The following is a 288,358-nucleotide window of genomic DNA, read 5'->3' as shown; positions in this document are numbered from 1 at the left end:
TTTAACCGAGTAGGAAAAGAGCAAGTGTGATTAATCTCTATGATTAAAAAAATTAGGTTATGCAGAATGAATTATTTTCTAATGACAGTTTTGGAAAAAGTTCGTAAAATTAAGTACTGCAAAATAAGTTTCTCAAGAGTCCAGGAGAGTCCCTGGAACTGGGAAGGAATTCCAGGTTCAGTCACATAACATAGAGCAACAGAAGAGGATGTGTCAGAAACTTTACCTACACTCTTTTCTTCAGAACTGGTTCTCAGAGAAGTTAAACACTTACTTAAGACCCCAACACTAGTAAATAAGTGGCAGAACTAAAATTTGAACCTGATTCTATGCCTCCAGCACATGTCCCCTTTGCAGTCCACCATGATATCAGGAGTGTCTATGTGTTCAAGACTAGGAGCTGTGAGGGATGGAAAGGTGAATGTCCCTACCTTCAAACTGTTAGCTAGGCAGAGCCTTATTTAATGTACTTAGCTTAAAAAAAAAAAAAAAAGGAAAGGAAACTAGCATTTCTCTTCTTGTTAGTAAAAATTAGACCATGAATCTATGATTCAGAAGAAAAATGTCCTTATCCAGGTGCATTTTTATACATTAGCATTTAGGGCAAATTGCCCAGAAATCTAATACTAATTTACCCTTAGGATCTCAGCCCATAGTTACTGTTGGGATTTTTGGCAAGTAGATTTCCTTGAGGGTAATAGTCAAATTAAGAAGTCTTCCTAAAGAAAAGGTGTGAGAGTCTTAGGCAACAGTTCAAAGCTTGGTGTTCAAAGGTGGGGAGGGGTACTTAGCCAGGCAGTGCTCCAGCAGGTAAACGAGGTGAGAAATTGCCTGTTTCCCTACCCTAAGTCCCTGCTTAGCAGATCAGCGGTAGACGTGGTGTGCAGTGGTGACACTCTCTACTTTGCACTCAAAATAAGAGTGGACCATATTTTAAGTTCTAACTCCAAAGTTATTACAGCAGATTTGGGAGGTGAACATTTCCAGGGTCAAACTTGAACTCTTTGCAAGTATGAAATGCCAGTGTGAGTTTAGCAGCCCAGATAAGCACTTCCCACACCCCTACCACTCTCTTACAGCAGAGCCCAAATTGATGAGTTCTGATCCTATTGAACTGAGAGTCCCTTTAGATTAGCCAGGAAAATAATAATAGTAACAACAACAGCTACCTTTTTTGATCACTTACTATGTGAAGTGTGCTCTTCTAAAGGTTTTACCATTCATTTAATCCTCACAACAACTCCATGAGTTTTCATACCTATTTTATGGATGAGAAAACTGAGGTCCAATGAGATTAAGTGATTTGCCAAAGATTATAAAGCTAGTAAGTGGCAGGTCCAAGATCTGCACCCACAAAGACTGGCCCCTGAGCATGCATTACTGACCACTGCCATTCATAAGGTTCCACGCGGTCACATGTGACCTTTAATGAAAATTTTCTTTATTTCTTGGATTAATCTTGCTCAGGCTGAGTGTGAGTTTGGTTGAGGAAATTGACTTGCTTTAGGACTAACTCCTACAAGTTACACAGTATCCTTTGCAGACTCCAAAGTGATCTAGAAGAAGGAATGTCAAGGAAATTTAAGCATCAAGATGGGATGAGGTGAAACTCAGCAGGAGGACAATACTAGGGGGAAGCTACAACTGAATGGGCAGGTCTGTACTCATCCCAAAAAGTCTGTGGCAATAAGATTAAGTCATCCCCCACTACCTCGTAATTCAAAGCTACTAAACCTGCTCACTGCTCTGATCAGAACTGATTTAAGAGTTGGGTATGGCTGGGCCTGCAAATGGAAGGCCTTATGGGCAAGGGGCTGAGAAGGCAGAGACTGGAAACTAGAACAAACATAAAAGGAACAATTTCCAGGCCCACGCCCAATTCCAACCTGGGAAAATATCTACTTATAATTTCCCAACTGGAATTAAATTTCTACTGTCAAGATACCTGACCTACTTTAGTGTCCCCTTCTTTTGCACATGGCATAAAAGAAACGTTCAATACAAGTGTGTTGACTGGTGTCAGGCATAAGATGAAGGAAGGATTGCCCTTCGTCTTGTCCCTGTCTCCCAGTGACCCTCTTGGAGAATCACTCTCTCCGTTTTGCCAGGAAGCACCTCCCCAGGATGCGACACCTACTCTAGAAAGTCTGCAGCTGTGCCAACTAGGAGCTGGCTAGATATGTTCCGGCCGGCCAGACGAGCCTGACCACTGAGATACAGGGTGCGGCAAACCGAGGAATCAACAGTCCTGCATGAGATAGACAATCTGGCTTCTTTTTTAGGCCCACGAACGACTAAAATTCCTCTTCAGCAAAGTGGCACCAACCAGGAACCTAGAGATGAGAACCTCAGGTATGGGCTTTCCTGACTGGCTTTTTAACTTTATATGGCAGTGAAAGACCTGAGTTTTTTAGTTATTTGCATCTTCCCACATTCAAGGCTTTCCATCAAGGATGTCTCTGGCTGTCAGGGAAAATATCGGCAGCAGGAAGGGGAGATTGGCCACCTCTTATCTCCATCCAGTTGGCCACCTCTTATTTCCATCAACTTCAGAGGCTTTGCTTGTTGCCGAACTGTCTACCCTAGTCCCGTGAAGGTATTCTCTTTCTTCTGGTTTTGATGTAGTTATCGCGCAAGACAGATGTGATTTTTCTTAGCACTTCCCTTCCTCCAGCCAAAGCACAGGCTCTTTGGACATGTGGTCTCATTTCTAAAATCCTCTAAGCTACCGGAGACTTATGCACTAGGGTTGATGGTGGGTCTGGTGGGGTTCCATCTGGAATAGCTGAGGAATCAGGGGATCCCTTCCTCATGGGATGCATGTTTAGAAAAAGACATAAGCTCCATGAGATGAGGGTCTTACACAGCCCTGTGTTCCCAGCACTGGTCATAATGCCTGGCTCATAACGGGTGGTCTGAGGGGCTAACACGACTGATTACGTCTTTCCCCAGACTTTTTCATGGGACACTAGACCCAAAAGATGCTCAGCAAAATACTGATTTTGGAATCAAGTTAGCTTGATACATACTGCATACCGGAGCCCCTTTCGAGAGTCCCCATTCAAATTAACCTACTAAAGAGGCTTTTCAGTTTTTCTGTAAAGAAATACAGATTCGCCCTCTACTGCTTCCAATAGTCCTTTGAGTGGATATTCTAGACTTTCCTCTGAAATCATTAATTACATGAGCCTGATGAATTGTACTTTCCAAATCATCCTGAGTGAAAATAGGGATAACAAGCTCCCTTCCGCCTTCCTATGAGGAGAGGTTAGCACTCTCCTCTCTCAGGAGACGAGTTGTCTACGGGCAGCTCTATGTCCTCTCAGCAATCGAAGAGGGCTGCCTGGTGGAAGTAGCAGTTGGACCGCTGTTGGTGAACGCTGGCTCCTTGTGACTGCCTGTGATGTGTCAGCGAGGCTACTATCCCCAGTTCTTAGATTAAATGCTAATCTGGGTGTTGCTGTAAGGGAATTTTGCAGGTGTGGTGAACATCTACAATCGGCTGACTTTAGGAGATTACCCTTGATAATCTAGGGTGGGGGGGGGGTGCTTCCAATAAACTGAAGAAACATAAAAGCAATATTGAGGTTTTTCCTGAGGAAAAAGCAATCCCACCTGTGGGCAGCAGCCTTGCAGGGCCCTGCTGTTTCCGGTTCTCTGACTGGACCCTGACTGGTACACTGCCTGCTCGTTGTAGAGTTCCCTCATCAGCGTCCCCGTCGGGCTGGCCGTGATTTGCACTGACACACTTTTCAAGCAGAGGTGGCCATCACATCCTCCCCTCAGGCTGTGTACAGGGTCTGCCTCAAAGCCGTGGGGAAGTGCGTCAGAGTCTGCAGCGACAAGAAGGCCACAGAGGAGAGACAGGGGGGCCTCTGCCCTCCAGCCCAGGGGAGCGCTGCTCCCTGAGGCACGTTGTGTCTCTTCCGGTGCCGTTGCCCAGTGGTGGGCTGAGGGCAAACTGCTCAGCACTGAGGTATTTCCACGCCTAGGCACAACCAGGTGAATGAATTTCTGAAAAAGAATGATTGCCTTCAATTTAATTAAATCTTCATAGTTTAATAGTATCTCAGGGCATTTACTTTGCACCTAAGATGAAGATCACAGATTTGTATATATTATGGAAATAGACTGTGATTCCCGTTTTGATAAGGATTGTGAAAGCCCAGCCTAGTCACCAGCACTGACATGAGGGACAGATGGAACGTGTTCATGCGCTGACGTGGATGGTCTTTGCCTGAGTATAAGGAGGACTTTACTTTTCATCATATACACTTAAAACCTCAAAACGTACATACTCAGTGATTCCAGGCCCGAGAATTTATCCTGGGGATGTGTGTAAAGTCATAACTTATGAGATTCCATCTCAATTGTGAAAAATCAGAAGCCATTTAGAGGTCCAACAGTAAGAGTTTAGTAAACTATGGTACATGACATACAATGGGATAAAATTAGAAGTTATCACTTATTGAATGGTCTGCCAGGCACTGTTCTATAAGCATTTTATAGGTATTAACTCAATCCTCACGACAAACCTACAAGGCGGATTCTATCTGCCTCCTTTTACAGATGAGCAAACGAAGGCACAGGGCGGTAAAGTACACGAGTTCACACAGAGGGTGGAACAAGGACTCCAGCCTGGGTAGCATGGCTCCAGGGCCCATACTCTATAGCTATACCGGGCCTCACTTTCAAGAAAGATGATGGGGCTCCCCTGGTGGCGCAGTGGTTGAGAGTCCGCCTGCCGATGCGGGGGACGCGGGTTCGTGCCCCGGTCCGGGAGGATCCCACGTGCCGCGGAGCGGCTGGGCCCGTGGGCCATGGCTGCTGGGCCTGCGCGTCCAGAGCCTGTGCTCTGCAACGGGAGAGGCCACAGCGGTGAGAGGCCCGCGTACCGAAAAAAAAAAAAAAAAAAAAAAGAAAGATGATGTTCTTTCAAACATCCATAACTTTATAGACATATATACAAAACACAACAACAAAAAAGGAAAGTGCTACACTTTAAAATCAGTGATCTTCCTTTTTGCTTTATTCTCATACGTATTTACTAAATTTCTACAGTATCTGCTATTTTATAGTTGAAAACTAAAAACAATAAAAATTGATGTCATCATTTTGATTGAGAACCAAACTCCTAACATCCCAGGTCAGAGACTAGAGGCAGCTCAACATACAACGAGGTTCGGGGCAGCCACTCAAGCCAATACATGCCAGAAGAATAGGAAGCAGGCAGCATGGGGAGGGCTCCTCCAGGGCCCAGTGTCCAGGCCTCTAGTGGCACACACCATCAACAATCAGTCAATCAACAAGGTCTCTGCTAGGAACAGAGCTAACCAGAGACCATCTCCTGGACCTTCCTTCAACTAGTTTTCAAACCTCCATTTCTCAACCCAACCAACTTTTATGATTACCAACAGTGACAGTGAGTTTCAAGTTCACAGTCTTTTGAAAAGTCAGGAAATAAAATAAGTTAATAAATGGGATGTAAAACAGAAATATAGATCAATGGAACAGGATAGAAAGCCCAGAGATAAACCCACGCACGCATTATCTTTGATGAAGGAGGCAAGAGTATACAATAGAGAAAAGACAGTCTCTTCAATAAGTGGTGCTGGAAAAACTGGACAGCTACATGTAAAAGAATCAAATTAGAACACTCCCTAACACCATACACAAAAATAAACTCAAAATGGATTAAAGACCTAAATTAAGGCCAGACACTATAAAACTCTTAGAGGAAAACAGAGGCAGAACACTCTATGACATAAATCACAGCAAGATCCTTTCTGACCCACCTCCTAGAGAAATGGAAATAAAAACACAAATAAACAAATAGGACCTAATGAAACTTCAAAGCTTTTGCACAGCAAAGGAAACCATAAACAAGACCAAAAGACAACCCTCAGAATGGGAGAAAATATTTGCAAACAAAGCAACTGACAGAGGATTAATCTCCAAAATTTACAAGCAGCTCATGCAGCTCAATATCAAAAAAACAAAAACCCAATCCCAAAATGGGCAGAAGACATAAGTAGACATTTCTCCAAAGAAGATATACAGATTGCCAACAAACACATGAAAGGGTGCTCAACATCACTAATTATTAGAGAAATGCAAATCAAAACTACAATGAGGTATCACCTCACACTGGTCAGAATGGCCATCATCAAAAAATCTAGAAACAATAAATGCTGGAGAGGGTGTGGAGAAAAGGGAACCCTCTTGCACTGTTGGTGGGCATGTAAATTGATAAAGCTACTATAGAGTATAGTAAGGAGGTTCCTTAAAAAACTAAAAATAGAACTACCATATGACCCAGCAATCCCACTACTGGGCATATACCCTGAGAAAACCATAATTCAAAAAGAGTCATGTACCAAAATGTTCATTGCAGCTCTATTTACAATAGCCAGGAGATGGAAGCAACCTAAGTGTCCATCATCAACAGATGAATGGATACAGAAGATGTGGCACACATATACAATGGAATATTACTCAGCCATAAAAAGAAACAAAATTGAGTTATTTGTAGTGAGGTGGATGGACCCAGAGTCTGTCATACAGAGTGAAGTAAGTCAGAAAGGGAAAAACAAATACTGTATACTAACACATATATATGGAATCTAAAAAAAAAAAAAGGTTCTGTAGAACCTAAGGGCAGGACATAAACACACAGACATAGAGAATGGACTTGAGGACACGGGGAGGGGGAAGAGTAAGCTGGGACAAAGTGAGAGAGTGGCATGGACATATATATACTACCAAATGTAAAATAGATAGCTAGTGGGAAGCAGCCGCATAGCACAGGGAGATCAGCTCGGTGCTTTGTGACCACCTAGAGGGGTGGGATGGGGAGGGTGGGGGGGAGAAGCAAGAGGGAGGGGATATGGGGATATATGTATATGCATAGCTGATTCACTTTGTTATACAGCAGAAACTAACACACCATTGTAAAGCAATTATACTCCAATAAAGATGTTTAAAAAACTAAAATAAATGTGATGTGTTAGAACTTCACAGAAGTCTCTGTGGGAGTGCTCTGGATCTCCTGCAAAGAGTGCACATATTGAATGACATCAGAAATAATCAGAAATGTCAAGGTTAGGACTGTATAGACTCTTGGAGATAAAATCCAAATATCTTCATTTACCAAAGATCCCAAGGTTCAGAGAGGTTAAATACCTTGTACTCGGTTACCGAGACTGCCAGGGGCCAAACCAGAATTAAAAAACAAATTTTTCGTGTCTGGTTCATATTCTCTCCATTTAGCCGTACTACCTCGGGACTTCGGCTCAGCTGAAAGAAGGGGGAAAGGCACTGATACAAAGACAACAGATATTTTATGAAAACCATTTTCTATTTACTCTTACTACACTAGCAGCGTATACAAGAGAGGTATACGGAGTAAACCGTGAAGGTGCCGTCCACACACCACGACTCCCCCCAGCAACAGGTGAGTACCGCAGTCAGTAATTTGGGGCGTAACCCTCCAAACCCCTTTCCATGAATGTCATACATGTACTTAGCAGTGTGCTGGAACCAGCCTGAACTGGTTCTTGAGAGCCAACTTCAATTTGTCAGGGAAGTTGTGAGCTGGATGTTAAACACAGTCATTATTAAAAACTAATTTATATAGACTTACAATTAAATCACATTTTTAAAAAAGATAAGTACTCAAAACCAAAAAAAAAAAACCACTCCCCTTTTTTCTTTCTTTTTTTTTTTTTTACTACGTTTTACAATTACCTATGTTTTGGGGTTTATTTATGTTTATTGTAACGTGTGGTGGAAAAACTAACAGTGTGTTACTGCACATCTCTTTCCAGCTTCGCGTTCTGTGACATCACACTGTAGAAGCCACCAGAGTGGGAGTGTTTACGCCAAAGAAATTGACAAACACTACAAATCAGGGCCTGCCCTCCCCTCCTCCAAACAGCCAGTTTTTAAGCATTTGCTAGCATACCATGATAGACACATTTTTTTCAAGTACTTTTTCTCTTCACAAATAGACTGCTGAAGAAATTTTAAAGTCTGTTAAATGTATTTCTTTTCTCTGTTGGAAATAGAGCAGAAGCGCTCAGTGAAACATGTGAAATATCTTTGCCGTCAACCAGTTTTTTAAACTGTTATTCACCTTCTTTCCCTCAATGAGCTCTCCCTTGATGTTCTAGCCTATTTGAACTAAATACCAGTTCCTTTTAACTTCCCTCTTCAATGTATTCTATCTCCCCTCCTCTGTTCACCCCCAGACCTTTCAAGCCTTGAAGAGAGAAAAAGCATTTTTAAAGGTAAAGGTGAAGTTTTCCTAAGGTAATTACTTAATAGGCAACAAAACAAGAATGGCTGGATTTGCTTTGCCATGGTCAGCACTAGATCCTGCTAGCTGCTACTTTGACACTCCTAGGCTCCTGAGTGGCAGAGGGAAAGCAATACACTTAGCCCCTTTTGTTTACACACCAAAAGATTAGGTTTCCTTAAATTCTTAAGGAATTTCAGAAGATTAACTTTTAGATAGGAAACTTCATAGGCTAAGTAGGCTGAGAAAAGAAAAAAATCATGTCACCCTCAAGCGGTTCCATCAAGGGATGAAATTTTAAATCACATCATGTCTCACACCCATCTCAGTGCAAAATAAATCACTTGAACAGAGTGCAAGCCAATTTTTACTTTAAAAATGTTGTGTCCTAAGGCTGTCTCCTTGAACTTCAAAAGCACACTTTGCAATTACTCTACCTATCAAAGGAAACTCAACACTTCACCTCCAATCTTCTTCAGCTTGTGTTATCACTTTTAATTGTTAATAAACCACATTAATTTTAAACTGATTATTCTGTTTGGGAATTCAGTGTTTTCAGACAGAATACACTGGATTATATATAACTGAACTTATTTATGTACAAGCTAAAGGTAAGTGGGGCTTTTTCTCACTCCCTGTCATTGGTTTTATTTTTAGAAATTTCTGGCATTTTGGAGACTCACAGTAATTCTTGTCCCTCGTTGATTTTGTTTTTGTTTTTTTATTAAGTAATTTATTTTTGGCTGTGTTGGGTCTTCGTCTCTGTGCGCGGGCTTTCTCTAGTTGCGGCGAGCGGGGGCCACTCTTCATCGCAGTGCGCGGGCCTCTCACTGTCGCGGCCTCTCTCGTTGCGGAGCACAGGCTCCAGTCACGCAGGCTCCGTAGTTGTGGCTCACGGGCCCAGTTGCTCCGCGGCATGTGGGATCTTCCGGGACCAGGGCTCGAACCCGTGTCCCCTGCATTGACAGGCAGATTCTCAGCCACTGCGCCACCAGGGAAGCCCCTTGTCCCTCGTTTTTTAAAGGAATAGTTTTCTGGTAATGAGAAGGATTTTAAAATCCCAGGGATTTTATCGGGGTTTGTGCCTGAACAGATATCATTTGGTTGTGGCTTGTGAGTCAGCTTGCGACTTTTTTTCAAGGAAAGTGAAGGGCTAAAAAATAATTCACCCAATTCAGAGCACACTATCAACCTGTATAATTCATTCAGATTTATTTACACCCTTCATTTTCTTAACAAGTTTTTCCCCACCTGGAATTAACAAGGTAAGTGCTTGTTCTTAACCTCCCCGCCACTGTAGGCACTGGGCATGTCTATTTGACAAAATCATTTGTTCACAAACCATATTTTTCCAGTCTGGCCAATTTTCTCCCATGGTTACTAACAAAATGTTCTTGAGATGGAAACAGGCCATGTTTGTTTCCATTCTGGCACCAAGCTCAGAATTCAGGAGTTGAAGGTTGTCCCCTGCCTGACTAAAAAGCTCTCAGACAACCTTCCCTCCGCCCTACCCATGCCCACAGTGCTGAGCCCTCCACCTGAAGGCAGCTCCCTCTCCTTTGCCAAGCGTGACCAATTCTCCAGTGCCCTTCCCAGTCTCCCGGATGAAACTGGCAAGGCTTCCTCTGGTTCCCACACTGGAGCACTGACTATCCCCCCACCCCCAGCAACATCATCATCACCGTCGTCTTTGTCGAGAGCTTTCTGTGGTGCCAGGCGCTATTCTGCATGTTATACGTGTGTTAAGTAATCCTCACCACAACCCTATTAGTAAGTGCCATTCTTATTCCCAGTTTATAGATAAGAGCACTGAGGCTTGAGAGATGGGTGCCCGGGGTCGCCAGGCTGGCAGATGACAGGGCAGGCCAGCTCCAGGGTCTGCACACTCAACACCCTACCATACCTCTCTACTCCATCGAGCAACTGGGTTTCCTACATAGTGGTTTCTCCACTGGCCCATGCACCCTCTGACGGCAGGGTCCACTTCTTATCCATCCCTGAATCACCCAGAGTGCCTGCCACAGTGCCTGGTGAGTGCTAGGGGCTCATTAACTATTTATGGAATGAATGGATTTTTCCTACCATTTCTAGGTATGTGAATTGGGAGATGTCTCCACAAGAAAGCCTGTGGTGGCATCAGGAAAACAGCCCACCAAGCTGGTGGCCCTAGACGGTACCTGATCTGAAGCCCAGATCTGTCCGTTCCTGGGCTACATAAGGGGAGCAACATAACTGACTCTGTCCATCGGGTATCACCTCCCCTAGAAAGCTGCAGAAAGAAAGGGACCCCAGATGGTACCTGACATAAGTCAGTGATTGAGGTTGGAATAAACTAGCAGGGCTGGTCCTGGAAGGTTGGCGTTAGCATATCTTTCTGATTCTTTTATCACTCCACTAGCAAAATCACAATTTAAATTTATTCAGTTACTTATACATGCCCTATCTTGTCCCCAGAATAGTTCTTACATTCAGCAGATTTATAAACGAAATGAAAACAAATAAGAAAACAAAACCAGGGACAATAAGTGGAACTTAGAGTGAGGCTAATACAAAAAAAAAAACAGTACATAACAGAGTCGTTACACATTTGCTATGGCTGCCACAAAAGAATGAAACGTATGTAGTCCTTTATGATGTACATTCACAAAGATGCTCGTGTTGCATCTTCAAAGAGGGCATTCCCTAGAGCCAACGTTATCGTGTGCGGGTTCCAGGTGAGGAACTTGAGGCTCAGAGAGACCAAGGAAGGAACTTAACTGAGTTCACACAGATAGTAAGCGTGAGTGGGACCAAAGCTTAAATGAACCCTTTGAGGTCAGGAACTGACTCCAAAGCCTGCTGCCTGAGAGGCCTCACAAATCAGCCACACCTGAACCACCTTCACCAAATGGGGGAAAATAATCAACCACAGTTCAGGTGAAATATTTATTTGTCCCTTTCACCTACGATTATTACAGCCCAATAAGAATAACTGCAGCTGTGGCAAATCTGAGTTTGATTCTAGAACTAGTGTTTTGTGAGTCTAATGGTACATCTATGCATACACCTGCTGACCTGACTCACACTCTCTCCCTCCTGACAGTTCAGGCCCAGGTTTTCCTGAACCTGCTTTCTGGGTTAAGATCAGAAACTTCACCTCCACCCCTTTACTCTAAGTTCCTTGGGTTAGTGAACTCTCGGGGAGGATTGCTGGGGGAGGGCGGTGGTCCCTGGGCAAAGTGGGTCTTCTCTCTGCACAGGACATGAGGGAACATGCGCACCAGCATCCCAGCATCTTGGCATAATCCTGACACACTCCCCCCACCTCTAATTACATAGGGACCAAAATATGAATCAGAAGGGCTCTGACATAGGTGCCTGAAAAAAAAATGCAAAAAGCAAGCAAAAGAGATTTCTGATAACGGAGAAAAAGAACTACAAGGCAGGTAATTTCTGGGAGAGTTGCTTCCAAAGAGGGACCTGTATCTTACTAGCCTCAGTGGACTCTCCTCCCTCTCTGCCCCTTCAGGCTTGACTCTCCTTCCATCACTCCCGCTCCCTGCCCGCCCCATGCCACCACCTTTCCCAAGACAGTTTTCCACCTGAGCAGCCCTAAAGGAAGGTGCTTCAGACACTGCCTTTCCAAAAGTGTGTTTCTGAGCGTCTCTGCTGTCGCCAGCACCTACAGAAGGTTTCACTGCAGGGTACACCGGTCGACAGGGCGAAGAAACATAATACTACCCACTTAGACGTGGGATTAGTGGCAGCCAGACACACTGAGGAACAAAAATTCCTTGGTCTCCTGCTGACTTACTGAGTGAAGGAGAGGTCCAGCTGATGCGCTAGCAATCTTCCCCAAACAATAAAACAATCTAATGCTTTCTATTCAGAGACAGAATCACCACTAAGAGGACCTAGCCAAAGACACAAACACCCTTGATGTGCTAGCAATCTTCCCCAAACAATAAAACAATCTAATGCTTTCTATTCAGAGACAGAATCACCACTAATGGGATCTAGCCAACCACACAAACACCCTTGCTGTCCCCACTTTTTCTGACTTTCCTTACGTGGCCCCTTTCTGGCTGTGATACTGTACCAGCAGGTACAAATGTAGATACTTCTCTTCAGAAAACTGGGAGGTTGGGGGCAATCCTGACATCATCTTGAGACTCTCTGGAGTCCAGCTATTTTGTCTCTTTATAAAACTATCTATAACCAATAGACCGTGGATTTAAAAAAAGAATACTCATGGGGGAACATGAAATAAAATCCAAAGATACCTCAGAAAAAGAAAAGAGACTTTAGGAAATAGTTTAATCATCTTCCTAGTCAAGTACCCTGACAAGATGACCACAAAATAGCAGACAACTCACTTACTGGAACAAACTTTGGAGATAATGTACTACATCTTCATTTTACAGATGAAGAAACTGAGGCGCAAGTTGAAGTTAAATGACTATCTCAAGGTTGTAGTACAAGTTAGTGTTTGGACAAGAAACTAAATGAGGAAGACGGGTGGCAAGACAAAAGAAGCAGTGAAAGAGAGCAGCTTCAAGAATCCAAGACTGCTGGGATCAGCCCGGCTCCGGCAGAAATTAGAGGCATTTTTGCACCCTGTTGCACCCCGCTGGTCCCATACGTTCCCTCGATCCCACCGACTTTCCTACTGCTTCCACCCCTCCCACCCAGCATGGACCGGGTGCTATTTCATATGTACATCTGGGGATGCTGTCACAGATGATAAGATGCAGATTGGATGACAGAAGTCATTTGAGCCCCGTCCTGCATTCAGTGGGTCCATTTTCCACTCCAGGAATGGGCATAGGAAAGAGTACAGCAAAGGGAGCAGTAGTTGCCTTACTTACCCTTATTTATATATGTCTGCCTGCCTACCGAGAAAAAAAAGCTTGTTGCAAAAAGATATGAAGACAGCTCATATATTTTTAACATCTTTATTGGAGTATAATTGCTTTACAATGTTGTGTTAGTTTCTGCTGTATAACAAAGTGAATCAGCCATACGTATACATATATCCCCATATCTCTTCCCTCTTGCGTCTCCCTCCCTCCCACCCTCCCTATGCCACCTCTCTAGGTAGTCACAAAGCACCGAGCTGATCTCCCTGTGCTATGAGGCTGCTTCCCACTATAAGACAGCTTAATTTTTAAGGCTTAAGCAACAGAAGTATATGAACTTCAGTGTTTTAAAAAAAAAAGTGCCACAGTGAAAAATGAGATCGGGATGTCGTCGTCCTACTGCAAATGGATAGTGACAACACCCTCTTCACCTTGCTTACAAAAACATGTTGCAGAGGAATTGGAAAGAAGACTACAACAAATGTTACTGAGTTTCAGGGTTTTAAAAAATCAATGTTATCACTTAAGAGCCAGCTTCCTTTTTTCTATAGTCTGGCACATAGAGCTTGAAGTAACAGTTAGCTCTTGGTAACAGTACTCTAAGGAAGCCACATCTGCTTCTAAGGATTCTCTTGGAGGCCTTAAGGGATTCCTGAAGACTGGATTCTAATTTTATTCACTATTGACTTACTTACAGACTTTATTTTCTAAATTCCTTTGTGATGTTTAATAATACATAGTTAAGTTTTACCATAGAAATAAAACTGATCACCACTGCCAGATGTATCAAAGGTAACTGTTAAACTTCGAATCTTTGCAAAGAGGAGGAGTGTTCAGAGCCTGGATATGCAAACCAGCATCTAATACTGTATGTTGAGTAATGGAACACATCTGGGAGAAGAAACTCACTGCCGCTTAAAATACCTACTCTCTTTTCCAGCACATCTGTGGAGCAATTAAAGAACCTAGTTCACGGTTAAAATTCAGGTCAGCACACAGTAACAATGGGGCTCTTTGATGTGAGGTCAGCTTTGGTCATTCTCATATACTCATTAAACTGGTTAATCAACTTAGTGCAGGACATAGGACTGGAGTAACCCAAAATTTATTTAATTACCATTACCCTGAAAGCACCTGCAGAAAGGTCTGTTTCATTTGTTGGATGTAGCAACTGCTGTTTCATTGTCAGTGCATTCTGGAGCTAAAGGTGCCATTTCTGGAATTGTGTGCTTTTTTCAAGCTAATGAAATGTAGATATTACACTAATATCTGTTTGCATTTATTATTAATTAATATATTACAAAAATAGGAGGTCTGGTGTGTGCCTTCCTTTTTTACTCCTTACACGTTTCTCTTTCTTGATTAAAGTAACAAAGCACGGGTTGAATTTATGGATATGTGAATATGTATCATGCTTTTTACATTTGTTTGTCTTCCCTTGAGTTAAGAAGGTGTTAATGTGACACATTCAGTTGAGTAAACTTCATTCATTTTCTCCTAATATGTTTTATGAATTACCCACAAGGAAGGACAGTAAATATAAACAACTAGTGTCTACTGTGAATGCTTTAGTAGAAAGACCTGGACTTTAGGTCAAATAGACTTGGATTCAAATGCAGTTCCCTGATCTACAGATGCTTATTTGTGAAATGAAGATAATAAGACCTACTGTGCAGGATTGGTGTGAGGATGTAATAAAATAGAGCATACAAAGTGCATACTGAAGTGTTTGGAAGACAGTAAAACTTAATGGCAACTTTTTTTTTTTTTTTTTTGGCAGTACGCAAGCCTCTCACTGTTGTGGCCTCTCCCGTTGCGGAGCACAGGCTCCGGACGCGCAGGCTCAGCGGCCATGTCTCACCAGCCCAGCCGCTCCACGGCATGTGGGATCTTCCCATACCAGGGCACAAACCCGTGTCCCCTGCATCGGCAGGCGGACTCTCAACCACTGCGCCACCAGGGAAGCCCAATGGCAACTATTTTTATCATTAAGAAAAAGCTTTTATAAGTCACTGAGGAATGTACAACATCACTAATTAGGGTACAATTTTGTTTTCCTCCCTAAAATCTGTATTCAGTGGTTCTCAATACAAAACCACTGCTGTTGTTGTTTTAATGATGAAACTGAAGATACACTATATATTAAATAAATAATGAAAATCCTTCACCAGGCTTCTAAATAATGGGGTCTAAACAACCTCAAGAGGAAGGCATCGTGAGGGGATGTCACAGGCATCCAAACACTTCCTGTGTCATGCCCAGATAAGATACAAGGAGTCCCATCTTTTAGGAGCAAGAGGTGACGTGGGTACACTCGAGGTTAAAAATCACAAGTAGCCCAAATAATCGTCAAATATCCCTTAGGAAAGTACACTTGATTCTTGTTATTTGCGGTAGTTATGTTCTGTAAAATCACTACAAACACTGAATTAACAAATACCGAACCATTGCTACTAAGAGAAATATAGGGTTAGATTATTGTGAGCCTCCGATCGTATTTTTGTCAACCGATCAACACAGAACCTTGTTTTCTGTGTGTTTCTTATTTAATATATATCGTTGAACTGACAGCCCATAGCACTTCAACTCATGCCTGAACAAGGCTTATCTAATGCACATATTTTCTCCATAAGGCACACTATAGCCTTCTTGCACATAATAATACCAGCCAGCACTTCAGCACTGTGCTTGGGGGCCATTTTAAACATCAACATCACCAACACAAAGCACAAAAATGCAAAAAACATGGCACTAACTTGAGCACAAAAAAAGACCCTTGTCCTCAGTATGAGAGCAGAAATAAGAATGCAGAGTGTCAGTTGTTCCATCTCAGCTGGGAAACTCGTGTCCTGGGCAATTCCAAGGTTCACCACTCTGCCCATGTCTGTGAAAGGGTATGGAAGCACCACAAATATTGATTTTTGTGGGTACAAATAAATTGTAACCTATAGGTGAATTCACAGATATAGAATCCATGAATAATGAGGATCAACTATGCCAGCTTGAAAACGGACATACCTTCTCTCAATACGCCCAACATAGCAAGTTGTTGACTTGAATTCAGGAGCCACATTGCATGAAAAGCACTCGAACAAAATTTTAGACACTGGAACAAAAACTCTGGAGAGTGTCAGAGTGAGGAGACTGAAGTGTGGTACTGAAGGAGTGAACAGACCAGTGGAGTGGAACACACAGCCCACAAAAAAAAGTGTGTTTGTACGGATAATCATCTGAAGCAATACTTGAAATTATTCTTCAAAATAGGATACAAAGAGCTAAATATTTTATAAACTAGAAAATACAGATAAAATATAAGTTGATATTTATCAGATCTGTTTAATAAGGGCATTTTAATTTTTCAATAGTGGTAGAAATTACAAAAGAAAATATCTACAATGTAAAACTTTAAATCTTCTGTTTAAGAAAAATGACTAAAAGTTAAAGTTAACAAAAGAAGAAATACATTTTGGCAGACTCTGATGGTTGCCTACCCAATATCCATTCTCTCCTTTTCACTTACTAACAGAACTCCAGTTCTATTGAAGTAGCAACATATGCAACTAAAAATCCTGATTTAGACATCTTTGCAGAGAGGGGTGGCTACGTGACAAGCTTGGACAGGAGGGATGTGTTGCAGATGTGTTGCCAACCAGGGCATCCAGAGAGGATTCACAAGAGAGACAAATTGCAGCTAGCGCTTGGTGCTCTGCCCAGACCCCTCAGAAACCCTTTATCTGCTCCGGGCGCCCTGCGCTCGTCTCTGTGCCGACCCTAACATCTGGCACCTGTTACTTTCTTCAGACAGCTACCTCTGGGCTGCAAGAGCCTCTTCGCCTAGATGTCAGAAGGCCTGGGTGTTCACGTCCCCATCCCTTTCCCATTGACTGGGGCAGGAGTCTGCTACTTTCTTGGAGATGGAGACGACACAAACTTGTATAATTCATGCTGTGCTCCCCTTGAGTTCAGGCTGAAGCCCTCCCTTGCTTGGCTCTATACTCTTCTCTTACTCCATCCATTTACTGATATCTCCTAGAACTACTTCCTTAGTAAATCACTGACACGTGAACAGGCCAGGGTCTGCTTCTGGTGAATCTGGCCTAAGACACATTCCCTTCTAGCTTTTGCTCCTTTGCCCTTCACACTGCCGCCTTTTTCCTTCCTGGAGCATAGAAGAAATGCCTGGAGGTTCAGCAGCCATCTGGCAACCATGAGGCAATAAGTACAGTGTCAAAGGTCCATACACCAAGGATGATATAGCAGGAAGATGGAAAGAGCCTGAATGTCTGATGGTATGACTAGTTGTCCTACCAGTCCTGGACTGATACCCTTAGACTTATTTTTGCAGAAGACAATGAAACACCTCACTTGTTTTTATGCTTGGTGTGGCATGTAACAATGGGCCCCCCAGAGATGTCTACATCCTAATCCTTTGAACCTGTGGTTATGTTACGTTACATGGCAAAGAGGAATTCAGGGTACAGATGGAACTGAGTTTGCTATTCTGCTAACCTTAAAACAGAGGGAGTATTCTGGATTACCCAGGTGGGCCCAATGTCATCACAAGTGTCTTTAAAAGTGGAAGAGGGAAGCAGAAGAGAGATCAGAGACAGAGAAGGCGATGTGATGATGGAAGCGGAGATGGGAGTTATGCTCGTGAGAAGGACTCAATCTGCCATCGCTGGCTTTGAAGACGGAGGAAGGGGTCGTCAGCCAAGGAAAGCAGGCAGGCTCTAGAAACTGGACAAGGCAAGGAGCAAATCCTCTCCCCTAAAGCCTCCAGAAGGGACACAGCCCAGCCAACACCTTGATTTTAGCCCAATGAGGCCCATTTTGGACGTCTGACCTCCAGAACTATAAGAGAACACACCTGTGTTGTTCAAGCCACTAAGTTTGTGGTAATTTAGTATAGCAACAATGGAAAACTAATACACCTATGTATACTTGAAATTTGCTAACAGAGTAGATCCTAAGCAGTCTCATCAAAAAGAAGGTAACTATGTGAGATGATGGATGTGTGAAGTTGATTGCGGTAATGATTTCACAATGTACCGCGTATCAAATCATCATGTCACACACTTTAGATATATACAATTCTATTTGTCAGTTATACCTCAATAAAGCTGGGGAGCAGAAAACAAATACACCTGCTTTTCTGTTACTTGCAGGCTAATTCAGTCTTAAATGTTATTTTTTAACTGAAAATGATTTATATATTTTTTTTTAATTTATTTATTTTTGGCTACATTGGGTCTTCATTGCTGCGCTCGGGCTTTCTCTAGTTGTGGTGAGCGGGGGATGCTCTTCGTTGTGGTTCGCAGGCTTCTCATTGAGATGGCTCGTCTTGTTGCAGAGCACGGGCTCTAGGCGCGCGGGCTTCAGCAGTTGTGGCACGAGGGCTCAGTAGTTGTGGCTCGTGGGCTCTATAGCGCGCAGGCTCAGTAGTTGTGGCGCACGGGCTTAGTTGCTCCGCGGCATGTGGGATCTTCCGGGACCAGGGCTCAAACCTGTGTCCCCTGCATTGGCAGGCGGATTCTTAACCACTGCACCACCAGGGAAGCCCAACGGTTTACATTTTTGATAAAGAAAAATCTTATATAAATCACTGGAAAACACTAAATCGAATAAATTTATGGACGAGAAATACATGTAAGACGAGACTCACAGATGAGGAAGGTAAGGTGCTAAGAAATAACATGGAAATAGGTTTCCATAAAAATACATGAAACATTTTTAAATATCAAGAGAAAGTCACTATGTTATAATATTACATGAAGAAGCAAGACAGAATTTATGTTGTATGTTTCCAGCTATGTTTTTAAAATAAGCCTTGAAAAAAAGATTGAAAGCAAAGAATAAAAGGAAAGATTTTTAAATGGTGAGAGTTGGGGTTTTTTTCCCTTCTTTCTATTACCTTTTTGTATAAGTCATATTCAAATGGCTAGTTCTCTCCCTTTATTTAGGTCTCTTTGCTAGGAAAAGGAAAATAAACTTTGCTTTAAAAATAATTACAAGGCAGTATACTGTTTCTGATAATACATGGAAGGAAGTGTAAAGCCCAAGTGCTGGCACAAAGGAGTGGAGGAGGCTTTGCCTGGAACACTGGGAAAGAGGGGCAGTTAATTGAGTGGAGTCTTACCCAGGATCACAGGGGGAAAGGGGCACTCCAGGTAGAGGAAGGGCCATGCACAAGTACAGGGTGTTATGGAAACTGCAAACAGCTGTGATGGCTGTAATGCTGCATGGGAAGGATAGAGCAGTGCAAGATGAGGTAGAAGTAGCCACACCTGAGTGGGGTTTACATCATAAACAGTGGAGTTTGACCTTTACTTTATGTGGAAGTAATTTTTGGCAGGAAAGAACCACGATCGTATTTGTATTTTATAAAGATTTTTCTGCTACCGTATAAGAATGGACAGGGGACCGGAGGCAGTGGGATAAGTTAGTGCTATTGCAATTGTCCAGGCAAGAGCTCTGCACTGAAGCACAAACAAGGGGGACAGAGTAAGTTCAACAGGTACTGGGAGAGTCACAGAGGAATCAGAGGAAATAGTGAGGTTGACTCTCAGTGTTTACTGAGCATTTTTCTACCAATTATTTCCTAGTCTATAAACTGAGAGCCAGCTCGCATACAGAAAGCCACACCAACAAATGCGCGTCATGTGCAGCCCCGTGAAATATCACCAAGGGAACACACTCATGTGATCGCCACGCCACCACTCACTTCTTGGATTAGTGGGGCCTCAAAGGAAGTGAGAGCCATTGCTCAGGCCCAAAACCTAGAAGTCATCTTTTATTCCTTTCTACCCCTCATATCATACATCTAAGCCATCAGCAAGTCCTGTCAGCTCTCCCTCCAAAATGCATTCAGAACTCAACCTTCCTCGCCGGCTCCACTGGTCCTACACTGTCGTTCCCATAGCCTGTCCTCTCTCACTCCACTCTTGTTCCCCAGGTCTCTTCTCCATGTAGCTACTGGCATAGTCCTTTTAACGTGAGGATTGTATCATGTTACTCTCTACGGTGGATCGATCTCACTGACCCTAGTTCTTTACTCCTCCCTACACTGGGGGGCCTCTGCCATGTAACTTTGCGGTGACCTGCCCCACCCCTTTGATTCTGGGCTTAGCTGTGTGTTTCACATAGTAGATACCATGCAAGCAGAGACTTGAACTGGCTTTCAGCACTTAACCTTTTTTTGTTTTTGCAAAATTGTCCGTGAATGGGGAACAATTCAATTCATGGTATCGCCAAGTCCTCCTGATCTAATCCGCCTTTCCGGATTGCCTTGCTCAGTCTTGCCCTATACATCTGCAATGACCCCAGACTCTCCTAATCTACTCTCTGGCTCTCGGGGTCCTGGCCAGGATCCCACCTTTCCCTACGCACATTGGCCCATGTTGGTCTCTCCCACTCTGCACAGTGCCTTTTAGCAATCACTTCCCAAACTCCACATCTGGCATCAGGTTAAAGGGAATATCTAGTCTCTCTCACCATGCACCTGTCTCCCTTCGCATTTCATTCTAGACTTTATTCAGCTGCTCATTCTTTGCCTTGTCCTGGAAACTGACCACTTAGTATCTTTTTGGCTAACTTTGAATCCCTGAGAGCAGGGTCTCCAACCTCTGGGCCGCAGACCAGTACCGGTCTGAGGCCTGTTAGGAATCGGGATGCACAGCAGGTCTGCCGCTCCCCCCTCCCCGTCTGTGGAAAAACTCTCTTCCACGAAACTGGTCCCTGGTGCCAAAAAGGTTGGGGACAGCTGCAGAGCCATAGTTCAGATCAAAACAATCTTCTGATTTTTTCTATGTCACTTATTTGGAAACAGGACCAACTTACCCATGAGGCACAATGGCACAGTACCTAGAAGCCACAAACATTTACGTTTTAATGTTAATTTCTTTTAAAACAAAAACAAAAAAGAAAATAATAGTAAAGATATAATAATGAATCCAGCCTGGATTATATTCCTCTTTGTACCCTACATTTGTAGAATATATTTTTTAATATTTCTTTAATGGAGGAAGGGGAAAAGTTTATAAGACAAACAAAAGTCTTCTAATATGATCCTGGTTGCTTTTAAGTATATTGTCAAAAGCAATAAGTGCTTTTGACACTTATGCAATGGGTGCATAAGTGTTTCAACTTAACTATAAACTCCTTAAAAATGAGTATGGCCTGGACTTCCCTGATGGTCCAGTGGTTAAGACGGCACGCTTCCACTGCAGGGGGAACGGGTTTGATCCCTGGCTGGGGAAACAAGGTCTTGCATGCCGTGTGGTGTGCCCAAAAAAGAAAAAAAAAAGTTTTAAAAAAATGAGTATGGCCCTTTTTTACCGATTCATTTTCCCTACAGAAACTGTCTTCTTATCAGACACTTGGTTTAATTGCCTGACCACGTGCAACTTGCTGCCCACAACATAGAAAGGTCAATGGCTGCATTTTCCTTTCTCTATTCTAGCGTCAAAGCTGCAGATGGTAGACTGAGTGAGCCCCACACAGTTGCTTAATCTACATAAAGACAGTGAGGATCACCCACTGTCGGTGGGAAGTTGACAATCAGGTAGCACTCTCACACGTTATTAGAGGCAAATGAGCGGAGGCCGTAGGTTCTCCTCATTCGTCCATTCATTCATTCATATAGTGGAATCCTGGCTCCTCTCCTCTCACTAGTTATGTGGCATAGGCAAGTAATTTAAGCTCTTTGCCTAGCTTCCCGAACTAGAAACTGGGGAAGAAATAAGGCACTCGCTTCAGAGGGCCGTGATGAATAATAAACGAGATAATCCACTTCAAGGCCTAGAATAGTGACTGGTGAACAGGCTTGAAATGTTAGCTGTCAATTAATTAGACAAAAAACTGAGTGCCAATATGTTTATTGATTGAATGAACCAACAGTGATCAAACACCCAAAGGCCGTGTCTCTGGGCACTCTTCCTCCCCAGCTCTCCTCAGTTTGTGCACACGGGCTGCTGGAACCCTACATCAATCTGACCCAGCTGCGTAAAACCAAGCACATTCGTATTCCCTGGCCTTCAGTGGAACGCAGGCCCTTTGAAGGTTTCTTACCCTGCCAAGCGTCTGCTGACTGAGGAGAGGACTTGTCGGTATCCCCGAGGGTTGGGAGATTACTGCAGCAGCCATCTAACTGGTCTTCCCTGCCCCAGTTTTGCCCCAATTCAGGACGCTTTCCATAGAGCAGGGGACAGATCTTTCTGAAAGTGTACATCAGATCGCATCACTTCCCCGATTATCCTTTTAAAGGCTTCTCTTTGAGTTTCAGTGACAAATCTTCAGTAACTTATCAAGCTCTCCATCTTCTCCCCCAGCCTGCCTCTCCAGTGTCTCCCTTCCCACCCCAGCCCTCCAATCCACACTCCAGGCTTGACCTTAGTTTGTCAGTTCTTCAAGCAGCACGTTCTGTTTATCCCACAGACCTCCTGCCTGGCTCTACCTTGGAGTTCCCTCTGCCTCGAGCAATTTTCTCTTTTCTCTTCCCTTGACTAGCTCTTACTCCACCTGGGCAATGACTCTGACCCCCCCTAGACCAGATTAGATTCCCCCTGCGTTACTCTCCCACAGCATCCAGTTTTTCCCCAACCATCACTGCAGTCTGCTGTAATTATATGTTTAATGTCTGGCTTTCCCAGCGGGTTGTAAGCTTTTGTGGGGTCACCACCAGGCCCGACTTGGTCTTGGCTGTATCCTCAAAACCTAACACAGTGAGCGCCTGTCTCATAGCACCTCTCAACACACTGACTGAAAGGAAGAATTACTAAATTAAAGAATAAAGTCCCAAGGGGGAAAACCAAAAATGAATCTCCATGCTAAGCCTGAGTCTGCATTCACTAAAACAACACAGGGTTGGGGCCAGAGAATAAGAGAGGTACACTGGTAGCCCCTCTGTGCCTCAGTTTCCTCATCTGTAACCAAGGACACTAAGAAGCCTATTTAGAGGGCTGTTGTGAGGATTAAACGAGTTAATAGAAATAAAGCACTTAGAACAGGCTGGCACACATGCTGGCACCGTATATGATTGTTATTTTTATTGCTCACATGGGGCATTTTTCCTAGGTAGTGTGACTCATTCCACACAGCAAAAGTGGAAGCCGCTTACTGAAGCAAGCACGTGCAGGAAGTGGTGCCTGCAGACTGGAGACGTCCGGCACCCGTCCTAGAGGGGTGCAGAGCAGGGATGGCTGAGGCCGCTCCTCCCTGAAGCACCCCGTTATCTACAACAGGGTGCGGAGGAGAAAGTTACGAGCCTGCTCTGAGGAAACGCACGTTAACTCTTTGCTGCGTTTTCAGCCCATCTGGAGAGCTGGGCCCAATGCGTATTCCATCTTTATCCTTCCCAGGCCCCAAGAATAACACATCAAAGAGCATGTTTGCATCCCTACAACAGATAACAGCACTGCCATAAGCTTCAGGGTCCACACACGCTACAGAGAGAGTGAATTAATAATTTCACATATGTATAAAATATAAATTAACCCAAGAAATATATAAGTCCAAGTGAAATTCCCGCTTTTTAAAACTGAGCAGAGAAAGACACTTTGATAAGTAAAAGGTTAGTAAATTTTCATTACGTGGCATCACCAAATTGGCGTTCATCACATGGAAAAATCACTCCCCTCTGATATATAGATGTTGACACACAGCAGCACCAGGCTATGGGGGTGGGGGTATGGAATCCAGACGATAGATTTTTTAATTACATTTGGTTATTTGGTGCCTTTTTTTAAACAATAAAACAGCAAGTAATATGATCAGTAAGAATTCTAGAGGCTCTGGTGCATTTATATAAGCACAGCAAATTACTCATAAAAACCATGGGGCATTTACCTTCGTCTTTGTGTGTAATATACCATGTCTGTGCGGAACCCAGTTTGCTTTGATGGTAAACAGCTATTCTCTCTGAAAGCTTGCTTTCTCTTGCTCTGCTCTGTGTTGAGAGGTTCCCTTAATAGCCAAACTGGTTCTCCCAGAAAAAGGAAAAAGAAAGCAGTGAGAGAAATGTAGGTATTAGACTTCTTTCTTTTCCATAATGCTGTAATGATAATTTACATTCATATTCAAAGAGGTAAAGATCCATGCACCAGCTTTGTAGAGAAGCAGTCAAAATGTAAAGCAGTATCTTACACTAAATGTACCGCAGCAAAGAAAAATTTGTGAGTCTATTACCCAAAGACATAGCATACTAAAAATTAACCTGTTTCATTCTCAGGTCCCTGACCCCAAAACAGAACAGTATGTGTATGTGCAAGAATGCTGCAGGTATTTATTTACCTGGATTATTTATTACCGGGGTTGGGAATTATTGCGCTGCTAAATAGGCTTGAGGGAGGCTGTGTTTATCTATGAAATATTTCCAAACATATGAAGGACATATTAAGAGCAACTAAGTTATTTAGTTGCTCTTTTAAGAGAAGAGAGCAACTAAATGACTTAAGGTTCTATTTTCCTCCTAAAGAATTTTCCATTGAAAACCTGAAATAATATCAATAATAATAATTCTACATATATATATTTATATCAGGATTTTATAACTACAATAGAAAAAATAAGATTAAAAAAAAGAAGAAGGAACCATTAACATCACCTCCAGGTAAAGAAATATGTGAGCTGAGATGGAAGGCCTTCACGTGTAAAGCCAAGAATACTTCTTTCCATATTGAAAAATATGTCAAGTTTTGCAGAGATAATGGCATTGACTGAAAAATGTTAATTACAATAAATCTCTCAGAAACACCCCGAACTAGAATCTCTCCCTCTAGCTCAGGATGGTCTGTAGAGCAGACCAAGGAGCTTGCCCCTGTTGTCTGGTCCCTTCGGAATGATCCCAGGTGAACCAGAAAATTTCCCTTTGGCAGCAGGGTCTGGAAGTGGCGTCCAGCAGGACCCAAAGTTACCCTTAGCGGAAGCTCTCTAAGGGCCCCCTCAGACATGGAACAGTGAGCCAGAGATTCACCCAGAACTAGGCCTGTGAGCTCTGCCCCAGCTGGGGCCACCCGGCCTCTTGGCAACGCCCACCTGGGCAGACCCTCAAACGCTGCAGCCACACGAGGAGCCCTCTGAGACAAGGGAAGAGATCCTTCCTGCTCCACAGGCCTCCGCCCTCCAGGCGTACCTGAGCCAATTCCATCCTTCCCACTAGCGCACCCAGGAAAACCGAGTTGAGTGCCGAATAAAGTAGCAATGCGTGGAGAGAGGAGAGGCTAGGAGATTGTGTGGTATCTGTACTTGACAGAACCCTTATTACTGAAACTTCTTCCTAGACCTTTTCGTTCACAGCATAAAAATTATGTTGCTAATACCAAGCTGTGGTCTTGAGGGATGTGCTGGATGTAAAGCTTATTTGAGACCAGGGAGAATGGGAGACGGCCAGTGTATACAAACTATCTTTTATTAGAAATTCTATTGTACTACAGGCTAGGCATGTGTTATCTCTGGAAGTTTCTGTGATCATTCCATTCTATAGAATCGAAGCTCAGAGACACTAAGTAAATTGCTCCAGCTCACCCAGCTGCTAAGTATCCGAACTAGGTCTGAACCCAGATTTGTAAGACCCCATGCTTTTAACCACTGGGGGAAAAAAGCCCATCTCTGTAGATTAGGCAAATGTGGACAGTAAGAAAAAGAACCCGTTTACTGATTTAACAAACAGTGGTTTCATCAAAATACGTATGACAACCTTATCAATAGCATTTGAAGGAGACATTCCAAAGGCACAAAGAAATGTTGGTTTGCCTTAATATTAAACACGCGCACATACATACACACACGTTTAGGTTAGGTTAATGGAGCAGTGCAAATAAAGAAAGGCACATGTAGGGCAGAAAGGCTGTATCACGCGATCACGTGATCTGATTCTGCGGTCACAAGGGTTCTCCTCTAGCCATACAAGGAGCCTACATGGTTAGTGGGTTAGCCAAAGAGCAGTACTACCAAGTGCACTGTGGTTTGCTGATTGGATCCTGGAACTGAAAATGACATGAATGGAAAAACTAGTGAGACCCGAGTAAAGCCTAGAGTTTAAAGTAACACCAATGTTACTTTCTATTTTGACAAGTGCTCTATAGTTATTTAAAATATTAACATTAGGGCAAACTGGGTAAAGGGAATACAAGTACATTGTACTAATTCTGAAACTTTCCTGTAAATAAAAAGTTATTCCAAAATATAGGATTTGGTTTAAAAAGTTAAGTAAAAATTAAATACAAAAATAAGAGAAAGAGAGAGAATGTAATGCTGGAGGCCAGAAAATTATCTTGCTGGCCTCTTACTATATCCAAAGGAGAAAACCACACAGGATAATTTTACAAATGTTTTTAATTTTTTTTATGTTACTAATATATTCACACAGATGCAAAATCATCGATTGTGTATATTTAAATAAAGAGTAAGATGATTCTCAAAGATTAGAAATATGCATCAGTTAAGTAAGTCAAAATCTTGCTTTGAGTAACTCTTTGGGGAGCTTATACTCTTGCTAGTATTTCATTAGGAGGAATTCTCTTTACTGGAGTGAGTATTAAATGAATCTGCTACTAGACATAAAAGAAGACTTGGTATTTGTTTTACTCTTTCTGACTTACTTCACTCTGTATGACAGACTCTGTATGCTAACACATATATAGGGAATCTAAAAAAAAAAAAAATGGTCATGAAGAACCTAGGGGCAGGACGGAATAAAGATGCAGTCCTACTAGAGAATGGACTTGAGGACATGGGGAGGGGGAAGGGTAAGCTGGGCCAAAGTGAGAGAGTGGCATGGACATATATACACTACCAAATGTAAAACCGATAGCTAGTGGGAGGTAGCCGCATAGCACAGGGAGATCAGCTTGGTGCTTTGTGACCACCTAGAGGGGTGGGATAGGGAGGGTGGGAGGGAGGGAGGGAGACGCAAGAAGGAGGGGATATGGGGATATATGTGTGTATATATATATATATATATATATATATATATATATATATATATATATAATGTATATATACGTATAGCTGATTCACTTTGTTATAAAGCAGAAAGTAACACACCATTGTAAAGTAATTATACTCCAATAAAGATGTTTAAAAAAAAAGACTTGGAAAAAATAGCAAAAAATACCATGTTCTGAGATAAAGACTTAATACCCTAAAATTCAGTTCTCCCTATGTCAATCTGTAAACTTAACATGTTTCCAACAAAAAGGCTAACTATTTTTGTGGGGGAACTAGACAAGCTGATTTCAACATCCATAAGCAAACAGTAATAGCCATGAAAATTTGGGGAAAAAGTAGTAATAGAAGAGAACCAACTCTACAAGATTTTAAAGTACATAATGAAACTACAGTTTTAAAAGCAAAGTGGTACTGACTGACTAGAAAACGGATCAGTGACATAAAACAGAACGTCCAGAAACAGAACTAAATTGCTGAGGTAATTTAATATATATAATGGTAATTTTTCAAAATATTAAAGAAAACATACATTATTTTAAAAATGGTTTTGAGGCAAGCAGGTGGCAAAATGTAGGATATCAGTAAGGCTGTTTTTATACCTTATGCCTTCCTCCAAAATGAATTCGAGATACATCAAATATGAATTCATTAACAAATAGATATAAACATGGAAGGATTTAAAAAAATAACCTGTTTTGGGAAAAGTCTCTTCAAGTATAATATAGAACCCTTAAGTCATAAAAGATAAAGACCTGGATATCTGACTACATGAAAATAAAAATTTTCTGCATAGTGAGGGGAGGGGGAGAAACAAAATAAAATACAAACAGCAAAATGATAAAAATGTGATTCATATTCCAGAAAAGAAGACTAACATTATTAATATATAAAGAACTATAACAAATCAATAAGAAAAAGAATAACAATCCAATAGAAAAATGGGCAAAAGGATGTGAACGTACAGTTCACAGAATAGGAAATACAAAGAGCTCTTTAAACTTAGGCAAAGATGTTCATCCTCACTTATAAGAGGGGTACACATTAAACTACATTAAGGCACTATTTTCACCTTCCAGATTGGCAAAGATCCAGAAGTTTGATATCACACCGTGTTACGAAGGATGTGAGGAAACAGGCACTCTCTCACATATGACTGGTGGGAGTATAAATGATCTTTATGTAAAGCAAGGCAATACAATTTCAAACAAAACCACCAATGCTCGTTCCTTGTGACTTAGCAATTCCAATTCTAGTTATTTACCCTCCAGGCATACTCTCACGACAACTATAAGAATATTAATTGCCACACGGTTGGTGGTAGCAAAAGATTAGAAACTACCTAAATATCTATCAATAGAGGACAGGTTAAGTAAACTAGGGAACATCCATATAATGGAATGCCATGCTGCAGATAAAAAGAATGAAGCAATTCTACAGGGACTGAGGGTAAAAGACCTCCAGAATATACTTAGTGAAAAAAAGCAAACAATGAAACAATGAATAACATGCTATTATTTGGGGGGCAGGTGTCGTATATTTATAAATGGATATAAAATCTGTGTAGGGGAACAGGTGGCTAGGGGGACATATGTAGAAAAGAGGTTTGGTGACAGAACTTTGAAGGGTTACTCTTTTGGCCTCTCAAATTATTTTATAATGAACATTAATTCCATTTTAAATAAGGAAAATAAACAAAGTTAATTTTATAAGAAACTCCATCAAACGCTCTGTAACTACGCAAACGCATTTCTGAGAAGAAAATGAAAACAAACAAAACCACCTGGTTCTTCAGGCCCCTCTCCATGATCCTCAGCAGTCCTCACCCTCTCCCTAGGAAAACAATGCAGTGTTAAACCCTCAAAGCCTCCCAGCTCAGTTGTTAAGGTAATTGTGTTTACTCTTTTCCAAACAAAGTCATTAGAATCAGAAAAGTAAATGTGCTCAGTCTTCAGGTTCTTTGATGTCATCTTCCTCCTTGCTCCCCAGTGTGGGACACCACCCAGCCACTGTGGCCCAGAGCCTGACACACACATTCTACAAGCATTGCCATAGCTACACCATACTGCTTGTGATCGTGATATAAAACAAACAAAACATAAGGAAAACCAAATTTGAAATAAAACAATAAGCCTCGAAAAACACAAGCTATGGGGATTTATTTTTCTGCCCTTTGAACACTTGTAGAGATTATGAAACATTTGAGTATTTTAAAATTTCCGAACAGTTTTTTGTGTGTGACAAAGTCTCAGAGACAAGACTATTTTCTTTCCGGAAAACAACATCTGATCAAGGAAAATGGTATGTTGAAACATTAAAAGCCAGTGTCTGTACCTTCTGAGCCTATCAGATGCCTTCCCTCTAGATGACCCTTGTTAAACATCACATCAGCTCTAAATATGATTTTAGGATTTCAGGTTCCTAAGACTCTGAAGCTGGTGGCTGTTTAGTCATGCTGACTGGATGAACCGCCTGACTCATCCAAATAAAGCTCTCTGGTCTATGAGATAACTACTGTCTCCTCTGCCCCAAACCTCCCAGGGATAAGTCCGTTCTCCTCACTTTGTGAGGTCCTGAGTCTACTCCTCTGGAGCTCCAGGTGCTTTATATTGTCGCCCCGCCCCGGTCTTTTTTTTTTTTTTTGTCTACGTTGGGTCTTCTTTGTTGCACACGGGTTTTCTCTAGTTGCAGTGTGTGGGCTTCTCATTGTGGTGGCTTCTCTTTGTTGTGGAGCATGGGCTCTAGGCGCACAGGCTTCAGTAGTTGCAGCACGCAGCTCAGTAGTTGTGGCGACTGGGCTTACTTGCTCCGAGGCATGTGGGATCTTCCCGGACCAGGGATCGAACCCGTGTCCCCTGCACTGGCAGGCGGATTCTTAACCACTGCGCCACCAGGGAAGTCTCCCTTGTTTCCCCTTTTTTAACACTCCTTTCCCCCCCTATTCTTTATAACAACAACTTTGAAGTTGGAAGGTATTTAAGAAGGAAAAAAATAGAAGAAGATTCAAAAGAAATCTGCTAGAATATCCTTTGCTCATTTAACACCCTGAGGTTAAGCTTCTCTAATTGCATTTAAATCCTTGGGGTTTTTTTCATTATTTTATGTACTCGCAATAAAAACATTCCTTTAGATGTTAGAAATTCTAAATAAAACAAGAACAAAGAGTGTTCCTTCTTTTCAGCTCTCCACCCAAATGTTACCATTGTAAATCAAGGTAAGAAAGTAAATTAACTACTGGCACTTAGATGTTTGCTGTCCCAAATATTTATTCCTTTTCACTCCCCCAAATTTGTTTCATACGAAACAATGCTCATAAAAACAATAAATATTCATTCTTTATCGACTAAAATTTTAGATCAAAGTACTGTGTGGCCCAAATCCTGAATAGCAAAAAGTAATGTTGTTTGTTCAGCAGGAAGCCTTCAACTTCCCAAAAGCAACCGGACCAAGTTTGGTTTCCACTTATCTTTAAGTGCTAGTGTGCTAGATGTAAACCTAGTAATATGATTAGCACTCCACGTTTGCATAAAACATCGCGAATGTTGATTCACTCACCCTTTGAATGTACCATATGCTAACAGACTGCCAGTGGCACTCACCAGTGTGTGGTTTTTCTGTGTTTGCACGTGTGCCTCCCACTCCTAGAATGTAAACTCCAGGGAGGAACTAGGTCTCCTCTACCTCTGCAGTCGCAGGAGTCACACGCGTTTTTCACACTGACTTGAGTGTACTGATGTTTCTCCTTTGCTCGGGCTCAAAAAACTACTATGTGCCCGACCCGCATCCCCCAGCACGAGGGAGCTAGGGGTTCCATTCTCCCTGCCACAGGCCTGCTCCTCCGCCAGCCGCATTCGGGCTGAACATTTATGGGAAGCTGTGAGAACCTCCGAGAAGAGGCTCCGCCACCCCTCAGCCTGGAGCCAGGCTAGGGGGGCACAAACCATCCCCACCCTTGCCAGCTCTGACTTGCCCAGAGCCTCACTGGCCTCCACAAGTTGTGGTGGCCCTCAAGACCGCCCAGCCACACGCACGCAGGCACACATCTCCCACGCTCGGAGTGCCCGGCAGCCCACTGTTTTCCGTCCAGACCTGCAGAAGGAGTCCCACGGCACTGCCACCTTTCTGCTGGTCCCCTTAAGAGCTCTGTTTCCCCGAGGTGAAGTCCCTACCCTAAGAGCCTTTGTCTGTGCCTTGTTCAGTGACAAAGCTGTTGTCCCTGGGGACATGCTCTTGCATAATGAGCTTGGCAAACAACTTTAAAATGACTACCAACGATCCAGCCAGGGCAGATTACCCAAGGGTGGATACACGCTGCCCACCCCTGCAGACTGCTTTGTGGTCCTTGAAGTGCCCTTGGGCATCTCTTTCAGAGAGTACACAGAGAGAGGATTGAGGTTAAGTCACAGACCTAAAAAGTAAAATTACTTTTTAGTGAGGTGGACTACTATCCCACCAAATTATTCGGAGACACATACTTAGTGATGGACTACTGAGCCGTCATTATGCTATAGCTGCTACCAGTGCGACAACTGTAAGGCTCGGCCCCTGCCTTCAGCGCCCTTCTTTAGAGGCGGCAGAGGGCACAAGTTCCAATTCCCAGCTCTGCCGCAAACCCGTCTGGGCGACGCTTAGCCTAGCTCTGAGCTTCAGTTTTCATTCTGCGAGATGAAGCGACTCTGCTTTGCAGACTATTTTCAGGATTAGAAATGACATATGTGACACACAGCGTATACAGCAGGGAGGGAGAGGTTCAGTAAATGACCGGCCTCGTTATGTTGTTTTTTTAAGGGCTTGCTGAGAGGCACAGTCCATGTTCTCAAGAGGCTTATGGACATAAGAGGAGGGGCAAACGTGTAAATGTCATGTGGGCCCCAGAGTGGATCTTTCCACAGGGTTAAAGCCCCAGGATGGGCCACAAAGGAAGCACGGTCATGCCTTTTGGAGTGGGGAAGTCCTTCTTAGAAGAGGTGACACAACCTGAGCCATGAAGGATGTTTAAATACAGGACAAGCGGCAAAGACTGTAATGGCATTGCAGACGGAGGGAACAGCTTGAGTAAAGCCCTGGAAGTTCAGAATACCTATAGCCTATAGGATAAGCCTGAGACATATGGCGTAAGACTGTAGTGTGGGAAACAGGAAGCCTGAGGGAGAATCAGTGGTAGAGTATAGTGAATTTTCAGCCCCTTGCTTGTAAGTAACCGGGGGTGCTCACTGAATGTGTTTTCCTCTGAAAATCTTTCTCTTTATTCATTTTAATTGGAACAATAAAAAGCTCATTGTTAAAGAAAAATCAAGTCATATAAAAGCAATAAAATAAACGATCCTGGCCCATTTCCTAGAGATAACGGTTTAGTATTTCTCCTGGATTCTTCATTGAAGGGTGTTTTAGGAAAGAAAGTGTCATGATCAGATTTTGTATAAAAAAAAAAATCACTCTTGGTATAAGGTAGTGGGTGGGGTGACTGAGGTCTTTCAGAGACCACAGGGGCCTGCATGGAGGCGGCGCCATGGGGTGGAGAGGAGGGCACTTGGCTCCTCATCAGCTGCAAGGAGTCAAGGATGCCATTCTGATTTCTGCTCAAATTAATGAGACTGGATATACAGAAGAAACACAGGTTTGTGGAGGAGAATTATAACTATCATTTTGAATATGATGAGTTTGATGTGGCCATGGGACATCCGGGAAAGGAGGTCGTAGGTCTGGAGCTGAGGATAGAAATCCGGCTTAAAGAAGTAGATACACATGCAGGAGATTTCATGCGATGGTGAGATCACTCAGGGAGAAGCAGAGGAAGACCCCACGTTTAAGAAATGAGCAGAGATGGGGGCCGGTAGGAGGAGATGGGAAGGAGCAGACCTAGGAGCGGAGAGAGGAGAGCAGTGTCATGGTCAGTGAGGCAGGGGACTTCCAGAAGGATCAGCAGTGTCAAATGCTGTGAGGGAACAAGTAATGTGACTCAAGTGAAAACGAGCTTTACTCATAGTAGTCATAGTAGTCAGGGAGCTTCACTGGAATGGGTTCAGCACATCATTTATTATATATGATATATGATATATATTATATATATGATTAGAAGAGAACAGGAAGGAAATATAACACAATGTCAACGGTAATTGTTTCTGGGCGTTAAGATTATGGGTGATCGCTATTTCCTTCTGTTCCTAGAAAAGAGATGAGGGGTAAGGGAGGAAGAAGAAGGTGCAATATTCCAAAAGGAAACATTTAAAAATTATATCAACAAAGCAAACTTATTCAACATGCCCAAACTTCAGCCATTTAAGTCCATGATTTTTGTCAAATCCCTTTACCACGAACTAGTCTTGTTATTTAATAAACACTGTATTTAAACCAACTCATTTTTTAAACTTAAGTGGATCCAGTTATATCACAATAGTAAATATAAAATAATTATCATAGTACACAGAAGGTAACTGAAAAATAAATATACCGAAAACAAAACAACTGTTAGTAATTCTAGCAAGATGTTCTCGATGACCCAAGATTTCCAGCCTGAGGCCTGAACTAGCTCTCTGGCAATAAGGAAGATCAGCAGCACTAGAAGTAGTTAAAGCCTTACTGGTACTTAGTTTGGATTTCTCCAGAAGCAAACTCTTTGACAAGAATTCAATTGCAAATAGTTTACTTAAAAGGGGAAGGAAACATGGAAACACAAATAAGGGAGTTGGGAAGTGAGGCAGAAAAGGGAAGGAAGCCAATAAATGATGTGTCATCAAGCCAGCGATCACCCTGGGCAACTGGAGCTTAATCCCCCTGGGCAAACTCTGGAAGCCAGTGCAGAACTAGCCCTCACAAAGGGTGAGAGAGCTGGGGTATTTACACACCAACCGCTATTAAAGACTGATCATGGGGACATTAACTCCCCAGCATTCCCGGGCTGTCTTATGGGCAGCAAAGCAGGCCCCAGAGGCAAGAGAAGACCTCAGGCAAAGAATACAAGCGCTGCAGCTGGAAGCCTGGCAGTAGTACACTGACTTGATAAAGGTGGAGATATGGACAGGGCTCCAATAGATGCTGCTAGATACTAAACTGAGGTCAAAAGGGAACAGAAAAGGAAATAGCTTTCTCATTACTTGAGTCAAAGGAATGTATGGTGAGCCTGTTAATCACTCAAAATCATCTCCCATACCACCAAGCTAAGATTCCTCCACCCCTGGAAATCTTCAGATACCTGGTAAGGCCTGAAGCAGTTCAGGAGGTATAGAGCCTAACCCAACAACTGTCCTGAGGGGCCTGGTCAAATCTCATCCATACCAGGTTACTGAAAAAAACAGACTTTTTAAAATATTTTAAAATTTAAATTTATTTTCCTCCCTATCAGTTAGAAATAGCCTCATCGTATCTGCCTGCCCAACACAGTGGTCAAAAAGTTTCTCCTCTATGGAAGCAAGTCATTAGGATGAAAACCTACATTGACAACATAGACAAATGAGAGTATGGTTGGTCATTTTAAAAAGGATTTTTAACCCATAAAAAAGACATCAAATTCCTTCAAGGAGTAGTTTCTCTGATTCATTTAAAATGTGATTTATTTATAACTATCAAGCTCCACCCATCCATAGCTCACAACAGTAACAAGGGATAAAGTATACAGGTTCCAAGTGCTACCAAATGGTACGTACGTATTTTTATAGATATTCTTTCACCAACAAATATTGGTTGGACTCTTTCTGTATATCAGGAACTATTCTAGGTACCTGGAGATAGAGCAATGAAGGAAACACAAAAATCCCTTCCCTCCAGGAAACTACACCCTAGTGGGGAAGATAGTCAATAAATAAATGAATAATATGTACAGGATGTCAGCTGGCAGTAAGTGTTACAAACAAAGCAGGAAAAGAGGATAGGGAGTACCACTGGCTGGGGAGGCATTATAATTTTAAATAGGGTGATCAGAGAAGACCTGACCAACAAGAAACATTCAGAAAGACCCAAAGGAGGTGAGGGAGTAAGCCATGTGAAGATCTGGGAAAGATAACTACGAAGAGAAGAAATAGCCAATGCAGAGATCCTGGAACAAGATCCTGCCTGAGATTGGAGAAACAGCAAGGAAGCTGGTAAGGCGGGTGCAGAGTAAGCAAGGGGAAGAGCAGTAGGAGACGAGACCAGAGAAGTCAGGGGTGAGTGGGGATCACGTAGGGTCTTATAGGACTTGTGAAACTGTAAACTACTGGAGAGTTCTGTGCAAGGGAAGACCTGAACTGACTCAGTTTTAAAAGGATCCCCCTGGCAGCTTTGCAGACAACAGGCAGAGACAGGGAGACCAGTTGGGAGGCTGTTGTCAAAATCCAGATGAAAGATGATGGCAACATGAACCAGGTTGGTGAGAAGTCGTTGGTTCTGGCTATATTTTATAAGTAAAGGCTTTGTAGGTAGATTAGATATGGGAACTTAAGAGAAATATCACGGTGAAGAATGGCTGTAAGACTTTTGGCATGAGCAGCAAAAAAACAGAGCTATCATTTCCTGAGAGAGAGAAGACTAGATTTGGGGAAAGATCAGAAGTTGGATTTTGAACATGTGAAGTTTCAGACACCTATCAGACATCCAAATGGAGAGTCTGCAGGCAGTCGGAGCAAGTCTGTACGTCAGGGGTTAGGTCTAGGCCAGGGATGTGACTCTGGGAGTTGCTGGCATCTACAGTGTATTTAAAGGCCTGAGACTGATGAGGTCAACAAGGGAATAAATTACATAGAAGAGGAGGGGCTGAGAGGCTGAGCCACAGGGGCGCACTCCACCAACTAGAGGTCAGGGAGAATACGGGGGAGCAAGCAGAGGAGACTGAGGGGTGGCCCAGGAGACCAGGAAAGAACCAGAAGCTCATGGCACCCTAGAGGCAAGTGAAGTGTTTGAACACAGAGTAATCAACTGTGTCAAACGCTGATGGTGGATCAAACAAGGAGACTGAGACGCAACCATCAGATTTTGCAGTTTTGGTGGAGAGCTGGGGCCAAAAGCACGTCTGCAGTGTGTTCGAGAGAGAAGACGTGAAGAGGAATGTGCTTACGTTTGCCACCCTCTTTGTGTCGGTGATTTTAGCACTGTTTGGAACCAAAAGAAATGTCTGATTCTTTTCCCCCAACAAAATTAAGTGTAATTGAATATTAGCTCTACTCAATTTAATTTAAACTGACTAGTTCAGGTTAAAAAAACAGCTTTTTCTTCTACAGCAGGGTGTTTTGCCTAAGATATTTAATAATTGGTTTAACTTTCTGCTTTACTTTTTACATGAACAAAATATTGGCTACATACTCTAATATGTGTGGTATATCTGGCAGGTATTCTGCATACGTAGTCTCTGTAGTAAGTGACCTGTTGTACATAATTTACATAAGTCAGTAAATACCTATCTCCTTCTGTTCCCATCTGGTGAGGCACCAATAATCTAGAAGATAGGAAAAAGGAGACAGTAAGAAGAAAAAGGAAAGCAAGCGATACTTCCGAATTATCTCCAACCTGATGATGGAGTTAGTTCCATTTAAATCTAGTATCGACAGAAGGGATGAACACAAAGTCACATTCATCAGTGTTCACAGCATCAGAGGCTGGGAGCACAATTACTGACTCAGGCACAATGTAAATTACCAAAATAAAAGGAGAAATTGCTCTTTCCTTTTAAATTAAATCTGTGACATGTTGATCTGAATACAATCCTGAGTTTTTAACTATATAAATTAGTCATAATGTCTGCAGTATCATTTCTATTTGATTGTAAATTCTCTAGGATGGACCTAGAGATTGTCATACTGAGTGAAGTAAGTCAGACAGACAAAGAGAAATATCGTACGATATCGCTTATGTGCGGAACCTAAAAAGAAATGATACAGAGGAATGTATTTACAAAACAGAAATGGACTCACAGACTTAGAGAATGACCTTATGGTTACCACGGGTGGAAGGGTAAAGGGAAGGGATAGTTAGGAAGTTTGGGATGGACATGCACACACTGCTATAGTTAAAAAGGATAACCAACAAGGACCTACTGTAGAGCACAGGGAACTCTGTTCAGTGTTATGTGGCAGCCTGGATGGGAGGGGAGTCTGGGGGAGAATGGATACACGTATATGTATGGCTGAGTCACTTTGCTGTGCACATGAAACGATCACAACATTAATCGGCTATACTCCATTATAAAATAAAAAGTTAAAAAGAAAAGGAGCAGAAAGAGACAGTATAGCTGAAATGGAGTTACTTCCATAAATTGTTTCTTCCACAGGGCTGGAAACCTTAAGATAACAGTCCTGTATTCAAATGTGAGAGGCAGAAAATGTAATTTACTTCAAGCATTATGTGAAACAGAATAGATTTTTTAAAAAATATACCATAGTAAGTGAAATACTCACAGTAACTAATATACAACGTCCATTTGATTTTCAACCTTTTTACATATTTAGCAATCAAAAAATAGACATAATGATGATTTTCATTTAAAGATCATTTTTGCTGTTGCTATTGTTGGAATAATGAATACAATTCATTATAGGGCATTAACTCTTGCATGGAAAATAAACAAACAAAAAAATACCCACTTTGGTTTACAAATGAAGGGGAGAGACAAAAGAAAGTATTTAGTTATTAAGTAAACTTCCTCTCGCTTATTTTTCTCAGATTATAATTTTTACTGTTTCTCTCTGTCCAACTGGCCTTCTCATAGAAATGAATCTTTTTTATTATCTTAATTTTCAGCTCACTTATAATCTCTTACCTACCTAGTCACTATGCAAAGGTGTTTTCTTACCTAAGTGACTCTTTCTGGTGACCAACTGACCACCTTGGGCACCAAATCACCCATCCTATCAGTTCTTAATTCCCTTCATGTTCAGGGGTCAAACTATGAAATTCTCATAGCTCACCAGTGGAAACAGCTTGTCAAGCGATTTCACACCCCACATGCTGTAGGGCCCATGAAGAAAGGGGGACAGATGAAAGGCACGCACGAGCAAGACAGCAGCTCGGGAATGTCCTGCAGTCCATACCTGGAGCAAGTCCTGAATGTCGTTTTCACATTATTGTTTTTATTTCCTTCACAGCATACTGAGTCTCTTTGGACTACCAGGATAGTAACCCAAGAAGTTCTGACACTTAGCTAGGAAATCGTCTGACCTGAACCCTACCGCAGTTCATTCCACAGCCCTCTTTTAGGACATTTCTGACCTGTTTACTGATTGGATTGTTCCGGCATGGGTGTTTGAACCCATATTTAAGTTGATGGAATTTTCCCCTTCCTGGAAGTCCAGGTTTATCTTCATGTTAGAGAAAGAAAGACAGAGACAGAGAAGACAAGAATGTCAACTCTTTTACAATAAGGGGAAAAAACATCAGTCTACATCCCATCTCTATATTTTAACACTTCCCGTAAGAGAAATCCAGGAAGTGTGCTTTCCCCCCACCCCTCAATGAGTACAATTTTGTGCCACAGCCAACAGACCCTCCCGTTTGCTGTGCTCAACTGCATGTATCCAGTGGACTAGATCAGAGGCCAGAGGAATGCTAAGGTCAGCAGGCATGTGCTGGGGGCACGTTTAATCTGCTGTATTGCTCTGCTGTGTCTCTACACCCACCAAAGGTCCTCACATTCCCAAGTCTCCGGGATGCAGCTGCCTCTGGAAATCACCCCATCACTTCCTTCTCATCTTACCCCCACGGTCTTCTCCCCCAAACATCCGTGTCTAGAGCACCCGAGACTTCTTCTGACTGTTGTGTCTGTTGGGACCACAAACATCATTGCATCCGTGACACTGGAAAACAGTGTAGGTTCCACACATAAGCAATACAAATATTTCAGTGAATTCACTTGGTCAGTGTTTCAATTCGGCATTTCAATAGTCAACCAAATACTATGAGTTCCATTTCTTCCCTTCCTATAAAGTATATTATTAGCACATTTTCTGGAAGGCATATTTATTTATTTAAATATTTATTTATTTAATTTTGGGGGGGCTGCATTTGGGTCTTAGTTGTGGCACACGGGCTTTTTGTTGTGGCGCACGGGCTCCAGAGCACATGGGTTCTGTAGTTGTGGCACGTACCCCGCGGCACATGGGACCTTAGTTCTCCAACCAAGGATCAAACCCGCGTCCGCTGCATTGGAAGGCGGATTCTTAAACACTGGACCACCAGGGAAGTCCTGGAAAGGCATATTTCAACCTGACAAGTTTTTCAAATGGAGGAATTGAATCACAGAGTTTAAGGAAAATGTGCAAGGCAGTAAGAACACACGACATGTCACGAAAAACGTAGCTTAAAAAGTTGCTTCAAAATAAGTTCATCCCATATTTCTGGGGATTTCTGGGATGATTGAAATGTTCTGTATCTTGACTGGAGTGATGATTTCACAAAGTATATATTTATTAAAACTCATTGAATTGTACACTTAAGACCTGTACATTTCACTGTTTAAATTTTATCTCAAAAATTTAAAGGCCCACCCTTTCTGATTGCTATAAACCATCAGAGCCCCTTTGTATTAACTTCCACATACCTACCAGTTGGCCCTGAAACTGCGTCTGCTATGATGCAGTGGCTCCAACGCTACCACTTCTGCCTCATCATCTTCTTTTCCTTGGTGATTTACTTTCTTTTCTTTTTCTTTCTTTTTTGTTATTATTGCCGAATTCCCTGGGATCAGCTCTTTTATTTTTAAAATCTTTGTTCAACATATTACATTTTAACATTTTTCATCTTCCCCTTTTACTAATATTGATTCACTGCATATAAATGTTTTTAAAGGCACGAAGAAGAAGATAAAAATCACCCATGTCTCTGCTATTCAAGGAAAAATACTGTCAGTATTTTATGTCTACGCTTCTGGGTATATTCAATAGATACTGAGTGCCCACTTTGTGGCAGGGCTTGTCCCAGGCACCAGGTATACTGTGGTAAGCAAGACAGTGCCCAGCCCTCACAGAGCTTGCATGCTAATAAATGATACATACAGAGGGATTTTTTTAAATGAGGCACAATTGTACATATTCCTTTATAATCTGCTTTTTCCACTTAGCAATTTATCACTAATATATCTGCAAGTGAATAAAAATTGTTTGACATCATTTTCATAGCTGCATAGTTCTCCCTGGTACAGCTATGTTAGAATTTATTAAATAAATCCCCTAGTTCAAACAACTAAACCTTTCAAAGTTATATAACCTACTTTCCTATAAACTTCTCATTAAGAGTCTTTTGAATATATCTTTCATGATCTTCTTGCTGGCAAAATAATTTTGGGAATCATTGTTAACATAACTGTTTTCCTTTAAACACCCTCCACTTTAGTGGTGGCATAAGCTTGATCCTTAATTCTCTGTACTTTTGATGAAAGACGCTATAGGTCATTTTCAAAGTCACCATAAAGGATGACATCTTCATGTACTTATATCCAAGTAATGCCTTTCTACTATAAAGGTATATCAAGGCCTTGGAGGTAGATAGCTCACCAGAAGCTTCTTTACCCATTTCTTCCAGGAAATTATCCTGCTCTCTTTATTGCATCAGGGCTTAAATGGGCAGAGCGGGCGGAGTGATTTTTGCAACTATAAAGCATTTGCCTAAGCCTAAGGCTAATGCCTTATGAAGATATCTTGGTTGAAAACTCCCGGCACAGGACAGAGGGAGATTTACTATCTGGCCCATGTGTGGCCAAGGAGCAATTGAGGAAGTAAAACTGAAAATGAAGTCTGGGTGGGAGTGGGAGCTCTCCACATTATTTATTTCCTGACGAAACTTTGATCCTAGAGAACATTGAGCTTAGCAGTTTTGCAGGGCAGGAGAAAGTCATTCTTGAAAACATAATACAGGAAATCTTCAACTTACATATTTCCCAAGGTTCAATAGTACATCTATTATTTAGAATGTAGAAAAATACTCAAAGAAACAATCCAGCAACACACTTGAACCACTTTTCATTGAGCCCCTCTTACGTGCAAAGAACTGTTTACAGTACACTTAAGATGCTGACCGCCATCTCAAGCTAGTGCACGCACTTATTTCACCCTGCCATGAAGGTGAAAGCCTATATTTGCCGTGAAAAGAGTATATAACAACATATTATCATAATGTTCTTTGATACATTTTTTTTTTTTTTTTTTTTTTTTTTTTGCGGTACGCGGGCCTCTCACTGCCGTGGCCTCTCCCGTTGCGGAGCACAGGCTCCGGACGCGCAGGCTCAGCGGCCATGGCTCACGGGCCCACCCGCTCCGCGGCATGTGGGATCCTCCCGGACCGGGGCACGAACCCGCGTCCCCTGCATCGGCAGGCGGACTCCCAACCACTGCGCCACCTAGGAAGCCCCTTTGATACATTTTTGATCACCGTTTTCAGGGAACTGTGCAAGGTATGGGGGGTTGGGGGGGATACAAAGACGATCTGGACAAAACGTATCATTGAAGGCTTGATGGACTACAGCTGCCATCGTGTTACTGCAGATGTGCTGCTGAGCCCTCCAGATAGGGCTAGCCTAACCTGAGAGCACTGTCAGTGGACCACACGCCAAATTTGAAAAACTTAATACGAAATAAAGATCTTTCATTAATAAGTTTTGATAATGATTACATGTTGAAATGGTAATACTTTGGATATGTGGGTTAAATAAAATATACTATTAAAATTAATTTTACGTGTTTCTAGCTTCCTAATTTCATTTAAACTTAAGTCGCATTATCCTTGTGTTGGCGGTGCGGATCTACACAATTATACTTACTACCTGCTCAGTGCTTATACTGTATACCAGGTAACTTTATACCAAATATACTTCCCACAAGGGAAGTATTACAGATGAGGAAACTGAGGGTTCAAAGTCTATATTAATTCCCTACTCAACACACACCTAGTATATTTTCTGGGCACCAAGGGCTGTTGTAGACAGCGGGGATACAGCAAAACAAAGTCCCTACTCTCATGGAACTTATGTTCTAGTGGGAGAGAAAGGTAATAAGTATAAAAAATATGTCAGGCAGTGAGAGTGTGGAAAGATGAAGCCTGTAAGAGATGGAGTGCCCAGAACTGGGGTGATGTGGGAGTGGGCTGTTTTTTAGATAACAAGGTCTGAGAAGGAGTTGTCGTCTGAGTAGAAACATGAAGTGAAAAAGTGAGTCCTGCGAATATCGACCTGGCCAGGAGCTTCTGGGCAGAAGCGACAAGTAAATGACCAAGGGGTGTGTGTGTGTGTGCACTCTATACCCTGGAGGAAGAGCAGGAGAGCCAGTGGTGGTAGAGAACAGTGAACGAGGAGTAGAAGAAGTCAAGAGCCAGCTCACGTAGCGACTTGGAAGCCACCACGACTAGGAAATGTTCGAGGATGGCTTTGGCTGGTCTGTGACGCGTGGGCTGCTGTGGGGCATGTGTGGAACCTAGCAAGAGTGGAAGCCAGAGACCAGTCAGGAGGCAGCGCAAGAGAGATCTTACGAGGCCTGTCTGACTCAGCCACTGGAGATTTGCTGTTCCTGCGATACAAAGTAAAATAATCTAAAAATTATCCAGAGAATCTGAACAGCAAATGTCAAATATCTGGATAATTTAAGCCTCAAAATATATTTTGGGTCTGTAGAGTTATCTGAATTGGCGGTCAAAAATCACCGTCAAACTTCATAGGACAGTAACTTATCTCTGTCCTTTGCTTTCTGCCAATTGAACCTAAGGGAAGTGAACTTGAGATCTGTAATTGGCAGAATGGGATGGCAGGACCTTTAAGTAAGATTCAGATCAAGCAAATTAGCTTTGTTTTTGCCAAAGAAAAGTATTTCGTTGAGCCAGATGACAATTTTGTAGCCTAAACTATCTGCGCTGGCTCTGTCTACCTTGTGAGCTACTCTCATAATTGCTAATTCTGAGTTTAATTTAAGCATAGCTGCACACTCAAGAGAGAGTTAAGGAAAGAACTAGAAGCTGTGTCTTGGATAAATGTATAAATTAGTCTGGATAACTCTGCACCATCAGTCTGTTTCTCCAGACAGAAGTACTTCAAATAAAGAAAGCATCCACAAGGTCAAGTGTTATGTAGGTCAAGTCCTTCCTCCTCTGAGAGGTAAATGAAGGTGTAAAGTAGGTACCCAGTTTCAAATGAAAACAAAAATCAATCACAAGGAACCCCAAAAGTCATGTCTTGATAAAAAAAAAGGAGGCTCAATCCTGACCCTCCAGGTTGGTGTATTTACTTTGATGGAACTCACTGGAAAATTGTTCAGCTCCATGCTTCACTGTGCCTGTGTAGATGTGTTTTCTGGGCATTGGATGTAGTTCCTGTCAGTCAGGCACTTTCCTGGAGCACTAAAATGTACAGATTACACATCAAAGGCAGGCTGCAACCACTGTAGCTGAAATTTACACAAATCTATGCTGCCAGTAACTGGATAAACAATGAGACTAATGACCTTGTTCTGCATTAATCTCCATATGGCTCTGTTGGTACAGCTCTTGCCTTCAGGCAAGAAGGCTGTGGCTTTGGCTTCTAGCCTCAAACCAGGGATTAGGTGCTGGCCCAGTGCTGACAAGAGCCTGGAGCCCTGCTCCTACAGCCCAAGGAGCCTGAGAAGACTACACAGGCCATCCATCTTAAGAGGTACATTTACCATGATTCAAGAAACACCCCTATTACCATATTCACTGAGGAAACAAATTTACAAAAGTAAGAAAATCCTTTAGCCACGCACCCCCTTCAGAGAATTTATTTACTTCCAGAGGGCCCCAGGTTTTCCCTGAGTATTTTCAGGGCCTCCCTACTGTCCCCCCAAAATAAGACCGAACCCTTGGCGCCTTGGCCCATGTCCCTCTTTCAGCCAAGAATAATCAAAATGGCTGCGTCTATAAAGAAGAGTGAAAGGAAGGACTGAAGTTGACCAGTGAACTTGTTCAGCATTCACATCTCATCTGGGACTTTGGGGAAAAGCTATGTTAAAACTGGAAGGTTTCCCTCTCCTCAGTGCCCCCCACCCCGCCTCCACATTGCTAGAAAGTCCCTTCAACACTGTTTGCGAAATCTGCTTGTTGCTGCTAGCAGAGACGGTGGAAAGAGCTGGAACATCTCGGGAGGATCCTGTACCTGGGCAGCCTTGGGCCCCAGTAACAGAGGACTGGAACACTGGACACCACCTCTTACTCCTGCTTTCATCACTCTGTACGCAGGTCACAGTGAAAAGTTTATACTGGGAGGTGGAGCCCAGGAAATGACTCCGTCCATGGGGTTACCTTAGGTTAGAAAGGGTCATGCATGAAGCACACTCAGCTAAACGCCCAAAGTGCTACACATATGGCTCTCCTGTCACTTCACAGCCAGCCCGAGCCATAATCTTTATTGCCCTGTAAACTTGAGATGCCTCCATCTAAGATATGTAATCACATTCTGTTCTGAAACGTTAAGTTCTGGTGTCCCAAGGAACACCTCTGATACACCTTTCCAGTCACTCTCCTTGGGTCTGTATTTCTGTTGTTGTTTTTGAGTATTTTCCCCATATACATGTTGCTCCTTTCACAGGCCACCGTGTTACCCCAGGCTATTAGCAGAGTTACCGGGAGCTGTGCCAAATGCCTCACAAAAATATCCCACACACAGTGCCATTTTTCCTCAGCAATTTATCAATGCGTTAAGAGTCCATCGTACACATGAGGAAGAGTTAAGGCACATTCCCTCTCTTCCTGGAATGTTCTTTCTGCCATCACACTCACTCTGGGGATAACAAACGCCAAGGTGATTTTGGTGCCTTTGTAACTCAACAGTGGATGTCTGAGTGTGAAACCATTGCCATTTGCTCCTGTGGTAAAGATTCCTAGTGCTTTAGAAGTTTTTTGTTCAAAACTTACAGGTCTCCTTAAGAATCGTCTTTGCTTCATACCCACATTTGTACATATTTTTACATGCATGATCTCACTGAATTATTACAACAGCCTTGTTAAGTAGGCTCTTAGTACACCTATATTGCAGAAAGGAAACTGAGATCTGGACAAGGTTTAATGGTTTGCCTGAGGTCACCACAGCATGCGAGGAAGTGATGGCGCCCACCTTCAACGCAGGATTTCCGACCCTTTGCATTACGCTATTGTAAAGCTGTCTCTTTATACCGGTTACTTGTGAAACAACAGAACATTGCTGAAAAAGTCTATTCAAGAAGAGGCCTTAGAGGGTGTTTTTTTTGTTTTTGTGTTTTTGCCATAAAGACAGGCCACTTCTGGCTACTCAGCGAGTCAGAAAAGCTTTCCAAAGTCGGTCAATAACAGGATTTCAAATCATAGAGACCAGCCGTGATTAGTGAGTGCTTTGGTAAGGAAAACTACGTGGCACACCGTAGGGTGTGTAGAAAAAGCAGCACTCTGCACAACGACCGTGTGCGCACGTGTGTGTCCACGTTCTCTTCCCAAATGCGGCCGCAGAATAAAGTGTGAAACATACTGAAATAAAACAATATTTATGGCTGAAGAAATTCGGATTCACATAACGGTAATTACGAACAAGATATTTTCCGTAATAAAATTACTGCAAAACAAAATCCGGAGAAACTGTTTCCCTATGTCCTCTTTATTCTACTCCATGTGCTCAAGAATGGTTGCGGGAAAGAAAGAGTACAGGAAGCCGAGGCAGAACGAGAGTCCTAGCGAGACGGCCTCTGTTGAGGGTTGGTTTTGCTTTAGAAACTGGAATGTGTCCAGGCTTGATTTTTATTTTCAATTCACATTTCAGATCCAGCTCCCCAAACTCTTTGATCTTTCTCCCTGTCTCCTTACCCGGAAGAGAACCCTTGGCCTTCTCAGCTGGGAGCTGGGAGCACACGTGGAAAGACTGGCTCGGATCCATATTCTTGCCAAATTTAGTCACACAAAGGGGCCTGCAAGGGAAAAAAGAAAGGATGAAAGCGGCAGCCGCCAAGACTTCAAAGGCTGCGCCGCCGCGCCGGGCCCTGCGCAGGCGCCGCCCTCCGCGGATATAAGGTGCGGCTCGCGCGCGCAATCGGCCTTTTTGCGCGGGCGCTGCGCGCGCGTCCCCGGCCTGAGGGCGGGTGAAGGAGGACCAGCGGCGAAGGAAAAGGGCCGAAGGGCTGGCCGCGGCTTTCGCGCTACCAGCCGGCAGCTGGTCCGCACGCCAAGTTGAGACGCCTGAGGAAAGTTTTCAGAAAGGAGGAAAAAGCATTTCACGTCCAGCCCACTAGGCGAGCCGTCCTGCTGCCCGCAAATGTATTCCAGCTCCCACATCCATTCCATTCCATTCCACTCTGGGGATCCCCAGACGTAACGCCGGCTTCTCTGTGCGGGAGCCCGAGTCCCCGAGGGGGGTTGATGGGGGCTCCCGTCGCGGAGCCGAGCGGTGCGGGCGCATGGCGGGGCTCTCTCTGGCCCGTGCCCCTCCTCTAAGCCCACTCCGCGTCCGCTCGTTCCAGTCCTTGAACACCCCTGCTTGCCTCCTCTCCCTCTGGGCACCCCCGTGACGTGAGCCCTCGCCTCCAGCTTGGCAGAGGGTCGGCCGGCCGAGCCCACAGACTGTAGGGTGGGGTGTGGCCCTCCCTCGTGGGCCGTGGGAGGGCTCCCATACCCACCCCAGCGAGACGCGGACCCTGCGCACGGCCCGCCCGAGCACGGGAGATGCCACCGGAGGGCTCTGTGGGCGGACCCCGCGAGGCTGCGCGGAGCTGCGGGCGCCAAGGGGCGCCGGCCCCACGGAAGCCCGGCGTCCGCAGGCGGCCAGATTTGGGAACGACATTTTCACGGTCCCCCGAGTTCTCGGTTACTCCGGCGGGTGGGGGGTTGAGTTTGTTTGTCTTAGGAGGAAGCAAGAAGAGGCGGAAGAACCCCTGGGACACAAACTGCCGTTTCCCTCGCCATCCCCCCTCCCCTTTCCGAGAAGTCCGTTAAACTGAAGATGCCCACAGCTTTAGTCCCCTGGTGACACTGGGGTGGGAGATCGGGGGTGCCGGAGTTCCATCCCTGGAATCACATTATTCGTTTTTCCAGCCCTTCACGCTTCTCTCTCTTCCAGCATTCTCTTCCGTAGGCCCCCGCCACCTCCTTCCTCTGGGATCCCACCAAAGTTGTAGCTGGGAGAGAGTCCAGGCCACACAAAGGGGGAGACCCGGAGCCCGGGCGGGGGCTTAGGGCTGAGGAGGCGGAGAGGGCTCTGAAGGGCACCGCGCTTTTCTCTCCTCCCTGTAATTAAGGACTCACTTGAGTGTCTGTAGCTGACTCGACTCGACAGCAAAATCCGCCCCCCACCCCCGGCGGGGAGGAGGGGTCTCCGGTATTGGTGTGGGTCAACCTCCTAGTTCCCCAGTCCGCACCCGCGGGGGCTGGACCGCGTTTACTCTGCAGGTTTCGAGAACCGTCTTTGCAGCCCCCCTCTCCTCTGTTCCGGCGCAGAGTGGGCGCCTCGCCCGTCCACGCGCAACGCGGGGGACGACGCCCGGCGCAGAAGGAAGTGTTGATAGAAAACAAGTCACAGTTCGCTCCCAAACTAAACCCCAACCAACCAAAGCCACCAAAAGAGGGAAAACCAACAGCAAGCCAGCCAGCCCCTAGCAATTGTTTCACGGTCGGAATTAAATCACATCAAAACGCCCCCTGAAACCCACATCCTGAAGGAGTGAACCTGCAACAGCTAACCTCCAGTCGTTCGCCCGAGTTCACACGAACAACCTGCCTCTACATCCGAGGGAAGGGGGCGGCGGGCGGCGGTGTCTCTCCCGCTCCGCACCCATCACATCCCGGACCTTGCGCCCGAAGAGGCGGTTGCATATGTTAATAGCAGCCCTCGCGCGATTTAGAAGAGACCTCTCCGTGATAGAAATGCCTTTGCCAGGAACTTCACCGAACCTGTAGGGAGGGAGGAAAATCTTCCCAGGGTTACTTCGCCCCTCCTGCGTCTCACAGCTTCCCCCCCGCCCCGGGAGAGGCAGACTTCACGTGGAAATGTCAATCTCCCTTCCAGACAAAGCTTTAAAAAAAAAAAAAAAAAACTTGAGTGAATGTCTTCTAGTCAAGCTCCTTTTAAGTGCACCTCGTCAGAAGATTTGCAGCAATGCTAAGGACAATCAGCCGACACCCCGCACGCCACGGGGAGGGAAAACAGCACGCACATACAGTAAGGCGCTGGGTGATTTCGTTAGAAACAACGTTTCCAGAAGAGAGGTTTGCCGCAAAATAGAGAACGCAGCCACCTACCCTCGGCCCTTCTAGTAAACAGTTCCCACTAGTTATTGTTCCCAAAATTCCCATCTTCTCGAGCTCCTAATCTCCAGGACACCGGGAGCTGAGTTCCAAATGACTCAGGGAGTCCAGATAATTAACATGAAGGAGTAAATGGGATTCGAATTAGTTGCAACACTTTAACGGAGGGTGGGGGATGTAGGAGTCGTCATTTAATCTCTTTGGCTTCCAGAAAATACCCTCTGGCCATTCTGTGTGCCCCCCGCCCCCCGACAGTTTGATGAAAAGGAACGTCTACTCTGGCTGCTTTGGTGAAACTGCATTTTCCAGTTCTTTTTCTATCGGTCAAATTGGAGCATTTGTGGGAGGGCTTTTTACTTTGTTTTCCCATATTTCTTTTAGAACAGAGGGTATAAATGTCTGACATAGCTACGTGTTCACATCTCTGAGACATTACACTCACACTGGTGCATAACTTCAAGGGAAGCTGCATAATGCTACCGACCCAAAAAATAAAATTGGGTTTTTGCCCATGTTTTTAGTATTGCCTTACACATTGTAGCAGATTATTCTTTTTTTTTGTTGTTGTTGTTTTTCCTCTAAGGCATAGAACTGTCAGCTATTTACAGTGGATTTAATATTTTACTCTTCCTGGCTCCCATCACTAGCCCTTTACTTTTACCCCAACCCCCCAGATAGAATTTATCATGTGACTACTGGCCATGCTGTATGTGACCAACTGAACCCTTTAAATGATAGTTTTAAAAATTGCTTCCTAGTGAATTCCCATCTCTATCAAGTAATTATCAGTAAGTGAAGTTTTGAGTGTTCGTTTAGAGCACTGTTAAGGGCTTACTTATACGATGTCTAGCAGCATGCAAATTCCCCCTTAGGAAAAGAAGAGGGATCTTTGCATGACTATTCCTGTATAGTACGGCTAAAGTCTGATTCTGTAATGTTTTCCCTATTTTCAGTTTGAGGGAGATGAAGACACGTTTCTTCCTGCCTCTTGTTTACTGTTCTGAGGTTTTACAGATGGCTACTGTATTGGGTATAATAATTTTGCCTGGATTTTTAACTGAGGGGGTTTGAGAGCCAAGGAATAAAATGTAATGTGTTTTCAAACTTCAGCATCGTTTATACTGTAACTTTCACAAAGCATCTCCTTAAAAGTCCTGTCCTTGTACAAAATGCATCAAAGAGACGGTGGAGGCTGGGGGAATTTTTGAGGTTGGATTCGGATTTGCATCTTCAAGGGTCTCTTTGAGCCCGCAGTCCGAGGTGCCAGAGACTGCCCCGTCCTCCCTCCTGCTACTGGCTTCACTCTCCTGGGTCCTTTTGCCTTTTCTTCCCCCTACTTGGGTTTTCATTCTTTATGAGGTTCCCACACATCGTGGCATGTATCTTCGAAAATCCACGAGCGACCTGTAGCATAGCTCTCTGTGAGCATCCCATGGTAAGGATGTAATGAAAAAGATCTTGCTTAAAAAACGATAATTAAGATCCAGTCTTCAGTTTTTCCTTCCTCCTCCTATATTTCTCGGTAAGCCTGGAGGTTTTATTTTTGCCAGTATGTGTTCCCTTGTCCTTTTACAATGTATTTAGGAAAGCCACAACTCTTTCTTGTTCTTCTTGCTTCCTTTCTGTCTTATTAGTTGAGCAATGTGTTATGTTTTCCCCTTTTCCTTCTCTGTGTCCCCGATTCCCGCCTCATCCCCTCTGTCAGAGCATCTATCAATGTGGTGTCGATCACAGCTGCGGCGGCTTCTCTTTCATCTTCTTCCCACTGGTAGAGCAAGGGAGGGAGAGAGGGAGGCGGAAAGGAGGTGGGGGAGAGACTGGCAGAGGAAGGAGGGGGGTGGGTGGGAAGGGAACAAGGAAGAGACACTTAGATGATGAAGTTAAACCGTTGGGGCAGAGTTTCTTGTCAATTTCACGCGGGCAAAGCGTCTCTCCCGTGGGTTACAAGAAGCGCCGGGTCCTTCCTGCGCTCGCCAAGTTGCCTGAATCTTTCCTCTAGGCGCGCGCGCGGGCGCGCGCACACACACACACACACACACACACACACAAACACACACCCCAAAACCTAGGACTCGTCCTACAGGCTCTGGGAAAAAAAAAAAAAGTCCTCAATCACCTCCTCCTTCTCGTCGTCCCCCACCTCCCCCCCCCCCGCACCCCCCAGCGGGCAGCCAAGGAGAGCTGGAGGCGGGGGAGGGGAAGGGGAGGAGAAGCGACGCAAGAGGGTAGCTTTTCAGCGCCGCCGAGGCGCGGGAGGAGGAGAAGCGGCGGGGAGGCGCTGCCGCTCACCTGCGGGGCAGGGCGCGGAGGAGGGACCAGGCTGCGCGCTCTCCGGCTGAGGATCTGGGACGCTCCCGCAGCCCCGCACGCGGCCAAGCTCGGGGCGTCCCCCTCCCCCGGGCCTGGCGAACCCGAGGGGTGAAGCTCTTTGCTTTGACAAGCGGTGCGGCGGAGGCGTGGAGAGCGGCGAGCAAAAGAGCGAGCGAGCCAGACTGAGGAAACTCGAGACGGGAACAAAGAGGGATCGGGTTTTGTGTGTGTGTGTGTGTGTGTGTGTGTGTGCGCGTGTGCGTGTGCGTGTGTCGGCTCCAGCTCCCGGCAGAATCTTTTGGGTCCGAGGCCCCTGCTGTGACTCCTCGAGACCCAGCCGTACCCTCCACTGCCGACTCCCTGCACTCGCCGACACAAACTTTATTCTTGGGAAACTTCTTCTCTTTCTCTTTCCCTCCTCCTCCGCCCCCACCTTTTCCTCTGGCAGATTAAATGCTCCTGGAGAAGGAAAACCGAAGCGAAAGGGAAGGAAATAAGAAGCTTTAAAACGGACATCTCCAATCCGGGTGGCTTTTTTTTTTTTTTATCCTCCAGGAAGTGGACATTTCGTTATCTTCTGATTCTCTTTGCACCGCCTCTACTGGGACAAACGGAGCCGTTTTGCCTAGCTCCCTTCTTTTCTTGGAAAACAGACTCCCAGATCGGCATCTGGGAAAGCAAAGGTGGAGAGATTTGCGTAGAGACGCGCCGACGGACTCTCCACTGGCCTTTGGAGAGTCAAAACTCCTCCGGAACTGGCGTCCTCCGCGCGCAGACCCCGGAGACGCTGGGGGCGTGGGGCGGCCGCCCGGGCAGCCTAGCCTAGCGCGCAGCACAGACGCCCCCAGAGGCGCCAGCTGCTGCGGCCCTCGCATCCCTGTGTCTTTCGGCGTCGGGGACGGGCGCGGGCGTAGGTCTTTGCGGAGTGGGAAGGCACGGGCGGCCACCGGGGCGCGGGCGCCGCTGCAGCAGCTCCGGCTGCCGGCCGCCAGCCAGGCGCTCTCCAGCCCGGCTTCCGCCTGCTCTCCTTCCTCACGCATCCTTTCAATTCTCCTTCTCCTCCTCCCCTTTTCGTTGACCCCTTCTCTTTTCTGCTGTCGCCTGGGGTGCTCCCCCAGCGGAGCGGAGATTACAGAGTGGTCGGGATGCCCCAACTCTCCGGGGCAGGCGGCGGCGGTGGGGGGGACCCGGAACTCTGCGCCACGGACGAGATGATCCCCTTCAAAGACGAGGGCGATCCCCAGAAGGAGAAGATTTTCGCCGAGATCAGTCACCCTGAAGAGGAAGGTGACTTAGCCGACATCAAGTCTTCCTTGGTTAACGAATCCGAAATCATCCCGGCGAGCAACGGACACGAGGTGAGCGGGCTGCTGCCCCGAGCTTTGAGAGGCGTGGCGGGTCCCGGGGAAGAGCAGAGAGGGAAGAAGGGAGGGAAGGCGCTGGAGAGCCCTGGCTGAAGGGTCCCGATTAGGTCTGCAGGGTGGGGGGATGGGGGCGGGTGGCTGGGCTCCTGGTTAGTGATCTTTCTTTGTGTGTGTGTGTGTGTGGTGTGCTGGGAAACATTCCAAGTGGATCGGTTTTGGGGTTTGGTGACTTAAACCGTTGGTTTGCGGCCAGGAGAACCTGCCCTTAACGCATCATGTTTGGCCTTCGGACTTTTTAGTGGGGTTTAGGGAGTGCGATTAAAGCGAGTATGTCTGAACAACACTACTGAAGTTCTTCCGTAGGACGGAAGACAGAGTGCACCCGCTATCTTTCTCGGTAGATGTCTCTGCAGAAGTGCGTTAAACCACCAAAGGCTTAGGTAAAGGCGAGCAGAGGCACAGGCCCGAGGAAGGGGAGGCAGGCGTGGGCCGGGGACAGGCGGGGCGGTCCCAACCGCTGCGGAGCCGGCCGGCCGAGGGGGCGCGCGCCCGGGCGGCGGGGGCGGTGCGGGCGCGGGTCCTTTGGGCCGCTGGGGCCGGCTGCCAGCAGCCGTGGGCGAGCCGAGCCACCCCAGGGCGGGGCGGGGGGGGGCTCGCAGTACCGCCCGCAACACTAGCTTGCTCCAATCATCGCCACGTAAAGAAAAAAAGTACGCTTATATTTGGGGTTAGTTTGGGCCCGAATCAGGCCTTTAAATCTTTGCAGAAGAAGGGCGAGTCGGAGAGATGCAGCGGAAACCAGTGCACTCACTCAGGGGAGGGTGGAAAGCGCTTTATCAGATCTCCTGGCCGGCTGCGGGCGATAGCGATGGTAACCCGAGTAGAGTAAATAGAGACACGTGGGTGCTGGCGAGAGAAAGCCAGTGAGCAGGACCTCGCGGAAGGGCTATTTCAGGCCTCGCCGAGAGCTTGAGAAGTGGGGGGAGGGGGGGGCGGATGGACTCTGATACCCGACACGCTACTGGCCACCCTTGTTCAACAACTGGGAAACGCTTTGGAGGAAATCCGGTAGAAAAGTCCTGACACTCAGATGATTTCACCAACGCTTTTTCCCTCCAAAGAAATTTGGAGGGTATATTCTTTTTCCTTAAATGGCATCCTTCTGCCCCCAAAAAGAAAGCGTGTGGTTTTGGGGGCGGGGACATTTTGGGTTTTAAACAGTAAGTTTAAGAACACCTCAGAGTTGCCTTCTTTATCCCAATGGCAGGGGTGAGTACGCATTTTGGAAGCCCGGGGGCCTGGGTTCTAAGGGGAGCATAGGGGTGTTCTCCATACCCTGAGTCTTTCATCCCAATATGCCAATTAGGGGGGAACCTAGGGGTGGCCAGGGCACACCCAGCTCCACTTAAAAGATTTGTGACTATGTGTGTATGGGGGGAAGGAGGCCAGTGGGAGGACAGATGTCCGAGGAACCAAATGACATCCAAAACATTCGAGGCCAAACTCATATTTGTAGAGCAGCCTTTTAAAATTCCTACCCCTTTTCCTCGTCCTTTCTTTTTCTATAAGGAAAGTTGCTACGCACTTCACATTTTCTAAACGTTTCTGCCTTGGGGAGAAGGGTGCTGCATTTGAAGTCCAGAACTCCTATTAGGGCTCTGTTAATCTTTACCAGTGGTAAGTGGGCATGGGGCAGACCCAAGGAAGACAGTGAAGGGGTAATACCGCTGATTTGCAGGTGGTTGAGTCTGGGTGGATGATGGTTACCAAAACTGACATTAGCTGGGCTACCTTTTAGAAGTCTATAGCCCAATTTTCAAGTTTTCCTCCCTTTAACCACAGAACAGTTTACTTTTCTCTTGTAAGCTTGCACTGAGCCAGCCATGGTAGCTTATGAGGAGAAGAGCTCCTGCTGGGATTGGTTTGGGACAGTTGCCTAAGATCTCCATTTGTGAGTGATGGGCTTGTTTTTAGTTAAATGTCATTTAAAGTTGCAAAATATTTCAGCCCGCTGTCAATCAGCTCTGATTGAAGTAAACAGTGGTTGAAGAAGCCATCAAAATGATTAACGCTGCCGTTAACTCAAATTCTTGTCATATTAGGTATCCAAGTAGCCTTGTTGTGTTTTAGTAAACAGTGGTCAGAACAGCATATGGATTGTTTGCAAGTTTGTTTCTGTTGTTATTATCATTTATAGCTGGTAGTCCTGGGTAGATAATTTTCAAAAACACATGTTGAAAAGAGAAAGATTTCCCAGTACTCAGCCTTAGCCTATCCTCTTAGATTAGTAAACAAGTAGATTGAGTTGCACCTGATTCTCCTCTTTTGAGTTACCAGTGGATACACACATATCATCATTGTCACAAACTCTAAAGTGATCTTTCTTTTGGGGGTGGGGATTCGTCTTGTTAGGTGGCCAGACAAGCACAAACCTCTCAGGACTCCTACCACGACAAGGCCAGAGAACACCCTGATGACGGTAAGACGTTAATTCTGTCTCTCCCAACCTTAACATTTAACGTGCAATTTGTGAATGTAGGTATGTTTTGCTGTTTTTGTTTGCATCCAAGAAACTCGAATCATATGTGATAAGACTGTGTCTGTGTTGTAACAAAATGGGAAAGAAAACCCGGGAAACTTCTTATCACTAACGTATAGTTGCATACTTTAAAAACTGTCTGAATGATTTAGGGGCTTTTGAATTTCTGTTGGCTTCCAGATTCTTTGTGGAAGAGAAATGTCTATAATTAGTTTTCTCATTTTACCTAAAGTTCTAATTGTAGATCTTTACTATTTTTTCCTGCATTGTTATAAAGAGTGACAGTCTACACCAGTTTATTTTCCAACAAGAATAGTTTCAAATGGGCTTTCATTTGTGAAATTGCTGTTTCTTGTTATAGTGAGAAGGCAGGTACTGTACGCGCAGACTAAATATGGCTCAGTAAAGAAGAATCTAACTTGTAAAAATATAAAACGTTACTCTTAAAATTAAGAACTATGCATATGGAATGTGATAGACTTTCTCCCCATTTCCGATTCTTGCTCAAAACTGTAAAAATTCTACATATTTTTTAAGATTTAAGGAGAACTCCGTGTGACTTTAAAGGCATCTGTAATCTTTAGGGTTCCCTTGTTGAACAGTCTACATTTCTGTTCTCCTTTAATTACTTACAATTGGCCTGACCAGAATGAGGTGTTCGCATATACAATATGTCAGCTAGGGGAGGAAGAGAAGAGAACTATAATATCAGGCTTCCTTCTGAGCTACAAAGTAGTTACACAGATTAAAGAGAAGAAATGTATACAGTAAACAAACACACATTTCTTTACCAGAGTGATGTCAGTGTAGCACATAAAATTAAGTCTCCTGTAGTTAATCCTTCATAAATTTGGGTAGTTGCCCATATGCTAGATACAACTTGCTCCCTCAGTAAAATCTAGAAATTTTCCAGAAATCTAGAAGCACAGGGAGAATTTTTGAGTTTGCCAATAAGATGGAGCATAACTTCAAGTGTATAAATATATACGTGTGGGTATAGCTGAATGGCCTAGTATATTTATATTACAGCTTTGTGTCTTCTTTCATGTGTCTGTATTTCTTAGTCCAGTTTGTTAGTATTAGAACAAATTAAGTTAGATGGATAACACTTATTTTTGTAAAAACACCAGTAAAAAACCAGTCAGTAGTGGCAATAAATTGAACCACATGTTTTTAAAACATCTGGTTCACTGCTAAGCCATTTAAGGGAATAAATACTGTCAATCTAAAATAGAGCATAATAATCCAGTTACAATACTTCATAAACAAATCTCTTATGTAAGGTGTGATTTGTAGTAGTACTATTAACTTTTCAATGAAAAATACAGTGATATAAGAAGGAAGTCAAAGCACATTTGATTGTTCTTTGCATTCTCTCAGGAAAGCATCCAGATGGAGGACTCTACAACAAGGGACCCTCTTACTCGAGTTATTCCGGGTACATAATGATGCCAAACGTGAATAATGACCCATACATGTCAAACGGATCTCTTTCTCCGCCCATCCCGAGAGCAGTGAGTAACATGCTGATGTTGCAGATTATTTCAGAAGTGTAAATTAATTTGTATTTTGGCAAAATGTTTGTTTTTTTAGACACTGGAAATGCTTTCATTATGACCAGTCGTTGCTAAATAAGACCTGCTATGAGGAATGGCTGCCTTACATACAATATTGCTACTTTTGATGTTTTGCACTTGGAATTTTAGCTTTCGGGGTATTGGTTAAGATAATAAAAAACAGATCACGAGCTATCATGGAATCATTGAATTTAAATCAGCAAATTCATGATTTTATGAGTATTTTGCTTTCTCCTCTGATGAGAGAAATTGATTTAATCTTTCAGTTAACTAAGTGCTGTATGTCTTTCATTGCCCATAAGCTATGTAGAATCAGAACTCCTTTGGCTTATTTGGAGCTGAATATTGGAAATGTTACTTCAGCTTTTAAAACAGTGTCTCATTTTATTGTGTTAGCTAATGTCTCTTTAAAATCAGTTTGGGGGTGGGGAGGAATGAGCTATTTTTTGCGTTATTGTCAATTGTTAAGAAAGTATCACTTGAAGGTAATTCTAATGAAAATTGTTCTTTTTTATCTCGGGGTTCAGTTAACTTTCAAGTTTTAAAAATCCAGTGGCATTATAGCTGCTTTACACATTATGCATAACATGGAGACCTCATTTATATAGTAAGAAAACAGCTAAAGGGTTACCTCTGTAGTACATGAATGTGAAATGTGCTGGTGATGGAGTTCTCCCTGAGATTTGTCTCTTCGTAGGTAGTGATGGGTTTTTATTGCTCTGTCAATATATATACCTTCTTTCTGGCCTCACTCTCCCTCAACCACTCAAACCCCAATGAAAAACATGTATATTTGGGTGTTGAGGATGAGGGTTTCAGTCTAACTGGCCCTCCCGCGAGTCAATCTAGGATTATAAAATGGAACCTGTAGTCTTTGCCTTATTAGCCCAGTGCTTTCACCAAGTGAAAAGAAAAAAAATCAGTCACAGACATCTGGGGGCAAGTACTATCATTGATACCTCAGTGGACAGAATCTGGGAGCCATGAGATACTACAGAGCAGGAGAGAGGAATACCTCCTAATCAGTCATCAACAAACAAGAGTATTTATGGTTATCTTGATTATCTGTGGCCCTCAACTATTGAAGCGATAGATCTATGAAATACAACCACTTTATGCGGGCACTGTGATTTAGAAGTTATAATTTTTTCCCACAAGTTCCAAAAAGATATTTGACCTTTTAAGTAGGGAATGAGATTTTTCTAATTTGCATATAGCAGCTAAAATGGAGATCTTGGAAATCTTGTGATGGTTGTTATAGGAAGGAGCGATTTCACATTTTAAAAGGCTTTTCTAATACTTAATGATAGAAATGTGTGTGTGGTACATATAAATCTCTTATCTAAAAAGTGAATGAACTAATAAAAGCAAATATGGTTTTTAACATTTAGAGACCACCCAAATAAATGCTTCTGAGTCTTAAAATTTGTAGGAGACTTTATATTGTCTAATTAAATATGTGTACATTCAGATATTTTAAAGTTGGGCTGTTTTTCTTTTGTTGGATGTTTTGGAGGGCAGGGGGAGGAGACTATGTTTTAGATAGGGAATAATTGAAGACTTCTGCTGAAGGCTTTTTAGAACAACAAATCAAATTATAGTCTCTGACTTGGTAACAATAGAAAATAGCTACCAAAATAATCTTATACTTCTAGGGTGTGCACACAGTTAATGCTTAATAAGTATTTGTGGAAATTATTCTTTAGCCACTTCTCCTTTCAAAGCAATAATTTTTAAAAAGTCAGTATAATTAAAGTCTATTGATATTTATAAATTATTCCTAAGAATACTGAAAATTAAGCTTCTCTTCCTCTTTAAACCAGTACACTAATCCTTTTAAATTTTAAATTGTTAGAATGGCAAGTATTTATTGTTAGTGTATGTATTAAAATTCTGAGGTCAGTGAATTGAACAGTCATTCATTGTTTGGGAAAGATTTGTGGCCAGAATAAATGTTGGTGGGTGTAGAGTGGAGGAAAGGGGTGTGGTCAGGAAACAGCTACCTTACCCTCCTATCTGCTGCCTTGCTTTATTCTGTTACATTTTAGAACACATTTATTTTAGGCACCTTTCTTGGGATATTCTGCAGTTTGCACAATTTGAGAAGCTTTTCAGGTTTAACCACGAGACAGTGTTCAATTGTTTTCTTTTAGGGTCTGACCGAAGTGAGTTGAAATCTTTGGTTTTTAATAATTAACAGATGTTTTTAGTGTGTCTGAGACCCAAAACACTTTAACCGGAAGGCAGCCCCTCCTCTTTACCCCTAACCACACTTCTGCCTCTTTCTCTTTAACTCTGTCCTTAGCAGGACTGAGTGTTTGTGCAACTGACATCCACAGTGATAGGTTTGCATGTAGGGTGTCAGGAGTCAGGAGCAGGGTGACCATTTGGGTTTGGGCTTTGCCTGGGAGCAGTCCCATGTCAGCCCTGTTACTTGGATTTGCATTACAAACAACTGCTTGTTTACTGTATCTGCTGCCCTCAGGTGTTAGGATTAGAAAAACATCTGGGGGTGAGGGAGGGCCCTGACCAGCCCTTCCCCACACAGAATCTTCTGTTCACATGTAACTGCAGATGATCCAACTGGCACGCACAGAAATGTTTCTGCTGGTGGCTCATTTTAACAATTCTATTATGTGTCTGCTCTTTTTTAGGCAAACACTGACACGTGTGCTCGCACAGCTTTTACCCATGTCCTAAATATAGTAGTACCTACACAGGAGAACCACCTTTGCCAGTCGAGCTTTTTTTCTCTTTTTCCATCTGAAGGGAAACTTTAATTGGCTAATTACATCCTTCTAGAACAGAAATTCTTAGAGGTGTGTCTATACCAGAAATCTTGTGAGGGTGTTTCATAGAATTTTAAATAAGACTTCTTGGTTCAGACAAATTGGGCCTAGCAAGAAAGCACCTGTAATAATGACACTTTTGGTGTCATGAGTTCTTAAAGCACAGTAAAACCTTGGCTTGAGGTGGTCGCCTTCATCGAGTGTGAGAGGATGCAGGAGCCTTTTAAATATTTCAGAGCAAGGGCCCTGGAGAGTTTATTAAAAGCGTACTCTGAAGACTTTCTCTGAGTCTTATTTATGAAAATCCTTGGAGGCCAATGGTAATGTATTAAAAGGAAAAAATAGTTCTTTGCCTCCTGTGCTGGGTCCTGGCACTTGTGTGCTTGAATACTGTGTGACAGTGAGCTCGGCTGTCTTTATACATAGTGAAAGTTCCCATTGGCCTCATGCACTGTGGTTATTCGTCTTAGGTGTCAAACTTCCATTTGTCCCTCATGCAACCCAAATGTTTAGCACCTCTCTCTGCAGAGAAACATCTCATTTCTCTTTAGCTGCTCAAGGGAAAAGCAGCAGACTTAGCTCAGGAAGCGCCAGCCAGCAAACGTTGCAGCTCGGGTCACACCAACCACGGTAACACCTGGTCAGGATCGTACTGCAGACTGCATCGTTTGTTTCTTTGTGATCTGAGGATGGATTTTTAGGTGGGAAAGGAAGATGTTTCTGTTTGAGTTTCATCTTTTTTATTTTGAGTTGACATTGCTATTAAAATGTTTTGGGTTTTTTTTTTGTTGTTGTTGTTATTTTGAGCAACTCAGTTCTATTGTATGGTTTTTACCTGAAGGGAATCAACATTTTGATTTTTGATGAACAGAATTTACCTATTATAACTTTGTCTTAACCTCCCCCGCCCGTGTTTATATTTGCTTACAGTTAAAATTAGATTTTTGCCATTGTTCACATCTGGAATTGAGGAAGTAGGTGGACATGTCTAATCAGTAAGCTTGCACTTATCCAGCTGCCCATCACACTGCTGCTTGGCTGTGAAAATAATCACAGAAACAATAATCAATAGGGAGACTATGGCTTCTTAATTCAAGGGTACAGGGAGACTATAGCTTATGTTTTGAGCAAAAATTTTAAGTGTTTTTTCACTTTACTGCAAGGAGCTACTTCATTTGACTTACTAATAAATTATTTAAAATTTTCTAATCTAAGTTGTGTACTTTTTGAAGCTAAGTATATTAAATTTTCCTTTTACCTCAAGTTCAGGAGAAGTTAAGTTTTAGAAAGTATATTCTATCTCAGATTTGAATGTGATGTCAGGAGAATGTGCGGGAAAGTTCCTCAGGGCCCCAAACTCTTCTGTCTGATTCATCTTTTATTTATTTATTTTTTGCCACACCACATGGCATGTGGAATCTTACTTCCCCAACCAGGGATCGAACCTGCACCCCTTGAATTGGGAGTGCAGAGTGTTGACCACTGGACTGCCGGGGAAATCCTTGTTTGATTCATCTTAATTGTACTGCTACAAAGTTGGGAAAGGACCACAGTCAGAATAACTGGGAATGATTGCCATTTCCCCTTCAGATAATTTAGAAATCTTATGACCGAATGGCATGCTAATTCAAGTGTCCTGGGAGCCCATGCTACTTGTGACCCTTCAGGAGCTAATATTGCCCTTGCATGACTGGTACTGCACAAGTGTGATCCTTAGTCGATAGACTTTTCTGAAATGACCCTAGAAATTTCTTGTTCATTCATAAAGATATGAGAACAACCCAGTTTCACTAAAACAAGACCATTAAGCCAACCTGCAGAAAATCTTGCTCTTTGAAATACCCCCTTCCCCTGCCCCCTTACAGGTCCTGGACTTGGCTCTCATCAACCCAACTATTTTGATCCATTTCTGTCTTGCAGACTGACTCGTGTAATTCCAACAAGACAGAGTAAGGGCCTCATAAATGGGTCTATCTGGACTCGAACTTGTTACCTCACAAGTATTCTTCCACAGTATCAACTGAGAAATTTTTGCAACTTTTTGAGTCTTGTTTTGTTTTTAACTAATCCTGTTCGTTCTTTAGGGAGAACTGTTTGTGGTTTATGGGACTGACATTTTTTGAAGCAATTAGATCATTCCATTCCTCTCTGACTCCCCTCGTTCCTTGTTTACGTATTATAGACAAAATCGGAATTTTATAAAACTGGTTTCCCTGTGATTTCAAGATAAACTTGAAGTTTAAAGAGAAAGTGTGTCAGCACTGTCCATGGGCCGGCAGAAAGGCGCATATGTTTTATTCCCAGGCAAAGGTAGAGCTCAGCATTATATAGGTGCCACTGTCATGGGACTGAAGTTTTTTAAAAAGAGGGTATTCATTTAAACTTTGTATCTTTAAAGTTATTACTTCAGTCATTATGCCAAACTGAGCCAGTCTGTAGAAAGCTAATACTGTAGCAATCAAGGGACTTAGTACTGCTTTGTACTGTCCCAGCAGGTCCTTACTCATTTGGAAAAGGCAGCCATTGGACTTTATTTAAATAATTTTTAAAATATATTTTAGATTGGTGATCACTTTTTAAATATTAATTGTGACCTCGTGAAGTTCCTGTAGGAACTGTAGACTCTGCTGTAAGCTTTGAAGTCACTTTAAGCATACAAATTATCAGTCTATAAGATTTGGAGGCACAAAGCCCGAAAATGCCCTGGAGACCAACAACAAAGATGAGTAAGGGGGGAGATTGAATGCACCGAAAAGGAGAGTCAGGAGTTGAGCAGAGGATGGATAGGGAACAGGGATTGCTAACTCCCAGCTTCTGATAGTCTAGCCAATCTAGCTGGGACTATTTGCAGACTATTATCAGAGGCTGTTCAGAGGACTGTAAAGTCTCTGTAAAGCAGTACATTTATACACAATACCCATTCTAGCCAAATCTCTAAGCCTGCTGAAATTATCCATTTGCTATGTGTAGATCAGTATAAAGCTCACTGAAGAATGTTACTTGCTTGCCTTCAATCCGTACAGGGAAAACTGCAAGGGCATTACAGCGCGAACAAGAGTTTAGGTTACCTGTCCTCTTTCCTGCGTCTGTAGGAGAAATATGACTGGCAGAGATGTTGCATCACAGAGGGTCTAGAAATGTATTGTATTTTTGCAGCTAACCGGAGGCAAGTAGACTCTAAAAAAACCTTTTGATTATTGACCATTGTTTCTAGCTATGCCCACGTATAATACTGTATGGAACTTGGTGACAGTTCTGCAGAATCAAGTTTTGATCTTAGTCATGGTAATTTACTGTTGCTGTTATGTTCGCTTTAAAAAGGAAGCCTGTTACTACTTTACTCAATATAGAGAAAGGTTGAATGAGGGGTGGACAAAGGGAAGGTACGATAACATAAAAAGAGGAATGGCTCTAGTGTAGTTTTAATTTTCTCTTCTTATTGTCAGCTTCTGAATGAAACAGTTACCAAAACTGTTAAAAGCTGACACAGAAAAATATTTTTATAAATCCTTTTTTTTTTTTAAATCCTAAAAACTTTTGCAATAAAGCCTATTAACTGTGAATGATAGTTGATCAGTTGATCGGGGACGACTGATGAATTATGAGATAGTTATATGTCGTGAGTAGCCTAGCACGGGATAGACACTTCAGTAGATTTGCTGAATAAATAATGTTGTAGAAATTTTTCATGTATTTCTGGGGATATTTCCAAAGGATCTGTCTTTATTCAACCAAACGCTATATGAAAAGCAAAATCTGAAAGTGTCTGCTAAATAAATCCTTAGTATTTTATTATTTTACGTTTTCTCTGATCTGTTGCTTCAGTGGGGAAAAAAAAGAGCATTAGACCATTGTCTTTAATGAGGAAGTCAGAGTCCTTCAGAATGTTGTTTCCGAGTAACAGCTGAAAACAGTCAGCTGGAGAGCTCGCTGCTAGAGTGAAAAAGAATGGGATTTGGTCCTCATTTGAGGACTGATCACAAGAAGTACTTATCTCTTACTTATGTCCTAGAAACCTGATTGAAGAAGAAGAGGTGATAGAAACGCTTTTTTCAGAAGGGTGCTTGAGATGGAAATAAAGTAATAAAGAAGAAAACCATCTTCAATTATGTTTCTGTATTGTACGGTTAATGCTTTTCAATTCATTTTTATTCTTTCCCAGATAGAAAGGACATTTCTTTCTTCAGTAACACTTGAGGTATTTTGAGATATTAAAAAATTCTGCATGTTCTTTTTAAATACGTATGGTAGCATCGGCGCTGACTCTTCTAGGCCAGTGTGTGTTGTAAATTGATTATATTCTTCAGCAATGTGGAGAGAAAAACTTTTGAGTCTGTATCAGGCAGAGGTAGGGATCCTCCTGTGAAGGCTGAGCCTGTGGAGGAGGGAAGTCCTAGGCAAGATATCAAAAGGTCTGGGGTCTAGACCCACGTCCACCACTCTCCCCCAAAGCCTTGGGAAGGTATCTGACCTCTATCAGAGTTTGTTTCCTTGTTTATTGTGAGGCATATTAATATCTGGTTGCCTACCTCATATGGTGGATGTACAGTTCAGATGGCACAAAGCCTGTGAAAGTGCTCGGTTTTTTAGCTATGGGAGCAAAGCACAAGTCTCAGATGGTGTAAGCCCTCATGCCCACCTGGTGGGAATTCTGCCACAAGAGTTGTTTGACCGTATCCAAGAAGCTCCTGAGAAAGGGGAGACATTTTTGGTTCTTACCATGGCACCATGCAGGCCTGGAAATTGGACACTGGGTCAAGGCCTTACATTAACTTTTAGAAAATATTAGCATAAAATAAAAGTTTTGGGAATTGTCATTATATTCTTTACAGAGACAGCTTTCTTCTCTTGGGCTCTTTTTTCTCTCGCAGTTGTTAGGAGAGCACCTGATTTTCTTCTACTAAGGGAATGAGATGTGTGAGGGAACGGATTTCTAAATTTAAGATTTGTTTAAAAATCTCATATCCTTCTAACATTTGATATGAAATTGACAGATAACTCCTTGGATGGGGGTAATAATTGATTTTTATTTAGGAAAACTTTTTTTCCTTAATCCTTTAGCAGCTGGGTTTCTTTTCCCCACTGCAAACATTATATAGAGAGGAGATTTAAGAGCCTCGTGAATGTAGAGGACGACAGGAGAGTTATTCTTTTCCCCCTTCAGATTTTCTTCTGACTTAAGTCTTTTGAGCTTTCGTGGCATCTAAAAAAAATCAGGTCCAAGGGGGGATATGTTGGCCAGGCAGCAGAGAGAAATCAGCGTTTTTCTAGTCTCGTTGGAAAATTACAGCTTTCATCCTTTCAAGACTTTTCTTTTCCTTTAAGTAAAACTCAGTGAATGTTAAATATATTTCAGTGTGGCGTTAGCTTTCTTGGTAGACTTCTTCAGTTTTAAACATCATGTATTATACCTTGTAATAATTATGAACACGTATCATCTTGGCACACTAGTTCATATGACTTGGACCAAAGGAAAAAGGTATTGTGGTCTTATCTCAAGTGTGTTAAACATTGTCTCAGACCCCAACACTTAAGATTTTTTTAAAGTCTGAAACAAAACCAGGAGTACCAAAGTAAAAAAATGTTTACCGTTTACTACAAATGGGCTAACCAGTTAAGTATCTGGCGGGGTTAAGAAAAGAATCAAGTCTCCCAGACATTGCTTGAATTGGTGTTTACTCTTTTTTTTTTTTTTTTTTTTTTTTTTTTGGTATATGTTAAAAGTTTAAAATTAAAACTCAAGAAATTCTTTGGAAAGGGAAAACGATTAACTTTTTTTTTTTTTTCTTTTTTAACTACGGTCACGCACCAGGTGCCATGCTAGGTAATTTACGTGAATGGAAACTGTGGTTGGGTGTAGTAATCTCCATGCTGAAAAGAAGGGCCCATCCTCAGGGGCAGCAGGAGCCTGCTTCAATTTAGTGAGTGATAGAGTCACTGCCCTTCCCTTCTTAAGGTCGGAAGACTTGTTTATTTTCATAAAAAAGAACCATATTTGCCTTTCAGAACATAAAACACTTACTAAATGAATCATAATGTTGATGAAATGTAAAGCAAAAAGTTATTATTTTGAAGATTTTGTTGGCAACTTCTTTTCAGTAATGCTTAGCTATTTTTTATGAAAATAAAAAGAAAATACTTTCATTTAAAAAGCAATACACTAGAAAACTCAGATGAGCAAAAGGAATAGCAAATATTAAATTCTTAGGATCCTGCCGTCAGAGACGATCACTCTCAAAACTCACCATGCAGCATTTTAGACCTCTTCCTATGCACATTTAGAAATACACATAAACACACGTAAGTATATGTTATACATTCATGGTAATGGAAACATAATATACCATTTTGTACTTGCTTTTTTCCCACCAGTATACAGTGGATATCTTCTGTAACATCATTTCTAATGCCTAATTTATTGCCTAATTTATTTAATCAGTTTTGTTGGTAAGACATTTAGGTGGTGTCACTTTTTTTTCCTCTATCTTGAACAACATTGTGATGCAATGCATATTTTCTAACTACATCTTTGCACAAATTCTGTTTCTTTGGAATGAATTGCTAGAAGTGGAATTGTAGAGTCAAAGGCAATGAATGCACCTTTTTAATTTGGGGTTAACCCAACGTTGCAATTTAACCTTAAGAAAACATTTGTTTGAAGTCAGGATTTAGAAGTATCACTTGACTACATTCATATTTGGTTATGGTTGGTGTCATGCCTTCTCCTAGTCAAGAGTCAGTCCAGCGATAGACAAGAAGCTGGACAGATGGGGAGCAGAATGTCAACTTCATTATTAATAAGGCTGGATTGGAGAACGTGGCTTGAACCGTGACACGAATTTGGACTTCCTTTGACTTCCCCAGATGGAACACACCACTAAGTCACAGGCCTCCCTAACGGGGGCAGGGAGCTTACCTCCTGTAGAACTGGAGACGAGAACAAACCCACGCTCGGGCAAGCTGGCCCCAAGAGGGAGAACAAAGGGTCAGTCCGTCCTTGCCCAGTTCTTTCTCCAGATCACCAGAGATGAGTCGCTTTCCTTTGTGGAAAGTGAGTGAGGGGGTGGGAGAGACAAAGGCTGCCGCCGCTGCCAAGAGAGCAGAAGTTCCTACTTTATTGGCCAGGCTAGGGAGGAGGGGCGAAGGAGAGTGTGTTTATCTCCTTAGTCATAATCCCTGATCAGACGGTGAGCCGGGACAGTGGTGAGACGCGTGCGTACACGATGGGAGCTACAGCAGAGCACTGCATTTGGGGTCTGAAGATCTAGATGTCGGGGTCTGCTAGTGACCGGCTGCAGCCAGCTACCTCCTCTCTGGACCTTGATTTCTTCACCTGCAACATAGACTGCCACCTCGTCTACTTACGAAAGTACCTGGCACTCTGCATTAGTAGTAGCGTCTGTGGAAGGTGGACCAACTGCATCCGAATTTACTGGTATTCTTATTCAAAAGGCAGATATGTAGGCCCTTCTGCAAATGTCCTGAACCAGAAGTGACAAGCAGGACATAACACGTACCACGTACACTTTTAACCAGGTACTTTAGCGATTCTTACCTACAGTAAGGTTTGAAAAAACACTGATCAAGTAGACATTCAATAATTTAATTCACTTGGGCTTAGATATCCCAAGTGACTCGCACACCTGGAAACCGATCAGGCACTTTGGCCCCAAAGCCTACTTTCTCTCCACTCAGCCCAGTTCAGCGCTATGCCTCATGGAGACCACTGGCACTCTGTTCACTTCTAGTCAGACCTCAGGGGGTTTCCCTCCTCCACTGACTACAGAATGAAACCCACATCCTTTGGCATTATTTTCAAAGCTTTATGCAATCTGGAATCATCCACCTTGCAAGCCTTGCCTCCTTACCACCAGACCCCGCAGCTTACGATTCAGTGACATTTCCAGACCTGCATCCTAAATGCTTTCCCAAATCCCTGTCTTCAGGTTATTACAGCTTGGTCTCCCTGAAATGCCCTGCTCCCTCTTCCCTGCCAGCACAGTCCTGTTCATCCTGAAAGATCCAGGCTAAATGGTACCTCATGAAGTTCTGATTGCACCACCAGTTAAGACTAAGTGCTCTCTCCTGTGGGTTCCCACAGGACCTTCTTCATAACTGTTACCACATCTTATAATCATTGGTTGTCTCCGTGTCTTTCTGTCTCACTGTTAGTTCCTTTAGGATAAGGAGCTTGTCTTACTCATCTCTGTTGCTCACAACCTGTTACACTGCCTGGCATAGAGCAGGTCACTCCACGGATATTTGTGGAATAAATAGAACAGAAAATTTTAAAATTCATTAATATAGGGCAGTAACACCAGATATCGATCTATATTTAAATGGAGACACTCTAATAAAATATAAGCTAATACAGAATCACAGGCCTGAAATTGAGCTTAGAAATTATCTGAGCATTAAGTATAATCCATGGGATAGAATTAGCTATTAGTTTTGAGTATTTAGTAAGTGCCAGGACCTGTTCTGAGCACTTTATGTATGTTAGCTCATTTAATCCTCACAATAACCCAGTGATATCCCCGGTATCCCCATTTTACAGATGAGAAGACTGAGGCATAAGGAGGGTCGAGCAACTGAGGCATAGGGGCCATGGAAGTGGTTAAGGACCACTGTAAGACCAGACCAAGAAATGCTTGGTCAGATAAAGTAGTTAATTTGCCAGGATATACAGCTAGTAAGTAGTGGTACCATGCTTGGACCAGGCCTTGACTCTCACTGCAGGGTGCTTTCTGCAACTTCAGTTTTCATTGCCATCACTGCCACTGGTACTCAGAAGATGCTAGATGATTGTTGAATTTCTTGAATTTCTCATCAGGAAGATGTAAATGATTCTTAATCTATATGGTATTTGCAAGCATAAAATAAAATAGTATATGGAATTATAAATGTCTTTAACATTATGTTTGGCAGTAATAGCTGTGGTGCTAATAGAGAACACAGAGTTCAAAGGCAACAAGTCAGATGCAGCGAAGTGAGGGGGTGTCGGGAGAGATGCAAAAAAGGTGGTGGAAGTACTCGCCTGATGATGAGGGGGCAGTATTAGTGGAAATAATGAATTTAGAAAGAGGAGCAAGTTTTAGGACAGACATATGTGAGTTTGGCTTAAGGACTGTCCTGTGTTTTCTCTTTTATGTTAAGAAAACTAAAAATTAACCAGTATCTGCAACCAAACATTTTACATTATGGACATCATTTTGGTCCATAATTTATCTAATTTCTTTAATTTTTTGTGCCTCACAAAATCACTTACCTCTGGAGCTTCCTGGACCTCGATTAGAAGCCTCTGTGTGGTTATGAAAAACAGAACTGCATATTGCCTATAGGTGAGGAGAGGAATAGTATTAATATACTAGCATGTAACATTTAATGAGTTCACTTTACCTGCATTTTTCTTATTAAATACTCAGTGTAACACTATGAAGTGAACACTACCTAGTCTTCCCGTCTTTCCTTTCAGGAAACTGAGGCCCAGAGGGGTTATATTGATTGCTATAGTTCCAAAGCTTAGTAAGTGGTAGAACTTGGATTCAAAGTCAGATAGCCTTGATTTAGGAACTGGGACCCGCTTTATAAACTAGTTCCCCCCCCTAAAGAATAATCCTTAGTCAATGTCGATAAATCACTTTGAGGATTAAAAGTGTCTGTTATGCTTGTGTTTTATTAAACAATGTAAACGGTTCAGCTTTAGTGGTGGCTTGATTAGCAAGCTCTAAGAATACTTGAAATTTGTCTTCTGGTTCATTCAGAAACACATAACCATGTGATTGCTCAATGTGTTCTTGAAAATTCCCAGGAAATGTTTGTTTCTTAGGTGATAAATGTCTGACTTGTATAGGAATTCCTATTGCTCACTTCTAGGGTCCCAGTGTCCTCGAGTCTTAAGGACTAAATAGCTTAATCAAACAGCTGTGTGGCCGAAGGTTTTGTAAATCTTGGAATCACTTTGGTGAGTGACGTTACCTCCTCCTTCCATGAGAACTGAGTATTTACAGGCAGAAATCTGCTGCCGAAGGGTGTTCTTTGCACAATGAGCAATTAAAATGTGGTTTGTGCTTCGTTTCTAGGAGCTGTTTGTGGTGATTTTTGTGGTATCATGATGTTAGGTTAAGTAAAAGAAATTAGTTTAGGATTAACTGGAATTGTGATCATCCTGAGAAGTTGCAACCGTGGGTTTCCTTAAAAAAAAAAAATGAAGAAACTTTTTTTGTTAAGAAAATAATTATTAGAAACAATCTTCTTTCTCTCAAAAGGAGATTTTTGTTGTTGTTTTAAAGAAATATTGTTTTTAAAAAGTCAGGGGAAAACTCATTAAAGAATAGAAAAAAATAAAGCTGCCTGTATTTCTGTCACTCAGATATAATGGTTTCATTTATATATTTTTTTAAGATGTTCTTTCTCCACTGTACCTATAATACAAGTACTTTTATAAGGTGGTTCATAAGGTTATTATTTTATTATAACTTTTTCATTAAAAAGGTATTGTTGCTCATCTTTCCATGTGAATAAGTAAAGGTCTGTATCATCAGTTGTCACGGCTGGATACCATCCAGTTATAAGAATATTTCAGTTTATTGATTTTATCCTCAATTATGGGTGTTATTTTTTTGTTTTTACTTGTTTGAAACAATGCTAAATGAAACCCTGTTAAAAATACGTATTTATTTATAATCTATTTTTTTAGGTTATGTAGAATTAAACAGTTTATAGAAATAAGTCTATGCAGATTTCAGATTAAATATGTGTTTTTACATGTTTATGTGAATCACTTGATCATACCTTTCTTGATTTATAAGAGGTTTTTATATATAAAGCATATTAACCATTTTGATCCAAGAAAATGCTTTCCAGCATTAGCTTGGCTCATTTTTTATAATTTATTTCAGAAGAGAAGATACTCTTTTGACTCTTGTAGGATGGTACAGTAACCAGGAAAAAACATTTTATTTCATTTCACTATCAGAAGAAGATACCTGTTGTTGTAGCAGTTTCTGAATTAACCCGCAAGTTTAGGGTTAAAACAGGTTTCCTGGTAGAACGAAGGCAAACACCAAAGAATGTTTATTTCAGGTGTGATTTATCATTCATCTCATAAACATTCATTGAAGGTACTTATTTTGAAAGTCATTGTGCTGAGCCCCATTGTTAACATACATGACAGTGAAGACAGGGTCACCATCCTCAAGGAGCTTAAGGTTTAGGAAGGGAGAGACACTTGCGCAGACACCCACGGCTGAACGCAGAGTGAGCAGGACCCAGGGAACAGGAGTGGGCAGGTCTTCCTGCAGTGGTACAGCCTACTGAACAGTTCCTGAGGGTTGTAGTTTTCATATGTGCCAACCTGTCTTTACTGCTTTCAGTTCAGTATGGACCATTTGATGTATGATAGAGAGTATTTGGTTTAGTTATTTTAAAATGCTTGTGTAGCTAGTTCTGTTTGGGTTGGGCCAGGAGAGTTGTTTTAATAAATAAACACTTTTTAAAATTAAAAGTTACGCATAGTAAGTAACCTAAGACTATTTAAGAAAAGAACTCAATAATTTATAGAGCATTTTGTTTTATTTATTTGTTTATTTATTTATTTTGCGGTACGCGGGCCTCTCACTTCCGTGGCCTCTCCTGTTGCGGAGCACAGGCTCCGGACGCATAGGGTCAGCGGCCATGGCATGTGGGATCCTCCCGGACCGGGGCACGAACCTGTGTCCCCTGCATCGGCAGGCGGACTCTCAACCACTGCGCCACCGGGGAAGCCCTGTTTATTTATTTTTAAAGTAAGTTAACACACCCATCATAAAGCATTTTAAAGGGGCGAGTTTATCAACATCGCCGCCAAGTTGATTGATGGTAAGAATGAAGGCTCGGCGTCAGACCCTCCTCTGCTTAGTTGTTGGTACTGTGTCACTTTCATTAGCACCACCACCAGAAACCTTAACTTGTGAGACATTTGCTCTGTGTACTCTTTAACCACATTAAGAGTTATTGTCAGACTTGACCACAATTAGAATTAGGCAAACAGAAGCTCAGGAAGGTAGACAAGTTTCCTTTGGCTTATGTCATGTAGGGCTAAGAACACATGCCCTGGATCTTGAATGGCTAAGCCCAAATGCAGGATCAGCCACTTGGTAGCTGTCCAAGGGGAAAATTACTTTTACCTCTCTGTTTCTGTGTTTCTTTACTCACAGTTTGAAATTTTTCCTGATAGTTGGAAATACAGCAGGAAACGACTGCTTTGAAAACGATGTTACTTAGTTACCGCATATAGGAAATATTTGGTCAAAATCCATGGCAGGGAATGACTACCTGCTTGGAATAGGTATCAAGATAGATCTGTGAATCACAGGCCTGAGGATCTTTGCTTTCATGCCTTCTATACCATTTATTGAAGAATTCTAAGCTAAAGCCAACTTTAAATAATGTAAGATCAAATTAACTAGATTTTTGAGGGGTTCTCATGTATCTAATTGGGGAAATTAGTCAGAGATGAAATTTTTCAAAAGGAAATATTTCCTCCCAAGATGGAAAGAGCAAGAGAAATTTGACATTTAGCCTACAATTGAGAAAACGGTTTGTAATTCAGGGACATCTGAGGTGTTTATGTTTGTTGGTTGTCTAGATGGTTATTCTGAATGAATTCAATGATGTGTATGCAATGTGAAGTTTGAAAATGGTTGGCTACCTGCAAAATATTAATTTTCTTTCCTTAGGATTGGAAAAATAAATTTTAAAAGGCTTTTAATTTTTTTCTTTAAGTTCTGTTGTTGCTAATTTCGTGGTGGGGAAAAAATACTGACAAGAAGTTAGGCAAGTCGTTGACCGGCTGTTTGTCTCTGAAGGGGTTCCTAACCCTCGAGCCTTGGTATTCTTGTCTCACAGTGGGAACAACTGGTTGCGGGGACTGAGAAGCACAGTCACTGGGCTTTTGGGCGCCAGACTGCTGAGCTGCATGAGATGTGCATTTCTGTTGAGCTGTTTTATCGGCACTGAAAGCATCAGAATTGACCTCGGTGCTTTGGTAAAGGAGTGTTTCTGCTCTTAGAGCAGAGCAAGGCCTGATGGTTTGAGAAGCAAAGAAAATGAACCCAGTACTGCTTCTGCCTGGCTCTGGGAGGGCATCTCGTTGCCCATTAGTAACCTCTGGGGGCGCCCCAATTGCAGACTAACCCATGCAAGTGAGATCTGGACATCTAATTTGAATAGTTCCATGCAGTGGGCTTGCTGACCAATGAAGGTCTGCTTCAGGGAACCAACCCATAACTATTTCTGCTTTTCCTCCTTTTCGCACACCCCAGTATGTTCCTAGAATTCCTTGCCCACAGTTGTCATCCAGATGCTGCATTGCCACAAGCAACCGTTTGGTCGTTTTAAAGTCACAGGGTAGCCCTGTGGACAAGGATTAAGTCCCACAGTAGTTTGACTCAGGGAGATCATGTCTGGGAGGGTTTTCTCGAAACTTTGCCTTTTTTTTAAATTGGGGAGCAGGAATTTATTCATTTATTTAGCATTTATTCAGTGATTACTTATTTTTAAATAGCTTTATTGAGATGTAATTCACGTTGCATACGGTTCACTCATTCAAAGGGTATAGTTTAATGGTTTTTAACGTGTTCACAGATGTGAGGAATCATCGCCACAGTCAGTTTTGGAACATTTTCATCCCCTCAGAAAGTAACCCTGTACCCTTCAGCTGTCACCCCGCCATCTCCCTGTTCCCTCACCACACCACCCCAGGTTTAAGCAACCACTAATCTATTTTTTTTTTTTTTTTTTGTCTCAATAGATTTCCCTGTTTGGGACATCTTGTAAGAATGGAATCAGACTAGGTGGTCCTTTGTGACTTGCTTCTTTGACTTAGCATAGTATCTTTGAGGTTCATTCATGTTGTAGCATGTTATCACTACTTCGTTCATTTCTTCCTCTGCCTCTCCATGGCTGAATCTCACCTTCCAGAGGTTGGATACCCTCTCTGATGTAGGTATGGGCATTAGTACAGTGAGAAAATGGGTTGATTTAGTCTTTTTTGGGAGGGAGGAAAGTTAAAGTCAGTTGATATTTCAGATATATAACTCAGCGATGAGAATATTTTTGATTGCAGGTCGCTACCAGTTAAAACATTTGACCACTGTATAATTATTTACGAATTATACAGCTGAATTACACATTTATCTAATAACTCAGATTAGAGTATACACTTAGGGCACTGTTTATGGTCATTGATGGAAGCTGCAAATTCTCATTTCAAATAAAATAAATAATTTCTAATTATTTCAGTTAGCTTCTTGTCAGATCTCATCGTAGATTTTAGCTCTAAGACAGGCTCTTAAAGCGTTGTTATTAGAAGTAGGATAACTGTTAGCTTTGCCATTTTCTTGATTTTACTTGTGTTTTCATTGTTAGCATTGTCTTCAATCCACTTGCCTTCTTGCCCATCTGACATACAGAGTAAATGGGGGCGTTTTCCCAGTGACAATCTGTATATTAAAAATATTTTGCAAAGCTTAAGTGATTTAACATAAAAATATTATGGACATTGTAATGTTTTCTTCCTGCACCCCAACGGACGATGCTATGTACTCTTCCTATGCTACATTATAGCCCACTGCTCTAGATTGATGGAGAAAGTAAAGGGAAGCTGTATTGCTATTTGATCCAATAAGATACTTCTGACAAGCTGGCTGCTATGTGTTTCCTGTGAGGGTTTTTTTATGAGACCAGCAGATTCTGCAAAACTCGTGAAAATACTCCTCTTTTTGTCCGGTTAAGTAGGTTCTTTGCGTGTAGGTTACTTGCAGATGGCTCAGAGTCACCTGGGTTCACTGCACGCTGGGCTGTTGGCTGAGGCCATGTGTGACCCTGCTCTGGCCCAGCTAAGTTACATCATCGGAGGTTGCGCTTCATGCCGACCTTGCGGTATCTCCTGTGTGCCCTTCTTGTGGCCCCTGCCCTCCAGCAGCTGTGTGAGAATTCTGCTGCCTTTTTCCCCCTAGATTAGATGTCTGCGCTGGGGTGTTTGCTATTTTCAACCCAAACTGTACAGTGTGTGTGCAAGTGATGAAACCGCTTGAAAAGAAAGCCCTCTGCTATCTGAGACAGTTCTCAGTCTTTCACGAGCACATTGGAAATTGGACACCATCCAAATCTTGACATATTCTTGTGGCTGTCGATGTCCCCAGAGGGACCTGCCTGATAAGAAGCTGGTCATCTGACTTGGACAAGGCAGAAGAGCAGTTTGAAATCATCCCTAAGTGTAAGACTGTTTCTTCAGAAATGAGTTTGTGACCAGCTTTGTTTTCGCTGAAGGAATATCCAAAGAAAACGGGCTTAAATTGCTGAAAGAATTGAGGTTGGAAGAATTACTTCAGAGGGAGGGATTAATAAACATTAGAATGGTTTACCAAAGGAGAAGCATGGAGTCTGATTCTTTAAAGGTTTTAAGGAGAAACGCTTGTATGAAGTGATGAAAATGCCTCACCTGGAGCGACCCCAGGCGTGGGCTGTGCCTGTTCGTCCTGTGCTTCACCCGCCTTGCCTCGCCCACCCTTCACCTCGGAGGCAGTTGTATTTTCTTTTCAGTCAGCAGCATGCAAGCCCTCCAGGTCCTCCAAGAGATCATAGTCCTTCCGGAAGGGAAAAATAAATAGGCCAGCGTATAGATGATGCTCTATAACGAGTCTCCTGTGTATTATTATCACAGTGTTGTCACCTCAATTCTCAATTGTGGCAATTCTTGCTGAGGGGCCGTCTCAGGAGTTGGTGAGCCCGCGGCACCTGAGATTCCCTGTGCTTTCAGCGTGTCTCTGCTTACCCGCCATGGTGTTGCTCTTAAGGCTGGTGGCTGAGCAAAGGGTGCTGTACCACTTCACATCCTGTCCAGGTGACTAAAATTCTAAATTCAGGTTTCTCTGAAGAGAGCCTTGAAGAGTTATTGGACTCAAGAGAAAGAGTCTAGGAAGAGTGGGACGCTTGGTTGTGAGCGGGGGCCTGGGTTCGGTTAGCCTGTGGTGACTGTCCCTCAGGTGTGAATGAGAAGCAGGGGATGCTCCCAGTGGCCATTTTGCTTGTTACTTGGCTGGAGAGCGCTAATGATAGAATCATAAAGAAATGGGTTTTGCCTGATAATGTGAAATTAGATTGGGGCCTTGGGGTACAGAAAATGTGTTAAGCTTCTTAGGAATGCAACACAGAGAAAATAATGGGAACTTATTTCTGAAAATGGTAAAATTCAGGAAAGACAGCATTTTTCCAGGAGAAGAAGATCTAGACTTTGAAATGTTGTTGTTCATATTTCCTTGCTGAATTTTGTTGTTGCAAGTCTAAATTCACACAGTTTGCACTCCTTTTTCCAAAACAAACCCAAAAAATAAACCCCAAATAAAACAAGCATCAAAACTGTAGCCCAGTAAACTGAGGTAGAACTTTCCAGTTCAGCAGAGTTTCGGACAAATTTTTCAGAGAAAATTTACAGTTGGGGAACCTTACAACCAGGCCTGTTGATTCAAAATCCTGTCAGAAACACAAAGGCAGCTTTTGTTCACCAGTTACTTGGTGTTTCAAAACTAAGATTTTGTGCAGAGGGAAAGGATGCGTTTCTTCGATGTCAGTAAGTTTTAGAACTTCGTAGACTTGAAAAAGTAAAAGACTTATGGTTCATTGATTAATAGCTACATAAACGATATTAACTCTTTTTGAAAAGGGGGCTTTAATAAATGAGATGCATTCAATTCTGTAAGTTCTTAAAAAGTTCTGCTTTTCCACTTTTTCTGCCCTAAAGTCTTGTCCTGTATTACATTTGGAGCTTCTTTATAAAGCTACATATATTAATTGGGGCAGATATTTTCAAAAGCAGAAATTTAAGTATTGGAATTGGAATATGAGTGGGTTTTCCGGTAGCTAGGGAGTGGAGATTACTGGACATAGATAGCACTATACGTAACCCTGGAGATACAGTATAATGATTTATGGTTGACCTGCTTGTTTTCTGTGTTGATTTTAAAGGCAGTAATGGATTATTTACACAGTGTGCTTAATAAAAGTGTCCAAAATGCCTTAATTTTTTTTTTAAAACATCTTTATTGGGGTATAATTGCTTTACAATGGTGTGTTAGTTTCTGCTTTATAACAGTGAATCAGCTATACATATACATATATTCCCATGTGTCTTCCTGCCTTAATTTTTAAAAAGTCAGAAATACCTTCACTGTTATTTGCGATTTTAAGAAAGGGTAGGATACTGATGTTGATATGTTTTGGTTATCGTATCCTTAAGAATTTTTCTGCTGTTTGGTGGCTTCCGGTTTTGATTCAGATGCCAAGGTGTAATCATGGCAGACTGTGTGTCTGTGTATCTGGAGCCAGAACTGAAAAGCTCCTCTGACTTTCCTGTTTTTCTTCTCTTATTAGTAAGGAATTATGCATTTACAATTTCCCGAGTGAACCTGTGATGTATTACAGATGCAAATTTCAGCTCTCCTCTAATAGAAAAAGGAGTGGGGAGGAGGCAGTTCTTGAGCTGCAGGGTTCACCTTGCATCAGGTGTCTTCAGACCCAGTGCGTGTTAAAGTCCCTTTCCCAATTGGAGTCACTTACCCCATCGTTTTCATTTTACCCTTCAAGCTTGAAAAAGCATGTATTTAGCCATCGGTTCATTTTGTGTGGTCTGAGTTATAAAAATGCCCCTGCTGGTTTTTCCATATGAAAAACATGTTTTTCATTTGTGAAAACTCATATAATTTTTTTTCTTTGGCTGGGCTTTCTTTTGTGCTGCTTTAAATTAAAAGCAAATGTACTTCCCTCCCCTTCGTTCTTGATTCCCCACCCCCATCTTTGCATGTTCCAATTACAGAGTTGTGAAAATAAGTCATCTTTCGGCTTTTGTTACTTTAAAGCAGCTATTGGTGATGTCAGAGTCAATACTAAAAGCATTAAGAATGCTGGCAGAATGTAATGCAGCTGCAGTCCAACAAGATGCTGGAAATGGGGTTGAGAGCATAAAGGCTTTCCATATTCCCAGGGCGCACAACTGCTTGCGGCCTTGGCTTTGATCTCTTCAAAGGCTGCTGCCTCCTCCTAGATGGAGAGACTTGGCTGCCACTCGCTTGCATTGAAAAAAGGCAGAGGTCTCTATTCAGGCAGAAATCAATCACTGTGCAGAAACAATTATGTGTAATTCAACCATCATGAAAACAGGACGAGATTACGGGTTTGTTACCTGAGTGACTGTGGTGACAGGGTGCAGAGAACACTGGAGTCCTGCTGACATGCCACATCTCGATGACAATTACAGACATACGAATGACGTGGCGGGCGGGGGAGGCACGATGACAAATGCTGGTCACGCTGTCCAGCAGAGCAGAAAATGAGGTTACAATTGGGCAGTAATGTTTGCATATGTAACCATATTTCATCAAGCTGAACAACTTCAGGGAACAGACCCTTAGATACTCTTGTGGGTATTTATGTGTATGTATACTAGCGTGTGAATGTGAAGTTAGCTTAATTAAGGCAGAAATAATCCTAATAATTTGAGGATTAGACTGGAAGGGAGAAAGAGAGCTTGGGGTTATTACATTTGCTAATTTGGAATTTATACCGCTGACACCGAACTCTGGAAACACAACTGAGTTTCTGACCTAACATAGGTGAGCCTGTCTTTAAACATCTTCCGGTTCAAGAGTAACATTTTTGTTTTGAATTTGCTAATCTACCTCAAAAAAGCCTTACGTTTTTTCATCTTAACTTAAGCCCTTCGGGAAAATGATTTTGTCAGTTGTTCTGTCGTCCCTTGTTTTCACAGGTTATTTTTCTAAAGCAGCCTTCTGAAATGCGTTGAAGTTTCCTTTCATTGTGAATAAAAGCAAGGCCTTTCTTCTAGGTAGGAAATAACTTTTTGCTGTAAGTAGAAGTATATTTAGTCTCAGAGCTCTGGCACGCAAAGATGTCGAGGCATTTATTTTTATTTTAACTTGCTCTTGTCACCTAACAAAGGCGTAGGAGTAACCTCACACTTGGCCAGCTAGCCCAGCTCAAGGGGGTGGGAGGGAAGGCAGAAGAAGATGAAAACCTAGATGGCTGATTATAAAATGGTATTGCTGCTTGCTCAGCTTGCTACCCAGGCCCGGGTTTACCTTTTATGCCGCTCCAGCTTAGACATCAGAGGCGTGAGAGCTGCTTTGAGTTACAGATCTTCAAACAATAAGTCAAAACAAAAAATCAATCCCCTCTGGTCCCTGGGTGCAGTTATCGAAAGATAAAAGAGAAAAATAAAGTTATGCTAAAGCACATAGAGGAAAGGAGCAGATATGCCAAGGAAACTCGGAGGACAAGTGCAGGGTTGAAGTGGGCCTCGTGTGAGCCAACATCAATGAATTTTTATCTTATCAAAAAGTTTTGGGGTTGCCAGTTCTTTTCAAACTGGATCCAGTCTGCTCCAGGGCTGCCTGGAGCATTGGCTTTAATAACGTCGCTTCTCCCCGCCACCACCACCAGCCACCGCCCCCCCCACCCCGCCCCACCGACCCTTTTTAAATATAACCACATAGGAATTAGATTGCATTTCACTCAAGGTATAACACTTGCCACAGACTTTAACAGCAAATTAGGGGTTTCAATAATCCCTTGATATTTTGAATATAAATTGAGGAGAGGTTTTCCTTAATGTTTATTGAAAGCATTGATTTATATGAAAAGTAAGGCAAATCTCTACAGTGTGTATTCTTTCCCCAAGCCAAATTATTAAGGAGAGCTGGAAAGCCCCCATGAATTCTTTTTTGAGGTAAGAAATCTGTGTTTTTCCTCTGTTTCTTGTGGGTAATGGCAGATAGTTTTGGAGATTAACTCTCTATCTGAAGCAGTTTGGCACTCATGTTGATATATGAGCCGGTATGTATTTTTATGAACCCAAGTTAGAGTTTAAAAGGCTTGTATTTTTAGATATCCTTATAGAAAAGTGGACCTGTTTGCTCACTCATTTTACAGCTGTAAACATTTCTGAAATTACCCAAGATACAGTTCCTTCATTAGCTTCCCTAAAGGTCTTTCCTAAAGTAGCAGCACAGTTTACACTTTTACCTTTCCCTTGGTTTCTTTTTACCTTCCTCGCTGATAGAGTAGTGTACCTGAGCTTCTGCCCCGGGAGCCACCCGCATCCACCTTCGCAACCACTGTGGAGCCTGATTTGCCCCCTTGCTGGGTTATAAGTCTCCAGATTTTAAGGGAGAACAAGATAGCTTGGCTTTATAGAACTGAATGCCCTGCTATTTAAAGAAACTTTTCTACGTATAAACTGGAGTTAATCACTTGAGTAAAATCATCATAACTTTCATTTGCATAAGTTCAGGTGACTCACTGTTTTGAAAACTAAATAAACTCAAACGGAAAACAACCACACACTGTGGGTTGCAACTTTTATTTCCTAGTCCAGAGTTAATGAGCAGAAAACTGGTAGAGCCATTTTCCACAAATCTGAAAGACTTGCATTTCTTTGGAACTATTTCATGAATGTACTTTATTAACGTTGAAGCTTGCAAGGGTGAGCTGTAGGCCTTGAGACAAGAAGTGAAGATTCTTTCTAGTTTCTTATAATTAAGCTATGGTCGAGAATTGCAGTCAGTATTTTTAGGCCTTTGTCCTCTGACTCTCCTTCAGGCTGGGTTCGGCTTGCATTTCTACTCCAGTCTCCCTCTTCCATTTCCTATCCCTAATCCCATTTTGTTGTCCTTCCAGGCTACTTAGCAGATGTTGTTGTAAGTGTCTTCACATTTACGTGCAAGGAAGGAAAGAAGACAGAGGAGGAAAATGGGGCAGGGTGTACATGCAGCACGTAGGTACCATGCCCTAAGCAAGCTCTCTCTGGCCCAGGTGGAAGAACCTGTCATCCCAGCCCTAAATTCTGAGCTCAGGGCGTTTACTGTCACACAGGCAGTAGAAGCTCCAAGGGGTTGGGGGGTGGGAGTGTGAGGGTGGGCTAGCCTCCATAATCTCCAGCAATATCCTCATAAACTGCCTCGAGCAACTGCCCCAAATAAACACCTATGCCAAGTAACAGCATTCTTCAAGATGGAACCTCTAATCCCTTCTTCCACCTGGATTGCCGTCCCTAAGCTCCTTTTATGTGGAAATGTACATGCTAGGTAAATTGTCAGGCATATTCCCCTGTGTGTGAGTGTATATATATGGATATACATGTACATATAATGCGGTGTTTAAAGCTGATCAGTTAGATGGCCTGTACTTGAATCCCAGCTCCACCGCTTAATGGCTGTGGGACCTTAAGCGAGCCACTTGAAGTATTTTAATCCTCCATTTCCTTATCTGTATAATGGAAGTAATAGTAGTAACTACTGTGGGGACTCTGTGTAAAGGTAATGCAGATGCAAACATAGATGACGTTTAGGTACTAATGTTAGCTCTTCTTGGGTTCATGTTAGAAAAGAACACATCTGTTCTGCACTCAATTAAAAGATAATTTGCATTTTGCTACTAATTTTTTGAGCTGTATTATCTGTTTATGCATTTTTTGGTATTTGAATTTCTTCATGACCCATTCCCAGAGTAGAGCCCAGGCTCTGGAGGGAAACGTTGAGTCCAGCATGTCTCGTCTAAGCCTGAATGTCTATTGAACATGCAATAATAAGGGGTTTTGTTGTGATGATCCTAAGGGCTGCATAATCATGGGAGAAAATACATGGTCAATAATTTGTTTAACTCTTAGGTTTCGTAATTTGGAATTGAGGAAAACAACCATAATTCACATTTTTTTCTAGCCTTTTTAATATACTAAAGGAAATAGCTTATCTCTTTCAAAGGAAAAAATTTTAATTACATGAGTGTTATATTTTCGCATATTGTATTTGTTAGTTGGATACATTCCATAGGACAGCATTAAGTTCTTTTTACAGAGTCTATCCATGCGTAATTCACTAGCATTTGGAATGGTGAAAAGGAGAGCCATATTCAGATATTTTGAGTTACAAATAAAAAATTGGTTAAGGGTCTAAAATTTATAATATAATAATATAATATCCAGGGTGGATGAGACGAACAAGATTCAGGTTACTGGATTATTGTAAATCCTCCAGGATAAAAGCAGACTCTGGGCAGCACAGTGACTAGTATCTGTCCTTCCTGCGTTCAGACTGCGCCTCTTGCCTACCAGCACTCACGGCCTCTCACCATCGTGCGGACAGTCGTCAGTGCTGCTTTACCTTCCTCTTCTCAGGCCTTTGAGGGCAGTTTTATCACATACGAACTCCAAAATGTAAAATCTAAGTTGCAGTGGGAAGATAACCATGTGGTATTTAAAATAGTACTTGGACCTTCTGTTTTAATAGGAAATCTCCAATTTTGGTGATTTGTGGTGTTTTTGTAAAAACTGCTGAAGATAACTTATTTAACAGTTTTACTCCTCTTAACTTCAAAATTCTGTACTGTTTGAAGAAGAATTATTTAGGAGAGGGGCACCAATGTATATTTTAATTGAGGTTAATTAACATCCATTTACAAATATTTAAAATAAAACCTCTGAATTCTTGACAAGCCAAAAGAAACTTAGTCTGAGTAAATAGCTATATCCTTAGCAGAAAGGACCAGACAATCTCTCAGATTTTTTTCCAACTTTTTTGAGGTGTAATTGACAGATAAAAATTGTACATACTAAAGGTGTACAAAAAATGCTGTTTCGATCAACTTCTCAGAATTTTAAAGGAACACTCTAGAGCTCTTAATTGTAGCTATTTAATTTTCAGTGATTACAGGGCTTCCCTGGTAGCGCAGTGGTTAAGAATCCGCCTGCCAATGCAGGAGACACGGGTTCGGGCCCTGGTCCGGGAAGATCCCACGTGCTGCAGAGCAGCTAAGCCCGTGCGCCACAACTACTGAGCCTGTGCTGTAGAGCCCGCGAGCCACAACTGCTGAGCCTGTATGCCACAGCTACTGAAGCCCATGCGCCTAGAGCCCGTGCTCTGCGGCAAGAGAAGCCACCGCAACGCAGGGTAGCCCCCACTCACCGCAACTAGAGGAGGCCCGTGCACAGCAACGAAGACCCCAATGCGGCCAAAAATAAATAAATATATTTTTTTAAAAAAAATTTCAGTGATTACATAACCTATATAGTAACTTCATAAAAGTTATTGGCCGGTATCTCCCATTTTACTCTTGGCTATTTGGAGTTAGAACATGCTTTCAAAATCTTACAAGCGTAACAGGGTAAACAATCTCAACCATTGACGCTTTTGAAAAAAAATGCAAGTCTTATGGGAGGGCACATGACCCTAAATGATTTTATTTAGCTCTTCAGGCACACTGAGAATTAAACAGCACGCTTTGTAACACATGTAAATGTTGCCTCTAGCTTTGCAGTTGTAAGACTCCTAAAAGGCAAACTTCTGGTATTTGATCCTGTGTGTTGCTTTCCAGATTTGAGTGGGTTTTTTTCCAAACCGGAATGTTTCTATGCAGCATAAGCATCTAAAGTTTTTGTTGTTTTTTTTTTTTAAAAAAAAGGAAATTAAGGAGATGTTTCATTAGAGACATTATTAGAAGTATTTGACCTGGCAGTTTAGCACACACATTTCTATGAAGATTAATGCTTTGATTTTTGGAATATTTGGTTGAATAGCCCGTGCAACTGAAGTATTGAAGGTTTGGGGGAATATATATAGTAGAAGGACAAAGCAGGCATGATAGAAAGATATAAATTGTATAAAATGCTCAACCAACACCACGCGGAAATTTGAAAGGTAAGAGTTCTTCATAGAACTCAAACACACAGTGTTTGCTTGTGCGTCTTAGAAAAAATGAACCATGCCTTATACTTTTAAAGTTTTTAATATAATCTTCTGGAAATCATCTTGCATTTAAGTTCAGAGGTTTTTTGTTCTTGTCTGCCACGTTTTGTTTTGTTTTTCTACCTGAATTTTAACCTTTGAACGATTTGCTTTTCACCCCCCATCATCACCTTCCTATGAGTGGTTACACTGCTTCCAGGTAAAATGAGACCGGTTTTTGTTCAGTTGGCCTGTTTGTCTAATAACTTTGTAACTGATTTTCTTTATGAATGGGTAAGGAATAAGTCAACCTAAGGAATTTTAAAAGGATATACTTAATCACACATACTGTTTGATGTACTTTTGCATGGGGGGGGTGGAGGGGAGTGATGAAGCCAAAAAGAAAAGCTTCCTTGGAGCCAGCGCATGGGGTGAGGGGGAGAAGGGTAGAAGGGATTGCAGGCTCCAAGTGGGGTTAGCCCCTGAAGGATTCAGAGTGGATAATTACCTATACTGTAGGGCTTGAGGAGGCCTACAAGTCTCTGCTTGCCTAAAAATCTCTTCCCTGCTGGCAGTCCATTGAAATGTCACTCAGCTGGCCTACTTGCTCCCAATTCCCACTGTTAGAGGTTCTCTACAGACAAAGCAGGGGCGTTGCTGCCTAAGGCCCCTGTTCAGTGCCTTTAACCCTAATGCTGGCGATGGGGAGTGCCTTAGAGGTGGGCTTGTCTAACATTCTGGCTGGTAGACACAGCATTGCGCCTCTCCCCAGGTGAGGCCAGCCCTCTGCGAGAGTAACTCCCTCATCTCTCACCCTCCCACCATCTCCCACCCCCATGGGGAGAGGTAGCTGCCTTTCAGGGCCATCACTGAAAATAAATGGAATCACTCTTTCATGTGTTTTTGAGACTGCTGTCATTTGCCTTCCTCTCACTCTTTCCCCCTGTTTCAGGCTAAACGTTCTTAGTTCTTCCAAGCCTCTGCTTTCAGAAATTTTGCTGTTCTGGTCGCCCCGCACCCCACCGCCCCCCGCCCCATTACATTTGTTTTGGTTCAGTAAAGGCTTGAGGTTTGAACTCCTCCGTACTTCATATTGGGTCTGTGGGGTCCCTCATTCTAAGCATTAGAGTTCTATTAATGCAACCATAGGTTTTAAAGTCTTCATCACTTCTTGGCATGTGGGCTTAAAGTTAATTTGGGGCAACTAAAATTCCTGTCTTCCTCCAACATGTTGGTGGATGGACGGACCCATCAACTTGTAAAATTTCATACTAAGCCATATTAAAACCGCCCTTCTCAGCGTTACTTTGTCACTTTTAGCCATGTGGGGTCATTTTGGATCCAGTGATAGTGTTTTTTATTCTTGCCATTTTCTTGTCCTATCAGAATTTGGAAGGCAGGCATCTTCATTCCCTTTAAACTCATTGATTAAAATGCGTATAGAGGCAGGACGAAGAACGGACTTACTGAGCCATTCATCAGTACCCTTTGGGTACTTTGGAAGGATCTTGCTTAGACTTTGGAATCAGGTAATAAGAATCCTCGTTTTGCCTTTGGCTTGCAGTATGACCTTGAGCAATTGACTTCTCAAAGTGTTTATTTCCTCATATGTAAAATGACGATACCGCCTACTTCATAGAGCAGTTGTAAGGATTGGAGATCACGTATGTCAGTCATCAAACAGTGCTTGGCACAGAGTAGTTGCCAACAAAGATTAATTCTCTTTTTCTCCTGTGCTTTGGAATCATGGAGATAAAGTTTAATACTTCATCCATATGTCTTGGATTAACTGAATCACTATCTCCTCATCAGCTTCACAAGCCTTCTCTTTTCGAGGATTGAGTGCCACTTTTGACTATTCCTTCTGTGCTCTACATTTCTGCACATTTGAACTTTAAGGAAAGAACTAAGGTTGCCTAGGATGAGTAGTTGACCTTTTACCTAGTCCTCTTTCATTACACTGGATTAATCTATCAGTTGATAATTTGGAAGAATGGTTACATGTAGGAGGAGACACAGTGGATAAGAGGGAGGGGTGTGATAGCAGTCTTCAGATGGTTGAAGGACTGCTAGCTAGGGTGGAAGAGGAAGTAGACTTGCCTCGTGTAATCACAAAGGACAAACTGATACAGGTCCACAGTCCTTTATTTATAAATTTGGAATTGAAAAATACCCGAAAATTGAGTGTTTTGGTAAATTTGGTGGCAAAATCTGACTCTAATCAATGTGAAGTTATTTATAATCTTTATTCCACTAAGTGTGAATATTCAGATGCCTCACTGCAAAAATAAAAACATGTCTGATTATAGAGTACCACCCTGGACTCCACTGAGGACGGTATATGATATGTAGTATGTGTACCATATTACTTTTCTAAAATCTGAAAAAGTAAGTTACGAAACATATGACCCCAAGGGCTTTAGATAAGAGGTTAGATTGTAGGCCTGTACCGGTGGGTAAATAGAAATCTCAGAAAGACAAATACCAGCCTAGTTTAGGGAAGACTTTCTCACATACTTGGCAATAAAGTGGGATTATTTTCCAACGTGATGACGTCTCTGACGCTGAGATCACTCTTCGGGGTAGGGGGAGGTGGAGAGGTGCCATGCAACCACCTCTTGAAGATGTTGTCAAGGAGTTCATTGAGTAGGAAACTGGACCTATGAAGTCTCTTCCAGCCCTACATGCCAGAGTGCAGGCACCTACCGACGGAGAAGCCCGTACTTGCTTTACATTTATTACTTATGTCTCACGATTACACAGAATGCTATAGTCATTGTAAAGTTTAAATTATAAATAAAAGTTGTGTGATAAACTTCCGTTTCATGAGCTTGATCTGACCAGAGGTCAGAGGTTCTCAAAGTGTGGTCCAGGGGTCAGCAGAATCAGCATCACCTGGGAATTTCTTAAAAAAGCATTTCTGTTCCCATCCCAGATCTACGGAGAACTCTGTAAGGCGAGGTCCTGAAACCTGTGTTTGATTAAGTCCTCCAGGTGATTCTGAGGCATGCTAATTCAGTAAGCAGTACTGAGTACTTGCCATGAAGAAAACACCTGGAGAGGCCCATGGTGCCTGCAGTCTAGGCCCAGGTTATTCTGTGCCAATTACTATTTTGAAAGGGCTGCAAATGAAACTCAAAATACAGAAGGAGAGTAGGGGAGGAGTAAAGGAATTCTAACTGGGACAATGAGAAGAGGCTCATTGAGAAGAGGGTGCTTTACGACGGGGTAAGACTTTGGGCTACAGATGGAATAGTATTCCTGGCTCAGGAGGAAGAACAATTCTCTCCCCACTGGGAAATCTGTTGTCTCTAGAATGTCAGTGGGGATACAGCAGTAACAAGGGAGGACTAAAGAAGTATATCAGCCAGACTACTGGGTTACATTTTTCACATGCTTTTGGATGTGAAATCAATTCTCTTTGGACCCAAGTGCCTTACCTTATTTATCCTTGTTAAATTTCATCTTGCTCAAATAGGCACCTCCGTTGAGTCCCATAATGTTTTGGATTCCTGAACCGCATTGCCTAATTAGATCCTCATCCAAGTCATCGATAGACACTTCGAACTTGCGTTTGAAATCTCCCTCCAGGTTGACCTGAATCCTAACATCGTGTCGGTGCACTTGCTGAAGTACAAAGAAATAACCTTGATTTCTTGCGTGGTTTGCAAAACAAACAAAAGTCTCTTTTGTTTTCTCATCATACCCTGTACAGCACACCACTAAATTTTTTACTGGGAACTTTTTACATTTTAAGCTTGCTTTACATTTTAAGATATGCTTTATACTATATGGTAAGCTGCCCAAGGACAGAATTTTGTCTGATTTTTAGCCTGCCAGAAACTTAAAATTTTTATTGTATGTTCCCAAAGAGCCCATGCCTCACGGAAGCCGTACTGGTGACTAGTAGCACGTATTGGCTTGTGCCAGAATACTACCCAAGGCACAGGCTCACGAGTTGGCCTTCTGCAGCCTCCTCTCAGACCACTTAGGCAGTTTGCGGGGACCGACTCGGATGCAGTTGCTCAGGAGTTGACAGTGTTTCCAGATGTCTTTCTTTTGACCAAAATTCTGTCTAATAACACATGGAAGCGTGTTTCTGTGAGGGCCTCTTGCATAGTCGTATGGGCATTGCGGAGGCACTTTCGAGTGGTTTACGTTAGAAGAAACGATTTCTATGTGGCACCCCCGCCGCCATGTGACAGTCAGATGCTGTTTAAGACAAAAAAAAAAAAAAAAAAAATACGTGCGCTTATTCATTTTCTTTCTTTGTTGGTTAAGGACAAGCCTAAGCTCCAGGAAGCAACTTGGGAAGAGAACATGTTATTTTCACTTCACAGCAAATTAACTAGAAAGCCTTTTGAAGAACTGTAAACAGTTAATAATGTAATCATAGGCTGATAACACTGCCTCATAGGACTGTCAACACAAGAGAGCCTTCTTGTGTCTTTAAGGATCCCATCAACATTATTGTCCAGGTGGATAGTTACCTGTCAAGCTCTTAATGGCTTCATTTAAAGAGAATCATATAAGCAGACTTAATAATCGGTTCTGGTCACCTGTGTTACAGGCTGTCATTCCTCTTTTTTCAACCTCAATTCCAGCTGCTGCTCTAAAAGTTCTTGTATGAAGGGAGAGATTTGAAGGACTATTTTAACTCATCCTGAAACTCAAAGGGAAGTGAATCAAATACTTTTTAAAAGTGATCTTGGGACTGATGATGTTATGGAAAAAAGAAATGAAAAACGGGATCACTACCAACTGCCTCAATGACTACTCACTCTGTGAATGGCACTGCTACCCATAACGTGGTTTAAGAGGACAGTGTTTCTCTCCTAAGTTGATACCATGTATTACTGGTACTTCAGACAGGCTAAGAAAATTGTTCAAAGAATAGACAACGTGCTTCCTAGGGTTATACCCTAGTAAGTAAGTACCCAATATTGATATCACGTTTTTGTACCTAGGATTTGTAACTAGCTATAACTAACATAAGATAAACTAAGTATATTTCTAACTTTATTAAATAATTTGAATGCCAAGATATGACCTGAATTAACTGGGAACATTTTGTTGTTGGATAGACTTATGAAGAATGAGGAGAACAACCAAAGATAGTTTTGTTGTTTGTTTTTTAACACCTTTATTGGAGTATAATTGATTTACAGTGTTGTGTTAGTTTCTGCTGTATAGCAGAGTGAATCAGCTATATGCGTACGTATATCCCCATATCCCCTCCCTCTTGCGTCTCCCCCCCCCCACCCTCCCTATCCCACCCCTCTAGGTGGTCACAAAGCACTGAGCTGATCTCCCTGTGCTATGCGGCTGCTTCCCACTAGCTATCTATTTTACGTTTGGTAGTATATATATGTCCATGCTACTCTCTCACTTCATCCCAGCTTACCCTTCCCCCTCCCCTTGTCCTCAAGTCCATTCTCTATGTCTGCGTCTTTATTCCTGTCCTGCCCCTAGGTTCTTCAGAACCTTTTTTTTTTTTTTAAAGATTCCATATATATTTTTAAGTGGAATGCCCAGGGCAGGATTTTTGTTCTGTATCTGGGATTTTCTCAGAATCTGAAAAGTGTTATTTTACTTAGATTGTTCTCTCTCCTTCTGCCTCTCCATTATTCATGAATGACCATGTTTCTGAGAACAAAGCATTCAAAATTCATGCAATCTATATAAATGGTTTGAGCTTCTAACTTACTCCTTACCCAAAAAAAAAAAAAAAATTATGACTTGAAGCTTAGAGAATCTATGATTCAGAGATATTTTTTCCTCCAAAATTATAATTTTCTTTGGAATTCTAGTGCTCTTGTAATGCTAGAGGCAAAGGGAGCATTCTAATTGACCACTGGTTCTTGGGAATGGAAGGGGTTTGTGTTTTTCTGTCTCTCTCTAGTGAGCCGGTTGGAACTGACCAGAGTTCCATATAATCAGAAAGACTGTGAAGTGGCACAAATCCTGCAGGATGTTCAGAGAAACTTGGTTTTCTGAGTTCTTTCTTCTTCCCTTGGGAGCAGCAGGTTTGGTTCTGTCAGGAATCTGAGAAAGAACAAAAACAGAAGAGACGTCCTGATTCAGCATGGGGTGTGGGGCACAGGGAGCGGTGAAGATGGTGCCCAGTGGACGCTCTCTGGGATTTTACCTGGCCTTCTTTTCTGAAGTGAAAATCGTGCCTGTGATTTAATAGTGTGGGAAGTGTTCATTTATTTTATCTGTGATATTTATTTGATTGCTACAAGCATCCATTTATAATAGGCATTTTTAGGAGTTCTTTTCCTCTTAGTGTTAATCTGTCTTAAGGCAACAACAAAGGAAATCAGATGAGCTAATCCATACACAGCCTTACTACCCTAATAAATACCTCTTTTGATTATTCATGATCTTTTCTATTTTCTAGTCCTTTCCCATATACATATGTATTTTGGGCATTTTTGTAATCTTATCTGTTTAGATATTTATATCCTTTCAATAAGAATGGGTGCTGTATCTTAACTATATATTCATTTTCTAGTTAAAATGAATATATTTCACAATTTAGAAAAGAACAGTTTAAAGTCCACTTTAAAATAAGATATATCCTTAGAAAACAAATTTGTGGGATGAATTAGGAATATGGAATTAACAAAGGGGACGAATTAGGAATATGGAATTAACAAATACAAACTAAAGGGGACGAATATGGAATTTACAAAGGGGACGAATTAGGAATATGGAACTAACAAATACAAACTACATAAAATAGATAAGCAATAAGGATTTACTATATAGCACAGAGGATTACACACAATATCTTGTAATAACCCATAATGGAATATAATCTGCAAAAAAACTGATTCTTTATGCTGTACACCTGAAACTAACACAATATTGTAAATCAACTATACTTCAATTTTAAAAAATAAAATAAGTAATGTCTTTCCAAAGGGCAAAAAAAAAGCCCTAACTCCTTACTTTCAGTGATCAGTTTATCCTTAAAGAAAAGTACATCGTCTTTTTTTTTTCTTTTCCTTGAGATTTTAATCCCACTTTGCTTTTCTACCAGTGACTGATTTCTTGTCAAGCTTTTACGGATACAGGTTTTTTTAATGACAGCTAAATAATTTTGCTTATGTTGTAAACATTGACGTTTAGGAGCTCTTGTCGCAGTTTTATTCATCTTTTTTGTTGTTTTTCTTGAATGCCTAACGTGTCTTTGGAGGGCAAGACTGAAGGTCCTTGTGGAGGTCCTGACTGCTGGACTCCCTCCGTTAGTAAGAGGTCCTTTTGTGGGAACTCCACAACAGGTGAATATTGTCACTTTTATACTGGGGTTTGCATGTATATTTCTTTTTGAGAGTACTACTCTCTCTTAAGAACCGTACATAATTCATTTGCTGTTTTTTCCCCAGCAAATCATATATTACGAAAATATACTCTGCATGTGTTGCATTAGCAAACCTCCAACAGCTGGAAAGATAAAGAAATAGGACTTGTGGGATTGAAATGTCCAGCACCAGACCTTATGGAGAAGATTCAGGGCCATGGTCAAAAGCCCCATAAAAGAGGACGCAAGGACAGAGACCCAGCCCTTCATCTTGTTCTCTTTGCTTGGCCCCAAACAATTTGAGACCTTAAATTCCTATTTCCCACAGTTCAGCCTTTACTATCTTGACGTGTTATACTCCCTACATCCATAAGTTCTCTATAACTTCCTTTTTCCCACTATGTATTTACATTCCGAAAATCTCTGATTCCTCACAGTGGCAAGAATGCTACAGTACATTTTCTGCTTAAATAAGTGAGGAGCAGCTACAGTACCTGCTCTGTAAGTGAGATGTACTGTAGACAAGTTCAGGAGACTGCCTGTAGTCCCTGAGGTAGTTTGATGATGGATGGTTTTCAAATGCATGGAGAAAAGAGAGAACATAAAATTGATGACAACACAGTGGTAATCGTAAATAATTATTTACGACAGTGAACCCCTGTGCTTGCTTCTTTCTGCCCCCACTCCCTCCAGCTCTCTTCAGCCTCTCTCTGGAGGGTCACGAGATTCGGCTTCAGCGATTTATATAGCAGTCATCACGTCCTCAGCATTTCCTTAGGTACACAACTTCATAAATGAAATAAGTAACTTTTAGATGTCTTTCATTCCTTTACTAGTCCCCCAAATTTGGAGGGCTCTGAAACAACCTTAGGAGTCCTCCTGAAGAATAATCCAAAGAACTGACTCGTCGGATGGGAAGTCCCAGGTGCCGTCTCGGGCCTCTCCCAGGTTTCAGTGTGCCTGAGTGCTCGCTTCGCAGGGAAAACTCCTCCCGGCTCACATGTCACCTCTCCTCAGAAGCTCTAGTTGAGCCCTAGTTGGCCTTGATCACTCATGCAGAATAGTTTTTTTTATTCATGCCTCACTTACAGCATTTTCCACATTATATTGAAGGTTATTAATTTACATCCCATTCCTCTCACTTAGACTGCACAGATTTTTCAGGACAGGGACCACCTTTTTATGATTAGCCCCTCAAATAGAGCCACATATACACAAATCAACGAATGATGAAGTAAATGAATGGAACTTTCCACTTCGTTTTTTTTTCTAAGGATAAAAAATAAGGAGATGAATATGTTGAGAAACTATTAAATTGCAGTCTTGATTAATTATTCCAATTGTCATTTATCCTGACTGATCTTTTTTTTTTTTTTTTTTTTTTTTTTTTGCGGTACGCGGGCCTCTCACCGCTGTGGCCCCTCCCGTTGCGGAGCACAGGCTCAACGGCCATCGCTCACGGGTCCAGCCGCTCCGCGGCATGTGGGGTCCCCCTGGACCGGGGCACGAACCCGCGTCCCCTGCCTCGGCAGGCGGACTCTCAACCACTGCGCCACCAGGGAAGCCCCTGACTGATTCTTTGACCCATTTTTCTTTTGTCCCTATCACACCTATATCAAAAGGCACAAAAAGGTCGAATTCAAACTAATCAGTTTAAGTCCTGATTAGATGAAAAAATTTGATTGAGAAAGTTGACATAGTTGACTAAAAAAAGTGCTGAACGTTTACTGAAAATATCCATGATATCTGTTTTCATTATTATCAGAAATCTAGAAGTGGCTTTTTTATGCATGTGTATGTGAAAGTTTTTGCAACTTAAGGGACTTATAATCGGAGCTTTAAGTCCTTAGTAGAAAAAGAGCATTTCAGAACATAATTAAGAGCACGGGACTCTGGAATAGGACCATTTCCAGAAACAAACAACAAGAAGCTACCCCACTCCAGTAAAGTTGTCTCATGTCCATCTAAGGACTTAAATATTAAGAACTGGAGATTCTGGGTAGTTTTATGATTAGTAACTTTCTGAACTCAGAGTTCTAAATAATACAACATAATACATTTAGGATTACCTCGTACGAGTATAATAGTGGATTTAATCAGCATTTATGGAGTACATTGAATTGAAGTCTCAGGCAAGCCTTGACCTCTCTTTTCTGGTGGTAAGACTGTACATCCACACTACTGTGAAAACTGAAAAACACGTCCCCTTGGGTTTCACGTAACAACGTACGTTGTAGACCAGAACCTTAGTTATTTCATGTAAACCATCTGTTGAGGGTTGGCTGTTTCCAAAGTCTGATTACTGAAGTCTCTTTCAAACTCACGTGCTTTAAAAATGTATTTAAAAAAAGATTCTAAGGTAGTGTTACGCAGCAAACAAATGGTTTTCCTGGGAGACCTCAAAGTTGCAAAATCCCACTAAGAACATATAAGCTATCAATAATATATACATATCTGCTGGACTCTCACAGATTTTCACTAGTGCATCAAGTAAATTCTAAAACACTAAACATTTTATCTGTAGCAGTGGGAAATTTAAAAACCGATAGTGAGATATATTTAAGAGAGCTGGCATCCTACCACTGTAAGTAATATTGATATAATAATGACTGAATTATATTGAATTAGTAAGTGCAATGAATACTAGTAAGCTCAGTGCATTAGTCCAGAGAGAAATAATTGCTAGTCTCTAAAGGGAAAAGATGTTGGTAAGTTAAAATTCTAAGTTGGAAGGAGATAAATTCTGTATGATTAGCCTTTCAGCAGAGAATTCATTTCAGATTTAATGAGTCAAAAGTAATGTTTCTCCCACAGCTTGGTACCAATCTTGCTACATTAAAATATATGAAACGATTCTGGCGATACCTAGAAGGAAGTGTTAGAAAAGCTAAGCTCTAATCCTAGGTCCAAGATGAACTTTGGACAGATTGCTTGCAGATAAAAGAGTGTGGGAATCCAAAAACACTCTGAGATCTGAAAGTGTTTTCATAAGTTAATTGGTCACCAGAGCTGACCAAAATTGATGTGAGACTTTTTATAGCCTATATCTAACCCACTTAGTGTGACTCTTGTTGAATTTTGCTGAAGGAATGTTCATCTAACTGATTAAGGGGTGCTGCCCCTGACTCTGCTGGGGGTATTACATATACATACAGTCCACATCCTGTAGACATACAGTCTACATCCTGTATTACTTTACATACATATGAAAATTCTGAAAACTGAAAAACACGTCCCCTTGGGTTTCACGTAACAACGTACGTTGTAGACCAGAACCTTAGTTGTTATTTCATGTAAATTAGATTGATGATACCATACCGTTTTGCAAGAGAAAAGTTTTCGATGTCAGACAGATCTGGATTTAAATCTGCCTTTGCCTTTTACTGTGAGACCAGGGACAGGTTGTTTAACCTCTGAAAGAATAATTCTTAGATTATAGGGTTATTTGTTTTGAAAGTTTCTAAAATACCGTGTTTGATAGGTGATAAGTCAAAATACTCCCTAAGTAGTAGCTTTGATTATTAACTTCAGATTTAAAATTGGCAACAGGCATCTTGAAAATTGATGTGGTCTTCTAATTCTGGCATCATGGTAAATGAGATACTCTCACCAACCCTTCTGCTGAAATGAGCCAAAATTATGGAGATCTCTTTTACTTACACACTCATATATGCACATTAATGATGCATACACAAACATGCATACACATACCCAATCTATAAAAAACTTACTGTCAAAATATACATTTTGAATGCATCTGTCAGCTAACTAGAAAGTAAGGGATACTCAGAGGCCAATCAACAAGTAAAAGTAGGAACCCAGTGATGTAAATGGCCCACAGAAGCTGGCTTTTGTTGAATGTAGTGAATCAAGCTTCAGTTTACATCTTGCAGAGTACACAGGAAAAAAAGTAGATAGAGTCTAGTAAAAGAAAAACACCAATCCCAGCAGAAAGCTGGATGCCAAAAGCTGTATGTTCAGTATAAAGGTGAACTAGCAATAAACCCACCTTCCCAGGAAAATGCAAGGAAAATTTCTTGTCTCAAATATTGGCGCTGACTAGAAGGTTGGAAAAATACTCTCATGAGAATTGTAAACACAGCTGGCTTTCACTGAGGTTTGCAACCCAAGTTCATATTACCCAGGTGGACTAAAGACCTCAAACTGAGACTTTTCTTTACAGGAATCCTAGTTTGGTAATGTTTCTCAACACACAGCAGAAGCAGAGACAAGTTCCCTCTGGAAGTCCTACCTTTAAAATAGGTCTCAAAGAATTTCCATAGATAAAGTTACAAGAAATAGGCACTTATAGTAAAGAAAAAAAGAAAGTCACAGCACACAAGAAAACACGGGCCCATACTCAACAGATTCAGTTGCGTCAAACACCAGAGTCTTTAAATCAGTGTTGTCATATGTATTATCCAATATGGTAGTCATAATGTATGTGGCTCTTGAGCACTTAACTAGTACAACTGAGAAACTGAATGTTTAATTTAGGTAGCCATACAGCTTGGGACTACTGTATGGGACAGTACAGCTTTAGAAAGTAGAATTATTAGACACTTAGTTTAATATGCTTAAGAAATAGAAAAGGGAATCGAAAAATATGAGTAAAGATCAAGAGACTATAGAAATATGATGATACAGTTTTAAGAAAGAAACAGAATTTTTAGAAAGGAAAAAATTGAGCATTTAAAGCTAAAAACTAAAATGGATGGGTTTAAGAGCAGATTGGACTTAGCTGAAGGGAGAATTAATGAAATGGAAGAGAGATCTGAAGAAATTTTCCAGAACTCGTATGGAGAGACCAAACAAAAAAAGGAAAATTATGAAAGTTAAGGTAAAAGGTATTACATGCAAAGACCAACCCAGAATAAGCTGATAGAACTATGATACTATCAGACAAAGGAAAATAAAATGCTAAACTGTCATGCTTATAATAATACAACTTCAAAATCTATAAAGGAAAAATTGACAGAAACATAAGGAAATATGGACAAATCTACATTCCAATAAGGGATTTCAGCATATCTCAATAATTGATAAATCACCAGATGTTCCTCCTCCTCCTCAAAATAATTAAGCTATAAAATATTTGAACAACACAGCTTGTTCAAATGGATTATGTGGATTGCTGTATCCAGCTGCTTTGGGATATAAAATATTAGGCCAGGAATCAAGTGTTACCAAACTTCAAAGGATTAGTTATTATACAACTGTATTCTCTTATCATAAAGCTATTAATTTAGAAGGAAACCAGAAAAAACTTTTTTATTAATAAGGATGACTCTTCTAAATGCCACAAAGGTCAAAGAAATTATTTAGGACTGAATGGTAATTAAAAGTTGGCATATCAAACCGGTGGTATTCAGCCAAAGTGATACTTAGAGGGAAATTTATAGCCTTAAATGCTCATGAGAGCAAAACAGGAAAGATTAAAGGTGTGGTGAATATGTGATGAATCAAAAGAGAATGATTGAGCCATGAGGCGTGATTGCAACAGAGTCCAGGCCAGGGACTATCCTCCTTTGCTGCTAGCAGTCACTCATGACTCTGAGAAATCAGTCTTTCAAAGTCTTGGCCAGAAAATGTTGTCCAAGTTATTGGGAACAGCTGGTCCAGAGGGTAAGAAAAGGAAAGTGGTTACGCTGTAGTACTCAAAATACGAGCGCATGCTTGGCTTGTGCTTTGGTATCTCTATTCTTCGCTCAGAGCAAAAATAAAACCAACTTCCTTAGTTGAGTGGATCAGTATCAGCAGGTTTGGTTTAGTTAGATAGGTTCTCAAAGTGTAGTCTCTGAACCCCTGGGTCCCTGAGACACTTTTGAGGGGGTCCATGAGATCAAAACTGTTTTCATGATAACATATAATATTGTCCTTTTTTTTTCTTTCTTTTTTTTCTTTTTGCTGTTTCACTGTGTTAACAACATTTGCACTAGTAGTATGAAAGTAACAATGAGTAAAACTAGTGGCAACAGCACAGATCAAGGCGGTAGCACCAACTCTATTAATAGTGATTATATTCTTTCCTATCATGAATTCAATTAAAAAATGCTGGTGCCCCTTGATAAAACAGTAAAAGTTATTTTATTAAACCTAAACCCTTTGAGTCTTTTTGTTTTTTTAATATATTCTGGTGATGAATGAGAAGTACCCATAAGAAGGTACTTTTCGTGTGTAGTGAAGTGCCACGGCTGTCTCAAGAAAACACCTGTGTGATTGAGTTTTTACTGTACAGAATGATTGAGGATCAAATATGGCTATTTAGACTCGGTAGACCAGTGGTCCGCAACCTTTTTGGCACCAGGGACCAGTTTCGTGGAAAACAGTTTTCCACGGACCGGCGGGGAGGGGGTGGGGGTGGGGGTGGTTCAGGCAGTAATGCGAGCGATGGGGAGTGATGGGGAGCGCCAGATGAAGCTTCGCACGCTTGCCTGCTGCTTCCTCCTGCTGTGCGGCTGGTTCCTAACAGGCCATGGACTGGTACCGGTTCACGGCCCGCAGGTTGGGGACCCTTGTGGTAGACCTTTTATGAGAACTAAGCCTGTCACTTCAAGGAAAACAATATATTTGTTACCAATGATAAAATTCAGACTTTCAAGCAAAAATTAGAATTTTGGAAGTCTTGTATCCCTCTCCATGAGCTTGAAGCCTGAATCCTTAAAGACTCTTCTAATAAGCTCATTGGGGGTATTGACAAATGTGATTTTGATATTGTATAATGAAATGTGTCAATATTTGGAAGATCTGCGATAACTCAGGAAACCAACATATTCAAAATGATCAGTACTTATTACAAAATCATACATGGATGAACGATCCATTCAATGTAGACTAATGGATTTTGATGTGACAGGGTAGGAAAAGTACACTGGTATGGTTTCAAATTTCATTTTGCACCTAACCTTTAAGAAACCATCATTTGTCCGATGTGGTATAATATCTCCATTATACTGCATGTATAAGGAGAATATTCAAAATTATCTAAGAAGGCTATTAGAATAATTCTCTTTTCCAACTACATATCTGTGTGAGGCCAGATTTTCTACATATATTTTAACCAAAACAACATATCACCACAGATTTTGTGCTGAAGCAGATATGAAAAGGCAGCTCTTTTCTATTAAGCCAGATGTTAAAGGGATTTTCAAAAATGTAAAACAGTACCACTTATTTTCCATAAAAATGTCAGTTATAGTTACATGTAATGAATTGATTACTATTGTTTTAAATAAATAAGTAAATACTTTTAAATGTTCTCAGTTTTAATTTCTGTGTGGTAAATATTGGTAGATATAATCCACATAAACAAAAGTTATTTGGGGTCCTCAATAATTTTTACAAGTTAAAGGGCTCCTAAAACCAAAAAGTTTGAGAACTCCTAGTTTAGTGAGTCAAACTTTTAAGCTTTTTCATGGGAAAGATTGTAGGCTGCCAAATGCACAGATACATACAAGGGTTTTTTTTTTGGTTTTTTTGTAATAAAGTCTGTTGGTGATGAACCACACCATTCAAAATAATCCCAAATAGGCCGTATTGGCAAGACCTAAGACATTTTATTGAGTGTTTTGAGCTTTTTTTTTTTTGTGCATTTTTTAAGTGTGGGTAATTCTCACTGTCATTTTGTACATGACTGTAATAGTATTAAATGACATTTTGAACCCCATGAATCTGAAGCCTATTATGTATTTAAAGTGGGCTCAGAAATTTCTTGAGTGAAAATTTATGAGAATCTACCATGTTCTTTCTTACTTAAAATAAAATTTCAGTGTGTTCACTCAAAGATCAAGAATAGCAATGATCTTTTCTAAATGAAAGTCAAAAAGATTTCCTCATTTAACAGAAAACAAAAACAAATGATTCAGAACGCAAAGACTTGCTTTTTTCCTCAGCACGTGGTTTTCAGTAACCTGGTGTTTGAGCTTTCATCCTGAATGTGGGAGTTGGCCTTCACCTCTACAGACAGGGCTGTGATCACAACCTTTCCTCTTGGCCTTTAGACCTCAGAATTCCACAAGCACAGTTAAGAGAGATGAGAGTGAGAAAGAACAATCATCTTCCCATGTGTCCATATGATATTCTAGAAAATGAGAAAAATATCAAGACTGAGAAGCCCACCTTCCTGCAGAATTTGCATCTGTAGTCTACATAGCTGATCTAATGAGAAGGCAAAGAAATGGAATAAAATCCTCCTTTTTAAATTTTATTTTTATGTTTCTTTGGTGTAAGTTATTTGAATCTATGATCACAGACCACGTGCGGTGAAGTCCAGCTCCCTCACAAGGGAGCATAGCTGTCATATACGCACACCAAAAATATGTGTTTGGAAAAAAAAATAGTTGTAAACTTTTTGCTTCAACCAACAAGAAGCTCAAGAACAGATTTGACCGTAACAACAAATGTATGTAAAACAAAATCCAGAAAACAGGTTGGGTGGATGTTGTGTTATACTGTCTCATTAAGGAAAATGATCAAATTAACGCACACAGATTCAGCACATTTACCCACCAAACCAGGTGGCAGTGGCTGTCCATCTCCTGCCACAGCTGTTTGTTTTAAATTGCTCACGTGAAGAGACTCTGCCTTTAAAAAACTAAGTAAACAAACTATTTGAAATCTTTGTCTTCTACCTGATAATCATCTAAGAGAAGCATGGTAATTATGTACTTGGGACAGTCCCTGGCCTGAGGCCTTTCCAAACCTGAAGTGGCCTAGGAGAAATTTAGAAGAAATGTCTTTGTATTTGTCATTCATTGGAGACAAAGTGTTTTATCAAGTCTGTCACCTTCTTTGCTAGTTCAGCTGTATCATTGCAGCTGGTAGTTCACATTTAGCCTAAACTTTACAGTCAGGCTATTACCAGAACCATCATATGAAATATATGGAGGTTGACTGCCAGCAAATTGATCTGTTGAATATTTTTATGTCACTGTTTAGCAAATGCAGAAAGATGGGTTTGTTAAAAAGATGACTAGAGAGATGAAAGCATGGATTCTTTGCCAACTTCTAAATTAACAGTGAGTACTAATAAGCTCATCTTTTAAAAAAAACCAATGCAATGGAAGTAAAGATAATCGCTCTTACAGTGTGCTTGGAGGGAGCCCGTACTGTGGTGTCAGATCTGGATCTGACTCCTACCTGTACTGTGTACCCGCTGTGGGATCTCAGGGAACTCAGTTCATCTATCCAAGACTCATCACTCCCCCGCTCCTAAAATGGGGATAATTATACAGTCTCACAGGATTGTCGTTGGGATTAAACATTTGTTTAGCACGGTACTTGGTACAAAGTAAATGCTCCCAATAGTAGTAATAGTAATTGTGGCTGTTATCCTTGCTAATATTAAGCTGTATTTCTCAAGTACTAATTAAGTCCTGTTATCTTCCAGAGCCTTGGTTCTCTTATCTCTAAAATGTGGGGTTGGTAGGTGAGCTCTAAGTAATTCTTCCAGCTGGACATTTGAGTCTGGTTCAGGAGGTTGGCTCGCTGCCCAGTGGAGGGTCCTTCACTCTCCCCTCCCCACCCCCTATCTTACTTCCCTCCTCCCCAGCAGCCCTGGCCAGTTAGCTCCCAGCAGGAGGTTGCTAGATCAAAGCCCTGGGAAAGGTCAGGCATTCCTGGCACTGTGACACTCTGCTGGCTATAATAGCTGCCCTTCCCTAGTCTAGTAATGCAGAAGCTCCAGCCTCTACATGGAGAAGCTTTTCTGGAAGCCACTTTCTGAGCACCAGGGCTAACTGAGCTGGGGAGAAACAAAAGGGAGAATTCTTGTACGGAGGTCACCATCAAAAAGCTTTCATTGTTATGTCTCTGTTTTCTTTGGGGATATATAAAAGGTGAGACTAGGACGGTGGAGGTGGAGGTCAAGTCTCGTCGAAGATGTTAGAAGTGGTAAATTATGGCACAAATAGTGCCACCATTAAAACGTGGTGTCATAAAACATAATCAATAAGGGGATATATTCGCAATGTATTCAGTAAAAAACCAGATTACAAAGCAACATCACAGTTCTGTTTTTTAAATTAATGTATGTGTGTGAAACTAATAGAGAAAAAGGATTGGAAAGAAGTTTATCTCTGTGTTGAAGTGTTTTTTTCTGGGTGGCAATATCAGGTAGTTTTTGTTAACTGTTACTTGGATTTTCTAAATGTTTTACCTGAGTTGAGAATTCTAGTAAGGAGAAACAAAAGCTGGTTTGTTTTTTTTTTTTAAAGAAAGAAACCAAATTGTCTTTCAGACAAAAAGGTTAACCTTTCAGAGAAAAGAGGATGTGTGAGTGTGAATTGTGTGCTGCAGTACCTGGAAGCGACGTGTCGTGTCGTCACCCTAGGAGGCTTGTGGCCTTGAAGCCGTGGAAGGAGCCAGTCCCAAACGACTTGTGCACGTCGCATGCTGAGCACTGTTCTCAGTGCTCTGGATCTGTTAACTTCGCGGAGGAGAGCCTGTTATCTGTACCCTATGGGAAACCAGGGCACAGGGAGGTTAACGCAGCCAGGCTCGCACAGACATGAGCAGGAGAACCGCGACCCAGACCCAGAGCCCGCGCTTCAGCCACACGGTCCCGGGTTGCCTTGAGCTCTAACAGCGCTCCTGGCAAGCTATTTCCAAGGTGGATTTTGTACGTGTAGCCATGGCAAGGTGAACTGGGGTGCCGTGGCCAAATGCAGTTGCAAGTGGATGCAAAGAGCTGCTTGGACCCTTTCTCTTAACCTGTTGATTCTCTGTCCTGTTAGCCGAGTCCAGCCCGTGGTCCTCCGATCTCGTCACTGTTTGGACCCCAGTCCTAACCCCACACAACAGCCTCGGCTATGAAGGCCTGCTATTTATTTTACCTGAGGCTCAAACATCTTACCTGGGTGTGAGCATATCAATGAGTCGATAGCTTCACTCAAAATTAAAACCACCATTTCTTTTCCTTCTGTCATAGTCGGTGGCTTCAATTCTCCCTATAAAAATAACTCTTCCATAACTGCTTCTCATAGAGGGAGGGAAAGCAAGGTAACGAGAAAGGGTACCCCTGGCCTGAGGGCTTCAAACCACAGGTGTACCTAAGCCATCTCTGTGTGTGTTACAGGCAGACCTCTTAACCTCTCTGGGCCTCAGTTTCCTCATTGGAAAAATTCAAGGACAGGATTAAATGAATTTCAAGGTCTCTCACTGCTCTGATTCTTTGAAAAAGTTTCGGTGCAGTCTTTCAACATTTTCTGTTACATATTGTTTTTTTCTAGTATATTCCAGAAGCAGAAAGAGGTTGGAGTCTTATTGTATATTTCTACAACAGCCGCAAAACTCTTTTCCTTCCTTTAACCTCGTCAGGTCTGATAAGTACCTCAGCTGTGTCCTATTGTTTTTTGGGGGGTTTTTTTTGCAGTACGCGGGCCTCTCACTGCTGTGGCCTCTCCTGCCGCAGAGCAACAGGCTCTGGACGCGCAGGCCCAGCGGCCACGGCCCACGGGCCCAGCTGCTCCGTGGCATGTGGGATCTTCCCGGACCAGGGCTCGAACCCATGTCCCCTGCACTGGCAGGCGGATTCCTAACCACTGCGCCACCAGGGAAGCCCTGTCCTATTGTTTTGATGGCAGTTTTCTTACTGTAGCATCAGTTACTAATCTATTTTTGATGGAGAGCTCGGAGTTAGCAATTTTGGGGTTATTAGCAAAATTGTTTCTGGATAGACCATTATCTCTCAAAGTGAACCACTTTAAAATAACATTTAAGTAGGAATTTTCTCAAGGTTATAAAGCAGAGGAATGACCTGGGCTCACCATAGCCACTGAGAGAGGAGGCAGCTTCCCAGCATTCTACCAAATTACATCTAACTTCTCGTCATCAGGTCTTTGTACAGTTTCTACTTACTCCCGTTCTCACCCTCAGGTTGCCTCATATGTTAAGCTGTGCCTGTTGGTCTGATTTATTTGGACAGCTCATTTTCAATATATAAAGTTGGGTATTCGCACGGCCAGGAGAGAATCTTCTGTCTTCAACAGAGGAGAATATATCAGTTATACCAGTGTATATATAAAGGGAAAGGGACCTTTAGTTGACAGCTTATAATCTAAAGTGGATAATAAATCAGTTGCTTTAAATGCAGCCTCCTGGGCGTAGGTTGTCCGTAGCAGGCCAGAGGGAACCCAGTTCAAATGCCGTTCTCCCACATCCCTTTCTCCCCAGGCAGGCAACCCCCGCCCCCCCCCCCGCCCCCCCGCTGTCACCATGCCCAGGGCTGCTGCCTGGGGTAACACAGTCCTGGGCCGCTGAGGGGCAGTGTTCACAGAGGAGGCTGACACTTCCACTGATAAGGACAAATGATGTGTCACGTATGACATGTGCCTCTGACAGTGGTCCTAACTGCCCTCTGTAGACCCTTTTCCAGGGCACAGGGTGTTTTCCTTGCCCCGTAGCAGCTACTCATTCCTAGTCAGTGTCTCTCCCTAAACAGCATAATCTCGTATCTTCAGCTCATGGAGTTTGTCTGCTCATATGCACCAAAATTGTCTCCATATTTCCTAGAGAACACTTGTTTTCATATTAATTTGAGCTATTTCCCCTAACCGTGTACCTTTTCACCTCTGTGCTTTTGGTGTTTTCCTCATTTTAACCTTTCCCCTTTAACACAGGACCTTTGGAATGGTAGGGGTGATAAAAACTTGCTTTCTGTGAAAACCATTTTCTCGAACGGCCCAGTTCATATTTCTTAATTATCCTGCTGTATCGACAACAACAGTGATGACGATGGTGATACCATTGTTTGTATGGCTTTTTTTATGTCTGTCATTTAGGCAAGCTTGGTCCTCCTCCCTGCTTGTCCTTATACATTCCTTTACTTGACTCGGAAAATATTTTTAAGGTTGGTTCTTTTACCAAATAAGTTAACTCTAAAGGAGAAAGAAAATCTCCGAAGGACAGTTTTTCTTTATGTTTCTTGTTTTGTTTGAATGGTAAATACTCTGGGCAAGTTTGAATACTTGCAACTGTTGGCTTGAATATGCTGAATTTCTACAATAAAAAAAAAATGGATTTTTGAAAAATTTTAATAAAATAGGTTAAGAAGTTTTGAGTATTTAAAACTTCCTGAAGTTGCCCTAACATACTTGCCTTTTAAGACAAAAACAGAAGGAAGCCCAAATTGCTTGGAACTCTTCTGTTGCCTTTCTTTTATTCTTTGTCTTCACACAGCGGTTTTTAACATGGGCTTTGTGTCCAGAGCTAAATCTTTTACAGCTGAAAGTAGAACAAACCAGCTTTCAACTTGAGTCTGCCTTGCCTTTTATTCAAAATGCTTATTCTGAGCAGTAGTGACAACGGGTGGCCCAAGGGGAGAAGTAGCCACTTACTGCTTCATCCTCCCTACATCCCCCTCCTCTCGGTGCACATTCGGGCTGTGTGTTCAGGGCCCCAAGCTCCCCACCCTGCGCTTGCTGTTGTATATCTGCCCTTCCTCCCGTTTTCAAGAGTGCCAGGGGAATCTTGCTGAATTCTTCGAAGAGCAGATTTGTAGATGTGTCTTTTCTGTTTTGGTATTTTGACAGCATGAGATGCAGACTTGGCTTAAGGTGCTTGTGATCTGCGGCAAAAACAGGATGTTTTAGGTGAGCCTGACTGTACAGGCGGTAGGCTTGTGGCAGGGTGGGTGCTCCCTGACTACGGTCCCCACTTCCCCTTCCACACCCACAACAATTCTGTCTCTTTGTGTGCAGGTTAGTTTCAGGACTTGTCAAGGGACAGTCACTCAGTTGGCGCTCCCCAGGTCCCCCGTTTCGCCTCCTCTCTGTCTTCATCAGAAAGTTTCTGTCCCATGCGCGCTCTCTGATTTCCAAATTAAAAGTTAGGGGTTGGTGGATTTACCGGCTTACTGTATTTCTTCCTCACTTTGATCATGTAATGACCTTAAACCAGGAAAATGGTTTCCATCAGCCTTGTTAATTAAACACTTGGCATGGTTTTCGCTTCGGTAACATATCTCACCTTTGCGGCGCAGTCTCCAGCTTACAGCTTGTGGGACTCATGGCAGCGCCCGGCTTCCACTCCTGGGCCCCTGCCTCTCCTAGTGGTGTTTCCACTCCACCGGGGCAGTTTCTGACAGTGCTTTTTTTTTGACTTTGCCTAACGGTGTACTTCTGGGATCTCTGGGGGACGTCTTAGGGACAGATAACGCTTTACTATGTGGAGGCAGACCTTGGCTTGATTCTGCCTCCTCTGAGAGGGCTGTATCTGTAAAAGGGCTCGGGTTTAAACCGAGGCACGTGTACTAATCACATTCCTGTAGGCCATTTGTACTAGGTATGAGCCACGTTCAGTTACTATGCAGCAGATGTTGAATTATTTTTACATTTTACCTATTTAACAAACATATATGTATGTCATTATTATGAGCCAGGAACTGATCCAGAAACTTGACTAATAGTAGCTCACTTAATCCTTAACAACCCTGCGAACTAGGTACTGCCATCATGGGTAAGAAGGTATAGTGCCAATAGTCTACCTTAAGCATAGAACCTAAATTCGTCTGCCACTCTTTGATGTGCCAGGACCTTTCTTGCTCATCTCTAGCTCATTCTCTTTTAACTCTCCCTCTTATTAAGTGGTGGAGATAAGTGTCAGAATCAGGGCTGGGAATTTATATGGTAGCTGCAAAAGGTAAAGAACCTCTTCTTTGTAGCCGTCTCTTGTTTTTCCCTCCTGCCCTCCCCTCAAGCAGGAGTTTGTGGGGACTCTATAGCATGGCCTGGTTGCTGAAAGGTGACTTAGCCAACAATGCAGTTCATTAGCTGGATCCCCAGGTACACTCAGCAGGTGGTGCTTTCAAAAAATGCTATAGGCCGGTGTGCTGGGAATCAAGATAAAAACACAGCTCTTGTGAAGTCATCAGAGCTTGAGCTACATTCCGAAACAACAATGGGAATGGAAAGAAAGTAGAGTTGAGTCTGCAGGGGTATATCTCACAGATGGGCATCCTTCATTTACCTTTGTAGGCGTCTTCTCAGATCATCAACATGAATGATCTTTTCTTCTTCCTTTTGTGACTCATGTGTTCTTTGGTGTATCCTATGGAAATATTGGGTGAGGGGGAGGTAAGTTGTTGATTAGCCCTATATTCTGCTTAAGAAGAACATAGAGGAAATTTGCCCAATTTTTAGGAAATTCAGCATATAGAAAGAAGATGCATCTTTCTTCCAATTTAATAAATGCTCAATACGGACAGGTTTCAGAGACCTCATGGTTGTAGGACCCATCCAAGTTTTCAGATAACATGAAGGATTGCTATGTACTTCTGAGGAGCTACTAAGGGCTGTGAATTCTCTCTACGTTTTCCTTAATCCTTTTCATAATACTAACATCTAGTGTTAAGATTAACGCTAGATGTTGGATGTTAACATTTCCATTTTACAATGGAGGAAACAGAGAGGTGTATTTAGACAAGGATTACCAACGGTGCAGAGTCAAGATTTGAACCCAGATCTGTCAGCTTCACACCACACCAGGAGACCTGCATGGAGTGCCCATGTGAGGGGAGGGGCAGAGATTAGCTGGGATGATTTCCTGAGAGGAGTGGAGAGGGGAGCATTCTTGGGAGGGTGAAGAAATAAAGAACACTCATGTGTCTGTTTCCTTATTGAAAATAACCCCCTTTGTGGGTGGTTTTCTTTCTTTCTTTTTTTTTTTTTATTAAATGCCAGTAACACAAGGGTCAATCTCAAAGACAATTATAATCATCCTATTATTAGGAGCCTCCTAGGCGACAGACAAATGGCTGTATCACCAGGGGCAGATTGAAGCGATTACACTGTAGAGATAGTAAATACCCGGACCGTAGGATGCTCGTGAGAAATTCTAGTATAAAATACGAAAACGTGTTAATTTTAGAGAGTGAAAACATGTCCCATAAGGAAATGATTATAATACTTAGTGACCCCTGTTATTGTACTCAAAATAAGCAGACAGAAAAATGTAACAATTACATACTGTTTGGAGGATGTTAATTTTCTACCCGGAAAACTGTTCAGCCAACATTATTACCACCTGCCTTTCTTCCCCATCTCCCCTCCCCACTGGAGGCGGCTCGCCCTTGCCGAATATAAACAATTGAAGGGAAAAGCAGTTCTGATACAAATCCCATTACTTTCCCTTTCACACCCCTCCCCCAGTAGACTTTAAAAGTGATAATTGCTTGAAGTACCGGGAGAAAGTAATTTGTACTGTATTGTAAAGCTCCGGTGAACTTCAAACACATCTGCGTTCTGTAACGGTGACTTGTTTTTAATTATGGGGCTGGGCAGATGGGTATTTCTGTGGACCTGCTGTTCCTGCCCTCCACTCCGACCCCGAGAGCTTGGGACTTGATGGAAAATAACTTGTCTGGATTTTTAAGAATCTGTTAATACAGCAGGAGGCCATAGTTGAGAACCTCAGGGAATGTCTTTAGTGTTCAGGACCCTGAATGTTTTGTCTTCCGTTTTGTAGTTTAAAATTTACATTAGACAGGAGTAGTAATATCTAGTGCTCATTGGTCACCATTCCAAGCACTTCACATGCATTTATTTTTGTTCAGCATTGACGTAGTACTTACCGTGAGCCAGGCGCTGTTCTAAGGGGCTTGCAGATATTAACACGTGTATTCCTCGTGCAGTCCTTCAGGCGTGCTCCTGTTCTTGTTCCGCACTTTCCATGTGAAGAAACTGGGCACATGGGGATGGAGTGACTTGGCGGAGATCGTCCAGCTGTTACGGGGCATAAGTGACATTCAAACCCAGGCAGCCTGGCTCCAGAGTCCACAGCTCAGCCCCTTACTATATTGGAAGACAGCTTGTTCCTCGTTTTTCTCTGAGGCGTTTCTAGATGACAGCCTCCAGCAGGGGAACAGCATTTAGCTTTCGTCTGTTCATCATTGAAACAGATTGAGCACTGAGAAAGTGCACAGGCTAAAAAACACTAAGGAGGAATAGTTGATGGCCATACAGGGAGTGGATTTCTCTTCTTTCTTCCAATTTAAATAGTTCTTCCACACAGGTGCTAACTCAAATATGCGTAGAGATCCGCATGCCCACAGCAGATAAGTAACTTCTAGCAGATTTAACAAATTATCCTTTGTCTGCCAAGCTCCTTTGTTATCAAAACTATATCCCTAGGTAGAAATGTAAGTTTTTACACATCAAAGTTTGCATGCTAAGCCGGGGACAGGAGGGACCTATTGAATTTCATACTTGGTCTGGATCCAGTCCTATACTCCTGGTTCACAGATAGAGAATGAAAAGCACACATATAAGTCACCCCTAATTACTAGTAAGATCTTTGCTCCAGATCCTTTTAATGTAATTAAGAGAGTTTATAGGGGTAGGGATGCGAGAGAGGAGAGAGAGACTTGCAGCTCAACAGGAAGGACTAGTTTGCTTGTTTCCTGTTTATTTATTTATTTTTGTGGTACGCAGGCCTCTCACTGTTGTGGCCTCTCCCGTTGCGGAGCACAGGCTCCGGACGCGCAGGCTCAGCGGCCATGGCTCACGGGCCCAGCCGCTCCGCGGCATGTGGGATCTTCCCGGACCGGGGCACGAACCCGTGTCCCCTGCATCGGCAGGCGGACTCTCAACCACTGCGCCACCAGGGAAGCCCTCTGTTTATTTTTAAACCTCATATTTAACAGTTAATCCTAACCTCGTGCAAGTGTGCCTTATAAATAAGTTGAGAAGGTAGTGATTTGTACGGGTTTCCTGGCAGATCCTGTTTACCTCATGGGAAGGAGCTGGTGAGATGAGGTGGGAGGCCTTCCTCCTGACCATGTGACTGCTCTTATCTTGGTGGAACCGTTCCCAGTGCCGAGGCTGTGAGACATCCCCCGTGCTGTAATACGAGTTATTGTACACGTTCAGGAGGCAGATAACCAGTCGTTGTGCGTGTTGTTGCCTTAATTTGGGTAGGAAAAACCGAGCCGAGGAGAACATTAGTGCAGTACCTCTTAACCAGATAAGGGTGCAAGGAGAAAAGGGTGTACTACGAGTGAGTCAAATCTAGAAGAAGTCGAAAGTAAGAAAGAGGTGATGTGACAAACTGATGGCAGATAAGATGACGAACTGAGATCTTTTCACTACCAGCACGATGTTTGGCTTGTTGCACAACTGTCGTCTCTGGCAAAGCGCCTGAAGGTTGATGTGGAACATCTGAGCCACTTGGAGGGGAAACGTCAAAGTTGAAGCAGACTGTTGTAAAGCCACGTATCCAGGTTGAGGTCCCTGCAGCTGTACACTTTGCAGAGTGATTGAATAGATAGATGACTGGGTCTCGTCGATACTTCCGCCTCTTCTCTCGAGTTCCGTGAGGTTGCGTTTCCCTTCATGGCTCTCCGTCTCACCCCGTCCCTGCCCAGGGAGCTGTCCCTTTCTAGCCAGCTTTGTGCTGTATGTAGACGTCTGGCTCTGAGTCCTCAGAGTTGTGCTTTCTGAGGGTATCCTGGTTTATAAGACCTTCATGTGGTAACTGTCTGCACGGGTTTGTGTGCCCGTGTTAGGTTTTCTATATCTTATTCTTTCTCCTATCAATAAAAGGGGAAATGGCAGTGGGAGACAGCGGGGGCTGGGCGGGGAGGAGTGGAAGTGGACTGTTGGATTCCATGATAGTCAAAGGACATAACACCCCGGTTGTTTTTTTCTTTCAGTGTTCTAGTGTGTTTGCGTGAAGATCATCACTTACTTGACAGAAAAATAGGGCAAAATTTTGTGAAAAACCAAAAAATTTACACGTGAGGCTGACTTCAGTGGCTATCCGGAATACAGTTCATAGTATACAGTTTTTTTATACAAGAGAGCTCGAGTTAACACTAAAATTTCACTTTGTTGTGAAACTCTTTTTCTTTGATTATAAGGCTAATGCATAATAATATCCTTGGTGGAAATTTTGGAGCATACAGAAAAGCACCAGAGACAAGATCACCTCTAGTCTGACAAGTTAACATTGTGGTTCCCATTTCAGTGCGTGTATTTCCAGTCTTTTTTCTGTCCATAGGTACTGTTTGAAATTTCACTTTTCCCAGGACAAAGGCTGCTAAGCATGGGGAACATTTTCAAAAAAACCTTTTCCCTCTCTGTGCCCATAAGCACCATCGTGTTTGCCTGCAGAGGTCACTGACCTCAGCCCCTCTTCCAGGCATGAGTCGGTACATTCATGCGGATAAAAATGACGAGAGGCGTAATGAGGACAGAGAGAGTGGACTGTTTAAAAGCCCAGTCAGCCTTTCCACCAAGACCAATGGGCGGGCCTTTTTATAATAAGAGGCATGTGAGGTGTGGGGTTTTTTTGTTTGTTTGTTTTGTTTTTTGCGGTACGTGGGCCTCTCACTGTTGTGGCCTCTTCCGCTGCAGAGCACAGGCTCCGGGCGCGCAGGCTCAGCGGCCATGGCTCACGGGCCCAGCCGCTCCGCGGCATGTGGGATCTTCCCGGACCGGGGCACGAACCCGTGTCCCCTGCATCGGCAGGCGGACTCTCAACCACTGCGCCACCAGGGAAGCCCAGGTGTGGGGTTTTTTTAATATTTTTCAATCAGGCTCAAGTTGGACTCCGGCGGACACACTGTCTGTGTCTAGCCTGCTGTCTCATTTCTCCTCATCCCTTTGTTGTTGCTCAGTTTTCAACCTGTCTGCCTCCTCAGTCAGTTGGGTTTCCTCTCTCTGAGCACTCGACGAAAGTTGAAAGGGACTATAAATAAGTAAACTGCCATTCATTATCAAGTGTTGTTTGATGATCCTGTGAGGTTGCTTTTTCTTATATGTTTTTTACTAATGTGAGCGGGTTTGGAAAAAGAATTTGTATTTCTGCAACTGGTCTTTGAAACTCATCCACAATAGAGGTAGCATTTTGGAGGTACAGGACGGCCCGGGGCAAGAACTCAGATAGTGGGCCTTCCTTGGAGTCTGGTGCCAGCTCTACCTCTTCCTAGCCCAGTGACCTCATGAAAGTCACTTTGTCAATTTTGTTTCATGAAAGGAAAACAACATGAATGCCCTAACTGGTCCGTGAGTGTGCGGTCATGTATAACAGGGGAAGTGGCCGTGAGAGGCAGCAGAGTTGGGGGAGGGGGAGTGAAAGTGGTCTGTCGGACTTCATGACAGTCAAAGGCCGTAACACCCAGTTTTTTCCCCCTCGGTGGACCTAAAATGCTCTCAGAACGTGTGTGAGATAACAAAGCCCATTATCATTTCTCACCCACCTGCCTACCCGCAACCTAGTCCACAAAGGCAGCCTCTCCATTCTCTGGGGCTGCTAGTTTGGAAACCTAGAAGGCTCTTTGTCCTGGCCATCCCCCTCACCAGCACACCCAGTCTGCCGTCACGTCCAGCCCATTGTCCTCTGCTGCTCGCATTTGTGACCATTCCTCTGTCGCTGCCACCCCTCCATCCTGTTACCTCCTGCCGGACTCGTTCCTCTCCCAACTGGCCTAGCTTTGCTTCGCACACTCCACCTCATAGCTCCTTGCATATGTGTCTTACCTCCTTGAGCAGATACCAAGTTCCTTGAGAACAGAGGTGAGATTTTTCTTATCTTTGGCCCCTTTGCCACCCTTCCTTGCCTGGTCCTGCACCTTAACGTGGTAGGTGCCCGATTTAAAGTTTATTGAATGGGGTAGAAGTGAACTGAATTGATTGGATTGTTTAATCTCTGAGCCAGGTTTGGGCTCACCTTTGAGCGGTTTTGGCTGATCTGGTCGTGGCATGCTGTTGCAGGGGAGCGTTGGCTCTGGGGCCTGGCTGCAGACGACCACATCCCCAGGCGACGGCGCTCCCCGAACTGGTCAACTGAGGGCAGTCAGATTTGTGTGAGCCCTTAGGCCCCTTCCAGCTCTCGAATCCCACTTCAGTAAACTGCTTTGCTCTTGATCACTTTGAAGTAGCAACTTTCCCCGTCTCGTATGAGATAAAATGTTTCATCTCAAGCCCAGGAGTCATTCTGCGCATGTCCTGTGAGGGCGGCTAATGAGAGCCCTGCCAGAGACTCCATGTTGGAAGAGATGGGATCGTTTGCATTGTTCTATTGTAAGACCTTTGGCCAAATCCTCTGTAGAGAAATAAGAGAGAAAACGTAAAATTTTCACATATAATGGTAAAAGTCATGATTTGAGCAGGATTGAAGTTAATTTTGAAACCGCTCGGGAAAATGGAGATATTTGAGGTGAAAACAATGTTTTAAAATTAGAGCGTGACCTTTAAACTCTTTATTCCAACCCCAGGAGTCCTCTTCAGAAGTGGATATTACATGGCAGTGGATTCTTTACACACTTGTAACTTTAAAAACTCACTGCCTTTTTAAGAATAGGATAAAATATCAACCTTAGTACTTAGAACTCCAAGGTTACAAATGGAGACTTCCCAGGTTTCTGCTGCCTATAAATGTGGCCTGCCGACCAGGCCAGCAGAAAGCCCTTGGAGCCCGCCCTTCCGTGTGTGCCCAGATTCCGAGTCTACAAGGTATGCTCTCTTCAGCTCCCGTGAAGCATGCCCGTCTGTCTACCTGACAGCTGAGAGCAAGCTGAGAAGTCAGTGCCATTTCCCAGGAGGCTTGCAAACACCCTAATCATCCTCTGGTAGGTTGGAGAACACCTGGAAAATTTTCCGGTTCCCTTCTGTCCATTTGCGGCGGTGCCCACAGTCAGACTGATGCCATTTATGGAACGACTCCAGAGAGAGCTCCTGGAAGGGCAGGGGCACCACAGGGCCAATAATAGCCTTCCTGCCAACATGTGAGCAAGGCCCAGGAAAGTGTCTGTGAGGGAAGGGGCGGCTCGCTCCTAGATGTGTCCTCAGTCTGATTATGTGGGTGTCATCTGTGTCCCTACACACACACAGCGCGTCATGCTTTTGCTGTGGGCTTTTCCCTGGTTATATATAATCCCAAGTTTAGCCTTCTGAGATTGCCCTGTCATCACTGTATGTAAAATTACAAGGTTCAGAGATATAATTCACATACACAGTAAAATATCACTTGGATTTGCCTTATATATACAGTACAATTAGCCTTCATTCAGTCCAAATCAGTTATTGCGCCTCTAGTTTATTTTTTTAAATTGAGATATAATTCACATAACATAAAATTTACCATTTAAATTGTACAGTTTAGTGGTTTCTAGTATATTCTCTAAGTTGTAGAACTATTACCACTGTCTAATTCCAGAATATTTCTATCACTTTAAAAAGAAATCCCTACTAGCAGTCACTCCCAGTTATTTTTCCCTCCCCTCAGCCCCTGGCAACGACTCTTCTTTCTGTCTCTATGGATTTGCTTATCCTGGACATTTCATAGAAATGGAATTATATAATATGTGGCCTTTTGTGTCTGGTTTATTTCACTTCGTATAGTTTTTAAGGTTCATCTATATTCTAGCATATATCAGAACTTCATTCTTTTTTATACCTGCGTAATATTCCACTGTATGGATATACTACAGTTTGTTTATCCATTCATCAGTTGATGGACATTGGGATTGCTCCAGTTTTGGGCTATTAATGAACAATGCTGCTATGAACATTTGTGTACAAGCATTTCTGTGAACACATGCATTCAGTTCTCTTGGGTACATTCCTAGAAGTGGAATTGCTAGGTCATATGGTGATTCTATGTTTAACTTTTTGAGGAACTGAAAAACTATTTTCCTGTCTATTCCTTTGTAATATTTTTAAAGGCCTAAATATCACCTAGTTTAAACATTTTTAAGGGAGGCAGGAGTTAAACAAGTCAGTATATTTGGTTCGAGAAAACATAACTGAGTTAGTATTGCAATAATAATCTGAGTTGGGAAATTTCAGGTTCTGTGAAATACAAGAAAACGTTGATTTATGTTATCGCCACATTAAGCTGGCTTAAATAGGGTTGGTGGAGAAAATGAATTCCCTTGGATTTTTTAATAGACATATTCAAACTCTCGTGAAATAAAGTTTAATTATTTTCAAGAATTAGCGGTAGTAATCAAGGTTGGGAAGGTGTCCTGAGCGTTGCTAATTAGCTGAAAGACTTGAGAGCCTGAAGGAATGACCGTTGTTCACATAAACTGGAAGTTAAAGGGAAGGTGAAAAACAGAGGCCCATAGGTTCCTTAAAATGATTACTTGTATGAGGCAGGAATTTTCTAAATAGAATGATAGCGTATGTTCTTTCTTGACATTCCATTCATCAGCTTGGCTTGGGAATTGCAAGGCTTGTGGATAATGTATTGATTGATTATACTATACATTAGTATGTTGCATAGCTATTTCTAAAGCATAAACACAGATGATGATAGCATTGGCGGGGGGGGCGGTCTGTGGTGGTTTCTTATTTGGCTACGCCTTTACAGCTTGACGTTTCTCACGCCTGCCTCTGAGGCCCTGTGACCTGTTCCAGGTCAACTTTCCCAACCTAGTGAGAGAGGCTGTCGGCCACTGGATAATCAGAAAATGGGCTGCATCATGGTTACGTGAAGGAAAATAGGATTTAGTCCAGCCTTTCTTACTTATTACTTTGTGGTGTTGGACTTCCCTGAGCTTTCTTGTCCGTGTCTGAAAAATGGGGAAATTAATAATGCTTTTCGCCCAGGGCAATGCCAAGATCCGAATGAGACAAGGGACATGAAGACACTTTGTAAACTAATGTAAATTGGTTGTTTTGTCATAGTTCAGTTCTGGCTTTTCCCCACAAGACATCAGCCTTTCCTTGGGGTGGCTTATTCATAGCTAGACCAAACTGCCAACGCTGAATCCTCTTTGCAGTAAAGTACTTAGAGGAAACCAGGAATCTAGACTCCTGAAATAAAGCAGGACTCTTCTTCCATGTTTGTTATTTTGTAGGACCATAACTCTGTAGCCATACAATTCATCGCACTTACAAGTACTGAACATTAGCTCACTCTGTCAGTGCAGGCTCTGGACTGGCCTTTTGGTGTAAGTGAGCCTAACTCAGGGGGCTGCCATGTCCCTGCCCTTCTGACAGACTAGTCCAACTGGGTTTGTCTCTGAAGGTTAATTTAGTGGCGGAGATTCAAGGTAGACTTGGGGTGCAGGAGTACACAGTGGTTCCTGTCTTTGCTGCAGAAAGGGAGAAGCCCTCAGTGGAATCTTGGCAGGATGACTCATCTCATCTGGAAGTTCTGACCCTTGTCACGATTAGCACAGTCTTACAGGTCCTTGCACTGGGAGAAATCGGGTTTCACGACAGTGAAAGTGCTCTCGCCCTCTGTCTTACATCTGTTCTGTGAGCTTTATGGATGTTCCTTCAGGTTACCAATACGTGCTGCCAGCAAGCCAGGGCCCCATCAGCAGTGTGACACTGATGCATCTTCAAACTGATTTTTTAAATGTTCAGGTCAGTCAGTCATCTCTGATTATATGCAGTTCTTTCTTTCACCTTCCTGACCTTCTTCCTTCTTCCTAGTTACTACTAGAAGAGTCAGAACTACAGAATATTAAAATATTGGAATTCAGAGCTTTAGAAACCCTTGGGATCACAGGGTCGTTGGTACTGGAGATGGCGTTGAAGATACTCGGGCCGACACTTTTATCATTTGTTGATGGCGGGAATCCAATCCCACAACGTCAGACTCAAGAACTTCAAGTTGTTGCACCTAAGAGCCTTGCCTTACGCTCCTCACGTGGCTTTACCTTTCTTGCTCCCTCTTGTGTTTATGGATCATCTTCGGGCTTTCTTGGCCCCCCAGTACGTATATATTTCCACTTTCTGTATTAGCAAGTCAACCACTACCTTCAAACATCGTTAAAATATTGGTATTCAGATGGAGCAGGTGACACATATTAAAGAGGTAAATTGAAATATTCTTCGTGCATTTAGATAGACCATAGTGTAGCATATTTGCATCGGAAAAGAAACATTCTTACACAAAGAAGTTATCTTAATAGGGAGTAGAGATTTCTTTAAGGCTGCAAATCAGTAGTGAGACAGTGATTGAGAGGATTCTTTGAGGCCATTATTAACTGTTTCAGCAAATTTCTAAGTTAGCTTTATCTGGTATTCGCCGGACTCATGCATGTGGACTCAGGTAATAACTTTCTCAGTGTAGGAAATGAGATTAATGACTTCCTTTTTTTCCAAAGTGGAATTAACTATTGTATTTACATAGTGTTTTACCATTTGCAAAGTGTTTCCATGCATGATCTCACTTGATCCTTATACACACTTAGCTGGGGAAATATTAGCCTCATTTAATGAGCAGTCTGAAACACAAAAAGGGTATGTCATTTGCCTAAGCCCACACAACAGGTAGGACCAGGAATAGTATCCAGGTGTTTCGACTTCAAATCCAGTATGCTATTATTATCTGCCCAAGAACCGACCACTACCCCCAGCCTTCGTATAGAAACCCAGGCAAAAGCTTTGTTAAAGCAAAGAGTATAGTGTCTTAAGAATATTCCTTAATTAGCCCTTAAATTATTTTTGCTCCTTTACACTTCTCCCTAAGATTCGTAATTGCTTTCAGAGATCCCTAAGTTGATTCTCATATTCTCTACGGAGTATTTATGTCCTATTTCTTTGAGTAAAAGTGCTGTAAAGGCAGCAGCCTCTCATCTCCCTCTTTTTTAATATTTAGTCCAGTACCCGGTTCTGTGCAGTTTGTCTGGACAATTGCTCTTTGATATACCGCCCTCATGTTGGAAGCTGATTTCTTTAATGCACTATGACATAGTTTCAATTATTTGCTTTTCTGTGTAAAATTCATTTGTTACGGATAACTTTCAAAAGTAATTCCATTAAGCATTTTATCCTTTTTGGGGACTGCACAAACTATTTCCAGGAGAGGAGGGAAGAAAATGCCTGCCAGCAAATCTTCTACACCTCTCTTGTCGGTGCCACGTGGTGGAGCTCCTCCTGTCTGCTGACTCAGACGCGGTGCTGCTGAAGCCCAATGGCAGGGAACCAGGCAGAGTAGTTCATGCCCAGCTGCCACACGTTTTCCCAGTGTTAGCAGGGCCTGGGGACATGGCTCAGGTCATCCTAGATCGCATCAAATGACGATCTTTGAAACGTCTTATTCTGGAACGGTTTCAGACAAAGATCGAGAATACGTTCCTGTTGCTTGTCAAAGAGAAATAAGGAAAGAAAAGTTTGTTTCACCCGGTCATTTAGGAAGGGATTCAGTGGTGTGCTGTTTGATGTTTAACAACCAGTTTGGGGGGAAGTGGCAGTGACTTTTCATATTTGCCAATTTTCATGGTATAAATAATCCCACCCTGGCCAATTTCAAGCTACCAACATAATATTAACAGGTTCTCAAAATTCCTGAAAATTTAGCAGTCGGCTCTGGAGGGCTAGTTAGGAGCCAACTCCAATCCAGTGCTGTAAGTAAACAGTAACCTAGGTTGCTCTTGGGAAAGGTTTGTAGATCAGGCATTCGGTATCTGCCTTGAGTTCATCAGCAAGTTTTCCCAAAAAGGATGCAAAATAAAATTCAAAAAGGAAATTTCCTATTCACAATAAATGCTACAAAATAGAGTTTATCTTTGAGTTTATATTGGTGGAAGTATCCTTTTTCACCGGCAGAGAATAGCTATTGTCGTTTTTGCTGCTATACTTTTCCACTGGTTATAGGGCATTTCTCTGTTATAATATATGAACAGAACTGAGTTTTTATAGGGTCTTTACATTTTGCTTCCTCTTTTTATACCATTGAGACAAACATTTTCAAGGAAAGTTTGCTGTTCTAGTTTGACTTATTTGTGGGCTTTAAGATGAATCAAAATGTAGTAAATTACATAAAATCCTGTTTATGTAGCCTCCTTCATTTGTCACTCAGGTTTTATGCCTCAGTTTCAACTCATTTCAAGAATTTGGTTTCAAATCCCAAGCGAAAGTTTTTTTTTCCTTGACTCATAAAAGTATATCCTATAAATGGTGATGTCTGCAGCATCATTTTCACTCCAGATAAACTCTAGTGTGTTGGGTTTTGTTGTTTTTCAGACAATATATTCTGGTGTGAGACGGAAAGATGGTTACCCATCAGGGAATGAGTTAACCATTAACTTGTAATGAATCTGAAAATGTGTATTAGGTGTTTTTAAAAGTAATCTCTGCTGACAAGTGGAAGAAGTTACATATAACCTGTGCTGTGCAACACACCATTTATTCAAAAGGCTCACTGACCTGTAAAAGATAGATATCATTTAGTAATTCCTTTCATGCTATAATATGAAATGTATAGTTTTATACTACTTGTCATATAAATATTTGGTTTTAAACTTACTGACTTGGCCCTCAGTATGAGATATTGGAATCCAATGTTTAATTTCCAGCTCTACCACTAAACTTTTCTGATTTTCAGTTTCTTTATCCGTAAGTTTCCTTTTCCATAAAAGGACCTTTCGTTAATAAATATGCCTTTTTTTGTTCATTTGTTTTAAGTCAAATCGGAGTATAATAGGGAAAGGTGTATTCTTACCTGTAGATTTTCAAACTGTAAAGCAGAGCTGTCTGTTAGAAATATAATGTGAGTCCACAACTGCAAGTCATACATATAATTTAAAGTTTTCTCGTAGCCCCATCAGAAAAGTAAAGAGAAACAGGTAAAATCAATTTTAGTAATAGCTTTGTTTAACACAGTATAACCAAAATGTTATTTCAACATGTAATCGATGTAAAGAATTACTGAGATATTTTACATTCTTTTTTCCACATTAACTGTGTGAAGTCCAGTGTGCGTTTTATACTTAACAGCACGTCTACATTTGGACTAGCCACATTTCAAGCCCTCAAAAGCTGGTGACCAGTGGCTACCATATGGGACAGCATGGCTCTGTGGAATAGCTTTAACGCGTATCTTACAGTGTAAATATCACATTTACACATTCACAGAAAATGATTTGCTTTTCCTAGTAAGCTGTAGCTCTCAATTAGAGTGTTATTGTTAGTAGCTGAACCCCAAATAATTCGCATTTCTTTCTTTGATTTCTGAAAGACCCTTTAGCAAATAGTGTAGAAAAATGAGGGTCCCTCACAGACATAAATGTTACTTTTCACTTTTCAAAACACCCAGTTTTAAGCAGAGAATATTTTACACGTATGGCACTTACTAAAATCACAGACAGCTTGATGGGACAGAATTAGCACATAAGCCTTCTATTACTGTTCTGTAAATGCTTCACACCTGATCTTAAAACAGAAATCAATTTTATCTAAACTAAAATAAGGCACATGCTTTCCATAGTTACTTTAAGTGTGAAGGATCCCTTTCAGTATGAAAATACCAGGTTTAAGCCTGTTGACCTTTGCTCCTGTGGAATTTTGTACCATCCGTTTGCAGCCCGAACATAAAAACAACTCATCCACTCTCCTGGGTAGCTGTGGGACTTCCTTGCCCTCTACCCCATGCAGGTTCCCCCCTTCCCCTCTCCCCCCAAGGAGATCTGGGGTCATCCAGTTCTCGGACTGGACGTTCTGAGTGCCGTGGGGGAAATCTTCCAACCCTCTGCAACTGGATGATAGATAGATTCTGCTGTGGTGGCAGTAGGAAGACTTAACCTTCCCTTTGAATATCTATCCCTGGGCAGTGGGTGGAGAGAGTCTTTTTTAACCAGCCTGCGCTCAGACCAGCACCAGGAAACCTGACCGAGCCTATTCAGGATGGATGGCCGATGAGATTCAGAGAACTTCTGGGGATCCACTCACCCCGAAGCAGTACACTCCCTCTCTGGCTCTAGAGCTCCTGGAGTTGCCTCATTTCTGCCCTTTCCCGTTGGCCTGTTGTCGTTACACAGCCTTGTCACTGGGCTACGGAGGAAACTGTCCCTTGCTGCCTGTGCTCAGTGCTCTCTGGGGTAGACAAAGGCGGCCCCGGCCCTGACTTCTCACCCACCTTCACTGACTTGCTTGCCTTTCATTATTTCCCAATGACCCCCACAAATACTACTTTCAGCATGCTAATTAAACTCCAGCTTATTAATAATAATAAAGCTTTATGATTTAGTGATTGCTAAAGCACTTGTCTCTTAGAATAGGGTAGCACTTTCTAATCTAGGGTCCATGGGCTACTCCGTACCCTGTCCTCCCCGGTACACACTGAAACCTCCCACCCCGGTCCGTTAATGTGTGGTTGTGTTTGTATATGAAAACACTTACACGCCGCTTTTCCTCAGATCACGATGTCTGTGATCCAGAAAATGCTGCGAACCGTTGGCATCTTGTTCTACCCCATGTCCTTCCGCTGTAAAATCTTACATCTACCTATGCACCCCACAGAACCCCACGCTCCTACAGCCCGTAGCCCAGGCAGTCTCCTCTTGCTTAGAGTCTAGTGATCCTTCCTTTCACCTGTGCTTCACCCCTTTATTCAGCTTCTGAATTAGCCACTGTCTGGCCTCATCTCGTAATGTCTTACCAGTAACACAGTAAATCTCAAGCCTGTTTGTTTTGTTCTTTGGTTGGTTTGTTTATCTTGAATGATTCCAGTTCTTTCTCATAATTTTCAAAGAACAGCCTTTAGCATGAAAAATAAATGCAGCACTCAGAGGATTAGGGGTGTGGTGAAGGTGTTGTGAAATCAATCACATAATAGGATGTTGCAGCTTTACCTAATGATAAGTCATTTTCCCTTTGACTCTGCTCTTTTCTTGGCTTAACCCCAGTCTGTTGAGTTATAGACTCCAGTGACTGAAACGTGTGGGTCCCCTTTAGGCTCCCAGAATGAGTTATTCCCCTTGTTGCCATTCTTTTCAGCAGCTCACAGTGAACAGTTCATCTGTTTGGGATAGAACAGATGTGTATTTAATCCAGGTTCAAACATTGACAGGCTAACCTATGTGACATTGGGCAGCACTTAACCTTTCTGAGCCTCAGTTTGTTTCCTTAGTTGAAAATGAGGAAATAAATTTGATCACAAGTGTGTAAGTATCATTCGTAGTTCCTAGAATAGAGTAAATATTCCGTGAATGTCCCTTCTCTTGTCTTTCTCACTCAAGCATCCAGGTTTTAACCTACAACTTTGATATATTTCCCTTCTACCATGTTTATTTCTTACAGCATTTAGTGCACTATTAGTGATTAATAAATGGTAAGACAGTTATATGGCTCTTTAGGGTCAGGTAATTAAGCCAAAAGCTTCAGGTCAGATAAACCCTTGTAATAAGAGAGTTGCACTTAAATATAAAATAATGATCTTTCTGAAAACTTTCTTAAAAGGCAGATAATTGGCCGAAATCTGATATGTTGGTTGTTAACGTTTTCTTCAAGATAAATCTATTTGGAGCCTCAGCCCTGTTTAGTGATTGCCCTTTTCCATTCTTTAAGCCATGACCCTGTAGTTGCCTTGGAACTTTCCTTGCACCTAGCTCTCCCTGACTTCCCTGACGTTGGGAGGAGGGGAGGGGAAGATGTTTGAATCCTCTCTTATCCCTTCCCTTCTGAGCCGCGACTGCCGTCAACTCTGATGCGCGTGAGTTAACACGCTGTTGACGATGTAGTCCCTGGATTAAAAAGAGCGAAAAGGAGAGGAGGGAAACGCAAAACTAAACCTCAGGACTTTATAGTGTAGCCAGAAGAACTATAACACCAGATAAATAACGTTTGTAATGGTGCTTCATTTTTATCTGCTGAAGATTAATTGATGATAACATTTTGCAAACAGAGTGAAGGGGGTGATCTGTGTCTTAACAGGCGGCATCAGGTCTTGCAGCCTCCTGTGCTGATCAGAGCTGCCCCCCACTTCTGCTCTCTTACTCTCACTGTTGGCTTTAGGAAAGAGTGGTTATGGGGTAGGCCTGACATACCCCTGACACGGGGGGCCCTTGGAAAGCAGGTTTCTCCAGAGGTCATAGAAGAAGAAATCAGAGACTCAAAGCAAGAAACGTTTGATGCTCAGCATAGGGGCTACTTGGCAAGGAATGTGAGTGCCCCCCCCTCCGCGCCCCGTGACAGGCAGCAGGGAAATGGGGGTCACCACAGGAAATGAATCCGACTAACAGCAAGAGAGAGCTGGCAGAGTCTGCAGACAGGAACTCAGCCCGGCCAACCCTTGTGATACCCTGAGCTAAGAAACAGGTCACACCGTGCCGGGATCCTGCCTACCGAAACTGAGGGACAGTACATTGTGATGGGTTAAGGCCGCGGATAAATTTGCGATAATTTTTCAGGCAGCAATAGAAAACACGAGGACCAATCCCTGTTTTTAATTTAAGGGTAGGAATTCTTTCTTGAGCAGAGCTGACTTCTTACTGTTGAAAGCCTCATTCAGACCTTTAGTCACAAGAAGTAGGTACTGATTGTCTCCACTTTACCGGGACCTATGCTAGACACTGGCGATGAGTTACCAAGACCTGATCTCTATCTAGGAAACAAATGCACAAACAAGTAGTAACAATGCAGTGTGGTAAATGCATGGCGTCATGTCCTGGGGCTGCAAGCCTAGAGCCAGTGACGACTGGTGTACCTGAGGAAGTTGAAGAAGGCTTCTTAGCCCCAAAGGGTGCAAATCCTTATTCCCAGCTATTATGTGTCAAGAATTCCTTTGAAGAAAATAATTCACATTGAATGAATGAACACAAGTCTCTGGGGTTCTATACTGAGTTAAAAGAGTTGAAGGAGTGTAAAAAAAATTTAATGTTATTTAAAAGGATGTGGTATATATTACTTTTGATTGTTTGCTTTTCAAATTTCTCTTGATTTACAGATTTATGATACTCGCAAATAGGAAGGAAAAAATGATAACTTAGTACATCATGAAAGCGTTCTACCTTTGTAACGCATTAATCAATTTCTCTCTGAATTCAGCTTAACAAAAATAATACTTTCCACCTTATTGACTTGGATCATCGACAATCAACAACTATTTCTGTACCATTACTTTGCTACAGGCAGCAGTTTTCAAAGGGCTCCCTGAGATAGGGTGTGCACGAGGTCAAAACTCCTGTCGTGATAACGGCAACATGTTAGTTGTCTTCTCCACTGTGTGTTGGCCTTTGCATCACTGGTCCAAGAGCAACAGTGGGTAAAGCTGTGGGTGCCTTGGCACCAAGAGGTACTGATAGTCACTGAATTCTGTACCACAACACCCTCCCAGGGGAGCAGAAATGCCAGTGTCACTTAGAATATCCTTGAGGAAGCAGTAGAAAATTTTTGAATTTGATTAAATCTTGACTGCATAACTGACAGACAAACTGTGGTTCTTTGGACTCTGGTATTTGGCTGATACTTTCTCACAAATGAGTAAGGTGAGTCTCTCTCTTCAGTGAAAACACTTGATAGCATTTGTTGCCAGTGATAAAATTGGAGCTTTCGAGCAAAAATGAGAATTTTAGAAAACTTGTGAACCACTACTGTAGGCCTGATAACTTCCCAAATCCTTAAAGCTTTTCTGATGACATGAGTGATGACATGAATGAATGTGATCTTTATATTGTGTAACAAAATATGTCAACTCAGTGAAGGCTGTTTTCCGAATGGCCCAATGCAAAACGATACACGGGTGAATTCAAAGTGCAAGACAGAGCAATCGATTTTAATGTAAGAGTAGGAAAAATATATTGATAAGCTTTTTGAGTCTACATGGCAGCAAGCGTTTCAGCTACCACTTGTAGAGTTTTGGTTTAGTATCAAAGAAGAAGGTCCACAATTATCTGAAAAAATGATTAAAATAATCCTTCCCTTTTCAACAACGTATTTGTGTGAGGTCAGATTTTCTTCCTATATTTCAACCAAAATAACATATCAAATTGGAGATTTGAATGTGAAAGCAGATAGGAGAATGCAGTTATCTTCCTATTAAACCAGTTGCAGAAGGGAGGGTCGGCGGGTAATTCATCTGAAAGAAAGCACAGTTCTAAATTCTAAAATGTACTGTGTCTTAGAGATGAGTGATTTGAACTTTGGGGAGCAGACTAATTCATTTATTGGCCCTCTTTCCCCTTTCCTCTTCCCTTTATCCATTCCACAGATATTTATTTATATGCCTGGCATTTATATGCCAGGACTTGATAGATATTTTATTTGCCTTGTTCATTAATCCTCACCTTCATCCTGTGAGGTATTAGTCTATCCATTTTACATATGGGAAAACCGAGATTCTGAAAAATTAAGTGAGTTACCTAAGCATAGCAGTTAACCGGTATTTGAATGTTTGAACACTCTGCCTCCAGTGCCCACGTACTCGAATATTAAACTGTATTATTACTCATCTCATCCACTTGGCAACCAGAGGCTGCTGGCACTGTCTGGTTTTGGTTCCTTGGGATACAAGCTGTGGACTTCAGAGGCTCTAACTTGGGTCCAAATCCTGTCTGGGCCGCTTAACATCCTGTGTGATCTTGTATAAACTGCTTGCCCTCTCAGAACCTTGGCTTTCTTCTCTGTGTAACGTAAACTGTAACACCTAACTTAGGGGTGACTTTAGGTTTAAATGAGGAAACCTGTAGGAATCATCACCTTATAGAGAAGTGGGAACACGGAGGGCGCTTCACACCTTTTCATTTTATCAGCAATTCCATCAGTCTGTTTGGAGTCCTGCTGGTGACATCAGTCTTTTGCAAGCGGCCCGTTGTTCTGTCCAGACCCTTCACTACAGTTGAGCCCGGGGCAGGCCATGCTCAGCCGGCAGGGTGGTTTGGAGCAGCAGTGGAGAGAGCAGCTGAGTAGCGAGCAATGTGGGGCAGGACAGTCAGGGACGTGGGTGCCCAGTTGTGCCAGCACAAGTTCTCTCTCCTCTGATCATTACTTAGCTGTGTCCAAAAGGACTTATCCTTCTCATCTATAAATATAGAGATGATACCGCCCACCTCTGTGCATGGGATAGAGATATATCTCTGGCATGAGCCAGAGATATAAAGGCATGGCCATAATGATGGCACTTACTGGGTGTCCAATGCATATTAATTCCTTTCCCTACAACATGTTCCTTCCTCTCTTAGGGAAAATATTCCAGGTGTCCAGTAGAGACCATCCCTTTGCCTCCAGAGTTGGGCTCGTGGAATACTTGTCCTTTGCGAACCTTAGAGTTTTATCAGTTCCTGCTCGGGAAGTCTGCAAAGTCTGGGACCTCATCATTATCTGAAAAAAGCTGCTGCCTCTCAGCCGGTAGTCATCTGAGATTTGACAGCCGCATCAGATCTGAATCAGGTGTTTAGCTTTGGTGGATCTCAGGAAAGATTTCCAGTACCAAGTATTACTTTTGAGTTCTAGCGAATGCAAGAGTCACTGTATCCTATTTGGGCAAATTAAATCTGCTGCTCTTTGTGGGAAGGCTTGAGAAGCTCAGATTCTCAGAAGAGGACGGGAAGGCACGATATGAAATTACGTGGCTTCTACTTCACGAGCACCAGACTTATTAAGAGTTTAATAAAAAGTAAAATGCCACTATAACGATTTAGGCCAGATGAAATTCCTCATCTCCGTAAGTTGGTGGAGTGTCAAAATTCCCCTGGATTCGGCTATTACCAGGAGGACTATTGATAAAATGCACAGCCAGTTGAAATGGAACTCGGGACCTTTATGCACAGCCAGATCCCGCGCTGTGGGTTTAGTGGAGGTGTGGAGATGTGCACAGCGGGAACTAGCCAGCAGGCCGGCAGGTTTCCCCCCCCAGTTACTCCACTTACCAGCAGGCCCACGGCCTTAGCCAGGAGGGAGCTGAACCACGTTTTAGTCCTTCCCAGACCACATCCTCAGAGGCTGACGACATTCACGACAGCTCGAGTTATCGCCAGCGGTGAGTGGGTCGTTTCTGGGAATACTGCTTTGGGGCTGACTCTCCGGATCCCTAATTGGCACCCACTTCGTGTCCGCAGGAGGTGTGGGTCTTATTGGCCGTGATGCCGAAGAAGTCCTTACGTGCAGGGACCAGCCTGGGTGGCAGCCAAGCTAGCTTCCTTGGAATGTTTTCCAGTCCTGGAGAGAAAGGTGGCTGTTGAGTCTCCAGCTCTAACCACTTCTACTAAGGTGCCTCTTTGTCTGATGTGATTCCTGTGCGGGGTACAGAGACCACACGGGCATTTCGTGGATGTCACATACTGTCAGCTATGGCCCAGATGGTCAACTCGGTGTCCAGGATTTTATGAGCTGGGCTCTTCAGGGAGGCCGCATGGTCTACTGGTAATGAACGTGGCCTCTAGAGCCAGACTTCCTGCATTTGAACCGAGCTTTGCCACTTACTAGCTCTGGGTCCTCAGGAAAGTTACTTACCTTCTCTGTGCCTCAGCCTCCCCTTCTGGAAAAGGAGGATAATGATAGTGTCTGCCTCAAAGACACTTATAAGGTGCTTAGTACATAGGAAGTACTCGGCTAACTGTTAGTTGCTGTAATTATTATGTGCTTCGCGGGTAGGGTGGCCTGATGGTGGTTTTTCCAGTTTGGGAAAAGGTTGCGGGATTCCTCCTGAATGGCCACTTGTGGGTGCTGAGTGTAGGCAGGAGAGCTGTGTTCTCGAATCCACCCTTGATCTTTTCTACCCCTTTTCCAGTACCTGCTCTCTCCATCGTTTTCCTTTGCTCCCCTGCCTGCTCACCTGCCTGAGATGCCTAGCTGGAATCAGGAGATGAAGGTCTGTGGCCGGGCTCAGCTACTTGCTCTCGTAGGAGTGTAGACAAGTCACTGAACCTCTCTCTGAGCAGGCGTGGAGAATTTGGGACGACTTAAGGCTGCCAGGTGTCTTGTAAAGGTGAATAATTGTGCATGCTGTTTTCCTGAGATGATCAAGGAAAGGACACACGTTGAGAGTACCGGGTGGCTCTCCTCTGGAAGCTTAAGACTTACCTGACTGTACCTGTGAATGAAAAAGAATCGAAATGATTTTTGCCCTTCCTCCCTCCCTTACAGGGAGCTGTATGCTGGGAAAAGCACCAGAGCGGGAGTCAGGAGACTGGGGTCCCATTAGGTACAATACTAGGTGCACAGTTCCCAGCACAGAGTAGGAGCCAGAAAGATGGTATTTCTCTACTGCTTGGTTCCACTCTTAAGTGCGCCTGGGGGTCTCCATTCCCATTTTCTTCACAGTGGCCCTGTGTTAACTGGAGTTGTGTAGTGAGTAAGGTTGTCTTACTGTAAGTGTTGACAGTAGTCATGGCTTGATCACCCATTCCCTGGTGACCTCTGTTTTTCAGCTTCCTGTCTTAGAAAATAAGGATCTTGGACTAAATGAACTTTCGGTTTCTTACAGCTTTAATGTGATACGAAGGCATATGATTAGATATACACTGCCTCTTCTATCACCTGGTTCCTCTTCTTCATAGCACTTGATGTCGTCTTTTCAGATTTTGCTTGGGGTTTTTGTTTTGTTTTTTACACATTTATTTATTTAGCCTCCAATACCCGCATCCCCATTTTCCAGGCCCCTAGGAAGGAAGCTGCGTGAGAACAGGGACCTTGTCTGTATTGGCCATCCGCACTAGAATAGTGTTTGGAACATTTTAGGTGCTTAGTGAATATACACGTGCCCGCATATATACCTGTAACTAGGCATTATAATGTAGTTACGTAAGTTTGTCTATAGAAGCCAAGTAGTCGATTAGTTATTTCTCTCCTCACACACTCCCCTCCCCAATATACAGCACATTGTCATTTGGAGATGAGAAGACTAGAATTAAGAATGGTTATGTTGGGAGTTTGGGACTGACATGCACACACTGCTGTATTTAAAAAAGATAACCAACAAGGACCTACTGTAGAGCACAGGGAACTCTGCTCAATATTATGTAACAACCTAAGTGGGAAAAGAATTTGAAAAAGAATAGGTACATGTATATGTATAACTGAATCACTTGGCTGTACACCTGAAACCAACACATTGTTGATTCCAATATAAAATAAAAAGTTCAAAAAAAAGAGAAAAAACCCTAAGGTGGGCGATAAAAAAGAATGGTTATATTGTCTGTCTTAAAACTTAACGCAAAGTCGCAGTGCGTGGCTTCTCGCCTTGTGTGTGCGTGTAGCATCAGAGGGCAGCAGCTCCTGATGTCAGAGGAAGCCCACTGTTCAGGGCTGAGGACACTCGACTGTGAGGGCGACATGCCGAGCATCCGTGGCGTCGGTTGGACCCTTTTGTATACGTAGCAGAGGTGACCAGCAGGAGTCAAGATATAAACCCTAGAACTGGGCTCGCTCATATTATTGAGATTTCATATTGCTTTTATTATTTGGCCACAAAAATAGACATAATCCTTGTTGGCTTTAGCACACCTACTAGTACTGCTTCCGCTATCCATCTTGCAAAATATAAGACAAGGCCAGAGCTTAAATGAAAATCCTCAGCTTCTTATCTCCTTCCCACAGGAAAGCAAATCTGTCTTGAAAGCCGTAAAATTAAGAGGAGAGCAAGGATAGCGATAATTTAACAAAAATTCATGGCACCGGATTCTGAGCTATATGACTGGAGGGATAGGTCAGACATCAAGAAGATGCTGCCTGCTAATGCAGGTCCCTTAAGGTGGTGCTCTGGAGATGAGAAAGGCATGCAAAATAAATACATATTTTTTTTCCCCCAGAAGATTTCTGCAATGCTTTTTTAACTACCCCAAGAAAATATCTAAGTACATTGTTTGGCGATTATGCTTCTTAGGAAACTTCTGAAAAATGAAACTCAAAGCAGTTATGCTAAACTATAGTTGAAAAATATTCATTTTAGCATTTGGGTGTTGCGATTTTTGCTGTATTTAAAAGGGTTTATAATAATAATATTCTCACACCCACCCACCTCCCACTTCCGCTAGCATTCTAAATATTTAAGAAGCATCCATTTAGCATTCTAAGTATTTAAGAAGCTCATTCTGTGTATTTGACAAACTGCATCATTAACCCTTGAAAAGCACTGAAAGACTTTTTTTAACCTTTTACACATTTATATGCATAGATGTCTGCAGAAGTGTAGGGAGAAAAGCATGTGGCTTTGATAATGGTGCTCTATTTAATAAACGCCAAGGGCTCTGTGAGCTACGCAAGTTCTGCCATTAGAGGGAAGCTGATAATTATAAAATAGGGGAAAGTCTAGTATGGATATTTATGTTATTGTCTAAAGAAGTGTGATTTTTTTTTTCCCCCTTGCTTTTTTTTTTTTCATCAGTTTCTTTTGGGCGCAGGTTGTAATGATAGGGTGTAGAGAATCACTATTACTAACTGTAAAGAGAATTAAGTGTTACTAGGATGATCATTCCTAATTTTCCTGAGAGGATGGTTTTTCCTGTTGGAGCCACGTACCGTTTATACCTAATTTGTAAAAAAAAAAAAAACATGAAATCATCAGCGTACAACGGCTGAGGGCCCATAACACACAAGTGTGTGTGTTATGGGCCCTCAGCCGTTCAGATATGTCCCTACATTTTAAGCAGTTTACACTGTGCAGTTTTCAGGCACTTACATTTTTAAAATATTTGTTGAAACAGATATTTGTTTCCGGAGAAAGTGATTTCGTGTACATTTTAGTCTGTAGTACAGCAACAGTCTCACTATTTCAAACTGGCTGTGGTGAAGGCATGTCTGAACTAGTGAATGAGAGAATAGTTACAACTCATTACAGTCTACTCCTCTTAAATTCACAGGTTACTTATTACGGTAGCGTTTCTAAATAGAGATCTTCCCGAGACTGCTTGAACGAGGAGATGAACTTAAAATCAGGAGTGTATTTTGCATGTATATAATTGTGTGGAGTTTACTCTCTTGGGGGGGTGGGTAGAGTTCCTTTTAAAACAATCCCCTGATTAGGTTAAACTGCCTGAATCTTGTTTATATTACTGATTTGCTTTGTAGGCACTTTCTCGGGGGCGGGGTCAACTTTAGCCAAGCAAAAGAATTCCAGATTTCAAATTGATGAGGTCCAGATAAATAACCTGAACCTCTAAAACGGGTTACTGTTTTAGAATTCCAAATTAAATAATAAAGTTTACTTTTAAACACATATAAGACATATAAAATATGTTAAAATATAAATGCTAACAAGTTAGAGTGTTCTGACAAGCCATATTTCACATTATGCGGTTAAGCTCAAGATGGGGAATTTGCTCTTATCAATTAAGACTTCTAGGAACTGAAGAACCTGAAGGTGAACTGAGCAGCTCTAAAGCATAATGAATGATGGTCATGCTTGATTGACAAAACTATAAAACTATATGGTATAATGTGGTTCTTAAAGATGTACAACTCTAGAATTATGAAGTTTATAAACTAAGGTGATACCAATACAGCAGATTTATATATACTGGGTTGTTTTAAAAGTTGCCCTTCAAGTTGACAATATTTATTCATTTATGTATTCTTGGAACAATATTTATTGAGTGCCTTTTTTATGCCAAACATATATAATGAATAAAGAGTTTATAAAACATTCACAGCTTTTGCTCCAGTAGCTCTTTGCTGACTCTAACCTGAGGAGATAATCCAAAAGGGGAATGTAAATATGTATGTTTAGAAATTACGTCCTATGGAATAATAGTGACCAACCTAAATCTCCAAAGGGGCCTTGGTTAAATAACTGGTTGTTTCTTGGTGGGATTATTCGTGTACTTGAGCACCGAACATGAGAAAATCCTGAAGATCTAAGTGAGTAGAGCAGATGATTCAGTTGTCCAGGTCTGGAGAGGAGGATTCTCGGGTTGTGCTGGTGCCCAGTGACTGCTGTTGTGTGACTTCTGCAGGGAGAGGAGACAGGAGCTGGGCGTCCATATTAACGGCTGTCCTTGTGGTTACTTTGCAGTCAAATAAAGTGCCCGTGGTGCAGCCATCCCATGCAGTCCATCCTCTCACCCCCCTCATCACTTACAGCGACGAGCACTTTTCTCCAGGATCACACCCGTCACACATCCCATCGGATGTCAGCTCCAAACAAGGTGAGAGCCCTGCCTCCCTCCCCAGGCCGCTTTGGATAAGCAAGGAGCCTCATCTCATCAATCTGAGTGACCTCACAAGGGCCTCCGCCCCCGTGTCACTGGGTGGGTCATAATACAATTGTAGGAGAAGAATTTACTTCATAGCAATTTCTTTTTTTTTACATCTTTATTGGAGTATAATTGCTTTACCTCTTTATTGGAGTATAATTGCTTTACAATGGTGTGTTAGTTTCTGCTTTATAACAAACTGAATCAGTTATACATATACATGTGTTCCCATATCTCTTCCCTCTTGCGTCTCCCTCCCTCCCACCCTCCCTATCCCACCCCTCCAGGCGGTCACAGAGCACCGAGCTGATCTCCCTGTGCTATGCGGCTGCTTCCCACTAGCTATCTACCTTACGTTTGGTAGTGTATATATGTCCATGCCTCTCTCTTGCTTTGACACAGCTCACCCTTCCCCATCCCCGTATCCTCAAGTCCATTCTCTAGTAGGTCTGTGTCTTTATTCCTGTCTTACCCCTAGGTTCTTCATGACATTTTTTTCCCTTAAATTCCAAATTTTTCCCTTAAATTCCAAATATATTCCATATATTTAAGGAAATTTCCTACAAATTTCCATAAATTCCATATATATATATACCGTGTTAGCATACGGTATTTGTCTTTCTCTTTCTGACTTAATTCACTCTGTATGACAGACTCTAGGTCTATCCACCATATATATATATATTTACAGAATATATATATATATTCTGTAAATATATATTACAGAATATATTCTGTAAATACATATTATATATATATATATTCTGTAAATATATATTAATATATATTAAAATATATATTAAATATATATTTAAATTAAATATATATATTAAATATATATTCCATAATATAATTTCCAAATATATTCCATATATTTAAGGAAATTTCCTACAAATTTCCTTAAATTTCCATAAATTCCATATATATATATATATATATATATACATACCGTGTTAGCATACGGTATTTGTCTTTCTCTTTCTGACTTACTTCACTCTGTATGATAGACTCTAGGTCTATCCACCTCATTACAAATAGCTCAATTTCGTTTCTTTTTATGGCTGAGTAATATTCCATTGTATATATGTGCCACATCTAATAAGCATACAAGAATTTGTTGTTGGCTTCTTTTCTTTTCAGGATTAAAAAAAAAGAAAACAGAACAAAAATATTGAAGGGTCATTTCAAAGTGACAGCTCTGATGATCTATGATCACAGTGTAAACCAATATGTTATGAAAATATATTACAAATTCAGTCCTCAGTGCCCCCTGCCGTATTTGTTTATTTTAGCATGTACTAGGTGTTGATGATAGTGTTAAAAAAAAAAAAAAAAGGTAGAAAAGGGACAAAGTAGGAGATTGTTTTTTCCTCAAATGTTACCTTTTTGAGCCTTTTGTGATTTCTTTTGGTCTTTATATCCCTGTTGTGTTTTCTCCTCTCTTTGTTGTTTCCCAGCACCAATTTAGATATAAATATAATTAAAATACAAAACCATCTCTGTCTAAAGTCAAAGCAACGTGAGTCTTATTTTGCTTCTCTACATTATTACCAAGTTCTGCTTCCGTATCATTTACAGAGAAACACACATCATAAGCGGTCTGAAAAATCAAGACGCCTGTTTTCTAACCTGATGGGTGTGGGTGTGGGTTCATACACACCCGACACAAAGCTCGGGTTCTCCAAGCCTTCTGGTCATGTCAGCTTAGAGCAGACTTTGAGGGGGAGTTTGTTCACAGGATAGCCCTTATTCTTCCCACGTACATACATCCTTGGACCTCAACGGCTCTTTAGACATTCAAAATAAAGGGTCCTGTAAAACCACATGAAGGCAGAGAATGTATATAGGGGTCAAATGTGCCGCCTCCAGCACTTCACCCGTTTGTCCAGGCCTATCTTTGATCGATAGTGAACAACAAAATATAGTAAGTATGTAAAAAAAAAAGTGGAGTTCAGAGGCTGGGTGTTTTTCCCACTGCTGTGAACACTTCTAGGTTAAATATGTATCATGTTCATTTCCCACCTTTATTAAAAAGACGACTCTTTGAGGACTTAGTTACCGTTGGACTTCGCTTGAGTGGAGCCCAGGTACCTTTACTTAGAGAAGGCAGAAATCATCAAGGCTGATGTTTCTGGGTTTGTCTCTGTTTTATTCCTCATTTCCAGTCCTTCCTCTCCTCTATTTCCTTTTGTCAAGGACCTCCAAAGAATAAGAAACATCAGAGACAGGTCTGTGAATATGTAGTGAGAAAGGGAATTAAAATAGGCATCTTAGGAAGAAGGCTGAGTTTGAGAGGGAAGCTCAAGAATATGACCTTGGCCATGGCCAAGGGGGACCATATGACGAATATGACCTTGGCCGTGGCCAAGGGGGACCATATGACCAATATGACCTTGGCCGTGGCCAAGGGGGACCATATGATGAATATGACCTTGGCCATGGCCAAGGGGGACCATGTGACCAATATGACCTTGGCCTCTGAGGACCATAAAGATGCGGATGACAGTTAAAGATAGATATAAAAGCCCCGAACAAGCTATTAGCAAAAATAATCCCACAGCATGTTTTATTTAGTTTTAAACCGTTTATTTACTTAACAATTACATAGTACTTACTATATTCCAGTCCCTGTTCTGAGCGCTTTGAAACGGACTTGTTTAAAAGAATAACATGATAAAAATTTTTAAAGGAGTAACACATGATGGTTCAGAAGTTGTTCTTTCAGGAAGTCTAGGAGAGTTCAATTTTTTGTTTTGTTTTGGTTTATAAAAATATTTATTTATTTATTTATTTTGGCCGCGCCGGGCTTTAGTTGTGGGATGCGTGTGGGATCTAGTTCCCCAACCAGGGATGGAACCTGGGCCCCCTGCATTGGCAGCGCGGAGTCTTACCCACTGGACCACCAGGGAAGTCCCTAGGAGAGTTCAGTTTTTTGAAACAGACAATTTTCTGACTAGCTACCAATTACAATTACACTTTCTCTTCTGTTTCCATATCTTACGGCTACCCTACCTTGTTTTACCTTGCTAATTGTAATTTATATCATTACTCCTCAAACTTTTTTTTTTTAAACAAACTTTTTAGAACTAGAGAAGGGACTAGTGGGCATGAACAGAAATTGTCTGCTTGCAGTTTCTTTGAAGTATTTTGTCCTAAAAATTCGTGTGATTTTTGCATTCTACTCCATACACAGTTTACATTTGTTTTAATATAAAAATCCTGTTTTTAATTACTTATTTTGTCCTGGACTTCATGTACCTCATCACCGTGTAGTTAGGGGGCTATAAAACCTTGGTTTGAAAAGAACTAATTTTTAAAAAAGTACTAATTTACATGATTTTGAGTTCATATCATTATATTTGGGTACATTGATCACCAAAAAATAAGTATAAGGGAAAAAAAAGTCTAAGCCTTACTGGATCTCTTGCATTTACTCTCTTTCCTCTCCTTCTGCCTGCCTTTTGGTTATATCACATACAGCTGGTTATAACATGGTGGTACTGAGTTGCTGATTTCAAAGTTCCTTGGGAAGCTGGCTAGCTTTATCCCCCCCCAAATCCAAAAACAAGAATATCGTGTTCATCCTCTAACCCTAGATGGAATTATCCGATAAATATAAACTGCTTGTCAGCAGAGCCCATTCTCATTTGTAGGAAAATAACTTTAGGTTAATTTCCTATTAGGAAGCGTATTAGGTTTTACGTTTCCCTCGGTGTGTGTTTCGGGATAGGGTGTGGGGTGCAGGTGTGTAGGTGTAGTTAGTTGTAGGAAAAGCAAGGGAAGCTAATACCTATCATTTTGTTCCACTCATTGTGTCTGATAAAAATGTTAAAAGGAAAGAGCTTTTAAGGAACACTGGGTTTATGTACCTGTTCATATGTTTGTATCCTTGTAAATAACAACAAACACTCGACATAGTGTTTATACTATATACCAGGCACTTCTCAGTACTATATACGAATGCATTTATTCCTCACAACAACACTTATTTCATTTTCATTCTGATTTTACAGAATAATAATTAAATAACTTCCTCAAGGACATATAGCTAGTGAGTGGCAGAATTACTGTATCCATGAAGTCTGATACCAGAATCATTTTAGCTGTGTTTATAAAAGTTATTTATAAAAGTTAAAAAATTTTAAGGATATACTGCGTAGAGCCTCCAGAATCTAGTTAAGTGTTCAATAAATACTCATTAAATGAATGATGTGAAATGTGTCTAAAGTAGCACAGGAGTTGGTAGAGAGGCACACACTTCTAGGAATCTTTGGAAACGGGATCTTAAAACAACAAGAAGCTATTTAGAAAACACAGATCCACTTTCTTCTACTCATGTAATGACCTAAGCCACATCGTGTATGTACGTGCAAAACGGTTATAGTGCTGACCCAGCATGGGGAATGGGTCCATTTATTTCACCTGTTCATTTGTTTAGTCGCTCAGAAGTATATTCAGAGCCTCCTCCGGAGACAGCCATAGTTTGATGCACAGATGGGGAAAACACGGTCTCTTTTTTCCAAGCAGTGTACAAGGCTCAGGCAGGAAACCATTTGTGCAACCTCACTATAAAGCAAAGTGAAGAATATCTTAAGTACCATGTTAAAAGTACAAATGAAAATGCTGTAAATTCAAAGAAGAAAGATTTCTCAGAGCAGTAAAAGTTAGAGAATGTTCCATGAGAGAGAGGTATCGGAAATATGAGTAGAATTTTAATAGGAAGAGTCAAATTAAATACCCAGCATAGGAACTAGCATGTAGCAGGTGCTAAGTAAATGGTAGTTCCCTCCTTTCTTCTTAAGCAGTGAAACCAAATCCAGCTAGTTTGTATTTTTTGTTCTGTCAGATTACTCCCACACAGAATCACTAGTTCAGCCTTCTCCGTGTACTCAGAACATGGACTAGAGTGGAGAGCAAGGTTTCGAGCTTGTCTGCTTAGAGACATGTGATTGAAAGCAGGCTACTTCCCTGCATCCCAGAGATAAGATCCCAGGACAAATCGCATTTTTTAGGTCCCACAAAGGGATTAAAGGAGACAATTCAGACAATTCCATCTCTAATTATGATTTTCAAGTTCAAATTTCCGCAACGTTTTCCAAGTTCTTCTGAGTTGGCCTGGTTTTTCTTTTCAAAACTGAGCAGCCCCCCTGCAGAACCTGAGGCTTGGAGAGGTATCAGAGTGTCAGAGTGAGGGAGGCAGCGAGTTGGAGAAACTTCCCCTGTGCTTCTGATACGTCAAGAATCACCACTGTAGGCACCCCTGCTGCCCCTACCTCCCCAGACCCAAGAAAAAAATCCCAGAGTATGAAATTTGGGGTCTACTGTGACCAAAAGAAGCAGTATTTCTCGCTTTAAAAAAAAAGGGAGATTTGATGGTAACTCTGCTAAGGTGAACTTCCAGCTTCCAAAAAGCAGCTGCCAGTGGTTCTGCTTCAGTGGGAGAGAGTGGATCCGCAGAATGCCCTAGGTCCCATTGTATGCAGTGCTTTTGGTGAATTGATGATATAAAGGAATTAAAAGAATACTCATTAAATTTGAAAGTGATAAGAGATCAAAAAAGGAGATTTTAGACTATTCTTTTAAAAACAGTAAAACCTCAGATGATCTCCTGTAAACTCTCTGTTAAGTGAAAGATTAAAGACCTTTCTCTGAGAGTTGAGAAATAGTTTGTCCTAACTTCAAAGTCAAATTAACATCCACTTTGAAGGCAACACTTCTTAAGCCATTCCCATATGCTCAAGGCCTTCAGTATCTTTTAAGATCCAAATGAAATTCATAAACATTTTAAATAGTAAAAAAAAAAGCAGCATACTTAAAGGGCATCTTCTGTATACTCACCTAATTTGCATACCGGCTAATATAATTACAGCCACTGAATGCATATGCTGGGTGTTAAACCTGGGAATGTGTCTTTGCACATGGTAATGGCCTTTTAAAGCCAGATTAGCTATGTAAAGAAACTCATGTGGCTCTTTTCTGTTCGGAAGCACTTTCCCCCAAATCTAAATCTAAGTTTTTATTTTGCATTTTTATGTGTGCGTCTTAGCCCTTCTTTTCTGTACCCAAGGTAAGAGATATAAACAAAGAGGTGTCATCTGGGACTAGGATTAGGTACAATCTTCAGGTGTTTTTTTTTTTTTTTTTTTTTTTTTTTTTTTTTTATTGCGGTACGCGGGCCACTCACCGTTGTGGCCTCTCCCCATGCAGAGCACAGGCTCCAGACGCGCAGGCTCAGCGGCCATGGCTCACGGGCCCAGCCGCTCCGTGGCATGTGGGATCCTCCCTGACCTGACTGGGGCACGAACACGTGTCCCCTGCATCGGCAGGCGGACTCTCAACCACTGTGCCACCAGGGAAGCCCCTTCAGGTGGTTTTTACAGTTATAGGGCAGTGTGCTCCAGGGAGTGCGAGCTCAAGAAACAATTTGGTGGCACTCTCATTTTCTGTGGAATACAACTAATCCAGAACAGCTTGACCTTGGAGCCCAGAGGACTCAACTTGATGAAGAGCTTAGCTGGAGCTGAAGTGGCAGAGACCAAATGAATCATATCAAGTATGACCATTATGGGGCTGAAGATGATTTCTAATTAATCTTTGATCCTCTGAGGTATCACATTTCCCAAATCTATGTGTCCATAAGGGAGCCAGTGAAAATCTGAAAGTAGCAATTTACCTAATCCTTGAACACCATGGCAGGCCTTCTACTTATGAAGGGCTGTCATTTTCCATTCTACACAAAAACAATTGTCTACCATTCTCCTGACCAAAGTGATATTATAATGAGGGCAAACGAAATAATTTTAGAGTCTTATTTGGATGCCTGTTTTACTAGCAGCATATTTACTCTTTCAAAGGAACTCCTCAAGATGTACTACCTTAATGCCTGTTTTCTCAGATGCTGAAATCTTGAGAAAAGCTAACAAACTGACTTCTGTTAAATGGATCTGAAAAATAAATACTGTTTCATTCTAGTGCTTAAGTATTAATGACATCACGCATTTGCTTGCCTTTCTATTTCTCTTAAAGTCGAATGTCCTATGAATCTGAAAACTCTACCTCTCTGTTGTTCTTTTTAATAGGCATGTCCAGACATCCTCCAGCTCCCGAGATCCCTACCTTCTATCCCCTGTCTCCGGGTGGTGTTGGACAGATTACCCCACCTCTTGGCTGGTAAGATCCTTCCTGCAACATTTAGCCAGGCGTTTGAACACGTGTTCTTCTACTTCCCATTCATGGAAATTAGCTTTATGAATGATAACACTGGAGTTGAAGAAGCTTCACATCAACAAGCAAGGTGCTAACTTTATTTCATTTCAATTTAAAAGATTAAAAAACATACAGACTTTGAAATGGATTGAATGCGTTTGCTAATATGTGTAGAAAATGGCTGTGTAGCATTTGCTTTGAAGCTTATAGTTTTATGGATTCAATTTGTGGCTTTGGGCATTTGCTATGCCTGTACAAAGTGTTTAGTGTGGATTTTTCTTTTCTAGTTCTTTATGAACAACTTGTATTTTTGAAACATAACCTTAGATGTATTGAATATCGATCTTTGCTTATAAATGGGCAAGTGAGATAAATGACAGATAACTAGGGAGAAATGCAAGTGCAAAAGCATCTTTTGAATTTTAATAAAATAAGCACCAGTTTGAGTTCAGAGGCATGAAAAACTGATGTTTGGACTTCTCGTTGCAGAATCCAAATGCTCTCTATTTTGTTATTTCTGAAAAATCCGTAACATTCCTTTCAAATTTTTTTAATTGTAAAGGTAAAGGAAAAGAAATGTATTTAGGGAAGAAAGAATCACTGCATGTGATGTAGCCTATTTTTGTCATTTTATTGTTAGCGTGCAGCTTTCCCTGTTCCCACTTCCCTTCCTCTCCTCTCCCCACCGCTCACTCCATGGACAGAGCGCTGCAACTTCGGCAGATATTTTCTCTCCTTTCTTCATCTGGCTCTCAGTCCCCACAGCTCCCACGTCAAGGCCCCAGTTTCCCTCCCTTGACATCCTTAGATTATCTCTTCTTCATAAGGAGGCTCATCCTGCCATGGAAATTCCAGCTTTCCCTCTTCTCTGTGCATTAAATCTCTCAGTCAATAACTCTGTCTGCATTTAATTGATTACGCAGATATTTTCAAAGCTACATCAGTTATTCTCTCTGAACTTAGCTACTCAGGGGCAATAATCCTGGGCCGAGTTGCATCAGTGGCATCTGGAAATAAAGACCGTGTAAATGCAAAGTGTGAGATGTAGGAAAAGCAGAGGGAGAGATGGAATTCTCAGAGGAGAGAGAAAATAACTCCGATGAATCGATCTTTTATTTCTTCCCTGTAGCATGGATATATAAGGGGGGGGAAGTGCAGTGTTTTAAAAACTTTGTTCATTTTTATGTAAATATAAACTTTTATTTCCTTCTTTCTTCCCTTCCCTGAAATGCTCAAAGATTCTGATAAAGAATCTACTAACCTAAAAGGAGTATCTCACCATTCTCAGGTTCTGTTATATTCAGTAAAAACATTGTTTACCTGTTGTTCAAAGCATTCGTGGGGATGGGAGAGGGGAAGGGATAGACGACAGGTCGTTCACGGACTGCGGTGGGAGATTTCCTTCAAGGCAGACGATGCTTTGGTTGGGCGGAGGGTGTCCAGGAAGGGAAGGAGACGGGTGACTGAAGCAATGCCCTGGTAACACTCCCCCCAAATTCTGGTTGAGTTCCTCCCCTCCTGAAACTCTTAACTGCTGGTTGGTAAGTCATGCATTGTCATTGATGGGTTCCTTTCTTCTGTGACCTCAGGCAAGGTCAGCCTGTATATCCCGTCACGGGAGGCTTCAGGCAACCCTACCCATCCTCCCTGTCAGTCGACACTTCCATGTCCAGGTAGGTGGAGGTGGAACCGGGCGCTCCAGGACAGGCTGCCCTTCCTGCGCTTGCAGCTCGCGCGCCTCTGCTTGCCTCTCGGTCCTGGCCGGGCGAGTGCACGGCTCGGCCCGCGCGTCTGTCTGCGCAGGGTGCCTGGCTCCCACACTAGGCGTCCCGGAGGGTCCTCCCCCAGCAGCGCCAGCCACGCCCACCAGGGGGATGGACTCGGCCGCCCTGGGAACCCGTGTCTCCCTCCAGAAGACTTCGCTGCCACCTGACTGTGGGACGGGAAACGTCCCCAGAGGGGACATTATCAGAAGAGCTTGTTCGATTCAAAATATGATGGGGGTGGGGTCGGGGGTGGCGGAGAACAGAGACTGGTTTGATCTGAGTTTTCTAATTTGCTCTCTATGAGGAAAGTTGTATCAGTTTCACGTGCCAGTGTTTGAAAACGCCCAGATAGTCTAGAGCCTTCGGGACCAAGGCCGTCGGAAGAGAAGGGACGGTGCTCACAGGCTGTCAGGCCATACGGGGCTGCGTGTCCTAGTGTGTGAATCAGGCCCCGTGTGGACACGTTGGTGCGAGCGAAGCTCTGTGAGGTCTGCTGTGCCACACCGCTGTGTGTAATGCTTTTGCCTCTGGAAAGGATGGCTTCTGTGCCCTGTGCTTTGATGTACACACACATTTGTGGTGTGTCATCTGCGTGTTCAATGTGGCTTTTTCAAGGGAGCTAGCATTAACGTGCTAGAAGTCAAACTGTTGGGTTAGTAACTGGTTGTGAATCTTTACTTTTTTACATCGGTATGAAATTCGCAGTTTTCTGTGGCGAATTTCAGCTTTTTAAGAAACGTTATTTTTTCAGTAGGTTGTAAATCTAGCTGATTGCGAGAGGATGAAATTAATATCCTTCCCCCCAAATCTCTCTGTACACTTTTTTTTTTTTTTTTAACATTGTAAGAATTGTGTGACGACGGGATTTTCTCACGGGCAAATAACCAGCATCACGTATTTTTGCAAATGGTACAGTTAGCAGAGCATTATGATTTGATCAGATGTTTGTATTTTTCCCATGCCTCCTTAATTTTTAAAAATTTGTTTCTGAAATATTACATATCCAAGCAGAGTCCCTTCTTTCCTTCCCAGAAGAAGGAATTAACTGTACAGGCGGCGATGAAAAGACCTGAGAAAGTTGTTTTTGTTGAATTAAATTGTTGACTTTAAAAGAGCTTGAAAAACAAAAATTTCTAAAGCGTATCTAAATTTATCCAAAGAGCCTGTTGAAAGTTCTGTCTTCATTTGTTTTATTTTTCTTGCATGGCTGTTTCCCTCCTTTGTGTTGGATGGTAGTTGGATGTTTTAAGATTTGTTTAACGCTCTACAAGTATACTCTGGGAAAAAGCCTTCATTTTAGCATACGTAGTTTTTACCTTGAAGCAGAGCTGTATCCTTCCCTTTAATTAAATCCTTCCCCTTAATTTTGTTATCAGTTTTCCATTAGGCCAGATCTCTCAAACACTACTTTCTTTATGTGTAGAAAATTATTTGGGGTGATGTTGATGGTGACCTTATTAAATTGGGGACTGAACAAATCTTCCTGTCCCCTGTCTTCTCAATTGTTCTCTCCTAGTAGTAGGAAAAAAGCCAACAGGAGAAGAAGACTCTTAATTTGAAAGTTTGCTTAGGAATGTAGACAGAGAGTTTAAAATGTGATGTCTTTAGATTTTTTAATCATTTAAAAAGCTAAATCTTAATATAGTGTTATATTTCCAGTAATTGTTCTTGAAATTCTTCTCTGAAAACTGCTTTACAAGAAAAGTGACTCTTTTTTTTTTTTTTTTTAATCCTATGGCCTAGAGCCCTCCCAGGAGAAATGCCAGATTGTACCATTAGCTTGAAAAAAAATCTGTGAGGTGGCACGTAATTATAAATATTTTCCACCTGAATACAGAAAGGAAAGAAATTAATCATCAGCCTGCTCTAACTTAGAGTTAATACTTCTGCGTATGAAGGTGTGTTTTCACTCAGCCAATAGCAGTCAGTGGGTTGTTTGGAAATTCTGTCTAGCTTTTGCTACAGCGGTACATTTTGTTTTCTTGTCTTTCCTTCTTTTAGGTTTTCTCATCATATGATTCCTGGTCCTCCTGGTCCCCACACAACTGGCATCCCACATCCAGCTATCGTAACGCCTCAGGTCAAACAGGAACACCCGCACACTGACAGCGACCTAATGCACGTGTAAGTGTGCCCCTGTCTTCACCCGCGAGTGCCTTACGGGTACTAAGGACTTAAACCACACAGTTTCTCCTCTTTCGCTGTTGTTGAATCTGCCCCCTGTCTGTTATTACGGAACTCAGTGTAGCCCCGCCTCAAAAGCTCTGTCCTCAAAAGCAGCTTGATTCTCACTGCTCTGGTTCTGGGTCTGAGATTGAAGAGGAGCACAGACCTCAAAAGATCAAGGGAAACTCACCAAAGGGGGGTGATCTTCAGAGCATAGCGACTGAGTAACTTGAGCGGTTTAGCCATTTACTACAAGGCTTTAACTGGGTTCCGATTCTTGAGGAGCACAGGAGCGAAGTAGATTGGAGGGTTCAGTGCATTTCCTTCTGCAAAGGCAGTCGCCCTGCATCGAGGCTTCAAGAGCACAGAATTCAAGGGAAAGGGGCAAACCAAGCCCAGGATTTCCTGTCAGGCCAGGGTTATCCCGGGCTGTTACAGCAGGGCTAGATTGTCCGAAGAGATTAGTAATTGAGTTTCTTAATCTAGGGTTTGTACTGGGATGGGAGGATGGATGGGGTGGCAGGGAGCACGTGATCATCCATAAAACCCCTGCAAATACAGGCAAAACCGGTGTGCGTGTGTTTGGGGGAGAGAGTCTAAGGTTTCATTAGCTTCTCAGAGGGGCCGTTGACCCCAAAAAAGTTAAGAACCTCAGTTCTGGAGGAGGACTGACCCCCCCGCACTATATGTTCAGCTTTTCCCGAGGTGACCAAGGAGCATCTAAAAGCTTAGATGGAGCATCTTCACAAGCCCATTTCCATGTTGTGTTCACCCCTTCTATAGCTATAGGTAAACTTCCTCAAACCAAAGGATCCTTATCCACAAGGAGTTGATGAGGTGCTCTTCTAAGTTGATGGTGTTCTGGGGGCTTACAGAGAGCCCAGAGGGTGATCCCAGCCTGAGCTGGACTTGTGGTATAAGCAGACGCTCTGCTTCTCTCCTGCCATGTCTTCCTTATTGGGCTCACCTCTTCCCCACCCCCGCCCTTTAGGAAGCCCCAGCATGAACAGAGGAAGGAGCAGGAGCCCAAGAGACCTCACATCAAGAAGCCTCTGAATGCCTTTATGTTATACATGAAAGAAATGAGAGCGAACGTCGTAGCTGAGTGCACCCTAAAGGAAAGTGCCGCTATCAACCAGATTCTAGGCAGAAGGGTAAGTAGTGGGATGGTATGTAGATCTTCATGGTAACCACGGAACTTCTTCGGTAACATCTGCCCAAATGCACTTACATGCCAGGTCGTCCTAGAATCATTGTATAGTCACCAGCCACCGCCATTTGGGGAGTAACAGAGAGAGCACGACAGCCTTTAGGAGGAGTAAATGATACAATGCCTTGTAAGCAACTGAGATGGTACCCGGCACATAGAAAACTTCCTGAAAATGATAACTATTTGTCCTATTATCATTCTTTAAACAGATATGTCTGGAGTGTCTTTTAGGCACCAGGCACTGTGGTAGGCATTAGGTAATTATTGCTGAATAATATAGATGTAGTGCTCACCCTCGGAAAGCTTGAAGTTTTGTGACAGGATACAGATATTAGACGAATAATTACCCAGTATATATATAATTAAAATTGTGATAAATATTGTAGGAAGAGCAAGGATCTGAGAAAGAACCACAGGGTGGCTGGGGAAGGGCCCACTGAGAACGTAGTTGAGGCCTGAGAGCTGCCTGGAGTTAGCCATGTGATGAACGGGGTGAGGTGAAGCTGTCTGTGTGTGTGTGTGTGTGTGTGTGTCCGAGTGCGTGTGCGTGCGTTGCGTGCGTGTGCGTGTGCGTGCACGCTCTGAAGCAGGAAACCACTTAGCCCACCCAGGGGGCTACAGAAAGGCCTGCGGGACCAGCCACGCTTCTGGGTGAACCCTGTCAAGCACATGTGGTCGGCTGAACCTTGCAAGACATAAGCAGATCTTTCCACCTCGAAGCTTTAAATGGAAGAATTGGCACAGGCCTGAGAAGTCTTTCTAGACAATTGCTCTCTGATTCTTAACGTGTACATGGGCCAGGGTTCTCGACTGCCTCTCTTTTTGTTGTTGTTGTTGCTTCTTTCACCCACGCAAAGATATTTTTCTGAGCACCTGTCATGTACCAGGACCTGGACTTACAGCTAGGACAGACACTCTTAGATTTCTTTGTCCAGCCACCAGCCCAGAGGCTAGTCAAGTCCTTCCCAGTACTTTTCTCAGGATTGAAATGGGTTTAGTTGGGTATCTGACGGGTGGGTGGTGGAGAACATTTGAATTTTTCTAATTCAAATTGCATTTTTCTGTAATTACATTGTAATTTTAGAAATGCTTCATCTTAACTTGTTGATGCTCTTCATATATGTGTGGTAGCTTATTTATTTTTTTTAAATTTATTTATTTTGGGCTGCGTTGGGTCTTCATTGCTGCGTGCGGCAATGCGGGGGCTACTCTTCGTTGCGGTGCGCGGGGCTTCTCATTGCGGTGGCTTCTCTTGTTGTGGAGCCCGGGCTCTAGGCGCGTGGGCTTCAGTAGTTGTGGCACGAGGGCTCAGTAGTTGTGGCTCATGGGATCTAGAGCATAGGCTCTTTAGCTGTGGTGCACAGGCTCAATTGCTCTGGGGCACGTAGGATCTTCCCGGATCTGGGATCGAACCCGTGTCTCCTGTGTTGCCAGGTGGATTCTTGACCACTGAGCCACCAGGAATGTCCCGGTAGCTTCTTAAAATATGACCCTGTGTATTTGTTTTTGCAACCTCTCAAGAAATTCATGATTTGCAAATGAACATTCAGTAGGAGGGTCTTGACAACCTTTGTGAGACCTAGAGATCATGTTTTAGCTGCTGTTGATAATTTTTGTCATGTTTGTTACAAACCTAATACATTTCAGCATTCATAACAGAAAACATTTAGGAGATTACCAGTCCACGTGAGGAAGCAGATGGAGGAAAGCAGGCGTTCTTGTATTATCGATTCCTGTTGGAGAGCATAAAAATGCAGTAATTTCCAATCTGCAAGACACCAGGGTTTCAGGGGTGGGATGCAGTGGTAGATTATAGCTCTTTTGGTGCCCTGTGTACAGTACTCTATCTCCCTGTGGATTCTTAAACACTTAATAACAATAATTACAATGATTTCCAAAGCCAGATCGTAGCAGATGCGTGATTCCCATCATTTTTTGAAGAATTCCTCCTTGAAAGCTTAAAGGCTGATGACCATTTTCCCTGACCCTTTAAAAGAAGAAATCAGAGGAAAAGACGGGTTCTTATTTCCGCTTGTGTAAAACTCTTAGATTTTTTTGTTTGTTTGTTTGTTTCTTTTTTGAGTTAAAGGCCCATGGTCCTCCAGTGGGAATTTTTTTCCTGCTCTATAGAGTTAAGAATATATGAACGTATGCTTCCTATTTTTAATGCACATTTCCAACAGTTGCTACTTTCTCAGCTCCCTTAACAATCCCCAGATCAGAGCATGTGTCCTAAAGGATGGTTCTCATTTAAGGTCTCTCTCTGTTTTTAATTTGGACACCTGTTTCTATTTATAGGTCTCTGAGATCTTTGATTAAGATCAGGTTTTCTATCCTTTCATAACTCTGCCTCTGGCAGGGTAGTCCTTGCGAGTTCTTTAAAGTTCCCAGCTTTAAAATCATGAAGTTTTACATTGGGATAATTAGAATTCTTAATAGTGGGCCTGAAATTCATCCTAGAACATTTGATCTTCTGATTTTTATTCACTTCTACTGTATTTCTAGCATAGAAATGTTCATTCATATGAATGCATTAAAGTTTTCTACTTCGTATTCTAAATAATAATAACACAAATATTACTTTAAAATAAGCCTTTCGTTTTCAGACCTTCCAGGCTACTAAAGGAAGTCCAGTTATTGCATATTTATTGTCAGAATGTCTCTTCAAATTAAATGGGTATTTTCCCAAAAACTTGGTGAATCTTTCAGTAAGCAGAAGAGATGGAAAAGCATTTTTAGTCAGTTGTGTTTCAGAAATTCCTGTAAAGAAAGATCATCTTTCTAGTCTGCATCCGACTTTATTCTTGTTTCCAGTGCAAAACTTTAATACATAGTTTCACCTACTGTTTTACTCTGGTAAATGATGTTTCATTTGTGAGTAAAGTTTGTGAATTCGAAATAATATCAAGGAACTAAAAGGAATCTAAGGTAAGCAAGTAAACAGTTTAGTTTGTGGTCTGCTTTTTTTTTCTCCTTGAACTTTGCTGTTTTGTTAGCTGGGGTCTTGTCAACCTAAGTTTCCTGCTGTAACTGAAAAATTCGTGCTTGTTTATTAACTGCTTGTTTTGGGTAGAAGACCCAACCTCCATACGTATTTGGGAGATAAGTTCTATTCACAATGCCAGATTTTCTCAGCAAGTTATAAAACTGCCATAAATTACATAAAATTATACTTTAAATTATTTAAGCTTTTTTATACTATAAAATATATTTACAAATAACTATATTTATAAAAAAGATATCTTTATACTGACATACTGCAGTAGGATGAGAGAGATTATTTGTCAAATGAATAAACAGATGTACAAAGTAAGACTTCTATCCTTACCTTTTTTCCTCTTAGCCTCTTTTGTTTTGTTCCTTTTTGATAACACTTTGCCTCTTACTGATCATGTTAGCACCAGAACTGTCTAAACACTAATGATCAGTCTCTTTTTAAAAAAAAAGTGTAGGCCGATCTTTTCCGCTGTGCCCAGTTCGGCTTTTTCTCCCTGTGAAGGTCTCGAGGTCAGTACCTCAGGTTTAGAAAAGCTGTCAGTTGACAGAGGCGGTGTGACTTTTCCTGCCTGAGCTTCCACTGCTCCCCAGACGTGCCTCCTTAGGCTCCACTTGACTAACTGTGATTACTCTGCTAGTACAAAGAATTGTGTCTCAGGTAACTTTTCCCAGGTGTTTGGGGGTTTTTTTGTTTTTTTTTTTTTCCTGCCACCTCCCAATCTCCTCTCCCCCCTCCGCCCTTTTTTTTTTTTTTTAAAAAGAAAAGCATATTTCCTGATTTGCCTTTAGACTCAGGCCAAGTCCCGCTGTGTCATGCATCTTAACTTTACACTCTGCACGTGTAAAGCAATTAAAAATGAAATCATCTGCTCTATCCAGCACAGAGGCCCTGGCCTTCAGGGGGCTTTTCAAAGGAAATGGAATTGGTTGCCTTGCCTGTAAGCCCCACAGCCTCTGGACGGGAGGATGGATGGGAGGATGGAAGGAGGCCGAAGGTGCTTTAGTGCTCTCCTTGAGATCAGGTTCTCGTTCTTCTAACAGGCAAGAGCAGCAGGTGTTCGTTTTCTTGAGGAGAGCATCCCTGCCATGCTCTGGGGGCTGCATCCTAACCACTGGATCCCTGTCCTGGAGGGCAGCCTTTTCTCGATCACCAGCCTCTCTCCCTCACTCCTTCCTTTCCCCCAATCCAGTCACACCTTTCTTTTCTTTTTGTCTTATCACTTAAAAAAACAAGAACAGGGTAATTAAAATCACTATGCAGGGTAGAGGTGAATGAGAAAGAATCGCCCAGCCTTTAAGGGGAAGTTAGCGAAATGGGAAGCGACACACCCTAGAGCTGGGAGCCCTGGACTGGGAGCCGGGCTCACTCAGAGCGTGTGCGCGTGCATGTGGCTGCGCAGTGCTGTGGCGTCGGGTCCACCGCCTCTGTGCCGGCACCTCCAGCCAGTGGGTTCCCCAGAGTGCAGCCAGTTCTCCTGGGACGTTCTGGCAACAGATCCTGGCATTTGGGAAGTAGGGGGACGAACTTGGAAACTGCTCCCTGGGGGCCTGGGGTAAGTTGTGTGCAAACACACACAAAGTGCCGGTACAGGCTGCTAAAAATCCCAAACAGCACCTTGCCTGCATAAACTCTTCTGCTCTGTATTATAAATAAATATACGTTACCTAAAGGGAAGTGGAAATTTTGCAGGGTGTCAGCTGCTACGTTCCCCAGATTAGATCCTACGGTCTCAAAGTCTAGATGGCAAAATAAACTTAGGTCATGCTCCTTGTTTTCCACCCGAAGGAAGCTAAAAAACACAGCCATAAAGTGTGCATGTTTGATTACACAGCGTTATCTGTATTCTCCCTATGGACAATTAGTGTTTAAATAAGTGTGAGGGGAGGGTGAAGAGACTGAGACAGACTGACTTTTGATGTCTTGCTTTATAGACAGGATCATATGATGAAGGTTTCAGATTCCTCACATGACAGAGTGGGAGAGTGCATGGGAGGTGAGGATATATCTGTGGAAATTACTTCATTTTGCATAAATAAATGGTGCTTGGGGCTTAGATGTCAGAATGTGCTGCAAACTATGAAAAAGGGCTAAGGTGGGTGTTGAGGTTCACCAGTGAATGTTCTCTTTAATTTGTATTGGAGAAGAGGAAGGCTGGGTGACAGGCCATTGCACTTTGGATACTTTGACAGGTTTCATGTCACATGAGAACAGAATAGAGAAATCAAAGTTTGAGTCTCACTCCAGCCACCGAACTCTAGATGGATTTCTGCGACACGTGGTCTTCTGCCATTTAAAAATAAATCGAAGCTTAAATGCTTAATGTTTTCATTCTTCAGTGTCTGAAATATGAAACATATAATACTGTCGCTGTTTTGCTTTCACTTGATTTTTTCCCCCTTCCCCTTTCTTTTTCAGTGGCATGCCCTCTCTCGTGAAGAGCAGGCTAAATATTATGAATTAGCGCGGAAGGAAAGACAGCTACATATGCAGCTCTATCCAGGCTGGTCTGCAAGAGACAATTATGTAAGCATTTTATGCACACCAACGGCTCTCTCCTCTCACTCGTTCTCCCTCTGTGCTGCTCTCGTGAAGGAAATGTGTTGTAGAGTGTATCTAATGCTGGCACCGTTCTCTGTTTTTGAAAGTTAATGAACTTTATAATAAAGATTTCATGGATACATTCCATTCTGAAAGCTTTGTGCTGTCAGGTTTTTTTTGGCTATATGCTAATGAAATTTTTAAGTAAAATTTTTTAAATCGAAGAAAACCTTATCATTAAAATGTTGATGAAAAAGATTTTTTTTTGTTTTGGTTTGGTTTTTTTCTTTTCTTTTTTTTTTTTTTGGTGGTACTCGGGTCTCTCACTGTTGTGGCCTCTCCCGTTGCGGAGCACAGGCTCCAGACGCGCAGGCCCAGTGGCCGTGGCTCACGGGCTCAGCCGCTCCGCGGCACGTGGGATCTTCCCGGACCGGGGCACGAACCCGTGTCCCCTGCATCGGCAGGCAGACTCCCAACCACCGCGCCACCAGGGAAGCCTGAAAAAGATTTTTTTAAAAGCATATAATCTCATCATGTGAAGGCAGCATTAGTAATAACTAGTTACACTACCTTCCGGTATTTTTTCTGTGCGTATCTTTTTTTTTTTTTAACATCTTTATTGGAGTATAATTGCTTTTTACAGCGGTGTGTTGTGCATAGCTTTTTATCTTTTACGTGGATATGTGTGGGTGGGTGGCTGTGTATTACACACGCTCTTGCATCATGCTCCTTGCTCTTCTCTGTAATCAGCATTCTTCTGTTACAGCCTAGTGTTTCTGTATATCACTTTTCACACGTATACAGTATTTCACTGAGTGAATGTCACAATTTACTTAACCATTTTTTCCCTGCTTTTCAGACATTGGCTATTGTTTTGTTAATAATTGGAAATTATCCTGCAGTGGATTGTTTTAGGACTTATTTCTACAGGATAGACTCACAGTAGTGAAATTGTAGTGAAACACTAGTGAAATTGCTGAGTACAGATTATAAATATTTTAAAGCCTCTTGATATGTACTGTCAGATGTCTTTCCAAAATGGATTGTGTTATTTTACACTTCTTACAAACAATATATTCCAGTGACTGTTTTGCACAGACTAATTAAAACTGGGTAAAAAAACCATTTTTTTGTTCGTTTCATATTAACGTACCCTGATGCCTATTATATATTTTATTCAGATGGAGTAGGTATTATCATATTTTTAAGCTGTACTAATTTCATTGGGAAAAAAATACCTCATTTATATTACCAATTATTTTATTACTTCAGAGTTTGAATACCTTACTCATGTAGTCTTGATACAGCAAAAACTACTGAGAAAGACTATTATAAGTGATATTAGTTGTATCCTGTTTTATAGAGGGGAATGATTTTGATTACTTAAGCTCTTAATTTAAAAATTTGAAGATCATTTTCATGTTTCTTGTGAGACAAGCATTCAGAGTGCCCACTAGGACAGACTTCACATTAAATGGAATTGTCCTTTTTTAAAAGGCCGAGGCACTATGGAGAACAGTATGGAGGCTCCTTAAAAAACTAGAAACAGAACTACCATATGACCCAGCAATCTCACTACTGGGCATATACCCTGAGAAAACCATAATTCAAAAAGACACATGCACCCCAGTGTTCACTGCAGCACTATTTACAATAGCCAGGACATGGAAGCAACCTAAGTGTCCATGGACAGATGAATGGATAAAGAAGATGTGACACACATATATAATGGAATACTACCCAGACATAAAAAGAAACGAAACTGAGTTATTTGTAGTGAGGTGGATGGACCTAGAGACTGTCATACAGAGTGAAGTAAGTCAGAAAGAGAAAAACAAATACCGTATGCTAACACATATATATGGAACCTAGAAAAAAAAAATGGTTCTGAAGAACCTAGGGGCAGGACAGGAATAAAGACACAAATGTAGAGAATGGACTTGAGGACACGGGGAGGGGGAAGGGTAAGCTGGGATGAAGTGAGAGAGTGGCAGGGACATATATACGCTACCAAATGTAAAAACGATAGCTAGTGGGAAGCAGCCGCATAGCACGGGGAGATCAGCTCGGTGCTTTGTGACCACCTAGAGGGTGGGATAGGGAGGGAGGGCAGGAGGGAGACGCAAGAGGGAGGGGATATGGGGATATATGTATGCATATAGCTGATTCACTTTGTTATACAGCAGAAACACACCATTGTAAAGCAATTATACTCCAATAAAGATGTTAAATAAATACATAAATAAATAAAATTTTTTTAAAAAATAGGGCGAGGGTGAAGCCATGAATCAATATGTAAATCAGTGTGTGGCCAGTGTGTGGCCAAGTCACTACTGGTCAGGATTTGGAGCTTAAACATTGGATACAACTATGACATAGGAAGTAAGAGTCCTCCTTTCATGACTTGGGAGCAGCAGCTTCATCATCTCTCCTGAACTGTTGTCCTGATTGTTTTAAATAACTACTTGGGTTGGCCAAAATGTTCGTTTGGGTTGTACTGTAAGGTGCTATGGAAAAACGCTAATGCACTCTTTGGCCAGCGCAGTGCTATATGCCAATGGTCAAGAGCTGTCTTAAATGCTTTTCGTGTTATTTTCTAGTCCTTCTGATAATCCTGTGGCATCAACAGTATTATTGTATTTTACAGATGAGGGAAATTAAATTGTCAGGAGGTTCGGTAATTGGTCCAGGGCCAGGTAGTGGCTAAGCTACCAGGGACACCCAGGTCCCCCAGACTTCACAGTCTATGCCATTTCCCTCCTCCTCCAGGTGGACCAGCTCAGTCTTCCAGGACCTTTTTAGGAAGCCTGCTTTAGTTGAAGACTTTTCTCCCTGAACTGGGCTTCCATCCTCTGGGCCGTAATTAGTATTTTCTGGATAGAGCCTTCGTGATGCCCTTTAAGTGGGAAGATCAGTCCCCCACCTAAGGGGTTTCAGAAGTGTCCTCCTCTAACCCCGTCCTGGATCTCTTTTGGATGTGGTTGGCCTTATAGCGGGGAGTGGCCTTCCTTCTTTGACCTCTGGGAGAGCTTTGCTGTGCTGTGACTTTGCATAGACTTAGTGTTGCGTGTTGACTGTCTGTTTTTTTTTGAAGTGTAGTTGACTTACAGTGTTAATTTCTGCTGTACAGCAAAGTGATTCAGTTATACATATATATATATTATTTTTCATATTCTTTTCCATTACGGTTTATCACAGGATACTGAATATAGCTCCCTGTGCTATACAGTAGGACCTTGTTGTTTATCCATCCTGTATATAATAGTTTGTATCTGCTCATCCCAAATTCCCAGTCCATCCCTTCCCCATCGCCCCCTCCCCCTTGGCAACCAAAAGTCTGTTGTCTATGTCTGTGAGTCTGTTTCCATTTCATAGATATATGTTCATTTGTGTTGTATTTTATTTTTTTTCAAACTCATCCTTTTTATTTATTTATTTATTTTTGTTTTATACTGGAGTATAGTTGAGTTACAGTGTTGTGTTAGTTTCAGGTGTACAGCAAAGTGATTCACTTATACATAGATCTATTCTTTTTCAGATTCTTTTCCCATATGTTACTGCACAGTATTGAGTAGAGTTCCTTGTGCTATACAGTAGGTCCTTGTTGCTTATCTATTTTATATATAGTAGTGTGTATATTGTTAATCCCAACCTCCTGATTTATGTGTGTTGTATTTTAGATTCCACATATATGAATGATATCATGTCTTTGAGTGAAGTTTCTGTTTCTGATCCTTAAGGAGTGAGTTTCCACTTTTAAAAAGAGATAAAAGAAACACACGTTCTCTCCCTCTTGCTCTCTCCCCTCTTCTCCATGTGGAGAGACGGGAAGAGAGTAGTTTTAAAGAAAACCGGTGTTATGTGAATTTACCTTTAAAGATTTTCCTCTGCGCAACTTTTAAAGGAAATTGTTTGCGTAACTTGATTTTAGGATCTCTTTGAATGAAGGGGAAGCCCAGCTTTGTTACTTAAAATGTCTATAACAATCAAAATAAGCCTATTAATTACTAAGGCAAACAGAAGTAAGTCAAGTGGTATCACTTTAGCTAAAGATATTATAGTATTCTTAAAATAAGAGTACAGGAATACAGTCTAAATAAGATGCATGCCCTGTATCTTAGCATTTCATTGTCAGAATGATATCCTGATGCTCACTGCAATCATATTAAATATATATCTCAAAGACTTAATATCAAGTTGTCCTATTCTATGGCATTGTAGATTTTATAACTTCAGTTTGTTTTTATAACTTTCATGTTTTCATAAATCAGTGCACATATTTTCTTAGGTGTATTATTTATATTATTAGAGCTTTTAAATGTGGTGCTTAAAACCCAAGTACTATATATGATTTTAATGAAAATTTTATATGTGTTTACTACACATGAATTTTTGTTTTTGTGTTAAGCTGATATGAATACATCCAAACTCCTTAGGTCCTTTTGTCTACCATAAATGTAAGTTCTCTTGAAGCACTGATGTATACCTAGAATATAGTACAGGTTATTTCACAAAGCAACATCAGTCCGACATGTCAGGGCACGGTCGCATGTTCTAGGCACGTGCTAGGCATGTGCTGGGTGGCAGAGATGTGCTGCGACTTGGGCGGTGCTCGTGTGAGCCGATAGCCATGTGGCTGAGGGGTCCAGGGCCACAGCCCCTCATGACACCTGTGCGGAGTTACGTTATGGTGGTGAGCTCTGCCTGGGGCTGACGTCGGGGGGCGGGGTGGGGTGGGGTGGAGTGGCGGGGGAGAGAAGGGTCCTGGACAAGACGACACCCGAGGTGAGTCTTAAAGGGCAAATGGGAGCTAGGAGACGGTGAGGAAGAAGGCTCCAGACACAGGAAACAACCTTATTGCACCTTCTGGAAACCACAGTCGTTGCATTTGAAAGGGAGCTAGCAGATGCCCCTGTCCACTCTCCTCCTCCTGGAGCACCGTAATCTTCTGAAAGAAGACTCCATTATTTTTGATATGCCGTTTCCCCAGGTCACTAATATCTGTTGTTTGCCTTAGTGTTTGTGAGGTTAGTTTCAGTCCACCTTCTGAAGATATAAAGCCTCAGTGGTCGGGTCATGTGACATGAAGAAAAACTATCGAGGTGCATAAAAATAGATACTTTTATATATTCACACAATATACTCAGTATAATCTTATGGTTTTATTTTTTTGTGAATGTGATTATTACAGCAGGCATACTGGATGTGATAGGTGTCCTATGACACGTATTTGAAAAGACCATCCTAATCCAGGTTGGTCATTTACTATTCATATAAATCAAATACATGCTGTGTCTATGCCCTATTACAGTTATTTTTTGAGGGGAAAGTAATTATGAAGAAAAACAGAAAATTAAACTACTACCAGAGGGACCTAAAATTATAAATTTGTGATTAAGATGATTTTGAAACGTATTTTAAATTGCAGGCATATTCACGTTATTGTGTTTGTTTTAGGAAGCAGGGTCCTTAACTGCCATAAATAAGTCTTTAAAATTACCTTCTAAATTTTCTCAGGTTCTAGCTTACCCTTCTACTGCTGTCTTCAGTTACATCTTGTCTGTGCCATGGGAGCTGAGGGGCCTCAGTTAACATTGTGGATTTTTAATTAGATGGTGGAATTCACAGTGAGGAAGATTTGTCATCGACACTACCAGAAGTGGGTCCTAAGTGTGGGGCTTAGCAGTAAAAGCGGGGCCTCCTTATGAAGCGGGCTTTCCTTGAAGGTGGGCGGGGGGCGGAGGGGTCTGTGGCCACAGCCCTAGGACATCATCATCCTGTGTGTGTGTGTGTGTGTGTGTGTGTGTGTGTGTGTGTGTGACCACTGCTTACATCAGTACGGTACTGATGACATTAAATGCGAAGCTACAGAGGTCGCAGATAAGAATTTCTTTCTCTTGCCCTGTTTCTAGGTACAGAAGGTAAAGAGAGAGAGAATGAGGCATCTTGATCTCTTGGTTGACGGCCTGCTGGTCCTTTTGTATCACGTTCACCCGTGTGTTCACAGTACAGTCTATAACATGAACTTGTACCTGTCTTTTTCCAGGGTAAGAAAAAGAAGAGGAAGAGAGAGAAGCTCCAGGAATCTACATCAGGTAGGCGCCATGTGACTTTCCAGCCAATTCTCGTGCTTCTGACAAGCACCTTTTAAAGTAGTCTGCATCTTTCTACATGCTGCTTTATTCTTCAGCTATAACGTATGATTCTTGAACTCTGCTTTTCTTCCTGAGATTCTTTCAAAATGTTTGAAAGACCTTTCTTTTAAATGTGACTATGGGAAGGTACACCTAAAAAGCTCTTGCAAACCCTGTCACCTGGATTCCTGGTTGCTAACTGTGGTTGTTTTTAAGGTTTTGTTTTTGCTTTTGTTGTCTGTGCTCTCTTTTCTTTAACACTTCTGTTCTTCTATTTGCAAAACTCCTTACAATACAGTTTTTTATGACTCTCTGATATGCTACCTTATATCCCCTTGAGAATCCTTTCTATGGTTTGGGGTTATTTAAAGATATAAAACATGATGATAGGGTTTATCTTTCATGTACATTAATTCAAGGCATCGATCAGTGAGGTCCAGTTTATTTCCCCTTTTCTTTCATAAAAGATAAGGCCTCTACTTGTACGGCACAAATAAAACTGGCTGGTATAAGAACCATAAAAAAATAAAGCAAACAGGTCCACATTATATTGTAGCTACTACGTATTTGGAATGTACAAAAACCTCTTCAATAAAAATTTGTTAAAGACACAATTTTCTGCAGGTACAGGTCCAAGAATGACAGCTGCCTACATCTGAAACATGGTAAGAACGACTCTCGGGTCCTACTGCTGACGTTAGTTATAAACAGAGGCACTTGCTTGTGAATCTTCTTGCTTATACTGATGCCATTCAGCGTTGCTCCTTTAAAGAGGAAAGACCACCAAAATCAAATTAGTGCTTTAAAACATCTGATGGTTTTTATACCGGCTCTGGATTTGCAATATCGTATGTGTCTCTCTCTTCTCTTCTTCCCCTTTTTGCCCCTTTAATCTTTCTCTGTTCCCTTTCCCCTAACTCTTGTCAGCCATTCCTTACTGACCAGTGGCAAATCTGCCTGCTTCAGAAACAAACAAATAACAAAACCCGGCAAAATGCCATCTTACTCTGCAAACCCAAGGGCTGCACTGGAGGAGCTCAGGCTGGCCCAGGACCTGGAAGGTTTTGTGGTATAGAGACTTTTTCTCAGTTGAGATGATATATAGAGGCTTAAAAAGTAATGTATTGTTTCTAGTGAGAAAGAGAGGGATGCTTCATTTTACCTGTTAATTTAAAAATGTGGCATGGGGACTTATTAACTGTATTCTCTCAAGTTCTTTATTGGTAGCCATTGCTAGATCTCACTCTCATCTTTATAGGTGATATTTATTTCATTTCTTTTTATTGCAGTTATTTGATTTTTGACCACTTGACCACCATCCCTGGCGGGAACCTGGCTTTGTAAATTGCCTCCGTCTTTGCTAGGCTTTGAGTTCACAGTGTGTCTACACTGCGACAGTTCTTCTCAGAGGCGCTCCCTTTGACTCTGTTCTCTCTAGGAACCCCCATCCCAGTCCCGTCAGCTCTATCTTTTGGGTCTGTCTCGAGTCTTTCCTCTCACACTCAGCAGTTTCACAGCCCCAGCTCAGGTGCTCAGACTTGCCATCTGGATTATTGTAATAAGCCTTTGGATAATTTTCCTGCCTCCAGACTTCCTTTCTGCCAGTTCATCCTCTGTGTTGCTCCCAGAGGGATCGGCTGAAACACAAACGGATTGTGTCACTTCCCGACTTACAAACGCTCAGTGCTCCCCACTGTCTGAGGGACGCAGTGCAGACCACGTCAGTGTGGATCTGCGTCTCCCCTGTCCTGGGGGGGTTCCACTCTCTGACCCGCCTCACCTCCAACCATGCGTCTTGGGCTCAGTCCAAACAAAATTATTTGCCGTCCCTGAGACAGATGGAGGCCGCGGCACGTGCTGTCCCTGTGCTTGGAAAGCCCGTTTCCTCTGCCTGAGGGTGGTGTTTCTTAGGAGAAGAGCATTAGCCTGCGGGTCACTTCATTCTTGACTAGAACCAGATGACCGCTTAATCTTTCAGAACTCAAATTTCAGCAGACCTTCCCAGGGGAATCTGCAGAGATTGGGGTACCAAATAGGTATGAATTTCACATCAGCTGTTTGCCCCGGCAATCTGCGTGAGCTTTTTAATCTTCATTTTCCTCCGCTGTAAAATGGGAACAATAACCGCCACCCGCTAGGGTTCTTTGTTTATCGTATGTGGCCTCCCTCCCTCCCTAGGCGCCACCCCAAAGACCTAATGCAGCTGCCTTCTCCTCTGTGAAACTTTCCTCATCTTTATTCACGTTCCCCAGGTTCTTCAAAATGTCATCATTGTTGTTTTACGGTATCAAAAGTCTTCTAAACTAGCGCTGAGTGGTAGGCTTTTCTCCAGCTGACAAGAAGATCAGCCCTTCATACAGGTGACCAAACAAGGTATCAGAAAAATAATGTCTCAGATGATGTTCATAGTTAATTCAACTTAACGGCTATTAATTGAGGACCTCTTCTGAGCTGGCCCCCCAGCTTGGTTATAGGAGCACAGGCTCTGCCCCCAGGTGCTCATGGCATCACAGTTCAGAAGTAATTTTCGTAGCAAGCACAGGCTCTTGTACTTCTTCTTTGCGTGTTTTTAGAAGAATATTGTCCTTTTAATGACTAAACACTTAGGTATGGACAGCAGCGCTTTTTATGCTCTGCCTCGAAACAGAAAACCCTGATAAGCGTACCATGCTAAGGACCAACATTCGCTGATTTTACCGTGTCCTCTGTTTGCACCAAACTCTTTAATGCTGTTTCTATTAAAAATCATGCATCTGCTTCACACTTTGATACTTGGTTTTCAATCCTTAATGATTAACCTTATGTCGTATTTTAAATTAGACGATTAGGCTGAATGCATTTTTGTCCTAGAATGTATGCCAAATATCTCTTTTTAAAATAATGTTACAGTGATCATGGTGTTTTCTTGTCACTTAACTCGTTTTTCTAAAGGTGTGTCCCCTCTGCCCTGTCCCAGAAAAACACAACAAAGTCTCCCCCCCCTTCCCCGCAAGAAAAATATTTTCACCAGCGACCAGTGAGGCTCCCGTCGGCTGGGCTGCAGTTAATCAGTGTCTCCAGTGTTCCTCTCCCCTCTCGTTGCTGGATCAGTCATGCAGCCTTTGAAGTTCTGTCCTCCCCACTATCCTGTTGTAGAGAGCGCCACTGGCAGTCATCTGATAAGAATTACTAAGCAGAGAGAAGGTCAGATTTGCATTCATAAAGATTTCCGCAAATTAGGAATGATACTATCCCTACCGTTTCCCCATCCCCTTCTTTGTTTTAGGAATTCAGAAACTTCTATCTGTGTAGTAGTTGACTTGTTTAGTCATTATTCCGCATTTAATGAGCACTTTATAAATGCCAGTTAGCTCCATAATACTGGAAATACAGTATCGAACGAGGCTCAGAAGCTCCCCGCTCTGTACTGCTTACATCTCGGGGACAGCAGTTGATTTAAAGCAAACAGGAAAGTGTAAGCGCTATAATAAAAATAAGACAGGGAGTGACTTGAGGGTCGGCTTTGGCTTGAAGATTATGAAAGGCCCTTCTGAGGAGGTGACACTCAGTAATAACCAGCTGTTTTCCCTGGAGGGGTATTGTGTGTATTGTTCTAAACGAAAGACCAGGCCAACAGAGCACCCTGTTGTAGAAAGAGCTTAGACTAGACCAGGAGTGAGGCCACACGGGCTCTCACATTAGCCCTCCCTGTGCTGTATGGCCCCGGGGCAGTAGGTGTAAGCTGGAGACTGGTTCCTCCGCACAAGTGAAAGGGGCGCTTTGCTGGCCTCTACGCACCCGGCCGCATCAGGTCCCAACGTCCTGGTCTGCTTTGTGCTTCCGCGGGCTGCACTGCCTCCCAGTGTTAGTAAAGGGACTCGGGTCTCTTTTTTGTTTACTAATTTGTCGTCCTCATTCTAGGTCTGAGTGGCTCTGTATAACTATAAGGCACCTGTATGATCTTGAAAACGACTTGTCCACGATGTGCTTGCTCTTCAATTCCTGTATAGATCACTTCCTGCCTACCCTCCCCCTCCACAGGATGAGTGCCCAGAAGCACTGCCTCTAGTTTGGGGCTTTGCTTCTCCACTGATGCCGTCACGTGGCTCCTTGTTTGCCAGACTTCAGTCCCGCTAGTGCTGGCTCCACCTTATAAAAAAGCCGAAGACAGCTGAAATGTTTGATTAGACTTGCTCCTGCACATAGTGTCCGTGAAAGCTCACAGGACTTGCTTTCAGTTCTGAAGGGAAGTTCTAAAGTCACGGCCCTCCCTGCAGGAAGGTAAAGCTAACGGAGCGCAGTGCCCAGACAGGGAGGATGCCGTTGACTCCAACGTGAAGAGACTTTTGAGAGGGTTTCTTTCTGCACAGCGAAACTTAACAATCCTGCTGCCCTTGAAGGAAATTCCTATTAGGTCACTGAGCTTAGACAATCCATGGTGTAGCTCAAATGCTAGGGAACTCTCAGTACTCTGAACTAGAGTGGGACAGCGGACTATAAGGAAAAGACCCCACCCATCAGGAAAGGACTCCTCTGTGAACACAAAAGCCCTCTGAAAACTTGTTTCTGTTCCTTGAAAGACATGAGTTTCACTTAATACTTTCTCATTTCCCAATGGTGGGAAATGCCATTGCAATTGCTTCATATACCCAGCTGTGTCCCCATCTCCCTGTGAGTTTCCACTTTTGTGTATTCTATAAGAATATTCACTCTGGTGAAATCAAGTTGAAACAAAGAAATTAGCATTAACCCAGTGTCAACACCTTGCAGCAGACTTTAGGATTATTGGAAACGGGATCCTTAAAAGACATCCCTCCAAGTTGGAGGTGATCCCCAAGCTGTGGGATCATTCAGGAAATCCAGATTCATCCTTAGCTTTTTTAACTAACTTGCCACTTGTGGGAGCTGGGAGCCCAGGGCCTCAGGCAGTGAGACTTACACACGTTCTCCTGTGATGGCCAATATCATAAAATGCCAATTGTTTATTTATTCATTCTGCCAACATCCAGTGAGGCCTGCTCCTGCAAGCCAGAGCTGCTCTAGGCAGTGGGGTTACTTGCCAAGCGGACCCTGTCCGTTACCAGAGGCGCTCCCAGTTTAAGAGGATGCAGACGTACAAATGGATAATTATAAAATAATACGTTTTACGCTACCAAGGAAGTGCCTACAGTGCAGTGTGTAAAAACAAAGATGACGGAAATCAGAGCGAGCTCAAGGAAGGCCTCCTGCAGTAGGTAACACTTGCGTGCCCAGTCGTGGGGGAATTCTTGAGTTTGACAGAACAATGATCGAGTTGCTTTCTTTGAGTTTCCAGTATATTGGTGCACGTTTCATTTGGAATATGTAACGTCAAGAGTTTGTCAGAAGTCAGAGATTATCATCAAATACTGAACTTCCCTTTCTTCCTGACTTGATCAAGATTCATAAAGAATTAAAGAAGCAGAGAATTCGAATTTTTGAAAAGCTGGAGAGAATTACCATTCTGAGTTTACTAACTTAAAAACTTAACTTTACAGGTTGGTTTACTAATATTTACTTTAGCAAAACACAAAAAGTCCACTATCTTAAAGTTATATAGATTGAAAAGATAGTCTTATGATATTTCAGTGTATTTCATTTGATTATATAACGTCAAAGGTCTAGTTTAAAAGTAGAAACAAGCTATCTTTTTTTAAAAAGCAAAAAATCTCTGGTTAAACGCACCCAGAGATACACACAGGCACTCACATACAGACATACTTCTTCTGGACACTATGATTTTAGCCTTGGCATAATCTTCAGCTTGTACACTTGCTGAACTGAGAAATTAGTATATATTTTTTACTAAATAAAAACATTCGCCTTTATTTCCCTGGTGCCAAGAGGTGTGTGGGAGAAGTAATTTCTAGTATAATATAGAATGCAATAGTTAATTGTGCAGCGCTTGGATTTACATCTTTAAAAAAATTGTCTCTAGGGCTTCCCTGGTGGCGCAGTGGTTGAGAGTCCGCCTGCCGAGGCAGGGGACGCGGGCTCGTGCCCCGGTCCGGGAAGATCCCACATGCCGCGGAGCGGCTGGGCCCGTGAGCCATGGCCGCTGAGCCTGTGCGTCCGGAGCCTGTGCTCCGCAGCGGGAGGGGCCGCGACAGTGAGAGGCACGCGTACCGCAAAAAAAAAAAAAAAAAAAAAAAAATTGTCTCTAGCTTTCCATTATAGACTGGAGTCATGTGCAGGACTAGCGAGAGGACTGTGACCCTGAAGGTCTTCTAGGAGCGTTGTCTGAAGCTCGGGACTTAGCCCTGTCCTCTTAAGAGTCTGGGAGAGGTCTAAATATTTTCAGCAGTCTCCTTGAGAAAAACATTTATTTCGTATAGTTTTTGAAGCTCACCCTGGGGAACTTGATGCTTTTGCCTAATCTTTGCTCTGAACTCTGTTCCCTGAGTACGTATGTAGTCACCCCCATTAAGTAAGTATCAGTGAGCCTCTGGGTATTTGTTCCTAGGTTGGCATGTCTAGTTAGAAAGCAAAGCCAAGTGCTTACAAAGTAGTAAAGTTGGAAGCAGCTAGAGAAATGGTAAGGCTTGTCCAAAGTCTCAGAGAAAAATTAAGGCTTTGATAATGAGAAAGTGAAAAAACTACACCCTGTTTTCCATCCTTCATCTTTTTGTCACACGATGAGGCGCTAAGTGTGTCAGGCACTTAGCCTAGAACTGCCACTAACCACACAGGAGACGGCAGAGTTAGGAGCTCTTGGGAAGGGAGCCTCACATCCGGAGGTGGGAGACCAGCAAGGCCGCCTGCACCCTGCTCAGTGCTGTCCCCAAGCTCCTCCTGAGCGTCCTCTGAGTGGTGGCCTAGCCAGTGCAGGACCTCGCCCGCCAGTTGGCCGAGCGTCTGGATCCTGATGGAAACGGCCGCAGGCGCGTCATTTGTCTTGTCAGGATCGCAGGTGTGCTGTGCCTAGGACACGGAGGTCTGTCCCTGCCTGGGGTGGTAGCCTACCCGTGTTCCCCTCCTCTAACGTCTGGCTGCAAACCCCTGCGAGACGTGTCGTGAGTTAGCGGAAAACTTGTAGAGAATTCACACGGCAATGACACTGGACTGCAGGGTTCTTACTAGGGACTCCCTAGGTAAGACCATTCAGCAGGAAAATTCAGACACTGATAGCAAGGGCAGCCTTGGGCACGCTGTCTGAAACGGAGATGGCTGCCTCACGGCACCGTGTGGCTAGACCAAGCGGTGCGTGGACCGCAGGTTTTCACGTTCTAATCATTCTCCAGAATGCCTTACGCGCGCTCATGAGACGCGAGCCTTTTCATCACAAGGAGCAGAAACAGACCCCGCGAGGCTGAGTGCCTCTATTTAAGGGTGCAGGAGCGTCGTGCGGAGGCCGAGGAGAGCACTAGAAGGTGGGCTTGGAAAACCGTCCAGACGCTTCTGCTGTCTCTCATATCTGCCCCTCCCCCAAATCACATCCTCCCCTTCTGCAGATTGGCCTCCTCGGTTCTTTGATCCACGTGTCCAGAACCCCTCGAGCTCACATATTCTTACAGTACCAGTCTCCACAAGAGACAACTCTTTCAAATTCCAGAAGGGGGAACTTCCCTGGCAGTCCAGTGGTTAGGACTCTGCGCTTCCACTGCAGGGGACACAGGCTTTTGATCCCTGGTCGGGGAACTAAGATCCCACGTGCCACGTGGCCAAAAAAATAAACCAATACAAAGTCAAATTCCAGAGAAGGGACTCTGGCTAGCCCAGCTTGGGTCAAACTTCTACCCCCATCTGCAATCAACTGTGGCCACAGCAGATGGTCACACAGTACAAGACAGCTGTCGGGGGCTCACCACTCCCACCGGGGCTGTGTTGGCATTGGGATAATCAAGAGGGAGGCAGGCTGCAATCCAGCAGACGTCCACCACGGCTCACTAATAAGCTGGTGGCTGGGCCTGTTAGGTCAGCAGACAGGGTGATCTCATCTAGGCAACTGTGCATTCGTGAAGGAACTGGGAGAGGATCATACATAGGGTGAAAGCTTTTAAAATCTCTGTTGTGCTGCAGTGTCCTTCCCATCAAGTCTTTCCCCCTCTTTCTTTAATGGTCAGAAGAGCTAGAATTGTATTTAAGTTGCCTTGGGAAACAAACAGGAAACTGGACCCTGGGCTAGCAAGAGTGATCACGTGCCATGAAAAAATAGTAGACGGAGAGAAGAATAAGGCTCATTATTACAACCCTCTCAAGACACGTGGTATTTAGTATTGTTCATGGAAGCCCTATGAAATTAAGACCCATGCTATTATCCTAAGACTTCGTAGAATAAAAAAATTATTTTGGACAAATTGAGTTTGAGAGAATGTTTTCTCACTGAGCCATCCAGATACTTGAGGGAAATCATCCTTCTGGATAATGGAGTTTCCCAGAGAACTCTAGGTTTACCTCTTTAAGTATCAAAACATGTAATTTTAAATTTTCACTCTTGTGAGTGCACCTCTTTCTTCACCAGAGTATGTGACAATTAAATATTTCTTAATACCTCATGCCATTATTCTACAGTGTAATGTACCATATGGTAAATGGTAACAAGGAATTGATACCATTTGACCCTTCTAGATGACCCCAAATGTTTTTTTTTTTAAATATCTGCTCTTCTCTATTTATTGTGTCTTCTTGTTCTGTCTAGGACTGTGTACCCCTCCCCTAAAGTAGTTTTCCTTCTGATCCATTTTGTAGATTTGGGAACCAGAAAACAAAGCTTATTTGAATAATATATACATTAAAAGTAAACGGGGCCTGAGTTGGCGCATGGAGGGTGCTCTTATTAGGAAGGGTAAATATGCTTTTTTTTTTTTTTTTTTTTTTTTTGCTTGAATTTCTTGATAACTACAGTGAGACCCTGAGGCCTTTTCACTTCCTTTTCCTCAGCTGTGTGCTTTGGGTCTGAAGCTGCCAGTCAGCAGATCCAGAGGAGTGGGGTGATCCTGCCTAGAACTACCTGTGAGCCTTAGCAAAGTCACTCTATTCTATTTGACAGAACGAGGAGGAAAAAAAATGAAAGCACCTCAAACAGTAGTGCCCGCTTTTCTGCTTAAGTCCTAAGTCAAATCTAACCCGAAGTTTTCTAAATTTTTAGATACAGTCTCTGTAAATATAATGACAAATTTTTTGCTGCCCTCTTGGGATTACTTTTCCCAGCTATCGGTGTGTTTCTGCAGACATTCTATTTGATAAGCTATTTTGTAATATTTCATGAGAGATTTTCCAGAATTCTCTATTGGTCGTAATTTTCCACCGGAAGTTCTGTAAGTAGTATAAATCTTGCTTTTACCCCCTGAACATGCTGTGTGAGACTGGAACAACAGAAATGGAACTAACATTTCTGGACCACGTATCCCGTCCTGGGTGCTCTAATAGAAGCCTCTCCATTCCCGTCCTTGAGGCAGCCCTGCATGGGGAGGGATCTCTGCCCTGTCTGAAGGATGAGAAAACGTCAGTAACTTGTGCAGGGCCACGTACGTGGCTGGTGTGCAGCAGGGACCGGTTCACACCTGGCTCTGTCTCTCTAACTCAAGTCTCCACCCACTGCAGTAACCAACATTCATTGTGCCCTTTCAGATGCCAGGTACTTACCAAGCCTGTCATGTGTATTATCTCCTTTCATCCCCTCAACACACGTTATGAGGTAGAGCGACTTAACTATTTCCATTTCACAGGCGAGGAAACCGGTGTGGCATGTTCAAGTAACTTGCTCAGGATAGCTCTGTCTTCAGAGCTCATGCCCAGAACCCACAACGCATTGTCACCTCCCTAGGCCCCGTATACTTAGACACGTAGACTCGTACTACACGACGGCGGAAAGGAAAAACGCACAGAAGTGTGTGCTCATTCTCTTGCCTCGTTTTTAGAAGGTGACGTTAGCATTTTTAGTGCAGGAGAACTTGTAGAGAGAAAGGTGAACTGGATAAAGAATTTGGAGGTGGGTAGATGAGTCTCCATAGTTACTGTCCTCCTGAAGCACTTAAATATACAGAATTAAAATGGGTTTTGAGGGTCTCTTATTAAAAAACTTTCCTCGAGAATGTTTCGGTAGTATTCCCAGCGGAGGTGAAGGTCTAGTGGGTGAGACCTACACTGGGAGGCCCAGCCAACCGATGGTGGTGTACGTCCTCACAGGGAGACACAAAGGGCTGATCAGGAAGAGAAAACATCAGCTGCAGATGGAAACCAGAATTTCCCCCTCGAGCAATTTATCAATAGTTCCAGGCCTGCCTCAGCGTCATCTTGGCATTGCCGAAGAAGTCTGCTTTCACTGGTCACAGTTACACTTTGAATAACCATACGGAAAGGAACCGCATAGATTCAGTGACCCTGCCTCGGTCTGTATAACCTGGATCCAAGCCCGGGGCCAGTGACCCCTTGTCTCGCTGACCCCTCCCTCCCTCCTCCACGTTCTGGGAATCATCTGGTGTCAGAGCTGTGGCTGGCGACTGCGGGACTGACTGGCTTGATGCTGGGACTTCAGGACTAGCTCAGCTGCAGAAAGAGTCAGCACTAACCTTCCTAACCACGCGTTACCATCTCTTCTTTTTCTCAAATACTGGGTAGTACTTACTTTCAAAGACCTGAAGGTGGCCTTTGTGGGTTATACTTTCAATCTTAAGAGATTTAATTTTCAAAGTTACTTTCTTAGGCCCTTTGTTCTCTCACCCTGCTTTCAAACAGAGCATAGCCTCTTGGGGTGGGCAGTGGTCCAGATGGAGACCACCTCCACCTCCGCAGTGATGCTGACTAGTGATGGGCACGGCAGGCAGGTAGGCAAGGAGAAGCAAATGAGTGATAATTTAGCCCCGAGGTGTGCTGCAGAGAACGTAGGTTTAGGGCTCAAAAGCTAATCCTGCCACCTGTAGGTTGGGTGACGTTAGGCAAGGCCTTTCGCCCCTCCCGCAGCGGGATCCTTGTGTGTAAACGCGCTGAAGTCAGCGGAGCTGTCGTGATCGCATGACGTCGTGTCCCAGCGCCTGGCACAGCAGCGCTCGGCGCACGTTGTTCTTCTTCCTTCCTCCTCACCAGCTCCTGTGACCCATGGGGAACCAGGAGGCCTGGGGAATCTCCAGGGGCCCCTCACACCAGCCGCTGACAACCAGATGCCGCAGTTCTCTCTAGGACAGCAGGGCCAGACCAGCTCTCGCGCTCGCTTCCTGCTCTGGAAGTCTGCTCTCTGCGTCCACAGGCGCCTTTGTGCAGCGCCGGAGTTCACGCCCTGAAATGGCAGGCTTGCGTCCGATGGCCCCAAGGTGGGGCAGAAGAACTTAGGCAGTAGGCGTGAGGCGGAGTCTGCTGCTGTGAGGAGGGCGATCTTTGCAAAGCCCCCGCCTCTCTTCATCTCTCACAGACTGATCTCTGATACTCTCCCCTCAAATTTCACATCATAACTAAAAACACTTGAACGTTTCCCACTCCTTGCTAGTAACATGTGGGAGGGGGAGGGAGGAGCTCTTACTCCAACCAGCTTCCTTTCGGGTTAACTCACCATTTCTGGACGGGGAAGTGAGCTTACAGGCAGGGCTCCAGCTGAGCCGGTGGGTCCTGGTCACGCGTCGCCCCTCCTCCCGCCCCCACCTCGGCCTCTAATGGGCTTGTTTCCGCAGCCCCTCCTGCTGTGGGGACAGCCTGGGAAGGGGGCTGGGCCGCAGGACCTCAAGGATATGGGCTGACCCCACGCTTGGCTCCCAGTGGAGGCTTACGTTTGCACGTAAGAAGGAGGAGTTTCCCCTCTCCCTCTCATCACATCTTTTGAGCCAAGGCCTAGAAGGCCCTAATGCCTCAGTGCTGGTCGTCTTCCGGACGCAGGTCCCTCTTGAAATCTTGAGATGTCCCTTTACCGCTTGGGCTCTTCATAAGCGACTCCGCCTGTTTGGGTTCCTGCTTTCACTTGGTTCGTGGGATATTTTGTCCAGATTGGAGTCTGGTCCAGGAGAGGAGCTTCGGCTGGACGGTGGGGGGAGGGTGTTTTCCTGTGCTTCCTTCACACCCACTCAGCAAGTGGCCCACGCGTGGTGAGTGCTGGTGGAGGGAGCCCAAGCCTGACGTGTAAGACGGGGCTCCGAGCTCCCTTTGAAGCGGGCGCGGTAATTGCGGCTTTGATTACACCGACTCCACCGCCGGGCTGGGCTGCGCGGGGCTCGCCTGGCCGGCCCAGCTTCAGCTGCAGCCCCCCGTGAAGACTTAGATGTGGGAAGTCGCCAGTCTCCCGAGCCTCATGCCTGTGGTTTCTTGAAAAGAATCTTGATTTGACCTGTTTTATGTCTGTAAAGCAACACTGCAAGGCCTTTTACCCCCATTTCTCCCATCTGGGGGTAAGACTGGTCTGCCCTGGTGACCCGATATTTTAAAGGAGCAACCAGGTTCAAATAAGGCGGCTTACTTGATAGGCAGTTTCCTTGCGCACCTATTTAAATACTAGCTACACTATAAGGAGAGCATCCCAGGTGGGGAAGAGTCGCTTTTTAGTTGGCAGTTGTACAGAGCACCTCTGAAACCAGCTTTTCAGGAGGATTTATAAGAGGATACTAAGATAACGAAACAACAGTGGGGAAACGTGAGACTGTAGAAAGCACTGGCTTTATTAGGAGATGTCGAAATTCTTCCCCGGGAAGCGCGTATCATCCTTGGGATAAATGGCCACTCTGGCCAGCCAGGATCCGGTTAGTAATTACGTTGTTACGCTCTCAAGAAGCGGGAGGAGGCGGTACTCTGGGTGCCGTGAGGAGAGAGGGCGACTCGATGAGTGGTCAGTGCAAGAGTGGAGGCCGCCGCAGGGCCACGCAGGCCGCTGATCGTCTGACTTCGGAGTCAGCCTGAGGCTGGGGTGGGCACGGGTCCCAGCAGAGGGACAGTTTGTCTCCGTGAGCAGACAGGCGCTCCTGGCGGCTGAGGCCAGTCTGTCCTGAACCACAGCACTGGTCTCCAGCTGCTGTGCGCTCCTGGCCCGGGGCTGCTCGCCATTCCTCACCAGCAAGAGCAACCGGGACCGGGCCTCTGAGAGTCGGTGAGCCCGAGCACGGTGTGGATAGGAGTCTGCGGGCGCTGCCTTCACCCCCGCCCGGGCTCTGCTCCTGTCTCCTTGGAAAGCCAGGGCCCTTCGCAGCTCTTCCATCTTCCTGTGTGAAGCATCTCTACTCTGCGTCAAGTTTAAAAACCACAAAGCTGTAGTGTGGTTTTCCTGTTAAATGGGGGAAGCAGGAGAATAGGAATTGAAACCGTCATTGAAGACCTCATTCTGTTGGAGGCAACATTCCGTGGCTGATTTCCTCCCAGTTTGCTTCTGCTTGTTTTGTTTGTTCACTAGCCACGTGGGTAAACAGTTTCTTCTCAGCTCTGGTAAGTCATTTTGAGGGACAGCAGCGGTGGTGGTTGCCGTGATTCTGACGATGCTAACACGTGGCTGGTAAGAGCCCTAATAGCAGGGCTCACTCTGCGCCCCGCACTCTCTGAGCCCCTTAGAGGCATTGGCAGAGCCCGTCCTCACGGCTCCCAGGCTACAGATCCATCTTCTCTGAACAGCGCGGTGTAGACTGTAACTCGCTACCCAGAGTTGAGTTGAGTTTTCATTATTAAACTATCTCAAAGCTTCCTTTTATTTCTCCTCTAAGATGTCTTTCCACTCAAATAAAAAGCATAAAGGGAATGCACTCCACTTTTTAGAATTAATTTTTTTTTAAAGGAAATGTCTGCTAATAACAAGGACACTGCAAGCACAAAGAGTTGAGATGCATCTGAGGTGCCAAAGACCCAGGTAGAGTAGGTGCCTCCCTGCAGCTGGACAAAGCAGTCTCCCCAGGTGTGAAGCAGGGGAGGCGGATGCTCTCCAGAAAGGAGTTGACCTTGGAGATGCTTTCACTTTCCTTTTGTCTTTGTCTCATCTTGTTGCAATGTTATATTTTATTTTTAATCACTTTTAAAAACTCAGATTATTAAAGCTTTGGGGATTTAGGGATTCTCCTTTCTGAATGCTCTTATCAGCAGTACCTTTAAATACTTGTTGAGTGTACATTCCAAGGCTAACGTTAGAGATCCTGGTTGTTAGGAAGGAAAAAAACTCTTGAGAATTGAAAAGTCGGAGATTGGAGAAGTGTATGCACCTCAAGACTGAATATGAGCGGACATAGACCATCCCGGTCACAAGGGGGCTTGTTGTAGGAGTGTGAGGGGCACTGACTAACTTGCGTGTGGTTTAGTCTCATGTAAAATCCTACACTGGCTCTCCACAGTGGACTAAAAAGACCAAACAAACACTTTAGAATGACAAGTCTTCCCTGATCCGGCCATTGCCTGCCATTACGATTCATGTTTGGCCATTCCCTCCTGATGTTTTTCCAACAGATTTTTTTTTTTTTAACCATGACCTAAAGTATTATGTGTATTTCACATCGTAACCCTGTACATTTATGTACATATACATGGAACCAGGGTAAACATTTCAGTAACGTACACTTATTCTCTAACATAGTCTGAGGATTTAGGGCTACCATAGGGCAACCTCTTTTAGCCATCACCAGATCAACAACGTGGATTAATTAAATGCAGAGATCTTAAGACATGTGCTGTATGAAACAGAGGTTAAAATCTGTAAAGGTCTGTGGCACATTCACAGTACTTTATTTGTTCCTTCTTGAGGTGGAAAACGAAGCTCATTCCCCACGTGCAAAGCCAAGGCAGCGACCCCGGGACCTCTCCTGGAGATGGAAGCTTGTTGAACACCCGGACTGTCTCCACGGCTTGCCCAGTCGACCCCAAAGGAGAAATGACACCAACTTCACCCTGAGGTCACTGCTAGAGACGCTGATCCATAAAGACAATCACTGCCAACCCCCCTTTCATCTACTGCGAGAGCCATGTTCCACAATAAAAAGCATACAAGGTTTTTTCAAAAGAAAAAAAGCACATGAGAATGCTAGCAGGCCCTGGGTCAGCTGAGCAGCTTTCCTCCCCCGTCTCCGCCGTGCACTTCCCAGAGCATCCCGCCTCCATACCTGTAACCTCCTGGCAAGGACAGTAACTTGGCTGCTTTTGCCTGCCCCGAGCCCTGGGAGCGGCCGCAGCACAGCCGTCAGCATCCCGGAGGGAACTTGTGGAAGAGTTCCCTCTTTGTTTCTGGCTTCATGTTTGTTTCTCTTTTCCTCAAGCTTTTATTTAACAGTGCAAAAGGATCAATCTTGTTTGCTTCTTTTTTTTTTAAACTTGAATTTTTTTAATTTACACTTTTTAGTTTTAATCTTCTTGTATATTTTGCTAGTGATGAGTTTAAGTAAAATCGAAAGATCTGGAAGAGTTTGAAATAAAAACGAAATGAAAAGAAGCCTTCTTCTTTTGAGGGATATCTTGTCCGCTAAGGGGCTTCTCGGTGAATTACCTGTAATAATAGTAGCCTGTCTTTGTAAGGTGTCCGATAGAGCTAAGTAAACTGTAACAGCCAGTCCACTCTGTGGGTAGCAGTTGGCAGTCCTCTTTCATTTTATTTTTCTTATGATCTCTTCTCTTTTTTTTAAATGGTAAACCTTAACAGATACTTTCAGCAGACCAGTTTGCAGTGAATTTTCCTTTCTTTCCTTCTCACCCCCTTGTTGTAAAAAGCCCAGCACTTGAATTGTTATTACTTTAAATGTTCTGTACTTGTATCTGTTTTTATTAGCCAATTAGTGGAATTTTAAGCCAGTTGTTAAAATGAGCATTGATGTACCCATTTTTTTTTAAATAGCAAGGCACAGCCTTTGCCCCAAACTGTCATCTAACGTTTGTCATTCCAGTTTGAGTTAACGTGCTGAGCATTTTTTTTAAAAAAGCTTTGTAATAAAACATTTAAAAACAAGTCTTTTTTTTTTTTTTTTAAGAGTGAAGTTCCTGATAACCTGCAGTTGTGTAATGGTGACCTAAATCCATAGGCCAGGCCAGAGCTGGTGTGTCCACATGATGGGGGCGCTGCCCCGGGGACAGGCCCACACCCTCCCCCCGTCTCCAGGCCATGCAGTCCGTAGGGGTCCTCCTGCAGCCTGGAACCCCACCTCCTCCTCTCCCACGGGTGGGTGGAAATCAGGGCAACAGGATTCAGATGGGAATGACTCTCTCCCTTCCTGAGAACCCAGACATCCTCACGGGCTCCAGCCGGCGCCACTGCAGGTTGTGCTGCTGCAGCCCGTGGTCAGAGCCCGTGGGTTCTCAAAACTGGGCTCCCCGAATCAAGGTACCCCCGTGCTTTAACTCCCATTCATCTCCCAAAGACGACATTTTCCCAATTTTGAGTTTGAACTCCATAATTCTCCCTTAAGTGTTTGTTATACTATATATATAGGTTGGTATCGGATTTAGTAGAACCTCCATATTTTAAGTTTAAAACATCAGCATTTCATGGCCTTCCACAAAGCTTCCACAGTCCATTGAGCTAGTCTGCAAACCACCGACACCACTGATCTCATTTCAATGTCTTGCTGAAATTCTAGTTGTTTCCTTTTTTCAACCTTCACTACAGCTGGAGAACAGCTGGCTACCATACTTGTAATAACCCTCCACATACTGTACTTGAAGATTGCCATTAAATCACCCCTCAAATTTCTCTTCTCCAGGCTAAGTAATCCCAATTCCTTGAACCTTTCATCATTGGTCCTTTAATCATTTTCATTAGTATCCTCTGGAACCTCTCCAATTCCTCTTCATTTAGTCCTAAACTTGAAGCAGGGAAAAATATCTATTACGTTCAGGGGACCTACTTGTTAAAGGTTTCCTATTCATTTGAAACTCTCTCTCTGTTTTCTTAACATACATGAACCAAGAAGTTATAACTGTTTAAAGCTGCCACCGTGCTCTCTCCAGAAGTTAACTATAAGATCCAAGGAAGTGTAGGAAAAATCTAGGGTGTTACTTTTGGGGGGAAAAACAGGTCATAGCAACACATTGGTTCTTCTGAGTCTTAGAAAGAAACTGATTAGTGATAAAAGTCTGTCCGTCAAGTGAACAGAGCAAGGATAGTTGTGAGACTTGCGCCTCAGCCAAAGCCTACGCAAGTCTCCTCTCCCTGGGTTCCTCCTCCTCTACGTTTTTATGACGCAAAAAATGGGTAAACAATATTGAAAGAAATGGGTTGTTTGAATCCTCCGGGCCACAACTTGGTCCCTCCTAGTTTTCTATTCATATTTCCTCCAGAATAACTCTTCCTAGATAACCTGGATGTCGTGGCACGGTGCTCACTCCTGGCCCATTCTTCCCGAATCCTGCTTTCTGCAGGCAGCAGTTTTGGTGAAAGGAGAGTCCAAGAGTCCCCTGAGAGGCACACACAGACCAAGGGACACAGTCTCCTGGGGCGACGGGGCAGAGGGACTCCCCTCCGGCCACTGCTTCTGTTTGCTCTTGCAGTGATGCGGCTTGGGCTTCCTTCCCCGCGGCGAGCTCGAGGCTGGAGCATGTTGCCAGAGGAGGACGGCCAGCCTCTCTCGGAGGTCGCAGCGGATGTGCCGGTCCTTACCAAGCAAGGGGCGCTTTCCTTGTGGCTTTAGTGTGTTTGGTTGCTGGCAACTACCTGTTCGGCTGGAAGGAGCCTTGGAACACCTTCACAACTATGGCTGTCCTAAATACAACAATTTTTTCCTCTATACGTTAGGAAACTATGTCTTTTCCTCTAGAAGGTTGAAACAATACGGAAACTTCTGGTCAGGGGCCCGCAAGCAAGAACAAGATGTCTGCGTGGCTTTCTTTTTAAAGGAGCAAAGTCACGAGGGAGCGACGCATGGTCCCGACAGAAAGGAGAAACTTAAATTCCGCACGACGTACTAGTTGTACAGGTTGCTACATCTGCCACAGGATGTTATCTTTCATACACAGAAATTTTAAGAGCTGCCCTGTGAAGCCTGACCTCCATGGATACGTACGTGTATACGCGCACAAAATCTGAACCGCTTTTTAACAGACACTGAATAGTCTGAAGTCAAACATCTTAAGATGAATAGAAGATGGGATTCTAAATGCCTATGTATGTATTACGGGAAAAAAATAAGATGACTGGTCTTGTTGGCTATTACTTAGTGGATACCATCTTGGCAGCTGCAAACCTCCAAAACTTCTCCAGCTCTCTAATGCGGAAAACCTACATTGTCTTACTCTGCAGCTAGGAGTGGTTTTGAGGGAGATCAGAGAATGTATCGGGTATACTGAAACAGCCAGTTAAAATAAACGTCACGAGCATGAATCAACCTAAATTAGAACTTGCCTAGCTGAAGAAAAATGCTCCCCTTGTTTACCGTCGGCAGTGCTGCAGGCCAGTAAGGTGGCGTTAAACAGAACTGGTCAATGCGCTCATTCAATACCTATTTACTGAGTGAGCACCTGCCCATGGGCTCTGCCAAAATAACTGTCCACTAGGAAAATGTTTCTGCTGTTTGTAAGCTTGTTCACCACCTGCATTTGTTATAATATACAGGCATCCTTCTCCCTGAATAGTAATTTAAACTTTAAAAATCAGTTGCTTATAACGGAAGGAGGTACACAGTGGGGAAAGCCCAGGTTTGGAGTCGCGCGGAGCCAGACAGTGTCTGCCGCGCCCGCTGCCAGGAGCTGTGTGCTTCATCCCTCTGCGCACACCCCCTCGCAGGCTGAAGAAGATCTCACTGACCTCCGCGAACATACGGCGAGTGGAAAATGAGAGACACTCCACACATACAAAATAACTAGCAAATGAAGTTCCCTTTGAATTGTTTTAGAATTTGTTATTAAACAGTTTTTTCCCCAATGTAAAAAAATACTACTTTGTTTTTGTGATGCCTGTAGCCATAGAACATATAAGCATTTTTCTTCTGCCCGTGGAAGCAGTTGGTAACCAGGCCTAACCACTCTGATTTGGACCAAAGAGCGAGGAAATGGTCAGACTAAGGGTGCAGAGTCTGGATTGTATCGGGTCATTTACACTGATGTGTTTATTAAATATTTTTCTTTATCTCATCTCTAATAGCTTGAGATGTTACCGGCTCAGTTAAATTTTGATCTCCGTTAAATACATGGAGAAGTTGTTTGAAAATGTATTATTTGCCGGATGGAATGAGAACACTGCCTACAAACAGACTTAATCACACAACTGTTGTTTCTCTTTGTAGTCGCAGTGAGAATAGTCATTCTCTTCTCTGTTCGTAACTTAATTGTCTCAGAATTTGAACTCAGTAGAATCACTAAATTATGTTCTACACTGTAGTAATATTTTCTCCCACCAGGAAGAAGGTGCAAGACAACCAAAGTAAAACGGAGCCCCACAAATTGGCCTGTTGTTTTTACAGGTCCTATCAACGTTACTCAGCTGGAGAAAGGCAACCCACGGTTTCAAAATCTAGCTCGCCCTCCATGCCCAGCTCTAGCTACCATGCAGCGTACAAAGCAAGGCCTGTGCAGTGCTTGCTGGGGACTTAAAAAGCCCAGGGGTGCCTGCTGAACCACTTCATCTGTTCCCCGCATTCCAGCATCTGGCAGAGGCTGTGTCTGCTCCGATTCCTAGGATCCAACTAGCTGGGACTCTTCTTTCCTCAGTGCCTGGTCTCAGAACTCCAACCCATCCAGGCACCCCTTACAACAACAACTGGCCCATTTTCAGAAGACCTAAATAGACACTTCTCTAAAGAAGACATACAGATGGCCAAGAGGCACATGAAAAGATGCTCAACATCACTAATTATTAGAGAAATGCAAATCAAAACTACATGAGGTATCACCTCACACCAGTCAGAATGGCCATCATCAAAAACTCTACAACTAACATTGTAGAGACGTGGATGGACCTAGCTGTGTCATACAGAGTGAAGTAAGTCAGAAAGAGAAAAACAAATATCGTATATTAATGCATATATGTGGAACCTAGAAAAATGGTACAGATGAACCGGCTTGCAAGGCAGAAATAGAGACACAGATGTAGAGAACAAACGTATGGACACCAAGGGGGGAAAGTGGCGGGGGTGGGTGGTGGTGGTGGGATGAACTGGGAGATTGGGATTGACATGTATACACTGATGTGTATAAAATAGATAATAAGAACCTGCTGTATAAAACAGTTAAATTAAAAAAAAAAACTCTACAAAGAACAAATGCTGGAGAGGGTGTGGAGAAAAGGGAACCCTCCTGCACTGTTGGTGAGAATGTAAATTAGTACAGCCACTAGGGAGAACAGTATGGAGGTTCCTTTAAAAACTAAAACTAAAAAAAAAACGAAAAATAGACCATATGACCCAGCCATCCCACTCCTGGGCATATATCCGGACAAAAGTATAATTCAAAAAGATATACACACCCCCGCTTTGTTCACAGCTGCACTATTCACAATAGTCAAGACATGGAAGCAACCTAAATGTCGATCAACAGATGAATGGATAAAAAGAAGATGTGGTACATACATACAATGGAATGTTACTCAGCCATAAAGAAGAATGAAATAATGCCATTCGTAGCAACATGGATGGACCTAGAGATTATCATACTAAGTGAAGTCAGACAGAGAAAGACAAATACCATATGATATCACACATGAAATCTAAAACATGACACAAATGAACCTGCCTATGAAACAGAAACACGGACATAGAGAACAGACTGGTGGTTGCCAAGGGGAAGGGGGTTGGGGGAGGGATGGAGTGGGAGGTTGGGATTAGCAGATGTGAGCTATTATATATCGAATGCCTAAACAACAAGGTCCTACTGTATAGCCCAGAGAACTATATTCAGTATCCTATGATAAACCATCATGGAAAAGAATGTGAAAAAGGAATGCATAAATATGTATAACTGAATCATTTGCTGTACAGCAGAAATTACCACGACACTGTAAATCAAATGTACCTTAATTAAAAAAAAATTGGTAGAAAGGAAAAAAAAAACTGGCCCATTTCCATGCGCTTTCAACCTGAATGCAACACTCAATATTGTGGCCACTACAACTTTTACTCTGAAATGTTAGGAGCACTGTGTCTATTCTCCCCTCCAGTCCTTTCCCCCGGGGCAGCAGGGATGGGGAATTTCAAGTGGTGATGAGAGGCCCTGGAGCACAGAGTCGCGAGGAGGCTGTGACCACAGGGATGGGGCGGGGACTGCAAACAGCAAGAAGCTGGACAGAGATGTGTTGTCCCCAGACCCCCTGGCACTGCAGACTAGCGTGACGACGCTAGCACGAGTCAGCCCCTAACACGTGCGAGCCTTAACTGGCAAGGGAGGACAACAGAGAAAATCAAGACTTGAGCATTCGTGAACTCACACAGGCCTCTGACCTAAGAGCATCGAGCCAGCTACCGGCAGAATCCCCCAAGAAACCCAGTGCTGAAAGGGCAGCGGACTCTCTGAACACCCCCACGCGCACACGGCTGGTTCCCAGCCGAGGAGGTGTGTGCCTTCGCTTAAGCTCTGCCAGCTGTGCAGGGTTGGGGGGGAGGGGAAGGCAGCTCGGTACCAATTCCCTCCCTCACGCATCACCTGATGCCAGTTAAGCAGGTGTCACCTGCGGGCCTCAGGGCGGACAGCCTCTCCTCTGGCTGGACTCAGAGGGCCAATCACAGCCCTGGGCCCAACCAGGGCGCTCCTGCTCCGCCAGGAATCCATGGATGGGGGGGCTGCCCTGCAGCTGTAACACTGAGGTGTTAGAGCTCTGGAAATCCCCCTCCCCAGGGGTAGGTGGCAAAACCTCCACGCGGCTCCAGAGTGAGGCTTTCAGGGTTCGGTCCTTCAGACGCTTCAACCAGAAAACTTCGCGGAAACGTGTCTTCCTCCCCAGGCCTGTGTGGGTGGTTTCTCAGTTTCCTGTTTTCTAAACCCAGGATTTCCAAACGTGGTAAAGTGACCGTTTACGGGGAGTTCTTAGTCTAAGTTTTCCCCTGTAACATGTGCTCGGCCGCCTGAGGACAGGCTACATGTTTCTGGCGGACTCGAGGCCTGCAGGCCGGCAGCGGCCGCAGCCCTTGTGCCTGAAGGCCGGTCTCCTGGCTCTGCCTTGACAAACACTAGGAGAGCATGACATTCGCCGCTGCTTCTGTTCCTACACCGCCCCCTTCCCTGAGTTCTGCATGTGTTCGGCGAGTCTTGGGGCCCTCTCTCCTACACACTTACTTTCCTTCTGGGGTCCTGAATCTTCCACAGTCTACTGCCCACACATAAAACGGAACTCACCTGGGTGACGGCCACCTCGCCCGCTCGCTGGTTCCTGCGTGCTTCTCCCTCCGGATCAGCCCTGACAGCGGCCCTCCCGAGGCTTGGGAGGCCCTTGTGGAGCAGCCGCGGGGTGGAGTATGGAGCGCCCGCACTTACCTTTTCACCCAGTTGTCGCCGCAGCTTCACCTCTAAGACTCCCGTTCACTCAGCTCCCTCCCGCAAGTGTAAAAGGCTCTTAAGCCTGCAGGTTGAGGAACCGTGGCTTCCTTCCAATGGACACAGAGGGAGGCAGTCACGATCAGCCTATTGAGCCAGGCAATGAGCTCAACACCGGACGTCCATCATCTCATTTGGTCCTCGGAAACCCTGTCGGGTAGGCCCCATCACTGTGCCCATTCTGCTAGATTTCTCCAGAAGACAACTGCCCGCCCCGCCCCCTCGAGGTTAGCTACATAGGTAAAGAGAGTGCAACTGAGCACTAGAACCCAAGTCCGTTTAATCCCAAAGCCCATGGTATTAATCACTTATACCGATTAATTCTGGAACAGCTACATTTGGTCATTTTAAATAAAACGCTGAATAGAATTAGTGTCAATGAAGGGATTTTTCTGTCTTTCAGGAGTTAAAATTGGTTCTGCCATAGAAATAAAAACTGTGATTATGAAATCGAGTGATCTTAAAAGCAGAATTTACACAATCAAATTGGGTTGAAAACGCAGCAATGCTTCCATTGTTCAAAGCATTTTTTGATTACTGTTTATGTACCATCAATGCCTGTTTACAGGAAAATTAGTTCCACAAAATTACAGCCACACCTAGTATTTCTGCTAAGACTTAATCAATTAGTTACTTAGGTTGAAATGTTAAAGGGATTAAAATCAAGACAAAAGCTTGTTTCAAATGTGTGACAACTATAACTTGAAAACTATGAGAGAAAGTGTAATTTGTGCATGTTGTATAAGCGGTGACTAACATATTAGTTTTACCTCCTCCAACAATTAATGGCTGGGTCTCAAATGAGCTTTTAAAAGCTGACGTGTTAAAGAGTCAGAAAACTTACCATAGAACAGAACCCAGTGGGGAATCATTTTGTTCCGCCAGATTTTATACTGTAGTTTCAAGATCTGTTCCTGCCTTACCCCCATGCTGCATCAGTTAACAGTCCCCAAACTGGAAACAGACCTTACAACTGATGCCAAGAGAAGTTAGCCAGGACTTCCCTGGTGGCACAGTGGTTAAGAATCCGCCAGCTAATGCAGGGGACACAGGTTCGAGCCCTGGTCCACTTAGATCCCACATGCCGCGGAGCAACTAAGCCCGTGTGCCACAACTACTGAAGCCCGCGCGCCTAGAGCCCATGCTCCGCAACAAGAGGAGCCACCACAATGAGAAGTCCGCACGCAGCAACGAAGACCCAACACAGCCATAAATTAATTTTTTTAAAAAAAGAGAATTAGCCAACCATTGCCCCCTGAGAAACTAACAGTGAAGCTTATGGACATTAAAGGGCCACAATTTTTACTTTACAAAGACATCTTCAGAAGTGCTAAAACTATCCTTCAGAGAACGCCATCTGGCTAACCATAATTGAAGTCCAGGTGATGGCTATGCTCAGAGGCTCACTTGGTCTTTTTCGACAAGCTATTTCATCCATCGTACAGCTTTCTTTTTAATCTCAAATTTTCATTTCTATCATAGGAATAATAATATCACTAAGAAGGGAGTACAGGAGAGAAGGGGGGAGAGTATCCTCTTGATCTAAAAAATCTAGTGATTACGTTCAAGATGTGACCAAACATCCCTGGATCGCTGACTGGAGGAGAGTTCAGGGAAGAGAGGAGGAACAGCATCGGGGAAGCCAGGCCCACAGCCCCGCCTGGACTTGCCCTCCCTCCTGAACAAGTGCAGCCAAACACAGTGGAGGCCAACCCAAGCCCCTACGGTTCCTGCTGAGGCTCAGTTTGCAACACATACCGCGGCAAACAGCAGCAGCCGTCCTGATTTGAAAGCAGAGGACCTGACCACGGAGACCCTTCTCCCCACGGAGCCCTCGGCGGGCAGCAGCTGGGCTCACCCAAGAATGCAGAGACGGGGCTGAGAAAGCCGCTCTCTGCTCCTGTGTGTAAGAAGATGTTCAAAATTCCTTCCCGGACTCAAACATGGCACGTGGAACAGGATTTTTGAAAATGAGAAAAGAATCTTCAGAGGCCAGGCGTTCTGACATTCTGGCAGGCTGAGTGAACTGAAAACCCTCACCCAGAGAAAGGTGGAGGTAACCTCCACCCTCACCCAGGCAGGCTGACAGTCACACCACTGAGTTCTCTCTTTCCTGGAATTCAGTGGTCAAGAGCGAGCCCTGCCATTTCCAAGACAAGGGCCCACATCCTGCGGGCACTCCAGTCAGAGAATAGTAAGAAAGAAAGGCCCCTCCTAAGCCTGGGGCTCCTGTCAAACAAAGGTCAGGAGCCAGCCTGAGAGTGAGCAGGGGGCTGCCTGACCACAGGGTAACCTTAAGTAATGGAAATGGTGATGGTGTCACAGGTGCTTCCTTTTATCGTTAGGAAATGTTTTGTAAGAATAACCTACAAGTTTCCTAAACCAGGTTCTACGTGTGGTAGAAATGTAAGTACATATTAATTTTTCCATTATGCTATAGTTAGATTCAAGTAAAAAAAAAAAATGAATAAACTCCCCTTTATCCACCATGAAATGGAGGGGGGCAGAAATCTCTCAACCACTGGCACTGTGACCCAGGATACCAAACAAGGATGCCCATTTTGGGGACAGTCCTGTTTGAAATTTTCAAATTTGCTTTTTTGTATTTTATTTTTTAATCATTGAAACCTAGTTCTAATCCTGGCTCCGCCACAGAATTTCTGGTGACCTTGGGCACATCACTTCAGCTCTCTGTTAATGAGGCCACTGGACCTCAGGGTTTTGATTTCTTTCCAGCTTCAAAATTCTATCTTGGAAGACACTTTCTCAAGCCAATGATTAAAAGAAGCTTATGTTACACTGTTTCTTTTTGTTGGCAAAGAAGAAACAGATGTTCCTTAAAAAGCGTTTTCTGTGCCCTTATTCTTGCTCTGTGGGTAAGAAATCTGGAGTGACAGCTGCAGGCAGGTTGTACATGAACACCCTCTCCTGCCACTCCTCCCCCTCTATTACCACTCAAAAAAGTGACTACAGGCCAAAGAAGATGGCACAGCTTCTGCCTAAATTACCAACCTTTACTTTTATAACCATTTAAGCATATTATGATTTTAAATTTTACATGTTTATTTGAATTCAAATTTTCACAGAATAAAAGACTGCATTTCATTAGAGTCAATCTGCAGCAATTATTTCTCATGAAAAAAAAAAAAAGACAATAACCACTCAGATTTCAGAGGTGAATGAAACCTCTTCCCGCAAAAACAAAACACATGGAGGTATTCCCACCAATCCAGAAGCCGCATCTCGATGATGAGCTGAACCGAGGCGTGACACCTGACGTCACGCCCGAAGTAGGGTAAGGCCTGAGGCTGCAGGCAGCACATGTTCTGGTAAAGGCGAGATGCAGGTGCTGCGCACGCAGCCCTCCGCAGACACACCACGACGAGGCAACGGCTCGCGGCTCTCCCATGTGGCAACGACGGACACAGGGTGCTCTCGTTACAAGTGAATGAGTTCAGGTTCACGACACTCTTTACAAAAACGACAAGGTTCAAAATAAATGTTTACTCCAAGGCACCTAAGGTGTAAAGCTTTTTAGAAAATACACAGAAATGAACAAACAGACTTAAAAAGGGAATTAGTTCTCAATGGAGGAATCGGCTATTACTGTAACTACTGTAAATAATTAGTTCAGATAGATTACAATCAAAATGCACATCGAACAGACCGTGCTGTGTGAGGGAACGTCTGACCAAAGAGCATTCCCCTGGGCACTTGGGGAGCTGTTGGTATGTGCTTACGGGGCTTCTTCCCAGAGCCAGAGAAGCTGCGCATCACTTGTATTTGTAATATCCTTCTCCAGTCTTCTTGCCAAGCTTATTCTCTGCTACCAGCTTATTCATGGATGGGCTGGACTGAAACAAGGGGTTCTTTGTATCCATTTCATGCCATCCTATTGAGAGGAGGGAAAAGAGCTTTGGATGAATTGCTGGGTTTAAGTCTCGGCGTTTCTGGGCAAGTCTGGAGGCAGAGCGTGGGGAGAACAGTCCTTACTCTGATGTGGGAGAGCCCCACAGGCTTGGTGTCACTCAGGCCAAAACGGCAGAGGCAGAAGGAAGGCTGAGCATGAGCCCTAAAGCGGGTGTGCTGCCACCAGGCCGCGCCGCTCGAGGCCCAGCTCTACCAATGGCTGTCCTGTTCATCCGACCCCTTCCTGGGAATCGCTAATGCCAAAGGTCCAGGGTCACAAACAGAACCCATTCACCTGGTGGCTGGACCCTTCAGTGACACAGTGAAATGACTTTTCAGCAAATCTGAATTTGCTGCCCCTGGTATTTTGTACCCTCATAAAATTCAAAAGTTCATGCTTAAACCAGAGCCCTCCTTGCTCCTCCCGTAAGTATTCTTTGTGCAACTTGGTATTACGAGGTACATTCAACTTCGGTAGCCCAATTTTGGTTACTATTTTAAACCTGTCTTCAGAGCCACTACAGTAAAATGAATACACTTTTTTAAATGGTCGTGCATCTTGAATGCAGTGGTTACACATATCAGCATGTGATAGAATGACTGTGTACCAATGTCAGCTTCCTGGCTTTGATACTGTACTGTGGTTATGATATAAGATGGAACCACAGGGGGAAACTATATAAAGGGGTACACAGGCCCTGTCTGTGCTGTATTTGAGACTTCTTGTGAATCTATAATTATTTCAAAATGAAAAGTTTAAAAAAAAAGTTGCCTTATGAGGAGAAGAGGCAATCACATTTTTCCTTCTGCCATTTCACTTTAATCTTTAAGCGGGTGGGGCAGGACTTTGGAAGGTCTACTAAGACTCCTTATCTGTTTAAACAGGCATTATACTTTAATTCATAGTTGAGAGAGACTACCTCAACTCAATTCAAGACAGACAACAGAGAATTCCAATTCTTACCGTCCATGATGAACTTCGTAGTATCCAGCCCAACATAATCGAGAAGCTCGAATGGGCCCATGGGGTACCCAGCACCCAGCTTCATAGCAGTATCGATGTCTTCCTTGGATGCATCACCTACGCAGAAGAGGGCAGTGCTGAGTCACCACCATCCTTCCCAGAATCCTCCTGGTCACGTGCTGAGTCCCTGAATTACCAGCATTTTACATATTTGCACATTCAAAAAACATCTGGAGTCAGGAACTCTGGCTTAGGTAAGATTTTTCTTAGAGGTAAATGCCAAATAGGTCACAAGATTTTCAAAGCTACTCCACGAAGTTACTCTGTGAGGTGAATTCTAGAGCACTGCAACCTTGTTCATGGAGAGAGAAGGCCCCAGTGGCCTGGAAACATTAGTTACTTTCTAATGGATTGGGAATCACCTTCTCTGGAATAACTTACTCAAATATCCTTTAAAGCGAGGACATGTTTTTGATTGATAAATGGGCTTTTTTTTTTGTTTTTCTATGTATTATATGTGTATTTTTCTTTTCCAGATTTCCTGGTTTTATAAGTAACGAGTATCCCTCTGGAATCACATGCACACAAACTCTTTAGTCACGATAATGTTTAAAGGAAAGCCCAAACCCGACTGAGCACTGCCATGTAAGTAAGTGTACAAGTGTGCTGAGGAGTCAAGGGCCAAGTGCTTTTTTCTTGGAGTTTTTATCCTTCACATAATGTCCTTGGGTCACAGAGGTCTTTACAGAGAACAACCTGGTCCCTTTCTCCAAAATCAGGACTAGCCTGTCACAAGTGTCTATCTAGAATTTTGTTCCAAAGCATAAAGAAATGGTCAATTATACCGAAGCTAAATAAAATTAAAAAGCTATAAAAGACTTGAGAGGTTTCACAGCCTAAATATTTCAGATTTTTAGACATGAGGAACAAGAACTACTTAACATGCATAAAGACTCTATTTTTAAAAGCATAGGAAGTACTGAGTTAATGCCAAAGGATTTCAAGATGATTAAAATACCAACCAATTATTTCTTACGGGAGACATTATCAGTCCTCCAGCAGAGGATCCTGAGACCCATGATTTGAGCTTCAGGCCATAAGAGAGCAAAAATGATCACATACACATTAGCCTTATCAGGCAGCCTCATTCACTCATTCATTCAACGTTTGTCTATATCTGTTATGTATCAGGCACCAGAGACTTGGAATGAGACAAAGAAAAACAAGACAAGCACTCCAGCGTTCACAGTATAATGGGAGGATTCAGATGTGTAAAGCACAAATTTCATCATGACAAGTGCTGAGGATTCATGAAGACTCACAAACACGGAGAGATTTACTCATACTGCCACGACTTCACCACAACTGCCACCCAGGCCCAGGTCCTGGCGGTCCTGAAGAGAATCCCAGGGAGGGGCAGGGAAGGGCATTCCAGGGAGCAGGAACAGCACGTGCAAAGGCAGGAGTGAGAAAGAAGCCGGCAGCTGATAAGTGGATTATGCCGAGAGGATTTCATTAGACTTCGAGGTTTCCGTGGTGTCCGGGCCAGAATGCTGGAACAACAGCCCAGGATGCTCCCTGTACTGGTGACCTGTCCTCACCATCCGCAGAACCTCTGCTCAGGTGTCACCGCATCAGAGCCTCCCCCTCCTCTCTGCATATACACTAGCAACTGTCAGGACTCCAGGCTAGGACTCCAGCCATCCCCTAGACTTTATCTTTCTCGGGGATTACTGGTCACAACCTAACATGTTATCTGTTGGTTCATTTGCTACAGGCTGTCTCCCCTCATTAGAATATAGGCTCCCTGGGGACAGAAATCTCATAGCATAACGGTTCCAACTTACCTAAAGCCATTTAATCAAATCAATATTCAAGACAGACAATAAACCCTAGAGTCAAAACTGTAATTCCAGATTCAGAGACTCACTTGACTGAAATAATATGAAGACACAGCACATCATGGAAAAAAATCTAAAAAGCTTTACAAAGTCAGTATAATTCCAAAAATTCTGTTCTGAGTCACACAGGGTGAAAGAGGCAAAAAGAAAAGAGAGAGAAATAAAATACAGACTGGTGTGCCAAGTGGGAGTTAACAACATGTGGTATAGACCAATAATTTTAACCAATAATAATTTTAGACCAATAATTCCTACTCTTTAGAATCAAGCACTTCCCTTGGAACCTGACACCTTCTCCAAAGAAAATGCACATATACACAAAATTCGGCATCAGCCTTAGGAGGCTCATGGGACCCACCCCCACCGTCAGCTAAGAGCCCCCAACTCTGAACAACAAAGAAGGGCGTCCTCAGTGAACTCCCAGCTCTTCTGCAGGCCTGAGAACCTGGGACCTGCCCCAACAGGCTTCCTCTGCCGGCTCATCGGCACCACCTACCGACCATTCTTGGCATTAACAACAAACCAGAGTCACAGCAAAGAGATCAGAACCGCAGTGCAGCCACCATTCCTTTATTCATCAACAGCTACCTAAAGCCTGTCCTACACAAGCACTTTGTGGGGTATGAAGATGGGGACCCAAATACTGCCGCAGAAGACAAGAGTACAGTAGGAGAAGAGAGACACATGCCGTGCGGCAGGGAAGAGAGTAGCACATGCCCCGAAGGAAAAGCAAAGTGTACAGAGAGTTACGACAACACAGATCACATCCAGCCTGGAGCGCTGGGGACAGTCCAGTGGGGCCTTGTGAGAGGGTGGGAGTAAGGTGTGGGGTGATGACAGGAAGGCAGAGGGTGAGGAGAAAGAAGGCCCCCTGGTGAGGGCCCCGTATTTGGTAGGCTACAATGGAACCGCTGAACACGTCTTGGGCGGGGGAGGGACAGTGTGAGCAGGATGTCACACAGTGCCTGGGGAACAGGCTCACGACACTCCCAGGGCGTCACCCAAGAAGAGCTAACCATGCAGCCCCACCACGCTGCCAGAGTGGACCCTGTCACAGTGGCATCTGACGGGGGCAGCTGTCGGCTCCAGGCACCAGCCTGCTCAAAGGTCTGCAGAGAGAGCCCGGACCCCCAGGGGCAAGGGTGACCGAGCCCACCAATCAGGCCTCGGTTACAGTGGGAATGATGAGAGCAACGAAGGAGAGAGGACAGAAGCTGCAGGGCACTGGGGAGGAAGGCACGACAGAAGCAAGGAGGCTCCCAACACCAGAGAGCAGCGATGGGGGCGGTGAAGCGCAGCTAGACTCCACAGGCAGTTGACGGAAGCGCTGCTGGGGGCCTGTGCACTGAAAAGACGCTCAGCTGCCCAGGAGGCCCGAGTGGACAACGACGGAGCTGATTCTCTGTTCTAACGCCCCACACATCCTTCTGACGACCCTCTACCGCTCAAAGCAGCATTCTGCCAACCTGAGTGGCACACTTACCTCGGGAATTACAAAAGTGTTTGTAATAGACCCAAAATTCATGTTGAAACACTACCCCCCAATGCGACGGTATAAGGAGGTGGGGTCTTGTAGGAATTAGGATTAGAAGAGTCACAAGGGTAGAGCTCCCATGAATGGGATCAGCGCTCTTCTCAGAGTCATAAGAGAGCCTGTTTCCTCTCTCTGCTCTCTGCCGTGGGAGGCAGTCTACAACCAGAAGAGGGCTTGCACAGATACCCAATCATGCTGGCACCCTAAATTTGGACTTTAGCCTCCAGAACTGTAAGAATTATATTTCTGTCATTTATATGCCACCCAATCTATATTGCTGACCAAGACAATGTCATCCAGAGAAATTCCCCACAATGAGTTCGGAAAAGGCTGGGCTGAACTGCCTTCACGGCTTGACTCTGCTGGCAGCGGGCGGGGCGCGGCACTGCACGCACTGTCTCCTCACCCTCCTGGACAACACAATACTTGAGGAGACCAGTTTGGAAAAGACACAAGGTAACGGGAAATCCTTGGCTGCCTGGGGGAGCCTCACTAAAGGCAGGTTGACCGGCACAGGGAGACTGGTGTGACAGGGAGGAATCCAAAGTGACAAATGAAAAGACACGGCAGCGAGACAGGATAATCCAGAATGCCTTCAGGTGTCAAAGAAGAACGGATGCAGTTCCGCCAGCCACTCAGAGCAGGCTAACAGAGGCGGGGTGGCAGGCGTGCATGTGAGCACCCCCTGCGCTGGCTGAATGAGGGCAGAACCTTGAGGTGGCAGAACGGACATGGTAAGAAGCCTGAGGTGTGAGGAGTCCAGACCACAGTGTGGCTTCCTGGGAAACAGCAGCCAGACATGACCCCCAGCACCTCCAGGGTACTGAGGGCGCCGCCAAGGGCAAAGTAAGAGTACTTCCCCTGTGGGGTCAGATTCCCCTCCGAATTTCACCTCCCAGGTGGCTAGTGATGGTGAAGGTTAAAGGGATTCCATCTGTTTAGAAAAGGACCACTGCTGGTAAGAGGAAAGCAGAAGATAAGAAAATGACTTTCAACTTACAACCAGATACATGGTTCAGTTGAAAATATATCAAAGTGACAGCATGTTTCAGTGAGAAAGACACCATTACGAGGTGGATCACCCACATGCTATATTCTAAAACATTACATTACAAAAAAACCTCTGCCTTTCAAAGTAGGGCAAAATGCTTCATGCTGTCTTTGAGGTGTAATTAGGCATATTTGTTGATAGATAAACACAGAAGTGTTGGTTTGATCTTGGAGCAAAAGTGAGGCAAATGCCTCCATAAAACACAGAGAAAAGTTTTAATATTTAAAGCAGATCTTGAGGAAGAAAATATGCTTTCATCTCTCTGGAAGAGCTAGTATAAATGTTTTGTTTCAAAAATGACATTCTCAGGAGCAAGCATTTGTAAATGAAGTAATTGAAAACAATTACACTTGCTTTTCATCCAGTCCTATTAAGGCCTGTTTGCCTTTGAAGCAGACATGATAGTTACCTTTCCAGAAATGCGGTAGGTAAGGTAGGCAGGAGGATACATGACATTTTATAACCTTGGACCATGTCCCAAGTCTACTTCTGCAACAGGGAAAATGATTCTTTGTCAATCAACAAAGTATTGAGAAAAAACCATTTCAGACCATTCTTAAGGTTAAAAAAACAAAATGCATCAGAACATCACTCAGTAAGGATGGACAAGGCTGTTAGAAACATTCCTTGTCACACAACAGCCTTGTTACTCATCTCCCTTCTCCTGTCTCAATTTTAGAACCTTAGGGAATTTTAAAGGTTTCCTAGCCCTGTGATTTTTACATCTACATCATCAGCATCATCATCATGATTATTATTTTAAGCAATAAACCCTTTAACCAGAGATCCAGGATATAAATCCGTGTTGGCCTATGATTGCTCTGGCTGGGACTGTAGTGGGGGGGCTGTCCCAGAGCCACCTCAGAGGGAATCCAGGGGGGCCTGGGAGCACAGTGACAGAGGCATGGGGGCCCAGGGTCAGGCTGATCCACAGAGCCAGAAAACAGAAGCTCCTCCCCTACGCCTCATGGCCCATCCCTTCCCACAGACCCTGCGGGAGAACTCCCAGACTCGCTGCACCCAGCCTGGGTCGGGACAGCTACCTCGTTCATACAGCCTGACTGCTTCCATGAGGTATGGCACCAGGAGACGGTTCACAATAAACCCAGGAGTATCCTGTCAGAGGAGAGAGAAAAACAGTAGACAAATGAATTTTCCATGAACTTTATCTTTTGTAAAGTCACCAGATCACTCCTTCTCACCCTGGACTGTTACCCACATTTATCAAGCTATACATTTTCAAAATGTTTTAAGGTACCAAGACAGTCTCACTTTTATCTCACATGACAATTTATCCAACAATTATAGTACCCCATAAGCCCCTACTGCACGGACCCTGAAATAAAGGCAGATAAGGCAGAGGGGTCACTAGAAAGAGCATGGCTTTGGGGGCAGGCAGATGTGGGCTCGAATTCTAATATTCTCTGACCTTGCATCATTCTGAATCTCAGTTTCATCATCTGTGAAATGGGAATAGTAACTTCCACCTCACAGGTTGTGAAGATACATCAGAACACATAAAATGCTGTGCATACAGCCCTCCCCTCAAATGGTAGTCCTTTTACTCCTCTTCTCTCCCACATCCCTTTCAGGAGTCTAGAAAAAGTAACAGTCCATCTTGAACACTCCTTGTAGGAGCACAACCTCCCGGCTGCTCAGGATTTTCTCAGGCTCCAGCGCACAGCACAGGATGGTGGAGCTGGGGACAGGTGCCGGGGCAAACAAGCAGACGCTAACAGATCGATGGCCTTTCACAGCTCACTACCGAAGACTCTACCCTGAGGACTCCTTGTACTGCACATCCTTTCTTCATTTCCCCTCATTAAAATGCTTAACCATCTCTCCTGGAGGCCTAGTATGGGGTCTGGATTCTACCTACTGATCTCTTTTGGAAGCTTGTGGGGCAGGCTGGGTTGGTTAACTTTTTGGTGGTATTTATGTGAAGTTGATTTCCACTAAGTAAAGGGAGCCCGCTCTTTTAACAAAAGGCTGTGATCCTCCTGCAGGAAGAAATCTGCACCCTGGCCCCAGGCCTTGTGTCCTGTTTCAAGCACACACTGGACACTCCATAAACATCTGAATTCAAGACGCCCAGCCTCCTGCATTACTCTTCCAACTCACCAGACTGCACACCGTAGCCACAGGATTTGTAGCTCCTTTCACTCTGGACAAGCTGAAACCACGCCTACCCCATCTCCCAGGAATACAGAGATGCACAAAAGAGCTTTATCAGTTTAACCAAGACTATATTAATATAACCATGTTGATTTAATAACTAGGGCATGGAAGCACTTAAATGTCCATCGACGGATGAATGGATAAAGAAGATGTGGTACATATATACAATGGGATATTACTCAGCTAGAAAAAAAGAAAGGAATAATGCCATTTGCAGTACCATGGATGGACCTAGAGAATCTCATACTGAGAGAAATACGTCAGACAGAGAAAGACAAACATCATGATATCGTTTATATGTGAAATCTAAAAAAGTGGTACAAATGAACTTATTTACAAAACAGAAATAGTCACAAGTGTAGAAAACAAACTTATGGTTACCGGGGGAAAGTTGGGGGGGTGATAAATTGGGAGACTGGGACTGACAAATACACACTACTATATATAAAATACGTAATTAATAAGGACCTACTGTATAGCACAGGGAACTCTTCTCAATACTCTGTAATGACCTATATGGGAAAAGAATCTAAAAAAGTGGATATAGGTGTAACTGATACACTTTGCTGTACAGCGGAAACTAATGAAACATTGTAAATCAACTATATTCTAATAAAAAAATTTTTTTTAAATAAGTAGGGCAAAAATGCTTTTCAACTTCAAAAAGTTTATTGTAGAAATTCAGGATGGGGTAGGGTACCTGAATACATGAAGGACACCATATACAAGGTTAGAAATCAGAAAGCAGCCTGGGAAAAATATTTTCTCCATATATAATATATGGAGTTTTAAAATCATTTACATAAAGAGCTCATAGAATTCAATAAGGAAAACATGCTAAAACTCACAAAATATTTAAAGAAATATTCATTAGAACAAAATAGCATGTTGCCAGTAAGATTACTGGCAAGAGGTTTTTTCCCCATTATAATATTCAATGCTGTTGAGGATGCAGAGTGATACTCTCAATATTGGCAGAATGTAAAGGGACACAGTCCTTTAATTAAGCAGTTTAATTTTATATAATCATACACCTTACATTTTTCATACACATATATTTATTAAATATACTTTACTGTATTTATTATATACCAGGTATTGTTTGTTCTAAGTACGTTACAAATATTAATTCATTTATTCCTCATAATAACCCTGTGAGACAAGTACTATTATTACCTCTACGTGAGGTAGAGGATACTGAGGCACAGCGAGGTTAAGTGACTTGCCCAAGGTTACACATCTAATAAGTGCCAAAGCCAGGATGTGAACCCAGGCAGGCTGGCTCCAGAGTCCATGGCCTTAACCTTTTCACACCACACTTTCCCTGTGAAGTCTTACTAGGAAGAAAGACACATTTCAGGCACGTTCATGCCATTCTTCTGTGTCGGGTGTTGGTAAGCTACAATCCTGCAGGCCAAATCCAGTTGTAAATAAAGCTTTCGTGGAACACAGCCACACTTCTCTGCTGGTAAGGTCCATGCAGCAGAATCGAGTAGTTGCAACAGAGACCATAAACCCTAAAGTATTACTATCTGGCCCTTGACAGAAAAGTTTGCTGACCCTTGTTCTATGTGATTGCCTTCCGTCGTCTGGGTGCCTCAGCAAGAGCTTGAATAACTGACCCTGAAAGACTCCCCCAAAGCCCTAAGGTATCACCCAATAAGAGGTGTAACAAGGGCAATTTTATGAGACCAGAGTTGCCAGGCCTGCATCTGCCATGGCCAGTCTGATGGAAGAACGAATCATCACTCTCCATGAATTAATGACTGTGCTGCTGAAGACCATCCCTGGCTTGTTCCCACACCTCCATTTTCATACCTGGCTTTTGATCTGCTGCAAGCTGATGCCCTTTCTAACATTATGACTACTTTCTGCCACAAACAAAGCATCAACTGGTAAGAAAAAGTGCAACCATACCCTCTGGTTATTAATGTGATTTTTTTTTTAATCCAAAATATTTAAAACCATAAAACTAAACCAAAAAAATGAGTGTTAAAAAATGAGATTCCCTAATATAACACTACAGACCTCCACTGGGGGGACTGGCATGTGGAAGACTATTGGGGTCCACATCAACAGATGACTGATTCAGATGATTCATGAACAATTTGAGTTTTCAGGGGTTAATAAAATATTTGAAGTTTGAGTTCAAACTTGAGACTATTTTAGAAAGCAAAACTATGGTATGAGAAGAACCACAATGGTATTTAAAAGATTACAGTCAACCAGCAATTCCACTCCTGGATATATATCCGAAAAAACAAAAACACTACTTCAAAAAGATACATGCACCCCAATATTCAGAGCAGCACTATTTACAATAACCATGACATGGAAACAACCCAAGTGCCCATCAACAGACAACTGGCTTAAGCAGACATGATATATATACAATGCAATACTGCTCAGCCATAAAAAACAATGAAATTTTGCCATTTGCAGCAACATGGATGGACTTGGAGGGCACTATGCTACGTGAAGTCAGACAGAGAAAGACAAATACTGTATGATATCACTTATATGTGGAATCTAAAAAATACAACAAACTAGTAAATAGAACAAAAAAGAAGCAGACTCACAGTAATAGAGAACAAACTAGTGGTTACCATGGGGTGGGGACAGGGAAATACAGGGGTGGGAGAATAGGAGATACAAACTACTGGGTATCAGGTAGACTCAAAGATGTATTGTACAATACGGGGAATATAGCCAATATTTTGTAGTAACTGTAAATGGAAAGTAACCTTTTAAAATTGTTTAAAAATAATTTTTTTAAATAAAATGATTATGGTCAAAAAAGTAGATAACATATTTATAAAAATTTGTAATGGAATTCTGTGACACAATTGTCCTTTCAGAAAAACAGCCAAGTCATGAAGAAGTGCAGTCCCTAAATCTGCGGGGAACTAAAGAGGAACTACAGCAAATGGAGAGACTGAAGGTAATCAAAACAAAGTAGGTGACAGCACCTGGGGATAATTTTACATATAATACCAGGTATCTCAAGAAAGGGGAAAAAGGCCGGAGGCAAGCTTTCCACCCACCACACTTCTTACTGAAAAACAAAACAACACAAACAAAATCATACGCAACATTCCACTGAGAAACAGCTTCATTTTCTGCTACCTTGGTTGAGGTGGGCTCTTCCTCTCTCACACCATTTCGCTAATCACCTGCAGTGTTCTTTCCAAAAGGGAAGCCCCAGTTTTCTGTTCGGGATTCATGTGCCACCAGGCTGTGCCTGACACACAGGGTTCTGGCTCCTCAGGGCCCAGAAGAAGCTGAAGCTGATGGGGTAACAAAATCCACTGATGGAAACACAACCACTCATCAAGAGACAAAAGTCAAGACCCAGAGAGAAATCCGAGTTTTCGATTTAGCTGAAGCCGTGGCTCCATTCGGATCGCAGACTATCCACCTGATGGCCTGGAGCACGGCTTAGGAGCATGGCTAGATGCAACTTGCTCTTTACAGCCTGCGGACAGGCCTGCAGCAAAAGTGGCCCACGTCCCACATCATCCTACTATGGAAGAATACTACCTGGAATAAGTCAGGTTCTGCGAAAAGTCACCCCCCCCACACCTTTACCAAGCTATCCATACTCTACCTTGCAAGCAACAGGGTGCTTTCCCAGCGTTTTGCTGAAGTCTACCAGAGATTCAAAGGTCTTCTGGCTGGTCATTGGTGTTTTAATGACCTGGAAACGTAAAGCAGAGAAGAGTTATAATCAGAAAGTCAGCAAACAATCTCAACAGAACAGTTCAAGGAAGCACTGATCAAATATTGCCACACAGGTGGCAAAAATAATTTCAGTTTCAGATTAGGATTTCAAGCCAGAAACAAAACGTCCACTTTGAGATAGTGGACTACAGCAGAACACACAAAATCAAGGCTTAAAATATAAATGTGGGGACTTCCCTGGTGGTGCAGTGGTTAAGAATCACCTGCCAGTGTAGGGGACATGGGTTCGAGCCCTGGTCTGGGAAGATCCCACATGCCACAGAGCAATTAAGACCGTGCGCCACAACTACTGAGCCTGCACTCTACAGCCCGTAAGCCACAACGACTGAGCCCGCGTGCTGCAACTGCTGAAGCCCACGGGCCTAGAGCCCGTGCTCCGCAACAAGAGAAGCCACCAAATGAGAAGCCCGCACACCGCAACAAAGAGTAGCCCCTGCTCACCGCAACTAGAGAAAGCCCGCGCACAGCAATGAAGACCCAACGCAGCCAAAAATAATAAATAAATATATTTTTTAAAAAACCATACAAGTGTGTGTGTGTGTGTGTGTGTGTGTGTGTGTGCAGGAGAGTTCTACAGGTTTTGTCACTGAGACAGACCTGGGTTCAAATACCAATCACACCACTTACTGGCTCTGTGACCCTGGGAATGTTTCTTGAAATTGAAATGACATTGAAATCACTCTACCTACCTCAAGGAGTTAAGGTGAGAATGGAATTAGATTAGGAAGTAAAGCATTAAGGGCAGCTCCTATGAGGGCTGAAGTGCTCAGTAAATGCTGGCTTTTATTAGCGTTTTACTTGCTACTGTTAATTATTTCAGGGAGGTAACTGGAAGTCTACTAGAGTGTAACAACTGCCCTTAAAGTACTCTGCATGAAGTCACACCTTCTCTTAGCATACAGATGAGAAGGAGCCTCAGGAAAACAGAGGTGCACTCAGGTCACCCAGGTCCTGTGGACTCTGAGATGAGTAATCCCCCCATTACTGCACCCTCTCCCACACAGATGCCCCAAAGCCCAACAGCTCCCTTTGCCTCAGGACAGGCTCATCCCAGAGGAAGGCTTTCATAACCAGCAAACACCAGCCAATGGCTGGGGCCTGCCACCTGCCAGGCGCCTCAGGAAGGCCCCTAGCGGTCCTCCTGACCTTCTCTATGAGGTGCACTGCCAGAGTATGACTGCTACCCTCCTCACAGTGGCTGCTGGGCTCTACCGAAGTCAGCACCAAGGGTCACACCTGGCAGTCAACTCTCAGGCGTTGTCAGCAATTAGATTTCAGCAAATGGAGAGAGACCCAGATGAACTTAAACTTAAAAAAATATATAAATTAAATATACAATTTAAATGCCAGTTAAGGGACTTCAACCAGAGTCAAAGCAAACAGGCTTGGCTTCTCCATCAGACCCTTTATATGAGCCTAGGCAAGTCAAATCAACCCTTTGTGCCTCACCTTTCTTATATGAAATTGGGATGATGACATTTGACACATCCTCCCTCTTTTAAGAGGGCTATATGGTGTAATAAGCTAGTGTCTGTGCAGGATGAAAAGCTCTATATAAATGAAGAGAATCATTATCATTCATGTTTTAATGTGATCACAGCTTGGGGTGTGGGACTACGTTATGGCACTAAGGGAAGTAAATGAGTGGAAACAGCAAAAAGCACCATGAAGATGGGGTTGAGGAATGGGATGAGATGGGCCAGAAACTGCTCTGCAGGCATCACAAATCAAACAGCAATAGGAGAATTATTCAAGAGGAGGTATAAAACCACCTCCATCAGAACCGTATAGATTGAGCTAGGACAAGGGCTGCTAATTATGGAGTTTAAAAAAATAATCTGTTGGCTTAAAGGAGTCAATAATATAGTTTTGTTTTGTTTTTTTAACAGGAAGGATGCATATTTACTCATTCGTTCAACAAATAGCAATGGGCTACATATATTCTGTTCCAACACAGGGTCTGAAAAAATATACATATACACACATAAATTGAGCCCAGCCCCAAGGAAAGAAGAGCCACTCAACTTACGGTTCATTGTGGTGCTTACCACCAGCAACACATACATGAATGCTCAAGTTAAAGAATAAAAGTTGCATAAAGAAGAGCATTTTTGGAAAACACTTTCTAGAAAATGTTAACACTTGCCAAGCATTAACTGTTAACAATCAAGGTGCCATATTTCCAAAGACACAGATGGACATTATCAGATAAATGCAGTTGAAAACAGTATTAGAGTTTGAAGTAAATCTACAAAATTTGTCTGTATCTTCGAAACACATTATGTGCATGGTATGGTAACCGAAAAAGTAATTAGTCCCTAAGTACTGAAATGCTGAAAATTCCATTCCACTTCCTTGCTCTTTTTTGTATAAGGAGAAATGCTGTTTCTTCTAATTCCCTGTGCCCCTCCCTTTCATTCCTTAACTTCTTCAAAAACAGCCTTAGGGGTTGGCAGTAAATTGGAAGAAAATAAGAAGCAATGTTAGTGGAACAGATAATTCCTATTGCAAAATGGGTCAGAGTCGTCCTTGAAAGAGAACAGTAAGAAAACGTAGTCACCCTTAAACTAGATGCTAATACTTATGGGGGGAGGGGACACGGGAGGGGAAGGGGCCTGGACGAGAAGGCAGCAGTGGAGAAAAAGACCCCGCCGCGTGCCCAGGGAGCCCGGGCCAGCCTCCGGAGGCCTGCCTGGATCCGCAGCCCCAAGCTTCGCGCATGGCAGTAACTCCGCAGCCTCAGCACAAATGCTACTTTAATAGCAGCTGCTCCTCAGATCCTGTAATGAGCCCCCCTATTAATGGCAAGTTGCCACATTTCAGGTGCAAATTATCTACAGTGACTCCACCTCCCTGGTACCTAAGACTCTAAGCAAGCAAGCAGAAGCAGCCCAAACAGGATCGCTGGCAGCCCTCCCTGGCCACTTTCCTCCACCTCCCAGGTTTGAGGTCGGGAGGTTCAAGGCTACTGGAAGCTGCTTTTTAATTTTTTTTTCAATGGTGTGCTAGTTTCTGCTGTATAACAAAGTGAATCAGCTTTACATATACATATATCCCCATATCCCCTCCCTCTTGCGTCTCCCTCCCCCCGACCCTCCCTATCCCACGCCTCTAGGTGGTCACAAAGCACCGAGCTGATCTCCCTGTGCTATGAGGCTGCTTCCCACTAGCTGCTTTAATAGGTCTGATTATAACACACGGGAGCTGTGCCTCCCCTGGTGACAATATCAAGGCCCCGTTACCTGGAGCTGAATTCACCCCGGGAACAGTGGTCAGGGCATATTACAGCGGCTCCTGTGGGAAACCAAGCTTCTAATAGAATTCCACATCCAGCCTAGACAAACTGACCTGGACAAGACAATATGAACATGGGTGGCTCTCCCCTCCGTGGTCTCATCAAGCTAGTGGTCTTTAGTGCTGCCTTCCCAGTCTGATGCCTCTCTCTACACTACCTATCAGCTACGGCACAAACAAGTAAGTGACATTCCACAAACTTAACAGCCCTCCTGGACATCACTGGTCAGAACACAGGGCTGCAAAGAAACAAAGCACAGGGGCCTTCCTAGATATTAGGTGCTGTTTCTTCCTTTGGCTCTGAAAGGAGAGTCTGGCCAGAGAAACCCAAGCACAAGGACAACCCTCCACCCTGCCACTAAAATCTATCCAGTGCAATCCCCAGTGGCAGGGAGGATGCGACTCACAGAAGCAGGGCTGAGGGCTGGCAGAGCAAAAGCACGCACGCACAAGTAGACACCCACTGACCTCCACAAGTTTCATCAGGGGCACTGGGTTGAAGAAATGGAGCCCGGCAAATCGGTCCTGTCTGGTGGTGGCATTGGCTATGCTTGTGATCTGCAAAGAGGAAGTGTTGCTGGCAAAGATTGTGTGTCTGTGGAGAGAAAGACAGTAGAGTATTGAAATGAGTCCCATCTTTGGAAACAGTCAGGACTCCTCTCAGGTGCAACACACAAGGTGACTGCTTACTGCCCAGGTCCTGTCCTTTCCTGACCCTAGAGGAAATCAGGGAAAAGACACAGTTTCACACAAGAGGCTGAAGTCAAGTGACCTGTTTCATTTAAATTTTGAAATTTTAAATTCAAAAGTTACCTGTTCCAAAAGCCTACGTATTCTTTACCAAACCTTCCTTAATTTTAGGGAGCAAAATTTCTCCTGGCTACTTGCATTATTTAATTCACACAGTATGTGAGAAACAAAAGGAGGCAACAACGTCAGTCACAAGATGAAACTCCAAGTGAACAAAGACTAAGGAAAAACAGGATGCATCACAGACACTCAAAATAAGCAAAAAACTGTGAAGAAACACCTGAATCCTTAACAAGAAACATCTGACATAAACATGAACTACAATCTTTTCCCCTCAAGTGAAAAGCTTTACTTTTCCATTGACTGGGAATTCAAAGGAAAACAGAAAAAAACCAACATGGTCCAAAAGAAGTTTTAAGGTTATACTAGTAGACTTGGGGAAGGAAGGATACACGTATACACATGATAAACGTAGTTCAAGGCATTCTTATTATTATAAAATCTCCTTAAAAAAGCAGTACCATCTTCTTTTGCGTATATAAAATATTAAATTATTAATTTAAAAAATCCATACTGACTTAAACCCAATTTAATTTTTTAAGACCTCAGTAAAGTGGGGTGCCAAAGGCAGGACAGGCAAATATTTAAAGAGACAGGCAAGACTTACGAGCTTTCCTACAGCACCACCTCGTGGATAAACGTACACTAAATGGCCTAATGCTAACTACAACCACAAGGGTCTAGTCACTGCGCAGGAAGGGGAGTGGTTCCTTATGACCAGATTGGGGGTTCCTGCTTGCTCAAAAGGCAATACTACAATCTGCCTGAAATCAGGGGCAAGTGGGAAGGAGAAGGGAAGGGAGAAGAAACTAGTAATTTGGGAAGAGGAGAGAAGAGTGAGGTGAAAGCAGCTGGTGTGCTAGGTGGTGGCTACCAGAGGCTGAAGGAGGACCCTTCGTGTGCTCAGCCCAGGAAAGCACTTCACTTTTTTTTTTTAATTTTTGTTGGGGTATAGTTGATTTACAATGTTGTGTTAGTTTCAGGTGCACAGCAAAGTAAATCAGTCATACATATATGTATACCCACTCTTTTTTAGATTCTTTTCCCATATAGGCCATTACAGAGTACTGAGTAGAGTTCCCAGTGCTACACAGTAGGTCCTTATTAGTTTTCTATTTTATATATAGCAGTGTGTATGTGTCAGTCCCAATCTTCCAATTTATCCCTCCCTGCCCCTTACTCCCCCACCCCATAACCATAAGTGTATTTTCGACACCTGTAACTCTATTTCTGTTTTGTAGATAAGTTCATTTGTAGCCTTTTTTTAGATTCTACATATAAGTGGTATCATATTTGTCTTTCTCTGTCTGACTTCACTCAGTATGACAATCTCTAGGTCCATCCATGTTGTTGCAAATGGCATTATTTCATCCTTTTTTATGGCTGACTAATATTCCATTGTATATATGAACCACATCTTCTTTATCCATTCCTCTGTTGATGGGCATTCAGGTTGCTTCCATGTGTTGGCTATTGTGAATAGTGCTGCAATGAACATTGGGGTGCATGTATCTTTTTGAATTAAGGTTTTCTCTGGATATATGGCCAGGAGTGGGATTGCTGGATCATATGGTAGCTCTATTTTTAGTTTTTTAAGGAACCTCCATACTGTTCTCCATAGTGGCTGTACCAGTGTACATTCCCACCAGCAATGTAGGAGGGTTCCCTTTTCCCCACACCCTCTTGAGCATTTATTGTTTGTGGATTTTTTTGACGATGGTCATTCTGACCCGTGTGCGGTGATACCTCATTGTAGTTTTGATGTGCAATTCTCCAATAATTAGTGATGTTGAGCATCTTTTCATGCGCTTTTTAACCATCTGTATGTCTTCTCTGGAGAAATGTCTACTTAGATCTTCCACCCATTTTTTGACTGGGTTGGTATTTTTTTGATATTGAGCTGAATGAGCTGCTTGTATATTTTGGAGATTAATCCCTTGTCGGTTGCTTCATTTGCAAATATTTTTTCCCATTCTGAGGGTTGTCTTTTCATTTTGTTTACAGTTTCCTTTGCTGTGTAAAAGCTTTTAAGTTTCATCAGGTCCCATTTGTTTATTTTCGTTTTAATTTTCATTACTCTAGTAGGTGGACTGAAAAAGATCTTGCTGTGATTTATAGATCAATGGAACAGGATAGAAAGTCCAGAGATAAACTCATGTATCTGTGGTCATGTAATCTATGACAAAGGATGCAAGAATATACAGCAGAGAAAAGACAGTCTCTTTAATAAGTGGTGCTGGGAAAACTGGACAGCTACATGTAAAAGAATGAAATTAGACCACACCCCAGCAATCCCACTACTGGGCATATATATACCCAGAGAAAACCATAATTCAAAAAGACACATGCACCCCAATGTTCACTGCAGCACTATTTACAATAGCCAAGTCATGGAAGCAACCTAAATGCCCATCGACAGACAAATGGATAAAGAAGATGTGGTACACACAATGGAATATTACTCAGCCATAAAAAGGAATGAAACTGGGCCATCTGTAGAGACGCGGACGGACCTAGAGACTGTCACACAGAGTGAAGTAAGTCAGAAAGAGAAAAACAAATATCATGTATTAACACATATAAGTGGAATCTAGAAAAATGGTACAGATGAACCGGTTTGCAAGACAGAAATAGAGACACAGATGTACAGAACAAATGTATGGACCCCAAGGGGGGAAAGTGGTGGGGCTGGTGGGGTGGGGGTGGTGGTGTGATGAATTGGGAGATTGGGATTGACATGTATACACTGATGTGTATAAAATGGATGACTAATAAGAACCTGCTGTATAAAAATAAATAAAATTAAATAAAAGAAAATTATAAAGAAAATCAATATAAAGCAAGATGCTATTAAAAAAATAGATAAGCTGCTGTATAAAAAAAAAACCACAAAAAAATAAAGCAGATTCTCAATCTAGTCCATTAAAAAAAAAATAAAAGCACACAAAAATGACTGCAAATAAAAACCAAAACAATGAAATTAGAATACACCCTAACACCATACACAAAAATAAACTCAAAATGGATTAAAGACCTAAATGTAAGACTGGACACTATAAAACTCTTAGAGGAAAGCATAGGCAGAACACTCTCTGACATAAACAGCATTTCACTTTTACAGCACAAGAACACTGACCTTTCTCAAACAACTTCTAAGTTGGCCAACTTAAAGGCCAGCTGGAGGGGCTTGTCATTTCCAAAAAAAAAAAAAATACTTTTTTTAAGGTTTAAAATTCTAGTTTTCAAAGTTTCTTGCTTTTTGGTCTGGGGAAAATAATATAAATTATCCTGTCACATAATATAAACCATCCCCCATCACAGAAGGCAAGGAGACCCTCTGCAGTAACAAGGAGTGGCTGACATGCCCTGAAGCACAGCAGCAGGGTCTCCACAATCCAAGGCTGTGCTAGCAGGGGTTCCACACCACCCTTAAGAAAAGAAAGGGCTATCTCAAAGGTGAGGGTTACACACTCATCTTTGATGAGTGTGACATCTTTTTATAGGACATTTGAAGGGCAACTCATCTGCAAAAAGGGGAAACAAAGGCACACTGACTGGAGAGCACGTTTCGTCAAACAATGAAGTTACAGTCGGCCCTCAGGATCCACAGGTTCCGCCAACCCGGATCAAAAATATTCCCAAAAAAAAATTCCAAAAAGCAAAACTTGGACTTGCTTGTGATTTACATAGCATTTACATTGATGTGGACCATTTTTTAAAAAGTCTTTACTGAATTTATTACAATACTGCTTCTGCTGTTCATTTGTTTTGGTTTTTTTTGGTCCGCGAGGCATGTGGGATCTTAGCTCCCCGACCAGGGATCGAACCTGCACCCCCTGCACTGGAAGGCAAAGTCTTAACCACTGGACTGCCAGCGAAGTCTACATAGCATTTACATTGTATCAGATATTATAAGTAATCTAGAGATGATTTAAAGTATATGGGGGATTGCGTAGATTACATGCAAATACTACACCACTTTATGTAAGGGACTCGAGCATCCTCAGATTTTCGTATTCCCAGGGGGTCCTGGAACCAACCCTGACAGATACAGAAGGAAGACTGTACATCAGGGCCCAGTGCCGAGTGTCTCCAACCCAGGACATTCCCAGCACACGTATTACCAGAAGGAGAAAGATGTCTCCTGCCGACAGACCTCCACCGCCACCTCTCCCAATCGACCAGGCTGGCTCTGCTACTAACAGTGTCTCACACTGCCTTCCTTCAACACAAACACGATGTATGCACATATTATCTTCCACAAAAAAGCACACTCTCACATTTTCCTTGAAACACTTGACTCTCTAGGACCATCTTTTGTTTTTCCCTTTCTGATATTCACATACCAAAAAACTTTCCTCTTAAATGCACTAACAGAAAATCAACAGCACAAGCATGATGGTCACTGGCAACACCCCCAGGTGTGAAGAAGACTAGAGGGGGTGGTGGACTATGGTGGAGGAGAGCCCATCGTGCTTTGTCAAAAGGGGGGAGCCAGGACTCAGCTGGGGTGGGCCATGGGCCCTAAGGAAGCTTTTCATCTGCATGTCTTATACTGCAGCTAGGGAATTTGTGCTCTCTTCCAGGATGCAACTGTTTTATCAGGGCTTCCAAGTGGATCTTTATCACTAGAATATATTTTCGTCTCCCATTATAAGGATCTAACTGCAAAACTAAGCAGTAAAGTATCTCAATCAAGCTGTTTTATCAATAAAAAAAACACAGCAACAACAATTCAGCAAACATTCAATAAAGGCGGTGATCTAAAATGAAGACGAGAGTGTGGAGAAGGATGGCTGGGGCCAGAAGCAAAGTCACATCTACGGCGTGCCTACTACGGGTCCTGTCACGTGTCACATCTGTTTTATGACATAACTTAGGTGAAAGAGGCTAGTATAGTGCCTGACATACAGTAGCTCTCCGGAAATGTGAGCTGAGTTACACGAGTTTCCCAAACAACCCTGTGCAATAGGTACCACTACCCCTATTTCACGGACAGGGCAACTAGTCTTAAGAGTTAGAACTGGGAAGGTCTTGGAAATTATTTACCCCTAACTCCTGAACTCAAATTACAGATGATAAGACTGAGGGCCAGAAGGGGTTCATGACTGTCCGAGGTCAGAGAGGGAAGTGGGGGGGGCCTGACACCAGGCCCCAGGCCACCTGACTTTCCCCTAACAGTCCTTCCCTTACTCGACGCTGACAAAAGAGGGCAGTCAGACCCGTCACTGTCACGAGGGAATGACCAACGTTCCAATAAAGACCAAACTACTTGACAATACTCCCTTTTCTGGGGGTGGGTGTTTTACTGACTCAGAGGGCTCCCCGCTGACTTGGGAGCCAACGCCCCTACCAAGACAGCCTTCTGTTTCTGTAGATGGTGCTGCAGCCCCTAAATGCCCGTGTAAAGCACGTGAGCATGCTGGTCAGCAGAGTGACACACAGGTGACAGAAACACAGGCCTCTTCTCTGTCAGGACAGGGCCTCTCTGGCCACCAGACCGTAGAGCTCTAAGGGCTGACAACCCAGCAGCCTGGTATGCAAGTGTTTCTCTTTAGCCGGTGCTCACTGGTGGCTGCCTAAGAATTACTGTTGTCATATAATCTTATTTGACTTTGAGTCCCAACCAAGAAGGGTGAAGCGTGGCCAGGCAAACCACAAGAAGAGCATGAATGAATACATCAGGTGTCAGTATCACCAAGAGCCACACGCAGAACTAGAGCTGCACATGTGCACAGCTTGCTGACACTGCACAGACGGCCCTGAGCCCGGCGGCCCTGTGCCTGACCTGCATGAGGCTGGCTCTCCTCTCCCACGCTTTGCCAGGAAGCTGGGTAAGAACTCAGTGCGCCTTAAAGGCTCCCAAGAGTGTTGTGATTTAACCCACAGAAAGCTCAAAGCAGGAGGGTCCTAGAAAACTGTGTGGACAGAGAAGCATTCCCTTCAATTACATCATTCTGTTGGTTCCACCCAAAAGAGGGGACACACCAAACTGCTCTGAGGTTGCTCAGCAGACATTTAAGGACATGTCCGAGTGCCTCCATCCTCTGGCCTGGGAGGGTCCAAGACAAAGACGCTGCAAGAGATGAAGGCCTGTCCCTGGATGGGCCCTCCATTTCACATGGGAAATTCCACCCTAATTTGGGGACAAGGATCAGATCAGGGCAGCCCAAGCCTCGGGAAGCAAACTGGGGGTGGAGGATGGAGAACAAAGGAAACAGTGTCAGCTCTTCTGGAAACAGCTGTAGGGTAATAAAAAGTCTTAGTGTCAGAAGACTCCTTCCCAGGAGAAAAGCCCAAGCGCCCAGGAGGAAGCCCCCAGACCCTACAAGATCTCCCAGAGATCACGTACTCGGCAGCAAACTTGTCCAGCCTCTTGAAGAGCTCGCTCTTCACCCTCAGATTCTCTACGATGGCCTCCACCACCAGGTCTGTGCTGTGGACCACAGATGCTGCATCCATGCTGGTCAATATGCTGCTCAGGGTCTTCTCCATGAACTCATCGCCAGCCTAATGCAGTGGAGTAAGAAGAGAACAGTCACTGGGCTCACTAGAAAATGGTGTGTGACTTGCTGCTAAGGCGAGAGGAGAGAGGAGGGCGAGGATACCCCAGACACAACCTGAATGTGTCCTGAAATTCTGAGAAATAAAACTCCCTGCGTTTCTTCTTAGGGCAGACAGCATCTCAATATACTTCTGGACACCAGGGCAAGAATCAGCCTGTGCACAATCCCAACTGCTGGTCAGCACACTGTCGTGTGTCAGTCATCATCTTTCAAGCTCTCAGTCAGCTCTGCTCCAGTCGCTAAACTGTTTGTTCACAGCACCTGTGTTGGCCTGTTCTATCTGTTCCGAGTGAACAGCCAGCCAGCCATGTACTGTTCCATGACGGGCTTCTTGGAAGCCTGTAATTTGTCTTCCAGAAAAGGGTAAAGGCTGAGCTCAGCCCCAGCCATGAGTCTGAGAGGCAGTGCTGACTATATCCCTCTAGTAGGAGGCAGGGAAGAGCCCAGTAAGGGCAGGAGCGAGGAGTAAGAAAGCTGAACTCAGCAGTCGCTCATCAAATAATGATCGCCCAGCACGTGCCGGCAACGGGTGGTTCAAAAGCACGCCAGACACAGTCTCTGCTCTAAAAGAGCTCACAGTCCTGTCTTTTCCTCATCTGTGCCTCCAGGTTTCCACAAAGAGACCTCGGTTAGGGCAGAAGCAGACAGTGCCCCTATCAGCTGCCATTTTACTTCAAAATGTAATTTGCCCACGAGGATTCAAAATGGTCACAATCAGCTAAAGGCATCCAAAGTCATCAGGAAATAAACAACTCTCAGAGCCGTTCAACAGAAATATAACGCAAGACGACAGGTGATTTAAAACAACTCTCAGAGCCGTTCAACAGAAATATAACGCAAGACGATAGGTGATTTAAAATGTCTACTCGTTGCACTTTAACAAGCAAAAAGAAACAGGTAAAATTAATTTTATTTAACCCCAATATTTCTCATGGACTATTTAGTGATTATGTTATTATACTGGCCTAAAGTTAGGCCTATTATACTGGCCTAAGGTTTCAATTCAAACAAATTGAAAAAGCAAGCAAAGGCGAGAACACCCTTACAAATGTGAAGTGGTCAGAGGACAGGTCTTGAGGACATGGACGACAAGAAATTACCTTGGGGTTTTCTGCAAACTTCTTCTTGGCCACTTTCCGAAGGCTTTCCTCAATTCCCTTTCTAGATTTTGCCAGGATGTCCTCTGTTTGGTCCACCAACACTACTGTGTGGCCAGTTGCTGCAGCAACCTGGAGCAAAAAAAAAAAAAAGCAAGAAAACATAAAAGTTAAAAAAAAAAAACAAAAACAGTAGATGGGAATTCCCTGGTGGTCCAGTGGTTAGGACTCGGCGCTTTCACCACTGGGGTGCAGGTTCAATCCCTGGTTGGGGAACTAAGATCCTGCAAGCCGTGTGGCGTGGCTCAAAACAAAAACAAAGAAACAGTAAAGTTTCATATTCTACATGAACTCTAACACCATTCTACTCAAAATACCGAATAAACATAATAAGCCAACAGTAATTAAACACACACTTCTTACTTCTTCCCAGGCACTGCTCTAAACCCTTAACACGATGACAATTCTCCAAACAACCTTACAAGGTTAAGAAATGTGCCCACGGTCACACAATAGGTAGCCCGCAGAGCTGGGATCTGAATCAAGATTCTGAAGGCCACACTGTAACCACTACCCCGGGCTGCGCTGTCTAACACAGAAGCCACTAGCCACACAGGACTATTTAAATTAACTGAAATTAAGTAAAATTAAAAACTCAGCTCCTCAGTTGCACCAGTCCTATCCCAAGTGTTCAACAGCCCATTCACAGAGCACCTACTCCCTCCCCAACCACCTTGCTTCCTTAGAGCTGGCCCAGCTTGTGCAGACTGACCCATGGCTCATCTCCGCTGCAGTCCTTAAGTCAGCAATGGGTAAGACTTTAACAATGGTGGCAAAAAGACTCATGTCCCCAAGGGCTAATTAGTGACAAGACTCCCAGGAAACTAGGTCTTGTCATCAACCAATTTAAAAGGAAAATTCCCCTCCCGTCCCCTTGCCCATCTTGGTTAAATCCTGAGGATACGTTTAGTGAAGCTGCCCCAAGTTCACATGGAGCCAGCCTAGTTGAGCCATAATCAATGACAAGTCAAGTCCTACCTACTTCATCACAGTTTGCCAACAGCTTTGGCAAAAACTGTGGAAAAGGTAGATACATTTCTTATTTCATATTACAGGTAGGTGTTATACTCAGTTCAAGCCATAAGTAATAGGACACATATGGCCTAAAACAAACATCAATGATGCAAGATAACAGCACAACTGAGATGCCTCTCAGGGTCTGGAGAGACCCCACAGAACCACTGGCTTTGGAACGTCTGTGGACCAGTGGTACGTAAAAGAGGGGCAGGTTAGCAGAAACAAACCTGCCCAGAGATGACAGTAAAGAGTAGTTCTAAACCACCATCATGATGTGATTCTGGAAACCAGGCAACTAAAAACTCAAAGTTGAAAACCAAAGAGGAAAAGAAAGAAACAGAAGAGAAAAACGCAAAGGAAAAAAGGTTCATATCCCAAAGAAAGATTTCCAAGGAACACTTCTAAAAACGATAAGACAGGTTTTAGATGGAAGTTAATTAACAACAGCGTCTCCCTGAGAACGCTGCACTTAGGACTGCGAGTCTGAGCCTGTGGGGCCTGTAGGCCGCATAAGCACCGCCAGCGCCCCAGAGACTGGAACCGAGAAAAGGAAACACTGCCAGGACCGGAAGGTCTGACAACCACAGCAGGGCAATGGGGGTAACGGAATGAGTTATCTTGACAAAAAAACAGAGGAAAGAAGCAAACTTGCCCTGTCGGCACAAACACAGGCTGCAGGCAGCAGCAGGTCAAAGTAAAATAACACCCCGAAAGCTAAACACACATCAGTCCAGACCAGGTTTCTCCCTAAGTAACAACAGACCAAGGCCCATCTGGCCAACACCTCAAATCACTGGACACAAATCTGAACCTCCAATTCAATAAATTCAAACTAAAAAAGCAAGAGCAAGTTTAGAAACTGTGCAGGAAAGACCACACTCTGAGACTGTTATCTTTAGAAAGGCTCTTGGCTGGTGTCTGGAAACGTACATTTGGAGAGAGTTCCTGCTCGCAGTATCTAAACTGTGCAATATGGTTTACACTCACAACTGCTTTCCTTCTGAGAGTCTGAAATTCTGGTGCTTGCCAGGAAGAGGGTGCCTATGTGACCAGCCCCAATAAAGATCCTGGGCTCTGGGTCTCTAGTGAGCATCCCTAGTAGACAACATTTCACATGTGCTGTCACATCTTGCTGCTAGAGGAATTAAGTGTGTCCTGTTTGAGTTCACTGAGAGAGGACTTGAGAAGCTGGCACCTAATTTCCTCTAGACTTTGTCCCACACGCCTTTTCCCTTTGCTGGTTCTGTTCTATATCCTTTTCCTGTAATAAGTTATAGCCACCATGGTGATGACTCTATGCTGGTCCTGTAAGTAAATCACCAAACCTGGAGAAGCGGGGGGAATTTGGTGAGGAACCCTGACACAGAAAACTAAGAAAATAAATCTCAAATTCCAGATGCAGTTGGTGATGAAACTGAACTGCTATGAGGCAGGCAGCACTGGGGGGCAACAGCTGAAGGGAGGTGTGATGACCACTGGTCGGGCACCTCGTCTGCAAGGTGGGGCAAGCAGAGGTGCTGGCTTGGGGACCTTCCCTTTTTGTCTTGGTTCCTCTGTCTGACAGTCCGTCTGGAATAACACAAGTGGTTTTTACCTTGCTCCTCTTAACCTCTGACCTAGGTCATCCTTTCAATAGGCCAGACAGGATTCCTCAGGTTCCCCCTTTTGCCCAGGTCCCAATCCACTCTCCCGCACTTCACCTCCAGCATCACTCGGGCTTTTTTGCTCCTCAAGGGGTTGGGGAGGAAAATTCAAGTACATTTGGAACAAGACAGTGCCAAAGCTGAAGGGAATAGAGACAAAGAAAGACAGCAAGGGACTTCCCTAGTAGTTCAGCGGTTAGGACTCTGCGCTTCCACTGCGGGGGACACTGGTTTGATCCCTGATCGGGGAACTAACATCCCAGAAGCTGCAACTGGCGACCAAAAAAAAAAAAAAAAAAAAAAAGACAGCAAAGGCAGTGTCTTTCTTTAAAACTTTATAATCCCACTGAGAAAACATGAAGAAAAAAACACTCAACAATACAAAGCTCCATATGTGGGATGTCAAAGAAAATTAAAACCACATGGTGAAGAATTCTGTCAGGTAACAGATCTCAGAAAGCTGGGTAAGAAGAGTACACCTGGAATGCACCATCTTCCCAAGGAACAAGGTATTAACCTTAAAGAGGTGGAGCAGAATAAGTGAAGGAGGTGGTATCATGCCATCTCTCTAGAAAGCCTCTTTCAGAGTTATTATAATCGTGTTTGTGACAGTCACAGGGCATTTTTGGTTATGTGGCAGATAAGCCATAACGCTATCCTTATGATTACTTTTTTTAAATTGCAAGCAGAACCAAACCTAGAGAGGAAGCAACCCTCAAAAATTCAAGTGAACCAAGAGAGACTTACAAAAACACTAAAATTCAACTGGGAAAAACCCTGGCCAAAAAGCATTTTCAGCCTAAATGCTGACTTTCCACTCCTATCCAAAGTCCTCTGATAAACACCGCCAGCTACCCACCCACACTTCCCCACCCCAGTCCCCCGCCCCAGCCATAAGGAGATACCGGGCAATTCAGTCACTGCCTTGCTCATCCTGGCGTCTAAATGAGCACACTAGAGATGATACAGTATGTAGACAGCAGCCAAAACCAGCTATTAAATCAAGGCTCTCTAGGCAATGTTCCAGAAGAGCAAAGTGCACGTGTCAAATGACCCATGTCAAAGTTACTGAGGGTGTAAAATTTCTGTTTACTTTCTCATCTCAACCAGAAGATACAGGATGTGCAAGGAGGGGCCGAACCTCAGAGAGAAAGAAGACAGATCTTCCCCGTGTCACTGATCACATCCTCACTCTGCAAAACTTCCCTCAGCCCCACAGTGCCTCAGTGGTCTGAAAGAGGCTGCTCTTGTAGAAACTTTGCTCAATTTTTTTCCCTACCTCAACTGACTGCAGAATTTTCTACAATTTTGGGCTCTCCAAAATGCCTAAACTGGTATTTCTGGTGTAGTAAGAAAGCAACAATTGTATACTCTAAATGGTTATCCGTTTAACAATTTCTACTTCAGCTTTTCTTACCTTGGTTAACTCATAAAGCTTCAAGAAAATACGAAGGAAATCTTATGGTAGAGTCATTCCACAAATATAGTTAGAGAAGGACATTCTGGTTTAAACCCAAAGTGGATATGGTTAGTGGGGAGTTCCCTGGCGGTCCAGTGGTTAGGACTTGACACTTTCACTGCCATAGCCTGGGTTCAATCCCTGGTCAGGACACTAAGATCCCGCAAGCTGTGCGGCACAGCCAAAAAAAAAAAAAAAACCCAAAATGGATTTGGTTCGGACTGAGTAGAGAAAATACGAGTGAAAGAGAAATTTACATTCTTGAAATATTTTCCATCTCATGGTGAAGCTCTTGGCCGCATAGCAGTAAATTACCGTTACAGCACAGCTTCAAATGATTTCAAAGAAAGCAGTTATTTTCATCCTACCCACTTGCAGAGAGTAACCCAACCTAATGCTAAAGTTCCTTGCAATAATTTCTTGCAGACATACCCAAGAGACACAAGGTTGGCAGTATCTTGAGGGCAACTTCCTGTCCTATTCATCTTTGCAAACCCCAGTGCCTGGTCCATGGTGGGCACTCAATGTATATTTGTTGAATAAGTAAATGATCAAACTACATCTAGCCCACTGCCTGGTATGTATTAGATGCCTGATAACATTTCCACAGGATGAGTCTAATGTTCTTTGATTCTATTCATCTACTCCAAGTGGGGCTGATATTCCTCTCCTACTCTGTGTGTCTAAACGGGCTACCACTGGGATAGAGTCAGGATGCAGGCAGCCTGTCCCTTGCCCCCCTGCAATCCATGTCCAACCTGAAAGCTGCATGACTCTCATCCCAGACTGGCTCAGTAAGCTGATGCAACCTTAAGCATGGCCAGCAGTCAGATCTTCATTCATGGCTTCAGCTACACGCGGGTTTGAAGGCAAAAACCAGAAAAAACAGAACAGGAAGTGCTGTGTTTTTCTTGGAAGCCAAGTAACTGTACTGGGGTATACAAACAATCTGGACAGCGGGGAAGCTGTCAAATAGCTTGGATGAAAAAAATGCAGATTATTAGGAAATGCTTTCCACCAAATGACCAGGGGCCACAGACGAGAACTTTGGCCTCTCCGAGGTGAGCACTTTTGCTCCCCCACGCCAACACCCGCACTCCCCTGGGGTGGAGGGCAAGCACCATTTAGAGTCCCGTGCTAAGCACGGCTCTACGTGCGCTCCCTTTACTACTACTGCCTCCTCGTGGCTCAACACCGTGTCACGGCTGCTCCAGGCCCTGGGACAAGGTGAGGAACAAAACAAATCCCCTGCTCTCAGAGAGCTTTCACTGCTCATAAATTACCCCGTTCGGTCTGCACAACAGCCTTTGGGGGAGGCACTGTAACAGTAAGCAAAGTCTGGATGCGATGGGGCTTTGACACTAGGGCCGCCTGTATCCAAGCTCACGTGCTGGCTGTTCCTGACCCCGAAAGGCATGGCTGGGTCTGAGGGGAACAGTCTGAGACAGCTCTGAGCTGGGCAAGGGCCAGACTCTGGAGCCCGTCTGCCAACTGTGAGACAGAAAAATTCCTTAACCCCCAGAGGCTGTCTCCTCACCCATAAAAATGGGCAGCAGAGCTGTTGAGAGGATTAAAAGAGTTACTATACACTAGGGACTGTGCCTAGCATATCACAACAGCTTAATGATTTTACTCTAGGCAGGCCCCTTCCTCCTTCTGCAAGGGTCCAAGGCCTAATGCTGGATCCAGGTACAGACTCCAAAGGTAAATTACTTTATTTTGCTTTTAAAATTACATCTTCTGATCTCACGACTTGTTCCCTTTTTGGTTTTCATTTTCAGGTTTCCTCTTCTGTGTCCTTCCATTTTTACAAACAGGCTAGGATCTCTCTTCATTTAAAAAGAATGTTTAGGGGGCTTCCCTGGTGGCGCAGTGGTTGAGAGTCCGCCTGCCAATGTAGGGGACGCGGATTCGTGCCCCGGTCCGGGAAGATCCCACATGCCGCGGAGCGGCTGGGCCCGTGCGCCATGGCCGCTGAGTCTGCGCGTCCGGAGCCTGTGCTCCACAACGGGAGAGGCCACAACAGTGAGAGGCCCGCATACCGCAAAAAAAAAAAAAAAAAAAAAAAAAAAGAATGTTTAGGGACTTCCCTGGTGGCGCAGTGGTTAGGAATCCTCCTGCCCAATGTAGGGGACACGGGTTCGATCCCTGGTCCGGGAAGATCCCACATGCCACGGAGCAACTAAGCCCATGTACCACAACTACTGAGCCTGCGCTCTAGAGCCCGCGAGCCACAACTACTGAAGCCCGCGTGCCTAAAGCGTGAGCTCCACAAGAGAAACCACTGCAATGAGAAACCTGAGCACCACAACAAAGAGCATCCCCCGCTCAATGCAACTAGAGAAAGCCCGTGTGCAGCAATGAAGACCCAACACAACCAAATTAATTAATTAAAAAAATAAGAATGCTTAAAAAGCAGGGGGGACACCCACAAGCTTCCTTAGCCACCTGAAGCTGACCTTCGCTTCACCACGGAAGTCTTTCAATTACTGGGGGGGCACAGTGGTATGTGGAGCGTGAGTTCTAGAACTGGACTTCCTAGATTGAAACCCTGGCTTAGCCACTTACTGCATAACTTTGGACAAGTTATACAGCCTCTTTATCTATGATTTCCTGATCTGTGATAAGGAAAACAACAGTGCCCATTTCATAAGATTGTTGTGAAAATTAAAGAAGTTAAAGCGTTTAAAGTGTATAGACCAATGCCAAGCACAAAGAAGGTGCACAATGCTTGTTAGATGTCACTCTCGTCACTACACTTTGCACTCTCACTTTCCTCCCTGAGCCATGCAATTCCTAAACGCTAGCGGTGAGGCTTCCTCCATCACTACTGTGGTATGAATGTACAGATAACTTATCAATGGTCTTCTAAGTGCTAAAGCCAATGCCTGTTCTTTGGCTCCATATTCTACTTTTCCACAGCCCTACACACTGCCAGCTAAACCATCCTTTTAGAAACTCTCCAATTTCTTATCTCTATTTTTTATCCGTTCCTTTTAGCCATATTAATTCTCTCCATCTTCTCAGCTTTTGAACAGAGGTATCCTTCAAGGTTCTGCTGTCAGTATTCTTTTTCTCTGTCTTTATAGCCTTTCTTTCTGGAATCTTAATCATTCGCATAATTCCAGCTATGTATGAAACCAGCATATTCTGTCCTAAGCTACAGTCAACACCTTGACCCTAAAAACCAATTCTCCTTGACCTTCATTAATACTACCACTATCCTGAGGGTCACAATTTGCTGGACAACACTTTTTTCTTAACCTCAACCCTTACTTACGTCCAAAGAAATTATATCCACTATTCAAGGCCCATTTCAAAAGCTACCCTCTCCATGAAGCCCTTTTCCAAATGAATGTCTTCTTTCCTCTGTTTTGAAACCTTAGATCTAGACTTTTACTGCTGTTATTATGCTGCTTCACACCAAAGTCAGCTGTGTCATGTGGATCTTTGTCTAACGATCTCTGCTCTTGGATCTGAATCCCTTGATAGCAGACACTCATCTGGTCCCTGTGTGCCCCAGCACTCATCACTTGCACACGGTGGTTGTCCAATAAATAACTGCTCAGTACCAGGTGCCTAGAGCACAGTGACCTGAGCCCGTGCTCTCCTCCGGCCACACACTTCTCCCTTACACTGCTTCATGGCTCCACGACCCTGCCCTTAGGTTCCCTCCACCAGAAAGCACCTCCGCCTCACTGTTGCCTGGGGGACTCCAACTCGTCCTTCATGATCCAAGAGAGGCCCTCTCTCCTTTAATGAAAGCTTTCCCAACCTCTAGCAGAGGTGGTCACTCCTTTGTGCCTCCGATTTACAGATACAGCAGGTCTTTCCTGCAGGACTCCAAATACAGAAAGAAAATAGAGTGCGGAGCTGGTGAGAGCCACCAGCTACCAATGGCCACTCAGTTATGTAACGGTAGCCAGAACCCAGGATGTGAATACAACAGAGAAATCAAAAACAAATGGTCATAAACAATTTCATGTTGTAAAAAATCTCACAAATTTCAGAATAAAGGTCATAAACCAATGAGTATTTAGGAGAAATTCCAGATGTGAAAGATAAATTAAACATGGAAAAGCTGACCAACACCAACTCTTGATGATGACTCAAAATAATAGAGACCTTTTCAAAAGAGCTGCTGTATCATCCACTTCTTCAGAGTCTGAAGCAGCTGTTACCACAAATCCCAACATAGGGTAGTTCTGGCACACTCCTAACTGCAATCCAGCCAAAATTTCCAGTAAATATAAATTTCATATACATATATGTGGTGCAATGTATACATATGCCTTTTTATAACATGTACTTTTTTAATGTTCCTTTTCCCTCACCCTAAGAAGATGTATCTTATATGTAATGTTATATCTTAAGTGTCTAAAAGCCATATCTTAAGGTATTTAAACCACTAAAACTTTCATCTGTATCAGGTGACACCCCAGATATGATAAGCAGGCGATCTGTGCCTTTGTGACAATTAACTGTTCATACTTGTGCTCCTTCCTCTAGACAGTGAGCAATTCAAGAGCAGCAGCCACATGTTACCTTCAACTGCCCCAATGCCTGGCACAAAGGGACACAATATTCATGAAAAGAAGGCATGAATAATAGCTCTATTTTTTAAAAGCGTCAATTTGTAAATTATCTTAGGAATAAGTTCTCAAGAAATCATGACTGGTTTTGCTACTAGAAACTCTTTATAACAAATTTTACAAACCAAGTTATTTTAGAATTATGAAAAATCACTCTTAGTTTGAAAAGGATAGGAAGAAAAAAAGAGTTAATAACTGGAGGCTTTAGTCAATTACCAAGTGAAAAAAATGCCTGGTATTTTGTGAGCAGTCCAACCGTTTTCTGGCACTGGTGGAGATGCCAGGCAAAAGGGGAACTGGAGGGCAACCGCCGTGTAATATGACCACCTCTATAATTTCAAAACTGGATTTATGCTTAATTTCCTCCAGCACGTCAATGTGTCCTGTACCATTTATCAAAGGGGCTGTGGGCACACACTGCCCCTTTGACGGACAGGATGTGTCCGTCCATCCTGTGAGGGACACGTGCGTGAGCCAGGTCAAGGATGACCACAGACATGTGACATAGGTTCCTCTTCAGGTTTCTCTTCAACGTATGTTTCTTCTCTATCACAGAAGGGAGAAAGTGAGGCACCTTAATTTCTCAACTACTGCAAGGTCAGAGATTGGCAAAAGTATTTACTGTTCAGCTTTATTAGCTACAGATGATCAAGATCCTCTACTTTTAGAGCAGGAAGATCAGTGTGGTGGCTTTCACACTTTTTAGCCATGAAATCCTTCCTCATAAGAATGTATACAGAAGAACAATACATAAAGCATGGGTCAGGGAAGAGGGGTTTGGGAACCACCAAGGAGATTCACTGAACTCCTAACCCTAAAGTCTATCAGAGCATAGTGTAAAAACCTCTGATCTATTCACATCTGTTAGGATGGCTATTATTTAAAAAACAAAAACAAAAACAAAACCATAAAATAAGTGTTAGCAAGGATATGGAGAAATTGGAACCCTTGCACACTGCTGACGGGTAAAACAGTACAGCCACTGTAGAATATGGTATGGCAGTTCCTCAAAAAATTAAAAATAATTACCATATTATCCAGCAATTCCACTTCTGGGTATATACCCAAAAGAAGTGAAGCAAGACTGTAACACAGTTACAACCGTAACACAGTTGTAGACCATGTTCATAGAAGCATTATTCACAATAACCAAAAGGTGGAAGCAGCCCAAGTGTCCATCAATGGATGAATGGAAAAACAAAAGGTAGTGTGGACATGCAATGGAATATGATGCCATTAAAAATATTCCAATGCAAAATTATTCCCTAAAAAGGAAAGAAATTCTGACACATGCTACAACACAAATGAACCTTTAAGATTTTTAGGTGAAATAAGGCAGTCACAAAAGGACAAATACTGTAGGATTCCTCCTATAGGTAGTATCTAGAACACAGTCAAATTCAGAGACCGAAAGTAAAGCAATGGCTGCCGGGGGCTGGGGGAAGGGGAGATGGGGAGTTATTACTTAACAGGCATGCACTTAAATGCCACTGAACTGTACATTTTTAAATGATCAAAATGGTGTCTTACTTTATGTATTTTTTACCACACACACACAAAACCTTTAATCCAACACAACACCTTCATTTTACTGAGAAAGAAACATTAACTAAAGCAAAAAAAGTATTCACCTAAGATCACATACAGGCACTAAAGTGTTCTATCCAAAACATAATTCTGTAAAAGGCACTTCTGTCTACATTACTAACTCCATTAAACTTTTCAGTGGCTCCCAAGACCACAGAATAAAAGTTCTTGCATATGACATGCAAGGCCCTCCAGGAAAGGGACCCACCTCCTCTCCAGACATGCTGTTCACCGTCGCCTGAGACTCTAAGACCACCACAAGGCTCATAGTTGCCCACACCTGCTACTACTGCCTCTCACCTCCAGGACTTTGTACTGCCCATGCCTCCTCCCCAACTTCCCCTCATTAACTAAGCCTGAGTATCACTTCTAGATACTAAGCACTTCCAGATACTAAGCATCCCCACCCCAAGATTCTCTTCATCCCAGGCATGGCATCTGTGTTCCTGTAATACCCCTGCATACCCTTACCATCCACCCACCATGGTGTGTGATGACCATCCGTTTAAGTGCTGTCTCCCCGACTCCTGGATTCTGACTAAACATCATTCTATCTCTGTCGGCTGAATAGACCCTGCCTGGCTGGGGTGGGCCCTCAGGAAATGTTGACTGAACAAATACATCTGGTGGGAAAAGCCAAGATGAGATTAGGTCTCCTGAAGGTCCAAGGCTCTCTTCATAGGGTTGCTTAGGGCCTCCCCTCATAATGTGAAAATAACTATATTGGAGTTCCAGTTCATGACAGTACAGTAGGAAGATCCTGAACTCACGTCCTCCCATAGACACACTGAGTCTACAGCTACATATGGAAAAATTTCCTCTTTTAAAAAACCTAAAGAGGGGCTGAGTGATGACTACACATCAGGCAAAAGAGAAGAAAACCACAAGGTGGGTAGGAGAGGCTGGGATACAATCTCATCATAAACCCCATGCAGGGAGGGACCTTGGAACCTGGAGCTTCTCCCTGAAGAGCAAGGGGCTTGCACCCACATCAGGCATCCCAACTTTTGGGTCATACACTTGAGATGACCCTCCAAAACTTCTGGCTTTGAAAACCAACAAGGTTCATGTCCCAAGACCCACAAGACTCTAGCAATCTGAGAAGCCACTCTTAAAGGGCTCACATGCTCAGGTTCACACACCCCAGGGCCCAGCTCAGAGGCAGCTGATCACACCAGACTTAAAATAAAGGAAGCTGACCTGCTATATTAAAGCGTCAGCCTGAAGGGCAGGCATCTAATTCCACACACACATCTAGAAGCCGGCTGTAACACTCTCCCGGTATGGAGACCGGTAGGCACCACCTCTGCGCTCTCCCTGTGCCATTCTCCAGAGCACCAGTGTCTCCTGGTGGGAAGCTTCTGCACGTGTCTGGTGCCCCAATTTTTGCGGCCGCTGCTAAGCAGTGCCTCTTGATTGCCTGCCTCTGGAGGCTAGGCGAGTTTGCATTCCTGGCCCCGTAGGACTGTAATAATTGGTGTCACCCAGAAAGGAGCTCATACCCATCTGGCACCCCAATTTTTGCTACTGCTGCCAGGGGACACCTCTACATCGCCTGGCTCTGGTGGTCAGCGGGGTTTATGTTCGTGGTTCCCACAGGACTGTAACCAACAGAGAAAGTTCTTAAAGGGCTACCAGAAAAGAGCTTATACACTCATCCGGTGCCCTAATTTCTGTGGCTGCCACTTAGGGAACACTTCCAGATTACCTGGCTCTGGTGGCCAGAGGGGCTTAATGCCTAAGGTTCCAAGGACTGTATGTATCTAATTACTTTTAAAAGCTGATGCCTGAGGGCCTGGCTTCCAGGTGGCCTGAATCTAGATGCTGAGATTCTTCCCTTTGGGACATTAACAGGACTTGGCACATCCTCAACTACAAAGAGCTGTTAAAAACATAACAGGGTACTTGGATAAGCACAGAGGTTGGAGACAATCAGGAGCTGAGGCAGGGATGAACAACAGGGTTCACCTTCTACGTGAGGTCACTCCTTCAGGGCTGGGAGACGTGATTGTTCCATCTACCATTTAGAGTCAAGCAAACTGAAGAAACAGAGGATTATGTTCCAAATGAAAGAACAAGATAAAACCTCAGGAAAAAACCATAAGAAAGCAGAGACAAGTAATGTACCTGATAGAGTTCAAAGTAGCGGTCATAAAGATGTTCACCAAATTGAGCAGGAGAATAGATGAACACAGGGAGAACTTCAGCAAAGACATGGAAAATAAAGAAAGTACCCAAGAGAAGTCACAGAGCTAAAGAATACAATAACTGAACTGAAAAAAAAAGCTATAGAGGTTAAACAGCAGACTAGATAAAGCAGAGGAATGAGTCAACTAGAAGACAAAGCATAAAACTCAACCAATCAGAGCAGCACAAAGAGAATGAAAAAAAGTTAAGATAGCTTAAGAGACTTCTTGTACAACATCAAGTATACTAACATTCATGTTACTGTGTCCTAGAAGGAGAAGAGAGGGAGAAAGGAGAACACTTATTCCAAGAAATAATGGCAGAAAAATTCCCTAACCTGGGGAAAAGAAACAGACATCCAGATCCAGTAAGGCCAAAGAGTTTCAAATAAGAAGAACCCAAGAGACCCACACCAAGACACATTATAATTAAAATGTCAAAAGTGAAAGACAAGGAGAGCTGCCCTGCAGATGCCGGACTTGCCGGCACCACGGGTGCGGCTGCCCTGCTGCACCTGTGACGCTGGGGCAGAGAGGAAGCGGCTACTTCTACGCTCAGTGCTCAGAAGAGTGGGCGCTTAGGATGCTTTGTAGCCGGACATCACCAAAAGCTGCGTGAGAAAGCACCTTGTTTCCACGTGCACTTGCAGTGGGAGCTGTGCGCAGGCCCTTGAACACTTTGATATTCTTTTTCTTTATAAAATAAGGCTCGTCGCGAGAATTAAATGAGATATGTGTACAACCACATGGCAAGCTTTGGGCACAATGGGATTGACCAGGAGAGGGTCTCCTTATTGGAAATGATTGTTCTGTTGGTCTGTCTGGCGAGGACTTTTTAGGAATCCTTGGGCAAGTGTGACATGCATCCCTGGCTGAGGGCCGCTGAGCTGGTATCAAGGCCCTGTAGGGCCTCCAGGCCCTGTTCAGAGCAGGGTCCTAGGTGGGGGCGAGGGGGGCCCAGAGCCACCTGGTCCACAAGCACTCGTGCTCTGAGGACCCTGAGACGTGTCACTCTGGAAGGAAGGCCAGGGGTTCGCTCCTGGCATTTGTCCTGCTGATGAGGCATTACTCGGGCCCCTGTGTGGAGCCCCTCAATGGGCCAAATGTAACCCTATAAAATGATCATCCAAACCAGGGGCGTCCTGGTCTCCTTGCGGGTGGAGAGTGCATTTTGCTATTTCCCGAAATGTTTAAGTTGGAGGGCTGAACAAAAGCTGTAGGTCAGTGGCTCTCGACTAGGGGCAGTTTGTCCCCCTCCCAGGGCACATGGCAATGTGCAGGGCAGGAAAGGGGTAGCGGTGCTGCTGGCATCTAGTTGGTGGGGGCCAGGGCTGTAACTACATGTCCTGTGGTGCCCAGGATGGCTCCATAGTAAAGCTACAGAGTCCCAAATGCTGATAGGGCCAAGGCTGACAAAACCTGCTATAGAAAATATGGTTTGGGGGTGATTCACGGATTGGATTCCATTTCTCAGGTCTGTGGGCCCAGCTCGGTCCTGTGCAGCTGGTCAGTGGAATCGATCTGCAGGTGTGGCTCTTGTCACTCTAGGACTGGCTTCAGGACAGATCCTGCTGATGAGGCCAGGGCACCGTCCTCAGTTCTGCAGGACAGCACACCGGAGTGGAGCCGGGGGGTGTGTGCCTGACTCACAGCACGGCGTCCACGCACACCCAGTCTGCCGGCAAGGGCAGTGGAGAGCCGGGGAAGTCACGGCCTTGGGAATGTCCTCTGATGAAAAAGAACCTGCAGGCTTATCAAATAACTTTTGTGTGGAACGTTGGTGTGTTGAAAAGCAGTTCTGTGTGCTTTTCCCCCTCGGTGTGGATCAGCAGTGCTGAGGCAGCAGGCGTGACACAGAAGTGTGAGCAGAGACCGTCTGGAATCCCCAAACTCCAGGGAAACTAAAGGTGACAGCAAGCCAGTGAAGAGGACAGGAGTTGGGGCCAGTGGTGGTGGCGGCAGCCCAGCAGGCACCCCTCGTCTCAGGGCCTTAATCCTGGCTCCAGCCGGGTGGTCAGGGGAACTGCAAGGTCTTCTGGGCGAGCAGAGCCCACAGTCCTGAGCTGTTCTTCGCTGTGTTTGGGTCATCTCCCCGCAACCAAGGGGGAGAAATCTAGATGAGGTTTAAGAATTAATGCTTTAAGAATGTGGATCTCATAGTTAAAACCTTGTAACACGTGTTTTCAGCACAAGGTGCTAAAGTGAACGAAGGATTTAACACCTTTTCAAGGAGGGTGTCTCCATGTGGGCAGAACTAGAGAATAAATGGGTGTTGAATAAAAAAAAAAAGACAAGGAGAAAATATTAAAAGCATCAAGAGAAAAACAACTTGCTACACACAAGGGAACCCCCAGTAAGACCAACAGCAGAATCTCTGTACGTTAGAAGGGAGTGGCACAATACATTCAGAGTGCTAAAAGAAAAAAACTTCTAACCGAGAATACTCTACCTGGCAAAGTTATTGCTCGGAGTGAAAGAGTTCATCACTACTAAACCAGCCTTACAAGAAATGTTAAAGGGACTTTAAGCTGAAAAGAAAGGGCGCTAATTAGTAAAAGAACACATATGAAAGAATAAATCTCACTGGAAAGGTAAATATATGGTAAAGGTAGATTAATTATTTATAAAGCTAGCATGAATATTAAAAGACAAAAGTTGTAAAAGTAACTATGATTATAATAATTAGTTAAGGGATATACAAGATAAAAAGGTGTAAAATGTGACATCAAAAACATTAAATGGCAGGGAGGGTATTAATGTTGAGCTTTAGAATGGGATCAAACTTAAGTCGTTATTAAATTAAAATAGACTGTACAAGTTGCTGTATGCAAGCCTCATGGTAACCACAAAGAAAATTAAAAGTCAATGCAGGGAACTGAAGATATTTGAAATATGAATATAAGAACTGATAATCAGAATCTATAAACATTTCCTAAAAATCCATTAGGAAAAAAAGGACAACATGAGAGCTAAACAGGAATGAAATTTAATAGCATATTACACAAGAATATATCTATATGGCCAAGAAACATGTGAAAAGGGGTTCACCTCACTAGTACTGTAAGCAAGGAATTCTAATAAAAATACAATGAAATGTCACTACACCCACCAGAATGACTAAACTTGAAAGGAACAATATAATCCTATAGAGCAAAGAGAATCTTCATACCCTGAAGGCAGAACTGTAAACTGGTAAAACCACTTTGGAAAAATGTTTGGCATTATCTACTGAAGTCAAATATATTCATATCTTGTAATCCAGCAAGACTGTAATTGAAATTGAAATTGTAATTTCACCCAAGAGATATGTCCAAACATGTATGTCAAAAGACAGGACCATGACTCTTCATAGCAACAGTGCTGTGACGGTTAATTCCAGCAGGTCTAGAATTAGCCTGAGTTGTTTTGCTAAAGTTCCTGCACCACAATGACCCCTGGTCAAGGCATGAAACCTACTGATTTATAGTGTTGCTTTGCAAACTGAAGTCTAAAGTTTTGGGGTGGTTTGTACCAGCTTATCAGCATTGTTTGTTGATAAGAGTGATATTGATGATTCACACCTGATTTGATTTTTTAATTATTGAATTTTCTCTTACTTAGAAAAGAATTTCATGTGTCTTGTTTGCAAGGAAATCAATCAAACTCATTCTTCTCAAATTATTCAGTGATAAATTATCCCTAGCTTTCTGAGGAGATGGTAGTGGAAGAGTGGATCACAAAAATAAAGAGGTCTTTTTCCCTCCTCCCATAGACATGTTATTTTTTCAATAAATAAGGAGGACTCTCCCTGGCACTTTAATCTGAGTGCCAATAATCTGAATCAACCCACTGAGAACTCCTGTTTTATGTGATAGTGACCTACACTGTAAGACCATGAGGACAAGCAGTCTGCAATGGAAAAAAATTTATTTGAAGGCTATGTCCTCAGCTCTATGACTTCTCTAGCCTTGGTGGAAAGCAGGCTTAGCCAAAGAGAAATATTTTTGGACAAGGGTGCTCAGAGCTGTAAAAATAGGTCCAGTGAACAGCACACTTGTCAAAGCCCCTGCGTACTCCAGCCACAGGGCCAAGGAAGCATGCCAAGCAGAAGCTTGCTGGATTTCTCTATTTTTGCAAACATACCACCAGATTTGAAGCCCCTTCTCTGAAGTGTAACTTGAGTGGAGAATTTGTGAGAATTACATCAACTGGTCCAGTGAGATGTTCCACGTGCCCCTACACTACAGGAGGGCTGCGTTTCATCAACATTACATTCTCTCTGAAAAACGGCAAAGTTGTATGTACCATCTGCCAAACGCAAATTTGGACTTCTCGATCCTCAGAGTAAGTGTTTGGCCCAGAATAAGTACACGGAGTCGCTGCTCCCCATGAGGCTGCTGCGCCCCGGAGGCTGCTGTGCCTTTGCATCTAGGCCTGCCCTTGGGTTCTCATGATTTGATCCAGAGAGGAAAAAACTCATAAATCAGTTGCATCTCTCAGAGCTGGCAAGTCGGGGTTTATGACTGTCTCTGTGCAATGCCGTGAACTCTGCCATCAACACAAGCTGTCTTCACAAACTTCAACAATCAGAAAAAGGCATTCCATTGAGGCTTTCGACCACCACCACAGATAGGTGGTTTGTACTTAAAACAGTTAAGTTCATTGGCTGGCCTCTTTTTTTAACTGAGATTTTTATATTTTAAATAGCATTTCTAAAAAGCCAAGGAAATGTGCCTCAATTTTTAAGTGAGCCTGTTAAATACACAATTTTTTTTTTAATTCAGTAAGCATCTGGGTTTGGTAATGTAGAGAAAATAAATTCTCTCCCTGGACCCTCCACTCCCATCTCCCACAAATTCTGGAAAGGAGATGGGATAACTGGACATGTCAGTGGCATCAACCAACTCTTAGTTATATTTAAGAATCTCTGAAAGATGTTGCCAGGATGCACACTTTCTGAGTAGAAGAGAGAGCTGCAATTCCAAACTGCTCTCTCGGAAGATTAATATGGCAATGGTTATTAGGATGAGTGTTTCTTTCCTATTAGATTCTGCTGAAATGAACCAATTAAGATGTTTCCTCAACAATTCAGGTATCAACGCCTGGTCTAGGAATTACAAAGGAAAGAACAGGGGAAACAGCTCTGCTCGGAGGAAAGCCTCAGAGCCTTCTGCTGTATGGTGGACACTCTGACAGAAACCCTGTCTTTGGAGTGCATGAGGTGGCTAGAAGATCAACAATGGCAATCACAGAGGGAGGAAACTCTTTGGGAAAGCTGGAGAGAACAAACAAGTCTTGCCAGGTGAATTTGAGTCTATTATGGGCAGAAAGATAGTAGTAGAGGATGGAGATGACCAGCAGGTGACTCTAACTTTGAATCTAGAGCTGAAGAGAGGTCAAGCTGATAACTGCTGATTCCAGATACCCACAAAAAATCCCCTTGCCCATGGAAGCCATACTTCTCCCCACAAGACAGCAGAGGCTAAAGGTGCAGGTAGAACTGTGGTCATTGCAGCCACAGGGATCTCCAGCAAGCAGAAGAGTAGTTGAGAGACCCGAGTTCCAGGCCCTGCTCTGCCTCTGACCCTTGACCCCAAGTGCCATCTCTGCAGGGATGAATATCATAATGGTCACATGAAATGACAGAGACATTAAAGTGCTTGGAACAGAAAAAAATGTCACATCTGTAGAGTGTTTTTTAAGTGTCAGGCTCTGTTGCAAATGCTTTATGACAATGAACTTACTGTAATACCCAAGTGAACAAAGCACTAAGATTCTCTCTCTCAACAGCCCACACAATTAGTCTTAAAATCTTTAGAACTGTTTGAACTCTCCATAGCTCCCTATCATATCTTCAAAGACAGTTAAGAGAATCTAAAATAAGAGAAGTCATCACCAGATTACAGCTGATGGATCTACATAAAGGCAGCTAACATTTACTGAACAGTTACCATTGAAAACACTAGTACAGTCTAAGCGCTTAGCTCATAGAACTCTCAGAACACTAAGTATTATTCGTAGATAAGGGAAGAAGCAGAGAGGGGTTAAGAGACTCGCCCAAGGTTCCACAGCCAGGAGAGGAAGGGCTGGGATCCAAACTCCAGCAGGCACCTTACAGCCTGCTCACTTTCAGGCATTAGACCACCACTGAGCGGAAACTATCACATAGTCAGCATAACCTAGAGGGAGATATAGAACAGAAAGCAGCAGCATTATCTTCCTGTGGTCCCAGGAGAGCTAGGCAGTGAGGCATGTGCCTAAGGCAGATATGGGGAGAAGAGAGAAGGAGGAGGAAAGGAAATGAGAAACTCAAGAAAGGGGCAGATAACAGTGAGGCGGGTCTAGGAAACGGCAGAGAAAACCCAAAACCTGACTGAGGTACCGTTTCTGCTCTACAATATCCAAACATATTCTACGGCATTCATTTTTCTGCCTGTCAGCCCTACCTCTTCTACAGCATCTACAGCCACACCCCAAGTCCAAAGACTAACATGCTGACAGAAGCTGATTTTACTGTCCTAGTACATCATGGATATCAGAGAACAGCCCAATAAAGAAATGAGCAACAACACAGTAAATGAGGGATGAACTTCATGACAAACACACACCCCGTACCCTTGAGGACAAAGTTAACACCTGGGAATAAAACTATTCCCTCCATGGACTTCCCTGGTGGCGCAGTGGTTAAGAATCCACCTGCCAATGTAGGGGACACGGGTTCAAGCCCTGGTCCGTGAAGGTCCCACATGCCGTGGAGCAGCTAAGCCCCTGCACCATAACTACTGAGCCTGTGCTCTAGAGCCCGCGTGCCACACTACTGAAGCCCACATGCCTGTGCTCGTCAACAAGAGAAGCCCCTGCTTCCTGCAACTAGAGAAAGCCTGCGCATAGCAATGAAGACCCAACACAGCCAAAAATAAAAGAAACAAAACAAAACACAACTATTCCCTCCATAAAGAACTCTGAGTCAAAATGCGAGCTTACAGCCACGTGACTGTGCCAACCTCTTGTGCTCCTAAAACTTCTCCTAGGCCACTGCACTGTTTTCAAACAAACTTCAACAGAGGCATACTCACTGTAGCGACAGAAAAGAATAAAGCTAAACAACACAAAGCAACTCTGATCATTCTTCTACTCAGCATCAGAAAGTTCAGAGTTGGGGGCAGGAAAAAAGAGATGGGCAAACAAATGCAGAGGCTGGGGAGAAGACTTCCTATCCACTTGAGTCCTCATCAAGCATCGCAGAGTACTACAAATGTCAGGGAAACGTGTACTTGTAGTTTAGAATACCCCTCCCCTTGTTTTAATAGCCTAAGGAGCTCTCCCCAGAAAAAATGTGCACTTTTTGCTCTTTAAGAAGAACAAATAAAAAAGCTTTCGGTGTGAACTCAGCTCCAACCTCCTTCTAGATGCAAACTCTCACTTCCTCAAAGAAGTATAGTGCACCAAAAGGAAGGTTGTTACCAGAGAGCCAAGAAATCCAGCCCCTAAAATGCCATTCCCAGAAAGCCCACTGGCTTCTCACTAGTAAATTAACAAAAGCTATAAGCTCTCTGGGCTCCTCATATGAAAAAAAGGCAATGCAAGAAGCAAAGCTCTGACTCATTCTATAAATTGAAGAGATGCACAGCTAATAATTTCTTCCTTTTTTCCCTTCTTTACAAAGCATAAACCAACCTGTCCCCCACTCAAGGGTCAATTACTGCTGGAAGCTTCTTTGCTGGCCTAAGTATCCAGCTTTAGATAAACTGGCAATCAGACCCAAGTCAGAATAATGGGCAAACACACACAAGTTAACCTTACTTAAATATTAACCCACAGTTTTTGTTTTTTGTTTTTTTAATTTAAAACAAGCAAAAGTAATGACAGGCAAAGTAGATACTCTTAGAGAATACAAATATACAAATGGCCTGTGCTCTGATCAACTACATATAATTAAACACAGACCTCACTCGTCTTAAATTGCTTAATTGCTTGAGAAATGTGTCAGGCTCCCACAAAATCTACTCAGTTTTTTTTTTTATCCTACTCAGCATGAACTGGAACATATGGCAAAAATGACAAATTTTTTTGAAATATTAAAAATGTAAACAGAACTACACCTTGATTAAAATTAAAACTACTTCATGGGACTTCCCTGGTGGTGCAGTGGTTACAAATCCGCCTTCCAGTGCAGGGGACGTGGGTTTGATCCCTGGTCAGGGAACTAGATCCCACATGCATGCCACAACTAAGGAGCCCGTGAGCTGCAACTAAGGAACCTGCTGGCTGCAACTAAGGAGCACATGTACCACAACTAAGGAGCCCGTGAGCCACAACTAAAGAGTCAGCCTGCTGCAACTAAGACCTGGTGCCACCCCAAATTAAAAAAAAACCCTACTTCAGAAAGAGTTCTGGAGAGTGAAGCTAAGTGTGAATTAGTAGCATAAAGTTAGATGTTACTTTGTGCTTGTGTTTTTAAGGCTTTACTGAGGAGGATAAAAAGTGCTTTCCCTCTTTTCAGAGGTCCCTGAACAAACTGCAGTCAACAACTGGCATTTGCCTTCAAGATTAAGCAAGATGGAAAAGAATCACAACCAGTGCTCTCCACCTTAACATCACAGGCCTACCATAGCAGCAAGGATCAGAGATGGGCGTGGCATGAGGGGACAAAGACAAAAGGACAAGGATAACACCATGATGGTGATAACCCTGAAGGCAGCTAACATTCTGTGAGCCCTTACTAGATGCCACTGTGCTAAGTGCTTGACGTGTGCTACTTCATTCAATCCTCTCCATACTCCCAGGAGGCTAGTCCTACCTCAGAGATTAGTAAAGCAAGGCACAGAAGTAACTTTTCCATGTTAGCACAGAGCCAGCATAGACCATCCCAAGTCCCCACAGTGAACTGGATCCAATGTACAGTCAAACCACACCAACTAATAGCTGTGGCACTAAATAAGCAAAACAGATTTACCCTGTGACAAAAGCTGTAGGTCAAGGAGCATGAAGAATGAGGCAGTACTGCCTCGAGCAGCATGCTGCAGGATAGAGTGCAAAAATGGATCAGCTAAACAGCCGAAACCAACCAACTGGCTGAAAGTGGCACACAGAGATATAATGCAGGAAAGTGCGGTTCCCCTCCACAGGATTAAAGCTGTCACCTACAGCGGCTGAGGCTCTTTTAAACCTTGTTATGTAAGCACAGAACTACTGCTCCCTAGGACTGTCCACTATTTAAATCTTTGGTCCTTATCAACTTCTTGAATGACAATTCCATTATATTTCCAATGTGTGGGGTAAATAGCTTTCTTTTTTTACCCCTTAGGTTTCAAAAGGCACGCCACCCTGGTCCAACTACTCAAGGATTTGATCCACAAGTCTGAATGCCCATCATTGTCAATCTCCTCCCTCCTTTCTCAGATGAAAGCTCCAACACCGTACCCATAATTTTAGGTGTTACGTGTGTGCCTTTTTGTGCAACATAACACTTTTTGGGCCAGTAGTGGATACGGTACTCCAAGAACTGAGCAACCTGAATTTGTACAAAAGTTAAAGTGATGCTTTCTACTTAGTTTCTAATCCTCTTCCACTGATGTCTTCAAGGGACCATCAACAATAGTTTCTGGACCCATTTCCTATATTGTTATTGGGGGCTTCAGGCCCTAATATCTTGTCACTAAGATGTTGTTTAGATGTTTTTAAACAAATACATTATTTTATACCTGCCCACAACAAATCTCACTCTCACAGCATAGGGAGATTTGGGTGGAGCAGGGAGATACAAATGCACTCAACCTAAACTTTCTTTTAAGTATCACGTAGTATAATAAACTTTCATGTTAAAAAGACCTACTCCTGGGCTTCCCTGGTGGCGCGGTGGTTGGGAGTCCGCCTGCCGATGCAGGGGACACGGGTTCGTGCCCCGGTGTGGGGGGATCCCACATGCCGCGGAGCGGCTGGGCCCGTGAGCCATGGCCGCTGGGCCTGCGCGTCCGGAGCCTGTGCTCCGCAACGGGAGGGGCCGCGACAGTGAGAGGCCCGCGTAACGCATAAAAAAAAAAAAAAAAAAAAAAAAAAAAAAAAAAGACCTACTCCTCCCATCTCACGTATAATAAAGATTAATGGGACACCATAACCCAGCAGCCAGGGCATGTACACAATAAAAAGGGCAATATATGTCCAAAAACATGATCTGAGAAGAAATGGGAGTCAGAAGGATAAAACATTAATGAAATACAGATTTTAGAAGAAAATGCAATCAAATTAATATGTTGCAAAATACCTGCAGTCTGGGAAGTTTTAAGATATATAATAAGAAGAAAAGATTTTTCTACAAAGCAAGCATAGAAGCATAGACTTGGCTGGAAACAGACACTACAAAAATTAAACTCCTTCATGATCATAGCCACTTAACTTGAGTTTTCCCTTAAGAAAAATTAGATAAATGCCTCCCCCGTCCAACAGTACAAGTAACAAAGGGCCGACATGCTAAGCATATAATCAGCTAGGCTATGAAAATCACAGTTCCCCGATACGAGTTGGAATATAAACGCTAAAACCCAATCAGTAAAAACACAAGGATCACAGTACCTAGGTAACAGCTGCACAACTGACCCTGAATCACAGCTTAGTTGGAACCGCGCGGAGTCCTGAAGATGCACACGGAGATTAGCGACTCCTTCAGAGCCCTCAACCGCTCTGCCTCCCCCTCCCACTCTACCCAGCGCCAGAGGGCACTAGGTCAAAGACTTCTTGCGCAGCACTTGGTGGAGTCCCAGCGCCTCACAAGCGCCGATTAGGTAACGTTACCAAATGCTTCAAAAGTGCTGACTACTATTATTCTTTGTAACTCAGCAAGCACACACTGGGAGAGGAGAAGAGACCATTTAGAGAGCAGAAAACTGCTCTGACAACGGCTGCAGAATTATAAAAAACTAATAAAATTAAAACTGATCGCAGCGCGGGTCTCTGGAAGCCAACCGCCGTAAACTGAGGCTCGGCCCAAGAACACTAGATCTTTGGGGGGCTGCAGACTAACAGGCCCAGACATTTCAACTACACGGGGGAGGGTCGGGGTGGAAATTCCGCGGGGCTCGCGTGAACGCTGGCCTCCGGGCCTGACAACCCCCGCCGGGTCGCGGCCCGCCAGCGCTTTCCTGTCGGGGTGGGGCAGCAAAGCGAGCGGGGAGCGCTGCCCGAGGACTGCCCACCTGGGCGATGCCGGCGCCCATCAGCCCGCCGCCGATGACCGTCACATGCTTGACGAGGATTTTCTTCGCTGAGGCCGCGGCGGTGGACGAGGAGGACATGGAACGCACGAACTGCCTGGTTACGAAAGCCATGGTGCAGACGGCGAAAGCGGCGACAGCGACAAGACCTGGCGGAGAATACTCCCTCACGCAACACCTAAGAGCGAGCAGATCTCTGGGGGCGGAAGCCCTAGCGGCCCGCGGCCCGCGCGCCCTGGGCGACGCCGTGACGTATTCGACGGCGGGGGCGGAGCCTCGAGGCCCGCTTTCCCCATTGGCGGAGGCCGCAGGGACGGCGTTCGAACGTCCGAGCGCGGCGTCCAAGCTCACGAGGACTAGGGCGGGCCGCCGCCCTCCTCTGCAGAGCAGCTCTACCCAGACTGTCGACGCAGCTGGTCGTGTGCCGTTGAGTGGTTAGCGTTCTGGTACCGGACCCAGTGCAAGCCTTTCCTCGCAAAAGCCACGGGCCCCTTGTAAGGGGAAGTCCGTGGTGTTGCCTTGTTAACTTCTCCCTTTTGATCCTTGTGCATACTCGGCGCCAAATAAATACGTGTTATTTGGCTGTGGTGATGAGGAAGCCCAAAATGAGCACCTTCCGTACGTGTCACCATAAACCAAGTCTAGGGATTATTTTAACCCGGTGCATATTGTTCCTGCTAAAAACGGAAGGAAACAAACTGCTCACACCCAAAGCAAATGTCTAGTGACCCATGAGTTCTAATGCAAAAATCAGGCCCACTAAGGGAAAGAGAAATTTAACCTTTAATTGCCCATTTCGACTTTACATGTTTATTAATGCAGGGAACATGTGGACAGTTTAAAGTCAAAGAGGAACCTTTGTGGAGTAACTGGTAATAATAGGCCAATCTTCTCCCTCGTGTAAATAATTTCTAGTTACTGTACCTTAGTAATATAGAATTTTTATTATTTATTTTTAAATATGTTATAAGGACCCACAGACTCACCATCCAAAGTCTGCCTCCTCCTATTGCAGGTAACTTACATAGTGAATCCTGTGTTCACCGTTGCTTTGCTTACATCTCATTTTTATTTCTAATTCTGTAAAAGTGTGGGAGAAGTGCTGGTGTTGAGCACTCCTTAAGGCTTGGGACGTTTCTAAGGAGATCATTACTGGCTGAAGACACTGTCACATCCAAATAATTAAAGTCCATTAAGTGCTAGAATGTACCAAATGCAAAAACCAATAGGACTAGAATTGGAATAGGAAGATTACACGGAGAACCTAGTAACTTGAACAAATGAGTCAATTTAGAAGAAAAGAGGCTTCTAGGCACAGGAAGCAGCACATGCAAAGGTAGAAGCATAAAAAAATATTGCCACAGGAAAAGGGTGAGGAATTAGGTATTGTTAGAGGTGACGCTAGGACAGTAGATTAGCAAGATGCACAGATGATTCTTTCGGTGGAGTTTAACTTTTCATTCTCATTTAAAAGTTGTGTTTAATGCAAGGCCAAACATTCTGATTATAGTGTCGTCACAATATGTATTTTTTAAATGTGTATAATGTAAAACATAATCCCTGAGTATTTGGTATATTTTCAGATCTCTGATTTGTTTTCCTCAGAACAGAAAGAATAACCACTGCAGTATTTTTTAGCAGTTCTCAGATCTGAGGCCATCTGTATTATATAAAGGTGTGATGTGAAGAAAGGAGCAATGAAGTGAGAGTCAGGAGTCCTGTCTCAGTCACTGGTGTGCAGTATGATGGTCTGCAGACAACCTCCCTGGGCTCCAGGGTCCTTGTCTTTCAAAAGAAAGGGCTGGGAAGGGTAAGCTGGGACGAAGTGAGAGAGTGGCATGGACATATATACATTACCAAATGTAAAATAGATAGCTAGTGGCAAGCAGCTGCATAGCACAGGGAGATCAGCTCCGTGCTTTGTGTCCACCTAGAGGGGTGGGATAGGGAGGATGGGAGGGAGGGAGATGCCAAGAGGGAGGAGATGTGGGGATACATGTACATGCATAGCTGATTCACTTTGTTATACAGCAGAAACTAACACACCATTGTAAAGCAATTATACTCCAATAAAGATGTTAAAAAAAAAAAAAGGAAAAGGGCTGGACAGGTATCTTTCCAGCTGTTTCATACTGAGAGTCTAACCCTCATTTACACTCTTCTGAACCAGGAAGGCCACCCCGGCCTCTATTCCTGCCCAGTCCTGATCAGATGACAGTTACAATAGAATCATTCTTCTTTTGCCAGAACTGCAAGTCTTTTCCCAAGTGTGGCCTTGAACTTTCAGGCACCCAATAACAATTTCTGTGGTCCCTGACTTGCACCTTCACCCTGTTCTTGGGGAGGTGCTTCGTTTCTCTCTGCAGGAGTGGTGCACTGGGAAGCGTGACACTGGTCACTGACCAACTCAAAAACAGCAAAGGGTACCCCTTTTTTACAGGTGAGGAAACTGAGGCCCAGAGAAGTCCAGAAACTTAGCCAAGGTCACACAGCTAATGAATAGCACAGACAGAATTCAAACTCAGGACAGTCTGTTTTCAGGGCTCATGTTCTTGGCCACTATGCTGTTTTGCCTCTCTTTATAGCAACCCTAAGGTTACCACTGCTATCTTCTTCTAAAGGTGAAGAAACTGAGGCTCTGAGCGATTAAGTCATTTATTAAATGTAACTCACCCAATAACTGACCAAGCTCAGATTTGAATCCATTCTGACCTCAAGGTTCCCATTCCTTTCAGAATTTCATACTCTTTAGAAAGTGCTGCTGTTGCTAGAGGGGAAAAAAATTGGGGAGTGGTCTCCAGTAAACATACATGTCTAGATTTGGAGGTTTAACTGTCCTACTAAGGTTATCATTAAGGTTATAAACAGATTCATGTATTTAGACATTCCTACCAATAAGCCCCAGAACTGTTAAGTTTCACACAGTGAGTTCCAATATTTACACCTGAAGACTTTATAAAACCATGTTTTATTCCTTCCTGATTTCTAGCACATGGACTCATGCTTCTCAAACACAAACATCCATTTATAATCGTCTACTGATCACCTCTATTTGGAAATCCCTCAGCTACTTCAAATGTAACTTATCAAAATTTGAACCTATTATTTCTCACTTCCCACAATACCTTTCACCTCCTCTTGCATTCATTGTCAGTTCACGATAACACACAACCGAGGGCATTTTCCTTCCCCCTCACCACCATATCCCCATTCACTCGGTCAGATGTCATTGATGCCACCTTAGGAGCATACAGGCTTCCTCCCTCATTTCCCCCTCTTATCTCTATCCCTATTTATCGGCATTTTATCCAAGCCCTTGTCTCCTTTGTAGAGACTGAGCCCATTCCTGAAGCGCCTTACTGTAACTAATGTCTCTTTGACCCAGTTCATACTTCACATTCTTCTCAGACTGATTTCTCAAGTTATAAACTGGGTCACTGCACTCTCCTTTTAAAAATTTTATTCACAGGATAAAGACCAAACTTCTAAGTCCTGGTGCCAACACTTTAAACTCACCTATTTCCTTCTACTCCTTCTCAAGTATCTTAAAGCCTAGCCACAAAGAACCAAGTTGATTTCCTAACTTATAAATTAGAAATCATCTTTTATAAAGATCCTAGTATCTATAAATTAGTTGAAGGCTAAAATATATTTTGAATAACTAATTCTCAGACATTTTCAGAGCCAGGTATTTATCTATTTATTATTTTTTTATTGAAGTATAGCTGATTTACAGTGTTAATTACTGCTATACAGTGAAGTGATTCAGTTATACATATATATATATACACACACACACACACACACACACACACACACACACACACACACATTCTTTTTTTAAATATTCTTTTCCATGAATGGTTTATCATAGAATATTAAATATAGTTCTCTGGGCTATACAGTAGGACCTTGTTTATGCATTCCATATATAATAGCTGACATCTGCTAACCCCAACCTCCCACTCCATTCCTCCCTCAACCCCCTCCACCTTGACAACCACCAGTCTGTTGTCTATGTCCGTGATTCTTTTTCTGTTTCATAGGTTCATTGGTGCCATATTTGAGATTCCACATGTAAGTGATATCATATGGTATTTGTCTTTCTCTTTCTGACTTACTTCACTTAGTATGATAATCTCTAGTTGCATCCATGTTGCTGCAAATGAATTATTTCATTCTTTTGATGGCTGAGTAGTATTCCACTGTATATATGTACCACATCTTCTTTATCCATTCATCTGTCAATGGACATTTAGGTTGTCTCCATGTCTTACAGAGTCAGGTATTTAAAGAAAGCTGATAGTGATTCCTTGTTTTAGTTTTCAAAGTAAAATCATTGATTTTGGAAATAGCAAGTTCTTCATTGCTCTATGTGAGCAAGAAACATCACTCTAGATGCTGGAAAAATCAGGGGTGACTAGAATGTAGTCTTTGCCGTTCAAGGGCTCATAAAGTAGTAGGAGAAATAAACATGGAACAAAATGTTGTGCTTTCCAGAAGGGAATGCAAGGGGCTGTGGGAGGTGGGTAGTAAGGGGGGGTGGGGGAAGCAACGGGAAGACTAGCATTTAGTGAATGCTTAATTTGCCTGGCTCTGTGCTAAGCATGTAATACGTAACTTCTCATCCATTCCCATCAGTCTGATGTCATTATTTTTATTCTCTTTTTGCATATGGGAAAACTGGAAGCTTAGAGAGGAAAATAACTTGCCTGAGGTGTGATAGGCGGGAAGAATAGAGGCAGGTCTTGAGCCCCAGTCTACCTGAGTGCAAAGTTGTTGCTCATAACCAGTGTCCTAACCTACTTCATCACGATGGATATATTACAGCAGAGTAGTGAGGATGATTAGAAGGTTTTCGGGCAGAGAAAATGTTTTGAGGACATTCCAGACAGAGAGAAAAATGTATATGTAGTCTGTGAAGGAACCGAGATTAGAGAGTGGTCTGGAAATACATTAACATAGGATAACAAAAGCACAGGGTACTTTTGGGTGAATGAAGATGAGACTGCAAAGGTAGGCAGGGGCCAGATGAGGGTGGACCTTTTTATGAGAATCATGATCTCAATCATATTTAATTTTTTTCAATTTATTTAGAATTACACATAGAAAAATTGTAAAAATAGTACAAAAGAACCCATATATCTCTTACCCATATTTACCTATTGCTAACATTTTATCACGTTTGCTTTATCTTATCAATTGTCTAGATCTATTTATCTATAACAGATAAGACAGATATTATATACATTATGAATAATCTGAACCATCTGAGAGTAAGTTACACAAATCATGGTCCTTTATAATATTTCTATGCATATTTCCTAGGAATAGGGTGATCCTCTGACGTAACGATAGTAATCAACTTTAGTAAATTTAACATTGATACATTTCTATCCAACTGATCGCCTGTATTCCAATTTAGTTAACTGACCTAATAATGTCCTTTATAGTTTTTTTTTTCCTTCTAGTACCAAATCCAGTCTAGAGTCAGGTATGGCATTTAGTTGCCATCTCTCTCTCTCCCTTTTTTCAAACAACAGCTTTACTGAGGTTTTAGTTAATTTGTTTTTATTTTTATCTTTAGGCACCAGCTTTTTCATGAACATTAGTTTGTGTACAAGGAAACCATATAAAGGACTTAAATATCCTTGGAAGATATCTTTCAAAACTACAATAATTGACAATTCACTACATGCCTTTGCATACCAGGTGGGAAGAGGGTTGCTAAACAAGCTCAGATTGACGAAAAGTAATACAATGAGGACAAATGCTGCCGAGCAGAGTATGATGGGAGAAAAGAGTTTTCACTGGTGGAATTTCCCGCTTTAGTGTCATGTTTCAGAATCAGAAATGCCAAATTGGTAGATTCCTTGTGGAAAATTTTCTTCTAAATGAGGCACAACCTAAAGAAAGAAAACTCTGAGTCGTGAACCTGACTAAGAAGGAACTATAAGATATAGGTCATTTACTAGCATTCTTAGCAGTTGTTCCATTAGTAATTTAATTGTAAACATGTTTGAGGAAAATAGCTTTTTTTCTATATAGAAAAAAAGATAGAAAAACATGTTCTTCTGGTCTGTTTGATTTGACATTCTGAAATATTTTCTTAGGCTATTTTGTCAATATATTTGTACCCCTTGTCAATATTTCTTTGAAATGTAACTACGACTAGAGATTAGCCATCCTTGCAAGTCATATTCTACGTTATGAATACGTTGATGTGATATGTCTAATATTTGCTTCACAATATATCAGTGCAGAATGGGGCTAGTGGGAAGTGGGATAATGTAGATGAAACAAGATTTGCCCATAACTTCTGTATGTGTTTCAAAATGTCCATGACTTTTTTATACTTAGAAAATATCAAATGTTTCAGAGACACATACAGATGTATTATTTTTACTTTTTAGACCTTTTGGGATTAACTTGGATTAATTTGGGAAATTCATCCTTTGGGGATTAACTTGGAAAAAGAAGTTAACTGGAGAAAAGATGTTACTTTAGTTTTCTAAGTAATTAACCAACTGTCCTAGCACTTTTTAAAATATATTATTCCTGTTCTTTCATAATGTGATGCCACTTTTATACACTAGAGGATATACTCTCTATTTCCTTTCATTGATTTGTCTGAATATCCCAGTGTTACTACAAAACTGTTTAGTGATACATTACTTTAAAAGATAGTATCCAGGGCTTCCCTGGTGGCGCGGTGGTTGGGAGTCCACCTGCCGATGCAGGGGACATGGGTTCGTGCCCCGGTCCGGGAGGATCTCACATGCCGCGGAGCGGCTGGGCCCGTGAGCCATGGCCGCTGGGCCTGCGCGTCCGGAGCCTGTGCTCCGCGGCGGGAGAGGCCACAACAGTGAGAGGCCCGCGTACTGCAAAAAAAAAAAAAAGATAGTATCCACCCAGAAATAAATACTCATATATATGGTCAAACAATTTTCGACAAGAGTACCTAGGCCATTCAATGGGAAAAAGACAGTCTTTTCAACAAATAGTGTTGGGAAAACTGTTATCCATATGCACAGAAGTAAAGTTAGACCCTTACCTTACACCATATACAAAAATTAATTCAAAATGGATCAGAGACCTACACATAAAAGCTAAGACTATAAAACTCTTAGAAGAAAACAGGCAAAAAGCTTCATGACATTGGATTTGGCAATGATTTCTTGGATGTGACACCAAAGACACAGGCAACAAAAGAAAAAATTAACAAATTGGACTTCATCAAAATTGAAAACTTGTGCAACAAACGGCACCTCTGGCCAGAGGTGGAAGAAATGGTGGAAACAGGATTTAAATAAACAGCGTAACTGTAGATAGTGAGGAGGGCTCTGAAGGAAGTAAGCTGGGTGATAAATCAGGGCATATTTTCGTCCATTTAGGCTGTTATAACAGAAATACCATAGACTGAGTATCTTACAGATAAAAGAAGTTTACTGCTCACAGGTCTGGAGACTAGAAGTCCAAAATCAAGGCATGCGCAGATTCAGTGTCTGGTGAGAGCCTGCTTCCTGGTTCATGGATGGCTGTCTTTACACTGCAGTCTCATATGGCAGAAGGGGGCAGGGAGCTCTCTGGGCTCTTATAAGGATCCTAATCCCATGCATGAGGGCTCCACTCTCATGACACAATCACTTCCCAAAGGTCCCACCTCCAAATACTATCACATCGGGATCAGGTTTCAGTTAATGAATTCTTGGGGCACACAAACTTTCAGTCTATAGCAGGGTGTTCTCAGGAAAGGCCACTTTAGATAGGGCTTTAGCAGAAGCCATCCCTCAGGAGGTGACCTCTGCACTGTGACCTCAGGAGGAAGACTGGGCCGTGGAAAAAGCCGGCAGTGGGCTCATCTATAGGAAAAATCCATAGGTTTGGGTATTTTAAAAAACTCTTCTTCCTGAGCTAAGGAGTGTAATAGAGACAAGCACTCGATATTTTGCCACAATGGGCTTATGTAGATTCATCCCTCTCTCAAATAATGCTGGACTTTGACATGGGAAATAAGAAGCTTGGGCTGTGCTACAGTCCTGAGGGTAACTGTGCTCTGAGAGGATATTTTAAAACAATTATCCTCCTGTCTAGAGATCATGCTTATATTATATGTGGCCATCTCCCTCTTTTTGGAAGTCTATTCCCTCTTCTTTTTCTTAACTTGACATCTGGTAAAAGAGAATTTTGTTTAGCAATTTAAAGAAAACAAAACCCCCCAAACCACACATGACACTATCTCAGTTAAAATTAAAAGTTTAATATAAGCATCAAAAATCATGCTAATGACGAGGACTAAAAAGTAGGTATTAGGCAAACTTATAAAACAAAGTACTATTATTTTTACACTTCAAATACATCATAAAGTAAAAACTCGTAAAATATCAACATGTGCAAGGGAAGCATTAACAGTCCTTTCAGTGATTTGCCATAAACAGATGTTTTAAAAGTGCTACAGTTTAAGGCATTACATTTTAAAGTTTAATAAACATCTGATTTCAACATAATCTCACAGAAGAGTTTTTTTCTCAAGTTAGCTACAAACTGTTTGGTTAGGGGGTACTGAAAATGCATGTATAAATCGAAGAGTAATAAACATGCTAATGCAAAGTTATTAGTGCAATTCCGCAGCATATGAAATTCCAGATCAGGACAAACCGCCCTGCACGTGGTACACGGTAATCCACACATGCATCATCCATCTAAAGTCTCTAGGGGCTTCCATGGTGGCACAGTGGTTAAGAATCCGCCTGCCAATGCAGGGGACACGGGTTCAAGCCCTGGTCCAGGAAGATCCTACATGCCACGGAGCAACTAAGCCTGTGCGCCACAGCTACTGAGCCTGCGCTCTACAGCCCGTGAGCCACAACTACTGAGCCCATGTGCCACAACTACTGAAGCCCACGCTCCGCAACGAGAAGCCACCGCAATAAGTAGCCCCCGCTCACCGCAACTAGAGTAAGCCTGCGCACACCAAAGAAGACCCAGTGCAGCCAAAAATAAAAATTAATTAATAAACAATAAATAAAGTCTCTATAACAACCTCTCCATTCACTCACAGTGCCTATGCATTTCGTTCTTAGTTTTTCTTTTTTAATTAACAAAAATCCTCAAGGCACCTAAAGATTGGCCTGTATTTCATTTATCCATATTGAAAATGCAGAGGGCATTATAAAGACGTGGTACAGGAAGAACTCTCCAGTTACAACGACTGGTAGGTTTGAAATGCACAGCGGTACTTTTTAACTACATGTAGGCCGCAACTTCTCTAAGCCTGAGCTCTATCAGCTACAGAATGGCATCCTCTTACTAAACATTCTTTAAGAATTATGTAAGCACACAAGTAAAGCATAAAGTATGGTGCCAGCATGAGGAAAGGCTCAAAAGTACAGTTGTTTATATTATTATCACAATTCTTTCTATATAAGGAGTATAATGGGAGAATAAAGAAAAGGGCTAGCCACTTTTGGAGCATGTTCTCTTTGGGCAGGTCAGTTCTTCATTGTCTAGGACTGCTCAGACATTTAGCATCCTGGCCTCATGGCAACAAAAAAGCCATTAGCACCCCCATCACTGTGATAACTGAAAACACACCCACATATTTCCAAATATCCCCTGAGAGAAGTCATAACCTTTTTTGAGAACTGTTCTTTTAGAGGGAGTTTGTTTATTAAGAAAAAATTTAGTTATCTTAAAAAAATTAAGAATGCCTTCCTGTCTTTGCCAAGTCTTCAAGGATGAGATACATTAGGCCTGGTGGCAGGAAGAACAGTTAAGGAATGTTCAGTACAGTTTGAATCCTTTTCTCATAAACCCCAGTATTAAAATTCCAGAGCTCGGGGGGACCTTGAAGATGGCGGAAGAGTAAGACGCGGAGATCGCCTTCCTCCCCACGGATACACCAGAAATACATCCACACGTGGAACAACTCCTACAGAACTCCTACTGAAGGCTGGCAGAAGACCTCAGACCTCCCAAAAGGCAAGAAACTCCCCACATACCTGGGTAGGGCAAAAGAAAAAACAGAGACAAAAAAATAAGGACGGCACCTGCACCAGTGGGAGGGAGCTGTGAAGGAGGAAAAGTTTCCACACACTAGGAAGCCCCTCCGCGGGCGGAGACTGCGGGAGACGGAGGGGGGAGATTCGGGACCGCGGAGTAGTGCACAGCGACAGGTGCGGAGGGCAAAGCGGGGAGATTTCTGCACAGACCATCGGTGCCGACCAGCACTCACCAACCCGAGAGGCTTGTCTGCTCACCCGCCGGGGCGGGCGGGGCTGCGAGCTGAGGCTCGGGTTTTGGTTTTGGACGGAGCTCAGGGAGAGGACTGGGGTTGGCGGCTTGACCATAGCCTGAAGGGGTTAGTGCACCACGACTAGCCGGGAGGGAGTTCGGGGAAAAGCCTGCACCTGCCGAAGAGGCAAGAGACTTTTTCTTCCCTCTTTGTTTCCTGGTGCGCGAGGAGAGGGGTTTAAGAGCGCTGCTTAAAGGAACTCCAGAGACGGGCGCGAGCCGCGGCTAAAAGCGCGAACCCCCGAGACGGGCGCGAGCCGCGGCTGAGGGCGCGAGCCCCCGAGACGGGCGCGAGCCGCGGCTGAAAGCGCAAACCCCAGAGACGGGCGCGAGCCGTGGCTAAAACCGCGGACCCCAGAGACGGGCGGGAGACGCTAAGGCTGCTGCTGCCGCCACCAAGGGGCCTGTGTGCGAGCACAGGTCACCCTCCGCGCCCCTCTTCCGCGGAGCCTGTGCAGCCCGCCACTGCCAGGTTCCCGGGATCCAGGGACAACTTCCCCGGGACAACGCACGGCGGGCCTCAGGCTGGTGCAACATCACGCCGGCCTCTGCCGCAACGTCACGCTGCCTCTGCCGCCGCAGGCCCGCCCCGCACGCAGTGCCCCCCTTCCCCCATCCCCCAACCCCCGGCCTGAGTGAGCCGGAGGCCCCAATCAGCGGCTCCTTTAACCCCGTCCTGTCTGAGCGAAAAAACAGACGCCCTCCAGCGACCTACACGCAGAGGCAGGGCCAAATCCAAAGCTGAGCTCCTGTGAGCTGTGAGAACAAAGAAGAGAAAGGGAAATCTCTCCCAGCAGCCACAGAAGTAGCGGATTAAAGCTCCACAATCAACTTGATATACCCTGCATCTGTGGAATACCTGAAGAGACAAGGAATGATCCCAAATTGAAGAGGGGGAATTTAGGAGCGAGATCTATGATTTTTTTTCCCTTTTCCTCTTTTTGTGAATGTGTACGTGTATGCTTCTGTGTGAGATCTTGTCTGTATACTCTTGCTTCCACCATTTGTCCTAGGGCTCTATCCGTCCATGATTTTTTTTTTTTAATTCTTTTTCTTAATAATTAAGTTTAATTGTAATAACTTTATTATACTTTACCTTCGTTCTTTCTTTCCTTCCTTCCTTCCCTCCTTTAGACAACGAATCACCCCAAATTGAGGAGGTGGTCTCTGGGAGCAGGATTTATGATTTTTCCCCCTTTACCTCTTTTTGTGAAGGTGTATGTGTATGCTTCTGTGTAAGATTTTCTCTGTATAGCTTTGCTTCCAACATTTGTCCTAAGGTTCTATCCGTCCCTTTTTTTTTTTCTAAATATTTTTTAATTCAATAACTATATTATACTTTATTTTATTTTTACTGTATCATCTTTCTGTCTTTTTTCCTTCTTTCCCTCCTTCCTTCATTCCTCCCTCCCTCCCTCCCTCCTTTCTTTCCTTCTTTGCTTCTTTCTTCCTTCCTTCCTTTCCTCCTTTCCTTCTTTCTTTACTCATACTTCTACTAATTCTCTCTACTTTTTCTCCCTTTTATTCTGAGCCGTGTGGATGAAAGGCTCTTGGTGCTCCAGCCAGGAGTCAGGGCTCTGCCTCTGAGGTAGGAGAGACAACATCAGGACACTGGTCAACAAGAGACCTCCCAGCTCCACATAATATTAAACGGTGGAAATCTCCCAGAGACCTCCATCTTAACACCAGCACCCAGCTTCACTCAACGACCAGCAAGCCACAGTGCTGGACAACCTATGCCAAACAACTAGCAAAACAGGAACACAACCCCACCCATTAGCAGAGAGGCTGCCTAAAATCATAATAAGGCCACAGACACCCCAAAACACACCACCAGACGTGAACCTGCCCACTAGAGAGACAAGATCCAGCCTCATCCAGCACAACACAGGCACTAGTCCCCTCCACCAGGAAGCCTACACAACCCACTGAAACAACCTTAGCCACTGGAGACAGACATCAAAAACAACGGGAACTACGAAAGTGCAGCCTGCAAAAAGGAGACCCCAAACACAGTAAGATAAGCAAAATGAGAAGACAGAAAAACACACAGCAGATGAAGGAGCAAGATAAAAACCCACCAGACCTAACAAATGAAGAGAAAATAGGCAATCTACCTGAAAAAGAATTCAGAATAATGATAGTAAGGATGATCCGAAATCTTGGAAGTAGAATGGACAAAATGCAAGAAACAGTTAACAAGGACCTACAAGAACTAAAGATGAAACAAGCAACGATGAACAATGCAATAAATGAAATTAAAACCACTCTAGATAGGATCAATAGCAGAATAACTGAGGCAGAAGAACGGATAAGTGACCTGGAAGATAAAGTAGTGGAAATAACTACTGCAGAGCACAATGAAGAAAAAAGAATGAAAAGAACTGAGGACAGTCTCAGAGACCTCTGGGACAACATGAAACACACCAACATTCGAATTATAGGGGTTCCAGAAGAAGAAGAAAGAAAGAAAGGGACTGAGAAAATATTTGAAGAGATTATAGTTGAAAACTTCCCTAATATGGGAAAGGAAATAGTTAATCAAGTCCAGGAAGCACAGAGAGTCCCATACAGGATAAATACAAGGAGAAACACGCCAAGACACATATTAATCAAACTGTCAAAAATTAAATACAAAGAAAGCATATTAAAAGCAGCAAGGGAAAAACAACAAATAACACACAAGGGAATCCCCATAAGGTTAACAGCTGATCTCTCAGCAGAAACCCTACAAGCCAGAAGGGAGTGGCAGGACATACTGAAAGTGATGAAGGAGAAAAGCCTGCAACCAAGACTACTCTACCCAGCAGGATCTCATTCACATTTGATGGAGAAATTAAAACCTTTACAGACAAGCAAAAGCTGAGAGAGTTCAGCACCACCAAACCAGCTTTACAACAAATGCTAAAGGAACTTCTCTAGACACGAAACACAAGAGAAGGAAACGACCTATAGTAGCGAACCCAAAACAATATAGAAAATGGAAATAGGAACATACATATCGATAATTACCTTAAATGTAAATGGACTAAATGCTCCCACCAAAAGACACAGATTGGCTGAATGGATACAAAAACAAGACCCTTATATATGCTGTCTACAAGAGACCCACTTCAGACCTAGAGACACATACAGACTGAAAGTAAGGGGATGGAAAAAGATATTCCATGCAAATGGAAACCAAAAGAAAGCTGGAGTAGCAATTCTCATATCAGACAAAATAGACTTTAAAATAAGGACTATTAAAAGGGACAAAGAAGGACACTACATAATGATCAAGGGATCGATCCAAGAAGAAGATATAACAATTGTAAATATTTATGCACCCAACATAGGAGCACCTCAATACATAAGGCAAATATTAACAGCCATAAAAGGGGAGATCGACAGTAACACATTCATAGTAGGGGACTTTAACACCCCACTTTCACCCATGGACAGATCATCCAAAATGAAAATAAATAAGGAAACACAAGCTTTAAATGATAACATTAAACAAGATGGACTTAATTGATATTTATAGGACACTCCATCCAAAAACAACAGAATACACATTTTTCTCAAGTGCTCATGGAACACTCTCCAGGATAGATCATATCTTGGGTCACAAATCAAGCCTTGGTAAATTTAAGAAAACTGAAATTGTATCAAGTATCTTTTCTGACCACAACGCCATGAGACTAGATATCAATTACAGGAAAAGATCTGTAAAAAATACAAACACATGGAGGCTAAACAATACACTACTTAATAATGAAGTGATCACTGAAGAAATCAAAGAGGAAATAAAAAAATACCTAGAAACAAATGACAATGGAGACACAACGACCCAAAACCTATGGGATGCAGCAAAAGCAGTTCTAAGGGGGAAGTTTATAGCAATACAAGCCCACCTTAAGAAGCAGGAAACATCTCGAATAAACAACCTAACCTTGCACCTCAAGCAATTAGAGAAAGAAGAACAAAAAAACCCCAAAGCTAGCAGAAGGAAAGAAATCATAAAAATCAGATCAGAAATAAATGAAAAAGAAACGAAGGAGACGATAGCAAAGATCAATAAAACTAAAAGCTGGTTCTTTGAGAAGATAAACAAAATAGATAAATCGCTAGCCAGACTCATCAAGAAAAAAAGGGAGAAGACTCAAATCAATAGAATTAGAAATGAAAAAGGAGAAGTAACAACTGACACTGCAGAAATAAAAAAAATCATGAGAGATTACTACAAGCAACTCTATGCCAATAAAATGGACAATCTGGAAGAAATGGACAAATTCTTAGAAATGCACAACCTGCCAAGACTGAATCAGGAAGAAATAGAAAATATGAACAGACCAATCACAAGCACTGAAATTGAAACTGTGATTAAAAACCTTCCAACAAACAAAAGCCCAGGACCAGATGGCTTCACAGGTGAATTCTATCAAACGTTTAGAGAAGAGCTAACACCTATCCTTCTCGAACTCTTCCAAAATATAGCAGAGGGAGGAACACTCCCAAATGCCTTCTACGAGGCCACCATCACCTTGATACCAAAACCAGACAAGGATGTCACAAAGAAAGAAAACTACAGGCCAATATCACTGATGAACATAGATGCAAAAATCCTCAACAAAATACTAGCAAACAGAATCCAACAGCACATTAAAAGGATCATACACCATGATCAAGTGGGGTTTATTCCAGGAATGAAAGGATTCTTCAATATACGCAAATCTATCAATGTGATAAACCATATTAACAAATTGAAGGAGAAAAACCATATGATCATCTCAATAGATGCAGAGAAAGCTTTTGACAAAATTCAACACCCATTTATGATAAAAACCCTCCAGAAAGTAGGCATAGAGGGAACTTTCCTCAACATAATAAAGGCCATATATGACAAGCCCACAGCAAACATCATCCTCAATGGTGAAAAACTGAAAGCATTTCCACTAAGATCAGGAACAAGACAAGGTTGCCCACTCTCACCACTCTTATTCAACATAGTTTTGGAAGTTTTAGCCACAGCAATCAGAGAAGAAAAGGAAATAAAAGGAATCCAAATCGGACAAGAAGAAGTAAAGCTGTCACTGTTTGCAGATGACATGATACTATACATAGAGAATCCTAAAGATGCTACCAGAAAACTACTAGAGCTAATCAATGAATTTGGTAAAGTAGCAGGATACAAAATGAATGCACAGAAATCTCTGGCATTCCTGTATGCTAATGATGAAAAATCTGAAAGTGAAATCAAGAAAGCACTCCCATTTACCATTGCAACAAAAAGAATAAAATATCTAGGAATAAACCTACCTAAGGATACGGAAGACCTGTATGCAGAAAATTGTAAGACACTGATGAAAGAAATTAAAGATGATACAAATAGATGGAGAGATATACCATGTTCTTGGATGGGAAGAATCAACATTGTGAAAATGACTCTACTACCCAAAGCAATCTACAGATTCAATGCAATCCCTATCAAACTACCACTGGCATTTTTCACAGAACTAGAACAAAAAATTTCGCAATTTGTATGGAAACACAAAAGACCCCGAATAGCCAAAGCAATCTTGAGAACGAAAAAAGGAGCTGGAGGAATCAGGCTCCCTGACTTCAGACTATATTACAAAGCAACAGTAATCAAGACAGTGTGGTACTGGCACAAAAACAGAAAGATAGATCAGTGGAACAGGATAGAAAGCCCAGAGATAAACCCACGCACATATGGACACCTTATCTTTGATAAAGGAGGCAGGAATGTACAGTGGAGAAAGGACAGCCTCTTCAATAAATGGTGCTGGGAAAACTGGACAGGTACATGTAAAAGTATGAGATTAGATCACTCCCTAACACCATACACAAAAATAAGCTCAAAATGGATTAAAGACCTAAATGTAAGGCCAGAAACTATCAAACTCTTAGAAGAAAACATAGGAAGAACACTCTATGACATAAATCACAGCAAGATCCTTTCTGACCCACCTCCTAGAGTAATGGAAATAAAAACAAAAATAAACAAATGGGACCTAATGAAACTTCAAAGCTTTTGCACAGCAAAGGAAACCATAACCAAGACCAAAAGACAACCCTCAGAATGGGAGAAAACATTTGCAAATGAAGCAACTGACAAAGGATTAATCTCCAAAATTTACAAGCAGCTCATGCAGCTCAATAACAAAAAAACAAACAACCCCATCCAAAAATGGGCAGAAGACCTAAATAGACATTTCTCCAAAGAAGATATACAGAATGCCAACAAACACATGAAAGAATGCTCAACATCATTAATCATTAGAGAAATGCAAATCAAAACTACAATGAGATATCATCTCACACCAGTCAGAATGGCCATCATCAAAAAATCTAGAAACAATAAATGCTGGAGAGGGTGTGAAGAAAAGGGGACACTCTTGCACTGCTGGTGGGAATGTGAAATGGTTCAGCCACTATGGAGAACAGTATGGAGGTTCCTTAAAAAGCTACAAATAGAATTACCATATGACCCAGCAATCCCACTACTGGGCATATACCCTGAGAAAACCAAAATTCAAAAAGAGTCATGTACCAAAATGTTCATTGCAGCTCTATTTACAATAGCCCGGAGATGGAAACAACCTAAGCGCCCATCATCGGATGAATGGATAAAGAAGATGTGGCACATATACACAATGGAATATTACTCAGCCTTAAAAAGAAATGAAATTGAGCTATTTGTAATGAGATGGATAGACCTAGAGTCTGTCATACAGAGTGAAGTAAGTCAGAAAGAAAAAGACAAATACCGTATGCTAACACATATATATGGAATTTAAGGGGAAAAAATGTCATGAAGAACCTAGGGTAAGACAGGAATAAAAACGCAGACCTACTGGAGAACGGACTTGAGGATATGGGGAGGGGGAAGGGTGAGTTTTGACAGGGCGAGAGAGAGTCATGGACATATACACACTAACAAACGTAGTAAGGTAGATAGCTGGGGGGAAGCAGCCGCAAGGCACAGGGATATTAGCTCGGTGCTTTGTGACAGCCTGGAAGGGTGGGATGGGGAGAGTAGGAGGGAGGGAGACGCAAGAGGGAAGACATATGGGAACATATGTATATGTATAGCTGATTCACTTTGTTATAAAGCAGAAACTAACACACCATTGTAAAGCAATTATACCCCAATAAAGATGTTTAAAAAAAAAAAAAAAAAAAAAAATTCCAGAGCTCACTATTCAGGGCTCAAGTCAAAAGCCAGAGCTACATCCTTGTGAGTAAACACAGCAGAAAGGAATTCTGCCATGAAGCCACTTCTTCAGTTAGTCTCACTGTTCATGTAGTTGAAATAGAAGGCAGACGTATACATTCAGACAATAACCTTTCCTCAACATACTAAACAAGGGTCCACTTCATCGCATGTCTACAAAAAGTAAAAACTAAAATCATAAACGAAAAGATAATAACAAAACAAGTCCTCCAAAACCGACATAAGATCTGTGTCAAGAAAAGATCTAGGGCTTCCCTGGTGGCGGCACAGTGGTTAAGAATCCGCCTGCCAATGCAGGGGACATGGGTTCGAGCCCTGGTCTGGGAAGATCCCACGTGCCGCGGAGCAACTAAACCCGTGCGCCACAACTACTGAGCCTGAACTCTAGAGCCCATAAGCCACAACTACTGAGCCCATGTGCCACAACTACTGAAGCCTGTGCACCTAAAGCTCATGCTCCGCAACAAGAGAAGCCACTGTAGCGAGAAGCCTGTGCACCTCAACAAAGAGTAGCCCCTGGTCGCCGCAACTAGAGAAAGCCCGCGTGCAGCAATGAGTACCCAACACAGCCAAAAATAAATGAATAAATTTTTTTAAAAAATTAAAAAAAAAAAAAGAATCTGCCTGCCAATGCAGGGGACACGGGTTCGAGCCCTGGTCCAGGAAGATCCCACATGTCGTGGAGCAACTAAGCCCGTGCGCCACAACTACTGAGCCCGCGTGTGCCCTAGAGCCTGTGCCCCGCAACAAGAGAAGTCACCGCAATGAGCCCACGCACGGCAATGAAGAGTAGCCCCTGCTCACCGCAACTAGAGAAAGCCCACACAGTGATGAAGACACAACACAGCCAAAAAGAAATTAAGTAAAAAAATAAATAAATAAGAAAAGCTCTAATTCATTGTCCCCTAAACCCACGTCCTTCTCTGATGAAGTATTCAAGTCTGAACACCACTTTCATGTTGTCATGGGTCTTAAACAGGTAGGTCTTCCTCCTCCTCCTGAATTTGTTCTCCAGAGCTTAACAGTGCTTTGGTGATGTCAGAAAAGATGGAGCGTTTGACCATCATTCATGCCAAGACAGAGAGAGAAGTCAAATTTTGTTACCGTCATTTTCCATGTGGAATGACTGAGGCACTGAGGGATGAGAAGAAATGCTCATTGGTGGAGGCTGCTGGGAATAAAATCCGGATCCCCTGCTTCCGAATCCAGTACTTTCGTCGCCATCCCCCAAGTCACGTGCATTACTAAAATGGCTGAAGTTTCCTTCTGAGAAACCCTCCGAGATGAAAGGTCCCACGTGCTCTACCCTCTTTCCAATCTCTCTCTAATCCAAGCCTAACCTAGACCTGCAGAGTTGCTGGATCCGCTGTCAATTACAGAAGGAAGAATCTGTTTAGAAGGACATGTATTTACATTCTCTGCACCATCTCTTCCTGGAGATGTTCTTTATCTCTTTGAAATGATTATATTAAACGGATGTGGGGCTAAAGTTAGACCATATTTCCCAGTCAGGATCGGCTTCGAGTCCTTAGGCAAAGCAAATGTGAAACTCTGCATTAGGCTCACGAACATCAGGAATAATTCCATCTTTGCCAGCTGCTCTCCCATACATACCCGCTTCCCTAAAAATGAGACCAGGAAAAAAGGTAAGGATTATAATACCAGCCCTTTTCCTACCTCAAAAGGGATAAATTTATGAAATTTCTAAATTGAGTGTTTTAAAGGCAGACATAGAGAGTTTTGAAATAAAATTGCCACATATACCCCGTGGCTTCCCAGAGTCTATGCTGATCAGAATTTTTGCATACCAAGTTCACATTTTAACTCCTACTCATAAAAATCTATCCACATCCTAGATAGGAACTAGAGACGGAGCCAATGAGGTGGGCTACCTTGTCTCCTCCACACTTATCTCTTTCCTTGCTCTTACCTGGAAGATTAAGGAGAAAAGATATCAAATAAGAATCTCTGAAGCATTCCTTTTCTACAGAAAGAAGCCTACATGCCCTAATCTAGGAACCTAAAAGAGGGCCTGGTGAGATTAGAGAGCCCACCCTCTCACCCACCATTCAGGCAGGTCAAAAGCTGCTCTTAACTCTAACAGTTCCCTGGGACTCAAACAATCACCTGGACAACTCAAAAAGGAAGATTTCTAGTCATATTTAAAGATTTAAAACCAACTGCTTTCACTTTGTTTTTAAAATCTGAAATAAACATAGGGGAGATGCATTATCTAAATTATTTCTCTCTTATATTAGCTTGCCAAGAAAGAAACATTTTTAAAAGAGTATCATGAAATAATAGAAGATTCTTTTGGTTCTATTTCTTTTTAAAATTATGCCATTAAGAAAATAAAAGTTTAACTGACCTATCCCAAAAGGAATAAATGTTTCCTTTTTAATAAGTTGTCCTTGATCATCCAGAAATCGATTAGGGTAGAAATCATTTGGTTTCTCCCAAATGGCTGGGTCTCTGTGTATTGACCACAAGTTGGGTAATATTATCGTGCCTTTAGGAATGGTATACCCTTGGAGCACTAAAACAAAACAAAACAAAACGAAACCACAGTATTATTCAACACGCTTTTACTAATAACTCTTGGTAAACAACACTCTCTAAAAATACAAACAAACAAACAGACAAAAACTAGTTACATATCTAGCTTCTTAATCTGCTGAGAGTAAACTTTGAGGTACTTGAGGGCAGAGGCAAAACCTTATCAACTGGTATCCTCTCCATACCCTCCCAGGACCCAGCCTGAGACAGGGCACAGGAGTTGCTCTGATGGGTGTTGAGTTAATCAATTAAATCAAATGATAAAAACATTACAATTAAAAGAAAACATTAAAATGGAAATCATAGGGCATTTCAGGTGAACTTTCCCAAAGAATTGCAAATCCCTAATACGTGTATACAATTTTATAGTTCCCAGGCTTTTATGTCACACAATACAATGAAGAAGGTAAACTAAGGTAAAGGGATGTACAGGGAAGTCAATGCTGGTTCATACCAGCTGACAAGTTCACATGCACTTTAAACAATGCCCCAAGGATACTGCACACACCTTGTATCTAATTTACACCAAAGAAACTGTTAAGTGATCCAATGTCATTTATAAGTGATTGCCTCCTACAACTGTCTTATAACTAGATTTAAGCCCATTTCATCACGGGCTATCTCCAGAGGACGAAAACTCCTTGTTATGAGGGATGCTTACAATGAGTCTGAGTGCCTAAATGGCCAGGACACTGTAGGTGAAAGGCTGAAACATGCCTTCAGAATCAGATGGGCTCTTCTAATTCTTTAATACTTGTGCTTCAGTTGCAGAACCGCAAAAAATGAAGTAGAATAATTCCCAGTTAAGCTCCTTAATTTCATAATTAGGCTAGCTCTTCGGGCCTCCAAGAACAGGAGGACAGAGAGGGGCCTTTGTTCATTCTGGAGTTTTTCTCTGCCAGTACAGCCATCTTAAACGGCAGCAAAATTTGACCAGTGTAAGTGTGCACGCTCTGAAGGCTAGAGAGCTATTTACCAAACAGGCGGGGCTGGAACGCCAGCCGTAGGGCAAATAAGGGACAGCTGAGGCGGAAGCATCCTCTGGTCATTTGATTATCCATGACAACAAACCCTTGCCACAACCTCACCTCAAGTCCTCTGGATGAAGGGGGACGGGCTTCCCTCGAGGGCGTTGCAAGGAGGAAGGCCCTGGACTTGCCTGTTTTCTCTGAGGTCATGTGAGGGATGGAGAGTGGCACCACCACACTCAGCCTCTGCACCTCCATGATGGTGGCTTCTGTGTAGGGCATCCGGGCCTTGTCAGTGAGGGAGGGGGCACGGTCACCACCAATGACCCTTTCAATTTCTTCATGAACCTTTTCTATACAGGAAAAAAAAAAAAGGAAAGCATAATCCAAAAGCTAAGCCAGGAGAGACTGCCCTCCCATACACTCTTCCCATCACCACATCCACACAGCTGACAAGTCGGCAGCACACGCCTGACTTGGCCTCAGTGAAGTGAAACACTGATCAGATATTCCAGTGGAGGCAGCTGGTCCCAGGAACCCTGTACCAGCCTGGGATTCTGAAGGACGACGGCAGGACAGAGTGGCAAAGGGGAAAGCACTCTGGATTCATGAGCACTCGGAATTATTCTCTCATATCAACATCTGATTGACTCTAAGCTTTTACCTGTGACAACGTATGGTAGCCCAACATGACCCCCAGTGACCCCCACTTCTTGGTGTTCCCAACTTCGTGCCATCCCCTCCCACTCTGTTCCAAGTTGGTCTATGTGACTAACAGAATAAAGGAGAAGCAATGGCATGACTGTTCTGAGCTTAGGTTATAAAAGACACTATGGCTTTTGTCTTGGCCACTTACTCTCTAGGGTCATTCATTCTGGGGGAAGGCAGCTGCCAGTAAAGCAGCCCTACGGAAAGTTCCAAGTGGCAAGACCTGCAGCCAGCCGCCACGTGGATGAGTCATCTTGCAAGTGGATCCTTCAGTCCCAATCAAGTCTATAGATGTTTGTAGCCCCAGGCCAACATCTTGATTACAACTTCGTGAGAAATCCTAAGCCAGACCATCCAGGCTAAGCTGCTCCTGGATACCTGATCCCCAGAAACTATGTGAAATAATAAATGGTTGGGTCTTTTTTTTTTTTTTTTTTGCTGTATGCGGGCCTCTCACTGTTGTGGCCTCTCCCGTTGCGGAGCACAGGCTCTGGACGCACAGGCTCAGCGGCCATGGCGCACGGGCCCAGCCATTCCACGGCATGTGGGATCTTCCCGGACCAGGGCACGAACCCGCGTCCCCTGCATCGGCAGGCGGACTCTCAACCACTGCGCCACCAGGGAAGCCCTGGTTGTTGTTTTAAGATGCTAAATTTTGGGATAATTTGTTACTCATCAATAGTTAATGAATATAGGTAGGCACAATCCCATCTATAGTAGGCAGGAAATGGTCCCTCAAAGATGTCCATGCCGTAATCCCCTGGAACATGTGAATATGCTACCTTATTTGGTAAAAAGGGACTTTGCAGATGTGATTAAATTAAGGACTTTGTGATGGGGAGATTATGCTGGATTTTCTGGGTGTGTCCAGCCTAATTACATGGGTTTTAAAATTGGAGAACTGGGACCTCCCTGGTGGCACAGTGGTTAAGAATCCGCCTGCCAATGCAGGGGACATGGGTTCGAGCCCTGGTCCGGGAAGATTCCATATGCTGCAGAGCAACTAAGCCTGTGCACCACAACTACTGAGCCTGCGCTCTAGAGCCTGCAAGACACAACTACTGAAGCCCACGCGCCTTAGAGCCTGTGCACAGCAACTGCCGAGCCCGCGCCTAAAGCCTGTGCTCCGCAAGAAGAGAAGCCACCGTAATGAGAAGCCCGCGCACCGCAACGAAGAGTAGCCCCAGCTCACCACACCTAGAGAAAGCCCGCGCACAGCAACGAAGACCCGATGCAGCCAAAAAAAAAAAAAAAATTGGAAACTTTTCCCAGTTTGGAGTCAGAGGGAGATATGACTGTGAAAGAATGGTCAGAGAGATGCAACATTGCTGGCTTCAAAGATGGAGCAAGGGGGCCACGAGCCAAGGAAGCTGCAAATGGCAAGGAGATGAATTCTCCTCCAGAGCCTCCAGAAAAGAACGCAGCCCTGCCAACATCTTGATTTTGGTTCACAGAGACGTGTGTCAGACTTCTAGTGTATAGAACTGTAACGTAACAAATTTGTGTTGTCACTAACTGTGTGGTTATTTGTTGTAGGAGCAACAGAAAATGAATACACTATTCTCTCCTGTATCCTTCCACTATGAACTTCCACTGAAATTCACTACCTATTGGTATTGATGTGGCGGAACTAGCTCCGTGACCTTGTGAAAATCACAGAACTTCTCTGGGCCTCTGGTCTCATCTTCAAAAAAGATGAATGGGTTCAGATGATCACTATGACTCTCTTCAACTCTAAAATAGTCTTCTCTAAAGTTCTTTCTTCATCATAGATTTCACACAGAATCAGACCTGTAGAGATTTAAAGCAGATTCAAGCAAGCTGTGATCTTAGTGCCACTGTCTAGAAACTTGGAGCTTCGTTGTTAACACCTTACCCATTCCCTATGAGATGCAAGTATTTCCATTTTGTTTTCCAGCCTGAAGACATTGCTTACTGACAGGAGCCACAGGATCACAAAGGTTGCTGATTTAAATGGAAATGGAAAAAAATATATCCTGGTTTTGCCACGAATAAAGGAAACATCTGTTTATTACCTTGTATGTCGGGGTTCAGTGACATATACAGGAGGCACCAAAGCAAAGAGTTAGTTGTGGTATCAGTGCCAGCAATGAAGAGATCGCCAATGATATAAAATAAGTAATCTTCATCAAAACTACTATCGCTATTATTTTTCCTCTCCTCCTCCACATGGAGAAGATACATGTCTATGAAGTCCTGAGGGTTCTCTACATCCAGAGACTCTCGATGGTCTTCGATGATTTTTTTAAGGAAAATAGTTAAATCCTTTTCAATCTGTCTTAATTCCTTAAATGGTCCAAAGGGAAGGTAATAAAGCCACGAGCATATGTTGACCAAGAGGAGCTGGGTGTTCAGACAGATTTCTAACGCTCGTGACATAAAATTAAGCATTTTCTTAAACTCACTATTGGTGTAATCAAACCGTTGGCCAAAGCACAAAGAGCAAATTATGTTAGAGACCGCGTTGTTGACAATGGGGAAAGGATTGAAGAGGACTTCTCCATTCTTTTGCATTTCCTCTTTCACATATTTGAACTCCTCAATAATCTTGGGCTCCAAGCTAAGCTTTCCCAAGCCAAAATGACGAAGAGTTGAATGAGAGAACTTCCTCTGTTGTCTCCAGACTGGACCATAATGTGCGAATACAATCCCTGCAAAAGGACACCAAGGAAAGAAGGTAAGAAAGAGCAATGCTTGATAATTAATACTCAACAGGACCAACCATGAAGGGTATTTGTATTTCTCAAGTCACTTGTGCAAAGTTCATATACGAACAGATAAAGATCACCAGCCAAGAATGACTAGCAAAATTTAGTTATCAAGATAGTGTATGTTTATAATAACAAAAGTCATATCCAATTTGATTAGGAAAATTTTCTATAAAGCTTATTATTATATATACTAACTCCTGGTGAAATGAAATGAGTTTCCATTTCTAGAGTTAGTGTAAATTTCAAAACCTTATTTTCATAAGAGTGAATACAGACTAAGAAAATATTTCAGGCTAGATAAATGTGAACAGAAGGATAAGCATGGTTAACAGATTGCACATGAGGGCAGGGACAATATCTGATTTTGCTCATCATTAAAATCCAAACTTCTGACATAGTGCTGTGTACAAAGGAGGAGATTGTTAAATATGAACTGAATAAATCAACAGCCCATTGGCCATCAAAGTTTGGATCAAATAACTGGCAGGTAATCTAAAATGTCTGTAGTTGCAAACAGCCCTAATTTTAAAACATCTGAACTCAAGGGCATTCACAACTACATCTTATTTGATTCTCACTTATGTTATACATCTTCCACCATCAAACCCAAAAGAATTGCTCCCAGATGTTGTATCAGATTGTTCTCAAATTTTCCTTGTTTCCTGTCACTACTTCATTCTCTTTTCCATGGTGTGCTTTATTGTTTCAGCCAGCTCTCCTCCTTCCATTTTTCATCCACTTCATTCCTGCTACCTTCAAGGACATGCTTCATTCATTTAACAAATATTTCTGAATGCCTACTATGTGCTAGACACTGGGATGCTGTGAATACAGCTGAGAATGAAATAAAGACCTCTCTCAGTGGTTATGTTTTCTCACAATCTTTGATACCTATATAAAATGACTCTCGATAGAAATATCCACGTGGTCTAATGTATTGGATGACTTGTCACTTCCATTTTCCTGCCTCGAATATTCCACACATCTGCTCAAATCTGATGTTGCTTTCTAGGCCCTTTGTTCAGGTGTTTTGTGACTTCCATTTGACATCATTTAGAAAATTTTTTGGACCCTCCTGTATTGAATTCATTTCCTGGATTCTATGTCTTTACCTTATTTCACTCCTGTATTTTGCTGAAGGCCATCCTCTAACAGGTTCCTGGGAAAGGACGCATCAGAGGCAAATTTCTAAACATTTTTCGAAAATGTATTTATTGTACATTTTCCCCTCCATCAGAATTTTGAAGACATTGCTAAGAGTGCATCGATGCGTCATAAAATATGTACACCTTCAATGGGACTAGACATTATCAAATTCTTCTCCAAAGTGGAGAGTACACCAGAAGTACATGAATGATCTCTTGTCAAATAGTTACCATCACTTTGCAGTCATCAACGTTTTATTTTTGCCAATCAGAGGGCTGAAATGCATCTCATCTGATTTTTATGTGCATTTCCCTGATTGTTACAGTGGGTTGGAGCAGCTTCTCATATGGTTACTGGCCAGGTTTCCTATTCTGTGATTTGTACTTAATAACTGTGCAATTTTCTTCTTCTTATATATTCTACGTGCATAGCAGACATTGTCTCCCATCATGTACATGAATTGCTTTTTCATGTTTTAATGCTATTACTTGATAAACATGTTTTAAAGGTAGTTCCATTTCTCAATCTTTTTCTTAGTGATTTGTGCTGCATGTCTTATTTTAGAAATCTTTTCCTACCACAGGTTTATAAATACATTCTCTACTCTCTTGTAAAATTTTGCTTTTTCACATTTAAGTCTCTATAACCTACCTGGAATTTGTATTTATGTTAGGTATTCCTACTTATTGTGAAGAAGGAATCCACTTTTCTCCCTATTTTGATAACCTATTGTTCAAGCACCATTTATGAAACAGCCTCTCCTTTTCTCTACTGATCTACAACATTTGCTGTACACAGGCAGTTCAGGTTATTGGTTTTCTAGTCTGCTATATTGTACACTGGTGTATTTATTTATGACTGTGCTTAAAGCACACTGTCTTAACTATTGTTACTCTATAATAAGATCTAAATAGACTTTATAGTAAGTCTTAATATTTACTAGGGAAGTCCCCACCGCCACCACCCTGTTCTTTTCCAAAATTGTTTTTTGATTACTCTTGGCTGTTTACTCATATTTATCAAACTTTAATCAGCTTGTCAAGTTCTATTTTTTAAAAAGCACCTTTGAGATTTTGATGGGAATTGCATTTAACTTACAGATTAATTTGAAAATTGTCTTCTTTATAATTGGACTTACCTGCAATCCAAGAATAAATCCAACTTTGGTTATGACATTTTTATGCTTTTTAAAAGACATTGTTGGATTTGGTCTCCTAATATGTTAAGTTTTTAAAAATTCATATTCATACATGAAAATGGACTATAAATTTCCTTTCTCATAATGTATTTGTCTGGATATACTCACCTCTTAAAATGAGCCATGGTGTATTCTTTCTCTCTGGAAGAATTTGTCTATAATTATAATGGCATGTTCTTCTTTTTTCCTTACCTTTATTCTTTTGTTCTTTTTCAGATATATAAAATTAGCTATCTAACTAATTTTCAGAACTTTATCCTAATAAAGGATAGTTAAGGCTGTACAATTGCCTTTGGGTAGCACTTTAGCTGCAGTCCACCAGTATTGTGTGCATGTCTTTTCAATGCATTTAAAGTATAAAAATTTGGGGACTTCCCTGGTGGTCCAGTGGTAAAGAATCCACCTTACAATGCAGGGGACGCTGGTTCGATTCCTGGTTAGGGAACTAAGATCCCACATGCCGCGGGGCAACTAAGCATGCAGCATGTGCGCCATGACTACTGAGCTCGCACGCCTCAGAAAGCCTGCGTGCTGCAAACTACAGAGCCCACGCGCTCCGGAACCCTCGTGCCACAACTACAGAGCCCATGTGCCCTGGAGCCTGTACACTACAACTAGAGAGAGAAAACCTGCACGCCAGGACTAGAGGGAAGCCCACACGCCGCAACGAAGAGCCCTCATACCGCAACTAAGAACCAACACGGCCAAAAATAAATAAAATAAATAAATAATAAAATAAATCTTTTTAAAAAAAAGTATAAACATTTTTTTCTATTATGATTCTCTTTTGCCACCTAGATCAATTTGGCTTATGATGATTTTTGTTTGTTTTTGTTTTTGTTTTTTTGCGGTACGCGGGCCTCTCACTGTTGTGGCCTCTCCCGTTGTGGAGCACAGGCTCCGGACGTGTAGGCTCAGCGGCCATGGCTCACGGGTCCAGCCGCTCCGCGGCATGTGGGATCTTCCCGGACCGGGGCATGAACCCGTGTCCCCTGCATCGGCAGGCAGACTCTCAACCACTGCGCCACCAGGGAAGTATGATGATTTTTGACATTGATGAGGCTAGCTTTTTAGTCTAGTATGTGATCAATTTTAATAAAATTTCCAAATAAAATTGAGAAGAATTTTTATATAAGCAATTGTTGGGTATAAGGCCCTCTTTCCAACAGAGAAAGCTACGTAACTGTCAGAATCAAATCTTCTTTATCCCTGCCAAAGTTTTATCGGCCTGATCTATCAACTATTCAAATACTTACGTTAAAATAATTTGCACTAATGGTGCATTTGTCAATTCCTTTTTTCAGTTCTGTAAGTTTTTGTTACTTGTAGATATATATCATGGCTATATAGATATTTATACATAATATATAAAATATTTTAAAATTAAGATATATAAATATACAAAATTAAAATGTATTAAAAATTGTATATATCTACATTGTTAGGTACATATGTATGCTAGACAACATTGTTAGGTACACTCAAATTTAGAAATAAATGCCCTCTATTAGTTTTTTCAATATTTACTTACAGTCCCCTACATGCCAGATACTAAGGGCATACAGATTTAAAAGACACAGTCTTTGTTCTCAAGATGCTTCCAGTTTTGTGAGGAGCTGGATAAACCAACAACTCGTAATACACTGTTGTATGTTAGACTGTATTGAAGTTGCATATTGTATTGAATGTTGTATGGTGGATTGCACTAAAGTTGCACAGTTGGAATGCATGGTATTGAATGCTGCATTGTTGGACTATATGGTATTGAATTATGTTGGACTGTACTGAAGTTGCACTGTTGGGATGTACAGTATCGAATGTTTTTATGTTGGACTATATTGAATGTTGCATTGTTGGAATTCATTGTATTAAATGTTGTATGTTGAAGGTGTATTGAAGTTGCAATGTAGACAAAGGAAAAAGCACCATGTCAGCTGAGGGAAAGCAGTACTTCTCAGAGAGGACATCTGAGCGATACTTCATTTGTAAATAAGGATGTGTATGAAGGCACATTTTAGAAAAATAAAGAACTTGGGGGAAGTTAAAGAGGGTACAGTATTTCAAGAGGGCTGAATTATCTTCAGGGAAAAATTCAGGTTTAGGTAAGGCAAGGAAATGGAGGGAGGCTTCTCAAAAGAGACTAGTATCTGGGCATTAGGTATTTGACAACAATCTGACAGGTATGAAGTGCAAGATAAGACTTGACCAAGGAGACAGTGCCTGAGAATGCCAGGGATGAGAGGCAGGGACAGAATTAATGGCCTCAGGGTTTCAAACGTTACAAAATATCCATGTCATGAAGCCAGAATGGCTTAAAGCAGGGGTCCCCAACCCCCGGGCCACGGACCGATATCGGTCCGTGGCCTGTTAGGAAGCGGGCCGCACAGCAGGAGGTGAGTGGTGGGTGAGTGAGCAAAGCTTCACCTGTATTTACAGCCGCTCCCCATCGCTCGCATTACCGCCTGAGCTCTGACTCCTGGTGAGTTGTATAATTATTTCATTATATATTAGAATGTAGTAATAATAGAAATAAAGGGCACAATAAATGTAATGTGCTTGAATCATCCTGAAACCATCCACCCCCCCATCTGTGGAAAAACTGTCTTCCACGAAACTGGTCCCTGGTGCCAAAAAGGTTGGGGACCGCTGGCCTAGAGTCTTAGAGTGTTTGGAAGAGGTTCAGGCATACCCTGTAGTTGCTGACATCTCCATTCTTAGCCCTGAATGTATACAATGGATGTATACAAAGACTTCATCTCAAGGAGGATAATAACACTGAAAATTAAACATGGCTCCAAAGCAAAAACCAGGACTATTGTTTGGGAATGACAAAAACATACCCTCAAGCTAGTCTGGCAAAAAGGCCAGTTAGGCTGTGGATGAAACCAAAAAGCAGGAAGAGCTGGGTGTTACCACCTTCGAGAAGACTAAATGCCACTGAACTCCTCTCTGCACCTATTTTTCACTTCTTTCTTCCTGACTGACTTCATTCTTTCCTACTGTGAACCAGCTTTTCCAAGAACTGGGAGCTATCTTGAGATGCCCATTCTCCCATTTTCACCACGGGAGATAAAAGCCCTCTAAAGCCCTCTATTCTCTAGTTCTAACCTGAAAAACGCTGGGGAAAGACTCAGATGTTTCAGTCAGGTATTCCATGGTGATACCAATTTGGAATACTTTACATTTATTATTTGGCTTGAGGTTTCCAAACTATGCCACAAGTATCAATTCTTACCCCAAAACTATGTGGGGATCGATCTGTAGCTATGAACTTTTGAGTTGTGTCCAGCCCACAGACTCACTACCATCACAAAGAGGTGAGATATTCTGCTCAAATCACCTTTGATCAGGGGTCTATCCCCTGACTAATCACTGTGGTCAGAGACGGGAATTCATGTAAAGATATGGCATCTCCCATTCCAGCCACAGTTAATGGATACAAAAGGGTGGTGGAGCCAGAGTTACTCAGAAGAAGGGAGTGCTCTTGTCAGAGGACTAGGTGCTAGACGGCTGAAACAAACATCTACCTCAAACCAAACAAAGGATAGGCTAAATTGACTATGATACATTCTCACAAAGGAATATTGTACAGTTTTTAAGAACTTTGTAGAAAATTCAATAATATGGAAAAATATTCATAATACTTTAAGTGATAAAAATAATTTTAAAGAGTGTGAAGAATATGTTTCCATTTCAAGGAAGCAAATATATTTTTTAAAATACCTGTACATATAGAAAAAAAAATACTAGAAGGCTGCCACAGATTGAATGTGTCCCTTCAGAATTCATATGTTAAATCCTAATGCCCAGTGTGATGGTATTGGAAAGTAATCTTTGGGATGTGATTAGGTCATGAGGATGGAGCCCTCATGAATGGGATTAGTGCCTTTATAAAAGAGGCCCCAGAGATCTCCCTTGCTCCCTTCACCTTGTGAGGTTACACACAGTTGTCTGTGAGTCAGGAAGCTGGCCCTCAACAGACACCAATCAGCTGGCACCTTGATCTTGAACTCTCAGACTCCAGAAATAAATTCGGTTGTTTATAAGCCACCTAGCCCATGGAACTCTGTTACAGCAGCAGCTCAAATAGACTAAAACAAAGGTGATACATGAAAATGTTAATAGTGGCTATCTCAAAATAACACTGATCACAGATGATTTTCAATTATTTTTTAAAAGAATTCTTTTACTCCTGTTCCATGTTTTATGTTTTACAATAAGCAACATATATTACTAAAATAAAAATAGTTAAAATACATTAAATTTGATGCAATTCTACATTAATCACACATACGTTTTCTTTCTCTTGAAGCAGAGAAAGTGTTATCCACTGATTATATTTGCCCTTTCCTTCCATAGGGTCATATAAGTGTCCCTCTTAGTGGGAATTCAGGCCTTCTTGAAATGAGCACGTAACTATCTAAAATATGTACTTTACTGCATTTACTACAAGATTCAGTTATCTCGTTTTCCTCATTTATTTTCAAATTGCTCAAATGAACTTTCACTTTCTTTCTTTATTTCCTAATTTCATTTTGTATCTTGTACCCCTTCAAGGTAGTCAGTCCTGACTGGTCTATCCTGTACTTCTAAAGTTCTTCAAAATTTCCTTTTGCCTCCCATTTTCATGTCTTGCAATTTCCTTTGACTCTTGCTCCAAGTCTCTCAAAATCTCTCAAAATTAGAAGTAATCTAATTTCTATCAACAGGGAAATAGATAAATTACAAAAGCTAGAGGTAGAAAGATACTTTATAAATATATGACATATGTAAGGTTTTAAAAAACATACCAAATGAAGTTATGCACTGTTTATGAATCTGAAGCAAATGTGAACAGTGATGAATGAGTTTCTATTACTCTCTGAACTTTATATTTGAAATATTTTATAATAAAAATGTGATGTGCATAAACCTTTGAGAAGAAACAGACCACACTTAAAGTACTCTTTTGGTAGCCTTGGCTCTGACTGTATGTTTTTTTATTGAAGTATAGTTAATTTACAATATTATATTAGTTTCAGGCATATAAGACAGTGTTTCAAAATTTTTAGATTATACTCCACTTAATGTTATTATAAAACATTGGCTATATTCCTTGTGATGTACAACATACCCTTGTAGCTTATTTATTTTATACTTAGTAGTTTGTACCTCTTAATCTGACTTTGTAACTTTATTTCCTGCTCAGGAACAGAATCAGATGGATGAATAAGTATGATGGGCATACCTAACGTAGAACATCTTTCTGGCCTATCCACCTTACTATAATTTTCATGCTTAAAAAGAACATCAACTTGTACAAGCATGATAATTTGAAAAACTCAAATATAATAAATAACCTCCCTACATTCTAGAACTTGATGGCAATGTGTTAAGTGAACTACTTCCAGCACATCACTGTTCATGAAATATTCCTTCTCTTCGAGTCTCATCAACTTTAGCAGCAAAACTCTTTTACAAATATCTTATAAAAATAAATATAAACATTTAATAACGTTATTGGCCTCTAATTCTTAATATCACTTTTCTTTCTCTTAGAGTCTACGCATCCTGCTTCTGGACAACTTCTGCATTTTACAATCTTGCCACTGGAAACAGCACTGAAGGTGGCTCGGGCACTCCTCAAATCTTGCTGAGCTGAGCCGCTCAGCCTTTCACTCCTGTGGCCTATCTTCTTCAGGATGACTATGCCATCCAATTCTTGATCTATGACGGCTACCCAGAACTCATCTGCTTCTTCATCCTTCGACGGGCATCTTGAAATAAACTCACATTCTCCCCTTTTATTTTTCACCCTTGAAACAATTCCATTAAAAGATTCCTTGACTATCTACATTTTCCTATTCAGATGGCCTGTTCTTTATTCCAAGTTAAATCGACAAGCATTTTCCTCGTGACATATGGTTCTTGCTTTACTTTCTCCTGTCAATCATTTTCACCAGCAACATAAATTTCTCACAGCACATTCGTCCAACACACATCCACCAGAATACAAGAGCAGCATCACCTAAAAAGTCCTGTCTCTTGGAGGAATTAATGCTTTAGTTGGGATGCTGAAGCACCAGATTACCCCAGGCTCCCAGGACTTTACAAAATAAGGAGGGATCCAATAATAAACTGTGATCCAACTAATACTTAGAAACTGCCTTATAGATTCTTAACCAAACTATACACCCACCAAGAAGGACCTCGAAGAAGAAAATCTAATTCCTACCTTTAAAAATCAGGAGGAAAAGACAGATGAGCAACAAAAGTGCCAATATAATGTGGTAAGTGCATCAACAGATGTTAGATGTATGTATGTATCAACAGATGTATGCATGCATTCATTCATTTCTTGATTACCTGCTCTGTGCCGATTAGAAGGCATACAGTGGTTAACAAGATGAGCCAGATCTTTGCCCTCACAGAGTTCACATTCCAATGGTAAGTGGGGTTGGTAATAGGCTAAATGCTTTCAAAGTTTTTAATGAATGAGGTTAGTGAAATATAAATGAGATAAAATAAGCTGTGATATTGGGCAGTGTCTAAAATAGTAGTGAAAGGTGACAATTGGCCTGAGAGATGATAAGGAATAAACCAAGTAAAAAGTTATCCCAGGGGACTTCCCCAGTGGTGCAGTGGATAGGACTCCGAGCTCCCAATGCAGGGGGCCCGGGTTCGATCCCTGGTCAGGGAACAAGATCCCACATGCGTGCCACAACTAAGGAGCCCGCCTGCCGCAACTAAGACCCAGTGCAACCAAATAAATATTTTAAAAAAAATTTTTTAAGTTATCCCAGGCCTAAGGACGACAAAACCCAGTAGCCTGAGGCAGTCACCAACCTTCCAGGAATCAGCTTAGTGTGTCCAGAGCAGACACTGTACTTGAAATGTACAATAAAGCGAGAGTGGAAAGAGATAAAGTGAGAAAGGCAGGCAGAGGCCAGATCCTTTGGGGCACAGTAGGTCTAGTATGGAGTCGGAAACAACTGGTTTCAGTGGGGGAAGCGACATGATTTGTTCTGATTCACATTTTTTTTTTTTTTTTTTTAAAGAAATCCCTTTGGCTGCTGTATGGATAAAAGATCAGAGCAGAAGCAAGCAGGCTAGTTAAGAGGCTTCTGGAGTAAGAAATGAAAAACGATGGTAGCTTGGATGAGATGGAAATGGAGAGAAGTGAATGGATACAGAACATGGATATATCTGCAGCAGGCTGACAAGACTTACTGACTGCTAGGGAATGCGATGAGGGTTTAAACGAAAACAGTGGTATCACAGAGAAAAGAGTAGCTCACCTGTACCTGGGAGGATAGAGAAATAGGTCACAGAACACATTCTCAGAGAGGTGACATTTAAGCAGGTATGAAAAAATACAACACAAGTGTTGGTGAGGATGTGGAGAAACTGAAACATTGGCTGTTGCTGGCAGGAATGTAAAATGGTGCAGCTGCTATGGAAAATGGTATGGCAGTTACTCAAAAATATTAAACATAAAGTATGATCAAGCAATTCCACTTCTGGATTTGCACCCATAAGAACTGAAAGCAAGGACTTCAACAGGTATTTGTAGACATACCATGTTCACAGCAGCAGTTTTCACAATAGTCTAAAGATGGAAGCATGCAAGTATCCATCAGGGGACGAATGGATAAACAAAATGTGGTACATACATTCAATGGAATAGTATTCAGTCTTAAAAAGGAAAGCAATTCTCACACATGCCACAATATGGGTGAACCTTAAAACATTATACTAAGTGAAATACGTCAGTCACAAAAGGATAAATATTGTATGATTCCACTTGTATAAAGTACCTAGGATAGTCAAATTCACAGAGACGGAAAACAGAATGGTGGTTGCCAGGGGTTAGAGCGTTTTTAAATGTTTAATGGGTTTTTAGTGTTTGTTTAATGGGTATAAACTTTCAGTTCTGCAAGATGAAAAGAGTTCTGGAGACAGTGGTGATGGTTTCACAACAATGTGAATGACTTAATGCCACTAAACTGTACACTTAAAAATGATTAAGATGGTAAATTTTATGTTATTTGTATTTCACCATTATTTTTTTAAAAGAGAGAGGGAAAGAAAAGCAGGTGGGAGTTCTCCAGGCAGCCATGAGAACGTAAGAGAATTCCAGGTAGAAGAAGCAGGTGTAAAGACATGGAGAGAGTAAGGTATGAACTGTGACATGTATGATTTATTTTTCAGTGGGACATTTAGAATATTAAGATCATCATTATTCTGGCTTCATCAGATTCTGAAAAGCCTGGATCTCTTTATACCACATGCCAGGAAAAGGAAGTAGTAGTTCATTTACTTAATAAATAGTTATTGACTCCTATATGTGCCAGGCAGGACAAGGAATAACTCTGTCTTCCTAGATGTCAGTCTAGTGGTGAAGACTCACATTCAGGCCAAGGTTACAGAATTATGAAGCCTCAATATTGATAAGTGCAGTGAAGGAGAAGTACTTGTGCAATGAAACTGGTTCTAACAAGGGAGACTAACTTACCTGGAACGGAAGTGAGGAAAAAAACTCCCTGAGGGAAAGACATTTAGAGTCTGTCATACAGAGTGAAGTAAGTCAGAAAGAGAAAGACAAATACCGTATGCTAACACATATATATGGAATTTAAGAAAAAAAAAAAGTCATGAAGAACCTAGGGGTAAGACGGGAATAAAGACACAGACCTACTAGAGAATGGACTTGAGGATATGGGGAGGGGGAAGGGTAAGCTGTGACAAAGTGTGAGAGTGGCATGGACATATATACGCTACCAAACGTAAAGTAGATAGCTAGTGGGAAGCAGCCGCATAGCACAGGGAGATCAGCTCGGTGCTTTGTGACCACCTAGAGGGGTGGGATAGGGAGGGTGGGAGGGAGGGAGACGCAAGAGGGAAGAGATAAGGGAACATGTGTATGTGTATAACTGATTCACTTTGTTATAAAGCAGAAACTAACACACCGTTGTAAAGCAATTATACTCCAATAAAGATGTAAAAAAAAAAAAAAAATTAACACCTGACCGAAGGGTAGGATTGACACAGACGGAAACACAGTCTGGGACCTGTGCCGGCCAATAAGACAAAGGGGAACACTGATAAACAAAAAGGGCAAAAGGGCAAATGTGATATTCTATTGCAGCGGATAACATGTTTACCAATGCTCAAAACTGCCCAACTTAGCCTTCCATAAGCAGGAATCACAGAAACTATAAACCTATTGTACATTAGGTTTGCCAATTAGTTTCTATCGTGTTTTCTGGACTTCCTATCTTATGGGGAAATAATCTTAAACTCTTGCACCCAAAACGCAAAAGGTGTAAATATCCCTCTCTCTTTCTAACACGGCCGAATTTTCTCGTCGGGAACAGCCTGAAGAGTGAGGCCTTATTCTGGGAAGGAGCGAATACTCCTGGAAAGATGGAACCTATCACAGCTGCAGGGGATCTCAAAGGCACCGGGAGTGGGAGGCAGCGCCGCCCTCCCCCTCCCGCGCTGGGTGCAGGTGTGAGGCAGGTTGGGTGCGCGCGGCCGCAGGGGGCACAGAACCCCCCAGCTCCGGCGCACCTGCAGCCCCATCCGCGCGCTCACACGGCCCGTGACCCCTGACCCCCAAGGCTCCCGCGGCCGCGGCCCAGCTCACCCTTCCCCTTGGTCAGGATGTAGTTGAGCGGCATCCGCGGGCGGTCGCTGAAGACCTCGGCCTGCTGCACCAGCGCCTCGCGCACGCTGTGGAAGTCGTTGAGGACCACCACCAGGTAGTGGCCGATGAAGAAGCTGTAGATGTTGCCGTACACACGGGCCATGTCTGCCAGGAGCAACTGCACGCCCAGGCCCGAGGTATTCAATTCTTCGGTCCTTGCCCGCCGGTACGGCCAGCTCTTCCGTCGGAGGAAAGGCGGCAGCAGCACGAAGCCGAAGTTGCCCACCACGGGCCAGGGAGTGGGCCCGGGGGGGATGCCCCGCTTCGGGCGCCGCCACAGCCAGCTCCAGCCCAGCAGCGCGGCGAGAACGAGAAGCAGCAGCGCGCCGCCCGTGGAGTCCAGCCGCAGCAGCCCCGGGGGCGCGTGCAGAAGGCGCAGAGGCCAGGGGTAGTCCTCAGCGGGAGCCTGGGGCAGCCCGGCGGAAGCCATGGCCTGTGCGCCGGAGTCCTCAGCCCCGGGCTCCTGCCGCTATCCTCACGAGAGCACACGCAGACACCGGTGCTCGGCCCCAAGGCCAACTCCCCTGGAAGCCCGGGGGCGGGGAGGAGAGCGGCGGAGGCCGCTCCGGATTGGCTGCGCCCACCGCTTCCTCCCCAGCCCCTCCAATCAGCGACGCCCGAGAAGAAACGGGGACGCGCTCGCAACCAGGCTGTGTCGGTCCGCGGACCAGGCTGGGCAAGCTGTCTGGAAGTTGGACGCCCAATCCGGGTCGCGCCCCTCCGCTGGGTCAGACTTGGCTGTGACCGCCCCTGAAAAAAAAGATGCTCGCACCAAACCCTTACGCTCTGATTGGTTACCGGATTTCTTGTGTTGTTTGTCAGTTGAGTGCTTAAACCGTGCCAGGTCAACAGGCCCCTCGTACGACTCAGCCTCAACACCAGCGCTTCTACCCTGAGGTGGGCGAGCGGGGTCCCCGCCCTATCTCCTGGTAGCAAAAAGACAGGGGTACTGCTTTATCCAAATCGGGATTCGGAGGAAGAAATGACCCTTTCCTCCACCCACTGACAGCAGGATGATGGAAATGCAATGTGTAGAATTTGTAGATGTAGGTGGCCAACGCTCCGGAGAAAGGATGGGGGGGGGAATAGTGGGGTGGGTGGGGTGATGGAGTAAAGCTCTTATAACTTGCCATACACGGGAATATCCCTTTTGTGTGGACAGTGTAAGTTCAGCGTCCGTTTCAGCGTGTGGCCTGGGTAAAGCCGAAGACCTAATCCAGAAATTTGCTTGGAGGATTTAAGTAGCTAATAATATAAAAAGAAAATCAATCGGGTGAGGAGTGGGTCACAGTATCATTATAACTATGCTGAGGTTGAGATTTTAAGTGAGAATTGTGTAATGCTTTCAATACAAAGTCCTTTAATTTTCCGTAATTATGGCTCGTAGGCACTTCCCTTTTCTGTCTTCTACAGGCTAAATCCTCTGGTTTCTTTTATGTTAGGTTGACACAGAATAGTCGATACTAGACCATTTTCTGTCTGCTAAAAGGCCAGTCTCGTATAAATCAACGTAACTGATGATAATGAACAAATGTTTCCCATTTTCTGATCCTTTTTATTCTTTATTTCACATCTACTCTGTTCTAATACTATTTTTGCCATGCTCTTCATAAATTATTTTAAGCTTCCCCAAAAAACACACCTCTTATCTTCTATAAGTAACCATTGTTAGATTACTTTTCTCATTTTTTTTAATTTAGAGAATTTAAAAAATTTTACCACTTGTTTGCACAGATGATCTTCAATATGTCATCTGATTCTCTTCATAGCCTGTTCTCCAAAATAGTAGCCACTAACATCTTTCCTTACAAGCAACTTAAATTCACAAATGATTTTAAAATAGTTGACCATGTGACTAATTTAACGACCTTAACAGACACCCTCTTATACAGGATATAATTACATTCACATTGTTTTCCTAAGTAATTCTCTTATTTAGGCTAACAGCTCTGTGATGCAGATAGGAAGTATTATAGGCTGAGTTGTGTTCCCCCAAAATTCATATGTTGAAGTCCTAACCCCCAGTACCGCAGAATGAAACTGTTTGGAGATAGGGTCTTTAAAGAGGTAAAGTAAAATGAGGTCATATAAGTGGACTGTAATCCAATATCACTGGTGTCTTTTTAAGAAGAAGAGATTAGGACATGGACAGACACAGAGGGAAGCCAACATGAAAATACAGGGAGAAGATGGCCATCTACAAGACAGGGAGAGAGTCCTCAGAAGAGATCAGCCCTACCAACACCTTGATCTTAAGAGTTCTAGCCTCCAGAACTGTGAGGAAATAAGTCTGTAGTACTTTGTTATGGCAGCCCTTGCAAGCTAATAGAGAAAGCTACATTGTTCATAATACATACTATGGATAAACTATTTTAAACATAAAACCACATAGCTCATTCAGTGCTTCTTAGGGATGAATTTCCCCAAATGATATTCAGGGCTTTCTTGCCAGAAAAAGGAATACTTTCTGCTCCATCCTTCCTATTTTAAATAGATGAATAATATAATAATCAGTAGCAGTAAAGGAAGAGAATACTAAAAGATCTTGGGGCTGGGGAGAGAGGGAAAGGAGGACAAGAAGGGCATTAAGGAAAACATTTTAAAATTGAATCCCCAAAGATAATTTTAAACCACTTGCTTTCTCACTGGAATCCTTCTTGCTGTACATGGATTTCAGCCAGAATTGTTGGTAACAGTACAGATAACAGAATTGTTGGTAACAGTACAAATAGTACAGATATCCAAAATATCTGTACTATTATTTTGTTATCAAGAGTGGTGTTGGGCTTCCCTGGTGGCGCAGTGGTTAAGAATCCACCTGCCAATACAGGGAACGCGGGTCCCAGCTCTGGTCCAGGAAGATCCCACATGCCGCGGAGCAACTAAGCCTGTGAGCCATAACTACTGAACCCGCATGCCACAACTACAGAAGCCCGCAGGTCTAGAGCCCGTGCTCCGCAACAAGAGAAGCCACCACAATAAGCCCGCTCACCGCAACAAAGAGTAGCCCCCGCTTGCCGCAACTAGAGAAAGCCCGCGCGCAGCAACGAAGACCCAACGCAGCCAAAATAAAAATACATAAAAAATTAAAAAAGAAAAAAAAAGAGTGGTGTTAAAAGAGAGAGGTGTTAAATTACTCTGTTTGTAAAACTACAATTGTCCAGCTGGCTGGTAATTCCCTGGGAGGTGAATGCTACACAGTATATCCATCCAGAGTCAGTGAGCATGAACAGAGAGGGCTTATGGCTTAAGAAGAGTTTGCAAAATGCTAATGAGAAGAGAAAGTTGAAATGCTAATTATTTATTTAGTGGCACAACTCCACTAGCCATTTAAAAATTAATCCCTTCATTTCCTTTAAATTCCTATGATTTGCTTCATATATACTCCTTTGAGTGTCTTCTACATATAGTGTTAGGTACTTCCTTATGTACTCTCTGAGCGTCCATGTACCCTACATGAAATTGGGATAACAAATGTGCCTACAACAAGCGTAAAGACTGGATGGAGTAATTAGCACAATGTCTGGCATTTAGCTCAGGCTCGATAAGTACAAGCTGTAATTGTAATAATTACCTTCGGGCCCTGACAATGCTTTTAATTCTATGGGTTGGCCGTATTGTCTCACTTTTTCACTCCTTGCAGCTTTACCTGCCCTTTCCAAAATTAGATTGTGAGACTGGTCAGGATATTAACTGGTTTTCTATATTCAGCCTTTAGGACTTGTATGATGAACAAATAAACTTGCCCATCTTCAATATTACCCATATCATTCTTCTCCAGTTGAATGTATTATGATTTTCTGGAGAGGAGATGAAGGGAGGAAGGACCCTGAAACATATCGGTGGAAGGCAGAATCTCCAAAGTAACAAAATCCAATTCTCAAAACTTTTTATTTGGACAAAGAGGTTCCAGGATCAGAAGAAATTTTTTGTTTAATGCCCAAACTGGAAACTATCCAGGTGTCCTTCAACAAAAGAGGAGGAGGAAGGAAACTGTGATATATTTGTAAAATAGACGACTGGTCAGCAATGAAAAGGAATAAGTTATCATACACCCCACAGCATGATGACTCTCAAAAAAAGACATTACGCTGAGTAAAGAAGCGAGACCCAAAAGACTACATGCTGAAGCATTGCATTTATAAGAAGTTCTAGAAAGGCACAACTAACTCATGGTGATATAAATCAGGACAGAGGGCAAGATTGACTGGGAAGGGACATGAGACATTTTTCCCAGGTGGTGGGAATGTTTTATGTCTTGATTGGGGTGTTAGTTACTTGAGCATACGCATTTGTCAAAACTGAACTGTGCATTTCACTCAAAGTAAATTTTATCTCAGTAGAACAAATTAAAAAAATAAAATCCAAGGACTTCCCTGGTGGCGCAGTGGTTGCGAGTCCGCCTGCCGTTGCAGGGGACACGGGTTCGTGCCCCGTTCCAGGAAGATCCCACATGCCACGGAGCGGCTAGGCCCGTGACGCATGGCCGCTGAGCCTGCGCGTCAGGAGCCTGTGCTCCGCAACGGGAGAGGCCACAGCAGTGAGAGGCCTGTGTACCGCAAAAAAATAAATAAATAAAAATAAAATAATAAATAAAATAGAATAAAATCCAATATCTTAGAAGGAAAAGACACGGTGAAGTAAGAAGACTTAGCTACCTATTGTGAAATGTATGCCCACAGTAACAGTTATGTGATATATTGTTATTGTAACAAGTTACTAGTAGTTTAGTATGTAAATAAAGAGGGATAGAAGGGAAAATGGTTAGAGTAACATTCCTCTAAAAAAATAAACATACACTTACTTTAATTAGCCTGGACATAATGGTTACGGACTCCTTTGATTTTTATGTAAGCCGAAGCATTGCTGGAATCCATGTTCCTTTCTTCTCCCTCACTTACTTCCATTTATTTTGCAGAACTCAGCATGGAAACCAAATGGGAGTCTGCCCAGATCTAACTGGGACAAGTTGTTAACCTTTCCGACTTTTTCTTCATAGTAAAATGAGGGAGCTTAACACAAGGATTCTAAAATACCTCCAGTCCCTAAGATTCACCTTCTTAAGTAGATTGTCAGGACCTTGAACTTGGACCCTGATTAATAACATACTTAGTCAATACAATCTGAAAAAATAAAGTGCATTTACAAGGTAAAGTATAACCTGTTTGCCTCAGCAAAGCATAGGGTTTTTACTTCCTGGTGGCGGTAAGCATGCTTGGCCATTTGCCTAATAATGAAGACTCATTTCCAAGTCTCACAAAGAATCACGTTTTAGGAAAGACTTTGAAAGATGACCTACTCTTCCCTTTAGGAAAGCAAACCAGATATCTGAAAGTTGATTTTTTATTCTGATTCAAAAAATAGCAATACATAGTTTTCGTAGAAAATTTGAAAATGCAAGAAACTGTAAAAGAGGAAATAATGATCACCTTTTTATTTTTTTCCACCCAGAAGTAATTTATAACATTTCTGTATGTATCCTTCCAGCCTTTTTACACATATATCTATGGTACCTTTATAAATAGTTTAATTTATAACCATGGATATGTATATGTATCATTAACATTTTCCATGTTTTTCTCCCACAAATCATTTTTAATTACTATATTCTAGTCCAAGGATTCAGCAACTTTTTCCGAAAAGGGCCAAATAGTAAATATTTTAGGTTTGCCAGCAATTTGGTCTCTGTCACAACAGTACAGTTGAGCCACGGGAGCAGGAAAGTAGCCATAGACAATATGTAAATAAATGGTCATGGCCATATTTCAGTAAAACTTTATTTATAAAAAAAAAAAGACAACAGCTGGACTTATTCTTCAGGCCATTATTTGTTGACTTCTGGACTTTTAAAAGTGTAGTTCACTGTTTAGGAATATTTCAAAATTTATCTGACAGATATCCTATTGTCAACACAGGCTATTTTCAATTTTTTTGCTATTATGAACAATAATGTGATATATACATTTCTGATTATTTCAGTTAAGATAAATACCAAGAAACAGAACTGGTACTAAGGCTGTTGCTACATAGAACAAAGTACACACAACATACACACACACACACACACACACGCGTGCGCGCACGCATGCATGCACTTTGTCTTTCTACCACCTGGAGATAACCTCTGTTAAAAGTATGATATACCTCCTCTCAGATTTCTTTTACGCTTATATAGATTTCCCCCGCCGCCCCATAAATGGCATCATACTATGCATTTAGTTCACTAACCTGCTCTTCTCATTTAACGCTGATGTTTTAATAGAATCATTTTGGCTGCTCTGTAAAGGGGTAGAGGTGAAAGCAAGACTATTGAGAAATCCATACAGGCATGTCACAATGTTAGCCCAATCCTCTGTTAACAAATATCTAGGTTATTTCCAATTTCTATTAAAATTATGCTGGAATAAATATGGAGGGGCTTGTTTTTATTTATTGTGGTAAAATTTACATAACATAAAATTTACCATTTTAACCATTTTTAGTTTACAATTCGGTGGCACTAAGGACATTCACAATGATGTATAACTACCATCACTATCTATTTCCAGAACTTTTTCACAATCCCAAACAGAAACTCTGTACCCATTAAACAATAACTAACTATCTCCCCCAGCCCCTGGTAACTTCTATTCTACTTTCTGTCTCTCTGAAGTGCCTATTCTAGATACCTCATATAAGTGGAATCCTACAATATTTGTTCTTTTGTGTCTGGTTTATTTTGCTTAGCATAATGTTTTAAAGATTCACCCATGTTGTAGCACATCTCAGAATTACATTCCTTTTTATGGCTGAATAATATTCCATTGTACAGATCTTCCTCTCCTTATGATGGGGTTACATCTTGATAAACCATAAACCCATCTAAGTTGAAAACAGTTAAGTCGAAAGTGCATTTAATACACTTAACCTACGAAACATCATAGCTCAGCCTAACCTACATTGAACATGCTCAGAACACTTACATTAGCCTACAGTTGGGCAAAATCATGTAATTTTTTGAATAATGTACTGAAAGTGAAAAGCAGAAAGGTTGTCTGATACTGAATGGTTGTACACGTATCGGTTGCTTACCCCTGCGATTGCGTGGTTGCCTGAGAGCTGCAGCTGCTTCCTGCTGCCCAGTGTCTCCAGAGAGTACTATAACATGTCGCTAGCCCAGGAAAAGATCAAAATTCAAAATTCAGTGTATGGTTTCTGCTGAAGGCATATCACTTTCTCACCATTGTAAAGTCAAAAAATCTTAAATTGAACCATCATAAGTTAGGGGCCATCTGTATGCGCATACTACCTTTTGTTTATCCATTCATCCATCGATGGACATTTGGGTTGTTTCCACGTTTGGCTCTTGTGAATAATGCTGTGATGAACATTGGTATATGAATATCTGATTGAGCCCCTGCTTTCAGTTCTTTCAGGTATCTATCTAGGGATGGAACTGCTGAATCATATAGTAACCCCATGTTCAACTTTTTGAGGAATCACCAAACTTTTTCTACAGTAGCTGTACCAGTTTTAACTTTCCTACCAGCAATGATGAGGGCTCCAATTTCTCTATATCCTTACCAACACTTGTTATTTTGTTGTTCTTTTTATTTTTTCATAATAGCCATCCTAATGAGTATGAAGTGGTATCCCATTGTGGCTTTGATTTACATTTTTCTAATGACTAATGATGCTGAGATTCCTTTCATGTGCTTTCATTGTATATATTTATGTGCCATTTGTATATATTCTTTAAAGAAATGTCTATTCAAATCCTTTGCCTATTTTTGAATTGGGATGTTTTGTTGTTTTTGAGTTGTAGGAGTTCTTTATACATTCTGAATGCTTATCCCTTATCAGATATATTATGATTTGCAAATACTTTCTCCCATTTTGTGATTGTCTTTTCACTCTCTTGACATTGTTCTTCGATGCACAAAGGTTTTTAATTTTGATTAAGTCCAATTTATGTAATTTTTTTTCTTTTATTGCCTGTGCTTTTGGTGTCATGCTTAAGAAAACACAGTCTAATCCAAGGTCCTGAAGATTTTCACTTAGAACTGTTTTGTTCTAAGGGTTTTATAGTTTTAGCTCTTAAATTTAGGTCTTGATTCACTTTTCAAGTTAATTTTTGTGTGTGCTATATGCTAAAGGTCCAGCTCCATTCTTCTGCATGTGGATATCCAGTTTTTCTAGGACTATTAACACTTGTCTTTTCCCCCACTGAATGCTCTTGGACCCTCTGCCAAAAATTGACCAGAAATGCAAGGGTTTATTTTTGGGCTCTCCATTCTGTTCCATTGGTCTGTATGTTCATCCTTTTGCCAGTATCAGTGTTTTGACTGTTGTACTTTATAGTAAGTTTTAAAATTAGGAAGCTTGAGGTTTCCAACTATTTCTCCTTTCAAGATTGTTTTGGCTATTCTGACAAATTTGGCTATATGGACAATTTGCCTACAGTTTTGCTATTGTTTTGGTCCCTCGGGACTTCATATGAACCTATGGATGGGCTTTTCTTTTTCTGTAAAAAACACCATTGAAATTTTAATATAGATTGCATTGAATCCGTAGACTGCTCGGTGTAGTATTATCATCTTAATATTAAGTCTTCCGATCCATGAGCATGGAATGTCTTCCCATTTATTTAGGTCTTCTTTAATTTCTTTCAGTAATGTTTTATACTTTTTAGTATACAAATCTTTCACCTCCTTGGATAAATTTATTCCTATTTTTTTCTTTTTGATGCTATTGTAAATCAAATTGTTTTCTAAATTTCCTTTTCAGATTGTTCATTGTTAGTATATAGAAGTGTGACTGATTTCTGTCTTTTGACTTTATATCCTGCAACTTTGCTGAAGTCATTTATTTGAGCTAAATATAGTTTGTGTGTGGAATCTTTGGGGTTTTCTACATATAAGATCGTATTATCTTTGAACAGAGTTAAGTTTACTTCTTCCTTTTCAATTTGGATGCTCTTTCTTTTTCTTGTCTTATTATTCTGGCTAGAACTTCCAATACTATGCTGAAGTGATGAAAGCAGGCATCCTTGTCTTTTGCCTGATCTTAGAGGAAAAGCATTGTGTGATGTTAGCAGTGGGTTTTTCATATATACCATTTATTATGTTGAAGTAGTTTCCTTTTATTCCTAGTTTATTGAGGTTTTCTTTTTTTTATCATGAAAGGGTGTTAAATGTTGTCAAATGCTTTTTCTGTATCAATTGAAATGATCATGTTATTTTTCCCCTTCATTCAGTTAAAGTAGTGTATTATATTGATTGATTTTCGTGTATTGGATCATCCTTGCATTCTAGGAATTAATCCCTCTTGGTCATGGTGTATAATCCTTCTAATATGCTGCTGAATTTGGTTTTGCTAATATTTTCTTTCTTTTTGTGTCAATATTCATAAGGGATATTGGTGTGAAGTTTTCTTTTCTCATAGTGCCTTTGTTTGGCTTTGGTGTCAGGGTAATTCTGGCCTCACAGAATGAGTCAGGAAGTATTCTCTTCAATTTTCTGGAAGAGACTGAGAAAAACTGGTGTTGATTCTTTAAATATTTGGTAGAATTCACCAGTGTAGCCATCTGGTCCAGGGTTATTCTTTGTTGGGAGATTTTTGATTGCTAATTCAATTCTCATTATTAAAGGTTTGTTTAGATTTTCTGTTTCTTCAAGATTCAGTACTGGCTGGCTTTGTGCTTCTAGAAATTTGTCCATTTCATCTAAGTTATCCAATCTGTCTGCTTACAATTATTCATAGTCTTTTATAAATGCTTTATTTCTATAAAATCAAGTAGTAATGTCCCCACTTCCATTCTGACTTTAGTAATTTGAGCCTTCTTTCTCTTCTTCCTTAGTCAATCTAGCTAAATGTTTGTCAATTCTGTTGGTCTTTTCAAAGAAGCAAATTTTGGCTTCATTGATTTCTCTGTTGTTTTTCTATTCTCTATATCTACTTTAACTTTTATTTTTTTCCATCTGCTAACTTTGGGTGTAGTTTGCTTCTCTTTCTCCAGTTCCTTAAGAACTACAGGTAGGTTATTGATTTGAAATCTTTCTTTGTAATGTATGTATTTATAATTATAAATTTCCCTCTCAGCACCACTGTATCCCATACATGTTGGTGTTTTTTTTTTTCATTGTCATTTGTCTCAAAGTATTTTCAAATCTCCCTTGTGACTTCTTCCTTGACCCGTTAGTTAAAGAGTGTATTGGTTGGGCTTCCCTGGGGGTGCAGTGGTTAAGAATCTGCCTGCCAATGCAGGGGACACGGGTTTGAGCCCTGGTCTGGGAAGATCCCACTTGCCGCGGAGCAACTAAGCCTGTGCACCACAACTACTGAGCCTGCCCTCTGGAGCCCATGAACCACAACTACTGAGCCTCCTCTCTAGAGCCTGCATGCCACAGCTACTGAAGCCCAAGCGACTAGAGGCCATGCTCCACAACAAGAGAAGCCACCGTGATGAGAAGCCCGCGTACCGCAACAAAGAGTAGCCCCTGTTCGCCGCAACTAGAGAAAGCCCACGCAGCAACGAAGACCCAATGCAGCCAAAAATAAATAAATTAAATAAATTTTTTAAAAAAGAGTATATTGGCTAATTCTCATATTTTTGTGAATTTTTCTGTTTGGACAATTCATTTTAAATAGCTCCAGAAGCAGATTTCTCAACACTTCTCTTGGAAAGGCTGTCGTATACCAAAACAGTCTTTAACAACTTTTTCTGCTTTTGAGCTTAACTCTCTTTAATCTTAAGACCTTTTGGCACTTGCCCAAACTCTGGTGTTCCCCCAATATATAGGCAGGTCATTCAAAAGTCAGCTCGCTAGATTAGTTTCTGGTGAAATCTAGTAACTTTGTCGGTAGTTCAACATTGCACCAAACATATAACCCCACTGTGATGGACCAGCTGTAGCTATTTATGACTGGGATAATCACCCTTAATTCAATGGTCAAGGGCAAGCCGCAGTTTACCTCTTTGAATGAATTGTCCTTTTGCATTAGAAAAAACCGTTTCCACACTAGCAATTCATCACTCATTTTTCTGGATGTTTCTGGAGAGATACAGCAAAACAATTCATGCATCTGATTAGTGTACAAAATGTGGGCAAGAGGCAGAGGAGGCTTTGGAAACATAAGCTTAAACACCTGACATTGTTCTCAACTGAAATCCAAAAGCTTGTACAGTGTGACAAACACATGTATCTTGTATTAAGTAGAAAATTCTAAATCCTTGCAATTTAAAAATTCTAAAATCCCTTCCCATAAAATTTAAAAGTTTTAAAATCCCATGAATTTATTTTCTGATTAGACTTGAATATATATTAACGAGTCAGGTAGTATCAAGTGCTTTACTAAACATTATCTCCAATCCTCACCATGACATTGGGAGGTAGCTTTCTTCACTCTCATTTTACAGAAGGGACGGACATGATGATTCGGAAAGGTAAAGTAACTTGCTTAGGAATTAAACCTAGGGGCTGAGTCCAAAGTCTTTGGATTTTCCACTTCAGCCTTTATTTTTTAATCCATATTTTTGGCTAAAATCTCATAAAATACATATAATATGATGGCTACTGAAACATTTAAATTATAAACATCTGATGATTTGATAAGTGTTTCAATTATTTTAAAGCAAGTTATTTAGAGGCATGACGGGCAATTTCCTTTTCATCGAAGCCTCATACATTCTATTAATATTCCAAACACAAAAGATGATATTTAAAAAAACTCATTCAACAAATATTTGCTGTATGTGATAAGAACTTTATTAGACACTGGAATGAATACTAAGACAATTCCTTCTCTTAAGGAAATCTGGTATGTTAACAGGACATTTTAAAAAATCTTATATCAGTGAGTGTATCTCACATTTTGACAATTAGTTTGTATGTATCTTTTAGGGAGGAACTCAGATTCAGAGAAGTAAGGTAAAGTTTTCAGGAGATGAGACTTCAGCTGAACTTTCAGGACAAGCAAGATCTGGATATATTGATACGTGAATAATTTCAGAGCTAGAACTATGGTACCTAAAATATTTAACTGAATTTGGCTAACACTTAACCGAATGTGTATCTTATAACAACATCTTTAGTCTTCCCAACAATTCTGTGAGACATGGACTATTGTTATTTCCATCCCACTGATAAAGAAACCGAGGCACAGAGGTTAGGCAACTTTTTTGACATCTTCCACATTCAGCCAGCACTGGAAGAACCGAGATTCAGACCCAGAGAGCACAGGGCCACCATGTCACACTGCCTTCCTGGGTACACAGGTGACAGTCTGGTTGGGGGAAGCACCTCACGTGGTTGGGCTGGGTGCTGCAGCACAGAGGACCGGGATGAGAGCAGCCTGACCGGGACAGAGGGCACTGTTCACCGAAGCAGTGGGAAAGTGCCTTGCAGAGACAGACTCACAGATTACCAAAAGCCACGGGACCCAAAGAGCTTAAGATCTTGCACAAAAAAGTGCACTTTGCTTTTGAAAGATGTATTTGTATAAAATCAAAAAACCCAGGTGTTGTGGACTACATGATGTTTGTGTACCGGTGAAAATCCATTAGTTGAAACCCTAACCCCCAGGGGATTGTATGGGAGGTTGTCTTTGGGACGTAATTGGGTTTAGAGGAGGTCAGGAGGGTGATGAGATTAGTGTCCTTAGAAGAAGAGAAAGACACTAGAGCTCTCACTCCTCCACCGGTCCCACAGGGGAGGAAACCAGGAAGAGGGCCCTCACCAGAACCCGACCATGCTGGCACCCTGGCCTCGGACTTCCCGACCTCCAGAACTGTGAGAAATTAAACGTTTTCGTTTAAGCCACCCAGTTTATGGTCTTTTGTTAAAATGGCTTAAACCCACGCAGACATCTGGGAAATGTCTTTCCCCTGGTGTCAAATGTAAACATTCCCTTCAACCCATGGACTGGGAAACTGACCAGATGTAATATAAAATATGTTCAAAAGTATCACTTCCTCCCTGAAAAAACCTGTGTGCTTGGGGACCTGGGCTGTGTGCTCTGGGGGCTCAGTCTCCTCACAGACCCAGAGCCCCTGCCATCTGCCAGAGGCAGGTGTGTGATGACAGGAGAGGAATGACGGGGCAACTGGGTTTTGCCCCCTTCATCACAAGTCAGTAATAGGGCATGAGGATATAAAGAGGAAAGAGCATATTTATAGATGAAAGGACTAGAGTTAAGGTGGAGAAAGGAAATCTGCTGAATGTGGGTCAAAGAATCTTACAGGCTCAAGCTCAAGCCCTCCATAACTTTGCTCTCAACAGCACAAAACTTGGTTGTCCAAAGATTTCTGGAAGAGGCAATTCTTCCTCTCCTGCACTCCTCCCACGGCAGGTGATTCTTCCATCCCATTAATATGGTGGGAAGATTATGGGCTTTGGGCAATTGTGTGCCAATCAGCCAGCGGGGCTCCCTGTACTATATTTAGCTATCTGAGTCTGGAGTTCCCTCAGGTGTAAAAATGAGCATAATGAGATTCACCTGGCTTTAAACAAGAGGAAACCAAGGAGCAGTGCCTGATCCATGGTAGCTTCTCAAGAGTAGTGGCTTCTTTTTTCTTTACCCAAATAAACACATGATTTAAGGAACTTAGGAAGAAAAAGAGATAACTTCTTGGATATAAGAACTGAAGTAAAGCGTGCCCAGAAACTTGATCAGAAGCAAGGGCACAGGTTGGACAGATTTTTAGCACAGAGAACTCACCAGTTCACACCAGGACCAAACAATCCTATAGCTTCACTTTGGTCCCTTGGGGAGCCCAGAATCAATCCAGACTACAGTGTGTCCCAAGACTCCATTCCATTTCCTCAGAGCTTTGCTATCCTTTGAAAACAGGTCATTGTATCTCTCCGGCCTTTTGACATTCCCTTGGGAATAATCCCTGAGAGAGTCACATTTAGAGATAAAACCTTATGCACCTTGGTCCGTCCCACCCCCACCCCCACCCCGCCAACTTGTGTAAGGCTTAGGTACATGATTACCTACTATCCTATAAGTGATACTTGCAACGAGTTAGCTTTATTCTAACAAAGTTGAAAGCTCAAACACTTGGGGATTCTTTTGCTTTCAAGGCCATTTTGCACTAGAAGAATTGACTTTTCTCCCCTCTGAAATGTAGTAAATTACAATTACAGGAAAAATCGGTAGCATTTGACAAAGAACCTGTTCCAACGACCAGCTGCCCTCTCAACAAACTAACTGGCTGATAAGGGGATAAACTCCCCTAAAAATCAAGCAACAACAGTGACAACAGCAAAACCTCTGAACAGTGATGGTGATCACAGTAATTATCACAGGAAGGTAGCAAAACAGAGAAAACAAAATTCAGGTTCCAGCCCTAATACTTCCGAGTTCTTTCATCTCACAAAATGGGGTCACCAACTCTTTCCTTGCCTACCTCGTGGGGTTTTGTGAAGATTCAAGAATGTATGTCAAGCATAAAAACAGTAAAATAAGATGCCTCAATACAACCTGCCACGTATGAATTGAATACGCATGGTATAGACACACAGTATACATAATCCACTATTGTTCTAACATGTCGGTGAGTAATCTAGTTTATGCTTCTGATATTCTTACATATTTTATTAGAAGAAATGAAATGTTATGTGTCAAGGTTTGTATAATGCATTGGAGATAATAAGGGCAGTCTTTGAGGCTCTGGCCAGAAAAATCAGCAAGCCATTGTTTCAAACAGGAGGATGGGACAAGCTTTTCATCCAAGACCTGGGTGGAGGTGGCAGAAAGACTATTGTGATTTATCCTCTATCATTTCCAGATAATCCAAAGAAACTTGGATTATCCAACAACTTGATCTTTGAACCATATTATCTTATCCTTGTCCCCTCATCCCACTGAGTTTCTTTTACTAAATTTGTCTTTGAGGGTCATGCTTTCATTTTTTCTCAGGGGGTCCAAAAACAACTTACAGCGATCTACTGCTGCAATGACTACTAAAGTCTGGTTGAGGACATACCCTGGTTCCCCTTTGTGAAGGAAGAGGATGACATTTCTTTCACAACTGAGTGACAGAGAGAATGCTTTCCTTGAAGAATTAATGATATTTGCTCCTCTGTGAACAATGAGAATGAGAATCATGGAACTCGTAACTGACTTTAACCTTCTCCAAGAGTGACCTTATATTGTGAATTATTTCTCACCTTAAATGCAAGGGCGGGTAAAATAACACATTCCAGTTTATTTAGTGTGCCGTTACTTGAAGGTTATCAGCTTATTTCAAAAACAGTGCTTAGGGCTTCCCTGGTGGCGCAGTGTTTGAGGGTCCTCCTGCCGATGCAGGGGACACGTGTTCATGCCCCGGTCCGGGAAGATCCCACATGCCGCGGAGCGGCTGGGCCCGTGAGCCATGGCTGCTGAACCTGCGTGTTGGGAGCCTGTGCTCCGCAACGGGAGAGGCCACAACAGTGAGAGGTCCGCATACAGCAAAAAAACAAAACAAAACAAAAAAACAGTGCTTGAAGAAAATAACCCTCTTGTGGTTCTAATAACTACTTAAAACTAAATATTTTTTACAAATCTTTAAAGAAAACAGTTTTATTAATTAAAAAAACAGTAATACTAATTTTGAAAAGACTGTCGATGTCATGGTGGTTTATTGGGTAAATACAAAGTATAGGCCCTTGCTCTTTTATTTTTTTAAGCAAAGCCAAAGAGATTAGAAACCAAGTAGACATATTCTCTTTAGAATAGAAACATAAATTAGTTTTAACTAACAATTAGGCACTTAAAATGTAAATGTAAAATGGCATTTTGAAGTACAAACTATAGTTACACTCTTAAATTCCTCCTGAAATGTTTTTATAAACACAAATGCACAAGCATGGAAAACATTTCTAAACTAAGATAATTTTCCCCTTTTAAAAAAAGAACCTGAATTCAAATCCCATATGATAGACCAATGATTAAGGTACTGGTGGGTAGGGGAAAAGAGCTTCTGAAATTTACATATTTAATTAAAACTTAAGCATTTAATAAAACTATTACAATAATATACAGTATATATGATAATGAAAAATATATGTCAGGAAAATAATGAATTCTAGACTTAAAATTTTACTTTACAACAAGGCACTTAACACATTGAAACAGTACAGTAAATTTCCAAAAGATGTAATTGGCTACTTCTCAAACCTTGTAATAATATTTCTTTTGTGAATATACTCTAACATAACCATACATTTTGCAGCATTAATCATTGCATAGGAGGTAAATTAAATAATGAATTCCAACTTGGCAACTAGATTAACTTATATGTTTATAGTTTCTTCTTTTGCTTTTAAAGGACAGTTTTAAATAATTCCACAATAAAGAACTATTCTCATTCATGATTCATTCAGAACACAACATATTTAGATAAATGAATCATAAAATAAATCACAACTTATAAGGTGTGTATCTGTATAAAAACTTATCTTTGGGTACCTTTTGACATGATTTTCAGTGTTTAGGTATTGAAATCAAGAGCACTTCTTAAATAGAAGAAATATTTTTAGCAAGTAAGTCAAAGGAGTTAAATTATTGCAACACAATGACATTAAAAAAAGGACTATACATACAAATAGAAAAGCCTTTAACACAGGGCATATTAACTATTATATGCTTGATTTAACCATGTAAACTCAGTTATTAAGAAATTCCTTCTCATACTTCCTTACACTACAGAAGTGAGTGTGTTAAGACCAGCTTAAACTTTTAATCAGTTTTACCAGTGCAAAACAAAAAAATTTTATAGAAGAATTTTAAAAGAAATGTTCAAAATATTCAAGGAACAAGATGTGAACTCCCGACTGAAAAAGAAACTGCATGAGTTCTAGCATGTAAAAAAAAAAAAAACCACATAAGAAAGACAGCCAACCTGATGTTTCAAAGTAAACAAAGTATAGGCAGTTATAAAGGGAGACATTAATGATTGTGATGGTGAGAGGTAAAAACGGTCCGCAAGTTTTCTTTGATCAAACTTACAAAAGATTAGAATTGCAACCCCCTGTGATCTAAGCACATTTTCCCTTTGGGAAAGGTTTAAAATGCCTTGAAAATAATTATCCTTTTGCATGATGCTTTCAGATTATTGACAAAAATAATTTTTTAAATGCCTTTCAAAACACGAAAATACACTTTAAAAAGTGGCATTTGGGGCTTCCCTGGTGGCGCAGTGGTTGAGAGTCCGCCTGCCGATGCAGGTGTTCGTGCCCCGGTCCGGGAAGATCCCACATGCCGCAGAGCGGCTAGGCCTGTGAGCCACGGCCGCTGAGCCTGCGCGTCCGGAGCCTGTGCTCCGCAATGGGAGAGGCCCGCGTACCGCAAAAAAAAAAAAAAAAACAAAAAAAGTGGCATTTGTGTTCCAAGTCATATAAGGTATTTCCACAAGGGGGCACTGCTATACAGCAAAGAACCTTTGCAACGTCATCCATCAACCAAGACTAGAAACTCGGGCTCACTCACAACCGCCTTCGTTCCACAGCAAAACTTGTTTCCCAAGATGCCAGTAAATTAAATAACAAATTCTAAATTACTTTGGGTGGAACCGAGTAGGTAAGAAGGCTTTATTTTCAGAGCTAGTGGAGGAGATCAAAAAAATAGAATCTGAAAGGAATTTATTTTCATTTGAAAGAATTTAGAAAAAAATGTGGCATCATTTACAGGAACTATTATAGAAATACTGCACCGAGGACTTAATCACAGAAAAAGCTTCAAACAAGGATAACGGATAAGATCTTATAGATTGATTAGCAAGGAAAAGGAGTTCCAAAAATTTATTGTTTCAAAAGGCAAGCTCATAATTATGATTTTTTAATCAAGGTATAATCGACATATAACATTATATTAATTTTAGGTATACAACATAATGATTTACTTGTATATATTGTGAAATGATCACCACAGTAAGTCTAGTAATTGTTTATGCTTTATATCCCAAAGTGGCATGTTGGGTTGAAACTGAAGTTTGCTTTCCTAAATGGGTTTTGTTATTTCTCTTATTTTCCCATCTAGAAACTTTGATATTCCCCACCCCCCTTATTTTCATAGCACATGCTTTCACAGCATTTATTAGAGAGCTATGACATATACATGTAAAGAACACGGGAGCAGTAGTGTCCACAAATGGGGTCATAGATGTTTTTAAAGTTCTTTAAAAGGTGATGGTATTACGTGAAAAAAAAAACAAAACAGGATTATTTGACTAAAATGCAAGGTTTATACTGTTTTCAAGGATCTCCATGATTTTTAAAGCTTAAACACCTTTCCTTACTTAATTTGAAGAAGAGTGGGTTATCTAAGATGCAGCTGAATAAGGCTCTAAGGTATATCAGGTTGTTTTATTTGAATTCAAGGCTCAAGGAATATACCAATGTTAGGAGAGCAAAACCCAGGCTTCCGTATCAGATACTTTTCGTCACAATTAGACAGCAGAAATTTAAAATCAATGTTTTCAAGTAGAACACATTGTCTTATCGCAGATGTCAATATTTAACAAATGAAAATAAGTGAAAATTAGGTAGAAATATAGCTAAACACAGCAGGTAAGCTACACATATGTTTCTTACTGACTTACTTAATAATAAATACCAGGAAAACTTCTTGCATTCCAAAGCCTGCCAAGGATGTTTAGGGTTTCAATTCTTGTTGTAAATAACCAGATTAGTCTGTCTTTCTGTCTTTGAATTCAACTTGTAGTGTTTCATTTTTACACAGAGCAAGTGCCATACTGAAAACATACACAGAATTATAGCACCAAAGGACGATGACCCATCTGAACAGATCTGTACTGTGCTTCTCTCCAACAATCTAAAGGTCAGTCTTGTGTACCGAATCAAGGCCGACTTGTTTACAATGACAAATTTAGGGATGTTTTTCATTCTAAGTGGGGAGAAGTTTCCACCTTCAGTATAAATGTAACTGCCTCCTACCAGCCCCCCTGGCCTCTCCACTCTCTAACTAGTGTTGATGACTTTGTGACCTTAAATTTTTTCCTACGGTCACTAGAAGTCTAAAGAAATTAAGCCAAGAATTATCCAAAAGATGCAACAGCATTAAATAATGCATTACATCTGGTCAGATTTTTAAAAATCCATCTTTTCTTTTTTTTTTGCATCACCTGAAAGAACTTTAGAAACTCTTATCCCCCTTTATTGAGTAGCTGTAACCGACTAACACACCAATTCCAACCGTAGACTATAGTGCAGCACCGTGGTATAATTTTAGGGTCAAAGTAAAATTACTCAATTGTGGTATGTGTCCTTAGGACCAGTACATAAGAAACGGAGTCTCTTGCTAAAAGGCAAGGATGCATTAAACTTTTGGATTCCATCTTGGTTTTTCCATAAAGCACAATGTCACTAGGAAGAAATGGATTTCAGTGAAATGTGAGCAACTGTATTTCTGAGTTCCAATCTGCAGCTCTAAAACGGATCTCACACAGGGCGTGACCTGGGAGAGAAACACAGGCTTGTTCCCCACAAGGACATGAGCAGCAGTTCATACAGCTATGTGTGTTCAGCCTGTGCTACGCTGTTGACTGCTCTGGGGGTACAGGTGCAGAGTTACCAGGTGGACAGCAGGACTCCTCGTTAGCATAAACAGCCCCATGTCTCCTGTATATCTGTCATAGAGATCTTAAAATGAAATATTTACACACATGTAAAATCTGTGGGGTGTGTCAAATACTTTGATATTTTCTTAGTTCATCTTTTTTTTTTAAGTTATAAAATTATCAGTTAAAAAAAATAAATAAAGTGAAAGTGATATAGTACGTTGGGTGGTAGCAGCAGCGCATATTCCCAGACCTGACCCTGACCTTCCCCTTGACAGAGCAGAAACAAAGTTCACCTGAAGTTCACTCACAACCCATGGATCTCCCCTTCGCTGATAAGCCTGATGCTAAAAATCACTCTCAACATTAGGTGATTCTATTTACACAGTGGCCGTATATATCAGATTTTTATTTAAAACATTAACAAATTCTTTTGACCTTGGAGGGAAAAATATTCCTGAAAAAATTCTGAAGTAGAGAGCTTCAGTGGAGAAAAAGAATGAGGGAAGGAGTAGTATGTTCTCTGGCACCTCCTTAACAAGCTCATTAGTAAAATCCCAGTTTGAGGGCTTGTGACCAATGAATGAAGAGCTGCAGGAGAATGTAACTTTCTCAGGATGAATAAAAAACCAGTCACAGGGTAATACTTCGTTCATCTTTCTAATCATTTGCACAAAATTTGGTCTGCTTCATTTAGCAATCAGTTCTCCTAAAATAAAAACAAAAACAAAACTATACCTTTGGTTACAGCGATAACTCTTTTGGTCTAAGAGCTGATGCCTTTGTTTTTGCTCCTCAGGTAGATTTTTCATTATCTTCACCGATCTTCTGAACCCGTGAATACTTCTTGCAAGATGACTTAAAGCAGCCAGGAGGCCAGGACAGTGGCCAGGAGAAGCAGCAAGGAATTGAGCCTTGTACGTTTTTCTCAAAAAAATAAAAGATGGGGAACCACCATGCTCGAGACAAGAAATTAGTCTGTGAAGAGACCTTCAAGTTCTGTAAAAGGTAGAAAAAAAGTAAAATGAGACATATTTTTCACAATTTGCTTCCTAATTTGTTTCTTAATTAAACTGTCATTTGCTGTAACTGAACAGGGAAAGCAGCAGAATCCGGATCACAAGGCAATACAATGCTTGTCTTTGCTCCTTTCCCCTAACTCTGACAGGACTCTGGCCACACTTCCAACCTCCTCTACTCTTTCCCTCTCTGTGGCTTTTTTCTTTTTTCTTTTACTTTTTGGCCGTGCCTGTGGCATGTGCGACCTTAGTTCCCCATCCAGAGATCAAGCCTGTGCCCCCTGCATTGGAAGCGCGGAGTCTTAACCATTGGACCACCAGAGAAGTTCTCAGGCAAATCTTCTGCCTGCAATTCCAGTAAGACTGGCGACTCAAGAATAGGTGGGAGAGCTAGCTCTCCGGGAGGAAAAATTTTCAGGATATGTCAGTGGTCAGATCTGTGGGTCAAGGAAGATGGAAGAGTGAAAGGAGAGCTCATAAGGTTGAGCATATAAGTTTAAGTGAATTGACCTAAACCACACGTTTAGGCGGCAACAGCAGTTATTCCCATTAAGCTACTGGAAACTCCGCTGTGTGAAAAGGGGTCCGCTGCATTTAAAGAAAAGAAATCATCCAAGGATAATTTCACCACTCTCACCTTTTCATTGGCCATGGAGTGGTACCACCAAAAGAGCCGTGTTGTGATATAATAAGCAACGATCACATCGACTGTATAGTGTTCGTGTGCTACAAGAATGCAGATGATTCCAGCAGCACTCAGCAGCCAGCAGATTAGATGATACCACCAGAAGTGACGAGGCGAATCTGGACAGCAGAAAAGTGAACAGTTAATAGACTGAGAGGTCCAGAGGTGGACTGAATGATGACAGTCTATCCTAATGACCGGAGAAAAGTCTAAGGCCAGGAAGTCACTGAAGGAGAAAATGGATTACCCAAAATGAGTCCCTGTGAACTGGCCGGGATTTGCTCCGGTTGCCCGGGGGAGATGGGGTGCTGTTGGTAACAGGTCTAATAGTAATTGCCTGGGGCGGTTGGTAACACTAGTTACTCTAGGTCTTACCCACAGTGTTTAATAATTGGGAAGAGAACAGAAATATTTCACATTAGGTTGGAATTGGCTCATACTGGCTCCTGTAGGGACCCCACTGGAAAGAGAAACAGGAGAGTGAAAAGAAAGGATAGTTGTCGGGAACTCCCTGAGGGTCCAGGGGTTAGGACTCAGCACTTGCACTGCTGTGGCTGGGTTTAACCCCTGGTCAGGGAACTCAGAGCCCATGAGCCGTGCTGTGTGGCCAAAAAAAGAAAAAGAAAGGGTCGTTGTCTATGAAAAAGGGGCGGTGGGGTGGAGGAGGTAATGAGAAAGCAAGAGTAATTTTAGGTCTTATATATAAACTCACTTTGATTTCTGCAGGGGGAGAAAAATAGTATTTGTGGCTAGCAATATTTTGATTCTCAGCAATTTTATACTGTTATTGCCAATAGCAACTATAAGACACTCCCTATGTAAAGCTTGGGATTCTTGCCTATTCACTTATGGGTTTGAGCCTTACCTAGAGAGGGCACTAAGTTCATGACACTGATCAGCTATAAGAGAGAACTAAAGCGCCCGGCAGGTTACACATGATCGCACGCCCCCCAGCCTTCCCTCACAGGTGGTAATGACACAGGTGTAACCGGAACCAGTGCTCATCTCTAACAACTTTTCTTTTCTTTGAATGACTGTTTCCTTTTTTCTATTTTAAAGCTTTATTAGCTCACAAAGATAATAATCGAATAAACTAAAATTTATTTCATATTTAACCGTGTTTATATTTATAGTGATATTTACTTTCAAGTGTGGAAGAATGGTTGAATAGCAAAGAGATCCATTTCCAGAACTTTACATGACACATCAAATCAAACATGGTTCAAATAGAAATTAAATAGCTGTTGCTCATTTAGTCCTTCGCGGAACAGTAAGATGATAAACCCGTATTTGCATTTGAAAGTCTGATTTCCTGCTTCTGAATGTGCAGCTTGTTATTTCCAACTCTTGCTTGGTTCATTCTGCCACGAGGTTCTAGCAGATAACTCAGGAAATCCGAGAATTTTATAGCTAGGAGAGGCCTTACTTCTGCAGCCCGGGGGGCCAGATCCAGTCCCCATAACTGTTCTGTTAGGATCTGAATGTTAAAAATTGAAGTAACATTCAGAAATCTGGAGATTTCACTAAATATGCATTCTCCAGCACCACAGACCTCACCCCTCCCTGAAGCCTCACATCAGCCCTGCTTCCCTTCCTAACAGGTCATCTGGTATTTACCTTAAAAGTCCAAAATGTCTGAGCAAAGCACAACTATTTTGTATTTGTTTATCCATAAGAAGCAAAGCTGAAGTAGGCAGGGAGTAAAGAGGTGGCCCATTTTACTACTCGTGGAATTGAAAATGAGGTTTCAGGAATGGCTAGATGCCCTAGCACTGCTCTCCTAGCGCATAAAAATGTATTCTCTATGAGCTACCACAATGGGATCACTGCTCATTAATTGAGAACACTGGCTGGCCCAAAGAAAAGATTTAATATAAACTGTTTTGAAATAGAAATGGCAAAATGGTAATCCTCTCTGTTCTCTCATTCTACCCACAGGGATAACCTTGAGCTGAGAGATGATGATACAATTATTAATGAACTCCACTGTCTGTGTGGGATCCTAGCCCTAGCTGTCAATGAATAATAGAGACAATAGACTTTGTGTAGTAGTAAGGTAAAAAAAAATAAAAGAAAAAGTAGTTTTCTCGACTAGCAAGACATTTGGTTCTAAGAGCTACATTGATTTCTCCAGGCTAATTGATTCTGGTCCCACGTTTTCAACTCCTCTCATGACTAAATTCAAATCTGCTTGTAACAACGGAGTAAACAGGGAGAGTCCAAAATGATCAAAAGGCAGGAAAGCAAAAAATATACAAATGATGTATCTAATTCTAGAAGCAGAATGTTCAAAGAAACCACTGGAACCAATGCTTACTCGGAACAACAACACATGGTATAATTTAGGAGGTAACTGTTTTTCCTAATTGCATAGGAAATGGGCGTAAACATGGAATGCCCAGTTTATGTACAGAACTGACTCTGAAGTTGGGTTTGTATCAAGCATTACAGATGTGCCCTTTTGTTTCTCACCAAAACTTGGAGAAAGTGAGAGTGGCATCGACATATATACACTACCAAATGTAAAATAGCTAGCTAGTGGGAAGCAGCTGCATAGCACAGGGAGATCAGCTCCGTGCTTTGTGACCACCTAGAGGGGTGGGATAGGGAGGGTGGGAGGGAGACGCAAGAGGGACGGGGATATGGGGACATATGTATGCATATGGCTGATTCACTTTGCTGTACAACAGAAACTAACACAGTATTGTGAAGCAATAATACTCCAATAAAGATCTATTTAAAAAAAAATAGAAAGGAAAAAGCAGAATGTAATTCTTTTCTTGATGTACGTAGACTTATACAATTTAAACAACATCAAGCTCAAATCATACGTGGGGAAGAAAATGTCTCTACATACTGCATCAGCCTTTATTAAAGCATAGAAATAAACACAAAGTTGCCCTGCTATTGTTCTGAGGTGAAAGTACAACAATGAGCAATACATCCAGGCTATTTCTTAGCAATTCTATAAGATCAGACAGCTTGGGTTTCCAAAAATTCTAAACAGAGCCAGGAAATTGGTAGTGTACCCTCTGGAGTCAGCCTGCTTGAGTTTGAATACCCCATCCTCCAATTACTAACTGCGGACTGTGGCTTAATTCATTCACTTTCTTTATGCTTAAGTTTCCTCTGAAAAATGGGGAAAAAGTGTTCCCCTCATGAGGTAGCTACAAGGATTAAATGAGTTAATTTGCATCAAGGCCTTGGAATAGTGCCTGGAACAGAAAAAATAGTACTGTCTATTTGCTGTTATTGGTAATATCACTTGGTCTTCAATTATTTTATGAAACTGACTCTCAGTTTCCTGGGATGTTTTCTCTTCATTACCTTATGTTTTCCACCCACAGTAGCTTCACTCTAACATGTAATTCCTCCCGGCCCTCATCCTGCTCTTTTTTTTTTTTTTTTTTTGGTATGCGGGCCTCTCACTGTTGCGGCCTCTCCCGTTGCGGAGCACAGGCTCTGGACGCGCAGGCTCAGCGGCCATGGCTCACGGGCCCAGCCGCTCCGCGGCATGTGGGATCTTCCCAGACCGGGACACGAATCTGTGTCCCCGGCATCAGCAGGTGGACTCTCAACCACTGCGCCACCAGGGAAGCCCATCCTCCTCCTCTTCTTCTATAAGCTGTTAGGATCTGCAGATTAGAGAGAAGATCCTACAACCCAAATGAACCTCTGGACTGGAAAATGACTGATCTTACACAGATCAGTTTTTGCTGAACTTTCCACAGCAAAAGAGTGAGCACTATAAACAACATAAAT

The 288,358-nt window shown here is 42.6% G+C and overlaps 4 protein-coding genes and 1 non-coding gene across 8 annotated transcripts in view; 2 read left to right on the top strand and 3 right to left on the bottom strand.

Annotated features, from left to right (window-relative positions):
• The first annotated feature begins 51,390 nt into the window (after window positions 1-51,390).
• On the top strand, window positions 51,391-169,042 carry LEF1 (lymphoid enhancer binding factor 1). Of its 4 annotated transcripts, XM_065877781.1 has the most exons (12): window positions 51,397-51,902; window positions 54,321-54,387; window positions 55,828-55,961; window positions 129,518-129,650; window positions 136,778-136,868; window positions 138,494-138,577; window positions 140,672-140,794; window positions 141,828-141,990; window positions 147,460-147,567; window positions 153,629-153,677; window positions 154,341-154,381; window positions 168,345-169,042. In XM_065877781.1, the coding sequence occupies exons 1-11, from the start codon at window positions 51,690-51,692 to the stop codon at window positions 154,373-154,375; spliced, it is 1,200 nt and encodes a 399-aa protein (XP_065733853.1). In that variant the 5' UTR covers window positions 51,397-51,689; the 3' UTR covers window positions 154,376-154,381; window positions 168,345-169,042. The 4 variants fall into 4 exon arrangements, with proteins under 4 accessions (XP_065733856.1, XP_065733853.1, XP_065733854.1 ...); XM_065877784.1 differs by lacking the exon at window positions 138,494-138,577 and having other exon boundaries at window positions 51,391-51,902; XM_065877782.1 differs by lacking the exon at window positions 168,345-169,042 and having other exon boundaries at window positions 51,690-51,910; window positions 54,329-54,387; window positions 154,341-154,375.
• Window positions 169,043-179,084: 10,042 nt separating this feature from the next.
• HADH (hydroxyacyl-CoA dehydrogenase) lies at window positions 179,085-227,116 on the bottom strand. The gene is made up of 8 exons (XM_065877354.1): window positions 226,803-227,116; window positions 203,091-203,219; window positions 201,777-201,934; window positions 195,083-195,209; window positions 191,187-191,276; window positions 186,445-186,517; window positions 180,916-181,032; window positions 179,085-179,934 (listed from the first exon to the last, which is right to left on the bottom strand). Exons 1-8 carry the CDS (start codon window positions 226,932-226,934, stop codon window positions 179,816-179,818), a joined length of 945 nt encoding a protein of 314 aa, XP_065733426.1. The 5' UTR covers window positions 226,935-227,116; the 3' UTR covers window positions 179,085-179,815.
• On the top strand, window positions 216,102-216,235 carry LOC136123969 (small nucleolar RNA SNORA43). The gene has a single exon (XR_010655924.1). It is a non-coding gene; the product is annotated as a small nucleolar RNA SNORA43 (small nucleolar RNA).
• Window positions 227,117-245,796: 18,680 nt separating the features above from the next.
• On the bottom strand, window positions 245,797-263,776 carry CYP2U1 (cytochrome P450 family 2 subfamily U member 1). The gene is made up of 5 exons (XM_065878218.1): window positions 263,287-263,776; window positions 250,619-251,254; window positions 248,066-248,227; window positions 246,719-246,886; window positions 245,797-245,972 (listed from the first exon to the last, which is right to left on the bottom strand). The coding sequence occupies exons 1-5, from the start codon at window positions 263,774-263,776 to the stop codon at window positions 245,797-245,799; spliced, it is 1,632 nt and encodes a 543-aa protein (XP_065734290.1).
• A 19,512-nt stretch (window positions 263,777-283,288) lies between these two features.
• SGMS2 (sphingomyelin synthase 2) overlaps window positions 283,289-288,358 on the bottom strand; it is a 16,257-nt gene continuing 11,187 nt past the window's right edge. The window contains exons 4-5 of the mRNA XM_065877815.1: window positions 284,549-284,715; window positions 283,289-283,891 (exon numbers count right to left, since the gene is read on the bottom strand). Of these exons, the coding sequence (XP_065733887.1) occupies window positions 283,688-283,891; window positions 284,549-284,715 (371 nt within the window). The 3' untranslated portion in view covers window positions 283,289-283,687. The remainder of the gene's footprint in view (window positions 283,892-284,548; window positions 284,716-288,358) is intronic.

The sequence above is a fragment of the Phocoena phocoena genome, chromosome 5 (genome assembly GCF_963924675.1).
Source record: "Phocoena phocoena chromosome 5, mPhoPho1.1, whole genome shotgun sequence".
NCBI lineage: Eukaryota > Metazoa > Chordata > Mammalia > Artiodactyla > Phocoenidae > Phocoena > Phocoena phocoena.
Note: the sequence above shows the minus strand (reverse complement) of the source record. Positions and strands in the feature narration are given on the sequence as shown.

Coding starts and splice junctions, on each gene's coding strand:
- LEF1 (XM_065877781.1), top strand. CDS start 51,690: ATGCCCCAACTCTCCGGGGCAGGCGGCGGCGGTGGGGGGGACCCGGAA. Junction 54,388..55,827: donor CAGAGAACACCCTGATGACG/GTAAGACGTTAA, acceptor GCATTCTCTCAG/GAAAGCATCCAGATGGAGGA. Junction 138,578..140,671: donor GTCGACACTTCCATGTCCAG/GTAGGTGGAGGT, acceptor TCCTTCTTTTAG/GTTTTCTCATCATATGATTC.
- HADH (XM_065877354.1), bottom strand. CDS start 226,934: ATGGCTTTCGTAACCAGGCAGTTCGTGCGTTCCATGTCCTCCTCGTCC. Junction 195,210..201,776: donor CTGGACAAGTTTGCTGCCGA/GTACGTGATCTC, acceptor TTCTCTCCACAG/ACACACAATCTTTGCCAGCA. Junction 181,033..186,444: donor AGTCAGGCTGTATGAACGAG/GTAGCTGTCCCG, acceptor TCTTCTGCGTAG/GTGATGCATCCAAGGAAGAC.
- CYP2U1 (XM_065878218.1), bottom strand. CDS start 263,776: ATGGCTTCCGCCGGGCTGCCCCAGGCTCCCGCTGAGGACTACCCCTGG. Junction 251,255..263,286: donor CATCCTGACCAAGGGGAAGG/GTGAGCTGGGCC, acceptor GTCCTTTTGCAG/GGATTGTATTCGCACATTAT. Junction 248,228..250,618: donor ACTGAACCCCGACATACAAG/GTAATAAACAGA, acceptor TTTCCTGTATAG/AAAAGGTTCATGAAGAAATT.